Genomic DNA, 288,358 nt, shown 5'->3' with positions numbered 1-288,358 from the left:
GCGCCATCTAGTGGTTTGTCTGGTAACCACAAGTCAGAATACAACAATGTGATGGAAGCTACCTGCAGCAGCCAGATGTGCGGTGACCTCATCTGTTCCAGTTGAGTTGAGGATATCGGAGTCATCGTAAGCATCATCGTCAGGCGAGGAGGGTGAATCCTCGTCAGCGCTCAGCATGGCATGCTCTGTGTACGAGGCAACGTGCACCTGCCCGACCTGCTGAGCGACGGCGTGGGCCTCGATGGTGGTCATGTGCCCTGTCTGATGCACCGTGTGGTCTTCCATCACCCGATACAGTTTCTCTCAAACACACTGAGACACACACATATAATATATCAGCGCACAAATTCTACAAGTAACTGATTCATGTAGTTTCATAGATGAGGTGACTGTCACGCACCAATTATTTTGAGAGGGAGAAATGTTCAAATACATGTATTGTCTTTGCATATGCATTCAAAAATTTGGCCTGGATCAGCAAAAAATCTTTCCACAGTAGCTATTTAAACTAAATGTAAAAGTACAAAAATGTACAAGCTATTTATCGTACATAGTTTACATTTAATGTTTATAGAAAAGGGATCCTTTCCTTTCTATTCACAAGCACTTTCGGAAGCTATTGAATCACTTATTGTTGCTTTATAAATCTCTCCAGTAGGTAGGGCTGCACGATTATGACAAAAATCATAATTGTCGATTATTCCCTTGAAATTGTAATTGCGATTATATATTACGATTAGCACAATTTAGATTTAATAATTTTTTTAATAGCTTTATGCCATTGTTTGAAGCCACTGCATGCCATATTGTTATATCAAAATAAACCAGCGGAAAACACTTTTTTTAAGCCTCAAATATCATATATATATATATATAATTATTATTATTATTATTATTATCATTTTATTTATTTATTTTTTCTGAGAAACCAAACCAAAGTAAATATATGCATGGTATTATGTTATATTAAAACAAAGAAATTCAAACAATTGGGAAAAAAACCCTTAAGATAATCTGTAGAGAGAACAACAACATATCTTATGCACACAGAATGATGTAAGTGAACTTTTTTTTGTATAATTGTGCCTTTAAACGATTACATAATTGTGTCATCTGTAATTGTAATTGCGATTACAAATTCGATTAATTGTGCAGCCCTACCAGTAGGGTTCACAAATCATTACAAACAATCAATACAATTTGTTCATAAGTTTAATATGTATTTTACATTAATAATGTGTTACAGAGGTTTGGCTGGAGTCTGACAGCTTTCAGTATTTATCCAAAAAATACGTAAATATTCAATATCAACAACAGCATATACATTTACTGTATGTATTATATTTTGGCAATCATATGAAAATACATCTATATTAATTTTCAGCAATAATTAAAAGCTGTATCAGTGACAAACTAAATGACACAGGTTTTTTTTAACGTTTTTATTGAATAATATGATACTGTAATGGCATCTCTGACAGCAGGCAGTGTGTATTACATTTAACGTACTAAAAGTTTTGGATTAAAAAAAAAATATGACACCAAAATAAAAACGTATGGGGGAATATCTAAGGATGACGTAAGTGCTATGAACGATCCACATAGATAAATAAACCAGCTCGCAGCTACGGTTTCGTTCCGTTCAATTCAATGGCCTGACACTGAAGCTCTGGAAAACGCTACATTTGATTCGACCAAGTCACGAACAACGTTCACAAACACGAAAAGACATTTCAACATGCTCAAAGAGTCATTAAAAAAAGGTAAAAGGTACGTTAGGCTTGAACCTCCGAAATGACTGAGTCGATATAGACTAACGTTAGTTAAGTCCAGCATCAATAACAAACACATAAATGGCGGTTATTTTCAAACTGTGAATAATACGTGTAAAGAGAGCGGGTCCTTTTGTTAGTGAAATATTAAAACACTAACACAATTCAAACTGTTATTTCAAACACAACAGTAAACATTCAGATAAGGTGCAAAACATATTAAATAATCTTTTAGATCAAATTTAACCGGCACCGTTGTCGACTAATCTATAAAGCGATATAAAGCGTCGAGTGCTCGATAACACTGCTGTGTTAATATGATATTTAAGGTTAAACACGCATTTAAATTGGATTCCCAAGCAAGAATATAAACGCCAGCTATCTGGTCTTGAAATCACATTTAGCATCTGAACAAAACAGCGATTCGATTACACATCTAAATTCAGTACGTTAGGCCAAAGGCCTGCGCCTGCGCCATGATTATTTTTGCCCCAATTTGAGCGGGGTAATGTTAACGTTAAATAATAATTGCAATCCTGTCAAACGCGCCCGATATCATCCCAAGTTCTGTTTCGCATCGTCGCGATCTGCATCCGAGTGTGTGAAAGGCAAACGCTGCCGGGTTGTTTGGTGCGGCTGCGCCGGGGCTGAAATGGCTGGAGATTGCGCGGTAGGGCACTAACCTCAGAGCGGCTGCGCTACTTCGGGCCTGCGCTGTGCGGCGGAGCTGCGAACACCAGCTGCAATGGAGGACAAAGAACGAGCAGCAGAGTGCGCGCGTCCTGGGCTCAGCGGCTGATGCGCGGCCCCGAGCGACGTGCACGGAACAAACCCCGCCCCTACCTCTTATTCTAATCACTAGATTCTGAACTTGGTGAACTACATGATGCTGCTGCACATAGACAGTTCACGTTGCAAGAATGAGGGGGAAATAAACATTTCTATGGGCCTGACATGTTTAATTAAATGATAATTAAATTGTAACGGCATTGATATCAGATTAAACTAATGCGTAGCAAGTTTCTTATGAAAGTATGCTTTTATGTTACCTGTCCTTATGTATTTCTGGGTTTGCTTGACAGTGGATCATTCACATTAACTGTAAATTAAACTAATGTGAAATAAGTTACATAGTTGTTCATTAAATATAGTGTTAATTTTTTACTATACGTTTATTTATTAGCACAATGTATTTATATTAATTGGATACTTTAAATCCGTTTTATTGTTCATATTCATTTTGTGAATTCATTTATTTTAAAATATATTTTGATGTTAATTAAAAAAAAAATCTGATTCATAATATTGTCCAAAATATATAGCTACCTTTATGTTGTTATTTGTAACTGTTTTTTTTTCAGATGTCTTTATCTGTCCTTACATATTCCTTGATTTGCAACTGTAAATTAAACAAATAAATGATATATTTTGTTAATTAAATATGGTTCAGAGTATGTTTATTGCATTTTTGTTATACGTGTTATCGATTATATTGTATTGCATTTATTCTATTTTGGTGATTTAAATCTATGTTTTACCTTGTTATGATAAAATGTTTACTGCTAGGTTGTCAGAATAACTCCGATATGCTAGATGTTGGATGGCAGGAAAGCAAGTCATCTGTACTCTTTTTATCCATTCTAATGCATTTCTTCCTGGTTTTGGACTTTTCAAAGTCCTTTCTGGACTTTTTAATACAGTCTATGCGTGGTTTTGGACGAGGCGTTCATATTTCATGCAAAATAAAAGTCCCCACCAAAATTGCAGACATCTGTTTCTCATTAAGCCTTAATGAATCTTGATCACTGTGGGACGCGTATGAAGGGACGGAAAACACGCGATTGGATGTCCATACTTCGTTTTATCTATAAATATCTTACATTTGGTGAGTACTTTTGGTTTTCATTTTGTTAAAAAAAAAATAAATAAATAAAAAATAAGAAAGGCATATGTTTTTGCCGGTAATATATCCGAAACCGTGACATATTAAATCCAGAGGAAATTGTTTATCCGTTTAAGTCTGTTAGTAACTGATGATCATGAGACTAGACAAGACGATAAAATAGTAAATCTCTAGCCTATGTCCCTTGTTGAGTTTATGAACATCCATAAGAGGGCAATATGGTATCACAAATGATTCACCCACTCAGATTGATTTATATGTAACACTAGATGGCAGAAAATGATCATTTTTCGGATGTTGGATGAAGCATGATGGCACACACGACTGTGATGACAACAGTGTGTGTTTGTTTGTGACTGAATGAATGTCAGGTTATTCCAAGACACAGCTAACCCGCTTTTGTGACTGCACAAATTATTAAATATTGTTAATGTTTGCATCTAATCCAGTTAATATAAGATACTGTATTAAAAATGCTGTGTAGTCACTGGGGAAATTGTGTACTAGATAGAATTTCACACCATTAGGTTGGCTTTTGTTGCAGAGGACCTGCAGTCAATATAGCAGTCCCTTTAGTTTATTGCATAAAGCTTTAGTTTAAGGATGTTTTGGGCAGCCTATTTCTAAACATTGTGACAGAGGGACTGCAGGCCCATGTGGTAGTATGCAAAGCAAATTCTCATGTGATGAGTCAGTCTTGGTTTCATAACCTGCGATCTATCTTCACTGTGCTGTCCTGCTGGGCAGAGGCGATAAGGTCTCGGAGTAGAATAATTCAATAATTCTCTTAATTGATTGTCTGGAAGTGAAGATAATTCATGTTAATTGTCAGGCCAGTGAGGAGCTCATGAGTTGAAGCCACTGAAGGAGGAATAATGGACACTTCACTTACTTGCATGGCAAAGACAGACCAAGAGAACAGTAACAGATCTAAACAGACTAATGTTAATGTAGTGAACTGTGAGAGAGAGAAAACTAATTGTGCTTTGCTTTTTATACATCAGACCAAGCTAATACACTCATGAATGACGACAAAGCCACCAGAGTGCACTACGGGACCATTTAAGTTACTTTTATTAAGATAATTCGATTTAAAGCTGAAGTATGTAATTTCTGTGACTAATGAAAAAAACATTTAAACCGCTTTCCTGTAAATGACGTCAGTTTATAGGGCCTGGAAGGCTAATTCTTTGTGGGTTCCCTCTGGATTATCTAATGATTTCTAATCATTTTTTTTAAAGCAATTTATGAAATAGGTGATCTAAGTTCCAACATAAGGACACAAGTTCCAACTTCATCAGGCACATAATCCCACATTCTTGTGATAGTTGGGCTATAAAAACACAACCCAAAATTCACATTTGAGGTATGACTGAATGTCATTTATGTTGTAGAACACCATGTGAAGGTCTTTGTACAGTTCACACTTAAGCTGTGAGCAGAATTTCTAAATTGATTTTAAAAAAAAATATTTATAATGATTATAATTTTTAATATATACAAATGAAATGTACATTTAATGTAGGCTAGATTCTGTCAAGCTCTAAAATATATTATTGGGTACAAATCGTTTAATAATAATAATATAAATAATTAAAGTATTTCTTTATAAATTGAAAATCATTTCTGTAAATTAAAAAGTCTGAAAAGGTATTTCATCTTCGTCATTATAGTAGAATTTAGTCATGCAAATTATTTAGTTTAAAATGTAATAATTATTTTACTTATTTTTGTAATTAAAAAAAATTAAATTATGTTTTAAATATCCCCATTGGTTTCTGTAAATTAAAAAGTATGTCAGTTTTCCATTTATAGTAGAAGTATCTGGGGGGGGGGCTTTAAATATTATATTTGACAGTGAGTGGCCTAAGAGACAAAAAAGGATGAGAATCAATGATGCAGGGCTTTCTGGATGCATTCTTCAACATAATGCTCATAAATTCTAATTCTATGTTAATTTAATAATTCAAACACTTTTTCTTATAGGGTTTTATTAGTGGAGCTGTCAAAACAAAGGACTGTTTACATTAATAACTCAAAAACAGAGAGAGAGAGAAAGCAACACAAAATGTGGATATTACCAAAGATGCCATCTAGAGTGATCTTTGCCAAGCACAGTTAGAGAGACCTTATCTGTATTGGAGAATGAAGGAATCAAGTCAGAAATAGCCCAAGCCCTTTAACCATAAATAGAGGCTTGTATAATCTATTCCAGCTGCAATCAGAGCACGGATTGCTGTCAGAGCAATCAGCTCATAATTAGGAAATTCTCTGTTGCTCTGCTGTGTTTTTTGGGAGGCCCTATGGTGCTGAGTGTCTGTCTCTGGGCTGATGTGTAGCAAACAGCCAATTTACTGAACCATTAAGATATCAGCACCTTTTGCTTTTTCCCCGTAACCTGTTGTCATGCCTGCTTCTCATCTCAAATTATCGCTCCTTCTCTTCCTCTGTTCTATTTTCCCTTTTTTCACTCTCTCCTTCTGTGCCTTCCTCCCCCACAAGTCCTGTGGCGAACAGGTGCAAAAATGATCTCTCATTCCCAAAGGGCGAGAATACTTTGCGTATGGTGTCTTTGTCACATGTCAGAAAGGGTGCCAAAGCACAGCCATTTCCATGCATTTGCAGTTGTCAATAGAAGAGAAAAGAGGAACTGACAGATTGGACAACCTGTCACTTTTCACCTTACTCTGCTTTCTGATTTTCCGACATGAATACATATTATGGTATTAAAGGGTTAGGGGTTTACAAAATGACTAAACTTATCCCACAATATATATATGTATATATGTATGTATATGTGTGCAAACAATGCCAAATCATGTGACTTGTGGATGAGGGGTGTTTTATTACTTCTAAAAAATCAGATGTACATATTTTTGCTGACTGAATGATAAAACAGAAAAAAATCCCCTAGATTTAAATCAAAATAAACAACTCAGGCCATTTTTAAGGACCAGAATATTATAGAGACTTGGGAGATTGGCTCTTCTGACTTCAAGTCCTCCTAGGATGTTCATATTTATGAGTTAAGAAATCACATTTTTATATAATCAACTGCATTCAGATTACTTTGTTTGGAGTAAAATGGTGTTGTACTGTATCTTTTCTACAAAAAAAAAAAATCGTTTTTTTTTTACTATTATATTAAATAGTGTCTTGCGCATGTAGAACAGCATTAATTAATAAAGTTGATCACAAAATAAATACAGTAAGATTTCTACAAAATTATGAATGTATTTTATTTGAATTTTTGCTTATTATATTAATGATATTATTATTATTATTATATTCTATCATATTGTACAAAAGTAAGATTAATTATGCAGTACTGTTGTAATATGTGCATCTAGTTTTATTGTAATATATATATATATATATATATATATATATATATATATATATATATATATATATATATATATAATATATATATATATATATATATATCTCTGTAATTAATTTCAAGTAATTTACCATCAATATACAGTCTCACCAACTTGGAAACTCAGGGCTTAAAGAGAAGCTTCAGGTTCGCATTTAATTCAAAGCATCTGCTAAATGACTAAATGTAATGATATTTCGAACATGAGTTAAATCCGCTTACAAACCACCTAGCATTGCTAGGCTAGCAACCACATACAAATATGATAAATACCACTCAAAACACCTTAACAACCGTGTAGCAACACCCTGGCAACCACCCAATAACAATTTTCTCTAAATACGTAAAATTCTAGTATGATATGAGTTGCATTCTTGAACACTGATGTCATGGTCGAAATGTAGCTCGAAATGTAGTCGAAATGTAGCTTGGTTCACATTGAATTTGAAAGGGATCAAAAAAAAAGAAAAATCAAATTCAGAGCTGATCATCTCAGAATTGAAGGTCATTTCAGAGGTAGATTTAGGTTCAGAAGAGGGGGACAAAAAAAGAAAAACCACATCTACCAATGTGACTGGGTGGTCTATACAGTCTTGTATCATGTCTACAGTAGTACTAAAAGAGTCATTCGCTGTCTTTCTTTGGTCTGAATGCTTAATTTAATCCTCAGGAGGGGACTGTACCACTCTGACATCATTGTGCCCCACTGTGACATTTCTTGCTCTGCACATAATGACAGGGCATGGAGGAAGAGCGAGAGGGTCAGAAGGAACGACAGACAGAAAGAAACAGTCCAAATCAATCCCCTGGCCCCTGCACTAAGCTTTGTTCTCTTGACCGGGACAGGTGGTAGAAAAAAAGAAAAAAACATTTTCACTTAAATTGCTGATAAAATTTGCAAATAATGACAAAGAAATGGCAATTTTCACATTGAATTAAAGACTGAAATAATATTTTCTTGTAAAATGTACTCCAATACCTTATTTTATTTACAAGTTTGAAAAAAAAAAAGTACATTCTAGAAAAAATGTTTTGTTCATTATATATATAAGACAATTCCAGTATTTCTGCTTCAAAATTTCACATTTATTTTAATGTTACTCGTAATTATTTGAAATTGTTTATGAAATTTACTAACAATTTCCTGGAGAAAATAATTTCTACACCTTACTGTATAATATTGGACTTGAGCAAAGAACCTCAGTACCCATTTGCAAGGTGCCTATGATTCAGAGACTCCACTGCATTAATTTTCTTAAGAGGTTGACCAAAACTCCTCATTGTGAATTGGTCATTCAACACACACAGTAATTTAACTCTGTAGTAACGCTTCCTGTGAAGCTCAAAACGATGGATCCTAGGGCACCGCACCTCTCTCACAGGTTGAATGCACAGGAGACCTTATTACTTTAAGTCTCTTTACACGCTGTTTGGCTGACACGGCACTGAGCAGAGTGTGGATTGCTTTAGTCACCGCAGCGTTCAGCTGCCCAATTATGTCAATAGCTGGGATTGGAAATAGAATATTATAATGCCCTGGAAAGTTGCTAACTCCCCTGTTTTGAACTTATTAGCCGTGGCGTGGAGTGCTGTTCAGTAATTTATCGCCTCTTAGAGTAATAAATGGGGAAATTGAGCTCTGTTTTCTCTTATTGATTCACAGTGAGTGTTGACTTGCAGGTCTAGAATAGTGTTCTTGCTCTCAGCACTTATTTGTCAGCTGTTTCTTGCTGCTAAGAGTGTTGACCAAATCTGTTCTCCATTCACAATTGTATTAACATTGCATAAGCTTTCAAAACAAAGCACGAGCTTGAATACAAAGAATGCAAGTGCAAACACCCTTATTAGTATATAAAGATGAGCAAGGCCATTTTTCATGGTGTCAACAGCATTTGCTTTTGCACAGTCATTGTGTTGTTGTGCGGGGGGGAGACTTTGGTGTTGTTTTTGGACAGAGGAGGGAATGTAAAGTGGATTATGGTCTGAAAGCCAGGCTCTTGAGGGTGGGCACATGTCTTGTCCTTTCTGTAATTGACTCTGGAGCTACGTGTTAGGTTTACAAAAGTCAGCCATTGATTCACGCAGGGCTGCAGGCTGTTTCACTGTGCAGTTATTGCTTGATTTGCACCTCTGTGTAAGTACTCGTGTAAGGTGAGGGGAAGTGACATCATTGGCAATAAACAGTGTATTGTTAGCAATCAGGCTCCTGTGATATTGGTGGTTTCATAAAAAAAAAGGAAGAAAGGGATTGGACAGGGAAAACAAAGGGGCATATCAATCAAACCTGTGTGGAAAACATGCAGAACTAATTATTATATGGCAAATTTTGTGCAAGTGTTCTCTCGTGTCTCAATACCATTTGGGGGAAGTAGAGATTTGCAGGTAAATTGGTGTAAAGAAAAGGCATAGATTTCCAATACCACAGACTTAAGGACCAGATTCCTCAGTTCAGACCTTTCGCTTTATCAGTATTATGATATTTCCCCGCTCTGCTTTACAAAAAAAAAAAAAAAATCTGTAATTCAATACCTTTCTCTTGTAGATGAATGAATTGCAAGTGCGCTCATATTTACAATGTCTGGGCTGTATTTACTTTTATTTTTTATCTTAATATTCCTCTTCTCATTTTTATTTTAATAAAGGTGTCCCAAAAATTATCCAATTTGACCTGCAACTAGTGTCTAAAATATGCTTTTTCATTTAGGACCATTAATTGCCACTGGATTTTTTTCCCTTTTATATATATATATATATATATATATATATATATATATATATATATATATATATATATATATATATATATATTATTAATAAATAATTTTTTTACATTTATGACCCATGGCACCTGTGACCCACCAGTTGAGACTCACTGTTGAACACTGTATTAAAATTCCACACAGAATAGATGAAAAGTCATAGGTAGGATTAACAGAAATTCCCTGTGGTTTTATATCTCAAGAACTATCTTGAATTTTGACTTTTTGTCCTCCAGAATGTCCTCCTGGGTCTTTAGGTCGGGTGGAAGTTTGGCAAACACAACCAATGAAGCAGGAGATTTTGAGCAGGTTAACAACCATTAAACATTTAAATCTGATCTGAGATGTCTGAAGTCAGCATGTTCTCTCTCTTTGTGTGTGTGTGTGTGTGTGTGTGTGTGTGTGTGTGTGTGTGTGTGTGTTTCTTTATTTTATAATTTTGCATTCTTGCTACATTTGTCATATAAATGTTCACTACTGTGCAACTTAAGAGTACAACCAAAGTGGAAATGTAAGGACTTTGTGGATTTGTACAACATATTAGGGCCTGGTTTTACAGACAAGGCTTAGACTAAGCCAGGGTTAGGCCATAGTCAATTATAGGACATTTAAGTCATTTTTGTTAACATGCCTTAGAAAAAACATCATTAGTGTGCATCTTGAGACAAAACCAATGCACTGATATATTTTTTAATCAGTGCAAGTTTCTTTCAGTTGAAACAGCTCAGACTTGCATTTCAGTCTAGGAATAGGCTTAAGCCTTGTCTGTGCTTTATATCTTTAGCTAAGTATAAAAGTGACAAAGTGTGTGTGTGTGTGTGTGTGTGTATTAAGTGTTTTTTCACACTCCAGTTGACGCTGCCTTGTGTGGCTGTGTTGATATGTGGATTCAGAAGATGTGTGAATCTCAACCCCATATTAAATCTAAATTTACCTTTCATTTCCAAGATGATGAATGGAAGATTGAGTGTTTATTTATTTATGCAGTTTTATGGCGATTCAGGCTGTCTTATATACAGCTTGTTAATGCATTTGTATTCATAGGAACATAACTTTCACCTTAGAACGTCTATATATCACTTCCAAACCAAGTTTTTTCATCTGCTCACAGTATCACAAATCAGTAAATCTGCCTATATGGGCCAATATTTCAAAAGGCTTTTATTAAAACAACCCAGCTGTGCTGTTATAGTAATATATTAAGATCCAGGCCACATTGATCCTGTCTTCATATTCCGGTTTGTTCTACAGAATCCAACTTGGCAAGTCATTAAATTTTTAGTGTCTGCTTATATTCAGCTGAATAATTTATCAGGCGGTACGGCGAGTGATTCAGAAAACACTTGATTGTCTGCATGCTGGGGTTCTGGGGAGGTATTGAACCAGGAAAGATGATTTTGAGAATGTATTGGATGGAACGGTGGCAGTGATGACATTAATGATTGGAGAACTCTGTGCAGAATTTTGATAAAGTAGATAGGAATTGTAATTCTTTGAAGCTGGATATGTATATGTATACACATACTATACATTTCTATATTGAAAATATAAAAACTCTAATACTGTGAAATCTTATTACAATTTAAATTAACCAGTCGCCATTGTTCCAGTCTATACGTTTCTTATTATTATCAATGTTGAAAACCGTTGTGGTGCTTATGGAAATAGATTCTTTGATGAATAAAGGTCCAAAAGAACAGCATTTAGTTGAAATAGAAATCACATTTGGCATCAATGTAAAAGTCTTTAACTGTCAAAAAAGAAAGAAAAGAAATGATAAAGAAATATTTTTAATACATGCTTTTTCCTTGATACTGTCACCAATGTTGACATGCTTTGAATTATACTGACCAATTATGAATTTGAAAACCCCAAACTCCCAACTCAACCAAATTTGAATGCTTCAGGTGAATGTTAAAGTTGGGTCGGCTGAATCTTACGCATACGCTTTTGAATTTCAAGTACTACATTTTATGCATATTAGTTCCTACTTTTATTTGAAATTTCCAATTTCAACTTCAACAAAACAAGCACATTCAGTTCAGCTCATCAGAACCTTTCTAAATCCCTCTAGGTCCAATTAGCTTGGCTGTCCGGAGTCAAAAAGCATTTTCAGTGACAACACGCCATCATCACAAAAAAGAATTTGGGATAAATCGCTTTTTTCTATTCAGAGGTTTAATGCAGAAGCTGAAAGAGGTGTGACGCCATCAGTGGTAATCAGCAGCAACCCTTATCACTGTAGTGAGAAAGAGAAATTTAGCCTCACCACCTCCTTCCTGCCATCTCCTTCCTATATCCAGCCCGCTCATTTGATTGTTTTTACATTCCAACATTATGGAAATTATGTGCATTGCGTTTCTTTGGGGGGGCATCTGAGCATTAGCGTGGACAATCTGGACCTTTGCTAGAAATGCTAGATAACACGTGTCCACTTGTCACACAAACACACAAACAAATGGACATACTCTCACGACCAGGCCCCGTCTGAAATCGCGCACCATTCGCGGGCACCTTCAGGTGTCACGTACAAATGCCGAACTTATGTCTGTGAATAGACATTATTAATGGAGCTCAAAGTGGAGATAGAAGGAGCTGCTTAGCCCTGAACCATTAGTGAATATGAATAACAAAAGGTGACGGATCATTACTGCGGCCTGGAGGGAACATTTAATCAGGTTTTGTGTACTGAAGGTAGTTGCTGCAAATCTGGCACATACATAATGCAATGCTGAGCACACATCAGCAGAACATTATCATCATTGCCACTGCCATGTTAGAGAGTCAATGAAATCTGAAGTCCAAAAGAACTTTAACAGTGTTTTTCAGGGATTTTTTTGCTTTTGCTGATACATTGATTCATTCATATTATGCTAATATCAGTCAAGATACCACAAATGCCTTTTTAAATATCTAATAGCTTTTAGTTTGACAAGTACTGTGGACGAAAGCCATGAAGTCACTTTCGAAATGAATTAATTCTAGCCACTTCCTTTGCAGCAAATTGATGACCTGGTAAAAGAAAATATCTTATGAGCATTAGTGCTACCAAAGGCACACTGAACTATGATTTGCCATTTACTGTTGTTTGTTAAAGGCAGGTGGTTATAATGTTTTAGGGGGAGGGACATATTGTTCTAAAGCCTTGGTTATTAACCCAGGGCCCTGGGCCCACTAGGGGGCCTCAGCAAACTTCCAAGTGGACCTCAAGGTGAATAAAAGTATTTAAAAAATGTGTTACTTTAGTAACATTTACATCTATTATAGTTTTTATTAACATTTTTTAGTTTTTATTTTTGATATTTTTTGTCTTTATTTTAATTTAAAAGTTTTAGTATTTAGTAATTTTTATGTACAATTGTTATTTTTTATATCTTTTTTTATTTTAGTTTGTTGTTTTAATACATCAAGTTATACTAATTTTTCAAGTAACAGAAGGGGTTAACTAATAACCTGGTAAATCAAGAGTGATGGTTTTTATTTTTTTTATTTTTTACTTTAATCTAAATGAAAATGTTAAAAACATAATCAAAATATAAATTATTCATACATCTAAAATAATTTATTACAGTTATTTAAATTTTATAAGATAAAATCGAAGAATGTTGAGTTCTTAAACTTTTACAATCACAGTGAACAATAATGAAATATACTATATCAATACTCCCAGTTTTTGTTAATAATAATATTAATAAAACATTCATAATTATGTCAGAAATACAAAAATTTAGTATATATCGGGGAGTCTTTGATTATTGTGTTCGACAAATCGGGGCCCTTTGTGTCAAAAAAGATTGAGAAAGTTTTATTGGATATATTAACTGTGTACTGTGTGTAATATATTCATCTGTTGTTCTGAATTTTTTTTTTAAAGTACAGTAGCATAAATGGCCTCAAAGCATCAACTAAAAGTCCCATTTAAAAAAAAAATAGGCTGTATTAATAATTTAATTTTTTTTTTTAATTTCTTTCAGGACACTGTTGTTCATGTCGTAAGCAAGGAGAAAACTCTGAAGTTGTTTCAGCAGACATGAAAAGTAAAAAAAAAAAAAATCATCATTTTCATGTTCAGAGAATGCTGTTTTGATCGTAAGATGCTAGACACTAATGTATAAATGATGCAGATCAACAAGAATCCCTTTTTAATTCTCTGGAGTCAATGGAGCAGACGAGTCAAAGCTGATGCATTTACCCAGCTGTTAAGACTAATGAAGTGCAGCGGTGAACAGCGTGTCACTCTCATATCCGTTTGATGTAGGCACGTCCTTCCTTTGTACAGAGGGAACAACATGGGGTGCTCGATCACTTCCAAACCCTGTTCAATCTAAATTAAAATTCACTAATCTTGTTATTATGCTGACCCCTTTGCGAGACACACTTCCACAAGGCCCCTTCATCCCCGTCAACCAAACATTTTCATCCAACTGAGACATAAGGATATAGTAGGGAATTAAATGACAGTGCGGCAGTCTGAAGTGCATGGGAACATTGATTTCAACAGTCCTGTTTTGATCACGAAGGCTTTTGAGGGATTAGGGGTTTCACTTTTTGTCCCTTTTGATTGTTCATACCAACTTGCATGATACAATATCTTAGGTCCTCTGCTCAAAACCAAGGGTAAGTTTCACTCTCACTGCCAATTTGGGACCAGGCCGTTTCGTTTTTCAGTCACATTGCTCAAGGTTAGGATTTGGGGATGGAATAGGCTGTGCATACGTCAATGGAGCTGTGCGGATGAACGTATGACCTCCTCCTAATCCTGCGACGTGTCCTTCATAAGACTAGGACAGGCCAGACCCCGTGCTGGAGATGGTGAAAGTTCCATTTCCATATGCATGAGATGAGCCGTTGTTATTTTAATGAAGGGCATCCTCCCTCGAGCAAATAAAAAAGACTGAACTGATGCTAGACATGCCTCCGTGATCAGCTTTAATGGTCTATCTTTGTAAAGAGATGTGGCAGAAAGGAACACATTAGGGTGATGCCTGTGTGTGTCTCAGGAAGTCTCATTTGAATCATTGCTGTGATGATCCAGGACAAACGAAAAACAAAATAGCAAACTCCCACACTCATGATGTTTCTGCAAATTTCCTTTTAATTTTTCATATTTTGAGAAATTAACCTGGAGCATTTGTCACAAACTTCCCGTGTTTAGAGAAAGCTTTGTTTTGTCTAATGTGCACAGGCATCCTAACCTTGTTAGAAGGTTGTTAGGTTGGTCAGAAAACTATATATATATATATATATATATATATATATATATATATATATCTATCTATCTATCTATCTATCTATCTATCTATCTATCTATCTATCTATCTATCTATCTATCTATCTATCTATCTATCTATCTATCTATCTATCTATCTATATATTATTTATTCATTAAACAAATAAAAGTTCAGATATATATTGGGTAAAAAATAAATGACAAGCTGTTAATTAGGTTGTATCATAGCAATATACATTATATTAAATACAGCCGCAATCTTCAATGGGTTTCATACTAATTCGATTTTTTATACTTTGCCAAAACCGAATCCTCTGTTAACATTATTAGATTGAAAGAAAATTTGGATTTGGCGAATTTATGAGCATTTTAAATAGCCTTTCGTCCACTTAATATATAGCCAGACCCATATATGCACTCAAAAGCACAAATCACAATAATCTATCATTAAAAGATCTATTCATTAAACAATTTCATAAAGAATATGCATCTAATTGTGTCTCATAAATGTATTCTGAGGTTAATGGAAAACTTGAGTTAAGTTATGATATCATGTGTATGTGATGATGTTCTTTACAATAGGCTTTGGTTTCAGTTCAGAGTGACTACTTTATAGCACCTGGCCATGTTCATAACATTGGATAAAGCCCTACACTGCATAGATGCCTGTCGTCATGAAGAGACGTCTACTCAGTCACTTGACACACACATACTACTGTAATTGATTCTACAAGTTCCTGCTGGGTTTCTGAGCTCTTAGGAGAGTGACTCCTAGTAATCATTTTTCTCAAAGTCAAGAGTGGAATGATGGGATGTTGCCTCCTTTTGTATTTGTATAATAATAACCTACCTAATGATTATGCAGCAGCAAAATTGATATGAATCATACGTAAGAACAGGGAACTTGTTGAAATGAGAAATGCATTAAATTAAATTATTATTCAAGCAAGACTGTAGACGTAGAAGGGTGGCATCCAAAAGCCTTAAGAAGGAGAAAAAAAATGATGGACAAACATCTTTGACATCCTCTATTTATACTGGTTTTGAATAACGTTTGTTCTCATTTTTGTCGTACATCTTTATAAGTAAAACTCTTTATACAAGGGTATATGTCTGAAAGTTGTTGGTTTCTGTACTGTAAGTTTCTACTGTAAATTTGAGTGAATTTTGTCACCAAATGTTCATATTGAGCATTGAACAATGGAAAATGGCTCATCAAACATTTCTAAACAAATGCAAAAACATTTCTGTGTGTGAGATTTAGGGTTAAGTGATGTACAATTCCATTAGCTAATTATAAAAAACAATAGAAGTCAATAGAAAGCCCCCCACCATGATAGAAAGCAAAACGTGAGTGTGCGTGCTTATGAGAAGCAGTGAAAGAATGACTGCCACCTTTGACTTGCTCCTCATCCAGCCTCAGATCACTCACTGTCAAGATTTTCAAATCCTATTTATCTATAGATATTTCAGAAACTCATTTGGAGGTGATTTTCTCTCTCTCCATACCCACTAGCTCTGGCTCCAGTCATATACACTTCTCCCGGAGGCAGCCGTAAGCCCGATCCTGAGCTGTGCGATTTGATTTAATTTGAAGGGCCGTCTGTAATCCCCCACGGTACTCACTGAATCCCTGGTTCCGTCTGCTCTGCTGTGCTGTGAGTGTTTGCCTGTTATTGTGCTTGCTGCAGTGCAGGGCTCCTTGGTCATTTAGATCTTACACTGTTGAAAAGCCAGCAGCTCTCAGAGCAAGTTTGAAAGAGTTTTCAGCTGCTGTTTATCTGCAGGACTCATTCAAATATGACTCATGTGGGAGTATTTCTCTGTCACGTCATGAATAATTAATTATACCGCACAACTACATGTAGTGTACATGCAAGTGTATGAATCAGTGGTTTAATTAGGAAATAAAATCGTATTCTTTTAAAAAAATATATATATTTGGATATTTTGAATTTTAGTACAGTAATGATTCTCGTTAATTATATTTGACACTAATTGGTGACCTAATATGGTACCAAAAATGTTGTAGCGTACAAAAGATACAAATATCTTATATTGAAATTTATTTTAATGATCATCATTTCATATGCCCAACAATAGGCATTATTGTTAATGCATTGTTGATAGGCTTATCAACTTTTCTGGAGAAAAATCTGTATTTTGCCGTTTTTCTTCACGTTTTAACCTTTCATTTTATTTACTATAACAAATGCAAATTGTTTGAACGTTTGGAGACAAATTTTAACTGATGCATTAAATGGATCGAAAGTGATAGTGAGACATTTATAATGTCACAAAAGATTTATTTATTATATATTTGTTTTTGATTAATCAAAAATCCTGGAAAAAGTATCATGGCACATAATATTAAAGAACTTCCAAAAATGTGTTTATTTAAATGTGGTCGTATGTCAAAAAGATAAAATCCTACAGACCCCACATTTTTGACCGGTGTGTGTGTATATGGTCAGATGCATTTTATTATTTGCATGTAGCATCGTTTTTTTTTTTTTTTTTACTCACTGGTTGAGAATCAATGTTTACATTAAAGATTTGTTTCATGATGTTTTATTTGATCCCTCTAGTGGCTGATGCTGGTATTGCTTCCATTCTTCTCTTGTGGTTTTCAATGTGAGGGTGCGGTGCAGGGTCGAGCAGGGAAGCAGGTGCTCTCTCAGGGTGAACAGTTGGATCTGTAAACACTGGGCAGAGATAAGCACCTGGAGAGCTTCTTTTATATTTTCTTTTTAAAGCATCCAGTCAAGAGGAGAGAAATTTGGCAGCACATAGGCCCTAAATTCTGTCTCCCTCTCTTCCTCTGCCATTCTCTTTGCTCTAAATTAAATTTGTTTGGAGTAATTCACACACAGCCGATCAAATGAGCTGTGAATAATGTGTGACTAATGATGTCAAACAATAGTGGTGAATAAATGAAGTAATAATAAAGAGAAATAAGTAGTATTAGTCAATGGACTCAAACAAACAGGAATACATTAAAGTAATGCTAATTGACCAGTTGATAGACTGAAGATGACAAGATCTTCATTCTAAGTCTCTGTCGGTGTGGATGGTAAGGGTAATAATCCTTTTCTCTCCAGAGGAAGTGAGTCAGCAGTAATTACGAGTGCTGCTTTGACTCCCTGACCCTTAAGTTCTTGTCTTATGTCTATAAATAACAACAATGATGGGTCAGTAGCATCACCCACAGGAGCACCATCACAGCATGGCTTATGAGATCCCATGAGCTGCATGTGAGTGTACATTTAATGATACATAGTCTGCTAACATACGTTAGTTAGTGTTTGCATTTGTCCATCAAACATGTGACCACAGAAAGGGCTGAATGTGTTATTATTAATACATGTTTTAATTTGTTTACTATAGTGTAAATGGGCTATCGGTCAAGCCATACAGTAAGTGTCGGCATCTCGGTTGTAACAGAGAACCGCTGTCTGCACTGTAACTCCCTCCCTGATCGATCCACACGCAGAGAGCTTGATAAAAGGATCGAGCCGGGCTGCACCTCAAGATCTGCTGCAAAAGCAGTTGAGGTGTCAAGAGGGCCAAAGAGAGAAGAGAGTTGATAACATACAGTATGGGCACCTTTTCCCATTTCCCGCCTACTTGTTAGTTGTAGTCTCAGTTTTCTGTTGAAAGAGTGATTAGACCTAGGGTTCACAACCTTGGTCTGTAACCCTTATTTATGTTCCATAAAAAATTTATATATATATATATATATATATATATATATATATATATATATATATATATATATATATATATATATATATATATATATATAAAAAAACGTTATTTATAGAATATATATGGATCTTTTTTATTTATACTTTTATATACACGTGTGTTTGTTAAATATATTATTTAATTCATAGTTTTTTACTTTGTTATGCATTTGATTTATTAATAAAAATATTTTATTTTATACACACAAGTAAGTCAAGGCAAGTTTATTTATATAGCACATTTCGTACACAATGGTAATTCAAAGTGCTTTACATAAGAGAAAGTAAAATAATAATGAAGAAAAATAATAACAAGAATAAAACAAGTACATTTTTTGTAATAATTGTAAAAGTTTTAAAATTGCTTATTTAAAATGAATTAAAAAACAAAAGCAAAAAAAACAAAAAAAAAAGTGAAAATATAGTGCAATCAGTTCGGACATAGCACAGTGTTCATTCAATAAATGCACAGCTAAACAGATGAGTTTTAAGTCTAGATTTAAATGTGACTAGTGTTTAAGCACATCTGATCTCTTCTGGAATCTGATTCCAACTGCGTGTAGCATAGTAACTAAAGGCGGACTCCCCTTGTTTTGTGTGAACCCTTGGTATTTCTAACTGACTAGATCCTAGTGATCTGAGTGGTCTGTTAGGCTTATATTCAGTGAGCATATCTGCAATATATTTCGGTCCTAGGTCATTTAGTGTCTTATATACGAGTAAAAGTACTTTAAAATCAATCCTAAGTGTAACTGGAAGAGAGTGTAAGGACCTGAGGACTGGGGTGATATGCTCAGATTTTCTGGTTCTAGTCAGAATCCTGGCAGCACAGTTCTGGATGAGCTGCAGTTGTCTAATGGTCTTTTTGGGAAGGCCGGTGAGGAGCCCATTACATTAGTCCACCCTGCTGGTGATAAAGGCATGAACAAGTTTCTCCAAGTCTTGGCTGGAAACAAAACATCTAATTCTTGCAAGGGTTTTTAGATGATAGCATGCTGATTTAGTTACTGCTTTGACATGACTACTGAAACTAAGGTCTGTCTCCAGAATCACACCAAGTTTCCTGACTTGATTTTTAGTTGTTTGACCCCTAGAGCCAAGGTATGCATTCACCTTGAAAACTTCTTTTCCAAATGCAATGACATCAGTTTTTTCCTTGTTTAACTGAAGAAATGTCTGGCACATTCAACTATTAATTTCATCAGTGCATTGGCAGAGGGAGTCAATGAGGCTGTAGTCATTTGGAGATAAGGCTAGGTAAATCTGGGAATCATAGCTGTGATAGGCAATTTGGTTCTTTCTCATTATTTAAATTAGTGGGAGCACAGGCTAAACAAGAGTGGTGCAAGAATCGACCCTTGTGGGACTCTGCATGTCATGGATGTACACTTAGACTTATGCTCTCCTAGACTCACATAATAGCCTCTCCCTTCTAAGTATGACCTGAACCATTTGAGTACCATACAGACACCCCGACCCAGTTTTCCAGTTTCTCTAGTAGAATGTTATGATTGACAGTGTCAAACGCAGCACTAAGATCTAGCAATACCAGCACCGATATTTTGGTCACAATTTCATATCCAATTCAAACAACAAACTGTTTGTGCCTGAGAGAGATTTTGGAGGATTGTTTTGGGAAGAATATAAAATTTGTAATTAGTTTTAATGTCTGTGTATAACTTTAATCCACTTGAGTTCTTTTTTCTAATCTCTTTAATTAACTTTCATATTAGTGTCCTTTATGTATTTTGTGAAGTCTTAAATCTGTTCTCTCTGTCTTGGTTTTCATACATTGTTCCTGAAAAGAAAAAGTGAGTTTTTTTTCCCTGAAGGAGTGTGATATAGAGATTGCTTGGGGTGTAGCTGATATTAATAATCCTGCAGATCCTTTCTGTTTATTAAACCGTACAGTCCCAAACAGAGAAGACAACCACCATGCATTCAGTATAATAAATACATGATGTATTTTCAGTTAATGCATTTAATAACTTATTAATATAACATTTATATAAATAAATACAATAAATGTCTTTTTGAAATGCAATTTTGTCTTATTCATTTTATTTACACTGAACAAAATGTAAACATAACAATTTCGTTTTTCCCCCATTTTTCATGAAGAACTCAAAGATCTAAGACTTTTTCTATGTACACAAAAGGCTTATCTCTCTCGAATATTGTTTACAAATCTGTCTAAATCTGTGTTAGTGAGCACATCTCCTTTGCCGAGATAATCTATCCACCTCACAGGTGTGGCACATTAAGATTCTGATTAGACAGCATGATTATTGCACAGGTGTACCTTAGGCTGGCCACGATAAATGGCCACTTTAAAATGTTAAAATGTCTAAAATTTTATCACAGGAGTGCTCACTAACACAGATTTAGACAGATTTGTGAACAATATTTGAGAGAAATAGGCCTTATGTACATAGAAAAAGTCTTAGATCTTTGAGTTCAGCTCATGAAAAATGGGGTAAAAAACAAGTGTTGCATTTATAATTTTGTTCAGTGTATTTAATTTAATTTCATAATATCCTTAGAATATTTTATACACACAATATAATAAATAGAAATACATGAATTATTGAAGTATAAAATGTTATGTAATATTTATTGAATATGTATGTTTATGTGTTAAAACCAATCAACTGGGGTCAACTGTAATCATGATGAATAGTAATTCTATGGTAATATATCACAAACACTTGTGGCAATGTCCTTTATTTGGTATTTAAAGACTTAGTGCCACTCTCAGACTTGAATTCATACTTGGTGTGATGGTGAATTTCAGATTACTCTCACTGTCTCACATGTCTCATTGTGTTTCAGGTAATGGTTGTTTTATTGACAAAGCCCTTCTGTTTACAGAGTGAAGCTGTTGGCTTTGTTTGTCACACTGAAGTCTCAAGGACATGGATGGATTTTAGTCCAAGTCATTAATATGTATTGGAAATTATTTTCTTCTTTGTTGAGAATTCGAACAGCTTTGAAGGCTACTGAAGTGTTGAGGAAGGCTAGAGTGCTTTGTCATGTTCATTCTCTGGCACAAAGGTGCTTGGTATTAGACTTTCTGCCCTGATTCACAGGGCCTGGATCATCTCATTCTGTCTGCAACCCCCCCCCCCAGTCTGCTTTTTAGCTGGCGGGTGGTAGAGACCTTTATTGTACTGCAATGACAAGACAATTGTACTGCATATCCAATTCAAACAACAAACAGTTTGTGCCTGAGAAAGATTTTGGAGGATTGTTTTGGGGAAGAATATAAAACTTGTAATTAGTTTTAATGTCTGTGTGTAACTTTAGTCCACTTGAGTTCTTTTTTCTAATCTCATTAATTAACTTTAATATTAGTGGCCTTTATGTATTTTGTGAAGGCTTAAATCTTCTCTCTCTCTGTCTTGGTTTTCATACATTGTTCCTGAAGAGAAGCAGTGAGTTTTTTTTTCCTGATGGAGTGTGATATAGAGATTGCTTGGGGTGTAGCTGATATTAATATGTTTGTTAAACCGGACAGTCCCAAATAGAGAAGAAACACCAGGCATTCATTATTTCCAGAATTAATGAAAAGTTAAAGTTCTATATGGACACCAGTCAGGAAAATGCTGTATATGTATATTAAAAGCTGCATCATGTTTACTGTGCGGTCAAGACAGTATTCTCAGAGGAATTGGACCTTAAACGGATTTCCCATGTTGCTCTTGCTGATTTGTTGGAAGAATTTATTTATGCATAATATTATTGGCTAGCATAATTTAGAGTAGATTTTAAGCATCTTGTGACCAGTTTAATCTAATAAAATCCATCAGATCATGCTTTTAAATAGCATTTAATGCCAATTCAATTACTTTTACTACCTGTTTTGATTGTTTAGTGAATGAGACGCAGCATTTGCACGTTAAATTGGTGCAACTGTTGTAAATTCGCCCCATAATATTTTAAAAGTATAAAAAAGTAAAAGTATCCCAGAAAGTAAGTGAAAGTGCAAGTGTACATGGAAGAAAGAAAGAGAGCAATGATCTTCGGCCTGCATCTCTTTAGAAATAAGAGGCAAACATTTAAATGGATGTGTCAGTTTGAAGATGGATAGGACTCTGTTAATGCATTTTCTCTCATACGGCGAGGAATTAACTCTTCGCCGACTCTCCCGCCCCAGATTGAGGCTGTGTAATGAACCTTAAACAGAAAGTGCAGAATGTGTTTATCTTTCTTTTCGCCTTTCCACCTCCAAAAATAATAAGAAAAAAAGGGTTGGAGAGTTTGAGGAAAAATGCCTTGACACAGCTGTGACTGATTGGTAATGCAGAACTCAAAGCCCCTGTGTGCCACACAACAGAAACTCTTCCTTTAACTCATTTCTGGGAGCTGGGAGAAAAAATGAGGTGTGGAAATGAGAGCGTGTGTTTTAAAGATGCATGGAGGGAACCTGTAAGGGATATCCAACAATTGGTGGTGCGTATGTATTGGTTGGTTTGTGGGATAGATATGTATGTTCAAGTCTCCACAGGGGCGAGGGAAGCAAATCAAATCTGTGTGTGTGTGCACATCAGTGCAGACAGCTTGGTACCGGGGATGTGAGTAATTTTGAAATGCATGGCTTCTCCACACTGGCCACTGGTCATGTCTCATTTCCAGATGAAAAAGCGAACAAACCCCGACCTCGCTGTTTTAAACCTTCCCTCTAAAAGCTGGATGCTGAGGCATCCCATCAAAGCAAGGATTTCCTTTGTGTGTGTGTGTGTGTTTGGGGGGTTTCTTCTGTGTCCCCCATCGGGACTTTGTCCTATTCCAGCATCTTTTCTCCAGTGCTGTCACTTCAAATGTCTCCCATGATGCTTTGGAAGACTGTGAACTGAAGACCGTGAGCAGGAGAAAGCGCAGTCTACAGGAATGTGTGTAAACAAATATGCTTGTTTTCAAGCTTTTACCTCAATCTAAACTAGGCTGACCAAAGGACTTCATGTGGTGAAGTGGAATATTCAATGTACTAAGCTACTTTACTTTTACAAGCCTTTACTTTTTTAGCTCCTCTCAGCCATGTGACAACTAGAGGGGCACTTGAATTGAATGTTTTGTTAAGATTGTACAAAAGAAGATTTAATAAAAATAATAGGGCAGTCACAAGGTTACAATTAATCCAATTAATTTAATGATTCTTAATAGTGTTTAAATTACACATTTAAAATAATAATAATAAAAAATTATATGTAGCTTTTTTGTAGTAATTTTTGTAGTAACAATATCCTGTTAAATGTATGAAAAAAAAAACACATGGGGAAAACATTTATTTGATCCCCCCGCTGAATTTGTTAGTTTGCCCACTTATAGAGAAATAAAGGGTCTGTAATATTTAAGGTAGGTTTATTTTAACGTATAGAGACAGAATATCAACCAAAAAAAATCCAGAAAATAACCATTATATAAAGGTCAGAAATTGATTTGTGTTTCAGTGAGTGAAATAAGTATTTGATCTTGCAGTGAAGTCATCCTGTACCCTTAGCAGAAAAACAGCCCCAAAACATAATGTTTCCACACTATCCTTACAGTCAATGTTGTGCTTGACTGTAAGGATAGTGTTCTTGGGGTCATAGTTAGGATTTCTCTCCCTCCAAACACGACGATACAAGTTAATGCCAAAGAGCCCAATTTTGGTCTCATCTGACCACAGTACTTTCTCCCAAGTCTTTTCTGAATCATAAGCTGTTCATTGGCAAACTTTAAACGGGCCTGTACATGTGCCTTCTTGAGCAGGGGGACCTTTTGGATGCTGCAGGATTTCAGTCCATTGTGGCATAGTGTGTTACCAATGTTCTGCTTGGTGAGTGTGGTCCCAACTGCCATAAGATGATTAACAAGCTCCTCCTGTGTAGTTCTGGGCTGATCCCTCACCTTTCTCATAATCATCCTTACCTCATGAGGCAAGATCCTGCATGGAGCTCCAGTTGTCTCCTTTTCACCAAGCTTCTTGCTGATGGTCTTGTAGCCTATTCCAGCCTTGTGCAGACTTACAATCTTGTGGGAGAGGTTGGAATGGAAGATACAGATTGTGTGGACCAGTGCTTTATTGAAATTAGGAGTAACTTCTTAAAGTGACAGGACTAATCTGTGTTCCACATGGGCACATATCCAATTAGGATATAAGGTTTTTCATTTTTGCAGTATATTTCATTAAAATTAAAAACAATAAATACAAAAAATATTCTGTATGTATTTTGCTTTTTTCATTATTTAGTACATGTATTAAAACATTAACAGCAGTTACTGATTTAATGGCTTGTAAGATATGTTTATGGATGGTAATTTTTCTGAATGCACCTGCCATGTCAAAATTAATTGCAAACCCTGCACATTCCAATAATTCTTTTCTGCACTACAGGCACTTAAAAACTGCCCTTATAGACAGCTTTGATTGATATTGGTGCTAATTATTGCTTCTCTTGCAAACCATCCTCCACAGTTTCTCTGCATGGTTCGTCCATCCATTAAAGATTATGTAATGTGCATATTGAATATTTCTTATTGTGTAACAAGATAACTCTTCATCTGTCATTGACTAGTATTGAGCTCTGCTTAATGAATGGCTTTGACTATACTCACAAACAATGCATTTACCCTCTATTGCATTTAGCATGATCAACCTTATCGACGCTTACAGCAATAGTGCGTTTGATCGAACTGATCACAGGGATAGTTCATTCTGAAATTAAATTTTTGTCATTTACTCACTCTCATGTCATTCCTCCACGACACTTTCTTCTACTGAGCACAAAAGGAGAATATTCAAAGAACTGTACACATTCAACATTGGAATAATGTGCACCAGTATGTGCAAACGTATACTACAAAGGTTAATTTTGATTTCATGTTGACTTTAAATGATCTAGTGAATGATAGTGATGATCTCCATTAACACTATGAACCTTTTAAGGCCCTGATGATCTGACAGTGTTGTTTCGCATAACAGAATCTATTTACAAGAATGTACAATTCATTCCCATAAATATTTCTGCCTCCAGTTAATACGGTAAATGTAAAATCTGCCCTCTTCTCTGTTATTTCCCCTGCCATCTGTCCTGAAGTTAATCTCTGTGGGTAATGACCAGAATTTGATTTGCCCCTGAGGAAATGTATTAATTTAATCCTTATCTCTTGCTTGTAATAGATCTGCGCTCTGATTGCTTTGGGCAGCAGTTGATGAGATTAGATGTTGTTCGCATTGTGTTTGAGTATCTGGCCGGGAACATTGTCCTGTACACTGGGATGCAAAAATGTGTCCTGGGTCCGGTGACTTTAACTGACACCCCTCAATGAACTGTAATAAATTTAAAAGAATATTAATACATAACTGGTATTTATCAACAATTTCTTTTTTGTAGCTGTTAAAAAAATGCAATGTCACTGATGTGAATCTTTATATTCTATAATAAAAAGGTGCTTTTTAAACTCTTGTGGTTGTGATATTTCCCTCCATGCATGATATTTGATAATCTGCAGAAAAAACATTATCTTTTCAGTGAAATCTTTTCAGTAATTCATATTACTTTCTATTTTACTATATTTTTACAGTACACATTTGTAGTAATATTTGTAGTCATGCCTCATCCTCTGACAACTTAACAACTTTCCAGTTAGGGATGAATACAGATGATGTTCGTTTTAGTGCACTAGCTTGATTTTGACTATGGGACAGTGCACTAATTAGGAAGCTGATTGAGACGCACCTAAGGTTGTTTTTGCTGTAAGTTCTGTAAACCAGACTCACAAGGAAGGCAGTGAGACATTGTGCACACATTTGGTTTGGCATGCTTCGACTGCAGATTTACCTTTCATCCCTCACAGAATATAAATAACAAGATAACTCTGTTAACCCTGTTTCACTTCAGCTTCCTGAACAGCCCGGTTTCTAAGTTTATGCCGGAAAGTCTGCTATGAGTAAATATCACACAGATAAGTGTGTGCACACACAAACAAATTCTTAGTCATAACCAAAAAAACAAAAAAAACAAACACATTAACTTTTATCTTGGTATTCTGGGATTGGAATTTTAATAGCGGCAGCCTTGAAATATATCAGCTTGGTGATTTCCATGGTATTACTTTTGAGTCACTATGTAAGCTAATCTTTTCAATATTAAAGAAGGATTTTGAGAGGTGTTATGTGCTTGATCCTGCACTTCAGACTACATTGAAAAAGAGCCACCTTAACTATACTTTCATGTTGTTATTCCACTATGACCTTCACTGCTATGTTTCTTTATTCTAATCAGTGCCAAACATCATATTGAGTTTTGGACCAAGGAAAGGACTTCCTGTTTGTATTATTGTGATGATTTCTATTGTCCGCCAACTGTGAGACCCAGAGAAAGAGAGCTGATAACTCTCTTCACAGGCCTCACATTTCTCTATCAGAGATCTGTCGACATGCCATGCACTCTCCGACTCTGAATGTCTTTTTTATTACCAGCTTGCCACAATATTGGACTTTAAACAGCTTACTCTCACCTTCTCCCTCACTATAGACACCAGCACATATAGCACATGAAGACCCCAGCCAATATCAAAGCTGAGATAAAAGACTGTTTGTGATTAAAGTAGGAAGGGGTACGGACGAAACGTGATGGATTCGATACAAATAGGCTCCTCTGGCAGTAATGCATATCGCTGCCTGGTGTGGCTTCAGCTCGGAAGATTGCTTTTCCCTTCACCCTGCTGTTACAACCCACCCCAAAGTGACCGGCGCTCTGTCACTTTCTCAATAGGATTGGTCAAGATTACCACATTAGGCGCCGAAGAAATGAAAGGCCCCGGGGTGAATTTAATTGGCAAGAACAGGAGACGGCAGCTATTTTCTCTGAGAAATAGCTGTCTGACGTACACTGTGATGTTGCATTTAATAATATTTATATAGATAGCCTAGAGGACATCTATAACTTCCATTTAATTTTCTTGCATCTTATCTCTTCACCTCTGGCAGCGGTTTCCTTTTTCTTTTCCTGCAAGTTTTTATGTCATTTTGATATTGTTTTTAAAAGTCATTATAGTTTTTTTGCTATTATTATTACCATTTTTCTTTGTAGCAGAAAACATCAAAAGAGTTATGAGGACCCTATGTGAAAAGTACTTTATACAGAGAGTATAAAAGAACATAAAAGAAAAGAACAAAAGTTTTAATCTGGTTTCTTTTGTTTTCTCTTTTTTTTTGACTTGCATAAGGCTTTTATTAATATTATGTGGATGTGCAGCTCCTGCTATCAAAAGTAGTCTTTTTGTTGTAAAAAAATCATTTAAAATGTATCAGAAAAGGAACTATTTTTATTGTGAGAATCTCTTTTCTCCATTCAGTTGCACTTCTGGATGTGCCTTAAGAGGCACTACAAATAATCAGATTTACGATTGGTTTATAAATTACAACTCCAGAAGTAATTGGCTGAAGTGACTATAATTTGATTGCTAATTGGTCCATGTGGCAGAAGGTAATAATGAACAGTCTAATTATCTGATAGTTTAGATAATAGTGGTTTTGGCAGAACTATCGTTTAATATTTCAGGTCCCGTGATTCTGAGTAACATTAACAAATCACAAGGAACTTTAGTAACAAGTGCAATTATGTCAGTTGTGTTTTTGCTTGTTTAATGTTTCCTTGGAAAATTACTCTGCCATTTAAAGTTTATTTTCCTCATCCTGTATCTGTGTGGATTTTTGAAGGAAATAAGTGAAGTGACAGAAAATGAGTGGCTTTGTGTTTCTTAAACAGTTTGTGTTGAAGCTTTTATTGTAAAAGAAAGAAAGAGAAGAAAACAAACAGAAAAAGAGAGAAGTGTTTTGTAAATGGTGTTAAGAAATGCATTTGACCCAGATGTTGTAATTTCATTTACTGATCTGGAATGGTCTGAGATCTGTGATTTTGACATTTAATAATAATAAAAAAGAAAATGATAAATTCGTACTTTTATTCAGCAAGGGTTCATTAAATTGCTCAAAAATGATAGACATTTATAATGTTTGAAAATATTTTTCAAATAGACACTTATTTTGCAGTGTTAATTCAGCTCTGTCATCACAGCAATAAATTACATTGTAAAATTATATATATATATATATATATATATATATATATATATATATATATATATATAAAAATAAAAACACCTTGCTTGTACCAGGTTGGACCCCCTTTTGCCTGCAGATCTGCTTTAATTCTTTGTGGCATAGATTCAACAAGGTTTTGGAAACATTCCTCATAGATTTTGGTCCATATTAACATGATAGCATCACACGGTTGATGCAGATTTGTTGGCTGCACATCCATGATGCAAATCTCCCATTCCACCACATCCCAAAGTTACTCTATTGGATTGAGATCTGGTGACTGTGGAGGCCATTTGAGTAAAGTGAACTCCTTGTCATGTTCAAGAAACAATGGTGTATTATCCTGCTGGAAGTAGCAATCAGAAAATGGGTGCACTTTAGTCATAAAGAGAGGGACATGGTCAGCAACAATACTCAGGTAGGCTGTGGCTTTTAAACAATACTCAATTGGTGCTAAGGGGCACAAAGTGTGCCAAGAAAACTCCCCCCACACCATTACACCACCACCACCAACCTGAACGGTTGAGACAAAGCAGGATGGATCCATGCTTTCATGTGCTTTATGCCAAATTCTGAACCTTCAATTTGAATATCACAGCAGAAACCAAGTCTCATCAGACCAGGCAATGTTTTTCCAATCTTCTATGGTCCAATTTTGGGGAGCCGGTGAGAATTCTAGCCTCAGTTTCCTGTTCTTAGCTAACAGGAGCGGGACCGGAGCGGGACCTGGTGTGGTCTGCTGCTGTAGCCCATCTGCCTCATGGTTCAACGTATTGTGCATTCAGAGATGATATTCTGGATACCTTGGTTGTTTCTATCTTCTCTAACCAGTCTGTACATTCTCCTCTGACATCAACAAAGCATTTTCACCCACACAACTTCTGCTCACTGGACATTTTCTCTTTTTCAGACCATTCTCTGTAAACCCTAGAAATGGTGTGCATGGTGTGATGTGCATGAAAATCCAAGTAGATCAGCAGTTTTTAAAACCCATCTGGCACCAACAATCATTTCACGGTCAAAGTCACTTAAATCCCCTTTCGTCCCCATTCTGATTCTTGGTTTGAACTTCAGCAAGTCGTCTTCACCACATCTGCCCAAATGCATTAAGTGGCTGCCATGTGATTGGCTGATTAGCAATTTGTGTTACCAAGCAATTGAACAGGTGTACCTAGTAAAGAGGCCGGTGAGTGTATATATTACCTACCAAACCAACTTTTAATTACTATGTGATATAGATCCTTTTGTGTGTATATGTTATAGAAAATTATGTCTATAATTGAGGGACAGAGTTGAGGGTGCTACCATAATGAATTGAGCAGTTTGTGATCCGACTGTCCTTATTGATTTAATTTTATTTTGATAAAAGCAATTCTTTTGACCAAGTAACTGACATTCAGTGAAGGTTAAAGTAAGTGAGAATAACTGTGGGAAAAAAATCTCCTATTCTGGCAGTATTTGATTTCTGCAATAACAGTAGGTAATTAACTCTTTAATTTTTACTGAGAAAAAACACAAATGTGTGATATTTGGACAGGATTAAAATTACAAAATAACTCCATAATAGTTCCAGATTACCTTATCGCCCCAGTGAAAACAAATCGGTTTATTCTCTTTTAACCTCTTTTCTTTCCCTAGCCCCGTTCCTTTCATCCAGGTCTTCTTTCATCTCTCTCCCCCTCCCTAAAATAACCCTTCCTTTTTCTACAGTGGTTCAGTAACTGCAGGAAACTAATCAGAGGATCAATATTGTGGATGTAGTGGCCAGCTCATCCCTCTGAGTGTCAGCAGAAACAAAGTGTTTATATAGCAGATGCCCTCGTGATGCTGCAAGGGTGTAAGCGTCAGAGGCAAAGACTGTGCTGGCCCTCCTCCTGTCGATACCCCCTGAGTGTAAAGCATGCCTGTAGTGTCTCGAGAGGAGTTTATCTGACAGTATTCTTAATTGCCTGGTCCTTTTTTCGCTTACACAAACGCTTTCCCTGGTCACTGAAGCAAAATGTTCTTTGTTTTGAGTCTGATGCTGCATCTTGGTTGAACTCCCGAGGGCAGGTTTAGCTCTCAGCAGCAGGGATCGATTTTTGTCATTCCAATCGTTCAGCTGATACCAGTGATTATATCAGACAGATCATAAATGGCAGGTCTTTGTTGTGGGTCATTGATGGTGACAACCACAGCCAGCCTTAACCTTTTCTACACAGAATTATTTCATGGAAGATTAAATGTGAAAGGAGGAAAGTGATTTTATGTGGAAGATGGAACAATGGCATGATCACATTAATGATAGATTCATTAATTTATGTGTTTTACACTGCTCTAAGCATTTTCCATCCATTATAGCACTCAGCTTATCAAAGTTATGGTCAGACGATATTTGTGTTACATGCATATATATTAGGGATGCACCAAGATTAAAATTCTGGCTTATACTGTTTTATTTTATTTTTTATTTTATGCTTTTAAAAGAAATCATATTATAGCTGATAACTAATAAATGGACAAATTCTATAGTATTTAATGTAAATATTAATGTAATATATTAATAAAATGTTTATTAAATTAAAAAATTAATTGCTTTAAATGCTGTTGTTTAAAATTAATTTCAGGCACCACAACATTTTAATGATCATCATGATCGATTCAAATTTATTTTGAGATATGAGGAGTGAGTGTTAAATGATGGAAAACATAATTTATCAAATCATTTATCATCATCATTTATTTAAATTGAAGAAAAAGAGAAATTAAAGTATTAAATACATGTCAAATACAGATAACATTATCTTATATTGGGATGTTATCCAATAAGATACCATTGTGCATAAATTACATTTAGGGATCTGTTTCTGTTGTAGATAGGATATAGAGTATATTGCACATTTTTTTTTAGGAAACTTTTCCTTTCAAAATATTAAGACCAAAGTTGCATGTCATTTTATTGTACTTTTGAATGTATTTTTTAAATGAATTTGGATCCTTTGCTGTTCACTATATGGTTTCACTTGGAGAACATGCAGCGTAAGGCCTAGTCCAGCCAGGTTGTATTCTTATCTCCCTGCCCTTGTATTTGCCAATAATGTGATTGTGCATGTCATAGCAAGTAATTCTGGTAAGAAAAGATCTGTTAAGAACATAAACGTACCACTGTTTTTCCTAATTCTGCGTGATAGACAGAGGAAATAGATCTGTGCCTCTTAGAGCTCCAGATAGGCAGAGGATTCATCAATCTCCCATTAATGGACTAAGTGGCTGTGCAGGGATATTAAATGTTAATTGCTGTAAAGTATTGATCACGTCCATTGATCCCCATGATAATTGCAATTGGTGCGAACAAAGATACATTATACAGGGTTTGTGGGTCTTACCTTAAAGTGGATCATGGACTGGGAGAAGAAATTGAAGGGTAAAGAGCTTTAAATGGTTGGGTTTGATTTATTGATCTCTTGATTAACATGTTGATTACAAAGTCATTACCCATTACCTGTTTTTTCCATTAATTCTTTAATATGTTTTTTATTCTGCATTCTTGGGACTTCCTGTGAAAAGTTGTAGATGCTACAATACATTTCTGACTGGTTTGAATTTTTTTATTTCTGTGTGCTTTAAGTGAGAACTGAATTTTGTAACTAAGGAAGGATGGCAAATTATAAAGATATCAAATCAAGTGTGTGAATAGTTGCATAAAGTGATAGAAAACAAGAAAAACAAAGCGACAAGTGTCGGACTTGCCATGCCAGGTCAGTCTTCAGACTTTCAGGTGGTAGCCCTGGATATTTGGATTGTTTTGTTCTTGTTGTTTTCCGCCCTCCACTGGGTCAGAGCAGGGGGGGTTGGGAACTCAGATTGTCTGCTTTATTTTCAGCAGGTATAGACAACTACTCTGTGTGCAGTTTATATATTAACCTCTGGCCGCTTTGGGTCGATGAATTCTTGACAACAATCTGGCACCAAATTGAGCTAGCAGGTATATGAGTGAGAGAACGAGCGTGTGTGCACGTGTGTGTGGCCAGGGAAGTTAGTCACATCAGAGCTCCTGTTGGCCTGGGATTACTGGCTGCCAGTAGAGCTTGTCAGCTGCCTGTTGAATAATGCATGGTGGAACGGTTTGGTTCCTAATACCGCATGACTGAGACATCCCCTACAGGTCCCAGATCGATAGCACTTAGCTGCAGCTTTATAATCAAGAAGACTTTAAAATACCATCATCACGCAATAAGATTGAGTCTCCAGCCATCTTTATTTTTTGCTCCGACACCCACAGCCTACTTACCCCCACCACACGGTCCATTCGTGACCCATTCATGACCCACAGGCCATCCTTTCTTCAAAGACATCCCACTCATTATAAGAAACACATTTTAATGGTGAGTTCCAATTAATTTAATGAGGCAAAATGTCAAGCAGTTTCTTTCAGGAGACTTTGGAGAGATCTGCCAGACATAAGGACTGCTGTGGCCTAAAGCCTGCTTCGCAGTGCATGGGAAAACGGTGTATTTATTCCAGCTCCAATGTAAACAGGTTGCAGTATTGACACACAGTGGAGCATAGAAGGTGGGAGTACATTTTTTTTTTTTTTGCACTAAGCCACACACTTCCTGAACTGAACATGCTGAACTCTTAAATTGTTACTTTTAAATCTATTTATTAACACAATATTTTGAAATACAGGTAGAGTATCAAGTTTTGGTTTTATTCCATGTTGATTAATTAATATTGATCTAATACTTTGGGATCTGCACATACATACTTACCTGCTTTAAGTACTTTTCTGTATATCTGAGTGGCACCTGAGTTTCAGCTCCCTTGTGGATTTTCTAGCACACCATTTTCTATAGATTGAGTTGGTAATAGTAGCCTCAGGCAGATGCAGTTAAGTCTAAAGTCACTGCATGTACCGTGTACGGTATGGAAACATGTTAATGTGAGTTCAGATCTTTGTGGTTTCACATGAATGGCTTTCATTAAATATCAAGCCTAATAGTGCAATCCATGATGGCTTGACCAAATGAAAATGCCCTAAAGAAAAACAAAATATGCAAGTATGTTAGCATTATAAAAAACAGCAACGTGACACAATGGCAAGTAACCCTAACGCTGGACTGGTTTTAAAAGTATTCAGAATTTTTTTGGTAAACTATACCTTTAAGATTTGCATGCACTACAGTGAGTGTACACCAGATAAGCATTCTATATTTTTCCTTTTATATTTGTCCCGATGCCAAACTGGTGAAAGATATCTAATGTGACCAGAGTAGATGTTAGAACACATCTAATATCAGTGAGTAAGGTGGAGACGGGCACTGAAGATTGAGGTCAGTTCATTAGTACATCCTACCATCATAAAGATGGCCTGGATCATTACAGTCCATTATGTGTATGGTTACATCATTCCATGTGGTCAGATCTAAGTGTTTCAGAGTCTCTGGACAGATGATCTTATCCACTGAAAGTGTCTTCTGCCTATAGAGGGAGTCATTAGTTGGGAAATAGTTTCAGTATGTTTCAGAGATCATAAAAATATTTGTTTCATATTGAGACACCAGAAATTAACAGTTTCTAAAAAAAGCCATGGGGTTACTGGCCATGTTTCTAAAAAGACGATAAAGGACAACTTTGGCATTGACATTGCGGCATGCTTATCTCTCTTCAGTGCCAGTGACAGCTTTCCTTTGTGCCACCCCTCTTTAACTAATTAATATATGCCATTAATATACATCTATTGCATTCATTTACAGCTCTGCAGCTTGCGGAGTGGAGCAGTGGGGCCTTCAGCTAAAATTGGCAAGCTCTATGGATTCTCATCACTGAGCAAGAGACTGGTGCTGTTCCGCAGTCAGCTTTGAAGAGCCCTCCTCGTCGCTGAAGACCACAAGGTTACACCCGTGGCAGGGGCCTTTCAGTCAATATGCAATAATAGAATAATTGTGTAATTAACAGGGAGGAAAATTGCCCCAGGCGTGAGTGCTCAGTCTCCACTATTAAAGGAGATCATAGGGCCATAATTAGGTTCTCGTCGGCCACTAATTGTCCTGCCGTTATGGCACTGGGGTGTTTCTGTTATTTATAATGAGGGTGTATACTCACCCACAGAGCAGGGTCACACTCCAGCACACTCGGGGGTCTGTTTCGGGAAAAGGCCCACTGTGTGTTTGTGATGGATAGTGAGAGAATGAGAGGGGAAGAAAGAATGAAAACTAACATATTAAAGCAACAAGCCACGAACAAACGAACTGGCCGCATTTTGTCTGAAATGTAAGTTACTCAATATTATTCAGTTTTTTATTGATATTTCTACTTCTGTATTGATTTTGCAAGCAAAATCAGAACTAACCATTTCAACCCAGGCTTATTGGAAAAAACGTGCCAGTGGGAACATTTCTGCAGAGAGATGTGTAATTTTGCATTTTGCATGTTTCGCAACACTTTCCAAGTGAAATGTCAAGTTAGTGGTTTTAAAAAGCATGTTCTGTTTTATCCAAAACAGATGAAGACAAATCTGGCAATGTTTTATTATGTTGGTGGTAGTAGTACACATTGCAGCAGCTCAGGAAATAAAATGTGTGGTGAATGGAAAAAGGTTAACGTTCTATCACATTAAATGTTCTGCTGCGTAAACGTGTAAGGTACCACTAACACTTAATCTACCTTAAACCTAGCTGATAATGTTAACAAAGGCAAATGTGATCTGGAAAGCACAGCTGCTAAAGCAACCATGCCATTTTAGCTTGTTTCTAGTCTTTAATTGTCATGTGAATGTTTCCTGAAGTGCTACAACGCAAGTACAATGCTGCAGTGTACGGGGTGAGTTACGAAGTCAGAAAGTCCATACATTTGGACCTGTTTTTGAGATGCAAATGTTAAAAAGTATTTGTTTGCAAATTATACACTATGATAACAGTGTTTTGAGGTCATAACATATTGCTCAAGGAACTGTGCAAAAAGAAATCACAGTTTGAATAGGAATAAACATTGGTGGTGTTTTACTGCGACTAGTGTTTATTTCAGCTGGAAATGTCAGTACAATTTTATGTATTGTATTGGAGTCTATGTTGACCATTTTGTTTATTTTGACATTGAACACTGGTTGAATGAAAAGGCCAAATATCTTCCTTTTCTACTTAAATATTTGAATAAAATGTTTGGTTAGTGTTGCAATCTATTCATTAAACTTGTCTTCCTCTTGTGTTCTTAAGAGAGAAGCAAATCATTTGCATGCTTGTTCATTTGTAGCAGCTAATGTGCTCTAAATCAAGCTGCAAAAATTGCAGCACAATGCCAATGTATGGTTTACTTTGTAGGGTTTCTGTAGAAGAGATCAAGATGCATTAGGCAAACTCTCTCTATGTGACGGATTACCTTTTTTGTGAGGAAAAAAAAATCCAGCTGAAGTGACAATTGGCAGTAGATGTTTGAAAAATGCTTTCAGCAACTATTGTTATACGTCGAGTTAAAATGGTTCTGTCACGTAGGACAAAAGCGAAAGGAGATGGAGGGAGAGAGGAAGAATGAGAGCATGATAATGAAAGGCGAAGATTAGGAGAGGTGTGTAAGAGAGGGAGACAGCACTGTGATGAACCGCAGGTTTGTGCTGTTCTGTTGTCATTAGTGCTGCTCTGTGAGGACTGTATTCACACAGATACTGGTGCACTGCAGTAGAAAAAGAGAGAGGAAAAAAGTGAGAAGAGAGTTAGTGAGTGGAGCAAAATTTAACAAGCATTTCATTTACTGTCTCTATAAATCAACTCACTTCAGTTCTCTTTCACATTCACTCACACACACACACACACACACACAGAGGCTTGCTCACCCACGTCTGTGCTCAGAGATGAGCCTACTGACCTTTTATGCAAGTTTATTTTCTTTCTCTGCTGTAAAGGATGAAAATCACTTTGAAATGTAAATGTCACATTCAGCTCTTTTTTTTATTTAATGAAGTGTGGAAAGAGGAAATAGCCATGGTCTATAACATTCCTCAACTTTAAAGAGAGTTTTTTCTTCGTGGAATGCTGGAACCCTGTCTCCTAATGTGACCGTTCTTTAATGCATTTGAGATGAAATGAGATCAAAATGAAATAAATCCATCAGAAACAAAGGACATTTGTCAAATCACCTACAACATCTACAACAAAAGGGCTTATAACTTATGATTTCTTTAAAAAAGGGGTCATGTTAGAGTTGAGTGTGTGCCATGTCAAGTTAAACCACTGAAAAATGTGTAAAAGGTTTACAATGTGAACAAGAAGTCTGCATCAGCACTGTATAATTTTTAACATGCTGTATTTTCCTTTTTTTTTTTAACTTACAAACAAGTTACTAATAAAAATGGAAAGGTATTCAACATTCCTGTCCCTTGAATTGTGTTTTTTGTACTATGAAATCTTCCAGTGTGGAAGATATTGCAGTGGTTCAGGACTGGTGCTGCTGGTCTCTATGTTTGCTGTAGAAACAGTAAAAGCCTAATTTCATGACTGACTGGGCTTTATGTGTGAGACATTATTTAAATGTGCAAAAGTCCACACAATATATCAACTGGTTCTCCCACCCCCATCATCTTTCCTTTTTATAGCACGCTCAGCATCAGCTCTTTCTTTTTCCATTACCTTGTCCCCCCTCTCTCTTCTCAAATGTTTTTTCCCTCACCACCCTCCTCATTTTGTTTTGTCTCACGAGTTCCTTCAGCACAGCTGATGAGAGAATTTGACTAGCTTGCAGCGACCACAAATAGATGTGCTAAACAGCAGAGAAAAGTGTCTTATTTTTTTACACTATAAAAGAAGTCTTAGAATAATGTAAGCCTGAAGAACCAAGGTCGAAAATGTACTGCATGTGCCTTGTCAGCTGATTTACATCTTTTTCTCTGACAAACAATTTAGTGAGACCAGGGCTAGTTACATTTATTCATTACAATAATTGTTGTTCATGTCTGAATAATGACCACCTTGACTGCATATTAGTACATGTTTGTTAGTTAATGTAATTAACAATAGTGGGTACATTTTCACAAATCATCATATGATTCATGTAAGGTTAGTTCTTTATATTACTACATGCCTTAACTAATCATTTGCTCATATTAAAGTAATATCTATTTGTGTTATTGGTACATTAGTCATTCATGTCCAATTATTGTGAACTGTTGCCACTATAATGTTTTTGAAAGAAGTCTCTTATGTATTTTTGATTTAAAAAAATACCATAAAAACAACATTTTAAAATACTATGACAATATAAAGTAATGGTTTTCTATTTCAATAGAATGTAAAATGTAATTTATTCCTGTAATGGCAAAGCTGAATTCATTACTTCAGTCGTTAGTGTCACATGATCCTTCAGTGAGATAAAAATTCACAATTTATTTTAATTTACTACCATTCACAATTTACCCTATTACAGAGGATCACTTGACAAAACGATACAACATATATATTTTTGGCTAATTTCCTTTTTTTCTTAATTTGTTGCTGTCGATATGTTAATTTATAGTTATAATTATATATATTACAGAAATAATAATAAGAGGGCAAAGCAAGGCCACCAGGGGGTGCTTATCTGCTCTGGGTCAGTCTTTATTCCCCATAGTGACAGCCAGACTATACTGTTAAAAAGATTTATTGTTTTATTATCATCCACATAAAAGCACCATCAGTATGGTGAATGATGACACTGCAAGTGTCTGTTAAAGTAGCAGAAATACTCTAATCAATAACCACTTGGCCCTTTGTGTTGAGTGTGCATAATGTTTACATATTAATGCCTCAGTTTGCTCTTTATTAAAGCTGAATGCAACAGTTCAAGATGTCAAACAGTACCCCAGGTCTACACAAGTCTCAACACACAAAACTGAGATGCAGCTGTTACCGAGCACCATCTATCCAGACTAACTCACCCAGCAAACTGTGGCGTTTGTGACTGAAATGAAGGTTTCATTAAGAATAATTAGCTGTTTTTGAAGAGCGCATGGGAGTCAGGAGTATGTATGTGTGCCACAGGTTTGAACGCCGGCATTTGCTGGCTCCTATCCTTCCGTGCCATGAGTTTTCCCTTCACACTGATGCACAAGATTCAGATGCCATCTGTGGTTGTTCTTCTGTGTGTGTGTACACGTCTTGTGTGACAGTACTGCTCAGATGTACAGTATATGGCAATGAATGTGCCAGGCCAGTGCAGAAATACACATTGCAGCTGTGACTGTATCTTCTGGCTAAATTATCATAACAGTAAGCAGAGAGACTCTTTAGAAATCTGTCATTAGAAATAAATGCCCTTTCAGATTCTTGGCTAGTTTGTGGCTTTGAATCCCAGATTTGCTTATAGGCTTAGATTTATAGCCATGGATCAGGAAATGCATTCAAATCAGTCCACATCTGCTGCAACCAGGCTGTTGTTTTTAGCCTGTTGTTTGACCTATTCATTTTGTAATACGCACAGTATTAATGTTTCAGTCAAACCCTAAAAATATACATCAATTCTTGCATAAAAACCACAGCTATGGTATTTTACTCCAAGCATACCATAATATAGGTCAGTGGTTTTCATACTTTTTTAAGAGCAACCCTATTTTTCTATTGAAACTGATGAGACCCATATATAGTCTATATTTATAATCTCTCTATCTTTTATTTGGCCAATGCGTTCAAGTAATCAACAGAAATGTCTGTGATTAGCTACAATGTTCAATGCTTCAGTCCTTCAGTTCCATGACAACAGATTTAGCAAGTATTATCAAAAGTTAAAAACAAAATTTTTTTTATGAAAATATCACTTTTTGAACAGAATATTTTTATTGTACATAATTTGAAAAAAATGTTTAGTAAAGAAATATAATTTGTGTGTGTATTTAGGATACAGAAATTTGCTGTTTTATTCTAAAACTATCTTTACTTCATTTCTTTTTTAAATCACAAAATAAATGCTAATTTGAAAATATGGTGGATATAATTGGTATTTCATTGAGACTATTCAGCTTTACCATCATTGGAATAAATGACAATATAAAATATACTGTAAAATAAAAGTTTTTTTTTAAATTGCAATAGTATTTCACAATATTACTATTTCTATTGAATTATTGATCAAATAAATGCTGCCTATAGCATAATAGACTTAAAATAATAATAATAATGGCAATGTATATATCCACTGTAAAACCTTTTTTTTAAGATAAAATAAAACAAAACATCTGCCAAATGCATAAATGTAAATGTATACACCATAGGTGGCAGTAAACATATATATGAAATATACCATTAATGTGATCATTTTTAAAATATACACACAGAAATATGAGGCAGTCTTACGTCTTTTAAGGTAAAGTGATCTCAAAGACATGGAGTTTCTGTGCAAGAAAAAGTTGCTAGTGCAAGAGATGATGATTATTATTTTCTGTTATCTAGACAGTCTAAATGTAATGATGGAATCTCTCAGAAGCAGCATCACAATAAATCAGTGCAGGCTCTCCATCCTGGCACTCGACATACTATTCTCAAATCAGATTGCTTCATAAGAATCCTAGGAGAGGCCACAGACCCGAGTTACCACGCCGATGGTATGGCATCTTCTGTGGGTGCCTGCAGTCAAAGCAAGAAAGTGATATTTCCTTTTCTCTGCCTATGACTCCTTTTCATCAAATCCAATGTTTACTACCATTTAATCTGTGTACCAGCATATAATACAATAAAAATGAGCCGTGCCATCATCATGTCTAAATCATTAAATCACACAAATGTGTGTGTCTGGCTGCCTTCTGTGCTGGCGTGTTATTACAATCAAAAAGTCTGAATGATGCTGGCTCTTTTCCTTCTGCTGAGTTGCTTTAACAGTTCATTAAAATTCTGCATATTTTCTTTGTGTAGGCATACTGTTCTCCTCTCTCATCATCATTGTGTTGCAAACCAGTTCAGTTCTAGCAGTATTTGTCATCAAATTCAATCAAAGATGCAACCACATCATTACATCATTAAACCTTTACAAACCCCATCAGCTGACCACTAATTTAATATCAAGGGTGGATGTGTCTAAGGCAGTAACATCCCAGTGTTCAATATTTGTTGTCATTATGTAGGTGTGAAAGTTACATGTTGTCAGAATGCCTCAAAGTCGACCCACTAGCAAGATTATCATTGTTTATCTAGCCTATGGATGAATGTGGGCAGCAGAATTAGCCGTTCTGCCTATAAAGTGATTGTTAAAACAAGCCTGTTTTTCCAAGTTCTCCTCAGCATACAGTACTATGATAATAGACCATAGGCAATGCTAGAGCCTGTCTTTCATTTCCACCCCCATAGAAAGCTGCAATTAAGCTGTCCCCTAAAATTGTTAATTTATGCGATCTCTCCTCTAAAACAGCAGGTGCAGTTATAGATATCTGAGATCATTTCGACTCTGAATCTTCCCTTCCCAGTCATTTAAATCATTGAAGTTTGTTACATTAAGTATTATCCTTCACCAGTGGTGGACCCAGTCATAGGTGACACAAGGCAATCACTGAATGCTCTCTTTTTCAAGTGAAATCTTAAACTAAAGTGCAACCTAACACTGATGTATTGATATACATCTAGACTAACAAATGCAAGTATGACTTTTTCTTTTCTCTTTTCTTTTTCTTTCTTTAGATATATATAAGATTCAGTAACTTTCTTGGGCGAAATCCAGTATTTCAAAAGGAATCAATCCACATCACTGTGAATTTGTTTGAGGGCGAAAGATTTCCCAATACAGATTCATAGCACAGCCCAAAGAAAGCTGCTTGTTTGAAAGTGTCTTCTGACTGTTTCTGACCCTTCTGACTAAAACAAAACTATCACGTCAATGCCTTAATGGAATTTTAAATTAAATTAAAGAGACATATTACAGTGCATTTAAAATAACAATTTATGATTTTGATTTATAATGATACGATTATTTACATTTTTCACATGTGACTGTACCTTTAAGCTAGTATTGGTGTTGCCAGAATTACTGGACTCTGTTAGTCTCCTAGTATTTATAATTGTGTTGCTGCTTTAGATGAAGGTGCTTCATATAAGTTCCAGCGGCTGTTGTTTTCTTCCGTTTGGGAGAGTGATGGCTCGAGATGTTGTAAATTAGTTCACTAATCACTAACAGATTAGCTGCTCTCATATTACTCCCTCCCACTCCCCTTCATTATTATGCCTGTGCTTTAATAGAATCTGTAAAACTCACCTAATTTAGAAAGAGAGATGAAGATATGGGAAGAGTGGGAGTGTTACAAAAAAGTATTAAAAAAATGTATTAGATTTAATCTGTCAATTGCTATGCTATAATTTGTTTGTCCATGCGCATATTGATAACACTTGTTGCTATTTTGCTTGAATTCAATTTAATATTGAACTTTTATTGCTTGCAGTATACAGTAGGCTGTACCTTCCACCAGTGGGAGTCACTTTACTTTTTAAGTTTGACACTTTCATACTTTCAGAGCTCTTCTGTCATCTAGCCTACTCGTGATAAGGACTGCAGATCCGTTCCTTACTCTGTACATCTTAGAGAATTGTTCAACTTGATAGCATTGTGGGATTTAGATGGCCAGCCATTTATCAAGCACAGGTCTGACTGAAAGTGGCTTTCACAGTGCCAGCGAAAAAAAAAAAAAAAAAAAATCCCATAATGCAGACTGATGGAGAAAAAAAAATGTGTATACAGCCGCGCACACTTTTAGTCCTTAAACTAGATTTTGCTTTTATTTGCTCTGTCGCATCTCTCGCTATCGTCCTTTTGGTACCTCAGGGAATTTCCACAACAAAATTAGGCTCAATGCAGTGAGAAGTTTATTGCAAACTTCTTCTACTCACTCGCTCTCTTACTTTTTTCTTGTCTGTAATAAATCGCCAGAGGTCTGCACATCCGAGATTTATCGCTTTCCCACATCGGCCTCCTATAAACTGAAGATGAGTGACACAATCTAATATTCCGCACTTAAATGATGAATAATGTCAGACAACAACAAGCGGAGGGTACCGAATTCTCTGAATATTAAACATCCAAACTCAATTTGGATCCATGGGGAAATTATTTGTTAATGTGGAGAGAGAGGCATGCTGTCGTCTCGGTATGAGATTTCAGGTTTGTTCCATCAATCCAGACGCCCAGCCAGGTAATGGCACCTTGGCCACAGAGTGGCAGCTTATCTCCCCTGTCATACGGCCCTTAAGTGGCGGCCCCTAGTGTCACTGCTTGTCTATCAGGAGCTATTTGGGGAACAGGGGTATTCTATTAAAGGCCTGGAGGTTAAGAGAGGAGTAATGGCCTCCAGAAATGCTGACAGAGCAGCTGGAAGAAGGGTAATGTAGGATATCAACTGCTCTTGGAATTCACCCTACAACGGACTCTAAGTATATCACCACCTTTCTTTATCACAATCTCCCCAAGGGTTGAGCGGATAAAGCATCAACAGTCCAGCAGCTGTAGTTTCTGTTTTGCTTGCTGACATTAATGAGTTTTGCCAAGGACTTCTTCAACCAGATCAGATTTCAGGTCTGCTAGCTAATTACCCAGACTTACTTTTGTGTTGGGTCTGATAAGGGAATGAAAACGACAGAGACCAGGTTTGATTAGTCAAATTAGTGTACTTTATCTTCTTATTGTTTTCATAGGTCTGACTCTTTTATTGAGTAATCTAGAAGAAGTTCCCTTTGATACTTTTGCTTCAGCGCTATAATTTGATTTCAACATATTTTGCTCCTATAATGGGTTTGTTTTTGCTGGTTCCAACACAGCTATTGATTATAAAATTGTAAACATTAAAATAAATCATTCTTGTTTATTTTTATAAAAAAAAAAAATCTACAATTCAATTAAAAAATTTAGGATCAGTAAGAAATTAATAGTTATATTCAACAAAGAAAAAAAATCTTTTAAATAAATGCTGTTCTTTTGAACATTATATTCATCATCAAATCCTGGAAAAAAGCATTGAAGTTTCCTCAGAAATGTGAAGCAGTTTTCATCATTAATCATGAGAAATGTTTATTGTAAAAAAAAACAACAACATCATATTCAAATTAAGAATTATGTTATACTATTTACTGGATTAATGGCTTTTGAAAATTCACAGGAATAAATTTTATATATAATTTAATATATATATATATATATGAAGAAAACTTTACATTTGAAAACGTTAAACATACACAAAAACATTACCAACCCTATATATATATATATATATATATATATATATATATATATATATATATATATATATAGTGTTGGTAATTTATATATGTAGGCTTGGTTATTTATATATATGAAGGGAAATAATTAGCTCATTTATTTGAGAGGAATCAAATTTAAAGATTCTAATTGCTTTATTTGAACTGATTCCCGATTTAATTTGTTTATACTTCATCAACGGTTCATCCAGCGAATGTTAAAATCAGTATATCTTTAAAATTATGTTTATATGACTTCATGGATAATTAGAATACAAACAGAATGATAATTCATACATTACAACTACAAGCTAGGTAGCCCAGATCTGCGCAAAGTTTAATCTTAAAATACACCACACAAGACAATACTTCTCAAATAAATGAGCTAATTATTTCCCTACATATATGTATGTGTGTATATATATGTATACGTGTGTGTATTTATTTATTTTTGTCACTGAAAACCAAATGATTAAGCAATAACTATAAGCTCCTGCCATTGAACTTCTTGGTTCTTCAGCAAGAGAAACCTGTGTGTACTCTAGCTGTTTATTCAATTTTTGTGTCATCACTACTATTTGCTTTTCATCATTGACTAAACTACTTTAAGGAGATGCTAACTGGTCTGGACAGAATTCTCGTTTTGAACCTGTGGAGTAAAGTGAGGTGGGGGTTGGTGAGGTTCGGTGCATTAGTTCGATGGCCTGCTCATTGCTCATCCACTGAGAATATCGCCATGCTCTGACACTGTCAACACTTTCGATTCATATCACTCTGTTTGCTTCTCTCTTGTCCTCCCCTTTCAGTAGTAATTAGTGCTTCCGTCACATTGCTGTGAGCTGAATGGACCTGATGTCACTCCGCTGGCTGTATGTCTGCATGAAATGTGAGGTAGAAACAGTTAAAAGCAATAGGCTGCCTCCCTTATCGACCAATGCTCAATCACCAGAGAGCATCTTTCTCCTGTCACGCCATCTCTCTTATCTTTTTTCCCCCTCTACATCTGTCATATTTTCTTTTTCTATGATTCTACACGATCAAGGCCTTTGGGCAATTATGATTCATCTCGGAGTAGATGGAAAAAGAAGTATCAAGATCAATCTTCCATAAGCTCCCTCATTCAACCTGCCACAAAGTGGATTATCAAATCTTTTGTGTAAAAGCAAAATTTTTTCTTTATTATCTGCTGGACGGTAAGCATTGTAACATCCATATACTATTTTTTCCTTAAAGCTTACAGTCTGTTGTTTGAACAGAGCTTTTATTGATTGTCTAATTTGACATTTGTTTAACTGTTAGATACTGTTTTTTTTTTTTTTAAAGATGTGAAGCTGTAAAAGGAAAGAAACAAACAGTTTATAGTAGATGAAGGCCAGATATTCATTCTCCATAAAAACTGGATATTAAAATGGCCCCTTCATGAATATATCTATAGAAAAAAATGCATTTCCTTCTTTGAGTTGAGAAAATGATAACAAAAGTTCACATTTAAAGGCTTTCAGATCCTACTTGGACTATATATTTTTTTTAATTAACATTGCATTAGTCATGCTTTTTTTCAATTGGCGAAAGTTTATGAGCAACATTTTAGCTTTGTGTTTCTTTAAAATGGTCTTTGTTTCCATTGAAAACATTCTCATAACAAGCAATAACCCTGATGTTATGGACACTTCCAATAACTCCCCTCTCATCCCACATCTACTCTATGACAATTTGTCATTGTGGCTGTTGAGGGGCACAATAGCTCAGTTCCAAATCATTTAAGCGAGGCAGGTTTGTCGGTTGTTAACCTAGCTGGATAATGCTTTTGCGTTCATTACATTGGAATGGGTCTGCATAGACACAGGGCTCATTAAAAAAAGATAATTGAGAGAATGGTAAGAATAAGAAACCATACCTGTTGTAAAAATTTTTTTTACATTTTTTTTAAATATCAAAAAATAAAAAGAGTATTTCTGTATTCATCTTGCTTCTATTAATTTTATATATCAAAATACATTTATTTTATATTACTTCACATATATAGTTGAAAGATTCCTAATTCTTTATTGTGATTGTTTTTCTTGCTGTGGGACTTTTCCTATCATATTAAAACAATTACTCATTGTAGATGTATTAAATCAGTCTTCTGTGTCATGCAATCATGTTTGTGTATTTTTCTTGTCTCATTTACAGATTGAAAATCTCAGTGAGTAAATGTTTGTGTGCTTCTGATAATGTTATGCTCAGTGGTCCGTGAATAGTTCTGCAAATAAATGGAAAATATGATCGCAATAAAAATAATATTAGCTACGGGGTGTGAGCAAGGGGGACAAAAGAACGGTGTGATTTTCAACGAATAATATCACACAGCAGTATAATCCCTTTTAAAATTGACAATGATACCGTAGCTGCTTAAAATATGGAAGAAAATATAAAATATATAGAGAAAGATAGCTGTTATTGGAACATTGTCTTCTCGTGTACCAGTCAAGGTCTCCTTCAGTTTCCCTGTTAATCAGTTTAGTAGCATGTGATGTCATTGGTCGTCCCACTAACTGGGGCAGTGAGCGGTTCACCACTGATCTCAATTGTCAGAATGTAAATATCTCCCGTTTCCATGACGAGAAGTGCTTCAGTCATACAGCAATGCAATTATGTGATGGGCCTGAGAATGTGCTCTGTTAGGAGACCAATTAGCTTATCTCCATGTCCATTCAGTCTTTGTTTTCATACCACATTACAGCATCTCCATTTGCATTGATGAGGGGCTTGTTGGTGGAATAGTTTTATGCAAGATGGATTTTTTCTTTCTTGGTTGAGTGGAATAGATGTCATTAATTAGCATAAATGCTGTGACAAGAGGATTTCATTTTATAATTTATTTGTAAAAATAGAAAAATGAGAACTCCTGCTTTTAAGAAATATAACTATGGTCATGCAAAAAATTCTTAGTGGTCCTACCTTCAGCTATTTGTTCTCTAGTGTTATTTTATCAAAATATATTCTATTTTAGCTGCTGAATATTACACAAATAATGATCAACAGCTTTCAATTCAGTCTGACAGGCACAGATGGCAATGTGTCATATGTGAGTGGGGGAAACAATCCCATTAAACAAAAACTGACTTTCTATTCTCACTGTATGACATCTGTCAGTGGTGGGTGAATTGAGAAAATATACCAAGCTATAAATATTTCTTATACTGTATATTTGTCACTAGACAAATTTATTTGCAAATCTGTGGCAAACAAAAGGTCATTGTGCCACTCAAGATGAACAGGTGAAACTACACCTACTGAAGATTTTGAATTATATATGAAATAAAGACCTATTTATTTATTTTTTTCCTTTCATGGAAGCAAAAAGTTTGAGTATTTATCAGAAATAGTTAAAGAAAGTCACACTGTGAGAAATACAACTTCTTGCCTTTACTGATATGACAGTTTTTTTAACACTTTTTTTTTATTTTATAGGTAGTTCAGAATTAGCATTTAATTATCTTTATTTTTGTTTCTGTTTTAGTAATTTTAGTACTTCATAGACATTTCCATCGCCCATCAATATGGGGTCATGACTCTTGGCCCGTGCCTCACGACTCGCCAAGCAACAGATGGACACCTCCTAGAATATACAACAACAGCTTCGACTCACTCTAGTCTTATTCACCCTGAACCTAGAGTCAGATATGGTACAGTGTATGTCTAGCATAGAGTGACAACCACCCGTAATGCAAAAAAATATTTTCTTACTATCTTTTACTTGTTTTACAGTACAAATGCATTGTTTTCTAATAAATGTATTAAAATTGAGTTTAAAATAACAAAGTGTTCAAATGGCATTTCTTGTTGTGAAATCCATGATAGCGCAGTGGCTTAAACGTACTAACTTGCAGACAAGGTTGTGATGATATGGGTTCAAATCTGACTCTTGCATACATTAAGTTGTTGTCATTATATTCAGCAAAGTGTCCTAAGTGCCATTTTGTGGCGTGAAAGCCACAATGGTACAGTGGCTGAATACATGTTCGTTGTGGACAAGGTTGCAATGAAATTATGGGTTCAACTCCCACTCTTGCATAGGCTAAATTGATTATGATGTCATTATATCCAACAAAGTGCCCCAAATGCCACCATTCAGCATGAAAGCCGTGATGGTGCAGTGGCAAAACACATGTTAGTTATGGACATGGTTGCGATGGAGTCATGGTTTCAAACCCTGGCTCAGTGTTTGCTTGTAACTTTAATTGGTTTATTGTAAAATCCCAAGTGACATACATGTAAATCGTGAAATATAAATTCCTGCACATGTTTGTACAAGAGATCTGTGGCTCAGTGGTAAGAGCACTGCCTCATGGTTCAGAGGTTGCTGGTTTGAGTCCAGCCAGATCTCTGCGATATGAATGAATGGTGTGAGTGAGAAGGTGTGGGGGATCGTGGGGTCCCCCCCCTGAGCTCCAGCACGATGTCCAGAAGGGGTTATGCTTTTGGCCTAAAAAAATAAAATTTGCTATAAAAATGTTAATGCCTTGTCCCTTCCCCTCCTGCTTAGGTTACCATAATTTGCTTTCCAAAGAAGTGCCCCTTCAGAAAGAAAATGATAGTAACCTACACATTCAAAAGCCAATAATACACACTGAAAAGTTATAAGCATTACCTGTGCATCAGCAGATGTCCATCTTTACAGTCATTGTCTGTCCACATGTCCAGAGCTCTGTTTCTGTTGGATTGGGTTTAACAGTCCAAACATGTCTCATACTCTGCAGGGGAAGACATAAACACAGATGTAACTTCATAGTGTACTTGTAGGAACTCTACCACTCTCATACAATATACTAATGTTTTTGAGGTCTGTTTGCTTGCTTTAACTCCACATTGAATCGGTCAGTATTTCGATTTGGTTTGTTTGACCAGGCTGCTATAGTGGATGTTAAGTACGATGCACAATTATCTCACTTCCTCAGGCATTTGGATTACTCCATTCCATTCTGTCTCCTAACATTCCTCCATGTGCCTAAAGGATTGTGGGAAATCTGATAAGAATACATGTCAGACTGGCCTGAGATAGCACCTGTTTTCTGAGACTGCAGCATCCTGTTGTGCTGCAAGGCTAGACTGAGCTGATGTGTTCATATATGGTTAGGCTTTTCATTCAAACTCTAACTGAAAGTGATGGCTTTCCCCTCTTCTGTGCCTGTGGTAATGACAAAAGTGTTTATAGCGTTTTTACAGACAGTCACGGATATGTTTAGATGTGTGATATGTTCCAATCTGCTAAGAGCTCTTTGTTTTTTCTTGCCTTTTGTATGTGTTGTGTCAGAATGCTGGCAGACATACGCATATCGCTTAGTGCGCCAGTGAAAGATTAGAGAAGCAGTCATTCAGTTTCAGTGAACTCAGCTTGAATTCTACACTACTGTGCAAAACATTTGGGGGTTGTAAGATTTTTTTTTTTTTTGAAAGGCTGCTTTTATTGATTAAAAAAATACATACAACAATACTGTGAAATATTATTACAATCTAAACAGCTGTTTTCATTTTTTTTATTGTACATTTATTCCTGTGATGACAAAACTGAACTTTCAGCAGCCATTGATGAAGTCTTTAGTGTCACATAATCATTCACAAATCATTTGAATATTCTGATTTAAATTACTTTTTCAAATATTGATTACTAATTTCAAATAATTAATTACTAATTCATTTACTGATTTATAACTGTAATTTTACCTAATTTGAATTGAATGCAGATAAAAATATCATCTTGTGACTTTTTTTGTGAGAGATTCACTGAATCACTTAATCTGACAATTAATTCAAAACACTGATTCATTCAATGCAATAAGTGATTTATTTTAAAGAATTAGTTTGGAGACTGGCTAAGTATTAAATTAAATTCCCTTGTCATTTGAGGTGTATTTTAAGGCTAAAAACACATGCAAATATGTAAGTAAATGTCTATAAAATCTGCAATTTGAGTGATTGGGCTGAGAGGATCCAGTTTTGGCAGCTATGCTCTATTATTATGAATTCTCTTTGACTGATTTTGTGTTCTCATTGGTTTGTTGGCATGTGTTTGATTTCATGTGCAAGAAAGATGTCTGTGAATTGCTCATCATTTACTTGACTAAATCAAATAAAAGAGTAACTATTCTCAAGCAAAGCAAATTTGAAAGTCCGCTGTAAACATATGATTTTACTGTTTTCTGGCTTTGACAAAGTATTTTGAAGGTACACATTATTTGACATACTTGAGCAAACCAATCAAATTTCTTGTCAAATGCTATTCCTGAAAATCTACTTTTAAATCGAAACCTGACATGGTGTTTCTTATTCGTCATCTCTGATAAATTACAAGACAGCATGCCCAGTTAAATTAGTCACCACTCGGCACTGATACAACCTAAATTCTAAACTTTGGGTGAATTAAAGGCAGGTGAAAATGTCATCTTTTCACACATTTATGTAGATCTTATGCATCAGAGAAATAAGAGTGCAACCATCTTTAGAATTTTAGTTTTGAACATCCGTTTCATTGCCAGTGCCTGGGTTCTCTTTTTTCTTTTTCTTTTTTGTGAGAGGAGTAATATGACAAAAGATAAGGAATATAAGGGAGAAGTTACAATGGAAGGCTGCACATATTCTTTTCCCAAAAGCAGAGGATAAGTATAAAGGATTACTGCTTAATATTGACATAATTGCATTTTATGCTTGTTTACATATGATATACAAATTGTTTTTAATCATCTAAGAATCTGCATTTAATTTGTTAATTAATTATAATTAAAGCATCAAAGTGAAATCATTCAACCGGTCGAATCATTTACAAACAGGAACGGATCACTGAGTCAACCGGTTAATTCAAAAACACTGATTGATTTAGCAACAGCAGTGCCTTCAAGAGTGACTCACTGAATCATTTACTTACTGATTCATTCAAAAACACTGATTCATTCAGGAACATTAACTTGCTTAATTTTTTGTAATTATTAAACTTTTCACTGGCATAAGTCATTTTCACACCAGGCACATTTATTAACACATCTCTCACTTACTTGCACACTCGTTGTTCTTATTCTTGTCTGTAACTGTTGTGGGTCTAGCAATTTCCACTTAACACAGAGGTCTCTTTTGACATTGGCTTGTCAGGTGCTCTGTCCCATCCATTGCTAGGATCATCACTGTCAATCATATAATTTCAGGAGTAACTCACACAACTATTTAGCAGATTCACTCCTATGATTTAAATGTGTTTGTCACTTCTGAGACTTTGCATTATAGTTGGACGCTGGACATGGAGATCTCAGAAACATGACAAATGAGCTTTTCTTCAAATTGTGAATGGATTGTTTGCAGAAAAGCGCTCCCAACAGACATGTGCCTGGCTACAGTACTCAACTCTGCAAAAACACATTGCAAATAGAAACATTTGGCTTCTTTTATCAAATGTAGAAAAAGGCTTACTATTTTTTGGAAACTGATAGGATATTAAAGATCAAAAGAACAGCATTTATTTTAGATAAAAATCTTTTGTTACAGCTTTACTTAAAATCTTTACTGTAAGTATTGATTAAAAAAAAAAGTTACCGACCCAAATTGATTGACTTGCTACCTAGGAATGTTTAGTTACCAGCAAGAAGACCCTAAAAGCGCCTAGAACAGGCTGTCATTAACAAGTAAACAAATGAGTCTGAGCTATGTACTGCACGTGCAACAGCGACTCACCTGTAAGTAGCCTACGTTTCCGCTTAAAGCTTGCCCACTTGCATGCATTATAAAGCAGTAAGGATGGTTAAACCTTCTATTTCTACGATAAAACGTCTTTAAAAGGACTTCGTTTGGTTCTTAGCTTTTGTTCTGAATCTGAAGATCGATGTTTTTGCTCTATGACAGTGTTTCTTGCGCTGCTGTCAACGCGGGCGCCCCTCTGCGGCAGACGCATGCCACAACAACTTTGCAGTTCAAATACGGCGTATATCCGCGAAATAATGTCAGGAAAACACGTATTTCTATAGAGTTGTCATTGTTTTCAGACTCTTTCTGCTGTTTATATCGTTTCGTCAGTATAGGAGTCGTCAAGCGAGACATTATATGATTACTTTCTATGTTTAGTTTTATTATCTTTTATTTTTACTATATTTTTGTAATCACACACACAGTTTACACCATTTATGTATTATTATTATTATTATTATTTTTACTAAATAATATATATATATATATATATATATATATATATATATATATATATATATATATATATATATATATATATATATATATATATATATATATATAATATTATTATTTGGCTTTGCCAAATACCTGCTGTTAACCACTAAACCAACAGGTATTTCACAAAGTTTGGTGACTTTTTTTTTTTTTTGGAAGATTCAAGCATCAATGCTCTTTCTTTATATTAGGAAACTATAAAGGGGTCATATGATGTTGCTAAAAAGAACATTATTTTCTGTATTTGCTTTAATTCAATGTGTTTATGCAATTTAAGCTTAAAAAAACAAATTATTTTCCACATAATGTACATTATTGTTTCTCCTCTATGCCCTACCTTCTGAAACGTGTAGATTTTTACAAAGCACATAGTTCTGAAAAGTGAGGTGTATGCTGATTGGCCAGCTATCCAGTGCGTTGTGATTGGTTGAATACCTCAAGCGTGTGACAGCCACTTACCATACTATGATGGCGTCTCCTGGCACGATGAAACAAAACCAATAAAAACCATTACAAATTAGGCATTTGCTGCACCCAGTGGGACATAATTACTGATTATAATGACTTATACTGTCTTTTACACGTTGCGTTGAATATCGTGCTGCGCAAACAAGCAACGAGCACTACTCTCCACTGCTCAAAACTCGTGTATGAATTATAAGTGGCATATTCTTTAAATATGTAAACGTACTTACAGGGGGTGAGTCAGAAGCTCTAGGCTGTCCTTGCAAAGTTGGAATTTCCCCACTTTATAGAAACTGCCTTTGTGCACAGGAGCATTGTAGGCTACTGGTTCAGGAAACAAACCTCATCCTCCGTAAAATGCACTGCAAACATCTGAATATTTGGTTTGAACTGTTCTGGAACAGTGTTGTAAATACAGCTTAACCACTGATTTCTATTTGTGTTGTCTTTTGGAGGGCCAAACAAAGTACTTTAGCTTTCATAACGAAACACACAGCAACTCCACAACATGGCACTGGCGGCAACAGCGAGAATAAAAGTTATGCCTTCTTTCTTTGCATGAACATTTGGGCAGCATTATGCAAATCTTCCCACATCATAGACATGTGGGGGCATGTTTGAATGAGCCATTTTAGGAAGGCGTGGCTGACTCTCAACTTTTATGAAGAATAACTCTTTGGATTTTAGATTTTAGTCTTTGCAATTTTACAGATCTTCTTCATGCACCAAGAGCTTGAAACACTCCAAAGAGAAAGGAAAAATCATATGAACCCTTTAAATGTTACAGGATTTGAATCAAGATGTTTCCTTTGGAAGGCAAACAATTATCTTTCGTGCCACTGAATTGCCAGACTGTTGTTTGTATTTGTAGAAGTAAAAATGTTTGACCTTAGTCTAGGTTTAAAAAGAGAGGTTTACAACCATTGGATTTGAACCCAGACTTGTGTTATGCATTTATTTTTTCATTTATTTGGTCAAACCATCACACCAGCTGGCCATCACAAGCAAAAATATATTTTTGGGGTGACAAGCCTCTATGTTTTGTTATATATAGAAGAAACTTAAAAAAATCACTGTATTTGACACAAGCCTTTAATGCTGGAAGGCAAACGATTACGCTTTGTGTCGTTGAATCGTGTTTTTGTTCGTATAAAGTATGGTAATCAAAATAAAATAAAATGACTAAAGCTAATTTGTGGGATTTGCATCTGTGCTTGTGTTGTAGTTGTCTTTGTCAAATACCTTGTGTTAATCTCCATTCCAACAGGATTTTATGTAACTGGTGCTTTTTTGGGGTGAAAACTATACTTTATAAAAAGAAACCTTTAAATGTTATGGAATTTGAACCAAGAGTAATTTTTTATTTGAAACACAGTTATCATGTGCACCACTGAATCATTGATTAATGGCTTCTACTTGTACAATTATATGTGTTTCTGTCATATGCACATAAACTTACATTCACCACTCATAAACTACTACCAAATATTGTAGAAACTTAATTTTCTGTAAAGTTGCTTTGCAATCATTTGTATCGTAAAAAGTGCTATACAACTTGAATTGAAAGGTTAAAATAATGTTACTTGTAGGATTTGAACCCACACTCGTATTGTAGTTTTGTCTATTAACAACCTGCTGTTAACCACCACACCAACTGAACTTCCTGACACAAATAGGGGATACAAACCAAAGCCTGAATGATTGGTTTTATAAAAGATACTTTAAAAGTTATTAGTTAACAGAATTTAAAAGAAGCCTTTAAACCTTTGTGCCAGTGAATCGTTCAGCAGGTAGTTGTTCTTGTGCATGAAAATTGGCTAAAGTAAAAGTATATTTTGCTAGATTTGAATCCATGCTTGTGTAGATATGTTGTTTGACAAAGACCTGTTGTTTACCACCACACGAACTGACCTCTTGTAAAAAGCTAAGGTAGTTTCATGGTGTAATGTTTAATAAGACGATGAGTTGAACAAAACTTACCTGGTCTACCTGGTCCAAAGATCATGTCTTACAACAGTATACAAAATATAAGTCAGTGTCCTGATGGGTGATGGCAGCTATGTCTCTGTCATCTTGAAGACAAGGATCTTCTAACTGAGCCTCACTTCACAACACCATATTTTGAATTTTAAAAGATTAAACTGAACTTTCAAGAGCACCACCTTGAGATGCAAATGAAATAAGTCATTAAGCTTTTTAAATTCAGCATGATCCTTTATTTTTCACATACAAACACAAAGATTGTGACACTGTAATACATTAACTAATGATTAACTTCACGTGACAACACAAAGGCAACAACAACAACTTCAATCAGTGCAAATAATGCAGTAAAGATTAAAACAATGAATGACGAGGAAGTCATTTGCATGATTTATTCATACTCTAGTGCATTCTGGGAAACAGTCCAACCTACCCTTTCACAGCAGCAAACAAGACTTGACTATTCTATAAGTCCAGCTGCAAAAAAGTTCTTTTCAGGTGTATAACTTGATCAAGGGCAACCCTAAAAGAGTGTCATCATGTGTTTGACCTGTGCACTCCCCCCCAGGGGAGGTCAGATCAATTGGCCAATGTCTAAATAAATTAACCTTCAAACTTCAAGCTTCTAAAATTGTCAAATTAATTTCAACGTTTGTTTTGACGGACTTTACCCATCTAGTTGAATGAGTGGCTTTTCTTCAAGCCTTGCTGAAGTGGTGCTTTTTTGTTTCTCTTTTTGAATATCTAGCCATCTAAATGACCAATAGAGAAAGCCAACCATTTTTTTCTCAGTATCAGACCCTATTTTACCACGAAAATCGATTGATTTTGTCCAGCTATTAATCATTTAAAGTATCATTCAATATCAACTGGAGGAAGGCCCTTGCCTCCCGTGAGTTACTTGATAGTAAATGTAATAGTCAGAGATGTGCATTTTTATCGTGAAATGTATCCTCTCATGAAGATAAATGGACATTTTTATTATAGCAGACATTCAAGTTATAAGACTCATTATATCAATTGTTCTCGTGAATTGTAATATCTAGTCGTGAAAAAGTTTTTTTGTGTTTTCCTGCTTAGATCTAATGAGATTTCCAGAGGGTTACTGCTAAAATCTTAATTCACATTCTGTCTGTTTTTATAGTTTTATGATCCTCAATGCAGTTGAAGTTTATATTAGTGTACATAGACTGTTCAGCATTCCACAGTAGTGCTCTTACCATTTCTGCATCATATACGTGTAGTAAGTATACTGTGCAAATGACTGGCTACATTTGTCAAAAAATGTGCAGTTTACAGTCCATTTTTGATTATTTGTTCAAATGTAGTCAGCTGGCCATTATGGCAGAGCAATCTTCAACAGTGTAACCAATGTGACCAATCAGAATCAAGTATTCTAATCATTTTAATGCACGTTCAGGTAATCATCCAATCAGCACAAGAGAAAGTCAGTGTATATATAGCAAACTCTTACCTCTATCATCTGCAGCATGCCAGCACGCCAAATGCGCATAAATTATATATTTAGATTTAATGTACTTGTGAAATCATGAAAATATGTTGATGTTGTTCGCATTTGGTGTGTAATTAGATTCTGTGGAACACAAAAGTAGAACTTTATTGGGTGAACTCAACTGTTCTTTTAACTGTAACATAACATTTTCTTATTGACTTCCTGAACTTCTTACTGTGCCTTGACCTCTTACCCATCGTGGTGTGACGACACCATTAGCAGAACAGATAACATGCAGACAACTTGCCACAATGATGTACTTTTAACGCAGAGGGATGTGAAGGAAGTGCACTTTGCATGAAGGGCACGGCTGTTGATTTGTTTTCATGCCAGCCTTCTCCACAGAGTCTATGTGAACGATGAATTCTCCATATGGGCAGATAAATTGAAATGAGCTCCAACAAAATATGGCGTTTCAAACTTTCATGGATGCACCTATCTGTTTCACAGCGGCCATGTGCCGACCATCTCTGCATTTTAATCTCACACCCAGTGGGTGGAAGGAAACTTTACAGTACGGATGAAATATGAGCAGTGCAGTGTGTGCAGGGTAGTGGGAGCTACGGAGATGTAGCATATTTTATTTTAGTTAGTGGAGATGGGACAAACTATGCACTTCTAGCTGGGTTGCTGTGACATACGGGAAATTGAATCCTCATCCATTGAAGTTTATTTGCGCGATCACACATTTCATCAGACACACACTCACCTCTATATGCGTGCTCTCAAAGCTGTCCAGCACTGTCTGCTAAACTCATTTGTGAAGTATTGATTAAACATATGAAATTTGAATAAATGAGTCATAGCATCTGCATTGAGCTTTTGTAGACACCCAAAGCACTTTACATGCAAATGAGACTCACCTCACCAGCACTGCCCACATCGCAAACACATGAATATGGATGAGCAGACAATTTTAAGATACACAAAGTCCGTCTCAGGTAGATGCAGAAATCCTACAGTGTTGTGCACCTTACAGCTATGGGTGGAGTAGTGGTCTTGTAGAAGCATGCTAACTTTTTGTTGGTTGCATGGTGCAATTTTGCTAGAAGGTGTATAAGAGGCAGTGAACCTTTGTAATCACCTGAAATATGTCTGCATTGATATTTGAATGGATATTGTTGTTGCTTTTCATTATAAAATATTGCTCATTCTTCTCAGTGCACATCGGATATTCCCAAAGAACCGCAACAAAGATGTGACGTTCATGTCTGTCGGCTTTTCTGATATTAATCAATGGCATGAAAATGAATGCACAGTCAGTCGTTGATGTTTGAGATGGCATTATTCAGGCAGGGACAGCAGTGCTAGACACAGGTGATGGGCATCTTTCCACTGTTTGACTGAAGCGATGGGGAAGGAATTGAATTACAGCAGTGTCCATATTGGAGAAAAGAGTCACCAGACAGACAGATTCAGAGGGATTGAGAACATATGTTTGACAAACATACATGTAGCCAGTTGCAATCAAGAGATGTTGTGCTTTCATGTATAGAAATGCTAGTTCTTTCTGTACTGAATCCAATAGTCCGTTTTTTTCCACATGATGAATGCACTCTTTGTGAGAATCCTTGTTAGATCGTGCTACACAACAAAACATTAATTAGATTATTAAACAGCCAATTCTGTTGGAGACATGCAAACATAATAATGCCACCAGAACTTGAACATGGTCTGTGCCACAATCAATTTTTCCCCATATGAAACATTCATTTGCCAGAGCGTCACGCATTTAATAAAAAAATTAAGCATCGCTGCACACACAATGGAATCAATTTTGAAAATGAACCTGGGCTGGTAACTGATTGCAAAGCACACACTGAAGGGCTAATACTTGTGAGTCAAACCTATGTTTTGGTATTGGAAAGGGATGGATCAATAGTTTAGAGGGGTTGTGGTTGGTTTAGAGAGAGAAGCAGTGGAGGGCAGTGCTGCTCCATCACTGATACAAAAATTGACAGTGGATGTGTAAAAGCTGTATGTTTCCCTTTCTTCATCTACGCCTTGTCAAATGGTACTCTCGGAAAATGAGTAGCTCCACAAGAGATTCAGCATGACTTTAGACATTCTCGGAAGTCTAAGTGTTCTTATTTAGCTGTCTATTTCTTGGCTCTACCTTTTTGGGCCATTTCTGGTGAATTTGATAATGATTGCATCTCTGTTCCTCCAGATGGGCGCAAACAGCACATTGATATTGAGATTTTTTTAAAATCATATTTAAGCTGTGTGGGCTATGGATTGCAGATCTCATTGCTGTCTGCAGAATCTCCATTCATTTGAGCTGGTTTTCTCTGTTTACTCGACAGGAGCCTTTGCCGGATCTGTTGTGTTTTCACAGATGTTCACTTAGACAGATAGGACAAAGCACAACCAACTAATAATGCTAATTGCTTCCATCTGCTCCCTTGCAGCTGTCAATAGCCATGTTAGCGAACAACCATCGTTCACCCTGCATTCTTATTAGCCGGCCTTCACTGCATCTGCAGCTGGTGAGAATTCTGTCGGAACGTCTTGGAATGAATAGAAAACCATTTGATAGATTGGAACAGAGGAACCAGATTTAACATTCAATGCATTTTGAAAAGAACCAGTCAGACCACTATGCAGTAAATCCTTGCTTTAACAATGACCTTGCGCTCAAGGCTAAAAGGCAACCACTCAACAAGAGCAGACGCTTTTAGCACCTGTTGTGAGGTGGCATTTTTGTGAAGAGGTTTCTCGAACTTTCCTCCAAGAAAGCCAAGAGACAAACGCTGAAAGGTCAGAGAGAACGTACCGGAGTTCTGGAGGGGAACGGTTTCTCGTTAACTGAGAGAAGCGATACAGTGCAATGAGATGAAATGTAATAAAGCTGGCAACTGAGCCCTATGGCACTGTGAGACAGGAGGTGGTTAAAGCCTGAGTCTTTGTTTTTCTGCAAGATGACGGTTGTAAAAATGCTGTAGTGTTATTAAAGCAGGAATAGAAATAGTAAAGTGAAGGTTGAGGCTATGCGGTCAGATTAGAGATTGATGCATATAACTCTCTTCAGTGTTTGTCGTAGTATGCAAGTGAGATTATATTCTTTCATAGACAGCTAAATTGAAAATAGTTTATTTGGAATATTTTCAAAAGTTGTGTAAATGGGCTTTGTGGGAGCAGGGCGCTGCTGAGCTCTTGTGCCGCAATTTCTGTTTCCATGGAAACCACAACTTCTCTGACTTCCCCATCAAGCTAATATAAAGCAAGATACAGACACAATAAAAGAACAGAGAAAAATGCCATCCGTTTCATAATAAAGTTTATTCTATATTACAAATAGTATTTTGTTCTTGACTGCAAAATAGGAATGCATTATATTTACATACACAGGTATACAATGAATTATAACAAAGTTCGAGAAGCTTGCCTTTCCGCTGGTCTCTCTCTTCCTCTCCTCCCATCAGGAGAAATCTATCTTGCATCAGATCTGGAAATATTTAAAAGTCTTTTCGAACAGGTCTCTGCAATGCCTGTTGTAACACTGAGCTAAAAGGACTTTTTAGTTTTTACAAAATGTTTAAGGTGGAAACTTTATCATGTCATATTCGGGCAAAAAGTGTGTGTGTGGAGGGGAGGGGTCGTCCTTATAAATGCACATGAGAGATGAAACATGAAACATAACACAGGATCAGAGTCATGAGGAAATCCAGGAACCAATCAGCTCTTCAATCAAGCTAAGCCACTCTGAAAACTAACTCATTGGAGCCCAAAGCAATCACACATACAGAGCCACTATCCAAAACAACATTAAAAAATAATTTGGTGTAATGCTAATGGAATCTTGAAAGCATTAGGTTGCGGCATAATGATTCAAATGTATAGATTTGAATCAGATACAGATACGTTGAACAACAAATGAACACATTCAGGGAATCAACTCTTTATAGTTGCACATTAAAGACGTACAGTAAAAAACATAAATGTTATGTGTTGTGATTAAGTGTGACTGGACTGGCATGTGATGTCGTGCTCACATTTGCTCAGCTTGAATGTGATCGGTGAACGAGAACTCTCAGAGAGATAGCCTTCGAGAAAGGCAATCCACCTGACGGGAAAAGAACAAATGAATCTGATGAAATTGTAACAAGAGTTTGATTCGGTTTAGAAATCCCTAGAAGGTATTTGATAGCAAGGCAGTTCATTTCAGATCATCCAAATAGGTCAGCATGCAAGGGTATATAGTATATCTGCTTTAGGTTTTACCTCAGTCTTATTAGCATCTAACACATTCATAAAACATGGTCATGGCAGCTGAATTGAAGGGCAGGATAAAGGTTCCACCTTAACAAGAGGTTGCAATTTTGAAGATGACAGCCACTTTTTTCCATCTAGTTCTTCCAAGCAAAAGAAAGAAAAGAACACATCCACATCATCAATTGCAAGGCTTATTTTTTCTGTTTTCCTTTTTTTTTTTGAAGATTAAATTGAAATACATGCGCTGAAAAAGCCAATAAAGCACCCAAGATGGACCCGGGCAGATTCTCCACACTTTCACATCACCACATAGGGAACGCTGTCAAGGGGAAAGAGGGATTCAGAGGACAGAGGAAAGGTGGGCAGCTAAATTGTCTCTTTCCCATTGTAAAAGTTACATCCAATATTAATTACGTCCTCATCACGCCATCCGTTTGCTTTTGGAGTCGTTAAGCCCAGGTAAGATTCATCTATCAAGGCTGCCAGCAACATTTAAACTACAGCAAGCCCTTAAACTTCAGATCAGGATTTCTTTCCACCTTCCCAGTTGTGCAATAACCAGATAATGGACTACTGTCCGTTATTCCGTGCACAGAATAATGGACAGTAACAAATATGAGGCTGCAGACAGTTTCCTTCTGTAGGTCATAAAACAAACAGTGCATTGTGTTTGCTTTCTCAGGGGTGATTTATTCACTTTGCTATTTTTTAATTGGGCTCCTTTGGTTTTCTGCTGAGCAACTTTGTCCATGTTTGGGTTTTTCTAGAGGCTTCCAGAGTGTTCGGTAAAGGTGGGACCCTGTGGCAGTGAACAGTGCAGGCTGCACGTGTACACTTTCAATAACGCACCATTTCCCTCTTTAACGGCTAATTCTGAGTAGTTTATTTTGTAATTAGTCCCCCTACTGGATGTGTGAACTGAGACACCTACTGAATGTGCTTTTTTGTTGTTAAGATTACTTCGTCCTCTTGCAACACAGCGTAGGTCCTGGCAACCTCGCTGGAGTACAGAGAGAAGGCGTCGCTCTCTGGAAGAGGGGTGTGTGTGTGTGTGCTTGATTCTAAGGGGAACGAACCTTGGCTTCTGCTCCACTCATCTAGATAAGAGAGGATCAATTCAGATGTGCACAAGCCGGATAAAAGCCGAAATGAAGGCTGGTGGTGAAGTGGTGAAGATGTGGGTGTCCCACCAGACGATAGGTCTCTTCTTTCAGTTTCACTGTAAAGTAACGTCCCGGAAGAGATGAAAGAGTTGAAGCACTGACTTGCTGTCTTCCACTAAACACAGAGGGTTTTAAATACACCTCACTGTCTTCAAAGAGAGAATAAGCAGTTGGGATTCTCAAGGCTTGATAGTTCTCTTATCAAGGCGTATAAATGATCTTGCACGTCCTGTAAATCCAGTGTCATCGAGGTGTTTTGTGTCTCTTGAAATGGCCCGAATGGACAGGATTCTTCAGATTCATGCAGTACCGTTTTTATGTTTTGCGTGTTTAACAAAGGTACTACAATGAACTGGACTCTACATTAGTGTCGTACACTACCCTAGTCATAAAAGTCAGAATAAAATGACACCAAACATTGTGGTTTCTGCTTATCAGCTAAACTTTGAAGGCAACAGAAATGTTTTTTTTGTGTGTGTTTTTTTCAGTCAGGGAGAAGGATGGAGGATGCAGTGACGTGGAACTCGTAGGCAGCCACCCCTCCTCTACACAGCAGAGCCGGATGGCCACCCACTCTACTGCATCATGGGTAATGTAGTCCTTGGCTCCTCTGCCCATCCTCCAGTTCCCATCTCTAATCTTCTAGGAAGCAGAGCTAATATGATTCAAATGCTTGTTTTTGTGGGAAGATTGCAAACAGAAGAGATGAGATAGATGGACAGGTCTTCACTCAGGCACGGCTCGGTTTCTGATGGATATCCCAGTGCACTCTGGGAAAAGTGGTCCTCAGCTCTCCAGGCTCATGAAGGCGACCACCTGCTCCAGCTTATAGGCCAGTCTCTGTTTTCTGGCACCATCATCCTGCTCCAGCGCAGACACAATCTGCCAGAGGGAGATGACACATCAGTTACACATGCCTCCAAATAACCACATATCCTTCTCATCTTCACTTTTAAAATGTAGTAATTTAACAGACTAACAGTTTTCTGTACCTCTTCTGTATATTTGCCCACATAAGAGTAGATCTCGCTGAGGGAGCTCATGCTGTTGAACTCGCTCATGTGCCTACGGGACTGTTCTGCTAGATATGCGTTCATATCCTGATCACTGATCGCAGGCATCTTACTAATGTCGGAGTAATATCTGTAAGAAACGCAGAAAAACAGAAATAGATTACTTAACAAACATTTAGAACTTGGATAGGTGACAGGGCTCAAGAAGCCTTTTTATAACTCATGTAGAACGAGAATAACACGTTTCAGCATCATTTCTGTCACTGGGAGAGAGCTGTCACACCCCTTCCAATCAGTTCGGCATTTCCTTTCTGTGGCAGTACAGCTGCAGCTTACATCAGCGAGTGACTGACTCTTAATGAGCCGCTGTCCTTGAAAGTTTTCCAGAGATCAGCAGAATCTGCAGGATGCTGGAAGGATTCAATAAATGTGCCTCGCACATATACTGATACTAAACACACACTAGCACATCCAAAACAAAATGCAATTGCAATTGTGTTTGATGTTACAGGGTAAATCTTATGAGGCAGTAAAATTAACATTACTATCTTTTGGAACAGCCTTCGTGCCTGGTGAGCACCCACGATGCCTTGAAAATGCTGTCTCTGTAGGCAGCTCTCTTGGTTTTGGAACAGAGTAACACTGTCTATTGTCTTTGGGTGGCTGGTGAAAGAATGTTGGTGGAGGAAAAGCAATCAGTCACTGTCACCTGCAGCTGCAGAGGCTCTGTCGACTCGTTAATTAAGGCAGGTCATTTACATTTTTAATTCCTGCACCATGCCAACTCCTGTACTCAACACACTGACTGACTAACCGATGGAATGCGTGTCTGTTTCAGGCTCCCGTGAGCACTTGAGTGGCAAGTATGTGCTGCAATGCACCATGGGGCATTAGTGGAGGACAATGGCACTGTCTTGAATGAAAAAGATAGTGAGAAGTTGTGATCTTTAGGTATGGCCTTCCCAAAGGAATCAGGTACACTTCCTAGACGAGTTCACACATTTGAGTTTAGCTTCTCACTCTGCGCCCTCTGCTTCCCAAGGCTAATGACTGGCAGCTTGTCTGGCACTAATTAATACCACGTTTAAATGTCAGCTGTTCGTCAGCCAGAACAAGTCAATGTTGGTTATTCCTTCGTTTCGTGCATGTATTGCAAATGACTAAATAGTTGCTATGCTTTCTGACCAATAAATAAACTGAAAATGCCATTTATAAATAACATTTCATAGAGATTTTTCATAGCAAACAGGAAAAAAAAGACATTTTTATATATTAGAAATATAGCTTTTTGTATATGTGTGAATAAAAACTAATTTAGTTGTTTCAGTTTGTAATTTGACTAATAAATGACAATACAGTTTTAGTTTTAAACTGGTTTTTAACAGATTCCTAATTATTATTATGACATGTGGTGTGCTTAACATATTTATTAGACTGTATTTATTGACTGTAATTAGGCATTTGAATAAAAAAGTGCTTTACAATTTTTCTGCCTTTCTTGTAAAACAGTAAATAGGACAATTTATGGATAACAATAATTATATTTTAGCATTACAAATACTACTGGGACTAAAGAGCTTACACATACTGATAGATTAACCATTACAGCAACATAAAAAATAATTCTGGCAATCACCAATACTGTTTAGGGCAGCGGTGGCACAAACCTTACACTGCGTGGTCTAATAAGTTTGTGACAATGAGAAGATATTTTACCTTGTTTAAACATAGATGTCAGCACCTATAATTAAAGCAGGCTTTTCTCACCTCAGTAGGCACATTTTAGTATGATCCCAGTCCTTAAAGATGTGTAACACATTAGCTAATGCATGAAAATGAGCTTTCTCTCCATCTCAGCTCTTTCATAGTGAGCTGGCAGCATGATTACAGTCTTATCATTTTCCCCATCATGCTCGTCTGCCAGCTACCCATCTCCTCCTGCAGTCTCTGATACCTCACCGCAAATAAACACGTTAGTCAGAGGCTGAGAGCAGAGACACACGGCGCTGATGAGTTTTATCAGTGCTGTTTACTGTAGCGTGGTGGGTTTGAGTAAACCAGCAAGGTGTGCTGAAATGAGCAGAAAACAATAGAATTATTCAAAGCTCTTTGGCTGTCTGAATATGCTTAATTCCAAATTATATAGTATGCGAAAAATGCCAGAATGCCAAAAAAGTGTTGCTCAAATCACAGCATTCGAAAAATACTAGGCAAGAAGTACCATGAAACCACGGGTGAGGAGTTGTGAATGGCGGTGAAGTGACATAACTGATGCCAGTAGCTCATGTGACAGCGTCTGAATTTCATACAGACTACCTATATGCACACTACCTACTTAAATGTTCACAAACTAAATACCCAAATGCAATAACTACCACACAGCATGCAATTTCGGACGCAGATTTTTATAGTCATTGCTCTTCCTTTCTTGGCATTGTTGAACGTAGAGCCAGAGGACTGTGGGAAAAGAAGAAAAGTTTGTCTCTCAATAAACAGTGACTAATTGCTTTGGTGCAGTGTTGGGTAGACCCAGAAGATCTACTGAACTACAATAGAGCTGCAATTCATCATCCTGGAGCTCTAACAACACACTTCAGTCTGATTACCAGCGGCTACACACACACACACACACACACACACACACACACTACAAATACCTGCAGGACATAATAAAATTCCGGGCTTTTATTCAAGCCGATATAGCCACATAAACACTGTATCTTTGCATCTTTTCTGATTAAAACCGTTCACAAATGCACCTCACATACAGTCTCTCATTCTCCCTCACACATGCATACACATTAAAACACTCCAGCGATCTCTTCACACTTAGACCTTAGAACCATGCAAACCGAAGGAATATGGAAGTCTACTCTTTCTGATATGGATTTCTAAGGCTGCAGTGCTCCACCAGATACTGTGATTGACAGTCTTTGTCTGTATGTTCAATCACGTTGAAAGATCTAGAAAGGGAATTGTGTACACAGAAATGTTCTTGCTCACCTCTCCACCCAGTTCTTGTAGCTGGGAATGTCCTTGGCATACAGCAGCTTGTTAGAGGGGGAGTCTTTGCCCAGGCGGTGCTCTGACGTCGAGCACGAATCCATGAAGGTTTGTGCCACCACAGACAGACAGGCGTCCGTAATGCTGCTCTTATGGATGTCGAACACAAACTGTGGGTTCTTGATCACATTCACCCAGAACCGTAGAGGTAGGCTGTGGAGAGCAGAAAATGTATTAATGGCATTTTATATTCAAAAAGCAGTTTTGGAACAGGAAGCAGTGGCTTTTTGAAACCTCAGACTGCCTTTACATGCATATAAATGTATTAAATATATGTGGAATTGATACTGGGATGATATTGATGAATTAAATCATTTTAATTTAGATGTGCATAGGCAATTTTGTTCAGTCTGAAATGGCAGCATGAATATTTGAGCCATGCTCAGAGTGCTTCACATCTTTGTTTGTATCTGAGCGCTGTCCTGCAATTGTGCACCTGTCCAAAACAATAAACGTATACAAGGCTACTTTATACCCCAGCCCATTTGTGCTAAAGTGAAATCAACTTAAGAGCGTGTTTGTGCACGTCTCAAGGGTCACAGATGTTGTTTGGTCTGGGATTTTGTGCGCTTTGGTCTGAGACTGCAGAGTTCTCATTAGTTTTCAAGAGAGCTTTGGTTTTGTCTTAGATAACAAAAACTGAAGAGAGGAGATGAGGGAATAAGAAAGGACACTGCAGTGAAATGGATGCAGAGTTTCGCAAAGAAAAGAAAAAGAGAGAAAACAGTCAACAAAAGCTGTTCCGTACCAGCCCCCTCTCTGCTGCCCTCTGAATTCATTCAAAAATAACAACTGCACCAAAGAGGATTTATAGAGCAAACCACATATTATGACTTCTAAATTAATCAGAGAGAATCAACTGGGATTATCTGCACTCTATCAAAAGGATATCAATGCTTTAACAATGAGTCGACACCCTCGTAAACCTGCCACAGCTGGCCTCTGAAGATCATATTCTCCAGACAGAACGTGTCTAAAGCGCCATACTTTAGTGAGCACTCAGTGGATAGAGTAAGTAGATCAGAAGATGGGAATGATGTCTGGATGGACTAGATCCCAGCTAAATATAGCACTCAGCTCAGTACAGCCCTCTCTGGGAAAAGCCTAACATTCCTCTGTCAGTCTTTTGGGTTTCTTCTGCCTGTTATTTGTTTTTTGTGTGTAAAGGTAGGAATATTTGTAATGTGCAAAATGGTTCTGATTTACTATGGAACCACATTTTTATGACCAAAAAAAGTGATTTAAAAAACGTCTTGTGTATCTCAGTGTTCGGACTAGTGGATTAGTGAGGTTTATCTAGAAATGCATTTGATCGAGGTCAGGTGAACTTGAAACCAGTCTGATTCTGCAGGACTTTAAATGTGCGATCACATCTGCAAAATTCAGTGAAATTACTGCCAAATTTTGCAGGCAAGAAAGGTCCACCGTGTAAAATTGTAGAAATTGTAGGAAATTCCAGATTGTGTGGAATACTAATTAAAAAAAATATATATAATATTTGCTGAACAACGGTGATTGTACCATTAACTTGGACCAAAACTCTATTTTGAAAATATGTACTTTTGCAAATTCTTACTTGACATTTGCCATGTTTAAGGACATTAATGTGTCTGTATGTATAAAGGCTTTTTTGCATTGTTTAACTTTGTTGCATCATCACTGTTGCCACAAATCATTGTCAGTGTGAACACCCCATTGAAAACTAAATGGCATTAATTTTGGTCATCTGCATTTTGAGTAGCTCAACAAAGAGAGTTAATTTAACCACACCTGCTTTTATTGTCTGTATCTGTGCATTGACAGCTTGTACTTTGGTTGACAAGCTTTACCGCCCAACCCTCGCCCAGTCACAAGATAGACAATGGCATGATGGATGATTCACAAGAGCCTCGACCATCAGCGATCCATCTCTGACTGGCTTTGGTTAAAGATCTGATGCTTAAGGCTTCCTTTGATGCATTTGAAGAAGAGATTTGTAACAAAACTGGGGAGTCCATCATTTAGGTTGTGATTTGTTTGAATGAATGAAATGGCCAAAAATCTGCTTTAAAAAAATGTCATCTCTTTAAGAAGGATAAATTGTGCTCTATGATGGGTGATTAGTGAAAAAGATGCAAGTTTTCATGCTGAGATATTAGATTTGGGTGGTCTAGACTGTTATTCTTGCTAGTAATATTAAAGAAGTGTTTGTCTGTGTAGGATACACTCAAATAAGAGGATAAGCAAAAGACTTGGACATCTTAAGTTGCCATCTGGATTGTCTGGAAATCTTTCATTTGCAAAATCAATCAAAATTAGAAACCTCAGTGCACCCTGCACAAATAATTTCACTTTCCCATTAAGGACAATAATAACTGGTGAAGAGAATTGATGAGCAAACACTAACAGGCTGTAAACAAAATAGTGATTAAGCCTGTGATTTCATGGCCAAAAGCATTTAGCTTTAGAGTGTTAAAATCCTCTAGACAGCAAATATACCCCACCCACAGCTCTGGTTCAATTATCAGCCTGTGTGGTGGCAGCAGCACATCTAGACACAAAGATAAAGCTGAGCCTGTTGTTTTGTGCACCATATCTGAAAACGGAGCTATTTCATTTTCTGTGAGAGACATTAGTTGTCAGCAAAAAGCTGGGTAGCAGTGCATTAGTCCTGTAGAAGACCCTCTCACATGCATTTAAAAATATCACAGATGCCACAGTGGCATCGGGCTGTAATGCCCAGCGAGGAGCGTGAGATGATAAATCGCTATTTAACATTCCACTCTCCGTAAGAACGATTCCATTAATGTGCAATGCAAGAGTGACCCTCTGTGCTCTCCAAAATCACTTAATGCTCTCAAATGGCCCCGAAACACACTGTGGAAGATGGGGAGAAATTAGCTCTATAAAATAAAGTAATGAGGGACTCTATCCACCACCCCCCACCCCCGCCATGCCGTCACATCAATATCATCACTTCATCCCCCTTAGCCTTTTGAGGTGGTGCGTGAAAGGACGTTGGCAGAGGCTAATGATAGATTACCACTCATTAAATGCGATGCCAACCTTTCCTTTCCCCTGTCATCCACTCCACCCCTTCACCTCATCCCCTCTTCCTTTCTCACTCGATCTGCTGGTTGTTTATTTAACCCCACAACCCCCTTCCACCATGGGGACGTGCCTCTAAATTGGTTGGGTGAAATTAATTTGTAAATGAGCGTTATTAATTTCTCTCATACTCATTGCTATGGTAATGTCCATGGTTACAGATACATTAGGGGGAGTGTCAAGTAATCTGCTTTTATGGGTCTGTTATTATAATTGCATTTGAGTTTCATTTTAATTTAGGTTGTATTATATATGGACCTATTTTGGACCTAATATTCATATGCATGTATATTATTCAAAATGATATAATAAATATGGATTTATATGATATTATTTATGTGTGGGAGGTATCTTACCAGTTGCTCTTCCATGTGTGTCTGACGTGCGGGTCGTGTATGTTGTGCTTGTCAGCCTGCTCATCCAGGAAGTCAAACATGTACTTGATAGCAAGAGGAAGGGCACTTCCTCTGTGTGCTGTGCTGAAGATGGTCTCAAACAGGTCATCCACAAACTTCTGTAGAGTGCCCTGAGGAACCAGAAAGAAATGGGATAGATGGATGAAAATTAACCCTGTTCTCAATTCACTCTGTCCTACACGTTATTTAAATGACACACTTGTGTTACCAACATTACAGAGGCAGGCCATATAGAAGTCTCCATGAAGACCCTGCATGGACCTGATATTTAGCAATGACAAGAGCTGCCGTGTTCCTCAGAACAGCTATCTGTGTTTATTAAAGTATTTGTGGGCCACATTTCAGTAATCCCACCGATGAAACCAACATTCCTGAATCAAGCTCTGTGATAGTGAAAGTGTTACTTTGAAGTTCACCTTTAATATAACATAACGGAAGCAATTCTGCCTAATCTGCTTTGTGCGGATGGATTAACCTCCACCCCGCGCCATTGACCCTAATTTGATTTAATGGTGGGCGAGTCTAAGAAGGAGAGAAGATGACAGAATCTAATCCACTTGTAATGAAAGAGCTGATAGGAAGCATGGAAGAGAGAGAGAGAGAGGAAAGTATCAAAAAGCGCCGGCCGTATCTCGCAGCCAGCACCGGCTTCGCATCCGGATGAGGTGTACACAAGGCACAGCACACAAAATCCTATTTCCGTTTGAGCAGACGGCGAGAGTCGTCGGGAAAGAAGAAAAAATCCTGTTAGCTGACAATCACAACAATAATTCTAATGTGTCCCAGATCCCTGACAGCTTATCTTTTCCCTATGAAGATGAAAATACATATTTCTCACTAGCGCCCTGTATAAATGCAGTGACAGCTGCATGAGGCTGGCAACAGGGATGACTGCGAGGGTTCTGACAGGTGTCATCCTGTGTGACGACTGACATCATCATTAGTCGCCTAAGAACCAAAGTGGCTATCTGCAGCCATTTGAAATGTACCTGGTCATTATAGCGTACTCAAAAGCAGGCTATCAGACACAGGGAGGCAGTCAGAGAAGCATTAAACTATAAGTGATCTTTTTCCGGACAGGTGAGGAAAGGAACATTTGTAATTGCAAACAGAAAGAGGATGGAAAAGTGCCAAAGACAGAACGGTAGAGAAAGAGAGATTAAATAAAGCCTGGCATTATGGAGGGAGATGGAAAAAGGTAAAGCTCGCCCATCCTCAGAGACTCTAATGGACCGAATGTGGAAAGCGTCAGCACCCCAGGCAGATCACTGGTATTTATTGCAGGGGTGAAAGCCAAACAGTCAATTACTGTGTTGTCACACCAATCATTTTTCACCAAGAGAGATGGTGTCTGCGATAAACTGGTTATTACACTGAAATAATCCATCTAAAAATATGACACAGTCTGCAAGCGGAATAGGGTAATCACCAGGGCATTTTTGCATGTGTGTGTGCACTTCTGGTTGGCAACATCAGGAACGTCAGAATCACAGACACATGCAAAAAAGCAGATTCCTGTGCCAGGACTTCAGTTTCCCAGCATCAGCCTTTAAGAAAACTGGGGCCTTGACATCCAAGATTACCCAAACACTAAATTACAACTATGGGGTTTCTTTGAGAATCTTCCCTTTGTGGATCATCCAGTCATTTATATAAATAATAACACAACTGTCATCAATAAATCGCTATGTTTTGAGGTTTACAATACAGGATGCGTTAAGTGCCAAAGTAAAATACTAAGGGTTTTGGATTTCAACGTTGAGTAGTAGCAATAGTGATGTCTGCCTAATCAAACAAAGCTTTCTATTCCATTTATTCCATTTCCTGATGTCCTTGAAGCATTATGCTTTTCTGGTAGTGAGGGATCTGTATTAAAACCCAAAACAAGAGCCTGTTTACCAGCTCTGCTGATGCTGTGACGTCAAGTCAGTCAGTGTGATACCAATGGAGAAAACAGAAAAATCGGAGTTCAGAGCAAATAGCATAAACATGAACCGTTTGACACTGTGGTCTCAACTCTACTAACTCCACAATCTCCCCTTTTGATCTCATTCTAGAAAGTTCACCTCTCTTTGGAAGGATCAGATCTGTTGACAACTGTTTTTAGGACCATTCAACCAAATCTGACATTCAGAGAATATTATACATGGTGGCAAAGTCTACCTTGGTGGCCAACAGCCTGGTCAAGTAGATCTCCGAGACCATCTTGCTGCCACGGTCTCCCTCCTTCTGGTCCCCATGCTCATGGTTCTTCACCAGATGCCACACCTTGACGCCGCTCTCCAGGTCAGGGGTGATCATTGGTGTGCGGGAACGCAGGCTGTCCGGACTGCCCGTGTACTTGATCATGTTTTCTGTTGGAGTGCAAAGACAAAGATCAAAGACCATCAGATGTTACTTCCTCCTCAATCTTCCTATGCTGACAAATGTCCCATGCAGCTGTTCAAATCTGTTCCTATCTGTACAAAACACATTGCCTTTTGTTGTGCAGTCTTCGAGATTGGATATGAATCATTTAGAACGTATGGATGCTTAATTTTTCATCCCTTGCTCTCTTGCTCACTTTCTCTCTGGCGAACGTGCGTGTTCGCTCACTTTGGCAGACACAAAATCGAACAGGTGTCAGGCCTGATGAAATATTCATGCTTCAGCCAATAGGGAGAGATCAGCCATGACATTTAAAAAAAAAAAAAAAAACAGAGCTCGATGAATGTTTACACAGTGTGAAAAAAAATTGATTGGCAAAGGCCTGATTTGGTAAGATAAAAAAGCAGTTCACAGTGACAGATGCAACAGAAATCAATCTCTCCAGGGGAAAGACAGAGAAGAGTAGGAGGAACCTGATAAAGAAAGACAATAACACCTTCAGAAAAAGAAGAACAGAGAGGATGACTAACAAAAAAAGGAATGAGATCGAGCGTGTAAATTTGCATTCACATCACTGTTGCTGATCTCAGTGTGGCTACGTTCACACTTCCTCAGTCTGGAGTGCCAAATAATAACTGACTTGACCAAATTTTGAGAGTTAGTTGATATATTCTGTATGAACCAAACTAGTTTTCGGTTCATTATAGAGCACTGACTGTGTGAATGTAGTCCATATTTGGTGGAGGTCTGATTAATCAATTTGTTGCAGCCTCACAAAGGTCTCACAAATTGTCTTTCCAGGTGTTTCAAAATGTGTCTCTTGTCGAACCTGTTACAAGAACCTAAATGTCGTCTGAAGCTAATTCTGAGTGAAGAGCGAAGTGATCTATGGCACTTTCTTTCTGTCTTTCCCATCTGTCACACTCCCCCTCTCTCTTCTTCAGGTTAATTTAGAGTGCAGGAAAGTATATGGAGATGAGATGATTTTAATGGTCTATTTGATGTGTAGGGGGAGTGCTCGGAAGGCCCTGAGCTTTGATCTTACGCTTTTTTAGACTCAATCGTACGAGGGACTGATGGCGGGCGAATGACAGGGATAGATTCAGAGTCTCAGGAGGGAAGTCAAGTGCAAAGAGACTCATTTTCCCTACTTTTACCTTTGTATGCTGCCCGACTTTCTCGGCTATCTCCACGTAATTCCGTTTGAGCTTCATTTCTGCTCCTTTTGTGAGTGGCTGAGATGCTACATATTTAACTTCTCTTACCTCCATGTGAGATGACAAGACTAGTTTAAAAAAAAAAAAAACTCCATTTCTGTACTTAGTGTAGCTCATGTTGAATGTTACCCTACCCTGCTGTAGAAACGTTAGTCAGCTGATTATTAATGCTTCATATAGTGTCAGTGTGCCATACGTTTTGTTTCGGGGGTATGGATGCATTTTAGAATTACAAAAGGAATAACAAACACAAACCATATTTGCTAGCAGAGGTTCTGGAGACAGTGGAGTTGTTCACAGAGTTGTATGCAGTGACCTGCTTTGGTACGAGAGCTACCACAGCATTATCAGTCACCTGTGGACAAAGAAACAAAGGATATTATAGACAAAAACCAAACAAAATATCTACATTTCAGATTTTAAAAACACGTATGATGTCTTCAGATTCATGGTTACATAGAGTTTGGGTTATCGGCCCTTTATTTCTCATCCAGGTAGATGTTAAACTGCATAAGTGAGGGACAAGATTGGATTATCTGCTTCCATTTCAATACATTTCTTCCAGTGGGATGAACTGGGTTTATTGAACGATATGCCTTTGCAACTGCTAACCACAGTAAGTCTTAGAAAGCCAAATTCAATTAACATGTGGGGGCCTCTACTCCCCAACCACACATCCCTCCTTCCACATAATCTACCAATGGATGCCTGCAGCACTTGAAGCAATTGAGGTGAGGTGATTGAGGTGATGGCGTAGAACTAGATGATTTGGGCTCAGGACTGCATGGGAACCCAAACCACAACAGGACAGAGAATAAGTGCTTCACAGACCATTAGGACATTATTATTACACCCTTAACCTCTTTCCTCCTGGACAAACTCAACGTAAAGCCACTATTGTTTACTGCCATGGCCCATGAGGACAGCTGTCCAAACTTCAACAAAATCAAACAAATATTTCTCACACCTCAGTATAGATGAATGACTGTGTGAAAGGAGACTTCAGATAAGGGCTATATTTCCCTGAAAAGGGTCTTTTTAGAAAACAGCAGAGATTTTCTCTTTTATCTTTCCTCTGCGGGCAAGTTTACGCTTTAAGAGAGTCTCTGTGTTCCCGGTGGCATTCAGACATGTCAGATATCCGAGATGGGGCTTACACAACCCCAGTGTGAAGCTTCCTAAGAAGACATCAGAGAATTAACGTCAGAGCCAGATGCATTTGTAGTACCTCGATTTAGAGGAAAGTATCAAAGATGACTTGATATATACATCAGAAATGCACCGAGAATCCTTTATGACTGACCTGTCATACTTTAGTGAGACATTCTGTGACTTTTCATGTTGTATACTAGACTAAACAAGGGAATTGGGTGCTATTAGAGAGGAAGAAATGAAAGGAAGTCAGTCTTGAACACGTATGTGGCGCAAGGAGAGAAATTAAGAAATAGAAGATGGTGCAAGGTGCATGGAGAGCCTCTTCCCTCTCTTAAGCAACTCTAACAGACTTAGGGGTGTCTGATAGCTTTTTGTCAATGATAGCATGCCCTCCCCGACTGAAAATTAATTAACTTCTGTCTTCATTATCTCATCTCCGATTCCAATCAACAGTTAATCCATTATGCCGCTTGCAGCCCTTCACCCATGCGCCGCCCCGTGACATTTAATTTAAGTACTGTGCAGACTCCTCTCTCTCAAAAAGCTCATTTGGAGGGCAGCTTATGGAGGAAATTATTTACACTGTAATGAAGCGCCGCCTGTCTCCTCTCCACCCTAAACTGCCTCTCCCAGCCAGACAGATATGTCTGGGGTTCTCACTCTTAGAGTGTCTATATAATTGCAGACAGACAGACTTTATCAGCCCCCTGCTAAGACAGCATTGCCATACCTAACCACTGAATCTCAATGGTCCCTGTCTACAATGTTGGAGATCCGTCAGTCAGAGTAGGTTTTCTAAGTGACCTGGAAGTGCCTTGACTGCACCCTATTATGGAGGTCAACAGGGGCATAAGAGTGTTTGATATGGCTGAGATGCAATGAATGTTAACAGTATTTGTTTCCCTAAACTAGTTCTATTAAGACACAAGAAACAAAAGCAATTACCATCATAGAGTATATTTTCTCTGCTGGCATCCTTTTTTGTGCTAGACGAACATAAATAGAGCATTACATTTCTGAGCTTCACAAAAGACATTCATCTTGCGTTCAAATCTCTTTGTTCCAATATTAGTTACCCTGTCAGAATCTGTGCTATCATTGAAAGCCTATGCCAAAACTCACATCACACAGAGCCATTTATCAAAAGTCATTAGCTAGATCATCTGACCCAGGTGTCAAGCTACAGATCCACCTGCTCCTGCATCCCACTGCTGTCAGATAAAATATACTGGGACATCTGGAGATGCTGCTTTAAATAGAAACCAGCAGGTACAATAGTCATCCTCCTCCTGATTTAAGATAGATTTCAAAGGCTCAAAGCCATCTTTGTGATGGCAGATATCGTTCTCTACACCAACTGAAGAAGAATTCAGTTCGTAAACAGCAAAAAATGACCTCTTCATCAATTTTTGCTCATGAGAAACCTTGAAGTAGATGGTAAGGATGTTAGAAAGAAGAAAGAATGCACCCCTTCTGAAGCATTCATGTCTTGGACCTCTGACTGTATAAAATAATAAAACTGAACACCTTATTACAAGAGTAAGTTTACCTAGAAATGTGTCTGGTAGTGAATAGTACATGCACCGGATCTTACCTGGTAGTGGGACAGCATGTTAAGTCTTTTCCAGTCACCCTCAATCTTTGTGGTAACATCCTCATCCTGAAGGATGACTCGGACTACTCTGCCTTGACGCCACTCTGCAACGAAAACACAAGTAATTGCATCTAATGTTTAATACTCAGAGTAATTTGCAAAGCGCAGGAATTCCATTCACATTTTTAATGATATATCATCTGTGTCCCAATGAACAAGGAATCTTGCATTAAATCATTACATTTCTTTTAATCTCCAATTAAAGATATGAACTGTTTACATAGTGTAATAACATGTATTGTCTCTGAATATTAATTTGGGATAGGAAGTATTTCAACACAAAAACTACATCAACTTTAGCAAACAACAGCAACTCTTTTTCTTTCATTTTTGAAAGAAATATAGACATATTTTCAAAATATTAATCCAGTTTAAGCTTCCACACTCAAGTAAACACTGGGTAATTTTTTGCACATCTTAGTGTTGTACAAAAACCTATTGTGGTGATAAATTTACTGGTATTTATAGTATATAGTAATCTTAAAAATGGTTCTCTTCAGCTTTGAAAGAAAATGTGGAGCTAAAAAACAGACTTTTAAAACTTAAAAATGAAGACAGGAACAATAGAAGAAAAGAGGTAGGGGATGAAGTCTATAATGAGAGAGAGGAGGAGAAATAAATTGAACCGAGAGAGAAAATAAGGGTACGTGAAGAAGCATTTGAGAAAGGGAGGAAGGAAAGGAAAGTAAATTAATCTCTTCTGCCCTTTGTTAGAGAGCCGGGCTTTCGTGGCCAGTGGATCGATGGACGTGATTACAGCCACTGCTGAAAGCAACTTCCTTTTTCATCTGTAGTGGGTCGAGCATCCTGAGCCCAAACGGCCCCTCATCGACCAAGTTAAGCCTTCTGCTGAGTTTGCTCTTACTGTAGTTACCCAGCTCACTAGAGATGCACAACAAAATGCGAAGATATTCTCCCACCCTCCCCTCAGCGCCCACCAGTCGCTGTCTGCAGCCTCAGCAAATACAGCAATATGAAACAGCAATGAGATGGAAATCAGCGCTGAATGAAATAAACATATCCCTTTGCAATGTGATGTACAGATAACATGGCCAGGAACAAGAGAGACGTCTCTCTTATTCTTTTTTTTTTGGACTCCCCTCTGTTGCAAATGAATGTATGATTGGAACGCTAGAGGAGTGAGGCCTCTTCAAGCCACCTGCTGCTACCTTTCGCTCTGATCCCAACCAGAAACACGAAACAGCAATCACAGACGAGCGGATGAAACATGTCTCTGGGTGATGAGAATAACTTCAAATCTCCAGGAGAGGCCCGCCATTGTTTTATATCTCACTACTGTACTGTCTATAAACATGCAAATGACACCTCGACGAGAAGAACAGAAACTAAGAGAAAAATAAACTGAAAGAAAAGAAAACATATGACAAGAAAAAATTCTAAAAGAAACAGGATGAGAAAACCTAAAAACACAAAAAGAAAAAATGACTAACAACAACAAAAAAGAAAATCTTTATAATACACTTTATTAATGCTTATAAAAAGACAAAGTGAAATGAAAAGGGAAGAAAATCATTGAGAATAAAATAAGACAGAAGCAATCTCTGCTGAAAACAGCAGGATGTAGCTTGATAGAGAATAAAGACAAAGAGAGTTAAAATAGAGACTGAGATGGGCTGAAGTGCATTGATTTGTCTGCATCACTCTTTCATTCTTTCTTTCTCTCTTCCCTCCCTCCATCCCTGCCCTCAGGGGACTGTGAAAGAGAGAATTAAAAACAAAGGCAAGGGACAGAAACACTCCGGTCCAATCATTCCAGAGGGATGGAGGAGATGGAGGCTACCTCGTTCCTATTACCCATTATCTTTATCTGGCCCCCATATCAGGGCCAGAGAGTGTGCCGGGGCTCAGGAGACTCTGAGATCCGTTTACGGAATACCGAGATGCCTTCTCTCATCCGGGGATGCCCACTGCATTATCATACCACACACTCACACACACTCCCACAGACAACATCCAATTCTCCCCCCTAATAAAACAATAATAAAACAACATGCTTGCCCTCTGGGGCCCATAAAAGCATTTTACACAGGAGAGTCTGTCAAGAGATACAATTATTTCTTCACTTTTCATGGTTCCATTCCCTTATGGATAGACTAGTGTTAGGCAATGACTTGAGGAATACACTACTGTTCAAAGGTTTGTTCTTTGAGTTTCTTATGCTCATCAAGGCTACATTTATTTGATCAAAAATACAGGAAAACTGTAACATTGTGAAATATTATTACAATGATTTTTCTATGTTAATATACATATGCAAAGCTTCAGTGGATGATTTACTTCAGAAATCATTCTAATATGCTGATTTGTTATCAGTGCTGGAAACTGTTGTACTGGTTAATATTTATTTGGGAACCTGTGATACTTTTTTTTTCAGTATTCTAGGATGAATAAAAAGTTAAAAAGAAGAGCATTTATTTACACTACCGTTAAAAAGTTTGGGTCAGTAAATATTTATGCTCTCTCTTTTTTATTTAAAGAAATTAAAACATTTATTCATTATTTTATTTTATTATTTTGATAGCAAATATTTATATTGTTAGCAATGATTTATATTTTGAATAAATGCTGTTCTTTTTAACCTTTTATTCAAAGAATCCTGAAAAAATTATCGCAGTTTCCAAAAAATATTTGGCAGCACAACTGTTGCCAACATTGATAATTCTAATAATAAATCAGCATGTTAGAATGATTTCTGAAGGATCATGTGACACTTTATACTCAAGTGATGGCTGATGGAAATTAAGCTTTGCATCGCAGAAATAAAAAATATTTTAAAGGATATTAAAATAAAAACATATTATATTGTAATAACATTTTGCAAGATTACTGTTGTTTTTCTGTATTTTTGATCAAATAAATGCAGCCTTGATGAGCATAAGAGACTTCTTTAAAAAACTGATCCCAAACTTTGAACGGTAGTGTATGTTATTTTTGCCCCCCAAAAATCTACAAAATAAAACAGATCGGTCCAGTCAATGTGAAGGACTTGTGTACAGAATAAGATACTGATTCTCATTTGGAATTTGTGGAAAAATAGATCTGTATAGATTAGCCTGCCTATTTTTTCCCAGTCACTGTGAGATGCTCCAACCTGTCAATTATGTCTCTTTGAATAAAAAGTGGTTTAAATACCATAGCAGCAATTTAAGGACTTATTGGAACCTCTGTCATGATTATGCCATATGCCCATGCACTAAATTACAGATTTTAAGTGATATAATGAGTACCCATCACCTTCTTTCGACCTATCATTCCACAGATGTCAATGTCAATGATTTACACATTGAATGTTCTGACCAGGGCAAATGAAGGACTGATGAAGACAGTTATTTAAGGGTAAAGGCAGCTTATGTTAGCATAATGTTATTCATACCTAGGTCCATGTCAGAGGCTTTCGATCGGTGCGAGTAGGGGATGTTCTTATAGATGGCATCCAAGATCTTCTCCTTCACCTGGCTGATGGTGTCACAGTTCAGCACCTTCACCTGCACCTCTGGGCTCTTCTCATTGTCTGGATGCAAGCAGTTCACCACCTACATGACAGAACAAAATTACACCAATTAGCAAATGTGTGGGAGACACATGAATATTTATGTGGCTGTAAAATGATCTTTATGCATGATTTAAAATTTATTGAGAGTTTAAAGACTGCTAAAATGCATCCGTGTATGTCAGGCAAAAATAACCATTAGAACACATTTTATGTTTAAAGGTTTAATCAAGCCATACAGAGAGCTTGTAACATGTACAGCATATCTACTGAGGCCTGTGTTTACAACATATCTCAGAGTGACTGTTCTGTTCTGTTCTGTTCTGTTCTAGTCCTCTGATCGATGACAGTCGTCCAGTCAAACCTTGGTGTGCTACTGAATGAGTGAACGAGACGTAAAAGCCCGTTGGCCACCCTGAGGGAGCCGTCACTTCACTTACCTCAGTTTGCAAAAGTATGCAATTAACACACTAATAATCTTTGTTCCTGTAGGATTCTCTGTCTTTAATCCAGATCTAAGATCTGTATATAGGTGCCCTGAAGTTATAAGTGAGTAATATGTGAATATTAATAAAAATTAGTACGAAGTATTTCAATACAGTGATAAAAAGTTGTGGGTGCTGATTGGCCAACCTCATGCATTATTGTGTAGAAAATGATTGATGATGTAACCAGGAAATGCCCTCCATATTTTGCTATGGAAGGCAGAATGTGCTATTGGTAGTGGCTTGTATTGTGGCGAGTCTGCAGCCATCTAAGTGTTTTGGAAGTGAGGACAGAATGATGAAGCTGAAACGGCTCCTACAGTCATCAAATCAGTGCAGCATTCAAAGGAATGGGTCGGATGCCAAGAGAAGACACTAGTCACCACATTCCTCCTCTGACTTTTTCTTCTCTTAGTCTCACACAGAATACAGATTACCCTCCTGACGTGCTGTACCAGTAAACAGCCCATCCTGGCATACGTGCGGCCCTGACAACACAGACTTAGCTCAGGCCTGTCAAAGTGACCAGCCAAACACAACACTGCCATTCACCACCGGACAGCAGACAGGTCAAAGGTCATAACAAACCTGTGTGTTCCCTGTCAGGCGTGAAGAGTGTGGGCAGTGCATGCTGCGTCAACCCAAACAAATCACCTCACCCTTCTCTCTACCTCTACACCTGTCTGCTTCTGAATGCTTTCAAGCTCCTTAGCCTCTTTCTCACCCATTTATCCTTGCATTTTTCTTCATTCCTATTTTAGTTTACTCCTCTTCCTTTCTATCCTTCCAAAACGGTTCCTCTTTCCTTTCCTCTTCCACACCGTGGTTCAGAGCCTTACCAGAGTCTTGTAATCAATTTGCTGTCTGATGAGCTTGTCTTCACTGAGTGAGTAGCGGGCTTCTCCGGTGATTGAGTCGATGGGGCCTTTTTCCATTTGTTGCTTTATGGCACAGAATAGAGAGAAGAGGGGCTCCCCGGCACACTCCTACACAATTAAAAAAAAAAAAAGACACTGTCACTTTCACTCTCTTAAATTTCACTCCAACCACCTACAGAGAATGTGGGCTGTCATTCCCACATTCAGTAACAATAATAGACATTTTGAGAGGAGCTTTACAGTTGTGGTGCTAGTGTGTCAATTTCAACTGATGCAACAATTTCACTTTTATGGATTCCACTAATAGTTAAGCTTGATGCCTGGTGGACAGATATTGCATAAAGTGTTACATTTTTAGCTTGGCTTAAAATTATATACCATTATAATGTATTTACATACTTTGCATGATTACATTGACACCACAAAGCCATTTAAATAATCTTTATACATAAAGATCAAACAACAATCGGTAGATCCCCTGTTGTAGAAATTAAGCTGAAGTGCAGTGTCTCTAGTTGAATTTGGGCAAAATATGCTTGTTGAAATGAGAAATGGACACTAAAACCAACTAGTGGTCTGGGCAGCTGGACAAGCACTGTTCAATAACACTCAAATCAATGTGCTGTGACTACAATTATAATGTTATGGTTTTGCATGGATGAGATCACAATAAAGTTCTTCTCTTACAGCAGTCCAATTTGAGCTTAAATGACTCCTGAAGCGCTCGAGTGATGTTTCGGCTTCATTCATTCAGGTCTAATCCATTAAACCAGACTGGACAAAACAGCCTTGACTTCCAGATTTTATTGCCTTTGTACTTTTCAGAATTCAGGACGTTTCTGTACATTTGCAAAATTGCCCATGCCATGTTCTGATTTGAGCAGATGTGTTTATTAAGAGATTAATGACAAGTGCTAGAGAGTACTGCGGTGGTGCTGACGGTCACAGTGCTATACGTAGAATTGAGCCGCACCTGCTAAGCCGACTGTCTCATTATAGGAACAGAAAAACTGCTGCAGTCAGCAAGACTTGGCTGACTTTAAACCCTCTTTGATTAAAAGTGCATGCAGGCACACTCATATAAAGATGTACATAGACATCTACACATATTCATACACAAGACACACACACGCTCTCTGTCAAACACCTGCAGTGCATCACTGCCAATGCTCCCGCAGGACTTCACTTGACTCCTCCGTGCTCAACAATGCATGTGCCACATGACCTTGAAGGTGCATAATGTCCAACCACTAATCTGAATATTCCTCAGCAATTTTAATGGTTGAGTCTTAATTATTACATTTTGACCTCCCAGACCGGAATGTGTTAACGCACACACAACTCATCCACACACAGAACACAGACTTACCTTGAGGAATTTGTATAGTAGAAAAGTGAACCAATTTGTGAGCATTTTCTCAGCCACAGACTCTGTTCTGGAAAACAAACAAATAAACACACTAAATAAATCAATCAATAAATAAATAAAAGCAGCACAAAGCAGCACGATTATCACTGTGTGTGTCATGCACAAATGCGATTACCATGACCATGAAAAAGTCACTTCACAAAGGACGTGTCTCCTAATGAATAGGATTTTGTTAAACAAACGCAATTGCTGGAACATGAATTGCATTCTGCAATCTATAGCCCCAATCTGCAGGCTGTCTTTATTACCACAATAATCCACGAGACCCTAATACAAGAAACCCAATTAAGTTCCTTTATGTGATCTGGCTGGATTGATGCCAAGTGAACCTACTCTGGCCTGGAATAAGACCAGACTCATTTCCTCCCCCACCACAGTCCGTCCATTGAGCTTGAAATGGATCACGTTACAATAGAAGAAGGCTGAATGGAGTGCTGGGTGTGTTGGAGTACATAATGATTAGCTAACACCTTCGCTTGGACCACAGGCTCTGATCCGGCATGAGAGATGTTCATACATAATAACTCTAACAACGTGAAACTAAATATACATAGATCCGGTGTCTCCAGCCTATGTGTGCCACAGGGAGCTAGTGAATTGCCAAGGCGCCCTGCAAAGAGCCAGGGCACACAGCATCAATATTTCAGGATTACAGCATTGTGATGTGTGCATCTACTCCTCCTCTGCCTCCCTGTATCCCAGCTGCCACCTGCATTCCCTCTGTCCCGCTGCCGTATTGAGACTTGGCGCTGCACAGTATAGTGTGTACATGTGCATATATGCGTGGCTGCGTGTGCCCACTAAGCTGGCGCAACACCTGGAAAGGATTAGTGTCCCCTTGTTTTGTAGCCACTGCCTTGAGTGAGCCAAAAGAGGACAGGTCCAGGGGTCAACAGGGTCACGTTTCATCTTTCCTTTCATCTCCATCCTAACACTGCCCTGTAACCATCCTCACTCCAACTGTTCTCAATTCCTGGACCAATTACAAGAGAAACTGTAGGCGGGGGAAAACCTGGAGATGGACCACGGTACAACAAAAAAACGGCTTTTCGCCTCCGTTTTCGCCTTGGTGTACTGTTATTCCCATTAGCTTTTCATTTCTTGCGCTATCGGCTGGTTTGATGGTAATTATTGTTGGCAAGACTCAATAAACTCACTTACCCATATCCTGTGTTACCTCTCAGCTCACCGGAGGGGGAATAAGTAGCCTCATTGCCAGACAATCCTGGCACAACCTCTCCATAACTCTGCCACAGTGCCAAGAGCAACCAACTATCACTGTCCCCCAAATCCTTATGTCACATATCACAGGCACAGCATACGAGTGCTTGTTTGGTTTTGGTTTAGGGAGGCAGGAAAGTGATGCCCATCCAGCGGTGAGGAATGGGATATAGGCAGCACCTGGTGCTTAGTTCCCTCTGATTAAACAGCCATTTCAAAGTGGAACAAAGTAAAATCTGCTAGAGGATTCCTCCATGCCGCCTGTGCAAAGAGGAACATTGGAGCTACGCTTCATAAACCAGAGGAAGAGGGAGAGGAAAGAGCTCCATATATCTTCCTCACCATATCTAGCATTCAGCAAAGGCCATTTGCATTCAATGCTGATTTCTGCCACTGCAAATGGATGTGAACAGCCAGCTCTGCCAACATCGAGGACCTGAGAGTGGTTTATGATTCCAGAGACCCTGCAAAAATGAGAACTGTCACTCTATGACAGATACTGCACTGCTAATGTGTGCAATATGCAGATAATGCATCGCGTAAACAAGTTCATAGATTTAACGGTGTTGCTAAGCGTGTAGCGTTGACTGAATGAAGGTTTTTTACTAAGACTTATTCTCAGCCTGCTATGAAATTGAAACTATGCTTCAGCCAAAAGCTGGCAATGGGCTGACGTTAATTTACCTTGCAGCACCATAGGCTTTATTTTCTTAAGCAAACAATCGTCTGGTGAAACAAACTCCCTGTATCCCCCTTCCGTAATGCACATGTGTTAAAGGACACAGCTTGAAGCCAGGAATAATTTCAATTTCGCACTCCGCCTCACGTGGAGAACACTGTCTGCTCAGCGCACTGTCGGGTCCTGCTGCGTAACCATGGTTCCCCTTAACTAAGGATTATCCCCAGAGAATAATCACAGGACTTCTATTAAACTCTCGCTACATGATCTGAGAGGTTATTTTTATTTGTAGATTAGGAGAGTGGGCAGCAAGGAGCGAGGGAGACGGAGAAATACGACAGATGGTTCTAGAAGCTGCCCGTTAGTTAGTCAGCCTGTGTGTGCTTGTGAACTCAGGTTGAGGCTGGACAGATGGGGCGGCCGTCACAAGCGCTTTCTTGGAAATTGGGGAAATGAAAGCTGGTTGGAGGCTTCTGCCAAAGATGTCCTGCTTCTCCGCATTTTAAACACCGATTTAGAAATCATGCGGTGAAATAGAGGCAGGGATGAGAAAATGATTCTCAGACAACAGATTAAACTTCTCTGTTCTGGCCCTGTCCTCTGTATTGTGCTTTGCTAAGCAGGTGCTGGAGGTTAGACAGGTTCCAATGTGTAAAGATCGCTCTATATAAGTGTCTAATCCATTGAAAAATATGGACTAAAACAGTGCTTCTCATCTGGAGGATCACAACCCAAAACTTAAACATAATTATGTAATCCATGTCATTATTTTGCTCTGAAAGCACAAAAAAAAAATTCAGAGCAGCATATATCAGAAGTTTCAGTCCACAAGTTTACAAATCAATCACTAGAACATTAAGAAAAATTTAAGAAATATTAGAAGTTTTCTATGAGCGGACAGTGGAGAAAAATCAATATGGTATAGTAATAATATTGTCCTATATGCTGTTAAAAAACCAGAGTTGATTGCATGGGGAATTGAGCTTCACCTATCTCCCTACAATTAGTAGTTTTTTAGTGCACTGTTAATTGGATCTCAAGCTAATTGTTCCTAATTACAATTTAATGAAGAGCATGTCAGTGTATTACATATTTGAGGGAGAAAGTGTGCATTTTGATGTCCCCAAATGCAATTATTCCCATTCAGCAATACTGTAGAGTCCACAAATGAAAGACAATTCCCAGAGGTCATCTGTCCTCGTCTGTGAAGTTGACCATAATTAAAATCAGGCTGATTGAAATGATCTCAAAATTTAGAGCATGTGCTCTGTTGATCACACTCACTTGAGGGGCATGTATAACCAGTAAAACCCAATGGACTGCAGGACTAGATTTTTGAGATGTGCAATGTGTTTTAGTACCTTCTGAGTAAGAGTTTGGGATGGTTCTTGCTTTCCAAGTTCTTGTCAATGAGGTCAGACAGCAGGTGTTTGAGCACGTCTGTTGCATACTCTAGTTTACTTTGCAAAACGGTCATGATCAAGGAGGCGACGTTGCCGCGGTCTCGCATGGAGAAGCCTCTCTGAGACTCAAGTGTTCGGATAAAGGACAGCAGGAAAACCTTGTTGTTGATTAGCTGCCCAAACAGTTTTAGGCCCTTCTCCACCTGTTCCTGTCTGTAACCTGGCACCTGCAGAGACAAATAAATAAATAAAAACAATAAACAAGAAAACAATTACAAACAGATGACATTTCACAACCTGAATGTGATAATTCGTCAGCATATTTATTAAATAAATAATCTAAATCGACACAATTCGTTTTAAAACAACTCAATCTTGGTCCTATTTTGTACAATTTTTAATGCAAGCCATTTTATTACTATTTATTTAGTCAGTTGTTACATTTATTATTATTGTTTGATGAATTAAAATCAAGTTCTACTCTACATTTCTTTTTTAAATCTCACTGAATTTCCCATTTCAGTCAGAAGTGCATCCAATTATAGCATACAGTATTTCATGTCAACTTTAAGTAGCCTTTCCTTCAGAGCTTACCAACTCATGACAACTATATAAAACACTTAACCATGCAGAGACCTCATGACATCATTTGATGTCATTTGCTTCATCAATAATCATTAAACACCTGTCAGAATCTCGAGACGGCTCCTGTCATTAGCTGTGATTTTACAATTAACTTTTCCAGAGAGAGGGGACGTTTATTCCAATTAAGTCTTAATTTATAAAGCTGATTCGAACCAGAGCTCAGCTGGCATTAGCAGGTAAGATATAGCTTGTATGCTGGCTGAAAAAAATGTGTGTGATGCCATTAAAACTGTCCATCACAGTAATAGCAGGGTGTAAATAACCCATAGCACAGTGGACGTTAGATTTTAATTCTGTTCTCCACACTCAGAAAAAACAACAACAGCCGAGTTGCATGTCATTACTGTTATTAACAAAAGACTGATTGTGAATCAGAGAGCAGCTCATTACTTTAAGAAAAAAATGAGTGAGAGAGAAAGAGTATGCATGTAGATTATAATGAGGGGTGCTGCCTTTTGTTTACTGAGAGTGAACACAAACAGCACAGTGACAGCTTTAATTCCCAACAACCCCACTGTGCTGTTAGTCCTTCAGAATCAAAAAACAGAAAGAGAAAAATATACTTAGCAGCCATTATTGTGACTGCTCCTCACACAGGTACAATAATTATATGCATACATGAATATGCAAATATATGCATGTACATCTCAGAAACTCAGTAAAGGGCCCTTTGGATGCAAATTTGTCATTTCACAAAACAATTTAGCATCAATAAAATTGTTAGGTTACCTCCAGGTCTCTAAGGACAGGGTGCTCTTCGATGCCAGGGAATAACACTCGCATGGTGTATGTGCGGTAGTCCAAGAATGGAATACCAGCTCCGTCCAGGTCGCTGGTCAACTCGTGAATGTCTGTCTGCAGCTCTGCAAATGCTGCGGAAGATGCAAAAGATGAAGAACAAATAGGCTGATCGCTGAACTACATACTATGTGTATTTCTTACAAACGAGGCGGTTTATGAAGTATTCTGAATATTGTTTATTGGATTGTAAAAATTCGGACTAATAATCTGGAGTGACATCTCTTTTTTAAACCACCTCTTGACTACTTACCCTCTTTACACTCCAAAGCTACTCTGGACTCGAGGTTGTCCATCTGCATCTGCAGGCGCTTGAGTGTGAGGTCACTCTCACGGGATTTGCGCTTGTAGGCAATGAGGACAATGACGATGAAGAAGATGAGGAGGCCTCCTGCACCAGCAATGCTAACGACGGCGGTGCTGCTGAGGGGGCTGTCAGAGGTGATGTGGACCACACCTGGAGAGAACTCGATGCCACCTACACGGGCCTAAAATGGAGAACGTTTTGTGAAGATTTATATGCAACCAATACTTTGCAGTAGGTAAAATTTGAAGTCTGATACCTTGTTCAAAAACCTAAGCAACCATTCAAAGCAGATCAAAAATGATATTTTATTTGATGTCATTGTGTCAAAGTAAGGCCAATGAAAATGAAACAGACAGCGACCCAGAGTACCCATTGGAAAAAAATAAATAAATAAATTGTTAGGGTCTTCAGATCTAAAAAGTCTTATTGGGGAGGTATTTTCTATTTCTCTGTCAGCCTCTCGGAAAGTTCAATAACCACAAACTCCCCAATTAGTTCATGATGAAAAGTGAAAATGGGCCCCAGTATTCAGCAACTTACCAGAACCTTGTGGCGTCCAGTCAGATTGGGCGATTCACAGAGCAGTTGAGTATCTGATACAGTTAAGGTACAAGGTTTGTCTCCAATCAGAACAGTGTAGTTCAGCTTTCCGTTGCCACCCGGGGCTGGAGGGAGGAAGTTTCTACCCTGCAATCCACATTTACAAAATGTTGCAACTGCAATAGACAATCAATAGACCAACAATGCTGAGATTTAGGTTAATGCTCGATTTACCTTGAGAATAATTGGGGACCCTGGCTTGAGTTCCTGGACCCCAGACACACTGAGCGGTTCAAACACTGGATTCGGGTAGTAGATGAAGTTGGTGTTGTTGAGGGCCAGGACAGACTGCACGTTGTCCAGGATAAAGCCAAACTCATCAGGTCTCTCTGGCACTTCCTTTTGCCTGCTTAGACTGTAGGGAAGCTCTGGGACCATGCACTGCATAGTGGTGGGACTCAGAACCTGACATATCTGGTAGGGGAAAATAAATAACTCTGAACGTTCAATAAGTCATTTGCAGTCAATGTGCGCTCCAGAATAAAACAGGAACATTTAGATTCTCTACTTAGAACTCTACTGCATTTACATTACAAACAATAATTCAGATGAAAAGGCCTGGATTTAACTTCAACTTCCTACAAATGAGGTTCATACTGTATATACATAATAATGAGATATAATTTGTCTCAACCAAGCAGCAATAAAGTATTAGCACTTTTAAAATGGCAACAATCTGTGCTTCCCTGAGAGAGATTTTATATTGTCATCTATCCTTGACTCTCTGTCTGTCTTCATCTCTCTTCCTTCTTTCACATAGGTCACATAAACATACTGCAGCTCAATGCGGATGTCAGGCAATTGATTATTTAATCTGACTCTGTATATGTCATTATTAAGAGGAAGTCAGTGTTTCTCAGCACACTTCTTTACTTTTCCCCCTTCTTTCTTCTTAACAGGTCAGGTTTATTAAATGTAAAGTTATGGCATAGGTTTATTCAAGTCTATATGCTTTCCCTTTGAAATGTATAAATAAAAGCCAGACAAGACCCTTGAGTTTGTGAACCCACGCTGCTTTGCAGTTGGCTTTTAAAATACCCAGACAGCAGACTCTCCATCAAAAACATCCCTACAGATATCTCCAGTCATTTTAATTGGATTCCTCACAAAGCCGTAGCAGCCAGGCAGTTGAACCTTCACTTCCTCTAACACACAGACTTCTATAGAAGGTCACAACAGGTGGAGCTGTTCAAGGTAAAATAGATTTCAGGTCACCATATTTTTCAGAGTACAAACTCTGGTCAAACTCTTTTCAGACTAGTTATGAGAGATCGCATTACAAACAAGGATATGAGACGTCTTGTGCCCAACAAACAACTTCATTCAAAGACTGCGAAGTAGGGTATGACTTTTTTTCTGCTGTGCTTTGAGAAGCAGTGTGCCACAGCCTAATCATATCGCAGCCCAGATGCTAAACGCGGCCATGTGTGAGATACGTGCACGAGATAACATTACGCTCTTTTGTCTCTGTTGCCTTTCAATCAGATCTCACTGAGTGCAGCCTCCCATGGCTCTTTGGATCCATTCTGAAGACGGGGAACATGAGACCCTTGTCTATGCATCCACCCTGTGTTACGGCATTCTCCTCTTTCCTGCACAAAGGAGACATTGCTGCTACTGCTGCTGAGACCTGGCACTTTTCCTGTTCTCTGTCTGTTTCTCTGTCTCTCTCTCTTTCCTTATTTCCCTCGTTTACTGGATCCAATGGTGCGCAGCTGACACAGGTGATTGGAGCAGGGGGAAAAGTCTGCTAATGGTCATTCCAGTTCACTAGCCTCAGGTTAGGTGAAGGCCGAGTGATCGTTTACTGTGGAAAACTTTTGCACTTACGTTGACTGTCTCCAAGTTCTTGTACTTGGCTCTGATGAGAGGAGTCTGGATGATGTCCAGGTTCGTCCCAGTCACAGTCACTGGTGTGTTGCCACTGTGAAAACAATACCATGTTTGTTAACTTTCACTTTGTGCAGTTCCTTACGATAATCTTTAGATAATATTTTTTAGTTGAAAACCAACAACACGCTGACTTTTAACCAGTTCTCCTCCTTAATCGCAGGTTCTGGGGCAACATTTTGGTCAGTTTCCCCGTCTTAACTGGGTTTGTAGCACACACACCTGAAAATGCTCCACTCGGGTTCGAGTTTGGTGATAGTGGGGTCCTCCACATACTCAAACTTGAGGTCTTTGTGAATGTGGGCTTTATCCACAAACACTGATACAGACACATTTCCGTAGCCTTGCATGGAGGCGTGAGAACGACATGTTATCCACTGTCCTCCTCGCCTGTTTCATCAAGAAGAAAATAAATAGTGTATGAATAGATTTTCTTTGCATTTTTTATATTTGAAAGCTTTAAACAAAATTAACCTTTCAGTTTAAATTGTCTCTCCTCCTTTGTCATCATTATAAGTGTATTGATACCTAGGAATTGGTTACGTTAATTGGTTTTGTATTATTAAAGATTTGATTTTGTAGATTTTATGTGGCTGTAAAGAGTATTCAGCATACTAGACCTAATGTAATCTTCTGCTCCTATAATCAGACACTGCGGTTGCGCCTGATGCAAGACTAGACTGATGGCTATTGACGTTATTGATTAAAGATCAGAAACTCTCAAGCTCTTAAGATCAGTATTGACTGTCTTTGGTGGTTTGAATCCGCCAGAGGCTTTGAAAGACCGGCAAACTAACCAAAAAGGATGATGACATCTCAAAGGGCAATGCTCTGTACCTTTCCATTCAACCCTACCTTTGATAGGTGCACTTCTGGTCTTTGAACATGATTTGCACGTTGCTGCCCGCGTCCAGGTTGCTGCCGGTGATGTTGACTATGGTCCCCCCAGATACTGGTCCTCGGTTCGGCGTTAAACTCAACAATCTAGGGATCTGTAGAGATCAAGGTCAAAAAAAACAGTGGGGATTATTTACAAGCACACACATCACATGACAGAGATGAGGTAGCAATCCCTCATGTTTTTCTTTCCTTTGTATCTTTTTCCCAATCTGATTACCACCTCCTTTTTCTCAGAACACCAATTGCTCTCCTCACCCAAGAATCACATAATCCAATTACTACATCTGAATGAGACATAAAAGCCATTAATGTTTGCATAAAACTGATAAATGCTATAATATGGCTCTATAACGGGAAAAATTACATAGCAACTCAATTCATTTGGATGGCTGGATCGCAATCTGATTATGGGTGTTACATCAGCATGTGCGCTGGGAGTAATAGAAGCAAGAGAAAAGTGTAGAATGGATATAAAAATGAGTGTGGCCAGTGTCTTGCAAGATCCTATTAAACACGGAATCCTATTGGCTGAAAGACATTTTTTGATCCAACAAATCTTATTTATGTATATGTAAATATGCTGATGAGTATCTTGTATTGTATAACTGAAACAATAAATGCTAAACTAACGATTCTTCTCAGTTTTTCTCAGTTGGTAAGCATTTTGGCTTAGAATACCTTTATCCTTCTATCTTTGCATAACTGTAAATGATCGACCTGTCTGCCTTGCTTATGGGCTTATGTATACACTATTTTCAAAAAAATAAAATAAAAAACTTCAAGCATACTTTTTTTATTCAAATAGTAAATCAAGATCCCTATCAAGGGAAATATTACATAGTTTACGTTATGAAAAATAAGTGCAATAATACCTAAGCTAAGGGGGAAAAGATTCTGTCGGAGGACACAATTAAATTACAAAAGCAGTAAAATTCAAGTTTTATGGTCAGCATCTCTGGGTGTTGACCGAACACTTGGTGGGGTCAAGTGCCCACTGATATGACTAAGTACATGAGCAGGGCTACATGGCCAAAGTGTTCACTCTTTATTAGAGACAACAGTAAATCCAAGCACTTTAAACCCTGAAGTGTACTTGTAATTATACAGACATGATTCAGAACACAGTAGACAGCCCAGCAGTTCATTGGGGGTTATTTTACAGCCAGTGATTTGCTGAGGTACTCACCACAAAGTAGTAGTACTTGGATGACTTGGCCATGAACTCGGGACGACACTCTCCAACACACACTTGGATGTTTCCAGCAAACTGGCTTCTTTCCGCTTTTCCCATTTCACACACAATCCTGTAAAACACACACATACACAATTGGTCAACTGGAACAGTTCCACAATAGCAAGCAAACAATTTATGAAACTTTAAACAGGAGACTATAATGTTTGTCTCTGCCATTATAATATAGGCATGAGATAATATTGATTAATATAGAGTTAATCTGCCTCCTCGTTCCATGACAGGTATCAAACTTTCTCATGCACCATAATAAGAAGCTGATCACTGGCTTTAAATATATATATACTTTTGCTGCTGCAACCTGCAGCAGAGAAATTCAGAGTAAAATAGGGTTTTTCAGGTCAAGGCATTAATACTGGGGAATTTTTCAAGCTGTCAGCAGGGCTTTCTCAAAAGCTTGCCAAATAACGCATAATTATCTTGTCCTGACCTCAGATTAAAAGTTTCTTTAATGCTTTCTCTGTGTTTACTGCCAATCCATATCAGGCACTTTTAAAAGACACAGCGTTCTTGGCAACATTTATTAGGCCTGCATTATGCTAACTCAAGCTGCGTCTGTAAAGAACACATGTTTAGAGAGTAAAACAAATCTATCGAGGCAATTCAAGGCAGGTGACATTATTTAACACAGATAGTCATTAAATCCAGGTAAAAAATGAAATGTCAGATCTGGCCTGGTATTACAGTAAACCCTGAAAGTGTTCTGTAAAGTGTTCCTAAATTTAGACACTTACTGTTCTGCCGGTATATATCCCTCGGGAACTGGTGTGCATTCCACATCTGCAACCTTCACATGGTCCTTAATCTCACTGAACTCCAGTCCCAGGTTCTCACCACGAATAGTCACCAGTGTTCCACCTTCACGCGGCCCTCGAAGTGGGGTGATCTGTAGACAGGTCGCCATACAGACATAAGGACGTGTGATTATTCCCATGATATAAGAAACAACATGGAGAACTCTCACACACCCTGGCATCTTTATCGTTGGTACAAACCAACAGGAAGTGGAGAATGACTTCATGCACCTGCAGGAGTCAGTGATTGTGAGACAGCGTGAGGGGCGGGCGACAGTGAGAGAAGCTGTGAGTGATTTGGTTCAGTGGGATAATTGGGCCGCTTTCTGTCAGAGCAGCAAAGCCTGCGTGCTTATGGTGAATAATGATCAGCCGCACAGCCAGCTGAGCCAGCCGAGTCCTGACTATAGCAAAAACAAAGCCATGCTAATTTATGAACACAGAGTTGGCGTCTGGGAGAAAATATGCAGACACCAGCATGTAAAATCATATGCTGCTAAGATTGGAATATAAACACAGGCGTGCACAAGGATGCTTGTTTTCATCTGTGCATGTTAGGCGATCAAACACCTTTTATTCTTTGGGATGCTAAGCAGTACCAAATCCGCCTGATTAGAGCTAACGTATCTGTAGTGCACTCACACAGTGCTATCACTTGCATCTTCATGCTTTTGCGGGTGTTATACAATTAACACAAGAAACACTTGGCTGCTGATCCATTAAACCCTTAAAGGAAGGCATTTATGGTGCATTAAAATGTAGTGACTAAAAAGAAATCACACTTAATTTAATTGGCAATTCATCTAACATAAAACATATCTGATGTGATGTCTAATGTAGACAAGAGCTATATCTGCTCGGTGAAGTTATTATTAAATGCTAAAAGCAAGATCCATATAGTCATAACAGACCCAGCCACACAATCAGAATAAACTATTCTTCTAACTCTGATTCTGATCAGTAGGTTTATAACAGTCTAAATAATAAATAAAATAAAATCCAGTTTACGATTCCTTTGGAAACCACTAACTTACTGATGTGTGGTGAAGAAAGAAAAAAAAAGAAGGAGTAAAGCCTGCATGCAATTCATTCCCACAATGCATTTGTGAATAAATGTACTTGTGAATAACAAGGGTCAGTGTTTAGCAGAAACCACACAAGATGAACAGCTCTTTTATTGAGTGACTATCCATCAACACTATAAAAAGAGCCTATCAAACATATTCTGACAGTCTGGTGAGGTCAGGCCTCATGCGTGTATTGACAGCTCGGCTATTAGGGCAAATCTAGGACACTCATTCCTCATCTTGGCAAAACGAGGGACCGTTGGATCCCAAAGGGGAATATAGACATGTTAACATCTCGGCTCTGTCATTATTTCCTACCAGATAATAATCCAACTTTAGGTCAGAGATCTCATTAGCAGCCTGGTGAGAGGTAATTTCCTTTAACCCATCACATGCACTGATCGTAGCAGAGAGCGTCAAGATTTTCACAGGTTCTTTATTGGTTTTTTAGAGTACTGTGGGAATATTGATATCCCAACGGCTCTAACTGTGTAGTAAATCTGAAACATGCCAGTATTTATGGAAAATTATAGTACTATAAAAAAAATTATCTCTCCAGTAATCCAGTTTAATCATAGTCTGCCTCTTCTCAGATACTATCGATGTCTTTACAATGCCCTTAGGGATTTTTCGGGACCACTTTGAGTTTTAAGATACACCAAATGATTATTTAAAATGAAATAAACCCGCTTTATTTACTGGAAAGTTGTTGTAAAATTGCATCTTTCTGCTGAGAGAATAAAAGCAGGAGAGTAAATGAGCGTGAGCGGGAGAGAGAAACAGAGTCTCTTTTCATTAGGAGACGGGGAGTTGATTCGATTTGTGACTTTGACAAGCTAATTGACGGTTGTTGGAGGAAAAACACTTAATCACTACCCAATTGAATGTCAGCGAAAGATTCTTCATCTGCAATGTCACAGTAATAGTGCATTAGAATACATTATGACCTGTGAGCCGATCAATTGAAAGAAAGACGATGAGAGTGATAATCAGAGACAGTGAGAGTATTTATGAGGCATGAGGAGAGCTGGAATAAAAATAGAGGAGCTCAGTCCAAGACTTCCCTTCACAATACCCACAGTTCTGCTTGGCTTACTTCCATTTCAGTATTTCAGTGTGTTAATTGGCAATTAGAACCTCAGCTATGTTCAAACAAAGCACTGATTGTTTAGCGTGGTGGTGACTGTACGTTTGTAAAAATCTAGGTGCATTTGCAGAATTAACTAGATTTTAGGATATAATTACTGCTCTAAGTAAGAAACTTTATTGCATAAATCACAGTTTATTTTACAGACATTCATATTTATGTAGCTTGTTCAGGATAGGCATGCTTTTACTTTTCTAATCGTTTTTTTCCCATGCGATTTTCAAATATATTCAGATGCGTACAAAGATTTTGAGCGGTGATTTCATTGGCTTGCTATGGCTTTTCCACTTCATTCCAGTAGTTTTTCTAATTTTCCTGTGAATGAGCTGTCCCTCGTGCCAACACATTTCTGAGTTTGATTAACAAGCTTTAGACACAACTACTGTTCGTCATTCAGAGCCTGTGGCACTCAAACAGGTAGCGTTCCCTTTCTGCTATATGTTCATCAATCAATTTGATGGGGCGCTACAGATGGAGTTGGGGGTGCAGAGGCTTCAGTGTTCCTCCTCGTCTCCATTCTTCCACTTTCTTGCTATTCTTTTTCCCCTCAGTATTCTGCCCAAGGCCACACTTCCATCATAACTCTTTCAGCAATGCACCCATCTATACCTCCTTTGCCTTTTTTTCAGTTTATATAAACCTTTCATCTTCACAATGATGGTTAACCATAAAACATGCATGTCAGTGAGTACAACTGAGCTATTTCGGTTTACCAGAGTCCTATTGTACCTGTGGATCATAATATTATACTAAGAATGACATAAACCCAGAAATGTAACTCTAAATAAATTTTTTTTTATCAGCAATTATAGTTAATCTTCTAGAAACTAGAAGCCAGACGTAAATGTACAAGCCCAGCCATGGGAAAGATCCCCAATTTCATGGGTAGTGACCTGTATATACCGTATACAGTGAAACCACATTGAAAATCTTTGATACAATCAAAAGTGAAATTAATTAAAAGTGAAGTAAAATGAATTAGATTAAAACACATTAAAACTGAAAAAGTAGAAGCATTTCCATTAGTGATCTCTAGAGACTCTGTGTTAAGGTCTATTTTTGTGGCTGGATTGGTGCACAGGTTTACCTTTGTGATTCTGGGGTGCGTGCACTTGCTATTGATGCCATTGTGCTCGAGCCACATGCTCTGCGGGTGAGGACAGTGCTGTTTCAGAGAGCAACGGTTCTCTCCCTTACACCACACACAGCCGAACAGAGGGTCTGCCTTCAGACATAGTCCACAGCTCTCCCGCCGTGCGTCACACTTGTACAGGTGCACTGGGGATACAGGGAGGGCAAAGGGGCAAGTTAGGTTGGGAAACCCATGGGGCGTCAATCAAAGCAAGATGGAAGCTGATGTAATTTGCAGCAATGGCTTGAAGTACTATAGAAATCATTTAATCTCTATTCACTTGCTTCCTCTTGGCTGCGAATATAACTGCTCATCTCCTCCTCTCCGTAGTACAGCAATATTATATTTAATCTCCATGGCAACCAAAAAGGCATTTTTAATTGCTATTAGATGCTTGTATGATCTGTCCATTGACTGCTGCCCCCTGAGTGTTTCCTTCTTAGTAGGGGGGGGGGGGGATCTCACACACTTTACTTCCACTCTTAAATTAGCATAACCTTCACACACACACACACACACACACACACACAGGGCTTTAATAACACTCACACAAATTCAAACTGCTCGCTGATTTGGATTAAAGCAATGGCGTGTCCAAATTCCATTTCATATCAATGGAAATGTTCTTCTAGTCTTGACACGGAGCATACTTTTAAAAATCTCTAAAGGCTCAAACTGCCTCTGCATTAGTCTGAATATTCCTTTAATGGCCAGAGCATTTATTTAAAAAAAAAGTATCAGTATTTCTGTCTTATGGATTAATTAAGTTTTTCTTACCCCACTGGAAAATAGTTTTTAGCAAAAATCTATCAAAAAAATTGATATAATTAAATAATACTAAATATATTGTTTAAATAAATTAGAATATTACATTATAGAGTATAATATCAAATTATGATGAGATAAAAAAAAAAGTGGACAAGAATCTATGCTGTGAACTTCAAATATGTTAAAAATCTAGTGTTTAATTAAACCAATCAGATGAAGACAGATGAAACTCTCAAAGTATTTCCAATTTTGTGTGATGTATGCATCAGACATTCAGCCAACAGGTCAAGGTTTCATACTGGATTACAGCTTGTAATGGTTTGAGAGTAAATTCATTATATTGACTTTTAATTATTACATCTCTCTTCCTGTCTGTAGAGGGTGTTTGTTGGCCAAATAACAGCTGACTCTGACTATAGGTATCCGAGTGGCTGTCTAATAGGTGGGTACACACACAGGTCAATTTGAAAGACTATGGTAGATCTAATTGCTAAGAAATATCTCTGACCTTCTATGTGGTGCAAAGATATACACACAGGAAGAAGACGAGAGGTGTGAACATAAATTATTGTGATATATTTAGTTAAACAGAAGGTCAAGAAATACTGAAATAAAGAGATGATGAAGAAGTTAATCAAAAACAGAGGCTATCAGCAGTCAACTCCACCAGGATGTCAGGGGGTGGATGCTGCAAGTCTGTTGCTATGGAGACTGAATCCAGGGGTACTGGCAGGGCTGCCGGATCAGAGGCCTCACCTTTGTTTTGGGCCGGGTTGTCTATGCTGAAGTCTCCGTTCCAGATGACCGTCAGATGCACAGGGAGGCTACTCATCTCCATCCCATCATACAAGTACTGTAGCCATGGGAACAGAGTCAGACAGACAGAGAGAGAAAGAGAGAGAGGGAAAGAGAGAGAGATTTACTAGAGGCGTTCTGCTAGAAGTGTGTTTTTATCATTCCTGGTAGGTTCATCCTTGGGTAACAGTGGAGAGGACTCCAAAATCCCTACACTACTTATGCTGGGAGAACAAGCAAACATATATACTAAATATTGAGGACAGAACGCACTTGTGACTAAAATAACTGCTCTGACAAAACAGCTCTCTCCCTACAACTGCTCGCTTTTATCATGTCTACGACTTTTTGTGTTGCTTAAAATTCTGTGCCTTGTTTCTGAGAGTACCCTTGTGTCCACAGACAAATTCGCTGAAATGTTTACTGAACACAATCGCACACGCACGCACACGCACACACACACACACACACACACACACTCTTACCGATGTGTTCTGGCACTGTACACTGGAGCTGTTAAAGCGGAGGGCAGGAACTCTCTGCTCCACCCCCTGTATGGTGAGTAAACACTCATACCCACGCTGGCCCGACTGTGGCTGGGGCAGGTTCTTGGCCCGAAGGGTGATGGGTTTCACTACATTCACTGGAACCAGGATACGATCCGCTGGAAGAAGCTGAGGACATTCCTGCAGGACAACAAAATGCAAGGTAATCAAAAATAATTTCTTGACAAGTCAGAAACTCCCTAAAGTTTCTCCTCAGACTGTTTCCTTCAGGTTAGGCCCTAGTTGAAACCAACAAAACCACAAAATGGGCATGGCCCTGTTCTTAGCATCAAAATCCATCTTGACAGCTTCTTAGATTGAAAGGACAGGCTGAACTGCTCTGGGGCAGAGTTTAAAAAAAGCTATTATAGATTATTTGAGAAGCTATCTACAAAAATAATAAAAGTTAGTACCGTTAATTTAAGTAGACAAAGAGATTTAATTCGCCACCATCGCCATCATCGCAAGCACACCAATGCTGGTTAGCATAAACACTTATCTTAACATGCCAAATAAACAAATACACCACCCACATGCATAATTGCAGCCTTAAATAAAACAGCATAGACAGTACAACACACACCCCACTCATACTCTGACCCTTATATCTCCACCCACACAGGCTCCAGATATCAAAGTCATCAGTAAATGCCGGGCGTAAAATGCAGGCAAATTCCACTGAGGGTAGCCCTACACTAACCTGACTTTCAGCCAACATTCAAGTCGATAAATCCCCATTTAGAGCCCCCTCACCTTCATAATAGCAACCCAGCCCCATGGTCTACAAGGGCCTCTCTAAGTCCTTCCACAGACCACCCTCCAAGGATTTATTTCCCTATTACCCTGATATAATGTGAAAATGTTTATTGGCAGTGGTCTTAGTCATAAATAAGGCACGACAAGGGAAAACCGCCCTCTAAAACACCAATATCTCTGTCCATTCACGCCCAAGTCTCTCCGGCATGCGCTGTCTTCTTTGAGGAAGGTGTCTGGCCAGTCACCCCCCACCCCTCCATGCCTCTTATTGATGGATGAGCAGGTCTCCGCTGGCAGGTTTATGTGGTGGGAGATTGACTCCAAGCATAACAACAGTATAATTGAAGGCTGGGAGGCTCTAATATGGAGTCTTCAGAGATACTGAAGACTAGGGCCAGGTTCACAAGAAGGCATAGAAGAAAGGACAGCGATAAGACACAATGAGAGAGGGAGAAAGTGGGATGGGAACAAACAAAACAGTCTATTACTCATTTTGAAACCTATGGCAGTTCCCATTTCAGCCTCAATATATGATTATGCATAAGAATGTCACCAAAAACTTTGAAGCAAACAAATGCTTTGAATTGCTGCTTTAAACATAATTAAAGCAGATCAAAAAGAGTGGCCACACTTCCTGTCTTGAGCTCAGAAAGAGAGCCAGTGTCTGTCAAGTCCAGGGAGAGAAGGATTCCTGTAGCCTCAAGCCAGATACAGCTGAAGAGTCTTACTGGAAGAGACGTTAATAAAAAATACAGCGACAGTAATTCAACATGCATTCACGAGACAAATGACTCCACCCTGCGGTTTCCGTCCTTGTGTGTGTCGCGTGTCAAATCTGACATGACATGCCCGAGGCGGCTCATTTGTGAAGGGAAAACAAAACAGGGTTTGATTAAAAAAAAGGGACATTATTATTAAGAATAGGCATTTTACAGATAAAAGAAGCTCTTGAGAGTGTGTTTACAGTCTTGGTTTGAGCAAGAGAGTCCTGAGGATGAGTTCAAGCAGAATGATGTGTTTGTCAAAGGGACATGGAGTGAGTTAGACAGCAATTGGTCTCCCGATTGTTTACTACTGTGTCTGTGTGTGTGTGTGTGTGTGTGGAGGGGGGTGCATTCAAATCACTGCAGCTGAATCTCCAACATCTCAGAATAGGACTGATATAATTAGACACAGCAGAGAGAGATACTGTAGGTGGGGGAAAAGAATGAAATTCAGTCCGTGTGCTTCTGTTAGAGATGAGACAAAGATAGTCATTGAGTGCGAACAGGGAGGAAGATGCCCTGGCACAGAGAACATAGGACAGTGAGCTGGCACGGAGTGATATATCCATAATTAGAACGGTTTGAGTATGTATGCATAATGGCAGTGTTCAGTCGGGTAGAAGATGAAACGCCTAATTCTCTTCACAGCTCTTGCAGTGTTAGCTGCATGATTACCGAGGCATCCCTTCACTCCTTCCGCTTTGGCGTGCCTCCCTACCGCCACGGGCAAAAACCCTCCCCTCCTATTTCTTGCCACATTTTACTTCCTGCAGCATCATACATGCTCTTATCTTCTCTCACCTCTGCCACTTCCCTCCTTTTCATCTCTTTGTTTCCACTCTCACTCCCCTCCCGAGCTGATCTTTTCTTCTTCAAGTCTTGTCCTCCACCTAGATCTAAATGATTTTTACCTCAAAGTTTCTCCCTGAGGGCCATAGGCCATCTCACGGTTCTGAACTCAGACCCAAATCCTCCTACTCACAATCTGCAGCTCAACTGCGCAAAGCTGCCGATTTTGCCTGTCAATTAACATCTTAATAAGATGGTTGAGAGTTCACTGGATCGATCAGTTCCTGTTTCCAACAACTCTCTCCTTTTCTTTTTCTCTCTCGCCTACCTCCAAAATTGGGTGTGCTGCCTTGCTTCCTAGTGTCTACATAGGCAGCTTATAACAGTCATGACTTGGAATGCTTTGTGTCACACAAATAGTTCTTCTCACAACAAGAACATTGAAGACTCCTCTTACAATAGATTTCACTATATACAGTGTAAAAAGAAAAATGCGGGTATTGTAAAAAGCAATAATATTTTGGGCATTTTTGCGTTAAAAAGGTCTGTTTAAATTATTTTAAAAAATCGTTTATTCCCCTTATACTTCAGATTTTTTTTTTTACTTATTACTTTAATGCTTTTTTTCTCTCTCTATCTCTCTTTTGTTTCTAAACAAAATTCAACATATTTAATCATAAGCCTTCAGATCAAAAGGTTTCTAAGTTTTTATAAATTGGTCAAGTGAGTAAGCTTTCTGATCTATTATTCAAAATCACACCACAATTTCACGATACCCGTCAGTAAGGCATGCTGTAAACAACCACTTTGAATTCCTAAAAGGATGTAAAAAAGCCAAGCCATAACAGTCGTTTGCCAAAATGTAGTGGATGTTTGGGTCGGACTGGTGTGCGTTTAGTCATGCAACATTATGCCAGTGGCCAAGAGTGAGACATAGGGGACCAACACAGTCAGCAACTGACAGGAATCAGCACTATCCTTAGTATACACACTCTAGCCAGAGATGAAATCTGTACAGGACAATTAGATTAGCTGCATCCCCCCTGCATCCCCCCTCTCCCCCACACCTGCAATTCAGATCAGCGAGGATGCGGTGCGCCAGGTCTTCCGGACGCAGAAAAGGAAAAAGTTCCAGGCCCAGATTGTGTTACACCAGCCTGTCTGAAATCCTGTGCTGACCAGCTGGCCCCCATCTTCACACAGATCTTCAACAGATCGCTGGAGCTGTGCGAAGTCCCTTCATGCCTCAAACGTTCCACCATCATCCCCATCCCTAAGAAACCCAAAATTACAGGACTAAATGACTACAGGCCTGTGGCTCTAACGTCTGTAGTCATGAAGTCATTTGAAAAACTGGTGCTGGCCCACCTGAAGGACATCACTGGGCCCTTGCTGGATCCTCTTCAGTTTGCCTACAGAGCAAACAGGTCTGTGGACGATGCAGTAAACATTGGACTGCATTATGTTCTGCAACACCTAGACAGACCGGGGACTTATGTGAGGATCCTGTTTGTGGACTTCAGCTCGGCCTTCAACACGATCATCCCAAACCTCCTCCTGCCCAAACTAAATCAGCTCTCCGTGCCCACCTCCGTCTGTCAGTGGATCAACAGCTTCTTGACAGACAGGCAGCAGCTAGTGAGGCTGGGAAAATACACATCCAGCACCCGTACAATCAGCACCGGAGCTCCCCAGGGCTGCGTTCTCTCCCCACTGCTCTTCTCCCTGTACACCAACGATTGCACATCTAAGGACCCCTCTGTCAAGCTCCTGAAGTTTGCAGATGACACCACACTCATCGGCCTCATTCAGGACGGTGACGAGTCTGCTTACAGACAGGAGGTAAAAGAGCTGGCTGTCTGGTGCAGTCTCAACAACCTGGAGCTTAACACGCTCAAAACAGTGGAGATGATCGTGGACTTCAGGAGAAACCCCCCTGCACTCCCCCCACTCACCATCATGAACAGCCCTGTGACTGCAGTGGAGTCATTCAGGTTCCTGGGTACCACCATCTCTCAGGACCTGAAGTGGGACATTCACATTGACTCCATCGTAAAAAAGGCCCAGCAGAGGTTGTACTTTCTCCGCCAGCTGAGGAAGTTTAACCTGCCACAGGAGCTGCTGAAACAGTTCTACTCCACCATCATTGAATCCATCCTCTGCACTTCAGTAACTGTCTGGTTCAGCTCAGCTTCTAAATCTGACCTCAGAAGACTACAGAGAGTAGTCCGGACTGCTGAGCGAATCATCGGTTCAACTCTCCCATCTATTCAAGAACTGTACTTATCCAGAGTGAGAAAAAGGGCTGTCAAAATCACTCTGGACCCCTTACATCCAGCACACTCCCTCTTTGAACTGTTGCCATCTGGTCGACGCTACAGAGCACTGAGCACTAGAACGACCAGACACAGGACCAGTTTCTTCCCTCGGGCAATTCATCTTATGAACAGCTGACAATAATGGCGAACACACTACACTTTATATTTATATACGCACACACTTTATTTATCTAACACACATACTTAGTATACACTTAATTTTTGCACACAATATATATGTACATACATAACTTCATTTTGTAATATACCTGCCTACAATTGTCATTTGTATATTGTCATTCACTGTCTACATATTTGTATTTTTTATTCTTTTATTATGTGTTTTATGTTCTGTCGCTGTCATTCTGTTGTACTGCGGAGCTTCTGTCACGAAAACAAATTCCTCGTATGTGTAAACATACCTGGCAATAAAGCTCATTCTGATTCTGATTCTTCTTCTGTGCTTTTGTTGTTAAACAAAAAAAGTGTCACACAAATTGAAATATGATAAAGAAAAAAAAAAGCAGACAGTTTAAGAAGATGTGAAATTGTGAAAGACTGTGAATGGCATATACACTGTTGTTAAATCTTGCCAGAGATGATATTCTGATGCTGTAGCACGTTTTGTTTGTGAATATGGACTGTTTTCCTGTGCTCATGGGTGCATACTGAAACAAGCTCTGACTACTAGGGGGGCTTCTCACTTCCAAAAACCATTGAAAGACAGATCTAGGTTATTCAGATCACTCTCAGCAATCCATTTAATTGGTATAAAATACAGAAATTCATTTGTGGAAGGTCAATGTAAAAGGTCATCTCATTTCTCCATGTTGAAAGTTGACTCGTCAGCGTGTGCTCGGAGGATTTGCACAGTAAACATCGCCGGTCATTAATTTTAAGCCACCCGGAGTTTGGAAGGGGATCTGAGACCTCCAGTATGAGGGGTTAATGAAATCCAAATTAAACTCATTAAACGGACAAAACACCTGCCTTAAAACAAAAATCAAACAAAAACATCCAGTGGAAATGTCATTAAAATGTGCTAATATTCAGTCGCTGCTTTGTGTACAAGTCCCTCGACACACAATAGGGAATCCTAATATAAAACTGGTCAATATTGACCATTTGATAATTGGAACGCCAAATGCTGGCAGCCTGAGAAATGCTCTGTTAAGAGATGTTAATGAATGCTAAATGATGAGGCTACACATTTGTGTGGCTAAAATACATAGCCTCTGGGGCCAGGTGTCTTCATAATTCATTATGCATTTCAAAGCTAAGCCCACAAGCATGACGTACATAATCGTATCTTCATGGTAGCTGCCGATTTCTCTTCGGTTGCATGATGCAAATGAAATAAACATTGTGATCCGCAACATGTAGACCCTCGGGGAGGGATTAAAGGGCGTTTCAGTGATACAAACTCAACGGCAACCCTCCTTGGCATCTCGGAGAGTGAGCTAGGAAAGGGTTTGGCTCTGGCAAAGAGCACAGAGCCCCAACAGCAGCTTTTAATTTATCTGATGGGCCTGCGGTGACCTCGAGGCATGCGATAGTGCCAATATTATTGATCATTTACAAGGAATAAGATGTTGGTGGGAATCCAGACAGACATTTTTTAAAAGATTTAATGAGAATTATGTTCAATTCAAAGCCATCAGACGTGTATGAAGCATCTCAATGTGAGGGGGTGATCCTGGGTAACTTCTCACAATCAGGACGTGACCTGAGCAGTAACCCTGCACCAATCAAATCAATTAGGTTTATTTGAAAATGGTGAGAGCCAATTAAAAAAACCTGATGTGTGGCCAATCACAAATAACTCACCTCTGGCTGTTTGACACGACCCTCCTGGAAAGAGCAACTGCTTGGATCATGGGTGCACGTGTGACGATATTTGCACCAGAGGCACTGGTATGGACTTCCAACACAGGATAGACACCTGGGACAGGGAATGGATGTGGATTAATGCAGTTAGTTTGAGTGTTTGTGAAAATAGATAGAATGTTACGCAACTGCACTGTGTCACTGTAAATACAAAAGATACTTACGACTTGTGAACACTGCAATTGTAGAAGACAAAACTAGTGTTGGCGAAAGCTAGTCCCGTCTCCTTTGATTTGAGGTAGAGCTGGACAATCTGATGGTCACCTAAGAGGCAGGGAGGAAACATTAAGAGTGTTGAAACAGTTGCTAGTGTGCTGCTCACAGAAGCATCAGCCTAAGGCCAAATGAGCTGCCTACAGAAACCACAGGTTGTTCCAAAAGGTGGGTTACAATGAACTGCAACAAGGTCACAAGGTTTAGTCAATTTTTGTATCAAAGACAAAACAAAGTCTCAAAGTTAACAGTATATTCCAAGGCAGTTAACTCATATTATGAAAGGGAGAAAGTGCACCGAGCACCATTGCGGTATATATCCTGTCCTGTAAATAAAATAGGCAATTACCAATTGGTAAAGTCATTGCAACACTCCAGCAGCTTAGAAGCTCTGGTTCCCATAGAAACAGTGCTGACATGTGTACTTGGTACTGTAAATAGGCATTGACTGGACCAACCTGATATAAACTTTTTTTCTTTCTTTCTTGATCAAAACATGTCAGATTTGGTTGCTGGTCTGAAATATTTAAATATGAGTTTGGTAAAGCATTTTTTGAGATTTTGATATTTCACCATTCACCGACCTTCCTAGAAAGGGACTCTGAGTCTACTGTGTGTTTTAGTGCTTAAAGTTTCATGCTATTAGCATACCAAATACACTCTACCAAACTTTATATAGCAAATTGGCAGTTGCCAAAATCAGTGACACCAAGCTAAGTGTCTTAATAGCAAGCAGTTTATATAGTGAGTGGATTAAGGTGACCGCTCCCCTTTGCCAAAAATGATCCAATACCCTTCCCATAAATACATTCTTGAAGAGAATTGAGAGACAGAGAGTGAGATAAAGAAACCTGTATGAGTAAATGGAAATGTGGCACAAAAGTGCCCATCTTCAGCGTGTTTTTGTCTGAGCTAATGAAGAACCTCATGTTTAATTCAACATGCTGGACACGATATCTCCCCTCTCAAAGGAAGATCATAATTTTCCACCCTATCTTTTCCTGTCTCTCTTCTTCTCACATACTTTTCTTCAACCTCTTGTTCTCCTAACACACTCTCCTTCCCTGTCATGCGGTTTCTTCAACAAAGATCGAATCATTCATCAATCACTGGAAAGTGTGCCTGACAATGAATCTGTCCCAATTAGTTCACCTAAATGTTACCTTGTTGGCTGGTATCGTCGGTGTGTGTGTGTGTGTGTGTGCGCGCAAGCCCCCTGCCACCCGCTGCAGAGTGTGTCTGCCTTTAATGAGTCACTCAGGACACACACTGTTACCATGACAGTGAGAAACAGAAGGAAAGTGAGGAATAAGGGAGAGAGAGCAAATAAATGACCTATAACTACAGGGGTGTGTGTATGTGTCCATACAGAATCCATTAAAAACACATCTTGATTCACAACTTTCATTGTTTTTTATGATGTGTCCTACTATTTGGGGTTAAACACACTGTATGTGTATGAGAGTGATGGTGTATGTATCCATTGATGTGTGTGTGTGTAAGTGTGCACCCTCGGGTGTGTAATAGTGTACTTATCCGGTGGCGTAGGAGTGTGTGTTTGCACTGCGGCATTTCAGAGCTCCAGGCCCTTGCAGATTGGGCCGACCTGTAATTTCATGGTGGCCTGACTAGCCTCACATCTCCAATGAGACTTGCATGCATCATTATTCACACACATCACACCCCTGCGCGCCACTCTTTCTACCTCACATCCAGTTGGCTGTGCCACTTACTAAGGTAATTTGCGAGTGTTTCTAAACCAGACGCTCTGAAAGAACATTGTTGCCTCTATTCCGCCATGTATTTGGTTGTGTTTTACAATCATTTTTTCTTCTCTTTTCTACACACATAGGAGTATTCCCTTCTGTAGTGCGTGTCTTCATTATCTTTATGTTGAGATATTATGAAAAATTACCAGCCTCGAGACAGCTGCCCAGATGTGCGCTCACTTTAATTATGTCGGGGTAACCAAGCATGTCGTCGAGAAAACAGAGGCGTAAGAACGGCGTCAATGAGAGTACGGCAAAATGTTCTCTCTTGAAAAATCTTTTCTCTCTCTTATCTGCTGGAGTGAATGCTGTCAAAAGCATTTTCAGCCGAGCAGATGGAGTGGAGAGTGTCATCAGTTCAGGAGATCCAATCCAGTCTCTTTACTTGAAAAAGCTCTCAAACCTCAGTGCCAGTGGAGCCTCAGAAGGAAAGACTGAAATGGAGAGAGACAGAAGAGCACGCAGGAGACAGAATGCCAAAACTGCCTCCCTCTCGACGACCTTTATTCACTCAATTACAAAACATGTCCTGCGGCAAACGTCAACAGCTGCAGGCAAGATAATGAGCATTTAAACTTCCATCTCTGCTCAGGTGTTTATGCATATCACATTCTTTTCTCTTTCTTAGACTGTCTTCCCTCCTTCTCTGGATCCAGCATCTCATATTATAAGCTGCCATAAACTCTCATTTAGTCTCAGTCTGGTTCATATTGCCTCAACAAATGCCAATATTTAGTCATTTTGCCCAATTTCCCCTTGTATATGATTGTTTAGTGACAGCACATCTTCGCACCTTGGTCTACGACGATGCGTGGGACTTCCTTCTCCGCAGGAGAGCTGCAGGTAATGCGGTTGCCCTCAACCAGACCGTCCATCTCTGCCAGGTCCTCAAAGGTGCAGTTGACCCCTGCAGAAAGTTCTGGAACATTATGTGCCTCCAGCACTAGCTGTCAAGGAAAAATAAAAGACAAGCTGAAGTTATTCAGGGGAGAAAATAGAAGGGAATAACGGACAGGACAAACTTTGGTGTGCGTCACAAACTGACACACCATCTTTGTGCACAGAATAAACTACATTTTCCTGCCACTGCCCTTAAAACTGCCGTAACGTGGATATTTTCTCATGTCCGTGATCTGAAATGCTCTTGAGAGAGAAGGAAGTCTGCAGACTCCACACATGGGAAATCTCAATCCAGCTGCAGACATCAAGACATCCCGGAAAACACACGCAGCGGTTTTATAAATATCCCAGCTGACACGTATCCAACCACACAGCCAAATCAGGCCATTGAACCAGTGGCCACATATCTCCTAAATTTCCTGGAGGGAAACGTCCAGAGACATCAAGACACTTCAGTCAGCGTGTTCTGACTCTAATGTGTTTCACTGAACACAAGTGGGTGGGAAATTGAGAGAGAGAGAAGGAGAGAATGAGAAAGAGAGAGGGCTATGGGGTGAGAGTTTTCATTCTCTCTTTTCTTTATGACTCTCATCTGGAGAGCCGCTGTTTGCTCTCTCACTCCTTGTGTCCTCTCCATCTCTGTTACCCACAATGCCCTCTGGCTCCCAGCCTTCGAATGAATTTCAAGCTCTGCTCTGAAGCACATGTGTTGCCTGACACCAGAGTCAGATGAAGTGAGAAACAGAAGGGGAAGTTGGCAAAGAGAAGAATGAGAAAGAGAAACTGTCATGAGACTGAAAGAAATACCCCCTTTAGACCTGCCATTACATTGGCATTGTTTATTATCCACATACAACTATGCATTAAGCATATAATACAGAAGTTGCACCACTAGTAGTCATTATCATCTTCCAGTTTCAATTTGTATTGTCAGTAAAACATAAATGCAGTAAAGTATACTTTTAAATACACAATCATTCATATTTAAACTTTTTGTGACTGCGAAATGACCAGAACTTGTTTTATTTTGCTCTCATAATGACACAACAGACATTGCAGTTTTGTGATCTGATCTCTCAATATAATGAACAGCAAATCAACCCACCACATTTCTTTTTGAATCTTTTATTTTTCTCCCCAATGCTATCATCTTTCTCAGTCTATTGTCTTTAAGATTCTATTTTCTCCAATTCTAAACCTTCTTAATATCCTCTACCCTGGGTAGGTTTCTAAAGCAGGGAAACACGATCTGAATATTGTCAAAGAGAGCACAAAAACACTTTTTTTCCATCTTGCCCCCTGCCTTGCAGTTATCTGTTTTCCCATTAAAGTTCAGGATGCACCGGTGGATGGTGGCGCCACTCTGGGATTTAATTTATTTTTCCTTTTAGAGAGGGATGCTGAGAGAATTTCTTCAATTACATTTCAAGTAGTTGCGAACAAACCCTTGCTGGCCATGACAAATATGAAAATCATCCCACTTGGGAAACAAACATAAAAAGACCTCTTGCAGCAGAGGGTACGACATGAGGAATATGGTGTCTTTGATTACCTCCTGCCCGAACTAAAGAATGCATCAAGAGGACAGACTCTCACGGACTTCAGATGCTGATGCGGATTTCTAATTACGCTTCAAGATTTGTAGGTGGAGGGAAACAGAGATGTCGATGTTCCCCCAGAGACCCCGAGAGCTTTGAGACTCTACCCATTGTACCCCTTGTTATACTTTAAAATGGAAATGAATAATGGATAAAATCAATCTACATATAATTGAATTCTGAGAGCACCGATAGTGTCAAATCCAGTCATGATTGATGTTTTCCGTAAGTGTAATCCTTCTTCAGAATAATGCTAAAGCTGAGCTATGCTCTGATTATCAGAGATTATCTAAAAAGAAACAAAATCAAAGTCAACTTCTTTGGTAAATGCACTTAGTAATTCAAACAGCAGCAGTTTAAAAGCGGCTAATTCCTCTTAAGATGGGCTTTACTGTGGTTTGCTGCTAGGTGGAGGTCCAGGAAGGCTTATGGGTAAAATGTGAAATAACGTGAAAATATATGAAATAGTCAAAAAATGTTTTCTTTTGGATTATAAATGTACTTCAATTCCTATATACTCCCTGCAGACGGAACAAAGGAGCTTTGTGCTTATCTCCTCAAACAAATATTTAATAATGAAAAAGGTCAAGAAACCGCATGAATGCCTATAGTGTATTTCTGTGCACAGTTTGCAATTTATTGCATTGCAGATGTGTTGTTTTCCTTTCAATAATTTCAGTTTAAAGGAAAAGGTCATTCTCTCTCTGACACTGTCTTTGTAAATTGCTTACCATACTTTTCATAACAAACATACTGTTTAAACAGTAATTTTGTGCACAATTTTAAATATTTTTTCTATTTTAATCTCGCAAAGCTAATTTTCAGCAGTCATTACTCTAGTCTTGATGACATGATGCTTCATTAATCATTTATAATGTGCTAATTTTCTCAAGAAACATGTCTTTTTTTCAATATAATCAATGTTGAAAACAGTTGTGCTGCTAAATATTTTTTGTGGAAACTTTTTTTCAGGATTCTTCCATAAACGGAACGATGGAATGTTCAAAAGAACAGAATTTTTTGTAACAAATGCAAAAGATGTTACTGTCACTTCTGATCAGTTTAATGCATTACCAAATATAAAGTTTTAATTTTATAAAAAAAGTAAAAAATAAATCTTAAAAAATTACTATTATTATTATTATTATTATTATTATTTATGATATTACATCAAACCAACTCAAGGCTACTGGTCTAAGCTGGTCTTTTCAACAGGGATGTGCTCATATTAAGAGAAAACTGAGAGTATTGATCTATTGACACATCTGGAGAGTTGATACAAGGACTTCTTGTGATATGATCACATCAACTCTTCAATAACTGTGAACAGCTACTACTGAATATCCTGACATTTGCTTTGACTGTTTGCCCAGATACAGTCAACACGAATGCTCTGATTGAAAGCAATAACGTACTTACATATAGAGAAACACTGCTGTGTAAATGAATACGTTTTATCTAAACATATCTAGGTCCTGGTTAAACATCATTCCATGAAGCACAGATCTTGTGTTATATGGTGACGTAATGGGAGTTTATTAGCTCTTAAACAGCTTAGTAGTTGAGGATTTGATTTTGGGCCTAGAATACAGATCCCGAATCAGCTCAACGGCCAGCTCCTCTAGTGGAGACATTAATCTGATATAAAAGCTCAGAGGAGGTGCTGGATTACATCAGGATAAAGTCTGAAACCATGGCCTGCTTTGATGGATTTTACACGGACACACACATATACACACACACACATTCAACAAGCGATCAGCCAACAAAAGAAAACACCAACCGAAAAAAGTAACTGTCCTGACAAGGGATATGATCACATAGTGACTGGCATGAGGAAGTGGAGTTGATATGACTGTGCTTACTGTACATGCACAACAATATTATGATATAAATCAGAATTTGGCCACATTCAGGTTCTTGCAAACGCATCATTCATCATGTAAATGTATTAACCTCATTACATTACCAAATTAAGCACATTTTCTGGTTTCCAGAAATCGGAATAATATAGATACTTATATGAAACTGGACTTTGGGTTATGTAAGTATCTTATTCACAAACCCATAACATTCGTTCAGATATGTGTGAGTCCAAACAGGTAATTTTGGGAGTTATTTGATGCAGGTAGTCGTACAATACTGAGCTATAAAGAAAAAAATAAGGAGCTAGGAGGAGATTTACATTAAAAGAAACAGCATGGCCTACATTTATAGGAGCCTTCTGTCCTAAATTTAGCAATTAATCAAGCTCTTGTATGAAACTGTTAAAGACAGGACTGAAACTTACTGAACAAAATTAATGTGTTAAATTACTGTCCAAGCATACAGGATAATAAATGGAAAGAGCAAACATCTTCAGCATTTCCTAAAGAAAAAAGCAGCTGTAGAGTTTGTTCTGAATAGTGGCTTATATGTATTTTAATCAGAAAGTGACATGCTGAATATTTTTAAGTATACCATTCAGGAACACCCCTGATCAGCTTTGTGTCGCGTGTGGGACTCGATCCAAACGTCACTGAATTAACATGGCATGTGTGATACGTTCAGGATGCATGACGTGTCTTCATAAACCCATCAGAGTAAAATGCAGATCCATAAAGGCTGAACTTAAGACCATGATCACATTAATGACGGAGCCAGAAGAGTAATGGACTCCATAACTGAATTAGTAAAGGCTAATGTCAATATGTTTGGCTTTATCCTCAGAAACACTTTAAGGGGTTCTGTAATACCTCAGCATTCCTAAAGGATGTTTTATGGTGTGATAACACAGACGGAACTGAGGTGAGAACTGAAAATAAGTGCTCACCAGGACACTGTACTGAGACACGGAGATGTTGTTGGGGTGAACGCTGAGTCTCACACACTGCTTTATGTCTGAGGCAAAGCGCCGAGGCTCGGAGGACCGTTCGCACTTCTCCTTCCTGGTGCACCTGGAAAACAAAGATGAAAAGAAATATTTGAGCACCTGAGAAAGGGAGAAAGACAGCATGTAAAAGGAAGACAAAGCGTTTGATAGAATGGGTGGAAAATAGAAACAGCTTCACATATGTTTTCGACCATCTTCCATCTGTGACCAGCACAGCATGAAGAAAATGGAACACAAGCTTCGTTACTAGTCCAAATCCATGCATTCGATTTCATTTTTTATAGGATAGAGGGAGTTGGGACAGAGAGAGTCCCTAAAACAACAGCGACTATTTGTGTATGCAGATCAGGCCCAAAGAGCTGAGGGACAGGCCAGCTTTGTGTTCTACCCTTAATGAAGCGTATTCATGGCTCCCAGGTTCTGCAGCCGGGGAAAATCAGAGCTCAGAGACCCTCCTTTTAGACACAAACACCCTCCACACTGGGTCACAGAACTGATGAGGAGACCACCCTAACACTGTGACATCTAATCCAGACACATCAGATTACAGGACCAAGGCCAAACTCGTTTAAGACTATTTTATACTAGTGACTGCTTGTTTTGCAGAATTACAATCTGGTGCTAAAGAACCCAGACACCAATACAGTGCACTGTTTTCCAGGACCCTGTGACAGTTAATTGTAATGATCTGCATTAAAAAAAGATGAATTATTTAGACACTACTTCTAATTCTTTATAAGATAGAAAGACATATGGATTTAGAGTCTTACATTTAAACATTTTTTAGGATTTCACATGACCAAAATTATTTACTGTAGAAAAGTAAACACAGAATGTCATTTAATTAAATATTAAAATAAAGTTAGAACATAAAATTAAATATAATGTATTAATACATTTTATATATTTATAGATTATTATTATTTATTAATATTTTTCGGTAATACTTTAGTATAGGGACCAATTCTTACTATTAATTAGTTCCTTATTAGCATGCATATTATTCTCATATTGGCTGTTTATTAGTACATAATGTATAAAGCACATTATTCTGCATGACCATATTTTGCATCCTTAATCCTACCCAATACATAAACTTAACAACTACCGTATTAACTATTAATAAACAGAAAATTAGGAGTTTATTGAGGCAAAAATTGTAGTTAAAATTTGACATTAAAATAAAGTTTGATTAAAAATACAAATTATGCAGCAAGTATTTATATGAAACAAGATACAACATAACATAAGACAATATACAATTTTGTTTAGTAAAAGACCCATCTTGTAATCGTTCATAAAACATTGTGTCTTGCACTTAAACATTTTCAAGTTTTACTTGCTTGAAGTACAACGCTGGCTAAAATAGTCTGCTCTGACCGAGTTTTTTTAGCCTGTCATTCCGTGCAATAATCCAGATTGGCTTTATTCAAATCAGTGAAGCAATTAACTACGAATCAGCACAGAGTCCTTACGAGAGGGAGAGAAGTTTATAACGGATGACAGTTGTGACAGGGTTTTCTTCCACTGCAGAAAAGAAGGGGGGAGAGCGAGGTAGGACAGTGAATGAATTGAAAAGTTAAGAAGCCTAACGTGGAGAACTCTGGGAACAGAATGGGAATAATCTGCTGGTGAATGAAAGAGGAAACGAAAGAGATTTAAATGGCAACAATCATCCTCTTTCTCTGTGCTTCTGTGCTAAGCAGGTCTAAGATGCGTTTAATCAGAATGCCCTCCTTTGTAGCTCCAATCACACAGCCGGAATCCCTTTTCTGCAGCTGATTTAATAAGCATGCTGTGTACTACGTGTTCAAACACACACTCACACACACACAGACACTTATGCTAGGTGGAAGCTATGGGTGGTGTAACATTGAACTCTAAAACGAACGAGTGTGTAGCATTCTCAGAACGCTGTGGGAGAGACAAACAGTGCAAGTCGCCGGATGATTTGGTGGGGCTGTGCATCCCGCAGTTAGATGCACTTGTCAAAGGCCTTTAACAAAACATCATATCTAACAAATCCCTCTCTGTCTACAGGTAGACTTGGTAAGCATGTAGGCAGTGAAGCCTGTTTCTCACCAATAGGGGGCATATGAGGGTTGTCTGTTTGTAATTTCGAGATTACAGGGGCTTTGACATGTTGTGGCTGAAACAAGCCAGTGCTGCTTGTAAGAACAGGAATATTTCGTATTTAAAAGGGTTATAAAGGAGATGCCTGCTTATGGCCTGAGAGCACTGTAAAAACATTTATGAGCCTTCACTTATGAGCTTGTGTAAAAGGCCCAGAGACAAATACCTGCAGGATGAATAGCAGTATGGTTGTGTATCTCATTCCTTTAATAAATTAAACATTTATTGGATAAATAAAAAGAGTATGAGACTGACCCTATTTACTTTATTCACACTTTCAGTCTTTGAACAATAGACTGTGAACAATATTTATTTTTAACATAATATTTATATCATTATCAAATCAATTCCCAGTGGATAAATTTTCCCTGAAATTTATTTGCATCTGGAAATATTACAAACAATATAATGCATATAAAATAATACATTTCATCTTAAATTGTATACATGCGAAATGACAATATACTGTTTATTTTATCAACATTAATACACTGAATTTGATTATTGACTTCTAAAAGTTATTTATATTATATTATATTTCCAGTTTCTAGATTTTTCTGGTGTGTCGAGTTTATTTCTACATGAAACATTTTCTACATTAATATTTCTACATGTGTGCACAGTGTGTGCATGAGTGTGTGTATGAGTTTATTAAAACCACCTCAGCCCTGCAAATGCTTTTCCATCTGATGAATTGCCGATTTCCTTGATAAGTCATCCAGCGTGCACCTGCCGACACGCGGGAGGTTTGTTTTAATGCCTTATCATTAGTGAAGTAAACTGTTCTATTAGAAGACTAAGGAGTAATTTGTTTCCCTCATTATGTAAATACTGCTCGAACATGGCGAAATGCAGTACTTTGATGAATAATGAACAGGAAATGAAATCGCATCAAAGTGATCAAGCAGACGAGAGTTCAGAAATGGGCACACGCAAAACACCGAGGACGGCCTCCTGGCATCTCGCCTGCCCTCTCTCTTCCTGTTCCCCTCGTGACCCTGCGTTCACTCTGCTCTCTGCCACATTGACCTAAATACCATTGCATCACCCATGCTAGCAGAGGAGAAAATAAACAAATAAATCACTACACACATCAATAAATGAATAAAAAGATGTAATTAGTGCATTCAAATTCATTTTACTCGCCAACTTTGTGTTTTGTTTGGGGGAAAGACTTGTAGTGAGTTTGCAATGCCACCCTTCACATCAAACCCACAGATATAGAGAGAGAGAGACAGACTGCAGATGTCTTCAGAAGAAAGCAGCTAACAGAGTCAGGCAGAAGCAGCTAAATTAATAAGTTCTGTTAAAATAATAAATCCCTCAAGGAGTTTTATTCAACAGTTTCACTTGCTGTGCAACTCATAATGGAAAATAGCACCAACCTGGCTTTGCCAAGACTAATTTATAATGAACACGAGGAAGTACATTTGTCATGTGTGACTGATGACACTGGTCTAGTGGAGTTTAAAGTGTGTGAACTCCCAAGGTCTGACCAGTAGCATGAAGCAGAGACAACCGCTTAATGGGACACTGGAGGAGAACTATACAGAAGCAGGTTTCTTAAGAAAGAGACTGTCTATGCTTAGAAAAGCAAACTAACACAGTGATTTGAAGTTTTATGAAGTACAGAGTATGTATATGCAAATGCAACGTAATCCAGAAGACCTAATAAAATAAATTTAAAAAAATCACAAAAAATGTCTTAACATAAAAAAAAAACTTTCCTAAATTAGACCAAGTTACTTAAAGAAACAGAGAGCAAAAAGAAGAGAAAGCAAGAAAGAGAAATGTAAAAGCACTAAGCATGTCATCTCAGTTGATTTCAACATGGTTTGTCATTGGCACGTGGCTAAGCTAACAACACAATACTCTAAATAGGCGTAAGATACATATTTTTAGCATTAAATAGAAGCTGAGTTATAATTGGCATTTCTCTCATCTTCCCAAATGCATCGTTTTTTTCTTACACTAAGCTTGTTGCAGTGCATTCTGCGATTGCCGCTTTAGAATTTGGCCAAAATGAATGCAGATATCTTGGGAAGCAGAGTAATTAAGATCCTACCTTTTACAATAGCCTGCGAATTTGAAGTGTTTTAAAATGCTACCACAGTAATTATAGTTTTGATAGAAGAGGAAAAACCTTTTACATTGAAATGCCTACCATTCCTAAGCCAATTCTACTCCAAACATTTCACGGAAATTCCATTATGCAAGAATAAAAAAGCAAAGCCGCAGTACTGTATTCGTACTGAGTTCAGCTGCTAGCCCCCTGTGAGAGAAGAGCCGGTCGGTCACCATCATTATGGAGTGAGCTAAGAAGAGGGATGCAAGGAAAGAGGAAGACATGAAGCAGAGAGCAGGAAGGAGGGGAGAAGAGAGACAGAGGAAGATACTTGTGGAGAGTCATTACGCAGCCCAGTGGCTCTGACCCGATTATTCCCAGCAGAGACCTCAGGCCCACTGCCCCCCACTGGTCCACAAACCACAGCTGAGTGGAAAATTAGTATGGAGCACCCCGGGAATGACCCCGACACACTGAGGCATGAGACACCAAACACACACGTGCACAGAAAACATTCACTCACTTAACACCATGTACAAAAAATAGAATCCAATATTCATTCAGCATGGGTGGTATATAAACATAAACAAGTTTATATTACAAGTATATATTACATATAGACAAGCATATATCTGTTTTTTTTTTTTTATAAAACTATTTAATGCAGTAAATTAAAATAAATTAAAGGTACTTTATCTCTTTTTCTATTTGGAACTTTATGGACACAATTCAAAAGAAAAGATTATTTATTACAAATGAATAAGTCTGACAACAGTGCAAAAAAAGACAGAATTTGCATTATGTAACGGCTCGGTTTAAAACGGGGGTCGCCATTGTCTATCTGGACCACAAGCCTTTTGACATAATGAAATAAATAAATGCCAAACGCCATTTTCTACTATAACCTAATTCATAGGCACGTCAATGTCAGCTCAGTAGAGCTGATTGTGTCCTACGGTACAGTACCTCAGGTTGCTACTACAGTTAACTGTTCCCACGTTCAAACGTGTGGTCATGCCTGCAGTAAAGAGAGCGGCCTCTCGGTTACAACTGACATCCACTGTGTGGTCAAAAAACCTGAAAATATTGCAAATTAATGAGTAGACTATCGCTTGAATGGTTGTTTGGAAAGACTGCCATGGATTCTTGTACTTTTGCTCAACCATATTTACTCCAGCACTGCCTAATAGCAGCATGACCTCAGAATCTGAGCTGCATTTCTAAACACTTTCTTTTGACTTGAATCCATCCGACTCCAGGCTAAGGCGCAGCTGGAGAGACACATTACCTATCAAAGTTGCACACACCCACATAAATACCCACGATCCATCTCAATGCCATAAAAGCGCCACGTTTTCCGTGACGCAGCAGCACTCGCCTCCAAACTCGCATGCAATTTCAGGAGCTGTCAAAAACACCTCAGACCGGCTCCTTCATCTCATCTCCCTGCTGTCCCTGTTCCTCCTGGGCCAGGGGACCCATCTTACCCTGCTAATATTAAACAGATTATCTGTCTCCTCCAACACCATTTCCTCTACAGATCTGATCAAACATTGCACATACTAACACCCAATCTGTCTCCTGTGACTGCCTTCCGGCTGTCAGAATACAGCTCAGAGGAACGTTTACAACTCTTTTTATATATATATATATCTTGCTGTTTAGATCGAGCAGACAGATCTTTTTCCTTTCAGCTGCAGGGGTCAACTGAGTTTTCAGCAGACATGAAAGACCACTAAGAATGACCGAAAGACAAAGGCAGAGTGGATGTGAAGACATTTAGACAAAGCATTTTAAAGAGGTCTCACTCAATAAGACTCCATCTAAGTATGCAGAGTAACTTGAGAGTGTGTGTGCTATAGTTAGAGGGTCTGTCCTCTATCACAAAGGGCAAACAAACGGATCTTCATCCACCTAAAAGAATGATCCAAGTACCCAGGGGAAAAATCAATGTGATGCTCAAATTAGAGATATCAATCTGATCTGGTTGAACATTTACGAAAGCATTTTGCTTCTGTGCCAATGCAAGGTGAATGGCACATTTCTGGAGCTGTTTGGAAAAGAAAAACATGTATGACATTTGAAACCGGTGTAAAATTAAGCTACGATGAAGACAGGACTGTCTCTCTTTCCTTATCCTACCTGTGCTGGTTCAAAACTGCACAACTGCTGTGGTGAACACAATGTTCTTGCCATAATTCACAGAGGTGTTTTATCCCACATCTTTCTAGACCATTCAAAGACTTGGGAAATCTTGAAAAGCTATTTTTTTTAAAGATAAATTTAGAAGCACATTCTAACATCACTTTTTAGTTAGAGAAGGTTTTTGTTGTAAAAGGAGCTCAGAAAGGTTCTTATAAACCTCAAACATAATTTATGTAGCAAAAAACTTGTGCTGAGAAGTTTGATTTACTTCAGTGATTTGATTTGAAATCGTTCATTTAAATCAATGGACTCTGAAACAAAAGTCTTTTGTGCAATACAGGTGACACTTACTGTTCCATTTGTTAACTACATTAATGAAATAACAATAATAATAACAAAAAAAGTCTTAAGCAATTATAATTTTAATGTTATTTTGAACTTTACTAATACATTACTAAAATCAAAAGTTGCATCTGATAATATTTAACAGATCAGAGCATAACAAACTAACAAGGAACAGTTATATTTTATTAATGAATGTTAACCGATAAATACATATTGTAACATTGTTTGATGATGTTAGTTAATATATACATACAAATATTATTATAATTTAATAACTATCCAGTGGTTTATTATGTATATTAGCATTAGTATAATATAAGAATAATGTATGCCTTTCTTTTGTTAAACACAAAAGATGAAATCTGAATTTCTGAATTTATTTTGGTCCCCATGGAAGGTGGATATTATTATGGTTTGGAATGACATGACGGTGAATACATAATGACGATTCCTTTAACTTCCTCCACATCTATTTCCTGTCTTTTCAATCAATGCCTGTGCTTTCTCTCTCTCTCTATCAGGTGTGTCTGTCTCCATGTCTAGTTCACGCTCTGTCACACCAGGACAGGCCACCCCTCTTGCTGTCTTCTACCCCCTCTCCCCTTTGCATTCTCTCCCTGTGTCTCCTGCTCTTTCTCTGGTGACAGCATGGTGACAGTGAGGGATAGGTTGAGTCGTGTAGGACTGCCTGCGCTCTGAGAAATCTTGCTGACAGTCGTGAAGTGTGGCTGTAGTTCTGTCCTGATGCTTCCGTCACTTTTGGAGCGTGTTCCTTTCTCTCAGCCAGCCGCAAACTCCTCCTCCCAGGCTCTTCAGGAGTTCAGCACCAGGGGTGACAGAGCCGGTCCTGCTTCCCCGAGGAGATGCCACTCTCTGCTGGGCACAGCGGGTGCCGTGCATGTTTTGGGTCCAAAACAACTCGGGACTGACTTGACAGGCCCAGGTGGAATGCACTGAGAATAAATTGCCCCTGCTAGTACAGTTTATTTGCATTTGCAGTCTACATCATTTTAGAAATGCCACATGCAAAAGTGCTGTAACTACTTAATGTTCATTGTTAAGAAAAATGGCACTGCCAAAATTTATTATGTTCCAGATAAATTTGACCCACAACACATAGGACAATAATGGTAAACCAGGTCGTTTTTCTTGAAATTGTGTGACTACATCTCATTTAAGGTAAAGAACATGCCTGCAAAGCGTAGACACTTCTGAATCGAATCTTGAAATTGTTAGCACCGTGCTCTACAGTTTGAGTTTAAAAATGCAATTTTCAAAATGTAATGAATTTAAAATTGAGAAAACTATTTAAAAATGTGTATATTTACAATTTTAAAAATAATTACTCTCATGTTAACTTTTTTTTCGTAGTATTAGTTATTTTATTTATTTATTTCTGTTGTTGTTTTTGTTCTTACTGCACCATCCTGGGACATTCGTACAGACAATAACAATGATTGCTGCTTCTCTCATCATACATTAGAAAAGAATGCAGGGGAAGGCCCAGCCAGAGAGAGGACCTTAGAGGCATACACAAAGCCTTAGAATCCAACACACACACACACACACACACACACACACACACACACACACACACACACACACACACACACACACACACACACACACACACACACACAGTACAGTGGATCAAAGAGAGCTGCATTAAAACCTCTCCCGGTCCAGCCACACAAACATAAGTTCTGGAAGACTAAATAAAACATTTCAGAATGGACCCAAACTTATATGCATATAAGATTATGAAAATGTATTAATAATGAATGTATTTGAGGTCATAGCAGCATTTTCAGAATATAAGACATAATGTACATAAATATATCAAAATTTATGGGACTTTAAGCTTTAGATGAAAAATAAAAAATGAAGGCAAAATACATTCAATAAATAAATAAATAAATCCCAATTTAATTGTGGATGCCATCTGTAAAGTTATTACAGTTTTAAACAATGATCTCATTTCTCATAAAGCCTCAGTAACATGTTGTCAAAGATACTGATGGATAAAGACATGCTGGTATTCTTGACGTGCCCCAAAATAATATCCATCTCATAACCATCCTAATAAAGATACATAAAGATATTATAATGGAGTGTGAATTTGCATCTTTGTCAATCTGCTCCAGTCTCACTCTGTCAGCCTTCTTCAGAAGGAGAGACTGAAATCTGACAGCATTATTTTCCCCGTCTTAATGATGATTTACAGCCTATCCGTCTCCACGCCATTCCAAAGCATCACAATCACTGCTCATTTACACCCTGCAAAATGACTGCCTGCGAAACATTCTGGCAATGTTTCCACGACATTTGTAAAGCAGTCAGGGGAGTTATTCATTGCAGCCCTCGGGAACTAGTGTGATTGTCAAGGATGGATGTAATGTTGTTAAACTGTGGTGAATACGTTTTCAACTCAATGTGGGATTATAAAATCAAACAAATACTATAGACTCCATAGACTGACAGAATGCAAACATCCTTCATTCACGAAATACTATACTGATTACAACGGCACTTTCATGCATTCTCTTTAGATTTTTTTTTATCAATAAATAGTGTAAAAAAAAAAAACACCCTCTTCTCTCATAAACAAGAACAAAACATCCTTTCCAAGTCAAAGGGGCAGAAAGAGTTCAGATGGGTAAAAATGAAAGCCTTAACAAGTAAATAAACCGCTTCATAAATTAGACATCTGAACATTTAAACTTGGGGAGCACCCTCCCTCTCTCCTAGAGTTATTGATTTCTGCCTCTCTGGTCCTGTTTTCCAAGACTAACAGACTCTTCTGGAGATCTGAGTAAACAGAAGTCTGGAGCAGGCGGCTTTGCTCCTGTGTTGACAGAGAGAGGGAAGGTTATCTGAAGGTTGATTGGGAACAACAAACTTGGAGAGGTTCTTAAACTTTTCTCCCTTGCTATCCAGTCAGACGCACTCGTAGCTGTAAAATATATTTCCAAGGTATTGTTGCTGTCTCAGGTTTGTCTTGTAACTCACATTTAGATGAAAGATTCATTGAGACCATTTTGGCACTGGCCATTTTGTATTCAAGACTTCAGAGTTCTTTCGTTCTCGCCTCCTCAGCACAACTGAATGCAGCCTTGTAAGCAGATTTTAATTGCCTTTTGCATTTAAACTTTTATGGAATCAAGACTTAGAATTTGTTTACACTGTTCCTCATGACCAGAGGCAAAAGAGCGAAAAACCCAAGGGTCTGAGGGTTTGTGTGGTGGTCCAGTCAACAAACTGAAGGTCAGAGCCAAACATCTTCGTAAATGCACTTAATTTAGTGACACGATCTTCCCAAGTGGATCACACACACACACACACACACACACACTACACCCCTCTGCTCTGTTCTCCTCATGTTCAATAGTAGTGCAAGTTGAGCAAATAAGCCCAGTCATCCATCCATCCCTTCAGCGTGTTGTTTTCCTTCTCTCTCTGGGGGCTGTGTGGAACTCTGTTGACTTTTACATTCCTCTTGAGGACTGGAGTGTTCCGTTTCATCACAGACTCCTGATCTCTAGCAGTCTAGATTACTATATTTCTGCTCTGCTGACCAACATGTTGTTGTCCCTTAACTCAAAACAGCCTTCTGAAACTATTTTGTGCTTTGTGCAATTAGCCTGTTTCATACTATTTTATGTGTTGGAAAAGTCATGTGAAAGACCGAGACAGGAAAAAGAGATAACGATTTCCTTGAGGGATCTGAACAAACCTCTAACCCCAGTGTTAAACTGGTGCCTCAGTGGTTGTGCTACATGTATGAATCATCCCTAAAATCTCCTGTTTTTAAGCCAACATACTCAAATTTGGTGCTGGTGACTTTTCATGTTGGAATTTGATTTACTTCATTTGATACACCTAAAACACACAAAAACTTAAGATCTAAACAACCGAACGACAGAATGACTGAACGACAGATCAAACAACAGAACGAACAAAAGAACAAACACAAGAATGAAAACATCCACGACAGACAGACAGACCTGGATATAGACCTCTCAAACTGAAATGATCAAGGTGAGAAGTGTAGTCCATCTGATCTCTGCACTTCTCTATTGATCTGTTTATGGCATCTTTCATCTCTTTGTGGCATATCAGTGTTAAGATATGTTGCTTTAAGCATGATTACCCATGAAAAACAGGTAGATTACAGCAGACAAATGGGGGGTGCACTGACAGGAGTCATGCCTTGGCTTGAGAAAGCCCTCTCTGGGCAGGACTCGAGTTACAGGGACCCTGGTTAATCATGCAGGGGAGGAGAGGATGGGAAAGGTAAACTCCAGGGCAATCAATCAGCTGGGGACCAAGGGAAGCCAGGTCAGATTGCCTGACTCCATCAGAGAGTGGTGCTGTTCACTTTTTCTGGGCATGAAGCCATGGGAGAGGAGAGAGAGAATGAGGGAGTGCTATGAGAAAGTATTGAAAAACACAGAAGGGACAAATAGAATGGTGATATGAAAAATGCAGAAACAAAAGAGTCCATAATAAGAAGCGACACAGGGCCTGAATGGAAGCGAGGGTTGGCCTCCGCAAACGCAGCCGTACTCGTTGTGTTGCCAACCAACATAAAGACCTCCTGTGAGTTCTGGTCCTTTTCCCACCTGAGGCTAAACAACAAACTGCTGCTGTTTTTATTAGCATTGTGTCCCGTGTACACTTGACACTGTTTCTGCTGCCAGAGGACAGAGAGAAATGACAGAGTGAAGGAGAGAAAGAGGCAGCTCTCTCTTGCTGCATAGTTTCAGCCCAAATGACCTCCTTCCTTCATGGACAATCATGATAAGTTGATCAGCCTATTCCTGCAGTGCGAATACAGGACTCAATCCAAAACTAATAACGCCATATTCGGTGGTATCTTTAAATAAAAATAAAACATTAAAAAAAAAATAATTACAGAAAAACAGGAATAAATTCAAAATGTATAAAAACGCAATCTACTTTGGTGTAACACTAAGTGGCTACATGAATAAATACCTAAATAAATGTTTAAATGGCTAATAAATAATACATAAAAATAGATAATTGATGTGATTACGTCTTACGTCTTCACAGCATGTGAAAGCACAAGTCAAATGTGTTTATTTATTTTTCTATGTATTTAGTTTTTAAATATTCAAAATAATTGTAGGCCAATTACAATATATATTATATATAGGCAAAATAACTACATCTATCAATAAATCAAGCTAAGTAGCTACATGAATAAATAGCTAAATACATAAAAATACATAAATTATGTGATTTAAATATGATGATTAAAATAAATACTGCTTAGGGATGTGCCATATGATGATATATATTGGATCATGAACAAAATAAAAAGTCTAGTGTTTCATATTATGCTCTATCATTTATTTAGTAGTGTCACAATATACATTGTTTATGGTAATACTTTTTCATAATTTGGATGATTTTTTTGCCTCTTTATTGGCTTTGAACGATTGCATAAACACACTCATACGCATCAGCATCCCCATCTTTGCAAGCATCCTCATAAACAGAGTGATTCAGGTCTTAAGAGAGAGTAAACAGCTGAAAAAGAAAACCCATACGTAACAGTATATTGGATCTGGACTTCGGTCTTAAAGGGGAAGCTGCTCCCTTGAGGCCCTGAAGCATCCATCTCCCTCACTTTCTACACAGTGGGTGGAAAGGTGGCTGTGTACTAGTATTTGTGTTTATGTGTTTCCATGTGTGTGCACGTGTCTGAGATCCATTAGTAGGAAAAATGTGAGAACTGTTTCCAATCTCTAGGGCCACACACTTACTTAAATGTGAATTATCTGAATTACTCTAAATGAGTAAACATATCATGCTACATGCCTCTTAAATGGATAATCCACCCAAAAATAAAAATTGTGTCATAATATACCCTCATGTCATTCCAAATCTGTATACATTTCTTTCATCTGCAGAACACACACAAAGAAAGATATTTTGAAAGATGTTGATTACCAGTTTCTGCCGCCATTGGCTTCCACTCTATAATGGAAATAATGGAAGTCAATGGGAATGGAAACAGTTTGGTTGCCAACATTCTTAAAAATATCTTATGTTCCACAGGCCAAAGAAAGTCATGCATGTTTGGAACAATATCAGGTTGAGCACATAATGACAGAAGTTTCTTTTTTTTTTTAGGTTGACTCTCCCTTTAACCAACATCTAGTACACATACTGTACTCCATTTATATGATCCTCAGGAATTTGTCTACATATGGGTGTACAGGAGGGTTGTACTCACATGTTGTGAAGCACACACCAGCCACAGTGAGGATCTCCAGATCCCAGACACTCTTTACAGGACGAATACTGCTCGCAGGCCTCCACTGGGACACGGGTTAGCTGCAAACAGAGAAACAGAGAGAGATTAAGTTATGTGTGGAGTGAGACTTAAGTCTCTCTTACAAGGTGTGTTCACAATGACTACAACATTGGAGGTGGATAAGCTGAACTCATCATAAAGGCTCATACTGTCTCATAGCTCAAATAGAAAGTAAAAAAACTTCCAGAAAAGGCAAAGGACATATTGTTCATGAGAACACACATGCACACATCTGCCAAATGTGGCATTTCGTCACATACAGTGGGATGAGGATCTGCTGAGAGAGCTCATCCTAGGTCATCAACTCAAGCTAGCGCACCTTCCCATTTCCAGCCACTTGAGAGAAGAAGAGGCGCTGTGGAGCTGTCGGGAAACATACAGGGCCAAACAAAGCCGAACCAAAAAAGAGATCTACACTGAAATATACATGTAATAGCCATTCCTGTCTCCATGGATATGGCCCGGGGCCATCAGTTTTCTTTTGCTTTGACTGATTACTTGTCACTGGTGGATGACTACTGTCAGTCACAGCTTAGATGAGAAGCGATAGGTCCAGAGCGGTCAGACATGATAAATGACAGATGACATCATCACTGGCCTCTTTATTTGGCATTTTTATTTTTTAAGAAAGAAATGGGCCTTTTTTCCAATTCAGTCATGCTTGAGAGTGAGAAGGCATTTTAAGATCAAGATTTGACTATAACATTTATATAAAAGCAGGCTCATATTTAAGCACTTTATTCTTGTTCTGTTGTCAGCGCTCATCCATCAGCGTATTTACTTCTTGCTGTGCCTTGAAGTTCTGTCAAACTATTTCTCTTTCTGGAACATTCTTACACATATCTCAGTGACATTTACGCGAAATAATTTGGACACATGACACAAATATTACAGAGTTCGAAACAATGCAGGAAAACTAAATCAAAACGTCATGATGCCTATTCAGGTGGTAAACGTTTTGCGATGGGATGTGAGCAAAACGAAAAAAAGAAGAAGCATTTCAGCATTCATTGAGTGATTTTTGTCAGTGCTTTCTCAAATCACCCAAGAAAAAAAATTCCAGACATATTATCTACTGCTGTCTATTTCTTTATTTTTTACAGAGGCACCTGATCTGATTAAATACTCCCACTCAAACTTACATCTCAGAGTGTACAATGAGAATAAATCATTATGAAAATCTCTTTTTAACACTGCTAAATGCCGTCGGACTACTATTGGCAAGTAATGACAATTTAGGCATTTATTAATAGACAGAAATTAATTACATGAGTAAAATTACAAGCTCGGCCCATGACAGAGATTGGGAGCTCAAAAGAAAATAGAGAGGAAAGAAGGAAAATCCCATTGGGTTCATAGTCAAAATGCACAATTTTGGAACTGTGTCATATGACTGTGCAAGTACAGGGCAAACTTTTGTGTTTGACAAGCAACAGAATTAAGTGAAGTCCAAATTAAGTTGAAGACTGAAATACATCACATTATGTATTTTGTTACAATAAGAGTTTGAACACATTAAGAGTTAAATTTCTCCTCATAGCCCTGCAAATAAACTTAAACTGGCCTTTTGACACAAAGACAAGACGAGAAACTCCTTTCACTATGCTCCGCTGTTTAAAAGCACATCCATTTAAGCCATATCTAATGTTGCCCTCTGATTTTCGACTGGGATTAACAGCAAATATCTAAAGATTCTTAGAAAATGAGAGAAAGAAAGAAAAAAGCATTGATCTGAATGGGTTTAAAGAAATAGTTCTATTTACAGCTATTAGAGGAAGATAAAGAGTAAGACATGAAAAAGAGAGGTCAGGAGGTTGTGACTGAAAGAGGGCATCCTTTGGAAGAGTGCTTCAGATGACATGATCTCACTGCCATGTACAAGAATGAGGTTCAAAATCCAAGAGAAAAGTCATTTCTCTCATCACGCACACATTATGCCTGTTAGCCAAAGCAAAGCCCCTGTTTCTCCCCCGGCTGCACACCTGAATTCCCTTCCTCCATTTCACAGCTATGAAGAGGTAAATTATCAGGCATTGTGATAGTGCGCTTGCCTTAGCATAGAGGGCCTGAGAGACTTCAGGTTAGGCCTTGGTGAGCAGAGCGGGAGATTGACTCTCATTACCTTTAGAAAATGATAAGGGTTTAGGAGCTGCCAGTGAAATTCTCCCCTCTGATTCAACAGGTTTTCTTCCTATTTATGAAAGAGATTGTTGCACTTGTGGAAAGGCATGTGTCTCACTATGTGTGTGCAAGAGCTTTCCCAAAGCATCAGAGCAGTATGCATCTGGCAAACATGATTGATTAAAAAATAAAATACATGAAATGAATAAGACAACCAACAGATGATGTCTTCTGTGTGTACGGATGTGCGTGCGTGTTTATACATTCTCCATTCAGCTAGGCATAAACCCTATCATCACAAGGTGTGAAAAGCAGGTTATTGTTAGGGCAGAAACAGAGCCAACTGTCTGAACACCTCTCTTTTGATAATATTGATAATATGAGATTTTTATATTTCCTGTAGAATATGAGCGTGGTGCCTGCCCGTGCACAACCCACTGCCACAATGCTAGCATGTCTGACAGGTTATAGCAATGCTTATGCTAATGAGTTCTGAGTGGTTTGTAGGGAGTTGCTAGGTTAGTCTGGATCATTATTGGCCCAAAATGCTCCACCCCCAGGTCTCCATTATATTCACATCTCTAAATGGTGTTCAAATCCCTAACATTAAAGGTCAAGTGTAAGGGTGGGCGATTTGTCGATTTTATATTGTGATTTATCTTCAAGATGTCTACGATCTACTTTTCAAGTGCAACGTAGAGATTGTGATCTTTGATGTCCTCATAATAATGTTAAAACTACAACAATCACTATTAGATGACTGTGGCTGGTCAAATTATATTACATTATAGTATATTATATTAAGAATCCTTTTAAAGAACCATTATAAATTAAAAGCATGTATTAAATAGCAATTGAACTGTAAAGTTTGAACTGTAAAAAGTTTTTATTTTTATTATTATTTTTTTTTGTAATGTTTTGTAAAGGTAGAAGGTGCAGTATAATTTATTAGATGAGAGTGCAACCAGAATACACAATATAAGTATAAGAGATATATCCACACGAATCGAATCTAAATGTAAAATCAATTCAAAAATCTAAACGAAAAAAAAAGGATCGGGAATCAAACCAGGAATTGCGTCACCCTAGGTAGCACACACTACTGTAATATGCCTCTGTGTAGAGAGAATGTGCGCTCTCTGCTGTCTGCACCCTGTCTCAGCGGCCCAGAACAGAGCGTCCTTTAACACACTCCCCATCGTGCTAGAGAGAGATGGAGAAAACAGGAGGAAGAAGACAAATGTGTCCAGAAAGAGGACTTCCCACTGCCCTCCCAAGCTGGAAAAGGAAAGGCGCCGACACAGGAATCTCATTATGTCATAAATCCGTTAGATTATAAGTCATTTATCCGAGAGCTCTGTAAGAGGATTGAGACCAGCAGATAATGAGGCAAACTGACAAATGACACTGCCCAACAGATTAATGCAGCCGTTAACTCCGAGAGGGGCATCTCTCTTTTCTCTTTCAAAAACTAACTGCCTACGAAGACAGCATTTTATGACATCATAGGCTCCTTGATGATAGTAATGTTGTGGAACAGAGTGCACGCCTGTGTGAGTGTGCATGTAAATAGAACAATATAAGAACTTCCACAATAATGGCTATAGGATGACACACTGTGTTTCAATTTAAAAGTGGGATTCTCATCACCTGTTTTGTAATACCTGGTCATTAAAGTCCACTTTAGTCACCCTACAAACCTAATCAAACATAACATCCTCTTCCATTTTCTCTCCTCATGAAATCCGTCAGTAAATCCCACAGACCTGAGTGACTAGCAGGGTTTCTCAATCATCTCGGAGCTGAGCTGTGGTTTATTATGGAGTTTAATCCACTGGGCTCATCTGTAGCTCTACACTCCTCTGCTGGCATTAACAAACTTCCTCTGACTCACTCAAAGTCAAGGCGAAAGTTCAAGGCATACTGATGCTGAACTAGCTTTAAAGGTGACAATACATGGCTGGGGTTTAAACCCTTGTAAGCTGCCTATCTGGACAGCATTTTTGGACATCATACAGTATCAAGCCAACTCGTTTGAAGTTGGACAATTACTCAGATTAGAGAAACAGCTCAAATACAAGACTATTTACATGTCTGACTGGGTGAGGTGTTATTAATTAATGTCTAAATTAAACATTTCTGGAAAGGTTTCTGTAAATGTTAGGTTTATGGGTAGGGGATAAAAATATATACACATTTTCCAACATCAATAAAAATAAACAAATAAAAATGTGTGCATGAGACAGTTGCCCTTATCAGTGGCACAATGTCATGTTTGCAAGAAGCAATGTGTCACAGAATCGACAGGCTTCAGGAAGAAGCAACATTGTTGTTTTGTGACAGAACAATATCTGCCATTCAACACACTAAGATCGACCCAGCCAATCACCTGCTGAACAAACATTAGCTGAACTTCAGCCAATCACGGACCAGCTCTAGCATCGCTAGGGATCAGAGAGCAAAAATAAATAAATTAATGAACTACAATAAAATGTTTAAGTGACAAGCACAAAAATTGTAGTGAACACCAATAAAAGCACACACTCATATTTAAATGAAATCTTCCCTCAGACACACACGTGTATCCCTCCCTTTCTGTGTTTTCCCAATTTTGGACATTTAACCACCAGTGAAGCAGAAGACAGATGACAACATCCCATCATAACTGATTTATGAAATTAATCCATCAATGTCCATCTTAAGTGAATCTCATTGCTAGCACACACATACACAGAGCCTGGCTCATTTGGGTATCAGAGGGGGTCATGAAGAGTGCATTTATGTGTGTATAGGGAGCGTGTCAGTGGAAGATGAACACTGGTAATATGAACTGTTATTTTCTTGTCTCTTATACTTACAAACACAGCAGCACTGAGCTGTTGCGACCTTAACAATCATCTCATAAACGTACATAGAATGCAATATATTTATACACAATGAGATAAAAATACATCCTTCATTAAAGCATCTACAGTTTACACACATTCTCACTAACACATTAATATTTACCATTGTGAGAACTCCTATCGACATCTATGGCTCAATCCAATTCAGCTGATGTTGGTCTGCTTTGTGTTTATACTTTTTGTGCTTATAATCATCTTTATATTTGACCTGAAAGTAAATTGGAACTGTTTTTTTTTTTTTTTTTTTTTAATAAAGCAAGAATAAGTGTATTCCTACAATATTCATTAATATTAGGTGAGTCTCCGCATAGCTGGGCTTGTTTCTACCTTTCTGTACACATTTGCTCAAAATCTGACACACATCTTTCCCTAAAACCGCAGCGGATGCTCAGGTCTGGTAGCTGCTCATAGTCATGGTTAATCGGGCTGTGCCCTGCAAGGCCCTATGGGCTTCACAGACAGAAAATGCAATTATGTGTGCTGTGAACCCAGCCACTCTGTGCACTAACTGGATTTACATTCAGGCCTTGATACTCCCCTTCCAACTGTCACAAACATATCAGAGCTGATTCTGCCCAGACGACATCATTAGGCCTACAGGCAACCAAACCCAGGAACCACATCACTATAGAAAACAGATCTGGGCAGTCACAAACACACACATGCTAAACTAACAACACTCTGCCTCTCACCTTTTATTGCTTTTCTCTTAACAGGGACATATTATAGACTTTTATTGTTTTTAAAGGTGAAGTGGGTGATTTTTTTGCTACTAGTAGCGCAAACGGATTTGCCTTCCATTGGTTAGTCAAACTCATGTCATTTGTTGGGCCAATGTTGCTGTGTTGGGTCACTCAAAAACATTATGAAACAACACCGATTTGTTTATATGCTTTGGGGAAATCAACCAAGCAAAATTCTACTACTGCTGCATTTTATGTCCAGTATAACTACAGTAAACAGTAACTTCACACACTTGTTGCAAGTGTTCTTCTGTATGTGTGCTCGCAAACTGATGCTTTTGTTCACTCAAAACCCCCTTTAATCAAAATCAGTATTTCAGGAGAAGTTCCTTTGCTTACGTTGATTAAAATTCCCCCGAAAGTGTACTTCTATTCACTCAAACACAATGGGCTGCGGTCCAAGTAGGCCACTGCAATACCACAACGAAATGTTCTCAAGATCCCGTTGTCACACTGGGGGATTGGTGGCGAATGCTGCATATGGGACAGTCATTAAATGGCAGCTCGTAATTGAAATGAAAGGTTGTCTTTATGAAACCTTTTCTGATGAGGTGGCAGATGCCTTATCCCACCAATGAATGCCCAGAGCTGATCTGCAACAAAAGATTTGGACTTTGAGCTGTTTGGCTTGTGTGAGACATGCTTTAAATTATTAACACTTATACTACCTGCAGCTTCAACTTGCTCTACATGAATTATGAATATGCTGCATGCATGAGAGTGTAGCAAAGCCACCGTCTCCAGCCTGCTTTGTGACATAGCTGTTATGAGAAACACAGACAAAGAAAATCAATTTAATTTCTCTGAAAATAAGGAAAACGAGCATCATTGATTCTTTAGATTCAAATGAAGCCATTGAAGCAGCACTTGTCTTAAATTGCGGACAGAACATTCTAAGACAGGACAAAACCCAGGCATACAAATTTCACACAAAAGACTGATCCGAAGATCCAGTGTAAAATGACAGTAAACTGCGGGAGAGAAGAACACAACTTCCATTTGGATGGACAGAACAAAAGGCTTTAATGTGCCAAGACCAGCAATTTGTGTATCTCTATTGAGCTCTGAACCTCCCTGTCATTCATTTAATGCAGGAGGAACTATAGCTCTGTCATTAGCGCTCACAGCTGTCCCTCTGACCACACACACGCGCCCGATGCTGACATTGTCTAAAGTTACAATAAAAAAACACTTAGCCCTAGAAGAATGGATGACAAACGTGGACAAAAAGCCAAGCGCAATAATTAGCTGCAAGCTCTGATAACTGTAATCTGCTTCACTCTCAACAGACAGTCTGGGCCCTTTCCTTAAAAAGAAGCATTTATCTTGCTGTTTAAAATGATACAGGAAAGTAGCCAGATTTAATTAGAGGGATAATCAGGGGATTAATTAGAAATAGAGAGTAAGAGAAGGAGAAAGAGAGACAGACTTAGAAAAAAATTGTGATCAGTAAAGGTAAAAGTAACCCCCCACCCCACCCAACTAATTAAGTCAATAAAGTCAACTTAAAAATTTATAATAAAACATAACAGAATGTCCCCAGCTATTCTAACTCATTAGAAACATTTAAATCATCTATATTTTTAATTATCCAAGTGTACCACCTTTATAATGCATGATTTATCATATAGAAACAAACTAAAATGTCTCTTTTTAGTTCAAAGCAAGAAAAGAATTTCCATTCCATCTTAGTTCAAGAGTTATAAGCCATTAAACGAACCTAAACCCAATATAACCAATTAACCCAATATAAATCAAATACTGTATGAACCGTACTGTATACTATTGGTTTAAGATGCTTATTGTGTATATATTTGCTTGATTTGATTCTCTGATTTGGTGAGATTTTTAATTTATTATTATTTTTATTTTTTTTTTGTTTAAATCGGGAGTATTTTTTTCACAAAGCATTCCACTGTTAAACAATTCTTTAAGGTTTATGTTCTCTTTAAATATCAATTCCTCTGTGGACAAACTGAATGGGATTTTTACACCCCATCTGTTATGCAATTTAAAGAGAACAGCCATATGGAATTATGGGTAAGTGTCAAAATTGACACTTGGTAATTAAAAATAAAAATGACTTAAAGTAAGATCAGTCCACTGTAGTGGATTTCATGTATACGACGGCTCATACAGTATAACCTAGATGTCAACAGGCCTGGTATAATGCGAAGTGTGATCAGTGCTGTACTTACAGCTGACCTCAGCAATGACTCAATGTGGAGGACCATGGGATCTTGAACCCCAACACAACCTGAGCTCTGTTCAACCAATCTACCATAATCACACACATAACCCATACCTCCTCCGCTCCCAAACACTATCATTCACTGCCTCCAATCCCCTCTCATTCCCTCCCTCCTTCTCTTTCTCTTTCTGCCTTTAAGGCTGGACCAGCAGGAGATTATCGACCTACTGCTCTTGTTTTTCTGCTCCTCTCTCCTGCAGGGAATTTGTATGACTGTGTGTGCTCATGATTGTTCTTGCATACACTAAACTTTGGATTGTTTGGGTTATTACAAGTTTAACAAAAAAAACGTACTTACTAACTTACTAATTTTCCTTGCGTGTACAGTTAATTTAGTCAGGTGTATCATGCTGAATTTCCAAGCAGCCCCCAAGCTTTATCATAACCGAGACCACAGTAACACCACATAAAAGAAACACACACAAAAAAAGATAAGTGTGTGAGAGAGGGAGTTTAAGGTACATGAAAGAGAAAGTGGTAAATGTTTTAAGTGATACAGGTTTGTGTGTGTGTGTGCACAAGCATGGAGAAGCAGAGACAGTCATGAGAATTTCTGCATTTTGTTATCAGTCATAAATATTAATGCGGACATCTCAACCACAGAGCTGGAGTCAAACTGTGAGAGTGGTAGAGACTGAGACTGAAAGAAACAAGCCAAAAAAGAAATGGCACGTCTCTCTGTTGCTCATGGCAAAACAAACAAAAGTGTAACCACAGAAGAAAACCAAGTATGAGTAGGATCTGAATTCATGCAAATATATTAAAACTATCAGAGCATTAAAACGGTTCAATGAGTCAATGATTTAGGGTAATTCATTAAAAGATTTACCAGATCTTATCAGATTTATTATTCAAATGGATGACGTGCGAACCATTCTGTAATTCATAAAAAAAAGTTGACAAAAAATGAGTTAGTAAATCAGACTACACTAGTCGCACTTATGTCCAGCCATGAGGACGACACAATCTTGACAATATTTTATATCACATTCATTCAAGATCACAACTGAGGTCAAATTTTATTTGGTTTACAGTGGTTCTGTAGAATCAGCAGCAATGGTAGTGATGCAAGAAGCACTGTGTTACATCACAGATCATTAAATTTTAAAGCAAACTGGAATAAATCTTTCAGTGGGGGCAGAATTACAGGTGGGACGATAGAATGCATGTTCACTAAATAGCTTCTAAATATATGCATGATTCCCCAGTAGATGTGATCCCCTGATGTTTGGGACTAAACAGCAACCAGACGACAACTGTCTAACTGGGCTAATAGGCTAATTGCAACAGGGTGAGATTATTCACTGGCAGAGCACCACAGGTCCAGTTCTAGTATTTATTCACGTCATAGAAAACATCTTTCCTTTCCCATAAGACTCGAGTCAATGATCATGGCCTAGTTTTAAACCACACTTTCAATTGGTTTTAAATTATGTTTACAGCATAGCATAAAGTTGGTGAGAGTGACCTAAAACAGTCTAGATTCTAGTCCAACATCTGTATTGATGTCAACACAGTGAATCAGCATTGTGAAATCTTTTGCCCACACATGAAATTGCTAGGTTTTGTCTTGCAAAAATCCACCTAACTGTAAATGTGAACCTATTTTAGCTTATTAACAGACAGAGTGTCCAAAGACAACTATCCATTAGTAACTTTTTGCAGACTAGGCAATTTACAGGCAGTGTCCAGCCAATGTGATCATCTAAGCTGTGCTTCAAATCCCAGGATGCCATTCACTGACCCTTACTGCTAGTGAAGTGGATTTTACTGAATGAGATTTCAGATTTATAGCCATTGCTATAAATGTTGACATTGGCTATGTATCTGCTTTCAGGTCTGAGTGTTGCTTTACAGCAGCTTTGTATTGAAGTAAAAGGATTTGTGGGTAAAAACGTCATCTTGAATTTGCCATAATATTCAAACACAGTATTGGGATACTTAAAGTGTTTGTAAGTATGTGTGTGTGTGTGTGTGTGTGTGAGAGAGAGAGCTAGAAGCCTTAAATCCTGCTAAGTGCAGTCAGGAGTGTTTAGACTGATATAAAAGAGGGGAGAACCTCATCTAGGGGTCAGGGGTCAGAGGTCAGAGGTCAAAGGTTAAAACACCTAATAGTTACATAACATTTTAAGTGTTATTTTGAATTAATGCAACAGAGATAATTTTTCACTGAATTATAAACATTGTATACCACAATGCAGGCGGCATAAAACACTGTGTTGGGTAATATGAAAAGCATTATTTACAGGTATGTCACAAAAATAAAAGCCTGAGCTGCAAACCTGATGACAGGTTATCTGTGTAAGGGTGTTTTTACAGCACTAAGTGCACGCAGTGTTTTTCTGATTTTGAGATTTACAAGCTTCAGTAGTGCTAAAGATATCCGGGACAGAGCCAGATCTACTCCATTACACCAATTGGGCCATTTTGAGCCAGCATATCCTGATGTGTAAATCGTGTGTGTATTTTTGGACACACACAGTGTGTGAAAATCCAATCCACCAATCCATCACATGTCATTTTTTACGATGTAAAATGTCCCCCCCTCTCTTTTGCTGTCCAAGCGCACCTCTCAGGCTGTAATGACAGTAAGTGAAACCCCTAAATTCTGGTATAATTTCATCTCTCCTTCTTTCCCAGCTTCCACATGCTGCGTAAATCGTGATGCATTTTGGGCAAATGATAACAGCGACTCACCTGTGACTCTGACATCACATACAAGAAGTGCTGATCTGAAGAGAAAGCCATGTCTCGCAGGATCTGCCCATTGTCGACAACTTGGATGGTTTCGTACTGTAAAGCGCCATAGGTAGGACCATCTACCCGAATCTGAAAGGAGAGAGAATAAATTGTGTTACTCCACCATTAATAAGCTACTAAAGTGAAAAGAGACAGAACTAAAGAGTCAGAGTAAAGCAGAGGGGATGGGGGAAAGAGCTGTTAAGTTGTTAGACAGCTGTAGGTGTAATAAATTGCAAGTTCAGCAGAGAGCTGTAACATCCTCACACAGTTGGACTGCAGTGATGGAGGTCTCATGACTATATCTGAACATCTGTTGTTGTTGACACGAAAGTTCACACTCACACTCTGTTCCAGTTTTGATATAACCCTAACCTCCCTCCAGACTACACCTTCTTACCAAACAATCACTAAAGGGCCATGTGAGAACTTAAGTCTTTTTACCTGCCATTAAACATTACAATGCACCTGATAACCCAATTACGACAGAGTGAATCAGCAATTCCCCTTCCATTTTTGACACTAAACAGTTTAGGAGGTATCATGTCCAATCCCATCGGAATCAACAGCTTTATATCTGCGTTTATGGCCTGGAATCCCATCAGACCACAAGTCCAGTCAACCTGAGATCATCTTACCACAATAGATGACTAAAATAATTTAGTGCCACCACTTCAAAAAGTCCCTCTCTGAGTCTCTGTGATGTTTCAAGAGTTTTAGCTTTGCGTGTTCTCACTTTCTCTGGGGCTTTTTGTTTTGTATGCTGAGGATCACCAACAAAAACCAACAAAAAAGAAGTTGAACAAAAGAAGAGAATAGAAGGAAAGGGGCAGAAGAAAACAAAAACCCCTCACACGAGCCAAAGCCTTATTCAGCAAGAGGGTTATCTAATCTCCCTGATCGAGGGCTGGTTAATTTGGCTGGGATTGGGTTTCGGCCAGGAAGAGCTGCAGTGTTTGGGATGGCAGTGTGTGGGCAGTGAAAGAATAAACTGCAGGAGGTTTTACGAAGCCCTGGTCGAGTACTGAGAGAGATACTGTACATGGAGTGGTCCGACAGATCACTGGAGGGACCGGGTGAAGCAGATGGACATTATCACAACCGTAGCTAAACAAATTAGCCTCAACGTATGGCTGTTAGTATTAGCAAGGAGATGCTATAGGGTTGAGGGAGAAAAAAAAACCATGGCTAAATCAACATGCTAATAAACCTTAAAACAACCTTAAACTCAAGCAGCAAGTGGACCAGGTTATCAGTGTATGACCAATATTGGTTTTATTACAGTTTTTTCCCTCATGATTATAAACTTGTGAATTCCTATGCGATATAATTTTCTCACTTTCATTTCAGTTTATATAAGTGGATTGTATTCTTATCTTTAAAACCAGATTAGATTACAATGCTAATCTGTGTATCATACAATAATTTGGATTTAATTCCAGTTCAAAGCCACGACTGACACCATTTCGACAGTTCAGAAATTAACCTTCATTGTCACGCTCTCTTTTTGTGTTTGCAATACATATCAACATAAATTAAAATAACAGGAGAGAGCTAATAGAGAAATAGGAGAGCTCTTTATTTTCAGAGTAGAAGTAAGCCTGCACATTTTCGCTCTGTGAATTGTGTTCTGTGGGACCTCAGGTGTACAGTACAGCCAATGGACAGGCTCAAACCCCCCCCCCCCTAGTGGTCATGGACTGTAACAACAGTAACCATTCATGTGAGGTTACACAGTAAATGACTCGTGATTAAGTGTAGTCAAGGCTAAATTACAAACACTGAGGTTCAAGATCTCTTCTTCTTCTTTTTTTAATTCAGTATAAAATTGAAAGGATGATTAATGTCATAGCATTGCTCATTTGTGATATAGAGCAGAGGTTAAAGCATCACACTGTCAAAGGGCAGTATAGTAGAGAATAGCAGGCGAAATCTAGTTAAGATCAGCTAAGCGAAGAGCAAACAAAAGGAGAGGTGATGAGAGAAGCCGTAACCACTGGAGATCTGCGGCTTCATAATGTGGGCAGGACTCTATCCAGCATCCATGGAAACTGCAATTTCCTCTGGCTGCTCAAAACAACTGGATCTTAAGATCTGCTATCAGGCCAGTGATATGACTGTAGATTAAGACTAATACTGTAGAGTAGTTTCTTAAAAACTGTGGGCTGAATTCACTAAACAGTTGGAAGCCATTGTGCGTGGCATCTCAAACTTTTATCTTATTCTCTAACCACCTGCAGTTCAGTTTAACCAGGCACTGAAGAACTGATTTAGGTGCCTGATTCGCAGTCAAAACAGAAAATGTACCCTTTTGCTCTCCACTGACTGATGAATGCAGAACTTCTCCACTTTACCACTTCCAAGTCATTATCTTTGAAATTGAAATCTAAAAGGGAATTGCTATTCATGATGTGTTTGCTTTTAATCTTCTTGCTAATCCTATCTTACGGTTTTTAGTTACCTTACAAAGTCCTCTTTAAGTTAAAATAAAACATGAAAAAATAATGCAATTCTCAGTGTAATCCTATACGAAACGCTGGATGACCTTACATATTTATTTTAAATAATATTTTCAGTCTATACAACAGGCTGCCTACAAACATTCAGGTGCATTTATTTTTCGATTTAAACATAACAGTCAAAAAAGAAAATTCCATTTCAAAGTGAATTACAAATAACTCACAGGAAAATTTTCAGCCGTCTTGAAATTCCCACTCAATAAAACCCTCCACACGGCAATCCAGTTGTATTTAACTAGTGATGGCTGCCCTTTCTTTTTATTTATTTTTTATTCTCTATCTAGCTATTGCCACGGACTTCAAACAATCTGCAAAAGCACATAAGCACTCGTCTCAGGAGGACGCTTTACTTTTGGCACAAGGCAGTCCTTGCTAAAGCCTTCTGTTAACTAAAGCATTTCACAGTGAAAAGAGAGTGATAGAACTTTTTACAAACCCCTAAATTTAACCTCGGCAAAAGCAGTCTTGTGATCTTGTAGTGAGCGTTTCTTCCACAAGCTGCAGCCACTTGGGAGGTGTTCCTTCTGTTAGCTTCAAAATGTGCGAGAGATAGCCCACACTCTCTATTTGTGAGGGCAACAGCAGTGCCACGAATACACCGCTCACACAGCGCACAAGTCCACTTGCCGCAGCACATGGGATGCTTCTGGTTGCCTGATACATTATGGCTTAGAACGAGCTGACACTGATATAGAACAAAGCTGAGAAGAGGCACTGAGTCACTGGAGAGCTGTGACAAAAGAAAACTACAAATAACTTCAACACAGCTGCTCTTGAAGTGGCACTGGCTGCAGAGGTGCACATCTGACAGTACAAACACTTCCCGTCTCAAAGCTCACGGGACACCAGATACCAGGCAGTGTTTGGGTGAAGGCCACTACGATTAAAGCAATGTGCTGACGTTCCCTCGAGAGTTTCTTTAGAAGCAAGAGCTACTCTGATGCAAGGATATTGATCTGTGACATTTAAACCCCGACTACAACAAAAATAGCCGCACGTGTCAACAACTGTAAGCAGATCGGCCTCGCTACCATGAGTGACTCTGTGTCAAGGCGTTGTTTTCTGTTTTTTTGAGCCAAATCCCCTGGGAGAGATTGAGATAGAACCTACGCATCAGCACTTTTAAAGCACCGGGAGATCTTGACATGTTCCAGCCTGCTATAGTCAAGGAAAGTGGAATGAAAGGTTTGCTTTGTCTTCGATGCCTCCAATGGCTAAGCTGGAGTGTGCTGCAGTAAACAGCAGGAGTGGGTGGACTGGGAAGTCTCTTAATGTCAATCAATGCTGAAAGAAAACGGCAAATTCCCATTTTGGAACATCGATACTTAGCTGAAGGCGACAGGTTTTGCAAAGAAACTCGAATGAGGAATTAAAGATGATCATGTCCTGAAAGCCATTGTCTGCCATCACAGGGAGCACTATTTAGCAATAAAAAAAATTATGATTTCAGTGGTCAGTGTTTCTAGACTGCAGATAACAAATTCAAGGTCAAATTCACTAAATATCTGAAAAGTTCCAGTGTCTAGGAAAACATTTCAATTAACATTTCTTACATTAACATACATACAAACATGTATATATATATATATATATATATATATATATATATATATGTATATATATACATATATATATATATATATATATATATATATATATATATATATATATATATATATATATATATATATAAGCTGTAGAAGTTAGGAAAGTTAAAATTGCACTTTTTTATATATACTGAATATACCTACAGATTTTCAAGTGTGGTTTTATAGCCTTGATACAATTTAATCTCCAATGCATTTTATTGTAACCTTGGTTTACTTGCTTCTAAAGAGCATAAAATATAACTTTCCTGTCAATTGAAGCATGAAAATTTTCTTGCGCCACAGTATGTTCATTCGCAATTATTACAAAGAGTCACCAGATCTTTTCAAACTCATTTAACAAAATACTAAACATCATGATATACACTAGAAGGCAAAAAATCCTATAGTGGAGATTTTTCAATTCTAGAACAGCTTGATGTACAAAAGTGTGTTAAAATCTCAGTTGCACAAAGGCTTACTGAAATGTTTATGGTCAGTGTTTCGCATTTTGCAAATGTGGAGGGTCTGTTTGAATCGTTACCTAACTTGAATAATTTCTTTAGTGCATCGGGTCCAAAAATGACATTGATCGAATGCGCAAATAATGGCAAAAGTGCCAGTGATGAACAATCACAACTTTTTTAAGCAAGCGTGAATGCCAAGACTAAAAATATTGTGTTGGCCAGAAAGCACACCAAACCATCAGATGGCTCCATAATCAGGTAGCGCTGCAGCCAGGCAACCGGCCCTTCTAATATGGCATTTCCATCACTAACGAGTAAACGAGACATGGACCTGTTCCGCTCTACACACGTCGCGCCCAGCAAGCCGCCATGTTCACGAGAGAAAGGCTTTGTTTTGGTTGCCGGGTTATGAGATTGAGGTGGTTGAAAAGCTCTGATCCACAAAACACGTGTGCATGCATGCGTGTACAAAGTCAGGCCCCAGTGTCTCAGGGAGCTCACAGGCAGAACCCTGCAGAGGAGAGACCTAATCAGATTTCCTGATCCGTCGTCCCTCTGGTTTCTTCTTCGCAATCAGCAGATCGGTACCGCGGCAGGATTTTAATTACTAGGGCTCTAACAGCATGGCACAAACCTACTCTGACACGCTGATTGCGGCAGTGTCATCGCCAGCCAAATTAACTTTACTCGTCAACAACAGGGCTCCAAATAAGCTTAAAGCTTTTAAATACACTAGCTTAAGACCAACATAGTCTGAACCTAAATTGGCTTAAAAACATTCACATTAATTCTTATTTAACGCTCTGTATCACACTGTAGTACATGAATACACAATTTAGGGACACAATTTAAGCCATTGTTTCCTTGCTTGTAATGTAGTTAACCTTTATGTAATTGCGTTGAACTCTTGGGTGGTTTGCATGAACTTTGAAATCTTGGTATATTTTCTCCTCCCTTAGCAAAGTCGAGAATGTAAAAATATCCCCTTTCTGTTTGAGAAATGTGTGTTTATATGCAGGGCTTGTGCTGGCTGTCGGGAGGGTGGAAAGGATATTAGCAGGCTAAAAGTTTCTCTGTCACCTCTATTACTCTGCAGTCCTGCAGAGAGAAGAGAGGAGATCACACTGCTCGAACTGTTAAAAAACCTCTCACAGAGGGAGAGAACGGTTGGGGAATGTTGTGAGCATGTCCATCAAATTTCAGCTCTTTACAAAAGCTCCACTAGAGGAGATGTTGCCCTGCATACTCAAGGGAGGGCCTTAAATTGAAGATCCAATCTGTGAGGCGTCATGTACACTACCAGTCAAAAGCTTTGAAACTTGATGAAATTTGTATTATACTTTTTGACTTCACCATGTTTAGTAACTTTTCTATTTAAAGCCTTAAAAACTGGGTTAATAATGACCTGATGCCCGTTTGTCATTGTATACTATATAAATATATATTACTGCCAAATAATAATATTAAAAAATTCACGATATTCTTAAAACACTATTTACATAGATTTATCTATTATTATTATCAAAAAATATTATATATACTGTCACTTAAGACTATTATATATATGAACACTATGAAAACATTATTGATGTGCCGTGAAGATGTAAACACATGTACTCACGTCACATGACTCACGTCACATGACATAACTGTTCCATGTGATTTTGAAAAGATTTTTCCTTTTCTAGATTATGAACACTTTTGTATATTATTAACCCATATACAAAGTGTGGCCACATACTATATGAAACTGAAAAACAAATTGTAATATTGGGCAATAAGTATTTCATGCACATACTATTTCCCTGCAGAGGTTATTTTGGCCATGTGTTTGTGGAGACAAGTAAAGCGGACGTGTGACAGACAGGACGCCCCTCTCACTCTCTCTCCAGGGTGTCTGTGAGATTGACCTTTCATCAGTCTATCTTTCTCCTCTTCCTCTCTACTTTTACCACCCATGCTTCTTCTTTCTTTTACCCCTTCTTCTTTAGCTCTCTCCATTTCAATTCCATTTCTCACTTGGCATCATGATTTTGTGATCTCTTTGCTCATTCCCATCAACCCTTTAAAACCTGCCTTGTGCATCAATTTCCACCATATTCCTCTGTCTGTCTCTTCATACTCATCTCTCTCATCCTCTCCCACTGGGTGTTCCTGGTTTAATCTGAGGTTAGATGTGACCTCTGGGCCACATGCTGTTTCTTCTCTTTTCTACTCTATAACTCTTTCTCTCTAGGCTTCATTCTGTCTATTCAGTTTGAGAGGAGGCCTCATGGCCTGTGGCTGCTCTGAGTAGCACTAGATCTTTTTCTCTCTTCACCTTTATTTTGAGAGGCAGACATCTCACTGTGGCTCTTAGGGCTGATGCTTGACCAGCAAACACTTTCAGACTCCTCCACCTCCACCAGAGAGAAAAACACGCACACGTTGTTTCTTCAGCAATGCTTTAGGTTTATGTTTTCAGGTGACATAACCAAGGCCGCTAAAAGGGATATCACATTCAAAAATAAAAGTAGCCGTCTTTTACTCACCTTTAAGTCAGCCCAAACTAATCTGACTTTCTTTTGTGCAACACAAAAGATGACATTTTAAAGAATGTTTCAAAATTTCAAAGTGTGAGGGTTCTCAAAAAAATTAAAAAATTAAAAAATTAAAAGTTTTTGACCAACAGGCATTGAGTAAATAGCAGATTTTTCAACCAAGAAGTGTGTTTTAGTAGTGTTTTGGAAGGCGAACAGTTGCATTATGTGATATGCAACACCCATTTTTCACCATTCAATCAAATCAAGTGTCACAAATTTTCTTGTACATCATTTCAATCAGAAATGCAGCACACTATAGAATTAAAATGGGTTGTGAATGACATTTCATGACTTTAATCCGTAGTCCCTAACAACATCTTTAAAAACCCTCCACTATCATTGCTTTCACCATGTATTACTTTCAGCTTTCAATACGGCCATTCATTATTTAATACAGCTCTTTCTCTCACTCCTGCTCCTCATTATAGTCACTGCAGGGTGGAGAGATAGACGGGGCATTGCTGGAAATTTCAAATGAAGTAATTTATCTGTGATAAATACCTGCAGCAGGCAGACAAACCTATTTTCCATCAGCCCCATTTTTCCAGCTGGGAAATGAAAACAAATCATTTGCAGACTTCCTACTTTATCTCATTCACACCCATGTCCACTGACTTGAAATAGTTGAGAAAAGTTTAACTCTATGCAAATGAGATGCAACATGATGCTGTAACTCCCAAAGAGAGCTTCTTTGTGTCCATCTCCTTGAAATAATTTATCATAAATCTCTGCACACGTTCACCCATCTCTGTCAGTGTGAATGGAGCCTCATACTGGCTACATATGGTGAATTAACCAACATTAACTGTTTATATTGCACAAATGGTTTTTATGTTCCATGTATAAGCTACATTCACCATGAATGATGAGCCCTGTAAGATGATGCACATTAAAACAGAAAGCGAGTGTGAGGAAAAGAGGGGAAGGTGTGTGCTCGAGCACCTGTGAGAATTTTTGGAACAGGCTGTGAGACATATGGTGGATGAGAATTTTGCTAGCTTTGAAGTGAGAGAAAACATGGAGACGAAAGGAGAAAGACCAGATCATCCCTCAGAAAGGAAATAGTAGATCTGACCAAAAAAAAAAAAAAAACTGTACACTAACTTTCAAAAGTTTGGAGTCAATATATTTTTTTTTAAGTCTGTAATGCTCAAAAAGTCTACATTTATTCGATCAGAAATACAGTACAATAGTGTTGAATTGTGTAATATTTTAGCAATATTTTATATATTTCAAAAACAACAGCATTTATTTGAAATGCTTCTTGAAAGATTTATTTACTGTCCCCTTTGATAAATGTAATGCAACCTTGCTGACTAAAGATATTAATTTCTTTCCAAAAAAAAAAAAAAAGAAAAAAATACTAACCCCCAGCTTTTGAACAGTGTGTGAACACTTTTTGCCATAATGGATGACTTGCATGAGCAACAGCTCACAAAATGCAATCTGAAATGCACCCACACAATAGAGTGACAAACAAAGCTATCCTGTAACAATAATTCCCTTTTTCTTGGTCTGTAGTGTCTGGCAGACTGAGGCTGTGGTAGACCAGATGCTGATAGAGTTACATAGAGACATTCCTTTCTCAGGGATCTACGGTCTTTGGCAGTAAAAAGAGGCCATTGTTTGAACTGCTGCGGGTTTGGGTGTTCAGATTGCTACTATACAGCAGGTAAACAGCATTCAATTCTGTCTGTTTGACTGAGGAATAGTCTCGTTATAATAAGATAAATTTGTCTTTTTCTGTCTTTTTCTATTGTTATACAAACTTAATTTAGAAAACAAAGCTTGAGGGTATCTATTTTACTTGCTACCAAGTTGTACTTTCTACTTATGGAAGTGTGTAATGTGTTACCAATGTCATATACTTGCTGGAACGGTTTCAAAAGCTCAGGAATAATTCAAGGATGCATTCGCACACAGTTGATACCTGTGGGCTGATTAACTGAAATAGCGATGCTGATAGACTCCTGCAGACTGTGCCATCTCTCAGTCATACCACATACACACACCAGACACTTTCCCCTGTCTGAGCTTCATGCGGCACTTCAGCAAATGATAGCTGCTCCGACAGCTAAAACAATAGGTCTGATTCCCCTCTCACACGCAGACCCCTCAATTAGCTTCACGACGGCAGACCTGAAACAGATATGATGTCACTCCATTCACCGTAGCTAACAAAACAATGGGACAGAAGAGCAAAGAGACGGGACAGGTAAAGAGTGTGTGTCTCTTCATGTGAAAGTCTGATGAATGCAGGCACAAATAATAGCATCCCTTCAAATGGTCAGGCTTGTCTAATACATGAGGATCTGGACTACAAACAAAAAGTTTGCAGGCTCACACAGGGGTCAGCCAGAAGTTGGACAGGAAATGACATCACAGTATTTGAGCAATGATCAAGGCATTGAATCCTTCACTTTTTCGCCTGAATGAGTGTATTTAAAGTAGTGGTGTTTCTATAATGAGTAAATCAAGGATTTTTAATGGATCTTTTAAGATAATGAACCATTGTCGTTCATTTCTCTTCCTTGAGAAGTGCATTACAATTCTTCCCCTCTAGAAAATTAATACAGCCATAAATGTAGTTATTATAAAATACACTAAGGCTTGTTTCAATGTTTTTGTTATTGTTTCATATTGATTCAGTGAATGATTTCATGATTGATTCACATAGAAAAATACACTAGTCACCATCTACGGATGCAATGATTTTACCTAAAAGATTCATTGAACAAATCAGAAGGAATTTGGTGAACTGAATCGAAAGAATTAAAAACATCACGACTTGTATTGGAAAAGTGTCTGTTTATCAGTAAGAATGAAACAGACTTTGAAATAGAAAATGTCAGACAAAGTCAGGAGTGTGACAGCACTCTTTATCCTTTCAGGGAGCAGAGAGAGGGGTGAAAAGGAGGATGAAAGAGGGATGAGTGAAAACAGTCCTTAAAAGTGTGAATAATACATGAAGAGTCGAGGCCAGACGAGAAACAGTCATCAGACCAGAACCCGATCGCTGATCCAGTTACCAGTGAGCCGTCCCTAAAGCCCTAAAGTCTGCCTCTCTCTCTCACTCTCTATTTTGTCTTGCTAAAACACACACGCACACACACACGTTTGTTTTTGTGAAAAGTGGGGATATCCCATAGGCGTAATGGTTTTTATACTGTACAAACTGTATATTCTACGGCCCTACACCAACCCTAACCCTAACCATCACAGGAAACTTTGTGCATTTTTACTTTCTCAAAAAAACTCATTCTGTATGATTTATAAGCGTTTTGAAAAATGTGGACATGGGTTATGTCCCCATAAGTCACCTTCTCCTTGTAATACCTGTGTCATAGCCATGTCATTATACTGAGTTGTGTGCTGTACATCATTTTAAGGAAAATGTAGGGCTGAAACTGTGAGGAAATAAGCAATATGCCTCATTTTTCACCTTACCACATTTTCACATCTCGAAATGTGTTTGTCGCCTCACAACAAAGACCATCGACCAAACATAAAACCAATCTGACATTCCAGTCCTTGTGCAATAAATCAAATTACCATAATTCATATTTCATGTGCTGCCTTTGTGAGAATGCTCTCCGGTGAATAATAGATAATAGAAACAAATGTAAAATTAACAGGTTTAATTCACATCAAAAGCATTAATTATGTAATGATTAAACTTTATAAACACAATACACTTTACATATAATATCAAATTGGATTCATGTTTAAACACACACACACACACACACACACACACACACACATATATATACACGCATACAAACTCGAAAGTAAAGTGGTTTTTATTGTATATTATTTATTATATTGTGTCGGTACTGTATAGCTTAATCTTTTTAAATGACTACTGAAGATTGATCGTGGACTGAATTAGCTCTGAATTAGTGTGTTATATGCAAGCTGCATCAAAAGCACAATCTTTGCTACAAAATGAATATGAAAGCATTCATTAAACATTTATTTTTCTAAATCTAATTTTGTAAATGTACAGTCTTAGATGGCTGCACAGATGGTCATGTGATCACCTTCCCTATGGCTTCAGCCACTGAATCTCGGCTATAGCTTAGGCTATATGTAGCATTTATTAATTAGTTGTCAGGTCTCTCTGTCTGTAGGTGTGAAGGTTGTATTACGCCGTGTTACGTAGCTCTGAAACACGGATTCTCAGTTGCCTGAGAGAAGTGTTGGCACTTAACAGCAGTGCTCCGTCACTAGCTATCTGCAGTCACTATGAGCCCAGAGAGAGATCTGTCTCTCTCAATCACACACATAATATAAACCACACACCACAACAAGCCACTAAAACACTAGCATGTACATGAAACTAACAGAAGTTATAAAGAGCATGCTTTCTGATTTCTATTCCTTTTTGCGACTCGGGTGTAATATCATCCAGGTGGCATTAAAGGGGGGGTGAAATGCTCGTTTTCACTCAATATCCTGTTAATCTTGAGTACCTATAGAGTAGTACTGCATCCTTCATAACTCCAAAAAGTCTTTATTTTTATTATATTTATAAGAGAAAGATAGTTTGTACCGATTTTTCCCGGAAAAACACGAGCACCTAGAGGCGTGACGTGTGGGCGGAGCTAAAGAATCACGAGCGCCAGTAGGCTTTTGAGTTGAGATCATGTGGAAGCTGTGACACAGATCCAGAGGCTGAAATTTAACAAGAGCAGCATCAGCAAAGGCGTCTCTATGTGGTATGTACTGAAACTGTATATATTTGCTTAGCGGTTTTGGAAAATGACTAAGTTCCACTTTATGTCGTCTTTTTTTTTTTTTTTTTTTTAAGCTGTACATGTGGAAAGTGCAGTTTGATGACAACATCGCATGTTGTTTACTTGATGTGCTTACAGCTGATAGCTAAGTTAACAACACAGAGATATTTGAAGCAGTTTTACTCACCGCATGTGGTTCCAACACACAATCGTGACCCTTTTTAGTTGGTAATGCATTATCCTTAAGAAATAAACGATGTGCAATCCGAAATGCAGGGAACAAACAAAAACACTTGCACAACTCCGTTGATGCTCTGTAAAAATAAACTCCATCGACTGGTCCCTTAATGCTGTTTCTCTTTTGGTAATCTGTGCAGGGTTGTCTTGCCCTGGCAACCAAAAACACACTTCTTTTGTGACTTTTCGCGATGCTCTCGCTCTGACCAACGAATCGCTCTGATCAGTGAAATGTCTGTGCTGCTCAGCCTCGCTATACGGGAGCGCGCGCTCTTCCGGCAGAAGCGCGTCAGGACCCATATAAGGAAATTCCGCTCCATCTAACGTCACACAGAGCCATACTCTAAAAAAACTTTCCGAAACTTGTGACAAACCGGAAGAGGTTTTTTGGAACAAAATACTCCTTCAAACGTACAACTTAATTTTTTTAACTTTGTCCATGTTTAGCATGGGAATCCAACTCTTTAACAGTGTAAAAAACTCAGTATGCATGAAATTGCATTTCACCCCCCCCCTTTAACCTCTGTTTTTCAAGTTGTGACAGTGACAGCAGGTGGGTGAGTGAGTTTATCTGTGAGTGTACATGTGTGTGCTCTCATCATTTTCTGCATGGTGACACATCAAAGAGCAAAGAGCGAGACCTGGCAGGCGTTGTCTTTGTGTAACAGTAACTCTGAGTGACAAGGCAAACTACGATGTAATAAACACGGAGAGAAAAATGTGTGTGTGCATAATCTGAAAGACAGCTCTTATAAGCGTAAACCTTTAATTTGGGAGAGACGGGAATGAGTTGTTCCCCACAGAGACGGAAGTCTAAAGAGGATCAGAGATTGTGTCTGTCAACAGCCATAAGTAATCCTTTCATACAATTTCAATTAGAAAACGGAACAGGAACTGTAGGGAGTCCATATCCTGTCCTCCCTCCCGTTCCTTTCTTTCCAGAAAGTTGTGTTTTACTTCAAATCTGTGTCATTAAGCTCCAGGGATGCAGCTAGAGACTGTGCGGCACTTTGGTTCAACATTTGGGTTCAGATCCAATAATAACATTAATGTTACAATATATTTTAAAATTATTATTTAAACATTTTAAACATTTTAATTCATATATAACATACATTTTGTACTGTCCTTGTCCTCTGGAGCCTTGGGCCCCTAAAATCATTCCCACCGTACACCCCTGCAGCGATCTGAATCCAGAAGAGAGTGCTGCAAAGGTTCGTTTCTAATAATTTGAGTGAGTTCTGCATGTCTTTTTACTCCACTCATATAATCCCAGGTATTTGAGTGAGTGTATGTGTATGTGTTAAAGAGAGAGAGAGAGAGAGAGAGAGAGAGAGATGCTGCTTTCATCTTTCTCAGGTTAGATTACTGTAAAGCACTCCTGTCTACCAGCATTCCTGGAAGCTTTTTACCCTTGCACTTGTTTGTTTAAAAAAAAAAAGTGTGTGTGGAGGGTGGGGGTGGGTGGAAAGTGGAAAAATCGACTGATATAAAGTAGCTGGGAATAAGAGGAGCTAACGGTCCTTCCTTCAACTGTGTCTAAACAGATTTCAAAGCACTGTTAGCAAACTAACTTAACTCTAAATCCTGGTTGCTTACACAGTTCTACTTCTCACGCTCTTATTCATGGAAAATTACATCATGCATGAAAGCTAATATAACATAAGATTAACAATAATAAGATTTCCTCGGAACTGATGATTCAGTGTACATGCCCTTCGGAGAAAAAAACAACAACAACACTTAGACTAGCAAGGAAAAGAATAGAATATATATAAAAAATAGAATAGAATAAAACAACAGAATAAAACAAAAAAGTAAAACAAATACAAAATGTAAGCATCAAATGCTAACTATACATTGAAGGCTATAAAAAAAAAGCAAAAAAAAAAATCCTTAAGATAGAAAAAAAAAACACATCTTAAGCACACAGAATATTAACCTGAAGTGTTAAATGAGGGTTTTACCTATCAAATGACACATTTTTGCACAACTATTTGCATTTTAAGAAATGTAAAAAAAACCCAGACCAATTCATGCTGCATGTTTTAGCAGATGCTGACAACTCACAAACAGATGCACAAATTTTATTAGAGGTGTCCTGGAGCTGTTTGTAACTATTAGTGCTGGCAAGTTGGACACCCAGAGGACTGTGTGTGTTTCTATGTGCATTCAATGTCACTGTATGTTTAATACAGGGCAGTGTTACCATCCCACCTTGGAATGCCCGAAGGCAACATTAGTAATCACAGGGCTCATCCCACACTCGCTTACATATCTCTAATGTTTATGTATAGCGTGTGTATGCATGCTTGCATGTGTGGGACAGAGTCTTGACTCTCTGCTTCGGCTCCAAATGGCTGGTAGGGCCTAAAACCATAATAGAATTCCCGCACAAAGCTGTTTAACCATGACAAGTCCAGGCAGTGTTAACCCTGCAGGGCTTGGGCAGACCGGGCGGCTCTGTACCCACAGACAGAAGCTGTGGAGAGAGCACAGAAATTGCCAGTCGGATGGGCAGGTGTTGCCAAAGCCTGCCAAAGCTTGTGTGTCCTCTAGGACCTCTGTGTACACCCAGCCACCCACCCACCCACACATTCTCAAGAACACACACACTCTCCAGTCAATTCACTACATGGGTTTGCAACATAGGAAGATCTCAAAAAATGTAGTGAATATCATTAACAGCATCAGAATGAACAGAGTTAGTATAGCTTAGTGTTTAATTATCTCACAAATTTACAAAAGGGCTAGTTGGAGAGATTTTAACTTTCACTGTTTGTACGGAATAATTATTTGCTTAAAAATCTGCAGCATAGCACTGGGAAGAAACTTCAGCACTCATTCATCCCATATATTAAAGCTTTACTACCACTGAACATCACCGTGGGTACCAAACACTTCTCACTGTAATCCTCCTCTAGCGGCACCAGAACATTTTGGATGCTTTTGGATCTGACATGATTGACTTGGTCTCTTAAGACCAGAGTATGGATTCCCAGAAGTCTCTTTTTAGTAAATATGGGCCTTGGAAGAGGTTAACTGAGTTTATTTTGCCTTGCTACAGTAGGTAATTCCAGTGTTGACAACAAGCATGCATGTCACTTCTGCACGTTGCGTCATACTCCGTGAGACAAAGTGTCACTCTTTTCATAGCATTTGCCGGCTCTGAGACACTTGCATGTTATTTCTCCCGCTCATTATCTAGCAAAAAACACTAATCTTATAGCCTAATCTAAACACTAATCTAATAATACTAATAGCCTTGTTAAAAGTCCATTGTTTTTGAATGTCGGTGCAACTTCTGCTATATTTAGCAGAGAGAGCTGGGCTCCGAATGAGTGGATATATGAGTGTTATAGGTAGACAGATGGTCGGCTCTCACTCATGTCTCCTCTTGGCGATGTGAGCATGACCTCGGTCCCTCCCCAACTGCTCTACACGCAGGTCACCTGTGCTCAGAACACCTGGACTGGACCTATGCCACGTCATATGCTCAGGCTGTTTATGCACATGAGTGTTTTAATCTAGCTTTTATCATTTACTGTATATACTAACAGAGCCCTTGACATTGACAAAAATTCACTTGCCTGTTTAATTTCTAGACTTTCTCTTCAGGGAAAAGAGACCATAAATATTGATTAAGGGATGAGCCCTTCAATGCGTCCCAAACCAAACTTCCTGTTTCAATAGAAAATACATAAGCACATGACAGAAAATGAAGCTTGTTGAGCAATTTCATGCAGTCTTTAAACTTCATTAGTAATAACCATATATTCCCTCTACCGACATATGAACAACCCATGCTGTTTTACCTTCAGGGGTAATCAACTCCACACACACACACACACATACACACATATCAGCGACTTATATGAGAAAATCTATGCTTATAGGCAGCATTATGCTCTAATCACTTTAAACTCTCCCAGGTACTGTATATAAACCAAAATAAGGGAATCCAAAACTGACTTCAGACCAGCCAACAATCCTCAACCTACTATTTTCATTTTGAGCGTCATACGCACAAGGCCTGCTCCATGACAACCCCCTGAAACTCTTTAGCATTTTAATGAGGCGCTTTATCCTGTGTCAGTCGACTGTGTAACTGCAGGTAAGGAGAGGAATGGCAGGGTAAATTATTAAGCAGAGTTGCCCTGTGCTTTCCAGCTGATGCGTTCTGAACCAGAAGACACCATGAGTGGATGGGACGCATGGCCCTGAAGTGCAACACAATTTATGTCCCCTGATGGAAAACACCTTCTGAAACCATTATAGATGAGCTGTGTGATATATGCAGAATTTTATTGCTTATTATTACAGTGAGAAAGTGAATATAGGAACATAAATTTACTGACCAAATGATATTTTATAATGTATACATTATGCATTTTTATTTGAATATTCTTAACATATCAGTTTCAAAAGAAAAAAACAAAACAGTAATATTTATATAAAAAACCATGAGAAACACCCACTACTCATTCACGTAAATTACTCTCTACAACAAAGGCTGTTCATGGGAATATAAATTACCAGTCACAGTTTGAATAGTGTGATCTAATATTTGACTCACACCGAAAGAGAGCAATGAAATCAAAGGTTGTTCACTTCACCATAAACATAACTAATAGTGACTCACAGATGTCCACATGCTTTTATTCCAAGACAAGGCAGTAAAATAATCCTCACAGTAAACTAAATGGAACAAAGGAGGACTAGATGAGGGTGGAGAGAGATTTTTTTTTTTTTACATTTTGTGTCCATCTGATGTTTTAAGCAAAGCAATCCTGATGCCAAAGAACCCCCCCTCCCCCCCTCCAAAAAAAAAAAATTATCTTGAAAAGCCAGAATACAACAGACAGACAAATTCCATCCTCAAATAAGGGCCTGAAAGAGGCTTTCGTGTTGCACATTCAGAGGTACCACTCATCAGGGGTGTTAAAGAGGCTTGTTTAGTGTTCTGCAAATAATGGAGAATCAGAATTCCAAAGATTCCATCTTGTCTTGGAGCCTTTGATTTCTGAGAAAATAATGCATGGATAATCGCATTCAAAAGCCTCTAATAACCTTGTCTGACCTCAATTGCCACGCATCAGAATGGGACTGATACTAGACTTTTTTGTAATAAAAACGAGCCCTTCACAAAGAGATGCTTGGCTATGGCCTTTTCTTTGTGGTGGGAGAGTAATTTGAATGCACAGGGGCCTGTGTTCACGGTCATTGTTTGGTAAAGGAGACTGACTTGGAGATGACGGAAAACCCTGAGGCAGAGAAAATGGCAGTGTGACTTGTTCTCTGCGGCATACACCACAGAGCCCTAGGCAGAAGCCTGATTACAGAAAATGAACAGGTCAGTGACATTTGAACTTGAGAAGATGCAGAGCCCATGAATGAATGAAGAAACAGACACATTTACACCTCTATAAATCTGCATATTGCATGTCTGAACACAGATGATGAGTCAAAGATTTGCCATGGTTGAGTCAGCTTGAACCAGATTCAACCACTTGAACTTGAATCAGAGAGCATATTCACCAACTCCAACACCTTCCAGTCGGATACTATCATTGTGAATTTCACTGGTGCATGCACTGTCCCAGATAAGGGATGAGCAAGTTTGTGTTTGAAAAACAAAAGACCTGGGCAGTGGGAGAGCTCAGCACTGATTTACACACTTTAATAAAATCCAAAGACAATTGGTTGGCTGTAGATAACAAGCGGATGAATTAAAAAAGCGCAAGCCACTGATTTAGGGGTTTAATTAATTCATGAGATAACCGCAAACTGTCCCACCAGAGAGACAGACAGACGAACAGACAGCATGGCTGAGATGGGATAAAGCAGAGGAAGAAAGAGGAGAGGAGGAAAACAGAGAAAGGGAGAATCAAAGAGATTCAGGGATCAGGGTGCAAATTACTAGGGGTTTTATGCAAGATGTAACCACATGTTAATGACCAAAAAACCCATTTTGGTTAAACATTAATTTGAAAATTGGTGGATGCATCCCCCTCAAATGGCTATGGTGGTTACCCACTTAATTATGTTATGAACCCCACCATATAAAGTCAAACTGAAAAGACAGGGGTTTTAAATGTATGCTTCCAATTACACATGAATTAAATAACATATGCTTCGACAGGATTTTCAAAAAAAGTTTACTTATCCATATAAAGTTAGATTACAAATTAACCAGAATGCTTATTTTACCTTGTTGAATGGCCTGATTATTGGCAACATTATCCTATTAGGATCCTTTCTATTCGGACAGAACATTGAGAAATTAATGCTATCATTACTTACCACTTTAATACAGGTTCACATATCATGCAATTTTAAAAAACAAAATACTTTAAGATGGTTGGCTGTTTGCTAACTGAGCTAGGGGGCAGCAGAAGACATCAACAGATCACAAACTGAAATTGTCCTACAGAAAATAAAAGGTAGGCTATTCTTTAAAAAAAAAACAAAAAAAAAAAGGTGAGAAAGAGAAAAGGAAGTGTGTGTGGCTAGTGTAGTCTCAACGATGCAGGGGTATTTGTTACATTATTTCTGCAAGCAGTGTAACATCACGGCTGAGTGCTTGTGCTGGGTAAGTTTACACAGCGCTGGGCCTGTCAGAGCGGTTCGACACACACGGCACTTATGCAGCTAAAGCTCTTAATGCAGTTCCCGCATGACCCCGGCAGGCCATGTCCCAGCCAGCTGCAGCATGGCCAGATCCTGCTGGGATGCACAGCCACTGGGGTGCGGGGGTCTCTAGAGGGTATTATCCACACAGGACATCATGTTTAATTTACTCAAATATGTGGTAATTATCAGACACACGGGGGAATTGGGGACATACTGGAAAATAATTACAGTATGGTTCAGGTGCAGAGAAACGAGTGTGTCAACATATTAACATATCATTTTGTTGGTACTTTTACTTAAAAAAAAAAAAAAGAGGACAGAAAATAATGGAAAGTTAGCAGGTTTGTAAAATAAGCCAAGCCTGAATTCAAATTTATCACACAAGCACCAAGGCCCAGTGTTAAACTGCTAAGCCACAGTTCCATTTGATCTGATCCTATCTTTGAAAGGATCATAAAGATCATGAAGGTGTGGCATAGTGTTGTTTTTGGCGGCCTGTTTTAATATTGGCTTGTGTCTAGTCCATGTGTGACATTCATACTCTTTTTAGTCTAGACTAGTTTTAGTTGACGAAAACTGATGATGTTTTAGTCAACGAAAACTGATGATGTTTTAGTCTAGTTTTAGTCAACGAAAACTGATGATATTTAGTCAAAGAAAATGGTATTTTAGTCTCTTTTTATTAATGCCATTCTATTTAATCCAGTCAATATAGTCAAATTGTTAAGTACCAAGTAGTATAGACGAAACCAACATTTTATTTTAGCCAAACCCATTTCAAACAAGATTATATTATTATATTATTGTTACCTTACAGATGCAAGAATACTCACAGATTTTAATTTACAACATTTATTTTATAAACCAAACATGTTAGAAGTACACACACATAAATTTAAATAAAAACAATAAATTAAAAAAATTAGAAAAAAAAATCAGCAAATCTTTCTCCCAATTTGAGTGCGCGTGAACTAATTTTGCGTGCCGGAGTGCATAGCATATTTTTTTTTTGAACTTTCCACATAGCTCCGCATCAAAACATACGCATCTGTGCAGGTGCTTTTTGACGCTTTTTTTAAATTTTGGCATAGTTTGTCCAAGGCTTCTTATTTGAAGTATGTTTTATTTTTATTGTATAAAATAGAATTAAAATTCATTTAAATATTAATTATACACTATTTGCTTAATGTTGTCTTGTGTTTGATGTGAAATACAGCCAAAAGTTTAAGATTATTTTAAGTTTGTACATTTATTAATGATTAATTAATCAACTCATTCATCACAAGACTTGTACTGGCCATACTGGCAAATTACTTCTTCTCACTGATGATTCCTGACGGTTTTAGAAGACAATTACTCCTCATCGCTCTCCTGTCATTTCAAAGAATAGTACAATGGCGTACACGATAAGTATAAAAGCCCCGTCCGCCCCTGAAGTTAGACACAAGAAACAGAAATACTGCAAAATAATAATAATAATAAAGTGACTAAACGAGATAAAATAACATTATAATAATTTTTTCTGTCTCATTTTGGTCAACGAAAATGAAGAGACATTTCAGCATTGTTTTTCTTTTGTAAACCACATTTAGTCTCGTTTTTAATCGTCAACAATATTGCATTATACTTTAATTATGGTCTTCGCCACATGACCAGTATTTATGCTGCATCTCGTCTTGTTTTCATCACTTGATAAAGGTTTGCTTTTGTTGACGAAAGCAACACTAGTGTGGCACTGTCTGTGTACACGTACGTATTTCTGTGTGTTCAGCAGGGAGGAGGACAGAAACACAGCAGGTCCTAGGAGAACATCTAAAGTACATGCGTGATCAACAGTGTGTGTCGCACGCCCATTTTTCTATGAGATTCAGCAGAGATCTATGGGCTTGTGGATGCCACCCACATCAAACATACATGCATGTGCTTTTGATTAAGACATATCTGCTTATTTGTATTTATCAGCCCCATAACAGAAGGACTGCATGTCTTCCTGTCTGTCTGTACATGTGCCTATCCCTCTGTCAGCCTAGTCAGATGAGAGCGAGTGTTTGTGTAATTAATTGGATATGTTTGTAATGAGGAGTGAGTAAGCTACACGTTTGGCTTTGTTTGGCTGCCTCAGCACAGCAAAAAGGAGTGCAGAAATAAACTGATTACACAGAATTGTAATTACACTTAAATTATCTCTTTCACTCAGGGGGTTAATTACTGTCCACACAGTAAACATGCACTATTATTGCAGGGTCTCTCTATTCATTCTGATGACAACTGCAGAAATGGACAATAAATAAGCAGAAATGTGGTCTGGTGGTGACAGATCAACATCACGAAGGCAGGTCATCTCACCTCCTATTGTTACTTAAAGTCACACGTGCATATTCCTCTGAAAATGTGATGTATTTTTTTTTAGTTCGTATTTTATAACGTAATCTATATTTTCACAATATTGCTGTTTTTACTGCATGATTGTTCAAAGAAATGCAGCCTATGAGAAATAAATGAGCACAAGAGACTTTTTAGTCTTGCAGCATGGCTAACGCATGTGTATTTATCAGGCATAATGTGTGCATTTAACCTTAAAAAAAAATGTTTTTTTTCACATTCACAACACTGAAAGATCGAGAACAAGTTTTACATTTCCCTTCTCTACTCCCCTCAATCTTCCTTTTTTTCCCTTTGGATAGTGATCTTTTTTCCTAGCAGGCTGATGGAGGCAGGGAGTAATGAACCGTTCTCCATTTAAAGAGAAGAGAGGGCAGTGAAGAGATGAACGCTCACACTGAGATGTGTTATCTTTTATAACTGTGACTAAAACACTGTTTAATGGGTGACTACTCACTCATCAGGGCTCTTGGATAGACTGTGTTAATAAGCTCTTCTCCTAGCCACTTATAAAGACCCATCTAAGCTCACGACACAGACACAACAAAGCTGCCAGAGAGTTACTCATAGGCCACAATTATAAGATATAAACGTATGAACTGACATTATACTTCACTACACGGGGGGAATAGGTAAACTGAAGACTTCAGGTTTGCAATGGAAAGGTTCAAGACCAAAGTCCCTTAAAGGTGATTGGCTCCATTTTATTTTTAGTCCTGATAATTTTGTACAGCTGCCAATGTAATGGCATCATCTACTATTTTTTTACTCCTACCATTTATGCGGTGTCTCTTGAGACTTAACTCAAGCTAATGCACACTCTTGTGCTCCCATCAAAAGAACGTGAGTGCAAACTGACTATCAGAGAGATGGAGAGCACGCTGAGAGTTTGAACGTTCACAGCAACAGAAAGAAGGAAACATTTCGTTTTTAAAGCAGACGGCACACACCTTCAGCTCTTCCACCATAAACTCAGAGACAGAAGGTGAATGATAGCCAGGGTGAGAGAAAGAGAGAGAGAGAGTTTGGCGTGTTTGATGTCAGACCACATTCCAGAGGCTGTCTGAATCCCTCCGACAGCTCTCCTTCCATCACTGCGGCTCCCGCTCCGCCGGTTACCATGGCAACAAGGGCCTGCACGGTGGACCGGAGTTAGAGGGTGTGGATGGAGAGAGAGGGGAGGAAGAGAGTTTCAAACTGTAGCCAGGTATCCAGAGGGCTATAAAGACCCAACATCTTGGCACAGTGTGACAAGCACTTTTCAACTCCCTTTCTCCATCTACCTCTTCCCTTTTCTTCTCTGGAGGAACAATACGGTCTCCTCTGAATACTAAGAGCTCTCGCGCCAATTCCTCGCAACTGCTTCCTGACTGAAACACCCTTCAACATCATTGCGGAGAGGTATGAAAACTCTCACTCCTGTGTGCAAGAGCAAGACGCATGAATAAGTCATTTGTCAGTGTTCCTGTTGGGGCGTCATAAGACTGAATCGTAATTATCAAAGTGTCGCTCTTGGTTATGAACAAAAGCCATTCCATGGCACTTAAGACTCAAGTCTAAGTGGACACTTTAAGGACTGCTAGCTTCATTGTTGTGTGCGTTTCCAACCCAAAATTCACTCATACTACAGACTGACGACTTGTGCATGATAATGAAAGTTTATGAGAAGGCCTACATGGCATCTGTGGCCACAAAATGCTTATGAGGTAAATTTAGTCAAATTCACATCCAACACGAGACCATGTTGAATGTGGATTGAGGGCCATTCTCCTGGTGACTATTCATCCATTCATCACTATGAAGACCAGACACTCGGCACTGATGTGTGTAATTTTTTTTTGCTTGATATCTTTTATGACACAAATCAACAGCTAATGCCGCTGGGGCTTTAAATGTAGAAACACAATCAGCAATCGTTGATCATTATTATGATGAGCTCTGTAGGACAGACCGTTAATGTCCGCGGTGGTAAATTGAGAGAGTCATGGAGCATCACTACAACCCTCAGCACCTTTCAGATCCAATCAGGACAGCCATTCCTCACCTCTTCACTCCATTAAAATATCCTTCAACAAAAAGCAAATGAATTACAACGCATGGTAAATGCAACATGATTGTGTCTGTAGGGGAGGGGGACTATTTGTGTGATTTTGGTAATACTTAATGAAAATTGCAAAAAGCTGGCACATGCCTGCTTTACAAATTAAATGTTCAATCCATTCATTAGCAAGGACCATCAGTTAAAAGCTCACAGCAAATCAAATAAACACTAGAGCCTACTTGGAACAATGACAAAACGACTCAGAAAATATTTTTAGTCATTTTTCTTAGTAGAATGTGACCTCTAGCCAAGAGAAAAAGACATCTAAAACACTAGATATCTTTACTGTTAGAAAACATTGATCTCTAAACCTGAGAGTGTTTCCGAAGTAAAACATGCTTGTTATGATTTATATTTTATATATCAGGAGACCTAAATGGGTTCCGCATTGTTTTACACAGGTTCTCTCCGATATTTCTCCTTGAATTTCATTTTTAAAAAAAGGAAAAAAAATGAATGTGGATAGAATTTTATGAGCAATGTCTTATACTTATTAAAAACTAAAATAAGAATACAATTTGAAATTAACTGAAGACTTTAATGTCTTTGCAAATCTGAGATACTAAAACTGGAGTGGCACTTACTAAGTTCTTTTTCTCAAGAGAAAAATCTGAACAGCAGGAAACTTGAGTAAAAATTTCCTCCATTTGCTGTCTATGAAAATGAAATGAGATAAAGATGTCCTTTGTGATTTTTCTTTCATATGGGTTTGTGCTTGATTGTGTATGCCTTATGGGAAAAGGGGGAGAAAAAAAAATCATATCACTGACTCATAACCAAGTAACGCACTGAGAGCCATGGAATATATGTGTGTGAGAGAGACACTGTTACAGAGAGCGAGATTGAGAAAGAAAGAGATCCCAAATTCTGCTCTGAGTACTTTTCATATCTGACTCACAGTGCAAAGTCCCTCTGCAATTAATCTCTCCTTTAAAGTTTCTTTCTGACCCTCCCAAAGGCTTTCCTCTCATTCTCCTCTCTCGCTGTCTGTGTGTTTGTGTTCGGTGAGGAGTCATTGTGGATTCGGGCCTATTTGATACAGAATCACAACAGGAGTGGAAATGAGAACGAGGAAGAGAAAATGAGAGTGCAGGGCCAGTAATGTACAAAGACATTTGCTTGGTTTCAAAACCCAGTGAGCACACAGAGAAAGCATTTTAAGGTACCAGGCACATATCACCAAAAGGTACTGAAGGCAATTTAATGAGGTTACCTCCGTAGACAACTCATTTCATCCAAATTCTAAGGCCACAGCATCTGTATCCTTTGTGGAGAAGACAAGAATGGATTTCATGGTACTAAGATGGTGGTGGTACTAAGTTTATAAATTAAACATTAAAAAGTATTGATAAAAATTACTTGGTGTCACTAAAATTGATTACTGTACCTAATAATTGGCTGTGCTATGTCATTTATGCTTAGTAGAGTATTACGATGTTAGCTTTAGTGTGAGTTGCTGTCTATGTTGAATATTCTAAATTGGGTCACTTAAAAGATTCAGTGATGGTTAGAATGCTGTCTATGTAGGCAGCTTGCTGCAAGGCTGCTCACTAGGTTTTGGGACAGAGCTTTCATCTCTCCTGTGACAGCTCTCGCGGTGTCAAAAAAAAAAAAAAAAAAAGAGGTCATGCTGGTGAGGAAGGTGGAGGTCATTTTGAGAGGCCAGACTTTTATTCTCCTGGATTCCTCCAGGAAGAACAAGAGAAAGTGAGGAGAGGATGGAGAGATATCCAGAGACAGGAGAGTAGCCTACATACAGGAAATATTAGCTCTCTCTTCTTTTCTCCTCCATTACTCCTTTGGGAACCAAGTACAAAACTGACCCCAAATTAGCCTCTAAAGAATATGTGACCTGTGCTGGCAAAATGAGTAGAACGTGCACAGACACATTTTAAGCTAGAGGCAAAAATAAAAAATGAAGTGAAAAATGTTGATTTCAGTCGATTTTGAGGTTTTCACAGAGATTGGATAATTAAGATAAATAAGAAAAGAAGTGGAGGAAAAAATGCAATGTTGCAGGTGATTTTGCTTTGAAACTTTCAGAAAACTTTAACTTGATTTTTTTGTTCAAGTCAGATTCCAACAAATCATATATCATTCTAAAGGTCTTTGTAGAATGTGAACATAACATTGTTTGAAACTTCGCCCATTGTGACTCATTTCACCAGCACAGGTCACATATAAACTCTGTTTCAGACTTTCTCTGTCGTGTGACGTCAGTGCCCACTTTATGCTTTGCACAAACACCCTGGTGTGAAACAGCAAGCTGGATAGCTTTGATTAATGGGTCTGATGGCTTCAGAAGGTGGTTTATATTTAGCACGCTAATATAGACTCTGTAGAAGCAGTGGAGCTCTCTGATATATTGTGTTGAGTGCTCTCTTAATAGACCTCTCTATTAAAAACTTCTGTACTATGCTCTGAAACTTTTCATTTTGCTTTACTTATGAAATATAGTGGGCAGGATCAAATTTGTGTAGATTCTCATACCAGAGATGGCCTACATCTTTGTAGTTTTGTCTCTAAATTACTTAAAGAAGTTAAACCAGTTAAACTTATATTTGTACATACTGTAAACATGCTTGAAAATGGCACAAAGGGTGCAGACAACATCATTCTAGTTTATGTTTTTATAGAATCACAGCTTGGAAAAGAAGTGTTTAGGAAACGCTTATGAACCTAGAAAACTTTCTCACCATCATGGTCATAAATTCTGCTCCCCTTTCTTCTCTAAGTGTTTCTATTTTCTTCTTTTCCATGCATCCTGTCAGCTAGAAACCATGCTGTATAAAGTGAGTCTGGAACAAAATACAAACTGTGGCCTTGGCAAGCTTTTCTATCAGGCTGCCATTGTGGCACAATGACACATTACCCATGGTTTACAATCATACACACACAAACAACAGAAATGTGGTGTCTTGATGATGTCTCCATGAGTAAGAATGTAATGAATGCTGACTTCAGACCCATCAAAACAGATGATAATTAGCCCAATCCAAGCGTGACAGACAGTCAATAAATACTAATCAGACCTTGCTCACCTTTCCCCGTCCTGTCTGCATGACACAATGCCTGTGCTTGACATGAACGCCCAGATAAAACTCCACCAATGAGCAATGCGGCGATAGAAGTGAGTGTGCTGTTATCTAGATGTTATGCTTTTAAGGTCTTTAGCACCTAAGCAATTCACAATGTATGATTTTGGCCCATCATTTTGCCCTATGATTGCCCTGGCGATTATATATTTTTTCTTCTTTGTAAGCATCATACACCTGCACAAGAATAAATTGTTCCTCATTCTCTTGCTCTGTCAGCTTCCTTGTTCTCCTTTTCTTGTTGACAGTTCATCTAAAGCTAACTCTTTGAGAGCCTGCAATTTTCCTTTACTTCATACTTCACACATCCATCCACTGTTATGTGCTGGAGAAAGAGAACGAGTGGGCTAGTTATCAGCCGGATACTCTTGCAGGAGGTAACCCCCTCCCGCCTTTCTGTCTAACACTGCATTTTCAATAGTCTAATCACTGCACTGTTCTGCTGCCTCAGAGGTCTTTATTATTTTAGGCAAACAGGTTGACCTGTTGTGCCCAAGAGCTGGGAATTCCCAGAGGAGCACCGTGATGGTGGAGAACTGGCACTTTAGCAGCAGCCACAAACTGACTCATGCCTCCTGCGGTTTACACGGCGTTTCATCACCTGCCTGCAGCCTGAGCCAAAGAGTTTCCACAGAGACGTTATGATAACCAGGATTGAATGTCTTTGTAAACAAAAAGTTGTAGTATGTCACATTTTGAGGTTTTTAGGGAGTATTTAATTGTCTAAATCTTTTAGAACCCGATTTGTTAAAGGTTTTGTGCTGAAATATTGTGCATGCTAAGCTAACTGTTTAGCAAATGCACCCTTTACTGTAGTTAATGTGTGCATCATTATCTAATGCCTTTGCTAATCTCTGACAGTATTCATTTATGTGAGTGTGTGTTACACTTTGATGGAGTTTTGGCTGCGCCTTGGGGCAGAGCTTATTAACGGAGTCTAACAAAGAGCCCTGATGAGAGAATGGTCACCCATTAAACAGTGTTTTAGTCAAAGTCATGAAAGAGGAAATCTCACAGTGTGCATTCAGCGTTTCTTTCTTCTCTATTATTTGCGAAATTAAACCATCTGTTTCCCAACGGAAGAGCCCCAACCAAAAAAACTTGCCTTCCTCTTTCCGTTCTCTCTCCTTCCGCATCATTCGATCCAAAGTTCTGTGTCCACACTGGATGTCTGAACCGGAGTTCCACTGTGGGCAGGTGTTAATGCATATTCATGAACAACACTGATTCTCATCCAGGCTGCCATTGTGAAGCCACTACCGTAGGTGGTAACTAGCCTTCACTCAAAGTTAAACAATACGGTTGTGAAAAAGCTTCCTGGACAGCAAATACATGCATATTCATGAGTGAGTCACAAAGGTGGACGGCAGTCTCAGCAACACATTTCAGCAGTTCAGGGAGATTTTGGGGAACAAATTTGTGTTTTTATATAGGAACTGTTAAACCAAAACATCAATTCAACAATGTGGGAGGTTGAACAAATATGGACTTTAACATTTCTAGAGCTCTAAGTTATAACCATATAATAATGGTTTTTATTTCATAACTTTGTTGAGGAAATTTCACTTAAGCATTAAATTTAAATTCAAAACCTAACAATGGCTGCTGGAAAGGTTGACTATGATCTTACTGGTTTACAAAATGCAACTGACTAGTCAAAACTATCACTGGAACATCAGGCCCAATGAGTTTTGTACAACAACACAGGCCACAAAAATATCCTTTCAAAATCACTGCATTGATCTTTAAGACCTGTTAAGCGACCACAAAACAGCAGTCTTACTAACACAAATTAAATCTTGATGAACTGATAGCAGTCTATGTTTTTACTACTGTAACAAATTCTGCTTTCTTTTCTTTTCTTTTTCTTTTTTTCTCAGGTGAGCATGAGGAAGATGTTGCAGAAATCAGGCCCGCCACCAGTTATAGCAACCCACAAAACACAGCTGCGGGCTAAATGTTCTCTGCAAAAGGATTGCTTTCATGGTTCAATCAGAAGAATCAATGTTTAAAAAAAATGGTTATTTCAAATTTCAAAAGTGAAGGACACACCGCCATAGAAAAAGACATGCCCACACACAGACATAAATTTAATTAAATGAAATCTTTTATACCTCTCATATGCACACAAAAAAGTGCATTTTTGAGAGCATGTAATTTCCATGGAAACAACACTCAACAGTTGCAGTGCCATGCCACTTCAGGCCAGTAAGTTTATGCTTTTTCTCTCAATTGATTCTAGAACTGATGGTCATACATAATTGAGAGAGACTAAAGACACAGGAGACTAGATTTTCAAAGGGTTTTAAGTGACCACCTATATATCCTAAATGACCTGGATTTAACTGTCTCCACTTGCTTAAGACTGAGCTTTTTTAAGAGAAAGACATCTATAAATGATTTAAGATCTCTTTGTTTCCTCTCCTGACATTTTAATCAGATATTCACTCCTGGGAGTGATGATGCTATTATACTATGGTGTGCATGAGAAGTCAATAATACTTCATACTTCATATTAATGAAAGAGGAAGACCACATGGTCATCACATGTGTAATGATAATAAGGCAGGTCCAATAGTGAGTTTATATCAAGCATAGATATATTCAGTGTTGAAGTTGTTGTAAAATTACTTTAAATATTTCTCATCATCCTGTAAAGGAAAGCTTCAGGATGCTATGTTAGCAAAGTTGCAGCTGCTCAACATCGTTGGGGTGTTCAGTCTGAAAGAGTAATTAATGTAAATCAGCATGATTGAGCTGAAATATGGTAAAACTCTCTCAATGTCATGATGTTGTGATGTTATAATCCATTGTAAGGGCGTCATGATGCATTTTGGCACTCCTTATGGGTGTTAGCGTGACCTGTAAAGTCTCACTCTGTCTCTCACGGGGTGTAATGACACTGAGAGATAATGACTCAGCATTTCAGTGGGGTGGAAACGTTCTCTGTGAATTTCAATATAGCAGATGGCAGCGATGCAATCAAATATGCAGCTCACAGTTTCACTTTCCCTCCGCTGCGAGGACAGTTGGGTCTTTATTTAGCAGCTTAAGCGAGACTAGTCTGGCCATAACTGGTAGCCGAGAGCTTGAATCATGAATGGCGAGTGATCTGAACTATGACGAGTCTGGAGAGGACACTGAAAACCAGGTTTTGTCATCTTGAGTGTGCCATCTATTTTCAACCTACCATTCAAAATCCCATTCAGCATGAAAGTGCATCTCCACTCAATGTATCAAATCAAAACCACCAAAAACTCCTTTGGAAATGAACCCCACTTGACTTGTCCCCCCCCCCACTGGTGCAGCCATTCATGTGATGCGAGACAGCTGCATCTCTTCTCTTCTCAGCAATCGTCCTACAGATGCGTGTCTGGCTGCTCCTATGGACCGATGAATCCTGCAGGTAACGAGTCAGCAATGGGAGGCATGCTGGGACACGTGGCTCTTCTTTTGCACATCTCGTTTGCCTAAATCTGCATTCATTACACATCAAGCAAGGCATGGAGAAGGCCTCAGAGAGGAAGAAGAGAGTGTGGTGCCTTGGTAAATTGTGGGTGCTCTGAGGGAGGCAAGAGCTCTGAGGGGCTGGAAAACAACTCAGTGGGTTATTAAGCAAAAGGTTGCAGCAGTTCACTGAGGTGAGAGGGAAGAAGAGTATCAGTAAACGGGAAAGGGAGAGAGTTTTTGCACCGGTCCAAAACCTATAAAGCTACCTACTTAGGAAGAAACAGCTTATTAATGCCACCTCATAAAAGATCTCAAATTCAAATTTTCCATTGGATTTATCATTTGCAGATTAAACAAACCCAGAATGCACTTCAATAAGCTTATTTTACTGAATATTTAAAGTATCGTGCTTAATGCTTAGCAGCATGCTAATAATAATGTCAAAAGAGGCCCATGTAAGAATTAGGCTACTCACTGTTTTGGAACGGAGTTTGCGTTTGTGTGTGTGTGTTTGTGGGTAAATAAGCATGTTTCGTCGAACTGTGTGCATTTCGCAGGTTTCAAGGTGGAATTGAGTCACTCTGGGAGTCGGAGGTGACGGAGCAGTGAGACGGAGGAAAGAGGAGACGAAAGGAAGAACACGTTTAAACGTCTCGGTGCACACGCTCAGACAAACCCCTCTGACACAGCACAACTTCTCCAGTCTCCTGACAAATCCTGACAGATTAAGTGCTTTCATCTATTCACTATTTGCCACGAGAAAGCATTTATGAGAGCTGGGACAGTGTACATTAGTGATATTTCCTTAAGCGCTCAATCCCGTCAACTGCAATTTTGATAAGGGAAAAAAAAAAGCAAAAAGGTCAAGTCTTTTCTTCTAGATATCATGATAACAGGAGAATGGTATTTTTGTGAGAATAATTCTCTGAATCAGATCAGTTCCTGATCTCTTTTTTCCTTTACGGAGCAGCAGAAACAGAGAGTTATGTGTCTTCTCGAAACAACAAATAAAAGAAACGTGCAGCAGAGCAGAAAAGGTACACAATCCATGGCTTAAAAAAAAAAAAAAGTGGTATTAACGGTAATACTGCAGTTTTACCAGGAATAATGACAATAATTCCTCTGAATTAGATTAAGCTAAAAGCAGTAGTGATGTTATCCTAATCTTTAGTCTAGTGTTTTAACCACATATCAGGGTCAATCTTACAAATAAGATTTACTTTATTTTATTATTTATTTTTACTTTATGTGTTTAGCAGTAGTAAGCAAATGCCCCCAAATCTCATTACTGTAACATAATTTAAGAGTAATGTTCATTTTACTGCTCATAATTATTTTTTATTTATATTTTTTATATAACATCGGGACCAGAAAAAGTTCATATAAAGAAATCACCAATGAGAATAACAAGAATGACTTGTTATTCTCGTACTTGTACTTGGTCTTAAAAAGGGAGCTATGCTCTTCTGACTCCATGTTAAATGAAGAAGACAAGAAGTGCAAGTCAACCAGCATGTTTTCAAAGGCTCAGATGGAAAAAAAAAACATCACGACCAGTGAATCTTAACACAATTTAAACTAATCACTTTCATTACAGGCCTGATCGGGTTATCTGTCCTCATTGTAAACAGCAGGGATATTAGCTTTATTCAAACTGCTCAAAATAGTCCGAGAAAATGGAGTGAAAATGCCAGTAATTAAGTTATGCGGCTATGTTCAAGGCGTAACCACGGTGACACTGAACTCAGTGTCCAAAGCCAATCACGACAGAGAGCAGACTCAATGTGGTCTGATCTCCTGAAATTATATCTGATATAGATCATGCATGTGGATAAATGAAAAAATTGAAGAGAAATTGCATTTATGGGAGCACATTTCTACAGCGAGAGAAGGCAAACTATAGTCTATACTCCTTTGAGAAGCTTATATAAAAGTAATGTCCAATGTATACATCTGCTCAGCCCTTTTATTGACTGCTGGGATCGAGTCGGAGCTGTATAACAAGCTCTAAATAATGTTTACCAGTGTGTTTATGTGTGAGAGTTGTGTGTAGTTGGATTTCATATACAGAAACAAACAATGCAAGGACGTGTTCATATACACATACTGCAGACACAGGCATTCATTTACACTGTAAACACTTTATATCACTGACCAAAGGTTGAGTTCATGCCAGAGAGGACACGGGGGACAGAGAGACTGTGCCAGACACAAACATATCTGTCATTTCCTTCAAATAGAGATGAGAGAGAGCCATATCAACACACAGCAGCTCATTCAGATCAATACACACCAACACAACTCTGCAACCTTTACTACACACCCGCACACCTGGATCCGTTGCATTCTGTCTCCTTAAATCAAATCTCAACCTTTAAATCAATATCAAAAGTGTCAGGCTGGCACAAGAAGACAGACAAGAACAGCTCAGGAGTCACTTTTAATGACTAAGAGGCCAGAAAATCTGCCAATCTTAGTTGACTTTCAGCGAGTGTCTGGGAAAGATAGCCTCACCAAATGGTTAAGATGCAACACATTTTTCTGAAGAACTGTGCTTAATAGCACCAGGGATTTCTGTTGAGAAAGTACATAGGGTTGATTTTGACTTCATATTTTCTTTGGAGTTAATATCACCACAGACAAGAGCCGCAATAAAATCTGCTTCCGATATAGACCCCTATGGTTTGAGTCATGTGGTCAATAAGGAAAAGAATAAAAGTGGCAGAATGTGAAGTATAGAGGATACATAGAGGTACAAACAAAAAAGATAAGTACGGTTTCCAAAAGTAGAGAGCTATTTCTTAAGGGTGCATTACATTGGTTCTTTAACTAGCAGTGGCAATGCGTGTAGTTATAAAAAAAATAAATAAATACAACAATGGTGTTAGATTGTTGGACTTTAAATGTCTTTATTGCTTTAGACATTTTCTTCTTCCTTGGCCGTAAAGCATTACAATATTATGATAAATGTGCATTCCATTGTCTAGTTTCCAATTTTCACATCACCAATCTCGCTATGAGGTTCTGGGATTGTTTTAATGCGGTCTTAGAAGGCAGTTACCTACAGAATGTGGGCAGTGAGGCAGCTCACTAGGTTTTGGAATGGAACTATAGCAAGAACATAAAAGAGACAGAGAGAAACGGTAATTACCAGGCGCTCTGGGTGCACGTTTTACCGTTCTTGACCCCGAGATGGCTCTGTGTGAGTGGAGTGGGCCGGCTGGCAGAGTGGGCAGTACAGAGCAGACAGCAGATGCTGCCTAAGCCCGGCACACAGATGCAATCTGATCAACGCTCAACACTGCCAGGGGCCAGAAAAAGACAGACCAGACATACGGCATTCTGGCAGGTATATCAGCACCACCTCGTCTTTGCTGTGACTCCACAACTTAAAGTCCTCTGCTGCCTCTTAGCAGATGAAAGCACATTTCTTCCTTCTCATTGTCTGTAACGCGACTACACCAAAAGGTATTTCCTCTCTGCATTGCTTCAGAAAAAAAAAAAAAAACACTTAAGGTTGAGATTCATTAATCAGTTTTAGACCCAAGAGAAACCTTATTCTGTTCACCCAGATGCTCCTCAGTTTTCAATGCTGACCGCAAATCCCCTTCCTTCTCTATCATTGTCCTCCTAAAGTATAGATATGACAATGCGTTTATAAGGCAAATCCTCAGGGGAGCCGCCTCTGAAGGAATCTGGCTGTTTGGAGGGAAACAAGGATTCCGTAGATAATTAGCTAAAGGCAAGGTTGCTTTTTATCAGGAAGCTACACATTTCTGTTGCCTTTCTTTCCTCTCACCCAATCATGTGTCTTTTCTGCATGAAGCAGGGCATTATTAATCAATGTCCAGAATAATAAGGTCCTACGTGGCCAGAAATTGTGGATTGCGGCAATTGCACAACAATTTTAAAGGTCCACTGTGCAACAAAAGCCAAAATGGGAAACCTCTAAGGGCCAACGCATGCTTTATTGTCCAGCAAAACGGAAGGATGTTTGGATTTAGAAGAATGTGGATATGGATTTGGCCCAAAAATAAAGCCATTTATCATAAAATAGCAAGATTTCACTGTTAAACATGCTTGGACAGAGATAAAAGTGTAAAACTATAATGTTTGCGTTCTCTTTGATCCTGCAGAATATAATGAATTCATTTTCAGGCCGCTAGAACAGCACACATCTATAGAAAACCTGAAGGACGAGAATTGTCTGAATACAGCCGAAATTGATGAGCTCAACACCTCCACAGTACGGCTCAAATCTAAACTCCTAGCAAGAACTCCTGCGGTTTTCACTATCCTACGATTTTTTTCCCCCTAAATGTTGAACTGAGTCATTGCTAAATTTGCTGAGTGTGGCAGCTGGCTTTAGTTGAGGATTGATTCCCCATCTCCTAATGACTCTGATCTCCATGCCAGCTTCACTGGCATCCACTCCAGCAACCCTGAAAACGACATTGCACGTCCTGAAGCATTAAACGGTCCTTGCAGCCCAGATAGGCATTTTTTTTTCAAATAGCCGAAGAAGAGGTTGGATGTTCAAAAGGGTAACCTGGGGCTGTGCAACTGTGCCACTCGGGCAACCTAGAGTTCACATTTCTAATGGATGAGCTTTGGGACGGCTGCAAAAACTGTTCCCGCTTATCAAAGCAGGCCCATTCCAGTCATGTAAAAAGGATGCATGGAAAGTGAGCCAGGCTTTGATGTATGCAAAATGTTTATGTAACGCACACAACCCGCAAGGAGATGGGATATGAAGTATTAACCACCGGTTGTTCCTGAAAGAACCATCTGGATTTTGAAAGGTTTACATCTGGAGTTTAACATAGGTTAATTTAATCTAAATATCCTATTTGTTGAAGAAGGAATAAGTTTTATTTCTTCAGTGTCCATGGCGGAGACACCAGATTCAACCCTTTTTTTATAATCTATGCATCGAAACCAAAGACATCCAGTAGCATCGAAGGAATACACAATTGTGATTTTCCAAAACAGATGAAAAATTGTCATAACTGAAAAAACCTTCCTTTCCTCATGTGCTGTCAAGTATAAAACTGCTATATTCTCCTGACAAAAATGTAGGGATTGTATTGGGTCAAAGAGGACAGCCATATTAATATGTGTGGTCGGCATTGGCGAAACACAGAGACCAAGTCAATTGTAAAGCAACAACATATCATTCGGCTCAGACGCTGACCTGGGTTCATTGATCTGAGACTCTTTCCTCACCCTGGGAATACCCACATCAAAGAACTGCAATATAATACAATAATGCTATAATAACACAGGCTTTAAATAAACATTATAGTAATCTGAAGTGACAATGGCTTTTGCATGATATTTATTTACATTTACAGGAGAATCAAGGCAAAGCCTAGACACAAAACTTAGACAAAAGGGAATACGTACGTTTCTTTAAACTCTTTTATATGCAAGGCTACATTATCATATCAATGGTTTGAAAATATGGAAGCTCATTCAAGTAGGATCATAATTTCAATGACACAGATTTATGTGTGTGATTAATAAAAGCCAATGAATGTTACAATGTGGCCCGAGAAAGACGCTTTATCGCATAATAAAAAAATTCAGAGTGTCACGATGTAATCGGAAATGGCCGATGTGCTTCTCGCTACACTACTGCAGAACCAATTTCTGTTTAGATAAGTGCCCACAAAAACAGAAGGAGAAAATGCGAGAGGGGGAGAATTATGGGAACGCTGATGAGGCTTGAGCAGATGGGAGTCATAAAGCAAAGCTTTGCATGACATTTCACCACTAGGAGATGTCTATAATACAAATCGTGCCAGGATATCTAAAAAAAAAAAAAAAAAACAACAACAACAACACTTAAGACAAAGTAAAAATCATTGCAGCATAAGTGAGAAAATAAGTGCGAGATGTTTTTCCAACAATGTTTTAGAATTAGCTCTATACGCTGTCGTACACTGCCAATTAAATGTGAGCATCGGCCTTTCTAATTACCAGTAGAATTCACATTGTTACTTCATGCTGAATGATGATGATGCTTAAAATGACGGTAATTACTTGTCAATTGGACGTAATTGACAATAACAACAGTAGCGAGTGTGCAGATAAGGTGGCGACAGACATGTCAAGGGTTCTCCAGACGGGGCTGATGGGTAGACATACTGACAGCTCTGATTTAATGGACCAGAGACTTCCTTCCACATGTTTATTCTCTCATTCCACATCTCTCTTCCTCCTTACACATTCCTTATGTCCTCTTCCGTCTGTTTTTCATTCTTCGTTTTAGCCTCTTTTTGCAGTTGGCAGTAAAATAGGACTTTCTGCTGACACTTCCCTATTTAATTGAAACATTAATCTAATTAATTTCTCTCTCTCTTTGTCTCTTTCACTGACAGAGAGGCAGTTCAGTGACAGCTCCCACTGTTTTGGTGCACTGGACTGTCTGCACCCCTCCCTTTCCTTTCACACAATCTGTTAGCTTCACACTAGGGCCATTCATTATTGATCAGAGCCGGGGCCGCTGCATGTCCAAGAGGCCGGCAGCACCATTTCCATCAGGAATATTTGAGGCCATAAAGTCATTCAGTGAGAGATTCCTGGAGAGACGCACGTCTTGTGTTGTATGGCTGTGGGCACTGAGGGGCTCATGCTGCTTGTGTGAAAAATGAACATCTTGCCCACAGTATGTCACAGTAAGAGCCTGGGGCTAGAATACCAGAGAATGAAGCAGGATGACACTTCTAGTTAAACACTCAGCTCTGGCTGTACTTTGAGTCTGTGTTTTAGTGTAGAATTATAGTAGCAACAAGGATTTTGGTAGAACTTCACTGCCATTTACACATGGGAAACTGACCAAATGTGTCAAACGGTGGTTTCTCTATTACGGAGCTGCTTAAAATGTCCCATGTGGTAAGCTCCCAACACTCTAGAAGAACAATTTTGGGTTCCCCAAAGAACTTTTCAATTTCAAATTTCAATTTTTACCCCATAAAATATTTTACAGCTTGGAATAACTGGAGAAAGAATGATTGACTAGTGCTGCATCACATTTTGCAGTGGTGCTCCTATGGGCAATGTAGTTAGTCATGCAGGTTATTCAGGTTTGAGTAGAGCCTACAAAGTGTCCTGACACCATTTATCCTCTCTTACTCCAATTATTTTATGTCTCCTCGCCATTTATTAAAATGTGTCAAAGGAATTAAAGAAATAAACCAATAAAGGAATTCCATGTGGGGTAACTAGAAAAACAAATCTCAGTTATTGATCATGACTATGGTTAGTGATGCAGTAAACCAAGTGTTCATTCCCTTTTTAAGGTCATTATACTGTTGGGAGGTGTAGTATTTAAGACACATCTGAAATAGATTTGACATCTCTGTGCAGTGGACGCTGTTCTAGGAACAGTTGTGATTATCCAGCACTGTGTAGGCCGGAGGCCAAGTCACAACAGGGAAGATCTTCCCTTTTGAATCGGTCACAGGCCTCTCCCTTTGTCTCATGTCAGGAGACATGTTTGCTTTCAGATAGGGACGGATGATTAAAAGAAACCTCCACAGACTGCGACACACTACTATATAATATCTCTGGATCAAAACCTCAAAGCACTGTTCATGTGGACCACAAACAACCTGTGTCATTAAAGAGCGAGAGTGGCTTCCTGAGCTAGGCTATGAATGATAAATTGGAGGTCCTTATGCATCTAATGTTAATCAGTCATGTAGCAGCACAAGAGAGGAAGTGGGGCTGCTTTATAGCTGTGTTGAGACTCCCTGTGAATCGGAGCTCTACATCCTGTTCTATAGCTATACATTAACCTGCAGTTCATTAATCACACTGCTCTAATAAATCTCAGCAGCAGCAGCACAAGCGCAGATAACCACACCAGGTATGTGGGCACACACTAAAGATGTTCCCAAATCCTAGCTGGCTGCCTTGTCTTCTACTGTAGCATCCTAATTAAAAAATGATTTCATACTGCAAATGGCATTTTTGGAATCCTCCACATAAGCAAAAATAAAAATAGCACCACTCACATGATTCCAACAGAGTTTGACATTAACATGTAAAAATGTGTGTACAAATTTGTGCATACACATAGTTAGTGAATGAGACCCACTCTCTATGTAGACAGCTTGGTAGGCTTTGGAACAGCTTATGTTTTACATGCATACACGTGTCACAGTGAGGGTGTGTATTCAATCTAAAAAAAAAAAAAAAAATGCTGGATTAGGCTGGGTTAGTCCATTTTTTACCCAAAGTTGGGTTGAAAGAGCCCAGAATTTTTTTAGAGTGTATGTGAAATCCAATATGGATGTTCACACACTTTTAGTATGGTGTATGCTGACATCAGAGACAGCCGTACATGACACAAGAGCTCCCATCAACTCAAACTGTCATCAAAGAAACACACAAGAAGAAAGTGGCTCTATATGGCTAAGGGCGAAAGAAGAGGAGCTGCAGAACTGCAGAAGCCCATCTGTTACATAACATGAAGTCACCCTCTCATTTGGACTTGGAAATATCTGGACTTGTGTTCTCAAGCCCAAAGCTCTCTTCTGGGAAATGAATTTGAATATTGGTATAAACCGGCACTCTTGTGTCTGCTGCCACGTTGTAGAAAGAGAGAAAGAGACACATACTGTCTGATGTCCCCAAGGAGGGTGCATCCTAAACATGGTCATATGCCAGAGTTATAAAGATGCTTACAGAAGTGTATCAACAACCTATGCATAATTACAGCAAACATCTCCGGTCATTGCTAATCACATACCCGTACATCTGCTTGGGTCTTCATTGCAAGCTCTGTTTTCTTCTAATTTTAGTGATTTAGTTTATGTCTGAAGTTATCAAAAGGCGGTTGACAAATACTACAGTAAAATGACGCAAGAGGTCTTTCATTTACATCAATAGACCAACAACTCGATTGTCTCAGGATCTAAATACACCTGATTTTACCACCCATTTTCAAGTCATCTTTATAAATGTCATTGCTAAATTTTATGTCGTCAATATAACAAAATATCAAAGCAAGCAGCATTTAGTTTAAATACATTTTCTCTCTCTTTTTACTGTGTTTTTTTTATGTATAAATAACTGGCTTTTCATAAAAAAAAACTAAAAAACGTCCATTAGCCTGTACATATAAAAAATAAAAAATAACCAAAAATAATAATAAAACAACCCTGTCTAAAGTCCAATTAGAATGAAAGATCTCCCAATAGGCAGTATCTTTTTTGCCAGGAATTAATTTTGCACTCTGAACACCGAGGCAAAAAATGAGATTAACTCTTATTTAAAAAGACTCACTGGTAGACCACTAGATAAGGGGACAGACAGGGCAAACTTCAAAAACACACAAAACCAGCATGAGGTTTCAATCAGTGTTTGGCCATAAAAAGATAATATGCAAATTGGGAGCTGATGGGAAGAACGGAGTGGGATTGAAGGGAGTAGGGGGGAGGTAAAGCACTTGACCCTTTTAAATATTAAGTATCAGGGCCACTATCTACAGTCATCAGCTTTTATTGATTGAGCATGAATGTGTACTATACACACACACACACTCACAGTGCCCTGTATCCCACTTACTCTGACCTCCCTCCCTTGGCTCTGCTGCATGGCAGTTTTAATTGCTGCGGTCAGTGCTACAACCCCATGGGGTCATTTCAATTATACAGAGTATCCAGAGAAGAGCGAGAGACAGGGAAGTCTCTACTTGTGTCTTAGCCTGAGCCCATTATTTGACTCCAAATGGCTTGCACGCACACACACACACACACACACACACACACACACACACACACACACACACACACACACACACACACACACACACACACATTAGCTATAACAAATTAACACAGATCCAGCAAACCTTACTTAAATCAGAGGAAACCCCTCTCTGATTGAATGCTCATTCAGTGCTTATCACTTATGTCAGGCTTTATTTGCATGGGAATATAATTGGACAATATATTTCTCATTTCATTACATCTAGACTATATTTCAAGCTTTATTTGCATTCCCATGACAGAAACCGCTGTAATATTAAAGCTTGCCCTTGCATCTATAAATCAAAATCGTCATTCATATGCAACGTTCTACAATATTAGTACACGCTAGCAGTCACACATATGGGACGATTAATGACTCAAGCTTCATGATCAGCACCCATGCACAGAAAGGTGGGAAATGAGAGCGACCTCATGCATGTATAACCTTATCACATGCTTGCATGATGTGCTCAACACACCCTGAGGTGACATCAACACAATCAGTCCTCTTTCCATTGAGCCTGACCTTCAACCTTTGACTTCTGGGGTTGATCTTGTGGCACAGGGGTTGAATATCTAGACCGGTCATGGCTTTAGGCAGAGGGCCTGACTCTGTGTGTGATGAAATAAACAAGGATGTTTTTTTCTGCTCAGCTTTTGAAAAGAAGTCACTAGACCCCACTGGGCCTTTGAGTAGGATCAGGCTCCACTGCACTCTGTGATCATCTGGCTGTTGCAGGGCAGCGGTCAGACTCTGTGACTGGCTAGAAAGGTCTGAGAGTTCTGGCCCACATGGCTGAAACACAAATCAGAGACTCAATTATACACTAGAAGAGTCTGAATAAGACATTGCCTGCATCTATTTGAACTTGTCCAATCCTGAACACTTGAATCTTCCCTGTTTGAACTGAAGGGAGCTGCAAACCAGAAACACAGCTACACATATTCACTTCAAAGATGCAATGTAAAAATAACAATAACATATAACCTTTACAAATACATTTTTATATCAGTTTAAATATTTCAAAATGCTCTCAGTTTGTCTGTGTCAGAGAGTAAAATTTCACAAAAATGAATTTAACCTACAGTATATATATATATATTTCTCCTCCTTTTGGCTGTTGTTGATGGCATTGCATCGTAGTTTTTGCCCTATTCTACAAGACTGTGGAGGGAGGGGATTACGGAGGAAAAGGAAAACTAATACGTCTACATCTATCTTGTTAAGCCCTAATATGTTTTTGCTTATATGAGATGCCTTCGCCTTTACCTATTTTTATTTCTCCTGCACATAAAAACATCCGTAATAGGATTTCCCAAATATTACACCAGGATTATTACAGGCTTCCGGAAGGCTTCTTTGCCTCAGCTTTCGGAGAATCCGAAGGACTAGTATGCTTCAACGTTCATAATGCAGCTGAGACACAACGGAAAAGCAATCAGCTCAGAGTTCACATTTCCGGAATCCGTCACTGTAATCTAAGTCATCTGTTGGGCCAACAAAATGGGGAAATGCATGCATAATCCATGCCTTAATCGATAGGGGAGGCTAGACGTGTGCTATTAAAGCTACCTCATTAATCAGAACATATTTAACCTCTGTAGGCTGTGTGCACCCCTTTCCCCCTCTATCCCATGAATTCCCTGTGATCCTTGCTATTCCCAAAAACACCACAGCGCCTGGCACAGAGAGCAATGACTGGGAGGCAGAATGGACGTCATAATGGGGAAACTTATGGCTATATGGTGGAACCACAAAAGCCCATTTGTGGTGTCCAAAGCCTCGCTCAATCTGGACAGGTCAGTGAGGTAAGAGACCCCTTCTCTTTCTCCATTCTGTTTTTGCCTGAGGGAGGCACTCAAGAGCTTTAACCCCCTCCCCAAGGAAAGAAGCTCAAGTCAATACCCTTTCATCCCTAGATATGAGCCATCTTAAAACATACATGAGCCAAGGAGCCGTTGAGCCCTCAGGAGGCCAAGCGAATGACCCAGGACTAAGTGGAAAAATGTTTTTAGAGTTCAACTTTTCATTCACGGACCAACATTCCCAATCCCGGCTCAATCGTTCATTTACTTCCCACAACACCAATATTTACTTCAGCCTAACCTTACTCCAAACATGCACCCATTAATATTTATACTTGAAGTGTGGAATTGCTGCACCACTTGCGTCACCAAAATTGAATCCCAATTAATAAAAAAATGTGCTTGCAGTAAAAAGACCTGAAACGTTCCTCAACAGCCTTGGCCTTTCCTTCCAGTATCTTAGCAAGCATTGAAAGCTTTCGTAGGATCTTTTTAAAACATATACCGGCCATTTTCGTAGTATGTACTTTAGGGCAATGAATCTTTGATGAACTGAAATGGCTTTATCACTCAAACAGCTACCAGGGCACGAAGGGCTTTAAGTGTTTTTAGAAGTTCAACTAAATGAGTATCTGGAAATGGACAGATGACGGGAAAGCAGTGTGGACATGGCAGAAGAAAAAAAACTCTGACCCTATGAGGAAAATAAACAGGACTGACACAGTATACAATACATGAGCATATGTAAGATGAGAGTGATTTCACACTTGAGTTTTGGGTGCGAAAATGACATTTCAAATTCCAAAAAGTTGTCTAGGGAACAGTTTATGTGACTTGAATGTAGTTGCACCAAAACTACAAAGTTAAAAAAGGATCAGAATAAAATTCTGGTTCTAATCAAGCATCTGAGACAAGTGCGACAAACTAAATCTATGAAGGAACATCTCAGGATGATCCATTGTCTGCAATATGATGGACAGCAAGCTAATAATGCAGATGCAGACAAAACCCCTCACATATACCCTCAATGTCTGAATAATGAAATATGGGTGGAAACAAATGAGGGATGACAAAGAACAGAGGGATGTGGAGAAGGAATAAAGGACCAGGCGTAGAGTAATGATGAAACAGACCCCCTGCGTAGCTACACATTAATCATTAAAATACAAAAGGAGCACCAGGACAGACAGGCATGAGACGCATCCTTAACACCACTTTACACACACTCTTCTGAGAACTCATTTCATTTCTCGCTTTCTATTGGACCCTCTTTCGGTCTCTCTTTTGTATCTCCTTGAGAATGATCAGTGTTTGGTCTTCTCTACTTAAGTGCCACCATTACAGAATGCCTTTATAGCTTTTACTGCATTGATTGATCAAATCAATACGTCATCCTCAGCACTGCTTTGGTGAAAATACATTAAGTGCTGCATACAGAAGCGTTTCAAATGTAGTGTACTATAGGCAAATAATATACTATATTCAGGGCATACAAATTGGTTGCAAAGCAGAAGTCAGTGCCTGATTGTCTCCATTTCGATTGTTTTTGTGGTTGAACAATCTCTTTGTCTGTATGTGAATATTGGTGTTTGTAATATAGTGCATAGAATCTGCCTGAGATTTGCTTTGACCTTTCCCAGGTTGTCTTTCCCATGAGCCCCACTAAAGACTGATTGCAATTTACTGGTTGTAAAAACATAATGTAATACTGTACAGTATTGTTCAAAATAATAGCAGTACAATGTGACTAACCAGAATAATAAGGTTTTTAGTATATTTTTTTATTGCTACGTGGCAAACAAGTTACCAGTAGGTTCAGTAGATTCTCAGAAAACAAATGAGACCCAGCATTCATGATATGCACGCTCTTAAGGCTGTGCAATTGGGCAATTAGTTGAATTAGTTGAAAGGGGTGTGTTCAAAAAAATAGCAGTGTGGCATTCAATCACTGAGGTCATCAATTTTGTGAAGAAACAGGTGTGAATCAGGTGGCCCCTATTTAAGGATGAAGCCAACACTTGTTGAACATGCATTTGAAAGCTGAGGAAAATGGGTCGTTCAAGACATTGTTCAGAAGAACAGCGTACTTTGATTAAAAAGTTGATTAGAGAGGGGAAAACCTATAAAGAGGTGCAAAAAATGATAGGCTGTTCAGCTAAAATGATCTCCAATGCCTTAAAATGGAGAGCAAAACCAGAGAGACGTGGAAGAAAACGGAAGACAACCATCAAAATGGATAGAAGAATAACCAGAATGGCAAAGGCTCAGCCAATGATCACCTCCGGGATGATCAAAGACAGTCTGGAGTTACCTGTAAGTACTGTGACAGTTAGAAGACGTCTGTGTGAAGCTAATCTATTTTCAAGAATCCCCCGCAAAGTCCCTCTGTTAAAAAAAAGGCATGTGCAGAAGAGGTTACAATTTGCCAAAGAACACATCAACTGGCCTAAAGAGAAATGGAGGAACATTTTGTGGACTGATGAGAGTAAAATTGTTCTTTTTGGGTCCAAGGGCCACAGGCAGTTTGTGAGACGACCCCCAAACTCTGAATTCAAGCCACAGTACACAGTGAAGACTCATCATGATATGGGCATGTTTCTCCTACTATGGTGTTGGGCCTATTTATCACATACCAGGGATCATGGATCAGTTTGCATATGTTAAAATACTTGAAGAGGTCATGTTGCCCTATGCTGAAGAGGACATGCCCTTGAAATGGTTGTTTCAACAAGACAATGACCCAAAACACACTAGTAAACGGCAAAGTCTTGGTTCCAAACCAACAAAATTAATGTTATGGAGTGGCCAGCCCAATCTCCAGACCTTAATCCAATTGAGAACTTGTGGGGTGATATCAAAAATGCTGTTTCTGAAGCAAAACCAAGAAATGTGAATGAATTGTGGAATGTTGTTAAAGAATCATGGAGTGGAATAACAGCTGAGAGGTGCCACAAGTTGGTTGAATCCATGCCACACAGATGTCAAGCAGTTTTAAAAAACTGTGGTCATACAACTAAATATTAGTTTAGTGATTCACAGGATTGCTAAATCCCAGAAAAAAAAAATGTTTGTACTAAATAGTTTTGAGTTTGTACAGTCAAAGGTAGACACTGCTATTTTTTTGAACACACCCCTTTCAACTAATTGCCCAATTGCACAGCCTTAAGAGCGTGCATATCATGAATGCTGGGTCTTGTTTGTTTTCTGACAATCTACTGAACCTACTGGTAACTTGTTTGCCACGTAGCAATAAAAAATATACTAAAAACCTTGATTATTCTGGTTAGTCACATTGTACTGCTATTATTTTGAACAATACTGTATATCATGCATCACTGCAGCATTCTGCAACCACATGCACTTGGATTATAATCTCTGATAAGAAAATAAATATCGATTTCACTTTTTTTTTACCGTTTACAACCAGCCAGGGAAATGCAGGAGTGAAATTGTACTCTATTCATTTTGAGATCACTAACCACAAGTATGTTAGGGAGTTATATGATGCTGATGTACTGCAATATTCTGCAAACTAGGATTGGATATCCTGCATAAACTGCATCATGACACTAAACGTTGCAATGCGCCACAATATCATAACTGGATCAAAAGCAAAACCTTACCAAATGCAAATATCAAAATTTTTATTAATAAAATTATATGTCTTTAGAATGATAAATTTGATTCCAATTTGAAAAAGTTCATTAGAAGCATATTTACTTGTGGTCTCAGACTTTTAGCTTTAAACTTATGATTCTATGGGCACATTCCTATTTCAAACAAATGCAGTCAGTTTGATTCAAACATTGTCTTGTTCTTTATCTCTCTTTTCTGTCTGTCTCTCCACCTTGCACAAACATGTTGTACAAGTTCAAAGCATAGCTTCTACACTTACAATTCAGTGCAGACTTTGCACTTTCAGCAGATCAATGATCCCTAGTGGCTCATTTAATACATCTCCAACAATCAGCCTTTCTTAGTCTTATTTTGCTTCTGAACTTCTCCCCTATTCCAACATATTCTTTCCCACTGCAGTATTTTTAGCTTTCCCTCCACCTTCTCTCTGTCTGAGTGCTGACTCAGGTCTGTGAGGGGTCAGATGCTGATGTAGGTCTTCGGTAGCGTGGTACCCCTGAAATGGCTGCACCCCCAAACATCTGCTCCTTATGAGGAGGAGGGGGCCCGATGATTGATGAACTTGAAAAAAAGGCCCGAGGTCACTGATGTATGAAATCTCATCACTTATTCATATGAAAGAGAGCAAAATGAGATGGGATGAGAAGGCTTCATCTTGCGAAGTAAGAACCTGAAGAGCAAGGCAGCAGGACTCCACCCTTGAGCATTTTTCTTAAACAAGCCCCTGAATCAGAGCCCTCTTTAGATCCATTAAAACCCATTAAAACTGAATTGCATGCACAAATGCTTAGACAAACCATTTACACAAGAAAGAATAGCACAAGCAATTGACAAGCTTGTCATGTCATTGAAACAACTGCACTTTGGAGTAATCTGGGAGGCCCATTCAAGGGTTTTAGCGGGCATTCGCACACACACACTCGCAAACTCTTCCCTCGTTGAATTGCAACAAAAGAGTGGCCTCTGTTTTTCTCTTCCCTATTTATGGGGTAAATTAGGATTCAGAGAGAGGCCGTTCGACCCTGCTGCAGGTGCTGAGTGGGGCTCTATTAACATTGATGCAGGCATGCTTACGATTTTAGCATGTGTGTTTTGTAGATCACAGCGGAGATGGGATGTCTCTTGTTAGGAAGTGTTGGATGTATTTCCTTCAGCTTAAAAGCAGACAAATTCTACGCACCCACTTTACGTCACACATATTTAAAAAGAAAAAAAGAAATATCGGGGATGGAAAGACCGAGCTGGCAGGAGGTAATGAGCAGTGTATATTCAAAGACAGACTAAACAAATGGTGGCTGCTTAGTTGTAATTAAACATTGTGGATAGTGGCGTTCCAGCAAATAAAACACTGGCTCGGGCTCCGCTCTTCCTTTCAGTAGGCCCGCAGGTGGCGAAATTGGCAGTAAATGTTCTAATTGTTGGAAGTGGTTCTAGCTTAAGATATGTAGCTTTGTTTAATTCAGCTGGGCAACTGGGAAAGAAATGGGTTTGAGAGACTGAGAAGAGGCAGGCATGAGTGGAATGGAGGGATGAAAAGATACGGAAGGGAGGAAAGACTCAAACATTCTGTCCAAGTTTTTATTGGTAGCCAACATAATTTTCCATAACAGATATACTGTCTAGAGATGGAGTTTTACTGCACTATTTTTTAATTTTTTATGCAAATGCATCAGGTGGATGTTTTAAGTCAACAAAATAAAATAAAAAATTTCCCCTATTGAGGAATAATTTTTGACAATTAAGCATATCTCACCCCCAATTTCCCATTTCAAGGGTTTTTTGGTGAAATTTTTCAGGCAAAAATAAACATTTTCTATTGTCAGCATTTTAGGTACATCAGTGGGTCAGTTACAATTTGTTGAAGCATCGAAAATACAATTTGGTCCAAAAATAACAAAAAATTTAAACTTTATTCAGATTTGTATATTGTTTATTCGCACTCACAAAAGACCTGGAAGAGAAGACAATGCTGAATAAACTCCAATTTTTTTTTTTTTGGACCAAAATATATTTTTGATGCTTCAACAAACTCTAACTGACCCTCTGATCTCACATGGACTACTTTGAAGATGTTTTTCTTATCTTTCTGGACATGGACAGTATACCATACATACATTTTCTACTAACCCTTTAAGCATAAATATGCAAACTATCATAATAAACAATACAAAATATCACACCAGTCCTAAAACCAATTGTAATATTTTTTTTTTTTTGCTTCATTAAAACAGCAGTTTTTATATATATATATATATATATATATATATAAGAACACTTCTTAAGTTTTGAGAGTTTCACCCACCCATGCTCATCTCTGGGTCTATCATGTCTGTAAAGGTAAAGAGGAAGAGGAAAAAAGTAAGAGAGCGTGAAAGCTAGAAGCTCTCATTGCATCAGACACAGCTTGAGTCTGTTCCGTCATATTCCCCAGCCTGATGTAGCAGCCATTAGAGACTAACACATCATGTTGCCCATGGAAAACAGTGGACGCCAAGCTAGCTTTCTTGCATGTGTGAGTGTGTGAGGGGTAATACACTGTGTTTTTCCTTTCCCCCAAGAGTGAGAATGAGTCTGGTATGATGCAGCACCTGCCAGGTGTGAACAGATGACATATGTTGTGATGTCATCAACAAGGGACTCCACAGACCTGAATCGAAACAAACAGTCCAACAATAGTTATTTACTGAGAAACTTCTCCACCAAGTAATTGAGAAGACAGGAGGAGAGGCTCCAGGCTAGAGTCTGTCAGGAGTCTGTCACGACTATCTCCTCTAGCCTGATACACCTGTACACTGCATGCTTCGGTTCGTCCCTGCGTGCCAGTCTCCACAGAGACGAGCATGAAGTGTGTAGAATGGCATGCTGGGATTTGTGTGCTGCTGTGAATTCCTGACAGCTGTGTGTGTGCGTGTGCGTGAAGTGCCATGTTATCCTCCAGGACTGCTGATAAAGGGGTAGAGCAGTGTATCTGTGACTGAGCTAAAGGCAGGAAAGAGCAACTTCTCTATTCTGAACTAGCGCTATTGCCATGGAAACGGGCAGTGGAAAGAAAGTTCAAGGTTAAGAAACTTGTTCTCCTTCTTTCTTTACACAGATCTTGTTAGTCTACAATGAAATCCTTGGGTGGATCTGTTCTATTTTTTACAGGAATGGCAGGAATAGCCCAGGATTTGACTGATCCACCTGTGTACTGAGCTTAAGAAAAGGGACAGAAAACAAGGAATGGGAAAAGACCTGCTGGTTTCAGGTGTAGAGGTGACGCTTTAATGACCTCACTGGTGCTTTCAGCCATACAGCTGCACTATGGAACACACCTGAGCATTGAAACCGCAATTTAATTAAAGAAAAGAAAAAACGGACTAAATATTACAGGCTGTTTAATGCTTTTTTTTACAATTTTATTTTAAAGCTTCATGTATTTAAAGTAAGATCCATAGACTTTGCTATAACCATTCATAATCTAAAATGTATTATTAACTTGAAAACTCAAACTAAGTCAATTTTAACTGTGAATCAGATGAATCGCTGTGTGTATGTAGAATGCTCATATATTCAGTTTGCTTTGAAAGGTTCTGCAAAAATGACTTTTATTTACCAGTCCATTTACATCGTGTTCATTTCCCTTATGTAAAATTAAATAAACCGCAAAATAGTGAAATCTCATAGATGAGATCTGGACTTCATGTAGCCTGACAGCGTTTACAGGCAAACACATGTTCCTGTAAAGCACATTTGCATTCCTTTAATTTCCAGTCCTGCATGTTCCATCTCTCACTGCACAACCAAACACTCTGTCTATTCCGCCCCAGTGAGCTTGATGGTGTAATTTGTTATTTGTTGGGCTGTTTTTCTGGTTCTCTGCTGTTGACAACCCTGAATAATTCAAATCAACTGAGCAAAGTTGTTTATTTGTGGAGGTGGCTCTTTCCCCAACCCCTCCTTCTGTTCTCTATTCCCCCTTCTCTTTTTTCCTCCTCCTTTCTCCATCGCTCTCACGAGTGTCAGAAAAAATCCCTTCCTTCTTTGATTCAGGTGCAGCGGCTGTTATAGAGAACAACAAACACGCTCTCTCTCTCTCCATCATCTGCTCCAGTAAGATGGCTTCCAGCTAAGACACAACAGCTCATTTCTCACTGGTACAGTTCAGCTGAGCAGATTCGTAGCACGCAGCTGCGTCTAACATAATGCATTGAGAACCATGATGACAAGCTTCCACACACACACCAGCTGAGTGTTCGACACTAAAACTGCAGTAAGCAATCAAATCTAGACTTATGATTTAAAATCATTTTAAATCATTTTTTACGTATATGATCCTGGACCTCTTGTGCACATTTTAAAAATATACTGTATTTCATGTAGATTTTTGTATTCTTTTATTAAACATATACTGTATTTCTAGTATAATTTATGAAAACCTTTATCTAGCTACATACTACAGTTTCCTTAAACAGCGTTCTCGTTTAACTAAATCAAGGATTGCCAACAAGAGACTGAATGGCAAAGGTACACGAGTCCAAAACAGAGTGATGAGGGCATCTTGGATGCTGGTGTTTAATCTCCCGGACTCTTTCATCCCTTCATCTCCTTCTCTTGTGCAGGTTGGTCCCAGGGCCCTGGGGCAGATCTAATGGCCTGTGTATGGCAGGGGGCAGGAGGCCACACGTCTGGGAGGATTTACTGGGTCACTGAGCTAAAGAGACTCCGCACCGGCAACAAAAGCTTACTGAAGACTTCAGAGTCAGTCAAACTAATGAGAATGCATGAAAACAGATGGATGAGATGGAGATAAGCAACTAGTGGTTAACTGATATGGGATTTTCATTAGCTGATGCTGATATCTTGAGAGCATGTGGCCAATTAATGATATAATGCTTACTGTAATGAAAGCAAATTATTTATACACCAAATCACTGAAATATGGACGTTTAACACAATATTTATTCAAATTACCAAAGAACTGAATACAGAAATGGTGCATTATGCATTGACAGGGTAATAAATGCGTTACCAGATTTAACTTTTATGTCTTCATTCTATTATCCAATCAAATGATAGAAAATCACATGCATTGTCATGGGGTTAATTGCCATTCTCACACAAGACTAAAATCTAACATCTGTCTAATGTTGAATTAACACCTGTGCTTTCCAAGCAATAAGACAATGTTGGCATGCTGGCATTCGCTCTAGGACATCAAGGGGTTAAAGAGAGGAGACGCATACACACAAACACATAACCTTGCCAATTAGCTGTAGGCATGAGCATCAGTGCAAGTCAAACATTTAATAAGGTATCAAGTTTCCACGCCGATCAGAAGCAGATTATATCAGTGTGTTTACGTCAGGCTTTCACAGGGCTGCCAGAAGTGTCAAGACCTACGGGCAAACTGATTTATTACATTACGTCGTTCCAACGTGCAAAGCGCTGTATGAAGGCCTCTTCAATGAAACGGTTTATAAACATTTCTACCCAAATAATGCAAAACCCACTTGTGCAGTAGAGTGTGAACTATTAAGACAACATGATTTTTCCAAGCATTTTTCCTAAAACTACTAATTGATCTCTCAAAATTTTAGTTGAAACTACGCAGAAAACTACGGGATAAAAGGGAAAGGGTTTTAAATTCGACCACAAAACCAGATCAGTTACTTCGGGTAGTGTTAGACATCCAGCTACATGACAACCAAGTCAAAATCATCCCACTTAAATCCTGTTGCATGAGCTCTGGTAAACACAGAGGTCCCTCAAGAGGCTGAATTTACTGACTACAGGAACACGCAGCACTCTTGGGGACGGAGAGATGTCTATAGAAGACCCTCACAGGACAGAACAAGTCAGTCCAATTAAAGGGCCACAGTTGAACCTGTGTAAAACAGGTCTGAAAAACAACCCACTGATCATTTAATTTAAAACAGCATTAAAAATCATTTAAGGTGAGATAATACTTCTAATACTTCATATATATATATATATATATATATATATATATATATATATATATATATATATATATATATATATATATATATATATATATATATATATATATATATATATGATCAACCAGGATCTATTTCTATTTACTGTGACCTATGCAGTTAAAATAACTTTTAAAATGACACATTTTCCATGTAGTCTGGCAATTAATATAAGGTCAGAAATGTAATTAAATTAATACAAAACAATTATCCAAAAAATGCTATTTAAAACAGTTATACTAAGTATACACTGCTGTCACTGCTTAAACCATTCATAAACTTTATCGTTATATACTGGTTTTGATATTTTTGAGTCAGAAGTCCTGACGCAAATAATGGAATTAAAGTACATTGATTCTTCAAGAATGTGTCACTGTGTGACGTCTCCAGGGGTCAAACAATATTAAGATCGCATGTATGTGAGAATCATAGTGCATGACTGCAGTGGAGCCGCAGATCACAGGGCCTTTGTGGTGCAGAGACATGACATGTGGTTTTATTAACAAAGTTCGGGAGAAGCACGATCAGATAATCATCCAATTTGGCACAGGTGCATCTCGTTTAGCCAATCATCTTATAGCTCGCAAGCGTATATATATCCAGTCTTCCTACCTCCTGTCCCACGACAGTTTTTCGGCAACCCTCCTCCACCCCAACTCCTCACTTCTAATCTATTTATCCCAAATTGGGATGGGGGGAGTTATTTGGGTTCGGGCTATGCTCCGGGCCCGGACCCCTCCCCCAGGACAGCACGCCAAAATATGCCTACTATTTGCCTTCAGATTAGATGTAAGGGTGAACTCGTGAAACAGCATTAAAATACATCACAGAGCCTGCTCTCTTTGTCCATTTCTCTCTTTTCCTTCACTTTTCCTTCTTTAATCTTTATGTTTAATCGTTTTTCTTTCTCTGAGGTTTCTTGTTTTGTATTCTCACTTCTCTCTCTCTCATTCCGAGTCTCTCTCTCTCCATAAATGTTCTGTTTTGGACAGTGAGCGAGTGGAGTTGAACAGAGAGGAGATCAATGTCTGGTGGTGTTTGTCCACGCTGCCTGAGTTACAGTCTTTTAAAACCCGCTGCACTGTCAGAGGAGCTACTGGATAAATCTCGAAACAGACACCGGCCCATTGATCAGAACGAGTGCGTGTGTGTTTTCCTGCTGCAGGTTGATGACAATACTAGTCGAGGCAAATGCCATGTATTCCAAAGAGACTGTGGGAGAGGAAAACCCCCTCCGGAGAACTCCCTGATCCCTCATATTCCACAACTTGCAGTCCCTGCTGAGACCCAGTAACCTGGTGTCAACTCAACACACACCATCACAACTTAGTTCAGGGGTTGGTAAACGTAACTTGTAGTGGAAAGATCTGGATACATCTATTGTGCTTCCATCCGAAGTTCCCTGGTGAAAGAGCAAGCCTAGACATGGTACGGAATAACACACATACGTGTGCACATACAAAAAAACACATTTACACTCATGGGCATTCACTCCACACCTCATTAGGGTGACCGCAGAAAGAAACTCCCCGTCTCCATAGAGCGAAAGGGGTTCTCCTGATCTGATATGGTTCAAACCCATAAAGATTTCTAAACGCAAACCTCCCAGAAATGAAATATAATCATGTCTCATTAAAAAAAAAAAAACAAGTTGCTAGGGCATTGCTAGGTGGATGTGGATTCATTGCTCAAGTTTCTGCATGGTTGCTGTTGTTTTTTCTGGAGGTTTTTACTGGCCAATAATCAAGAATAAGAAAACATAGTAGTGATGCTTGCTTTAGGAAGCACAACTAAACATGGAACAGCTTCAACTGGGTCAAACAATGGGAAATAAAGACCAAAGAGAAACAGAAAAGGAGGTAGAGAGAGATTGGCAGGTGAAACGAAAACAGGTTCATAAACAAACAATCATCAACAAAGAATCATAAAGACTGCCTGAAACAAAGACACAAAGACAGCTGCACATGAGCCTGCAATGAAACAAAGCAAAGCACAGTGCAATGCAGACAAAGATGTACCATATGCTTCCAGTGTGTGGCATCTGGAGAATTGTCACATGCACAGGTCAAACATTGTGAGTCTCCTCTTCAGGGGACAGGATATATGTGTGTGTGTGTGTGTGTGTGTGTGCTTGTGCTTAAGGCATCAACAGAATGAAGGACAGTCAAAATAAAAGAGTGTATACATTGTAATTAGACAGGCACTAGTCCAGTATGAGGGAAGAGAAACAAACTAAAAAAAAAAAAAAAAAAAATAGAAATAAGCCCCTTTTGCATGGGATTAGTATTACCTGGGGGGTAATTTCAAAATCACCCTATGTCCCTAGACAATACTAATCCCGTGTGAATAGGGCTGTAGATCAAATTAAAAAATACATTTAACATTTTTCTAAATACAGACATTGTACAAAATATATTTTGTTTTCTGCTTAAGAATTCTGCTTAAAATGTTGGTAACTGATCAGTTGATTAGCACCACTGACTTCCATAGTAATATATATATATATATATATATATATTAGGGCTGTCAAATGATTAAAATTTTTAATCAAATTAATCAGAATTTTCAGTGGATTAATCATGATTAATCACTATTTGCAATTACACCTGAATCCTAACCAATTTTTTTTTTCTGAAATGCATACCAAAAGATAAATAACAGGACACAGATACATAATTTTCATGTATTGATTCATCAATATGTGGTTCTTTTTTTCAAAAGTTTAACATTTACTTAGATCAAATTTACATTATTTATTTTTTCATTATTTATTTCATTCTGAAAGTGAACTAATCCTTTAATTAATGCTCACCCAATAAATAGCTCACCCACAACTTAATGTCCTCATTTACTCATCATAAAGTAGCTCCAGCATGTCAAAACTGAAGAACCAGCAAGAAAATGTGTGTTGCCAAGGTGACAGGTTAGGTAGTAGCTAAGAGGTTAAGAGTGCATCAGTACTAGTAATACTGCTGCTTGGCGTAGTAAACGTCACTAATCAGTCTATATGCTATGCAATTTGGTGTATCAAGAATTGACAAGCTTAAAGAGACCCAACAATTCACACTGATACACACAAAACCCACACATTCACACAGCAAGTGTTCTGATGCAAGGTGGCAGACAAACATTGGAGCTGAGATGGAAATAAGACAGAAAGACAGACAAATTAAGAAACGGAGCGAGGGTTAGTGAAGTGGGAGCATACAGGGCAGAGCCAAGCATGATTAAGCGCTTTTTACATACATGATTTGACCCTATCTCTATTCCGGTTTCTTTCTCATCGTTCTATCAGCAGGATGGGTACAGTTTGTTTATCGCTCTTCATTAATAAGCACAGGCTGGAAACTTTCCAACAGAGCAGTTTTATTCATTTCGGATGATACGAAGGGTATACGTGTGTGCAGGAAGTGTAAGAGTGGATAAACACATTTAGCGGCCAACATGAGTTCAAAGCCATTAAAGCGATGCTTGTGTCCTGCACTCTGCTCTCGGGTTGAGATCTCACACAGCTGCTGCGTTATTGAACCAACTCAGTCATACGGTCACCGACCTGCACTTTAGAGGCAGATGCATACATGTGTGTGTCTGATGTATGGACGTGTGTGTTTTGAAGAGGTGTGCTAAATGTACACATGGGACTTTGAGCAAGTGGCCCAGTGTCATTCTTGGGTAACGTAACGCCATAAATCTATGACAACATAAGCAGACACATGGCCCAAACAGACTGTCAGCAACACTAGAGGCTTTCATTAAACACACAGACAACTAGCATATGTGAGAACCCATAAACACCTGGCCATACGTCAACCGGCACCTATTTAAAATTCATTCCCATTAGTGTTGAAAGGAACAAAGGAGCTGACGTGAACACACATACGGCTGCATATAAACTTTTTTCTTTCTCTCCTTCTTAGGAAATAAAGCCTGAGATGAACTTTTTACAGCTGCTTTAAGGAACCCAGACACCAAAGCCTTGATCCAAGAAACTCCCATCATGTAACATGAACCATAAGTCACTTCAAAAACTCTGACTGTTTTCAAGAGTTAATAGTGAAAAAAAAAACAGTCATTTTGAGAAAGAGCACTAGCATAAAGTTCATTGTACAGTTGCGAAATAGAGATATTTCAACATTGATTTCCTCAAAGAACTATGTCTGACTGACTTCTTTGCCAACAGCATCAAGCTGTCGTCATTTGAGCAGACAGCTGTGATTTTCTCTCGAATACACATACCAACTACAAAACCTCTGTGTGAAAGGCAACTTTGAAAAATGCAGAGTTTTCTTTGCAAGGTCACTGAGCTATTCATAGCATGAGGTATTTCATGGTGTAATGTTTGGTACTGTGAACTGAAAGTGCTGGACAGTTGAGGGTTAGATTGGTTAGGTTACTTATTTGCATTTATGTGCAGATTTGGGTGGGGAGGGAATAGGGCTGTGCCATTTATCGCATGCGACTGACATGCGCATCTCGACAGTTAAGCCAGTTCTGTGATTAGAAATAAATCTCCATCACCTGCTTTCAGACAGAGCAAAATGCAATAAAAAGAGCTGCAGTTCACTGACAAACTATGCAGGTAATTTGATCTGTGATACTGAATGTGATGTTGCCTAATTGTCAGTGAACTAAGGCTCTGTGTAGTAAATTCCGCGCCATCAAAAAAGCAGACACAAGTTTGAGAGTGTCACCTAATGGGAAAAAAAGTATAATAAGTGTCTATCACACACAAATTCACACAATTACAACCGAGCATGGCGGTTTCTAAAAAAAAAAAACAGCCGTTGTCTGGATCAACAGCAACAACCTTTTCAAACAGACGCCTGACACTTCTGTAGACACATGCCACTTCTCTATACGGACCCCTACTGTAAGCTCTCTATCAAGGAGAACAGCTATTCCCAAAATTACTCTCTAAAAAGTGACACACCTTGAGGGTGTTGCTTTAAAAACTCTTGGCTGAGAGCCTCGCGCTTCCATGTCCAAGCTATAACCAAGAAAAACAATTACGAAAAGCTATGCTTTTCAAAGTGTCACCTCTCAAGACAAACAAGTAGGGCTGATTCAGCTCCGACGTGCTCCGTTTCTTGCTCTCTTTCTGTGTCTTTCCATCTTGTTTCACACCCAGCAACAGAGGAGTGGAAAAACAATCCACTCAAAAGATCAAAAGATTGAAATAACTGGGTTACAACATACAAGTATGTTACAACATACAGTAACATTTCCATCAATAAATACCACGCATCATGGCCAGTGTTTTCACATCTTATGAGTTTTCACAATGTCATTTGATTTCGATGCTGAATCATATTCCAAATCAAATAGCAAATCTTATGATCCAAATTTACCAAATGAACCAAGTTACTCAGCATCTGATTCAGCCAACACAAGTTAAAATGTGTTGAACGGTTCCAGATTGTGCATCATCTAAGACACTATCAATGGAAAACAGGAGAGGCATGGGAGGATTTCTGCATTAGAATACATTTCACAGATTCTCTCCTCCTCTCCTCAACTCTCTAACTCAGTCTGGCAGTCTCATCATCAGACACATGTATTTTTAATCCAGACATTTTGCCAGACACAGTCATGGGACGCTGTTAACCCTCCAGCCTGCAGCAGTGTCTCTCTCCAGAGGCTTTTACTGAACCAATGTCACAGTGGGCTAAGGAAGACAGATGTGGACATCTAATCAAGTAGTACTACTTTAAGACAAGACACTAGTGTGTATCTAATCCTGCACCCATATTAAAAGATTACAGTACCATTTGACACACAGAAACAACCAACTAGTCGATTCCTGAATGTATTACTATGATAGACCCTTCTTGGAATATACAAATGCACACAGGCATGAGAGCATCAAGTGATGTAATAAGTTTGCCTGATTTGAATCCGGTTCTTGATATTCATATCCACAGCTGCACGGCACTTGACGTGGCACTTGAGGTGATGGAGTGAGATCAGGACCCCTGCTCAACTCCTGCTGTTAAAAGAGCAACACTACTGCACTGGGACAACTCTTACACTTAACACATCAAAGAGCGGACCACCGCCTTCAGCTTTAAAAGATCTGCCCTCATCCTTCCTTCCTTTCCACACTTTTTTAATGAACCAAGCAAAACGGCAGCTGAACTTTACAGTGATCTACATGCATTTTCATTGTGGTGTATGTAAAAGAGCACCTTTGACATTTTGACACTAACTTCTTTTGAGTTGCATGTTTTTTTGGCAAATGATAAGAATTCATTTTTAAGCAAATGATCTGTGAAAAGTACAGACTGACCAAATTTAGACACGTGAATTTCACATTTTTCTCGATTTCTGTCACATAGTTTAAGTCTTGGCTCATGTGAAAATGTTTTACTTGGCTCACAAGTAGGGCAGCTTTTAATGGGCACGATGCTTCTGGTAGAGATTTATTGAATATTATGCCAAAATATGCACGTTTTGAAGTAGCTCTAAAGATATAATCTCTGCATTTCAGTTTCTTTCTCCTCTCTGGTCAGATGAGTGACATAAGGCCCTTTGTGATCTTTTATTGACGGTCCGGGGAGAATCTGTGCGCCAGTGGTGTCAGGTTGGGCTAATACTCGGAATGATCCCACAGGGTGAGTATTAAACCAGTCATTAGCTTCATTTCAATATACTTCTGAAAGGGCTAGGAGATCCAGACACTGAGACCGTGACACTTTTGATATCTGCCCTCCAAAAAGAGAAGCGTTGCACCCCTCTGTGTAAGAAGCTGCCTTCGTTAAAAAGGGGGGAATTGAAAGTTAGCAGGCGGCTGAAGGGGTAATTAAGGGAGGGATGCACGTGTCTCGCCTTGAGATGTCCCCCAGTGAGACACGACTCGATCAAAAGCCAGCTGCAGGTTTAAAGAGCTCCTCAGACCCTACTACTGTGTTTAAGTGTGAAGAGTTGATGAGCATGTGTTTATGTTAATGCAGATAAATCTCCAGAAACAGGGTACAGCTGTACCTTCAACCAAACTCATTAATTATTATGACACATAAAAACGTGATTAATATTTTGGCAGACGTGCGATTCATATCTCACCTAGACATGCATGCGAATGGTGCCCTGGTGAATTGCACAATTAGGACAACACACTGTGTGGCACGGAATAACAGAAAATGACACCAAAGTGTTGATGTGTGCATGTCTCGATGTGTATCATTAGAGGAATCTATTGCTCACAGGCGGAAGCCACAAAGGCAGAGAGTCGGTGAGTTTGGGGAGTGGGCATCTATCAAGGACAGCTGTCTGGATTACGATTGAATAATAAAAAAAAAAACACATCACAATAACCCATGACACCCCAATAATACATTAACTCTGATGTCGTCTCGTTGCCCACGGGGGGCTGCACCCGGATCCTTCTCTGTGCAGTCTGCAGCGAGAGGCAGGCTGAGGAGGGGCCACCATCTCTCCCCACTCATTTGGGTTCATTGAGGGGCTTTAGAAAAGAGTCATGGGGAGACTTTCATCTTCCGACAAAAAAAAGAAAAGAGACAATAGGGGGACGGGTTTACAAATAAACACTTTCTAAGAAGCATGTGTTCAAAATAAATACAAAATACCTTACATTTACTAAGTTCCAGTAAACAAAGGTAACGGTAATAATTTGTATAATGCATTAAAACAGCATGAGGTAAAGGTGAAATCATAAATAGTTAGCATTAGACTAATCAACTTCTGAAATGGTCGATAAAAATGTGAAAAATGTCATACCTAAAACTACCAAGTGTATGATTCTACAATTGTGACAGTATAATAAACATTCACTTTTAAGCAATTCAAATGCACAAAATGTTCCAACATTATGTAATTATAACAGCATTATAGTTCTTTGTCTAACAATTCAACTAAACTTTATTGAAAGTGATGGATTTCAAGAATGAATATCCCACAAACAACTTTGAACTGAACGTGACATTGTAACTGTGCCTACAACTGAAAAATATATAATGGGTTACCAATGTGCATTAGAACGTATTTTTATATACACAGGTTTCAAAGAAAGTGTTATCAAATCAAAAGCTCAAGGGAGGATTTATATCATCCCAAAATCATTAAATCACCTAATAAAAGACTATCCTGCTCCTGAGCGTACTTATCTAGAGGAGAGGATTGGATGGTGCTGTTGACACAAAACACTGGCACAGGAATTAGTCTTAGTATCTGTGTGTGAGAGGAAAGGTGCTGTATTATCTGATGGGGCGGGGGGGGGTGGTCTATCATCCCTTCATCAACGGCACTCAGAGCCTATCATCCCCACTCGCTGAAATGGAGGAGAGATTAAAAACAGAGCCTTATTCTTCACTCGCAATTCAATTTCTGTTGTCGCTGTATGACTGTTTTACTAATGCTGTCTCTCTCTCTCTCAGTTTCACACGCACTTCATACTTAAAACTAAATCTACAGGCCAGGACTAGAGTTTGACTTCAATTTGGGGAAATTTCCCATTGTGGCTATCATGTTTTTCTAGCTAACATGGTTCAAAGCTGGTTTTGCATCAATAAATTAAAGTCCCTACAGGCCATACATGTTGCTGTATGTAGCCAGTATGTCAAAATCACTGGTTTGTAGCTGTAATGAAAAGCTATTTATAATTCATGAGTGTAATAATTATCAAATATTCAAACACAGTGAGGCTGGAGTGTCAGACAGTAGTTTGCTATTCTGTAAAGAGTATTCATAAACAGGCTCATTTATGATACTAATTTCCTGGCATTTGCGGGTGGGAGAGATCACAGTTCTGCTGTAGCAATCAAGTATTAATCATGAAAATGGGAAATAGACTTGCTATTTCCTAGATACACACTACATCATTTAAATCCCTTTTCTTTGGGGTGTCATGATTTATACATCATAAATGTGCATTTTTCTCTACCATAACAACAATCACTGGCCTCTAAACTTCAAAAACAGCACAAATTCACTGACACTTTCTAACAGTAAATTAATGTTATTTTCATGTCTCACACATAATATGATTTGAACTGGTGGATAAGTGTATGCGGTGAGATTACAGGAACCGTTCGCCCCAAAATAAATCTTTTTCAGGTGTTTTCCAAACAATGGCAGTGAATGGGATTTGATTTGAGAAAAAAGGCAAAGATAATCCCATTCCCTTTTTCAAACTATAAATCTTCTGAAGAAAGATATTAAACGGGGAGATTGAGATGCAGAGGTTGTTGGTGAAATACCATCTTTATGTTTTAATGTCTTGCATAAACAGTCTTTCAATAGATACAGTGTGAGAGCTATAGTCCTGTGAAGGTACGGTAAGGTTTTCTAACACCTCAACAAGCAATCTAAGACGTATTTTTATTCAATCTGGCACTCAGTTTGAGCTGAGTTCTTACAAAAAAACATGCTGCCTCCCAAAATGTTAATTATTCAGAGATGCCACGGAGATCTGCATGTGCGTGCATGTGATAACGCAAAGCAAACCCTAACTGTGCATTACATTAGATGTTACTTCAGAGACAAAAAGACTGTAAACCTTTGCACTATTCCTAAACCCTTCATCCTAAACGAGAGATGACAGCAAAGAGAGAGAGAGAGACAGACAGAAGGAGACAAAGGGAGAGACATCAAAAGAAAAGTGACATACTGATTTTCAAACAAACCACAAGAAGATGAGTCAAACCTTCCCCATTGTGTCTTTCTGTCCCAGGCTCCCCAAAACAAAACACAACAAATGCACTTAAACCAACCTTGGCCAAGAAGCATAGCAGGGGCCTGAAGGCTCCATCAGAATTGGGCAGGTGAACAATACACAATTAATACACAAATAAAAATATGTGCTTAAAGAGAGACAATGATGGCAGCTGTTCATGTCTTCCCAAACACATTCCTTAAAGAGGTAGAGGTCAGGCATGGGATCAAGTCAAAGCTCAAGGGCAACAAAGTATACAAACAGCTGGTCATTTCAAAGTCTGACCAACCTAGTCTTCAGTCACATGTGTTTGTTTTGTTGAAAGGTGAAGCAAATGTTTCCGTTTTGTTTCCAAGACTGCAATTTGTAAGAAAAAATAGTTGTACCGAAAATTATGTGTGTGTCTATATATTATATTATAATAACATGAGCTAAACATTTATAAAAGACTACAAAAAGGCACACTGACACCATTAGTCATCACTGTCTGTCATTGACATCAGACCTAATGCTGCCATTTTATTATGAGAGCTACAGTGGAGTTAAAGATTTTCAGTAAATAACAACATGAGGGTGAGTAGATGAAAGTATTTTCAGTTTTGGATGAACTATCCCTTAAAAGGAGTACAGCTTGGTTCATTGCTACATCAAAGTCAAAGGATGCGCTGCAAAAAAGACGACCAGATACTGTGTTGACGGTTATCAGCCGCAGAAATCCAAAATAGCAGTCACCCATCACAGAAATTGAGGGATTTTAGGCTTTGCCAACAACATTACACAAGTGAAGGCCTATTGTGGGCAGTCTAAGAGATTTTACTAGGCACAAAACCTCCGAGCTACACAAAAAAAGCCAACGGCAAATCATTCTTTTCTGGTTTCTCTTCACTCTCTCCATTACTCTCCCCTTCACACCCACCCATGTCATTTTATTGTCACCATTCAACATCACATCACAGCAAATGACATAGTTCATATCACACTCCAATTAGAGACACAGCCGGGGGCTGAAGGATGCGCTGAGCACTGCTGAGAGAATGGGGAAAAAGCACTGAAAAACATGTGTTCTCGTGTGGCACTTAAACACCAGCCACACACTTTTTGTGTGTGTGTCTGTGTGTGTTGATTTGCACTCCCACTAATCAGATTCGATATCCATGTGAAACACAGAGTAATGATCCTATTTACACTCGTTGCCAAATTAATCAACTTTCTTAGCCCCGACCCCTGTATGGGGGCTGAGGCGTCCTTGTTTTGATCTGAGGGGTGTCACTTTTGAAATATGGAAAAAACGTGAGGTTTCATAAACAGTAGGACAGTCTGTCTTCTTTTTACAATCCCATGCATTTCTTCTCACGGCCTCACTGCATCTTTCCATCACAGAGTGACATTTATTACCTGCACTCATAGACAGATGAGTTTACAGGTGTTCAGCGTGACAATAAAACATGTCTCTCATGATGCATTTCATCACATCTTTCTCTATGAAACAAGTTTTGAATTTATATGTAGTCCCTCTATTTATACACTTTACTTTTTTATAGGCCCCAACCTGCCGAAGGCAATTCTATGTATTTATATACAGTGAAGTACACATATATAGAAATAAACACTTTTGTCTGCTACTGGGCCAAGATTGAACCCCTGCAGCCCCCGGAGAGAAAATGATATCTCAACATATAATAGTAGATGGCTATCAAACGTAATAAATAACCCCCACAAGCCCTTGTGAGGAATTTGGTACTTTGCCCCATAGGGAGTGTTTTTGATTTAATCACGGTCATTTGATGCCTGTTCATTTTGATATTCCCTCATCTTTTCCAATCGAAACATTAGTAATATAGAACTGTATTAGCAGTGATATAATTGTGTGGTAACATGCGTTTGTGTGTCTATAGACTAAAGTGCAATTGGACTGAATAGTAATACCGCTAATGGAATGGCTGGGAAGGTCACACTATCACCTCTACAGGAGCTCAAAAGGAGAGCATAATCAATACTGTTGGACAGGTGAGAGAGCAAGAGCGAGTGCTAGCGATATATAAATGTCCTCTCTCTAACAATATGACGTGCTGCACAGTTCACCTCTATGCCTATAAATCAGCAGCTCGTTCAGAAATGAGGTGAGAACAGCTCAAGTGTTATGACAGAGCGCAGACAGGAGACTGTAACTCTGGACTCCCCTGGGCTAAACAAATGGTTGTTTCTAATATAGCTAAAAGCCAAGCTCGCATGCAGTACACAGGCTAATGGTGGTATAGTCTGAGGACAGATCTGAGGGTTTTAATGCATCAATCCACATAAAATAATATGACTTTGCTACATAAAGTATACCTGTTCACATAACGTAATTGTAGACAGTGATAACACAACAGTGCAATGCAGCATCTCAGGGTTATAGCATACTAAATCTGAAACGTTGCAGATTCCATCATTCATTAATAATAATAAATGTGTTCAACAATTAAAAACAAAACATAAAAATACAAACATAAATCAAACACAAAAACAACACATAATTAAAAAATTATATATAAAATTAAGTAAAATAAATTAACCTCTGCTTGTTTTGTGTTCTCTTTGGCACATTTAAATGTTCAAGAACACTGAACAACAGAAAGCTCCTGACATCCGAGAGAGAGGCTGTGTGTATTGAGAATGGCCTATCAGCTGAGAGAGAAAGACAAAGATGACCAGCAATCAGATCAGAAATGAGAGACAAGAGAGAGTCCCTCTCTCTGCAAAATAGCCATTCATTAACCCATGGCCATGGGAAAACACTGCACACCAAACTCCACAGAAATGGATCGGCCTCATCGATTGTGGCCCATAGAAGGTGTGGAAACAGATACTTCAGCTGCCGAAACAATGGATAGCGTTTCATAAAAACACCAGCGCTTCACTGCTTTCCAGCCCGTATTGGGTTTCTGCCACGCACAATACAAGTGTAATGCTGTTATATCAAAAGACAGGGAGAAAATATAGTACAAAACCATGTGTCTGAATCAAACCAATGACTGTAACAAGACCTCTTCATTTCAAACAGATGGCTCCAATGAGAAGATTAAGAGCAAATTGGCAGTTGTTGAACAAACCTGAAGCTGATTGAGGTAATTTACCAAAAAATTCAGGTTTTGTTTTTGCTTAAGTATTTTTCTAATCTGTAGAAGGCCCAGGGGGCAAGTAGCCTAAAACAATCCTAAGGTTAAGTGAGCTGTTAGATACCCATAGTGTGACAGTTTCCGGCCTGGTAAACCCAAAATAGCCATGCCGGTCTGAGTCGGGCGTTTTGCTTGGATCATCGTAATTTCACTCCTCATTCCTGAATCAATTATGCATGTCCTCCCCTGATAAGAAGAGTGTTAGTGCAAGTCCGAGGGGCGAAGGGAAATTGGGGGTCAACAAGTAGGGTCTGCCGTCTAGTGCACTTTGCTGAAACAATGAAAAAAGAATGGCCATGAGTCTTCTGATCTGGGCCATGCAGAAAAGAGAATGAGATTAATTAATGATACAACAGGAGCACAGTCCAGAGCCAATAAAGCAATCCTAAACGCTGTTAAGTGCTAAGTGATATGAGCACTCCAGCTACATTTCAACAGATGCCAGTTGGGTAGAGGATTATTTAAACCTGATAATAGCTTTAAAGTGCAATGAAGAAACAGGTCAAGGTTAGCGTATAGGCAGGAGGTCACTTTGAGTGAAGAACTCTGACTTTTTTTTTTTTTTGCCATGTCACGCTATGGGGCTTTTTCTATTTACCACATGCTACAGAGACTATATGTAGAAAAGAGAGTTCCCTCTTCCGCTTAGCTTCGCTCCTTAAACCTTTTGGTTATTGCTTAATCAACCCAAGAGATCTGACTGTGTTCCATATGTTAACCAACAATAGGACTGTAGTAACCATAAACATAGCAATAATGATTATGTGATGTAGAAATCAAGGTAATAATGAAGCGCTAAAAGAGGTTTACAAAAGGTGGGAAAGATTGAGAGTATAGAAGTACAAGCTCTGCCATGCTACAAGAATCTGCAAGACTCTTTGGGGGAACGCATGAAGGCCATATATGGTCCATTAGACCTTCTGCAGCAGAAGATTACATCAATTCTCTTCCCTTAACGGTGTAAACAGAAGGACTTGATGTGATGATGTGACGGAGTGAAACGCATGTTTGTGTTAAGAGCCTACCATATAAAACAGATGAGGCCTTGCAACAAGTCAGCATGAGGTATAGCCCACTGAGGAACAAGTATACGGTAAACGAACGGTTGGTTTGCTAGGCGAACAGCTGAGACTAAACAGCTATAATGAAATAACAGAAACCAATTAAAGACAAATCCAATAGAATCGCCCTGGTCCTTCTCTGGTGCTTTTGCTCAGCTAACACACACAATCTTTATAAAATGCTAAACATTTATGACGGATTTTTCATCATGTCATTTTCAGTGACAAGGTTTGCTCGATTATCTGTCCAAACTAGGACACAAACTGACTGTCAGCAGTTTCTTTTATTAACAGCATAAAAACACTCAAAGACGTCAAATATTCTAATCTGATCGCCCTTGAAACTTCACTTCCCATGATGTCTTGTATTTTGGGGGGGTAAATTAAAAGTGAAAGTGCAGAACCATGCCTCCGTGTCTTGTTCGATATTAAGATTTATTTCTATAGGAATAAACAAAAGGACTTACTATTCATTTTTACTAGTCATTCAGAAAAGTAGTTAGTTAAGCCAAAATTTACTGATGGCCAGCTAGCCAAAAACACATTTTATGTGATCCATGACTGGCTGTAAGCCATTGATTAAAACACAACAAAAAATATTCTCTCAAAAGTTCCTTTCTGTTGTCTTTTACTGAAAAGGGCACATCCAACTGCATAGAACATGATAACCCAGATCTATCATTGGCTATTATGGCTGAACACATGAAGATCTGAGCTCTAGTAAGATGTGAACACTGGAAAGAGACTGCAATGATCTTTCCAAAAGTGTGGTCACATTTATCATTGTTCAGTGAACTTATGCTGGCAAAATTTTGCTTATTTCAACAGGAATCCATGTCAGTGTGAAAGATTTCCCCTCACAGATTTTGCAGATTCAAGATCATACAAATACAAATGTACCACGTATAGCAATAGAAAGCTGCATATAATAAATAATCAATAATGAACCATTCTTCCAAGAAATTTCACAAATGTGACCGTTCATTAACTCTTCAACCTGGTGAATTATACAGACAAATACAGTATCTCAGAGAGCATGAACATTTCTTCTGTCAGATTGACTGCCCAGGGCTCTATTAACAACAGCGATCCCATGTTTAGAGGTTAGGGTACAAATAATGGAAATTCCCATTAAGCATGTACAATGGATTATATGATAAGTTCCTAATTCTGTATGCCCTAAGGAAAGTTGCAAACAACACACACTTTAAGCAAACACAATGGACACAGCATGATGAATTTATGTGCAAGTCAAACATAGGGCACATACTCTAATGAGCAGCCCATCTCATGTATCCCTCATCTGCTAGAAGAGAAAAGTGTTTCTCTCAAAGATCTGTAATTACCATTCCATGAGCGTAGTGAAAAGCCCCATAATCCTCTGGGAGAGACGGTGTAGCCAAGATAAAAATCCACTTATTAAGGTTTGGTCGATGGTTCTTTCGGCAGGGGAAGAAGGGATGGGGAAAAGGAGGGAAGGAAGGAAATGAGTGGTGAGAGTCCTAATTTCTGCATCATTTTGTACATCTTCCTGTTATAGCACTTGTAAAGAAATTCCAGTGTAACCGTTTTCATATGCAAATTATATTTATCCTAAAAACCGTGACAAAAAGCGGGAAAAAAAATGAGTTCTATAACAGCAGACACACACCTGCTGTGCACCTTTTCTAGGTTGTTCCTGCCTTGTATTGTCAAGGGAACAAAATGAGTGACCCAGTTGTGAGGAAGCTCATTTTCCTGCTTCTATAGTTGAGAGTCGCACCGGTGACCTCTTGAGACTGGAGGGAGCGCTGTGATTGGCTAATGTAAGCTCACCTGCAATATGTCCTCTACTGTTACAGTGACACATGGAGAGCAAGGCTCATAAATCAGAGAAAGTGAGGAGGAGGTACAGAGAGAAAGGAAAAAGAAATGAAGATGAAGGAACAAAGGAAAAGATAAAGAGCTGGCTCTGTGGTTAAGCAGGACACCAGATATTTCTCTGTCGCAATGCTAACATAACAAGTTCAATGACGGTCATAATTTATGCATTACAGTTTCAAGGAACACAAATCAGCTGAACAAAGGAGGCCTTGCATATTCAGAGTTACGTAACTGGAAAGTTGAATGTTCAAAATAGCATAAACTCGGGGGACAAAGCAATGAATTGTGCTTGTGTAAAAACCAGATCCTTGTGCAGCCTATTGGGGATTTTATTTGCACGTTTAAATGATGAATAAAAAACTAGTGGAAAGATTTTAACACATTTAAACCCCTCTACTCAAACACTTCATGCTGGTTCTGCTTTCAACTACATCCCTGAAACAATCTCAACCTCCATCCTCGCACACCAAGATGTTTTGAAGTCCAATTAAAACAATGGAAGTTTGGAGTTGCCGAATGAATATGAATAACCTTTCGCCACACTATTTAATTAAAGATCAGCTTTGGTTTTAATTAAACGTTTGAAAGAGAACGTTCACAGTCTGTTACACAGAGTAATTAATGTAGAATCAAGGAGTTCCTATCTGTCTGAAAGGATAGGTGCCTCAGCATGTCTGATTCTAATCACTCCCTCAACATCTTACACACTTACTGCTTCCACAGGTTTAAGAACATGTTGAAAACTCTGTCACTCACACACACAGTTAATTGAACATCTCCTGCGCATGGATCAGATCAAACCAAATTGATTAAACTGAACAGTAGTATCTTTTGAGCTTGGTATGGTAGCCTGCTCACAGATTAACACACTTAACACATTACAAGACATTACTGAGTACAAACAAGACTAAAGATATTGAGGTTCTAAGCTTGTTTGGACAGGATGTAGTCCTTATGCAACTGGCTAACGTGACCGGCAGGAGTGATTATGGTGGTGATTTATAGGAAATTACTCTTCCACTGATGATTTATGGCTTGCAGTTGCTTAGGCAACGCACTAAACCTAATCATCCATTTCCAACATGACGAATGATCTTTATGTAAAATCATTCATAATTATTAACTCCTTAGAGGGATAGTTCACCCAAAAGAATATGGAACTTATTTCATCTTGTTTTTTTATGTAAATAAAGGAAATTTTGACAAATGTCTCAGAAAGTAAGTCAATGGATCAAATGTTGTTTCGGACTGAAAAACTGTGGCAAAAACCATTCATCCTTTAAAATATTATTCATACGTTGGGAACGATATGAAGCTAAGTAAAGGATGAGTTAATCTAATTTCAGGTCATTTTTGCACAGTTAGATTACAAGTGCAAAATATTGCATGAAAGAAATTGATGCATAATGCATACTATTTCACATACATTATTTAATTTAGAACATATCTACAGATTTTGCAGTAAAAAAAAAAATGTCACACAACTGCTTCTGATGGTTTCATGACAGTTTGATTCTCTGGAAGAGTTCATAGGTTATTAAGAAAGAGAGATGGTTCTAGCAGACATTTGTTCATTAGTTCAGAGAGTTCTGGTATCCGAAACTGCCGTTTGAAGGCGGCCCTCTCCTTTAGGGCATTTGGGTGGTTTTATGGCACTCTTAATGGTCTGGTTACAGCTGTTTATAAGGAGAGGTCTGGTTCATAATGCTTCAATAGGACTTTTAATAAAATACTAGAGGCTTCTGGACTTTCAGAGGGTGGACCCAGACATGCTTATTCTGTTGGGAGGAGAGAAAGAAAATGTGGTGTTTGGAGGACTGATTTGAGAGAGTGTGAATAAAAAACACCCAGATGAGTACACCCATATTCCAGCATTGGGTAGTATTGCAATAAAGGCAGTGGTCCTATTAATTCAATTTTTAGTAGCACGACAGTCAGCCATCTCTGAAATAGCACTGCATTTCCAACAAGAATATTGTAGCATGCAATAGTGGAAAAGGCAATAATCAAACATGTCAAAATAAACCTATAAATAAGCCACTGTATAATTTCAGTGCAACATCCTTAAAGGGATAGTTCAACCAAAAAAGGAAAGTTCCGTCATCATTTACTCAGTCAAGTTGTTACAAACCTGTATGAGTTAGATTTTTCAAAAAAATTGTTAAACAAACACGTGATGGTAGCCATTGACTTCCATATTTTTTAGTTTTCCCATACTATTGAAGTTAATGGCTGCTGTCAACTGTTCGGTTCTTCAAAATATCTTCTTTTTCTGTTCAACAAAATGAACTCATACAGGTTCAAAACAACTTGAGAGCGAGTGAACTAGTATTGGTGAACTATCCCTTTAACACTGCCACATCCACACACCCCACAATGCAAAATTCACACACAAATGCAAAAAATAAGCTCTTCCACAGATACTATGCAGCCCGGCTAAAATAGACATGGTAATCTAAGCCCTGCATATCTTTAACTGGCACTGAATGTTAGATCGGAGCCCGTATACTCAATTACTTTAGTATGATTACAGCGCTCTGGCATTCGCTTCACCTTAGGATGAATAACCCTGAATGAGCATACTCAGGAATATTCTCTTTCCCTCACTCGCTCTCTCATATTTTTGGTGTCTCTGTCAGCTTAGATTTCTCACTTCCTTTCAGAAAATATCCAAGTATTACACAAATGTGGAACTGTGGATGATGTATGCTGAATTTAAAACAGAGAAAATTAAATTTTTTTGCACTCAAAATTTCCAACAAGAAAACACTTGAGCATGATTTATTTGTACTTACAAGACAGAAAACCAGCGGACAAGCCCATAATGAATAACACAATGACTACAAGTGCCATGATCCATCTACGCTGTGTGTAATCAGTGATGTAACAGAAGAAGCCATGTGCACTGTCACCCCAATGAGCTGCAAAAATGCTTTATCAATTATAGAGGACACGGAGGAGAGGTAGACAAAACAGAGCTCCACTATAAATAGACGCATATCAAATGCATGACATGTCATGGCTATTTTAGACCCCATGTGTTCAAACTGTAGTTCAGACCTACTTCCCTCCTTCTCTCTTTCTCTCGCTCACTGATAAAGGTCTAATAGCCATTCTTTTGCCAGGATCAGATTCTACACAGGTACACAAACATGGATGTGAATGCTTAGCCAATGCATTGCAAGAGTGAGATGGCATTTGATGCTTTCAGAAGTTTTATATACTGTATACGCAAATGCAATAAATTGATTAAAAATAACAGTACTGTAAATACATTTTGTGGTTACTAGGCCTATAGGCCTCATTTCTTTGTATAAATTTAATTGAAAAGTGATATTTACAAACTAAATTGCTCTTAACCATTCTTTAGAAAGCTCAAAAGCATTTATTAGACATATATATATATATATATATATATATATATATATATATATATATATATATATATATATATGTCTAATAAATGCTTTTGAGCTTTCTAAAGAATGGTTAAGAGCAATTTAGTTTGTAAATATCACTTTTCAATTAAATTTATACAAAGAAATGAGCGCTGCAGTGATTAAATACTCGTTTGGTTATCTCCAAAGCTCACTTGAGTTTGTTCAAGATCATTAGACTTGACACTACGATGTCATGGCAGCTTTAAAAAGGTTTTTTCTGGAGGTCACTTCGTTCCTTTCTTTTCTGAGGCTTTAGGTGAATAACAAGCCTAGCAGTAGAGGCTGTTGTGTGAGTATCTGACCCCAGACACACTAACAGGCCAGCATGTTGTCAGCGGTCTGGATCTCTGACCACTCCCAGGTCATTATTGCGCCGCACTTCTCATTTGCCATATGTAGGCTTTACCCACAAAACAACCACAGCAAAGGGTTCCAGCTCTGCCTCAGAAGTCAGAACAGACCAACTGCAGCTAAACTTGCCTCAAAATCTGCACAAACAAGTCATTAAAACTAAAACGTTCATATGAGAGCGAGAGCGACAGACAGGAGGGGCTGTACCAACATGTTATGGTGCGGACACTCAAACCACGGCAGCCTCAGTTAAACAAAAGACAACTATTTTGAGATATACTACATTTTTTACATTTCTTGAAAATAACAGCAATCCTAAATTTACCAGGCACCCCGAAATATTAAGATATTACTTTCTTATGATGGCGTGAATGTGATAAGTTGGTCCAATACTAGAAGTCTGTTGTCTGATCTCAGGCAGTCTGATAGATGTGAATAGCATTCAATCACTAGATTAGGTTGTTGTCGCGTGAGAGGAAATGGTTCTTTTCTCTCCAGTAAGTGAAGCTATTGCAACATTCCACAACACAGAGCAAGCGAGAGAGAGCTGGATGCCATAGCAACCTTCCTTATAGATTCATAAGCATGGGAAGAAGTCTAAGTTTTGCTGTCATCAGACATATTCAGGGCACACAAATATTGAAGTGTCTCTTACAAATGAGTTGTGTACTTTCACACTGGGTGTTTCTCTATAGGGCTGCTCGCTTTCTCTGCAGAAAGGCCCGATTCCAAACCACAGTATTTTCCTCTGGGGTTTGGCATAAGCAGCTGCAGAGACAGCGAAGAAACTGTTGTATACAAGGACACGCACACACTCAACACACTCAACATTCACATATGCACTCAGACACACACACACACAGTTTCCCCAGCATCTAAAGCACGCTGTCCTGCAGCATATTTCATCATTAAGTTTCAACACTTAATCCTTTGCTCCAGTGACTCCAGCTCTCTCACATCATTTCAATAATCTGCATCCGTGGTGAGCATCCAATCAAACACACACATGCACAACTGCTAACCAACCCACCAGTTTTGGGCACACAAAATAAGGATGGGGCACAGTGGTCAACCAGTATACTAGTCACCCAACAACAAACAATTTTATATTTAACAATTGATTACCTATTTTATATATTTATAATAATTAATTAATTATTACTGTAATTGTGATTATTTTTAACTCTTCATCCATTCATTTATTAAAATGTAATATTTTTAGATGTCTGTCAGTTTTGAACATTTGTAGAACGGCATGTCTAAAAAATTGTCCGTTCACTTGCATGCATAAATCAATAAAACAGAAGCACGGGGAGAATAAGCAGAAGGGGAGCATACAAGAGTCTTGTCTATAGGATAATGTGACCTTTTCCCCACCACCATCTACCATTCACAGACAAATTGAAGCCTTTTCCACCAGCCATCACCTTCGACAACCGGCAATCTGAGCCGTCATCCTGAAACAACCCTTCTTCACTGCCTGAACAATTTTACAGTGTCTGAATCACGCCCTTTGAACTGTGCATCTCCTCAGTGGGCCGAAGAATTCACTTCAGTGCACACCTCATGGCTAAATGCACAGAACCTCATCAGATAACGCACACACTTCGACCCATCTACACACAAGCAGACACTTTCCCCTCAGTCCTTCACACAGGGCGCTGTCAGCCAGACTTCCTGTGCCAGGTCTGTTCAAGGTTAGCTGCTCATTGTATTGAGTGAGTGGCTGAGGTTCTGTCAGCGGCGAGTAGGCCTACTGGATGCATTATCACCTCAGCGGGGGAGCTTATCCGGCCCTCCTGGTCTGCGTGTACTACGCCTGAGAAGCGGGCTGCCGCAAATGCTTCAGGCAAAAGGATTAGAAGCCTGTAAACATCACCGCTGGCTCGACACGGATGCGCTGACCGCAATTAATAGGTTTAATTTCACCCTTTTTGACTTAGCTACCGGCCAAAGGAGAGGATTGAGGCCTCTGCCATATGTCCTATTTATTATACGTAAAGACTCAAAGGCATCATGAGGGTTTTTTGAAAGGATAATGTAGATGCCAATGAGAAGAACTAAAGGGATTGGAGAGCTTTAAGCCAACGTATAAAATCAAATGTGGTGGCCATGTTACTGACTGAAGTCCTGCAAGTTATTAACAATTGGGAAACGGCAATCATTAAAAAGAGAGAGAGAGACATATGGGAGAGGGTAATAGACATAGGTGGGTGGATGGATGGATAGATTGGGGGATGAATAAAGAACAAGAGAGCAAGAGGGGACAAAGAGGTTCCAAAGTCCCAAAACCCCATCTGGTCTGGGGGTCCGCTGCAGTGCCAGGGGTGCTGAACAACTGCTGCAGCAAATGCAGCTTTTCTTGTTTTCAGTTCTGTGATTTTAATGCTGACAAAAATGTGTCTGTGTGATATTCTCTGGAGGGTTTAAAAGTTGTTTACTGCTTCTCTCTGGGGTTTGGCTACAGCTCTGTCTTTTAATGCAGTGATACACAGAATATTCTGCCATTGCACCTCCTCTTGGAGTCAATCACACAGAGAACGCTAACTATAGTTGGAGAACCATGGCCATGCTGAATGCTGTAAGCTTTGGATTATCCCATACAAATGTAAAATAAATACCAGGTGGGGATTCTGCTGTCATGTTCGACATAAGTAATCCTAATACCAACATTTACATTCAGAAAATACTGCATTAAATGAAAACAATCAACAATCACAACAACACACACAAACATCACAGAGAGACATCACAGAACTTTTTGTGTAGTTGTTCTCCAACATGAAGTCTCACCAGGTCTACATTATCTAATGTTTTTGGTTTTATTTTTCATTGAGCTGTACTATTGAAACAAGCCACTTAAAGACCCCGATGAAGGCACATGATGAGCAGTTTTACTTTTCTAAGCATATGCTGATGTATTTCCAATCTAAACTTCCTTGAAAATTCCTTTTTCAATAGCCAATAAGCTTAATTTGCTACTTGCTAGTCAGTTGCAGGTTTTAGGGAATGAAAGGTTCTTGGGACTGGACAAAAATCCAGTGAAGGAAAAGTGATCTGCCTTGCTCCAATTTCCCAGAATAAAAAGACGGTAAATGTATAAATTGCTTAATGGGTTAAGTCAACATTTTGGAGTTCATTAACATGTAAATGCCAAAATCAAAACTCTCATTTTGATTTTATGGAGTCTTTTTTCCACAAAGTTCCCATACGGCTATCTCATAAACGATTAGAGTTGCTCCGGATGATATTTACTTTTCTTGATGAGCTCGTCTTCAACTAGTAAACAATTTACTGAGTGTGACGTGCTGGCGGACTATAAATTACCATGCAAAAGGAACGGTAATAAACTAATTTTCATTGATTAATGACTGCCAGTGCAAACTACTTTCTTGTTTTGTCTAAAAGGCAACCATGACATCATCTGCTGTTTTCCAGCAGAGATCTACAATCACCGAAATGGCAACTAAAAGGTTTCTGTGTGTGTGTGCATGGCTATGTTTGTCCATCTGCCTGAAAGAGAACGTCACTGTGTTGCCTGTCTGTTCCCTGGAGATTCGTTTGGCTACACACTTCTGTTCATATCCTCAATTTGCTGTCTGTCATTTCATCAATTATAGTCTCAAGGATTTTTTTTTAACTGCCCTCAGAAAACAACCTTATGGCCCCATCTCCAGTTGCATTAGTCTCCATAGAATATTTTTAATGGAGTTTCAAAAAGAGGCATATCTAATTAGGTGGCTAAAGGCCCATTCACAACAAGGACGATAACTATAAAGACAACTATAAAGTTTTAATAATCATTCTAACTATGAGAATTATGAGACTCATAATAAATGGAACATTAATGTGAATTGGTGTGGGCACTAATCTAGCTATTTCTAAAGTTATCTTTATTGGTGTGAACAGGCTGCAAAGTTCCAGAAAAATGTTTACATAGGCGAAATGGCTCCTCTCCTTTCATCTTCTTCTTTTTTTGGGAGAGGACTTATATGTTATGCCATGGATTTTCATCCACAGCCAGAACCAACTACAAAACGCACCACCACAATAACAAGAATGCGTCAAATTGGAATCCTGCCTTTTGGCAAAGATTTGCCTGTCTGTAACATCAACACCCTGTAGGTTTAGCACTTGAGAAAAAGAGAAATATGATACTCTCATTCTCTCTCTCCCTCTCTGTCCGTCTTTCCCTCCCTCGCTGACATTCTCTCTCTCTCTCTCTCTCTTTCCCTCTCTCTGTTTTAATGTTATTTTCTGCTCTGTGCAGTGTCTGGCTGGCCCTTGGATTCGTCTCAGACACGGCTCCTCTGAGGCACAGTCAGAGAAGAGGGTACCGGGCTGAAAGCCCCTGCACCGCATCATCCAATTACCCCCGACAGACTCTGCCTGTGCAGGGATTCCCATGGCCCTCTCTGCCTACGTCGCTTACCAACCGTTCCACTCTACATGCGTCAGACACAACGGCAGAACATTTCAGAGCAAGACCACGATGCAAAACTCTCTGGATCTAACGTTCTGACAGAGTTGAACACGCTCAGATCATCTCAGTTGTCATAAAATGCCCAATGTCAGCAATTACTACACAAGACTTGATAGACCTCTGAGGCTTTTTAGAAATGCACAGCAACTATGCAATCCTTTAATCAGTCAACTCGGTGGTTTCTCACTCTCCTGCAAGAGGAACATGTGTCCTACCTTTTTCAGACGACCCCCTTTGGTCCCCACAAAAGCCAGAGAGTGGTTCTTGTACACGTAGGCGATAACTGATGTCATTTTGTCATTGGATTCAGAGAAGAGTGGAATTCCGCGCACCATCTCTGAGACGCCGAGTGGGGCGTTCATATCCAGACCACAGAAGTTGTCATCGATGGTGAGGAGCTAGAAAAGAGAACGATACATAAGGTTTAATTCATCTAGAGCAGAGTAGATCTAACACTAGTCAACTAACTGGTTATAAAATGACAAGTTGAGTCATTTCTAGTTTAAAGAAATGTGATGAAGATTAGCAAGGATATGGAAATTGTTACAACTGTTATGAACAAAGCTGTTTCCTTTTGACTAGATTATGATACGACACAACATTACCAGACAATTTGCAAGGCATTTTCACAGCAAATACGTCATTGTCACTATTCCAGCCAGTCATATCTAAAATGGGGTTGTGAGGTTTATCTGATTTAAGACCAAGTGCATTTATCATTTCAGGTGGAGAAGCATCTTAAAAAACATCTTTTAAATATGGCATTTCAGGTGATGCAGTGCGGCAGTGGGAAAGTTGCCAGTGTCAGCCAGAACGGAGTGATTTACAGCTTCTGATAAAGAAATAATAATTTGGTAATGCTTCCATATTTCAGTCTGCTACAAGAGCTTTGGAAACAACAGCATCCATTGAAACAGCTGCACAGACCTCAGGATAAAATGTCAAACAAATTCGAAAGCATGATTAATGATGCCCAGGGCTTTGACTCATTGAGGGCATGAAACCATAACACTTCTCAAGCGCTGCCAAATATGATACGCTCACAGCATACTTTAATTCATTCACGAGTGTCTCCTCAGGCTCTGATAAGGCCAGCTCAGAAAAAAGTTTGAATGTTAATTTAAACAGATTTTTTAAATTAATATTATCGATTCATTTCAAATCTTTATCTTTCAGAATAAAATAATAAGTGAAGTGACATTCAGCCAAGTATGGTGACCCATACTCAGAATTTGTGCTCTGCATTTAACCCATCCGAAATGCACACACACAGAGCAGTGAACACACACACACACTGTGAGCACACACCCGGAGCAGTGGGCAGCCATTTATGCTGCGGCGCCCGGGGAGCAGTTGGGGGTTCAATGCCTTGCTCAAGGGCACTTAAGTCGTGGTATTGAAGGTGGAGAGAGAGCTGTTCATGCACTCCCCCCACCCACAATTCCTTCCGGCCCGAGACTAGAACCCACAACCCTTCGATAATAATTTTGTACTTGAACACACATTCCTTCTAATGCTTCACTAACAATAACGAATTGAAAAATCAGCAACGCATTATGAAAAATTAAGGGGGAAAATTTTTTAAAAGACAGACCTTACACAGATTATGCATAATTCATCATGCAAGACCAAGTAAAAATATTAAATGTTCTTTTATTCTGTAAATTGTCAGAAAAAATTTATCAGCAGTACACATAAATTTCATATATGGCATAATAGGCAAAATATCTGCTAGGGGAGAAACACTAGGGGGAGAGGAAAAAAAGATACTTTGAAAACCTCCAGTGTTTGTGTGTCATCTATAGTAGTTTGACATACATGATGATGTCAGGCACTTTAAAAGGTCTAATTTCATTCTGAAAGCGTGAGCCATAACTGTCCATTATTAAGCAGCCTAACAGGTGTCTCAAGCCGCTTTACAAGCATTAATATTTCAGATTTTAATGGCATATACTCTCAACTGGATCATAAAATACAAGACAGCTTGAGCTGTGCTTTGCCCTCAGGCATCAACCCACAGCACAGTCCCCAGTGATGAAGTAGGCAAAGGGCAATCCTGAGAGATTCCCAGGTTGTAAGAGGAAGCAGCTGGATGTACATTATCACTCACAGACTCTTTGTGCATGTACTGATATAATGTACATACTCCCTTGATGGGAGTTCAGTTATATCTGAAGTGGCATTTATCTTAATAATAATGGCTCCCAGCTAATGTTGTTTGAAAATCCAATGAAGGCCAAGGGACAGAACTGTGGCGGAGCAGCAGATTGGACAAACCACTGAGAGACACGATCAATCAAGTGACCGGATGGGTCTTTACATGCAATATAGAAAATGTCTATTTGCCAGTGGTCAGAAGATACAAGACCCTTCATTAAGCAAATGGAAGACAGGGGCTGTCTCTCTAAAATGGCGGTTTATGAGCAATCGTCCAAATCGATAGCGAGCACCGCACTCAATTCTCAGTTCACTCAATACAAGTCGAAATGAAGAATAAATAAAGAAATGAAGGAGAGAGTGGAGAGGGGGAGAGAACAGGGAAATGTTCAGCATTGTATATATATTTTTCCCCTCGCTCTCCGCAGTTGTCTGACCTTTAGAAATGTTCTACTGTCAGCCAAAGTCTGCGTTCTGCTCGGCTCGCCAATGCCAGCCCAGAGTAATGGTGCTCATTTCTAGTGCACGGCTCTTGTTAGAAAGCCGCAGCCACAAGAAAGATCTGTTTTCTGCAGTGTTAGTCTTTCTGCAGATGTCTCTTGTCCATATTGAGGGCCATGAATCATTGCGGGATGTTGAGGCAGCAGCAACCTGCTTCTATGTGCACACCTGCTTACACATGCAAATAAAAATAACACCGACCGCAATCACAGCCTCCAGCACCCTTCATCCTGCTTACACGGGTCAAAATGTGTAAAGCCCCTGCGCAGCACTGTGGTAGCAACAGCTACAAAGACTTGCCACCTTTGAGGTTAAGACTGAAAAAGAAAACTGTGCTAAGAATAAACACAATGACAGTCACAGTTGTGACACAGACTAATGCCTTTTGGCACTGTGGATATTTTATCAGAAAGCCCAGGCCTTCGCGTGGCAGGGCGCATATGCCTGTGACACAGATTGGGGGAAGGGAGCATGTGTTTCGACGTCTTCTCATTGGCATATGCCACGATATTTCTGGCAAGGTGAACAACATGCCAATCAGACCCTATGTGTTGCAATCTAATGAAATAGGCTTCCTGTCTGTCAACCTTTCAGAAAGCAGACACGTTTTCATTACCTAGCCACATAAACATGACATTTCCTCCCGACATAAATAACATCTCTCAACGCCCCATGCACGAGAGAGGGCGCTATCCCTGCCACCCTCCTCTACTTCTTTGCACTCTCCGTTTTTTCCGCCTTTTATGCTTTCATAAATGCACAGCACATAGCAGACGAACAAGCTGACGCATTATTGCCAATTTCACGCTGCACTTCTGAAGGTGTACGGGGGGTGGGGCGGTGGGGGGTGATTTGTCGAACACAACTAAAAGCTTCTGGATAAGCGCAGGCGCCGTCTTTTCATTTGAACTGGTTCCAGAGAACGGGGAAGCAGAGTCCGGTCATTCGGACAGCTCGCTGCCTGGCTACGTCCTGCAACACAAAGGCAGCTCTCTTTCCTTGTGCCAGCATCTCTGTGTGTCCATGGATAGTAAGACAACAAGTGAAATCCAAGGAGTTTTTTTTTCCCCAAGTCTTTTTGTCCAGTAGGAGCACATAGAAGACTAACCTTGAAGAGCATCTGGCACAAGAAGTAAAAGGAACTCTGGGGCACGAACTACACACTTTTTAGTTCAAAACACCTTTTGTATGCCTGTCTGAGAAGGCGCAAAACTTTTTAATGCGGTATTAACAGATCACAGTTTGATTAAAATGCACAGTTTATGCAATTAAACCCTGATCAGTGCTGCGAGTGTACATCATTCAGATGATGAATCGGCTCTTCAAGAGCTAATTCTGCACAGTCATATAATTACCCTTTCAGAGTCTTTCCTTTTCATGCTCAAGTAACATCTCACGCAGGGATTGTTGTTAGCAACAAAGACATTATTTCCCACAAATCTCAGCTCTATGTTCGACGTAATTATATCAACACTCAATCAGCTCGGAGCACGCCAATCCATGTGCTTGTACAATCCTGCGGCATTTAAGAGATTGTTTTTTGGTTTGTCCCTTACGCGTTTGATTGGGAGCATTCTCCACTCGCTCTGACTTAATGGTTTCTATCAGGGTTGAATGACTGATAGACAATCATGCTGACTGTCTACAGAGATGAACCATTCAGGAGAAGAGCATAATGGCACTCTATTAGGGATGCACCAAACTTCATATTTTCAAATTCCACTATTTGTTGGGTTGCCGGTCAACTACTTCACTAATCGGTTTTATAATTAGGCTGATTTCGGGTTTATTTGGTCCAACATGGCTTATGTTTAAAACACAGGGGTGGCCAGCTCTGGTCTTCAAGGTCTACTTTGTTTCAGAGTTTAGCTCACCTGCCTGTAACTTTCTAGTAAGACCATGAATAGCTTGTTCAGGTTTTTTTTAAATATTATAATATGATGTATTGCTTAATACAGCATATAGATTTTTTTGTTTAGCAGTATATATGGGATAATACATTTTTGCATGCTCATTTCTCCTAAAAACAGTTTTAATTTTAAAAAAAGTTCAACGTAATCTTTAGCAAATCACAAAATGAATATCCATTTTCATACTGTACATTAGAATCTTTTATTAAAAATGCAGATGTGAGATGAGAGAGGAGCCAAAACAAAGTTGATAATTTTATTTATTTTTCTTATTTTTAATCATAAAAATGGACTAACAGCTAAAGCACTACCACTAAATATGTATTTATTGCTTTGGTACTTGATAAAAAAAAAAAAAAAATCAGACTCTGAGGTGTTTTTTGGGCTGGGCCCTCGAGATGTTTTGACATGTCCCAAAATGTCTGTTTATTTCAGTCAATTCTAACATTTTAACGGCTCAAGTCTGATTACACTGTTATCACCCATCCCTACACTCCCATGCCATCCTTTTTCCACACCGCTCTTTTGAATTAAAGGCCTCATTATCTCTGTTTCTATCCTGCTGTGGCCTCTACCCAGTGCTGACTTTCCCAGAGAACTGAAAAACATGAAAAGATATGAGTGATGAATATCGCATAACTATCTGCAAGTAATGACACCTAATGACTTAATGACTGTAAACCCTTTCAGTACAAAAGAGATTCTGCAAGCTTCCGCTTCCATAGAAAAGACCTCCATTTGAAAGCACTTTGTCTGTATTATTTGATCAAACATCGGCCTTTTCTGGGCACTATCACTACTCCCAACTGAATCTGCAAGCTTCAAAGAAATTGTCAAAAGACATCAAAATGAGAGTTAAAAGATACAAAAATCAAACCCCGAAATCCTGTCTTATACCACTATGTTAGCGTACATACAGTTGAGTCCAACATCTAAATGCAGCCACAGGACAGGATTTTCACAGATCTGTGATGATATCTAAAAAGCAGGCGAGTTGTGATATTAAAAAATCTTCTGCAAGACCTACTGGGGGTACTGTAAATGCTCAATTGACAAAAAAAAAAAAAAAAGAAGCTCAATTCAGCAGCAGTCAATGATGTCACTGCATACATCAATCTTTGTGGATCAATGAAACCCTTTGAATTTGAAATGTTAGCACTTACGAAGAAAGAGGTTGTGTTTGCATTGGTGTGCTCTTAAGCCATTTTTTTAGGTCATGTGTTGTATGGATATGAAAAATTCATGCATTTATGCATGCTGAAGGCAGGTTTACGTTGCACATAGTGTTTTCCGAGATCCCAACCTTCAGAAGCAACACTAAGGCAATCCAGCTCGCCACTTGAAAGTGTTTGTAGCTGTGCATGTGTACACATTCCCATATGTCAAGATGGCTTTACATGCATGTGTAGAACTACATAAAGTTTAGAATGGCTCCAATGAATGAAGAAAAGATGGCAAAATTAGCATACTGCTCTGTTCTGAAGCAAGTTCTGGAGCACATAACCTTTTCACACCTACGTGTAAAGTGAGTTTAGTCTGATTGGGAGATAATGATTTTATGATGGATTATGACCTTTGCTGCAGTACTTCCAATGGGAGATGTAATTACTGGGGCCAATAAACCTGGAGATCGACTTTAATGAATGGAAATGCACTACACAGTGCAAGTGACTGATTAAAACCATGTCACACCATCCAATAAAGTGGTTCTCACAGAAAGCATCACAAGAGAGGAACTTGGCGAGGAACTGAAGCCATGTTCATGAAAAATAAAAAGCTCTCAGGAGGAAAAAACTATTTCAGACTGATAAACTAGCATGTTGTCGAATTTACAGGTGCACTCATTATTTTTACCTACGTTTCACACATGAAAAAAAAATTAAAGCAAAAACCAAGCAGCTTGCTGTTGGCCACCGGAGTGAATTTGCATAAAATTTTAACATAATGTGAAATCTGCAAAGGAAAAGGTTTATCCCTTATGCAAAATTCTCTATCATGCAGATTGTGAACAGTACATTTTTAGAATGGCAGCATTATCTGAAAACATTTGCTTTTGCATAACACTGCATGTCAGTATAAGTCCCAAAAAAACTGCAAGATCAACACAGTAATAACAAAGTGCACCTTTAATGGAAAAAAATAAGTATGTATAGCAGTTAAAAACTAATGAGAACTGACAGCCATTTCGATAGTATGATATAAAAAAAAAGATCTGTCTAGGAGGGTGAAAAGCGCTAATTATTTGGCAACAATATGTAATGAGCATGCAGAGACACTGACAGCTGTAAGGGAACAGCCTATATACGGATTTTAATTACTTATAATTTAGATGATTATTAAAAATAATGAGACCAATTTTAATTTAAAATGTTCTTATCTCTCTGATCGCAATGTCTCCATCAGCAAGCTGAGGTTGAGAAAAAAAAACACATAAATTAACAAAAAATATATAAATATATTCCTATCACTGTGTGTCACCCTTGGTTGCTTCAATACACCACTCTAGGAGACAAGAAGGGTGAATTTACTGTGCCAGACTCATTTTCACACCATTTCTTTTTCTGACAAATGGAACACAGGGCGCTGGCAGAATAGATTTTTCATCAAGTCAGAGGTCAACAAAGAATGATCTAAAGCAGGGGTCTGCAACCTTTTCGACATGACGTGCCATCCAAAATGGGACACAATATGAATATGAATTAATTTCCTTGTAAATAATAGTTAAAATATTTGCCCTTGATATAACAAATGGAATAATTAACTTGTTTTTGTTAGAAATAAAACATGGCAGTCAATGATGTTCCAGTCAAAAAAATAAAATAAATAAATAATAACAATCAACCCATACATTTAAAAAAACAAAATAAAAAATACATTAAAATGCCTTTTTTGTTGTCCAGGTTTAAACACTTATCTGTCTCTGCCCAAAAGGCACATGTAAAGGGAACCAAAGCTACAATAGTCTTGAGCTAGTCTTGAGCTACAGATCTCTGCCTCTGCATTCAGATTCCCCTTTGGTGTGTCTGATCTTTAAATAGCAGCACACAGCTGTCAGTTGTAACCCTGTGGGAGTAAAGCTGTGAGTGTGACTTATCGAACCCTGGATTTGGGATTAAGAGAACATGGGCCTGTCTTCAAATCTCAGGAATGCAAATGTATTGGGCAAATTATATCTTTTTTTTCAACCGTTGGGGTGGGGTTTATATTCTCATGTTATATATATATATATATATATATATATATATATATATATATATATATATATATATATATATATATATATTAATAATAATAATAATAAATATTACGTAAATAAGTAGAAAAATGGGGGGGGGGGCAAAGGAGGCACCATATGGGCATGGAACATAATTAAGAGCTCATATCACATGTAATGGAACATATTTCAAAGGAGCACAGTCTCTTCTTAACGAGGGTGACAGAATGACCACTGTGTGTGACATGCACACCTCTGTGTATGTGCGTGAGAGATGACTTCATTATCGCCATCTAAAAAGATGATGTCTAAGTCTGTTTTAATGAACTGATGAAGATGGCTACTCTGTCTCACATGGTGAAATGCACACCCTTTCTTTTGTGAGTGTGTGTCTGTGTACGTGTCATGTTTGACATTAACAGTGCCCCTTCATGCAGTCGGACTGCCCTAATGAGAAGTAGGGCTGCACGTCGGTTTATTAATTGGGAAAACACACACCATGAGAGAAGAGAGCAACAGAGAGCTAGAAAGAGCTGGCAGAGTACAGAGTACTGCTGCTGCCTCTGCAAATTTCTGACACATACACACACAAATTTACCATGGTAACCTTAGCTACTAGTTATTTCTAGAGTAAAACTATGGTAATGTGACAAGCCATCAATTTAAATAAAAAAAGAGAGACGGAAAAAGCTGCTTGTGGAGGACAAATCTTAAGTTTAAGACATACAGACAGTGCTACAGAACAAAGGTGCCTTCAGGATGTGTTTTACAGTTTTGTGTAAACTTGACATGCTCATCTTAAACATCCGATGCATCACATCACAGACATCCCTCTAGTACATTTATGTTATAAAACACATGAAACGCCATTAAAGCATTCAAATAGTTATGGAATTCATGACAAATATTTTTATTGTTGGGTCTCAGCAACATTACATCATAGTTCATATATTTTATCTATATTATTTTTGATATACATCTAAAATAAAAGCTTTTCTTCTGTGTCATTAGTCTGCACATGATACATCACGATGACTGCTAGTAAAGACCTGAATTTTGGACAGAACTAGAGATATATCTCATATGAGCCAGGCTTACATTATGCTATGATTTTCACAGCATAATATCCTTATCGTTTGCAGAGGGCACAGAGAGGATATTAAGATATACATCACTTTCATATCTTCACAGGACCTGCATTACTATCATGTCATAATGTTTGCAGAGGGCTGAATATTGAGAGAATGTTATCTTCACATTCATGAAGTAGGGCTTGCTTGATCTCACTGCGCTTCTCTGCTTACTTAATTAGACTTTCATATCAGGAAAGCCAAAAAGCTACTAGTCGCTACCAGGTATTTTTTCATTTTTCTATCTTTCTTGCTTCATGGGTTTGTCTTGAGAAGCCTGTATACGTTCGGTGCCCTCAGTAAATTATGACGTGTAATATTCCAGCAATATTCTAACTCGGCAGCAGTGAGTTTTTCATGCATTATTGAAAACACAAACCCATCTGAGACCAACAACTGCAATTCTTGTAAAATCATCCGAGTGTTATTAGCAAAACATCCATCTCCCCCACTAAGATAGCAGGTTCATGTGCCATTTTCTCACTCCTGTCATTCCCTATTTTATATCTTGTCAACACAGTCCCATTGAGCACAGATTCCACAGCCCAAGATCATTTAATTTCAGTCATAGAAAAACCTGAAAGATTTGTCATTCTTTTTTGCCCTGGGACACTTTCAAATATATTTGTGGGTGTTTTACAGAAACACATGTGTCTGAATTTATCAGTCAATGAGCGTGTCCTTTTATTCATAGGTGAGTCAGCGCAATCGTGCCCTTGTTCCTTCTGCCTGTGGGTGTTTGGAAGCTGCTTCATACCTAATATAGTCTGCTCACTGTGAAAGACAACATGAAACAGCATTCACAATGCATTCAACTTTCATAATGTACCGTGGTTTTAGGTGGCACAAAATATTCTGTGGCAAGTAAATATAGGATGAGGCTCAGTTCTATCCATCCATCACAAAAAAAATGGAAACTGTTACGATGTAATTGAAGGTTATTTTGCTCCTCAACCATAGTCTTGGTTAAATCTCCAGACATGACAGCTCATTATATGGAGCAAGTCAGAACATTTTAAGCATAAATATTATAACTATTACGCATTATAAAAACAAATACACAACTGCATAAATATCAAAAAGTATTACAAATAAATATGTTATAAATATAAAACACTGATATGGATATTATTGGTTATCAGGCATGACATTTAACAAAACCATTTTAATTTGTCAATATTAATATTATACATTTTTGTCTAAATAAATTAATAATAAACAAAGACATTAAAAATAAATTCCATGAGTGAATTTGGACATCACATTATAAATTTACAACAAAAAAAATAAGTTTAAGATTTTATAAAAATTGTAATAAATTGGATTTTGATCAAATATCAATAGATAAAAAAAAAAAAAGTATACTGTATGTCACCAATTTTGATGAAATATGGTGTTCTTCAGAATAACAGACCATGGATGTTTATTAAAGTAAACAGGAGAAATGTTAATTTTATGTTGTCTTTATTAAGCCTGTGTATTCATGTGTTTGTGCATTTCTGTGTTTATATTTGTGTGTGAGATCTAACAGCTCCCGGAGAAGATCATTTAAACAGTAACAAAGCATTTATCAGTCACAGATATAATGTGTTTGAGCTCACTTGTTTTTTTTCTTCTTCCCCAATCAAACAGTTGCCTGGATTTTAAATGAGGAGCTAGTAGCCATAGTTACCGGAGGAGGAGACACAGGCCATCCATCTCTCTCTCCACACTGTGACGCTCTCTCTTTAATTTATGCTGCAGTGGCCATACTGCAGCACATGCAAAAATGGCACCATTCCTCAACATAACTCCCTTCCTTCCTCACTAGCCGTACACTTATCACGACAGCAATCTCTCACAGTCTGTTTCACATTTATTCTTGTGTGTGTGTGTGTGTGTGTGTGTCATTTTCACTTCCACCTCAGTTCACACACATATCCTCTCCACATCAGGAAAAACTTGACAAAAATTGCACCCTTTATGCAGAAACCCTCATGTTACCTCATTTACCAACTTAAAAAAGATACAGAGGCAGTACATGGAACAGTAATGGTAAAATCATATGATGACATATACCATCGTGTTCATATGGCATTTAACTGATACTCCAAGGTACTTCAAAGGAATAGTTTGTGTTATTACCATGGAATCTTTCTTATAAATGCCTGAACAGCTCATTCTATTGCTGTAGTAGCTGACCGGACTCAATTCAACCAGTACTGATGTTTCTGAAAGGAGCAAGAATTTGTTGGGTCTGGTGCGGAGCGGTATGTGAGGTAATAATTTGTTTACTCCCTAGCTGGAATTTAATAAAGTGTTATTATAATAATAGTTTGATTCTTTGAGTAAAGCGGTTTCAAATTTTTACAGCTGGGATGCGTTTTATCAAAAGGGTCTAGAAAAACTGAACCCCCACTGAGAATTCTAGCTAAGAAGAGATGTTTTATACAAGTGACAAACATTTTAACCTTATTTTGTGGAACAGAGGAAAAAACTACTGGATCAAATTAGTTATTTTACTTGGAACCGGCCATAAGTTGGTAACCAAAATATAAGCAATTATATAATCACTGCAGTGAGAATTAATTAAAGAGAAATACAAAGTAGAAAAATGGGTAAAAAAAAAAAAAAGTTATATTCAAAAAAACATTATACAGATATAGTGGTCAGATCTAGTGCAAGATAAAATATCATTATCCTTCTTTAAATATTGGTATCACAATTCAGACTGAAATTGGAAAGACAACTTCTCCCGAGATTCAACCCAAACATCCACACTTTAAAATACAAGATTTATGCTCTCAAAACAGTCCGTTTCCAGGGAACCATTAAAAATGTCACTTTATTTCGATACCTTGTCCGGTCTTGTCAAAAGACTTGTTATAAGCACAGTCAGTGGTAATTGATCAAAAGTGGTATTGTATTGCTGGGCACTACCTCATACATGTGCCTTTATCAGACCAAAATTAGCTCTAGCTTTGGTAAAAACTTGAATGGTCTCGTTTAAAAAAAAAAAAAAACTTGATGACTAGCTCTGAATGTAATAGCGGTGTTCACATCAATCATCGTCAGTCATAGAGTGTTATTATAGTTACTGTCACAAGTAGAATTTTTCTGCTAATGGCAGGTAAGCAGGGGTGTGCTGAATGTACTCACTGCGCTGCTGCATGAGATGTCTTTAACTTTGAGCCAGGCAAGATCCAGAGTTCCCTCTCCTTTATAGCATGACTGTAGCCGGTCTTTGATTCTTTCATTAATTTTTTTCAGAGTGAACACGCATAGAGCTGACTCCTGAGATGACTCCTTGGGCCTCCTTTTTTGTCCTTTAGAGAACACAGCATAAAGAATGTCATCATCCGGTCCTATGCCCAGCGAACGTGCCAGAATGGTACCTGCCTTAGACAGGTAGGCCGCCTGCAAGAGGCGATACTCAACCCCACCCTTAACACAGCCAAGAGGAACCTCAACGTATGAATTAAACGCAGTGTCATCCTTGCAAAGTCGCACTAGTTTGGAAGTGTACACCTGTTCACGCCCAGCTGCGGACGACCCAGTAGTTGGGCCTCCTCCCATTTCAGGTTGTAATGTGAGAAAATACACAAAATTTCCACTGCTAAACCCATATATGTAATAGATATCAAAGTCTGGTACCACCGTGAATGTATCCGATGGGATTTTAATCATGGAGGCAACAAATTCATCATGGAAGACGTAGGCGAACATCCCATCCTCCTCAGAGTTATGAGTGAGCTTACGACTGGATATCGTCGGGAAGTACTCTGGCCTTCCATCGACAGCTGTGGCCACGAACAGCTTATCAGGTGAAGCGTCGCCGTAAGACACAATGACCCCAAAAACGGAGCCACTCTCATTGACGCCAGAGAGGTAGTGCTCTTTTTTATGGAAGGGCTCTCCAAGCTTAAAGAGATCGTCTAGACGAAGGAGTTTGCAAATACCCTGGTACAAGCTCCCGCAAGCTAACAGCCGGTTCTCACGGTAGTCCATTAGCAGCATCTTATTGACGTTGTTGGTTAACGCGAGTGGTTCGCTACAAGGCTGCACTATACGTGGCGGGTAGCAGTTCCGGTTATCCTCATCTGGACCGGTCTGATGTGACACCTGTACATCCAACTCAGGTGAGAGTTTGTAAATGCGGTTCACAGCCCCAAGGTACACATTCCCATTTCTGTGGTCCACCGCAAGATGGTTTAAGGTCCATTCAGGGTTTTCCACCTGGAATGTGCTGTATTCCTTATGTACTCTGGATGCCACTGAAGGCTGTTGTGGCCTCGTAGCCACGAGGGAAACCAGCAGGACAATGATGCAGCAAGAAAAATTGAGACAGTTCCATTTCCTGTTGTGGAAAGCCATTGCCCTGTTGCCTTACGGGAAAAGTGTCTCTGTCCACTTCTTGTTACCTGTGCTCTGTATCAGTATTTAGGCTTCTCATGGAGTTGGGGACATTCTGTACCTGCACAGACAGAAAGAACAGAAACATTTTTAGCATTAAAGATATTAGCATTAGCTTTGACAGCAATGAAACTGCATACCACAATTCACTGTATCCTCCACAAAAGATTCTCAGAGAAGGAGAAAGGAAGACAAATTATTAAAACCATATGACAGTTTTCCTGCCATTTTAAAAGCACATGAGTAATTAGAAAGAGAAAGACAGGTGGAAAAGGGAACTCTAGGGGCTCGCACAGTTGGCATGAATGGATGCCATCCTCAATGGGATAATGCATTTGCCCCAGGAGCGAACAGTTAGGATGGGCACAATTTCTCTGCCTGTGCCCCACCTCACAGCCGGACCTCTGGCCCTCTAATTGACTTTCCTCTCAGTATGCAATTTGCATGCTTTGCCAATTTTCTTCCATTTTTCCAATGCAGTTCACCTGCTGACACAGCTGAAGGAGTGGCTGAGCTCACAGTCATGCCTGCAATGTCTTCGTAGTGTTGGACCACAGGGCCAATTAGAAGGAATTGCTAATGGCTGCACAACAAACAAGGCACAAAAAACAATAGTCTGCTTATACTTAAGTAAAATATGTAACATTTGACTCTGTAGTCTCTATTGTTGAGCAGTACAAATGCTAAAAGTCTGAACAATGCACAACAGAGTCTTGTATATAAACAGTATTTTTAGCTGTAGATCTAGTTAGTAGTGGTATGCTAAACTGGCTGAGGTTCAAAGTAGATGTGAAAATCACTGCCTAGCTGTTGAAGTGGGCATTAAGAAGTTATACAGAGTGAAGGGTAAGGACTCCACAGTAATGATTAGCCATTGAAACAGAAAGCATAGACGCACTAGGGGAGGAGTATTAGCACATTCAGAGGCATAGGGGAGTAATGAGGAGTTCGGTACACTCTCCATTCTGCATGAGAACGGTCCTGCAGCAGCTGTGTTCGCATGTATGGAAGAGAATGGTTGGAAATAGTAGTGTGTGTAATCTGAGCAGTGGGGGATAATGTTCTCTGATAGAAAAGTCTAGCAAAGAACCACTTCAAAACACTATAGCAGGTATCATTTAATAGCAATTACATTTAAAGTGGGAGAAAATAGAGATGTGAGCAGATGAAAAAAAAAACATGCATACGGAAATGTTGGTCTTGTAAAGGTGGTCTTGTATTCGAAACAAATTATGACCCCTTGACTCCTTAAAGGGTTCAAATAATAGCCAAAAGATTAATCAACATCCTTCCCATAAAACAATCACATGCAGAAGCTCTAAACTATAGGGAAATATGGGATCAGGACTACATATACAACTACATCTTCCACTCGAATACCATGAATCAAAGGACCAGTAGCATATTTACTAACCATTAGGATATGGCTCCAACAACTCTCTAAAAAATTAAGATATCAAATTATTGTAAAATAATAAACAGCTTGGTTTTATCAAGGCTTATTCTGTGCATGGTTAGATGTTAAGAGCAAGTATCCATGCCAATCCATGGTGGTAAAATATTTAAAAGTGCATCTAGCACTGTGCTTTAGGGTCAGCAAATCTGTAAGGTCATCCAAAAGCAGAGGTTTATAATTCTAGCATCTTCCCATAGGTTGCTTTAGGAGATTGCCAGTTGGACTGGATACAGCATTCCCAATATCTTGAACAAGAAACATGAGTTGACCTCCAGACCGACCAACAGTCCAGCATGTTGCCAAATGACAACCAGTTCTTCTGCTGGAAAGCTTGCAGCACACACACACACACATATATACATGGACTGGAGACCACATGCAGAGCAGAAACATCAAAGACTGCTAATAAATTTGTGTTTAATACCACAACACAAGCAACATCTCTGGGAATGTGAGGAAACGGCACATTAAGGGTTTAAGCTGTGTGTGTGTGTCCACTTGATAAATAATTGGATATTCATGCTTCTCATTCCAATTCTTTCTAGAATACAACTGCGACATTGAAGTCTCACTTGATTCATTTTTTTCGTGCTTCCAGAAAACCAGTAAAAATAATCAGAGTAACACAATTACACGATTCTTGTTATTGCTGGGAGTCAGTTGCATAAATGCATTTTTGAAAGCCCCTGAAGACTGGACTACAGAACTGGAAAGAAATTTGTGCTAAAGAAAACAAAAAGACAGTATTGATTTCACTCCATTATGAACTAAATGAAACAAAATGGTCAACCTTTCAAATTGTGGTGAAAAGATTTCTTAAGCATTATTATGAGAGCATTTGCATGCATATGTTGCCTTCAAAAATCTCAGATTGAATCTGCTGTATCAAGCCGGTCTCATCCATGGCCTTGTGGCTAAAATGTCCAGCAATTGCCAAGTGCCATACGCTCCACACTGGGCTTCAGGATGGCAAACTGAGTTGACACCAGGCTGCTTAAATCCTGGATTCAAGTTGAGTGGGTTGGTGCTGGCAATGGTAGACTCTCTATTTTCATGTAACTTTTTTGCATTTCAAGCTAAACTTCAGGCCATCTGAGTGTCAAATGAGGTCAGGTGAAGGTCTAAGAGGCCTGCTGGCGGCATTTATTGACAACGGTCCAAAAAAAAGGCAACAAATAAGCAACTAAATTCACCTAAGACCAGACTGTTTGACTGGAGCCTTTCCAGCCTTTGCAAACACTCAACCTTGAATTTCATCAGATGTGTGTGGGAGGGGATGGGGGGCCAAGGGCATCTGAAGAATCTCAAATTTATCCTCCCTGATCTAAGAGCATTGTCTCAGAACAGTGCAATTCAACTTTGATTGCAGCATGTTACAAAATCTCATACTCCTTGACACCCACACAGGCGAACTCACGCATACACACAGAAGCTTACGCACACATCCTCCTGTTCCACTTTCATTAGCATAGCCTGCGCTCCCCATCCCTCTATGGACAGATGGAGGGATTCATCCCTGATGTGGGTATGAAGGAAAGGGGACAGAAGGACGCTACGAAGAAAAGGAGTTATGTTTACAAACGAGCAGATACAGATAAGGGTTTTTAATTATCTACAGCCCTCCCAGAGGATGAAGGGATGAGGAGGATGAGAGGATGATTTAATGTTTCATAACGATTATATTTTTATTATATATAAATCGAGGAATCACGATTTTGAATATAAATATTACCAAACATTAGAAGTAGACACTTTGTCAATATGCCAATGTTAACAGTCAAGAGAAAAGAAGGATCCAACCGCAAGTCAGCGCACGTGATTAACTGAAGGACCAGAAGAAGAATATATCACTAGGTGCCCTTCACACAGAATGCTCTTTTGTGTTGACAAAGATGTGACACGGACTGTGGAATAGGGGAAAACGCAGGAAGATTGAACTCATACCTTTAGTCTTTTTGAATTTGAATTACCTTGACTTCTGAGATTTTTTTAAAGCATTTTCCTTGTATTATTTCTGAACAAATATTTAGAAGACAAGTTTGCAAAAGATGTAATTTTAGTTCATGCAACTTTATTTGCAAAGATATTTAACAAGTGATTGGTTTAACATTTTACATCATGTTGACAACTTCCTGTGTGGTGCACCTGAAATATAATTATTTTTAACCAAGAATGTTAATTAAGAAAAAGTTACTTGAATCATGTTTTAGTAGCATTTTAAAGTTGAATTGTTACTATTTTTTTTTTATTCAACAGTCAAGCGTTCTGAAATATTTTTTTTACCATATCGTCCAGCCCTCAATCAAATTAAACAGCAGAACACCAAAAATATGAATACAACACTATATTTTTTTATGTAAATTAATGACCAAATAGTAGTGTCTCCTTTCTGTGATGCTACTGGAAACTTTCCATGTGAAAGTCAAAGTGACATTAGCACTAGTTCATTGAACTCTCATTTGAATTATTATATTATTGTACTTGTCATGAACTGATGTGTGTTTGATGTCTGATGTTATTTACAGAATTAAATCAAAACTTCAGCTCTCCTGAATCGTGGCATTTCAAATCAATGGATTGAGACCAAACGCTGGTCAGACAAATCCAGTGGATCTGAGAGACATGTTGACATCTGCCTGACCTTGCTCTCTCTCCCATTTCCTTCTTTCTATTTCCTGCCTCGCTCTGATCAGAGGGACTGTAATCCTCCACAGCAGCTCTCGGTTCAAACAGACGCTGTCAGACACTTTCCATCCATCTTCCTCTCCCTCACTCACACATATACACAAATCACTTCCCTTCTCTTTTGCACACAAATAAATTTTTCTCCATTCTCACACCTTTGTCAAAAGAGTCAGGGTCTTCCTCTAAGATGAAAACGTGTTTGTCAGAGGTGCTTTCTGCCTTGAGGGGGCACGTGTCTCCTGTAGACCATAAAAAGATACTGCAGCCTGTTGTACTGGCTAACCCACACTTCACACAGACACACATGGAAATGATGAACAATTAGATAAAGATGCACCCTCAATCATGCATAAAAGCACATAAACATACCTTCACTTTCCCACTTTATCCACCTGCTCTGTCTGTGCTGATACCCAGGATCATTGGTGTTGACTGCACTGAATGTTATCTCTTCAGATAAAGATTTTGTTTTGATACTGTTAAGAGGTCTATTGAAGAGCTACTGATCTTCATTGTCATTATCCTGTTAGACTCCAAGCTGCTTCCTGTTGCTGTTTGCCATGCCCAGCTCACCACATAAACAAATGTCTTATTTGTCACTCATTACTATAAATGAATTAGGTCTTCTATTCAATTAACCAATGTCTCAGGAAGACACAAAGTAGTTTGCAATGTTCAAGACCTGGTTATGATTGGATGGGTAAGTGATATTTACATTTAAGTGACAGCTCATCCAAAAATGACTATTCGTTCATCATTTACCAACCTTAGTGTCGTTGCAAAACTGTATTGATTTCTTCTACAGAACACAGAAAAAAAAAAAAAAAACTTTGAGTGTGAATAAATGAAGACAGGATTTTCATTTTTGGAAGAACTAGGCCTATCCATTTTAACAAGGATTGAAACCATTACTTTATGTGTCATTTCAGAGGCTTTAAATCTTCCTTTTTCTTCATTAGACATTAATCCAGATTACAAAAGACGAGCAAGCAGCCCAAAAGTAGACACGGATTATCAAATACATACAACTGTGTAAAAATACACTGATGTGAGACGAAACAAGCCTGTCTGACATCAGAGTTAAACACTTAATTCCTTAAGGTTTCTGTGAATCATCAGAGCTGGACCACACAACCACGTCAATAATGAATTTATACAAGAAACACCAAAAAAAAAATGCATATTAAAAGAACACTTTTACACAACATTAGTAATGTTAAACTAAAATAAAGTAGTAAATAAACAAATACTGGCAATTGAATAACCTCATTGATATACTGGTCTATCACTTCTCTTGAAAAAGTAAACAAGGGGTTTCCAGTTTTTAACTCCCAAATGCCTTTAGAGAAGATATTCAGAGCTTGTAGGCAAATCAGGTCTTTCCACTTTCACCTGAAGGTCTACTATTCATGAGTCTCAACACATTCCCTCATTCTCTCTTCACCTCCACATGTAAGATGAGGGCAGCTCAATTCATATCTTTGGTCAGTCACACCACGTTACAGCTGCATACTGAAACTTTTATGTGCCCTCTACTGAATTCTCTATGTTTTTTTATTTCTCTGCTAACTGTGAACCTTTTTTTCCACACAATTTGATTGGTTTTCAATGGCATTCATGAGAGGTCACCTCTCAGTGTTTAAGAGGATGTCTTATGATCCCAACACTTGCTGAGAGACAAATGCACAGTTCAGCACCTTAATTCAAAATGTTAGCCACTTCCATTGCAAATATATTCAGCACACTAGTGTTTCAGAGCAGTGCTGCTGAATCTGCACCGCTACAGCAAATATATATTTTAGCTGAGCTGTAAGCTTTTGAATTGCACGTGATAAGAGAAAGATTAACCAATGTGAAATATTGCCAATAAAGAAAACAAACAAACACACACTTATATCGTTTTTTTTTTTTTATCAATTTAAAGTGATGTGACATTCAGCCAAGTATGGCGTCCCATACTCAGAATGTGCTCTGAATTTAACCGATCCAAAGTGAACACACACAGAGCAGTGAACACACACACTGTGAACACACACCCGGAGCAGTGGGCAGCCATTCATGCTGTGGCACCAAGGGAGCAGCTGGGGGTTCGATGCCTTGTTCAAGGGTCCCTCAGTCATGGTATTGCCGGCCCGAGACTCAAACCCACAACCCTAGGGTTAGGAGTCAAACTCTCTAATCACTAGGCCACGAATTCAAGTTAGTTTAAAGTGACATTGCTGACATAACTAAATACACACATAGAGAAACACGCCTTAGCATACACACGAGCAGCAGCAGTGAGGGACAACGATGATGTGTGTGGTGGGGATCGATGTGGGGTGTGGATTTGATTTCTCACCCAGACTGAAGGCTTTTCCCTTCAGCTTTCCTCAAAGCAATCGTGGGGTGTTTCAGGGCCACTGATGCGGGTAATAAATCGGAGAACATAAAAGTTCATTTCCCACACAGCAGAGTCTCTAATACACTGCTGATGTGTGCTGGGCCAGCTGGAGGTGGGATCTGACTGTCATCATTGCACGCCACATATCATCAGCTAAAAGGAAAGATTCAGCTGACTTGAGCATAGTTTTGTCTGTAATAATCAATGTGAGTAGATGGCAACAGCTGGCCCTACATTAGCAACTCCTTAGGTTCCTAGCTTTTTCCTTTCTATGGAACCAACAGTTTTAGCTTAAAGGCAAACTGAGCTGAATAATGATGCGTTAAGGAAATGTAAAAAAAAAAATTTGTTGGAGACATTCACATTCATTTTGCCAACACTTTTCCAAAGCAGGGTATGTATGACCTTGGCATTGTTAAAGCCATACTCCAAACCAAAAGCTGAACTGAAGATGACCCATCAAAAAAAAAAAAAAAAAAAACCTTAGTACTACTGGGGATTACTTAATTGCCCAAAATGTCCAGGATTTGGTGGCTTCCTTAATCTCGCTCCCGCTGAATCTCTGACCACTGCCGCCTGCTCCCACAACATGCATTTCGCTTCCGCAATTTTCGTTTTTACTACTTTAAACATTCTAATATTGAATATAATTTTGCTACATCAGGGAGCCACTCTCAGGATTTAAGTCCCTTTGAATTAGCATTTGAGCTTTTCACTTTCGCAAACAAAAGCATTCAGTGTAAAGGGAGCACATCTTAAAAGATCAGATATTTGTCAATGAGTTCAGGATCTGCTGAGCAGCAAATACTCCAGCATGGTCTTGTCAGTCATCTATCCTTATTTTTGAACTGTGATCAGTCAAATTTGACCACTGCAACTCTTGTTGGATGCATGAATGCCAAGTCCTAATTTTTTCTCTACAGAATTGGGCTACTTTTAAACTTTTGCCATGGGCTGATTTTCCCAAATGGGTTAAAGGTTTGAAATATTGCCTTAATTAAATTTGACTGAAAAATACTCTTATTGAAACATTTTGCATTCTACCCATGATAAAACCTTCATGGACTTTTATATTAACTGTCCCCTGCTGGTGGAATGACCTGCTCAACTAAATCGGAGTCCTTAATCATTTTCTCTTTTATATCTATTTGACCCCTTTAACTCGAACACGCTCTAATATAATTCAAATTTAAATTGTTTCTGCTTGTTTTTATAAAAAAAATTTTTTTACCATCAAACATTTACACTCTCTATTCTAACGACTTGTTTTATTTTAATAAAAGAAAAAAGGACACTAGCATTCTCTATTCTTTCTACTGGTTTTGTTTTTATTTTTTATAAAAACCAAAAAAAAAGCAAACACACACACACACACGCAAAAAAAACTTGCTACGTATACATTTAAGAGAAACCCCACCCACGAACTCTGCTCCCCCACTGTCCTCATTTTGGAATATTAAAATATGGTCACCCTAATAAGGTTTTAATACTCAATCAGTACAGTTCAAACAGCATTGGATGAACCAGACCTGCAAGATTAACTTCTTAGACATGAATGCCTGATAAATCACAAGCTTAGAACGGATTATTATAAAGCGTTAAACTGTGTTTTTAATTCATGTGTGTCCGTGAGGGGGATGAAATAATCTTGGGATTGTGGGCCTGATACACACAACTGGATTCAACATTGGTAATCCAACTTATACCCTACCATTCTCCACACACAAACGCACATTCATCTCAGTGTTCCTTAAAGAGATATTTCATCCAAAAATGAAAATTACCCTATGATCTACTCAGTCTCACCATCAAGCCATTGTAGGTGCATAATGACATTCTTCTTTCAGACGAACACAATCAAAGTTATATTAAATAATGTCCAGGTTAATACATGCTTCATAATGGGAGTGGATGGTAGCCCAAAAATTGAAGTCAAAAAAGTTGCACCCATCCATTTTAAAAGAACTCCACATGGCTCCAGGTGGTTAATAAAGGCCTTCTGAAGCAAAGCAATGCATTTGTGTAAGGAAATATATTCATATTTACAACTTTTTAAGCCTTAACTTCTAGCTTCTGTTACCGGTCACACACGTTAACGAGAGAGTGGCGTCCAGTGGAAGACATAGAACGTAGGCAAATGTGATGAACACTGACAGAAGTGATGAACGTTGAAGCACAGAGGACGAAGCAAAAAACAAAAAAATAAATTATATAGTTGTAAATATGAATGTGAATTCTAACACACCCGAACTACAATAAGACCCTGTCAGTAGCTTTTCCTTTAAATCTAGCATTCTGAAGGCAGATGTGTGCAGATTCAAAGCCTAAAATAAATCACTGCCCCATTGAAGTCAATTCTTGACTTCAACAGCTTGGAAACACATTGTAATAGCCAGCGAGGCTGAAAAGCACAGTTTTAAAGAATCTGTCAGCTCCGCCTCTTCTTGGAGAAAACCCATTTTCTTACAGACTCACACAAGTGATAAATCACCGCCTCAACATTAACTGTAAGACCAAAGGGAAGAATGGACATAGAGAAAATAGAGATAGAAATGGTTTCCCAAAAGGTCAAGAAAAACAACTAAAATTGTGCCTCTAGCAAGGCAAAAAAACATCTTGTGTGTGTATATTCTTAGAACGACAAGAGAGATGACTAAAATAACATCAGCAACACAAGTCAAAAAAAGTCAGCTGGTATAATCACAAGGCAGAAGAGCACTTAAGAGCAAGGGAACAATTTCTGCATGCATGGAATTTTATTGGATTTCTCCTCCCCATGCAAAACAAATGAATTTACCTTGTATTTCAAGACTGTTTATATTCGCACTATTGTGATAATTACAGCTGGTTTTTGAGGAATCATACTGCGAGTAAAGTCAATATCTGCTCATGTCAATTCTTACGAAGTTATTCAGACAACCATAGCGCTCAAGAAATTACTCACTCATTTCTCCCTCAAACTCAAAAATGCATTATTTCTTTACTTCCCACTCCAAGGGTCAATGGTCTAGATGCATCCATAAAGGCAAAAGCAATGCAATGGCACATAACCATCACGGTGTCTGCACTTTGGTTTCCTGGTCAAACTGATGTTCAATACCACCATTCAAATGACACAGATGTTTGCATGAGCATACACACAGACCCATGAGCATACAGCGTGAGTGAAGATGACACACTGGTAAGGGCCTGGAGGCAAACCGTCATGGGTGTCATATGCAGAGATAATGAAGAACAAGAGACAGATAGAAGTTTCTTTGATGAGGGCTAACAGTTATGTGCTCGCTTCCATCCATATGCGTGTGAGTAGACAGATGAGCTATTGTCCACCGCTGGTAGATTATACACCACTCAAGCGTTGCAAGTGGTTACAAAAAAACATTCAAATGAGCCTCTTTAATATGCATTTTATACAAATCAAAATGTAAATGTGGTCCACGGTTGCCTGTGTAATCACTGCCTGAACTTTTTGCCACAACTTTATCATTGAATGAGCAGCGGATGCCGCTGCACCCAGCTTTCCCCGCCTGGCCTGACGCCAGTGCTCTTCTCCTCATCTGTGTGCAGTAGTCAGGACAGGAAGATAGCACTCCATTCTGTTTTCTATTTACCTTCCTCCCTCATTCTGTTTGTCAGTGCCCTTGGCGTAAACACGCAAGGCTGCTTTCGAGAATTTTCAGCAGGGGCTTCTGTGGTTTGGGATGAAGGAAACTTAATCCATTCCTCTTTTCTTTCCCTCTCTGCAGTTGGTCAGGCTGTTTAGTTTGATTTTCTACATGCTTAACCGCGTCACATTTCTTGTGTGAGTAAATCCAAGGGGTCTTGGTGAGCATGCATGACCGCTCCCCAGAAATTAAATCACGCTGACACTGGAAAAGTGGAAAAAACCTGTGTGTTCACCACATTTACCTTCCTTTTTTACTCTAAGAGGATGTTCTGTTCCATAGCACTGCAGTGACATGAATCGCTCTGACAAGATTCTAATATCACCTTCGTTCATGTTAACCACACCAAATAAGATGACTTGTGAAGCGCGTCCAATGAGGGTTTGAAAAGGCTTATCTTGAAGGAGCTGGAAGAATGTGGGATGGCAAGGGCACAAAATGCTGCTGGGGATGAACTTGAGAAATGTCTTGTCTGCATCCCTGTAATGTTTGGAAATACAACACCACTCATAATCCTAAAACTTCTGGACTTCTATAAACGATGAATGAAGCTTAATACTCAGCATCCGATGTCCAATTCGATTATTTAGTGGGCAACGAAATGAACCATGCAGATTTAGGAGACAAAGTTTAATTACTCCCCTTGAATTTGATCAATGCTCATGATGAAAGACTCACTGGCGCCCTCTAGCTCACACTGCAGTTGTGATTTGTATGTGTACATCTGTGTGGGGGGAGGTACAATAAGAGGGATAATGGAACTAAAAAGTCATGTTTCCATGGGAACACATATAGATGCGTGAGTGGGTGGCAGAGGGACCAAAGCTTACAGATACAACGTAGATGCTTATTGCACAGTACACAGAGAAAGAAACTCAGATACACATTCACAGATTTTATACACAAATGCAACTACACACTTCTGAGCTTCAATGCATCTGTTATATAGTAGACATTCACAACATGGTTGCAGTTTGCTGAATGGATGCACCTGTGCCTGCAGAAATCAAAAGAGTGAAAAACATGTTAGTTTGTCTAGTCCAATGATTATGGGGAATTAAAATCAATGTTGGCAATCCAGAATCCATAAACGTCAAAAGACAAACATACTATGGTCTATCTCCCAGACAAACACTAAACAGACTGAAACCAAAGTCAACAGGAAATTGACTCAACTGAAAACAGGAGTACATTTCCTTCAAAAGACAAATTAACTGTCCTAACAGTAACTGACAATTGGATTTTGATGGAATATAAATGTTGCTGACACCCTGTACACAACTGGTAAATAAAAAGAGTTGTAAAACCAGTGGAAGATGGAATCATTATGATCTTCTTACACAATCTTTTCTCTCACTTTGCAAAAACAAGAAAGTTTGCTTAAAACGCATACACATTTGCTGACACTCTGATGCCACTTTAAAACAGAGATTTAAGGTGCACTGTTAGAAATGTCTGTAAATTTAACAGTATTTAACTGTAAAATGAACTGTATTTTACTGTAGGACAGTTATACAGCATATTACTGTATTTTAAAGTAACATTTTGGGGAATACCCTCTTGGCGACACTAAATTACAGTATTTTTAATTTACTGTAAATTTAAATACAGTAAAGAAAAAATGAGCGCGAAACCTGACCAATCACAGATCAAGTTTTATATCCCACTTGGAGAAAGAAGAAAACAAGACACACAGATGCGAAAAGAACCAGTCAGATGCAAAGGTGGGTACAAATATTACTTCTTTTACTTTAAATATATTATATCTTTGGTTTAACTAAAACAAAAATATAAATAAAAAAAACGCTGCCACTGTATGGCACGCAGTCACCTCACATTTATGCTTTGAAGAGAGCTAGAGAGAGTTGTGGTGACACTGTGCAAACATTCATATTTCTTTCCTTTCTTTCCCTTTTCTGAACGCTTCACCGTCAAAATATGGACATTAACGGGTCTCTGCCTTGGGTTTGACCACACTCCAGGAGCTGGTGAGTGTTCATGTCAACTGTTAGCCGAACAACAAAGCTTTCGTGGATTTAGCTTAAAGTCAGTCGGATTTTTTCCCGCTATTATCGCTTGCTGTTAACTGATTACCCCATATAAATGCACGTCATGCTTGTAGTGCTAGAGTAAAACCTGCAATGTTCGTGTCGTGTGCAAACACTGGCGTCTCTGTGGAGACATTATACGCCTTTATTAATCATGCCAAAGGGCATAAAAACACGGCGAATTTAAGGTTTTCGTGTGCAGTTCCTGAATGCTCATACACTTTCCAAAGCCTCTCCGCTCCTCAGTCTCACATTTAACGTTACCGCAAACACATAAAGTTAAGGAAACTAAACAACCAAGAGAAAAATATGTCTACTTCAAATGTAACATTTGTTCTGTACATCAGCATCGGGAGAATAACATAATCTCGTTCGCGAAAATGCGCCGCAAATGGCACAGAACACAATGGAAATGTTTTCAGGGGACCCCAGTAAGTGACGAACCCGACTACATCCAATGCGCGATCAACGGCTGTCCGAATTCATTCACAGCTTCAAGTGAACCGTATTAGTGGACTAATATAGAAATGAGTGAATGAGTGTTAAGGGGGCGATTTCGGATTTAGCCAACGTAATTTCCTCATTATTTTAACCTGGGATGTTCTCGTGACAAAGCAGCATGGTGTCTATCAGCTTAATAGCTGTACTTAGGACATAAATGTATTATTATTGCGGTTAACATAACTGTTGCAAATAAATACATTTTATACAAAAAAAGTTTTCGTAATATGCTTTATTTATCTGTGTGTGTCTCAACTTTAAAATTAGCTGTTTCATCTTTGGACCCTACATTACCTTACATTTCTTACCTATGAAACTTATTTAAACATAACATTAAATTTTTTTTTACAATGTTACTAATGTATAGATTAATATCTCACCCTCATGTTCTTTTTACATTTTTTATATTGTATATAAAGTTGTATGTCATAAATATGTAATCTCTGTATTTTTTGCAAGAAAACAAAAGTAGACATTGAGTACTAAACATGCTCCATCCGGGTTCGTCACATATTGGGTCCCCTGGAAATATTTCCGTTGTGTTCTGTGCCATTTGCAGTGCATTTCTGTATTTGGTTGTGTTGTGAGTATTTGGTTGTTTTGTTAGACATTTTTCACATCAAATGATCTAACTTTTTTTTCTGTTATGTAAAGGTTAAATGATAACCCTGACAACAGCAAGTGCTCCTCAAAGTTCCAGGTCATCAAAAGAAGTGGGAAGATGGTGCAAAGGAAGAACTCTGGTCTGAACCCTCATGTATCCTCCTTCATTAAAGGGATAGTTCACCCAAAAAATTTATTCACCCATTAATAACTCACCCTCATGTCGTTCCAAACCCGTGAGACCTCCATTTATCTCCTCTGTCCCTCCATTGAAGCTGTGTGTTCGGTCTGCTGTCCATGTCCAGAAAGGTAAGAAAAACATCATCAAAGTAGTCCATGTGACATCAGAGGGTCAGTTAGAATTTTTTGAAGCATCGAAAATACGTTTTGGTCCAAAAATAGCAAAAACTACGACTTTATTCAGCATTGTCTTCTCTTCCGTGTCTGTTGTGAGAGAGAGTTCAAAACAAAGCAGTTTGTGATATCCGGTTCGCAAACTAATCACTCCATGTAATTGGATCCTTTTGAACCAGTTCACCAAATCGAACTGAATCATTTTAAACGGTTCGCATCTCCAATACGCATTAATCCACAAATTACTTAAACTGTTAACTTTTTTTAATGTGGCTGACACTTCTGAGTTCAAACAAACCAATATCCCGGTGAACTGCTGTGAGGAGAGAACTGAAGATGAACACCGAGCTGAGCCAGATAACGAACAAAATACTGACTAGTTCATGAGTCAGCCACATTAAAAAGTTAACAGCTTAAGTAATTTGTGAATTAATGCGAATTGGAGATGCGAACAGTATAAAACGATTCAGTTTGATTTGGTGAACTGGTTCAAAAAGATCCGGTTACATCGAATGATTCATGAACTGGATATCACAAACTGCTTTGTTTTGAACTGTCTCACAACAGACCCGGAAGAGAAGACAATGCTGAATAAAGTCGTAGTTTTTGCTATTTTTGGACCAAAATGTATTTTCGACGCTTCAAAAAATTCTAACCGACCCTGTGATGTCACATGGACTACTTTGATGATGTTTTTCTTACCTTTCTGGACATGGGCAGTATACCACACACACAGCTTCAATGGAGGGACTGAGAGCTCTCGGACTAAATCTAAAATATCTTAAACTGTGTTCTGAAGATAAACGGAAGTCTCACGGGTTTGGAACGACATGAGGGTAAGTTATTAATGACCTAATTCTGATTTTTGGGTGAACTATCCTTTAAGGAGTTTCTGGATTTCAGCTGGCAAAACTATTAAGCTACTAAGAGCAAATACATTCTACACAGGAGTTTTCTGAATTAGTAAATTTTTAAGATTGTTCTTATGACTGAATCTGTTCATGTCTGTTGTTTTAAAATGCTCTTAATATGAAACTTTTATGTATAAATGAAATGTATTCAAGTTTTTGGAAAACTGAAAGTACAATCTGCAATAATATTAAAATGTATTACAATTTAACTATTAAACCAATAAAAGAAGTTAAACAGTCTTTTGTTTCTTTTTATAGTTTTTACTACTGAGACATGAGACCTGTTGAAATACAATAATTTGTAAAGTTTTACAATACATAATAAAAGTGAACCAATTACAGTAAATTTCACAGTGTAAAGTAATATTTTATTGTATTAAAATATATAAAAGGAGAAAAAAAACATAATTGTGTTTTACAGTAAAAAATATATTACTGCAAATACATTTACAGCAAGTTAAATGGTACTGTAAATATGAATACAGTATTTTTACTGTAAGTTTAATTTACAGTAAGTTACTGGCAAACTGCTGCCAGTAAGTTACTGTAATTTCTACAGGAAATTTTTTACAGTGTGGACGTTTCAAATTGCGAGTTCAACTACAAAAGGAATAAGATACATATGCCTGTCTGCAGATTTCAAATAATTTCATGCATCTGAAACAAAACTAATCTATTACCCGTCACGTAAGGCTTAGCAGAGGCAACTACAAAAGCAATCATAGAGGGATGATTTCAATATAATCCTCCAGACCTAACCCATGGGAAGATCTGCTACAGAAATACTCTGTTCTGCTCTCTTTCTTCTCTTAGATTACTGAAACTACACTTCGGAAAGGTCACATCACCAAGTTCATCTTAATAATGTTTCAAATTTGGAACGTCCCAAATCCCTGTTCACACTGACGCTACACTGACAGCTGCTAGCAGCATTCCTGCTACTGGATGGCTTAACATTATTGGTGGGCTGCATAATGGGCCATAGCTTTTTGAAAATCTGATCATAAATGAGATTTAAAAAAAAAAAAAAACAATATGACTAGGAATCAATTTTCTTGTTGCTGAAATGAATTGCAGAAAAAAAACCGCTTAAATATACAGCAAATTGCAGCAGCACATAATGTACCATCATGAACAAGGCAAACAATCATTATGCATAAAACCATTCAGAATACAGACAACATTGGACATGGCTTTCGAGCAACTCTCATTGAAAACCCAATGACTTTCGGTTGCTTTTCTGCCCCAAAATTATGTCAGCGAGAACAGGGCTTAAGGTGCACATTGGTGTTAGTTCAAGGATTTGAACATTGAACTTTTGGGTTACTAGTGGTCGACCGTTATTGGTTTGCTGACAGCCGATGCCGATATCTTAGCCTTGCCTTTATAACCCTAGTCCTTTCAGTTCAGTTTTGTCGGGTTTACCAGTTACTTACAAAAGACTGTTCTGATTATTCTCGGCTCGGTGTTCCTTATGGCAGTGTAGCATGACTAACACTGTAACCAACAGGGCACTCGTAATCTGGGAAGTTTGTGTGCAGTGGGAATCATATAAAAGCCAAGTTAACACTCATTTTCCATGAATAAACAAACATAGTTTGAAACCACAAGTTTAAAGTTGATCGCACTTCCCCAGTGAAGCGAACCTCTCCTCCTGTCCGTATTCAATTCGCACGAATGAATGCGATATTGCATAGCTTGTCAGTGATCTACGACTCCATCTATTAAATGCTGCTTGATTTGAAAGCAGGTGATGGCGATTCACTGGTAATCACAGAACCGGATTTACTGACTAGATGATCATATCGTTAGATATATCGCCCAGCCCTACTGCAAAGTTTGTGAAATTAAAATTTTCATTAGTTAAAGGTTTGTTTAAATGATATGCAAATTTGCTGAATGCTAATGGCAAATGAGAAAGTATAATGTTTGCCTTTCTATTACTAATCGTATATTAGCAATTGTTATAATACTTTTTGTATACCTTTTAATTAATTTGTTCAACATTTCTATCTGATAAGGCCGACTTCTATCTGTATTAGGCAGAACTGAACGACGACAGCGAACAAGGGGGCGAATGTGTGCCCTGTGCTCTGGCGCTGCAGATCTCAGCAACATCAAAATAAGTTAGTACTTATAGTAATAACACCACATAAATGTCAAAATCTATGCTTTCTCTTGCTAAATTCTCAAATGAGGTGCTAGTGAAAATTACACATGGAACCAACAGAAACACTGTAAACTAGGATTATGTGGTTAAAAAAAAAAAAAGACAAAAGCAGAGGGCTGAAAAAAAAAAGCAGATATACTCAAAGACGGCCAGCCCACAGTTTTGTAATGGGGCTCACGTGTGCAACACTGGTGACAGGAAGCAGAGTTTCTCACTGGTGGAAATCACTCTCTCCTCATTATCCACACAGACAAATGTGCTCACGTACACATCAGCAACGCACACACGTGGGACATGGGAGATGCACAGCATGAGTCTATTCTGAAGATGTCACAAGCAGACAGAACTGTCACTCGCAATTCACACGTTTACCTACATAAAATCCCATTCAGTTGCACATAGAACCACTCATGACATGAGCATATGTGCATATTCATAAACAGATCTGCAATAAGAAACAGTCTCTCTATGTTCCTAACACAAATATTTAAGGTGCAAATAAACTTTTCGCTCTGGCAAAGAACAAATACTTCCCAGGTACAAGGTTAATTTATTTCCCAAAGAAACACTGCATGTAAAATACATAGAACAAAATAGAAAAATGCTTGTTTGTTGCTAAGCTATAAAAACTGTTGTAGTAACCCAGTTATAACAGAAGATTAAGTACATGGATCATTTATTCCAACACACATACATACACACAAGCACATTTTCAACAGGCCGGTAGAGAAAAACAGTCAAGCAGAGTCTCATTAAGCACAACAAGATTACAAAAATAGATTTTTCTTCCTCTTAGATTCATGTTGGCTACTGCATCTGGATATTATACTTAACACTTTGTGACGATACAAGCAAAAAAAAACACTGGAAATATTATTTATGCACCAGTATACTGTATTTATGCAGATAAAGTTAAAAGCACTTGTATATCAAACTTTGTGTAAAGAGCTTACAAATAGAAGTTAAATTTTGCAAAAAAGAAAAAATAAAGATAAAAAAAAAGTCAAGTAGATTTGCTATATAGTATATTATATAAATAAAAAGATAATATTTGATATAGTACATATCCCACTGGCAGTGTAATAATGCAGTTTACACAGCTTTATTAATTAGACGATGCCATTATATTGCCATTATTCTCACCATAACTGCATCAATCAGTAATTAAAACAGAGCAATAGACAAACTCAAATACATATGCTGCGTCTTGGAAGAAAGCAAAACCTTAACCTGATTAGCTGGTCCAACCAATCAACAACCAATAAGAACAGAAGGGGCGGCTCTTCTTTGGAAATGTAGACAGAGATAGTCATTCATCCTCATGTCAGCTGCCTGGAGTACCTACTGAAAAGTGAAGATACTCTTACATTTTAGCCCAAGCCAGTGGACTCTCATCCAAACAGCTATATTTCTAATATTTTATTAAGTCTCACTCTCATATCATTATGCCATGTTTTCATTCACTGCATTCCGTATTCCAATCCATCTCTAAGCCTATCTCTAACTATGGCCAAGAAGAAAAATATTTAAAAAAAAATGTCAGCATTATATTCATCCTTGCTGATAGCACTGTGTTTAAGGTCTCTGAAAGCCCTCTCAGGGTAGAAAGACAGGCAGACTGTCACGCATTCAAGGCTGAAACGCCACTGGAACACACTGAAATAATTAAGTTTCATGTTTTATCACACTCTGATGCCGTTTCTCCTTGAAACTCAGGGGCACTGAGGCAAAAGAATGCATTGAGTTCTTAACACAATCATCCACATAATACAACTCCTGAGGTAACAACACCTACACTTTTAACAAACGGATGCACAAACAAAAGAGGCCATATCGTTGCCTTGCAGGTGCATGCAAATGCACACACATACTGGCATTCACTTATTACTTTAGTCTATTAAAATGCAAGCCATAATTGGCCAAATGTAGACACAATGTACACTCACAGTACAAAAGCTTTGTTTCCTATCAGTCTCTAAAGAGAACAAAATCCATTCAGTTCACTAAAACTTAAATACTTCATTAACACAATCTTCATAATTCATAATTCATACGCAGAAACCTCCAGATAGAGTCAGCGACTGTGCAATCTGTGAAGTCCCATTATGAATAGAATCCTTACTGAAATAGCACTCACCACAAGTGTGTGAACTCCTCTGATTACTTTAGACTCCAGTACAAACCCCACAGACTCACACTCTCAGCTAACAAAAGAGGAGTATAACAACACCGTTTTCGTTTAAGTCAGCTATAACCTTTCAGTTAAAAGGTTTTCAAACAGCAGTGATGCGTTACTGAAGATGATGCTCAAGCTGTGAGGGCAGAGGACTGGAGATGTGTCCACTGGACAAACTGAACATCAGAAACATGCGTTAGATGTGTCCTCAGCTGATCTATGCTGCATTAAGGCAACCACAGGGGTTTGCAGTTGTATTGCTCTGAGACACAAGGCAATGGCTCCATTGGAGTACAGGATTAATTAGCTGACTCTGGTATAACATGTTAATTAAGGGAAACTCTTGATCCATTCTTAATTGCAACGGTGCATGTAAATAGACCAGCATAAACAATGCTGATGATAGATCACATATAATAGCCGCTCATTCCCCACACTGCGCAGTCAGGTAATGCGCACGCGACTCAAAGAGCAAGTAGCGCTCTCTAGTTAACGCTCTCGCGGTACAGCCGCGTGCCTATAACGGGCTCTTTTTGCTTTATACTTTTAATAACAGTCCCATGCACGCTGTTTATAGCGTTTCATTTCTGGCCAGCCATGCACAGTGTTTCCAAAACAGCGCTTTTGCGGAGAAACATGTGCGTAAAATAATGAATGCTAAATGCGTCAGCTATACTTTCTATCATAAATCACGTCTTAAGCCTTGTATGAGGAGACAAACTGAACAACATAGTCGAAACGCTTTAAGTAGACTACCTATTATAGACATAGATCAGTCCACACTGAAAATTGTCATTTAACGTTACTCAACCTCATTTTGTTCCGACCATTATGACTTTCTTCCGTAGAACACAAGATATGATGTTAGGCACAATATTAAAGATTGACAGCCTCAGTCACCATATAATGAAAGTGACAGATGAAGGAGGCTGTCATTATACCAAACATCTGCTAACCAGAAAGTAAACGAGGTTTGGAACAACATGAGGTTGAGCAAACGATGACAAGACTTTTCATTTTTGGGTGAACTATCCCTTTAAGAGTCGTATGTGCTTGTGTGCTTTTCATAAATAACTGCGTATTTTAAATTTGCAGGTTAAAACGGTCCCCATATCCTATTCTACGTTTTAAACGTAAAAGCTCCTGGGAGTAAAATCTCACACAATTCTGTAACGCACGGGTGCGGATGCTGCATTGCCCTCCTCACAGTACGCCCTTATACTACATAGCAGGTAAAACGCCTCGTTTACCTGCACAAATAACCTTTCCCCAAGCATTATTCTGTTAAATAACAAGTTCAATATGTAAAACGCCAATCCCGTTCCACGGTTGTCCCGTGTCAAGCGCTTACCTGTTCTTGCTGCGGATTTCACCTCACCGCCGCAGTCGCGCTCACACTGCGGATGATAGACACCTTTACAGGAATCCCAACTCACTCCACAAATACAGCCAGACGCCGTTTTAAAACACTCGAGTATCACAGACACTTAAATTTATCGAAAAGATCCTCCGCGTTTAATCTCCTCAGGAAGAAGCCACAGACAAGCTGCAGAATCCCATCAACGACTAAGCCGAAGTGCCGGTGACCGTTAAAACTGCCGCTCGCTCTATAGTTTCCATCGTGACGTGCTGTTTGACAGAATTTAAAGCGCGCTAAAACGGCAACTGGAATTCCGCGTGCAGCAGATGAGGGACGGAACGCGCCGTGCGAATGCGCGCTGCAGTCAGAGAGGCTGTCTCGGAGTTTGCTGGTTCGCAGCTGACTCCCAAGTAACCAGAGGAGAGGCGTGAGACAGTGGCTTTCCGGTGAGACGCAGCGACTGTCTTGTTTCACAAACCCTTCTGACTTCTCGCCCGCAGTGACATCCCGAGTCTGGCCGCTGATTGGGCTAATTGTAAAATCTTATTGGCTGCAATCAGCGCGCGCGGCTGGCATGAATGAAGCATATGCTGCACCCCAGTGTCTTTTAATGTGTCTATAATGCACGCATTACACAGTGGAACGGATTTGGGGGAAACACTGGTGAATATAACACTGCGGACAGAATGGTTTACGGATTTGAATATCTAATCGACAAGATGATTTGGAGATTAGGATGTAAACATGTAATACAAACATTATGTCAGGAGATTAGCTTTAAACTCATTTATTTACGCTCATTATTTTATCCATCCGCGATTAATCAAAATAAAAAGATTCGTAAATAAATCAATGCAAATGAGGATGTTAATTATACAAAAGCAACATGCTAATGGATATGAACTCTTGGAGTTACAATAAAAATTCTACAGATGCTTCATAGAATTACGTTGCAGACATAAAATATAGTCCAGCAGGTGTCTATGACCTTTGGCTGATTTTTGCATAACTTTAATTACCAATAATCTGACAATCTTTCCCACTTTGCTGTAAAGTAGGCTACTTGTTGGAATCACGGGCTTGATTCACTGTAATATTCCTGAACGCAAAGGTCTCAAAACACTGCCTCACAGCTCCACCTGCAGGCCCATACTGCATCCATATTCCATCTGCTTGCCTGCCACAGACAGACCCCTCATGCAATCCACAATCCTGGTCCTGAAGGACTCCAAACGCTATACATTTTGGATGTCTTTCTTATTTGACACTCATTTCAGGACATTAAGCCTCCAATAATGAGGAGTCTTGCAAAATAGCACAAGCCATTCATTTCTAAAGACAACAATCTTCTGTAATAGTCTTGTGTTTATTCCTGAAGACAGCAGTCGGCTCAGATCTTGATGACTCTAAATCTCGTTCGTTTGTAAAATGCTGAAATGCAAACCAGGCTTGTGTTCTTCTTTGAGGTAAACTCTTCTCCCAGATTGTTTTTTAAACATTTAAATAGTTTTTCAAATAGTTTGGCTCATTTAACAAAACTTTACTAGCACTGCATGAGCCATTTCCTAAATTCAGTGCAGAAAGTGGGGCATACATGAGAGGCCCGTGGGAACATTTGGAAAGTCCCTCCGGTGCATCAAGTATTTGGGAGAGACGAACTAATGAACTGTTTTATGGTAACAATGTTGGTGTTTTGGGTTAATGTTAAGGATTTAGTGTTTCAATGTTTAACATATAATTACTTGGGGATAGTAAAGATGCTCCGGTCATCCAGTGGGTCGATTCTTTTCAATTATCCAAATTAACTAAATGAATAGTTGAAGGAAGTGGTAGATCTTAATGAGTTAGCATGGCCTTGTGCTTGTTCTGCATGCACGGAGAAACTAAAAACAAATAGATTTTAGGATATTTAAATACAAGCTTGCCACTGAGGAATCAATCTTAAATGGCCAATAATCAATGCACACGTCTTTGGTATAATGATGATAAATGCTCAAGTTGTGTTGACCCAAATGAATACAGTTCCAAAGTCACTATGTTCCATATACACTATGGTCAATTTCATAGCCATTTTACACCATGGGCAATATTATTTATGGGCTGTCAATGAAAAGACAGGATTTATAGTGTCTGCCTTCATAAATGCGTCCACCCTCTTATTGGATGCTTTGTGTGTGTTTCAAGACTGATTTCTGTCTGATGAACATCCTTTCGAGAACAGCGTCCCTGTCATAGCTGTATACAAGACCTCATCTGTTCTCACGATCTATCTGCCATCAGCCATGTGTCAGAATACCAGGCTGGACAATTCTTATGCCTTTCTTACAGCTTGATATTATGGGCACTATTATGAGGAAGAGCTACATTTCCAGGTTAGTGTTGTCAAATCTTTGAAAGGTATCAGATTTTTATTTGAGGAATGAAGTAAAGTAGCAAGTCAACCAGGCATGCACGAGCAGAATTCTGTTTGGTTTTGTTATCTGTCTCTGTTTTTACAGACATATTCCTGTTGATTCATAGTCTCACATTGATTACAAAAAGGTCAGTTTCTTTAGAGATGACAGTTCTTTCAATAGTATGGGATCCTTTAAAAATAAGTACTGATTACTTGTACACTGGCAGCAATTCAATCTGTACACACCAATTTTTCAATTATTTTACCATATATATATATATATATATATATATATATATATATATATATATATATATATATATATATATATATATATATACACAAGCTGATTTTTTTCTTTTCCATTTTATCTTCTATTTTTTTAATTCCATCTTTTATTAAGGTACAATTTTCCAATAAACCCCAAAACTGCATGCAAAAAACAAAACAAAATAAACTAAGTCACTATACATGAGCTCAGCTTATCGGAGGTCCAGATTTTGCAGTTTTGTAGAGGTTTAGCTACACAGGACCACAAACAGATAAGATAATACTTGTCCACTGAATTAACGTGTGGTTTCATTTCACTATCATGCTCTGATGTCTCAATGTGGCCTCACAACAATGATTTCACCAGTCTGCTGAATTTGGACGCCTATATGAGATTCCTTTGTGTATTCATGACTGTTGTCACTGTTCCTCGCACACAGCTGGTCACTCTATCCTCTCGGTCAATGGCAATCATTGTGTGTGTCTCATTGTGTGTGCAGTGGCGAAGTCAGACAGTCTCATCTGGAGGGATGGTTTATTACTGAGGGAGATATACTCAAGGAAAGCTGCAAAGATCCCGGGGCCTTCAGACGCACACATGAAGACTTCCATGAGAAGTTGCCCTTCGTCATAACCCGTTATCATTTGCATGGCTGAGACGCAGCGAGTGTCTGTTACCCAAGGCTGTGGTGATAAGCCCAAGTTACAAACACAGACTTCAAACTTTTACAGGAGAATCTCTGGAATATTCTTCCACCTCAAGCTATTCAATCACGCCTGCTGAACGGGAGGTTATCTGTGTACATGGTCTTGTCACTGGCAGCAATGTGTGCAATCACAGCACAAGGGCTGCTTCACCGACTCTTGTTTTGTGGTTTGGTTCTATATGATGTTTCTCTCTGGCGGTTTAAGAAAGCCTATTTCCTATCATTCAAGAGCCTATGCAGCAAAGTTATTCCAAAAGTATTTTTGACATCAAATACTGAAATAAAAAGACATGTTTGTTTAAATTTGAACTAAAATCACTCTACCATTCTTCCTATTGTCTTCAAGTATTGATGGATAATTTATTTATTTATTGTTAAAGTTAATATGATATTAAAATGGACTTTGTAATTTGTTGTTATAATCTATGCACTTTATTTTTAACATAAAAGAAGGTGCAGGTATTTGGATCTTGAATGAGCAAGGCTTACAACTCACAATTGGTCAGGATGCATTATGGTACGCAAAAAACGACGGCCCAACATTTTTCTAGTTTCACTCAGAAATATTTAACATTACAGAATGAAAATAGACTGAGCGTGACAATCGACACTGATTTAAACTCAAGCATGTCCCTCCACACACTGTCAACCTCTGCATGTAATACTGTTTTGTCAAAACAAAGATAACAGGTGCTTCTCAGTAAATTAGAAATACAAAACTTGCTCATATCTGAAAAGAGGACTTTGGACCACTGGGCAACAGTCCAGTTCTTCTTCTCCTTAGCCCAGGTAAGACGCCTCTGACGTTGTCTGTGGTTCAGGAGTGGCTTAACAAGAGGAATACAACAACTGTAGCCAAATTCATTGACACGTCTGTATGGCTTGACCCCAGCCTCAGTCCATTACTTGTGCTGTTCTCTCAGTTGGTTGTGCATCTTTTTCTTCCACACTTTTTCCTTTGACTCAACTTTCTGTTAACATGCTTGGATACAGCACTCTGTGAATAGCCAGCTTCTTTGGCAGTCTTCCCCGTGATTGTGTAGCCTAGTGAACCAAACTGAGAGACCATTTTGAAGGCTCAGGAAACATTTGCAGGTGTTTTCAATTGATTAGATGATATGGCATGTCACCATATTCCAATTTCCTGAGATAGTGAATTGGTGGGTTTTTGTTAAATGTGAGCCCAAATCATCACAATTAAAAGAACCAAACACTTAAGCTACTGCAATCTGTGTGCATTTAATTTATTTAATACATGAGTTTCACAATTTAAGTTGAATTACCACGACATTCTAATTTATTGAGATGCATCTGTACAAACCCCCTACAAAACAATGTGGCGACCAGAATATTACATAAAATTCATTAAAAAAAAGCTTAAAATATATGTGTACTGTATATTGTATAGTTAGAGAAGCCATTTATCACATGGTCAGGACATTACACTTCTGCTTAAAACTTATAGAAAGTCAGCAATCATTATTCAATTTAAATACAGCAGCACAAAATAACAGTGGAGTGGTAATGATATCTTTTTTGGGAAGGAGAAATCATTTGTGAGACTTTGTGCTGTTGAGACTGATTGAATGTGCATCTTATTGCAGATTTAATTTGCGTTATTTGTTAATGCTGACTGAATGCTTTTGTTAAAAATCAATCTCTTCCAATCTTTCTTGAGTTGATATATTTCATACTTGGCCTCTTTCATTTACCAAACTTTGCCTGTACACCTGCCATTAACAGAAAACACTATAATTCTCAGCATCCATCCTTCTCGGACTGGTCTGTACATAATGATATGAAAGACAGAAAGGAAAAGACGCAACGATAATAAAACAAATTAAATATAAATATTAGATGAAAACAGAAATATTGCCTTGACTAAACAACTAACTGTTTAGTTGAAGTACTAAAGAAATGAGGTGTAATTCATATACAAGTAAAGAAAATATAAATATAAACTTTATAAAAACTTTTATAAAATATAAACTTTGATATAAACTAATATTAAGAATGAAAACTACAAATATGAAATAAAAGCTACTCGAAAATGTGAATAAAAAGAACATAATAGTAGCTATATAAATAACAATAAAACACCAGCTAATGAATGTCAACTAGTGCATATTTCTCAAAGTAAGTTAATTTTTAAAGTCATATTCATAGTCACATAAAAGCTCATCTACAAAGCAACATATTTTCACCGTTGTTAAAAAAAGTGGTCCCACTTTATATTAAGTGGCCTTAACTACTATGTACTTACATCAAAAAATAAATACAATGTACTTATTGTGTTCATATTGTATTGCAACTTGATTTTTTTTGTTTTTTTTGCTGTTATTTAGGTGGGAAACAGGTAAGGTTAGGGACAGATTTGGTGGTATGGGTAAGTTTAAGGGTGTGTTAAGGTGTAATTATACATGTAATTACATAAATTAATTACAGATGTAATTATGTGCAGATATTTTTCAAATATAAGTACAATGTAAAAACATGTATGTACACAATAAGTGCATTGTACCAAATTAATAATTAAAATTTAACTACATATTAGTTAAGGCCACTTAATATAAAGTGGGTCCAAAAAAGTCACTGACTGAACACAAGCTGCAAGTTACGTAGGAACTCAACATTAAAAACCTAATACAAAAATATGATGAAACTGGAATCTAAAAAAATATCTTAATCTAGGACAGTTCAGGTATTTTAAAACAACATCTAAAAGCACAGATAGAAAAATAAAGCACAGTAAGATTGAAAAATAATTTACTTACTAAGATATAGTCCTCATGTGGCCAACTTCCTTGTGTGACAAATTTCCTTGTGAACAACTTCCTCATGTGATCAACTAGCCCCAGTCTCAACTATAAACAGGAAAACACAAACATTTTACAGTATTTATTAAAAAGTAGTCTACACAACTAGAACACACGCTGCATGAGAAGCCATGTTTAACATCTACTTCTTGACTCTTTATTTAATCACATTGCCAATAATAAAAACATAACCTAACCCTCAAACAGAAAAAAAACAGCCTATGGATTGTGATAATAACTGGATGCCATCACTGACTAATACATGCACATAAAAAACATTCAACCATAACAAAGCATACTTCTGTTAGTATACTGTAGCATGCTATACTGTTACACAGCTGCTTAGCTGTCACAACACATTTTGTTGATTTATTATATCATAAATAAATAAAAAAATGACCACAACGGAGAGACAGAGTTCAGTAACGTGACACAGTAAGATTAATATTTCCTCCAGCCTGTACATTACATAATCACATCTGCGATTTGGGCTCAAGGTTTTGATGCTATCAATGCCTATTAGAATCAGCCAGTATTGATTGAAAGCAGAGAGCTGATACCATCTCTCCATCTCTGGCCTGCTTAGATCATAATCTATCTCTGGTCTGTGTGGGACTTGATTGGCATTAATAGGTCAGTGTGCTGCACAGGGATGCAGGCGAGGATCATTTTTCACCACTAATAGTGTGACTGTAAACTGCCCCCAGACCCATTAGGGTCAAGGGCGGTGGTGCATCCTGCCCCCTTAGTTGTCTGGGAACAGGACGGAGCTGTTGGGATGAGAACTTGGGAAACAAACAAAAGTGTAGGATTCTAATTTTTTGGTTTACTTTCAGACATTCAGGGTCACTACTAAAGCGTTTCCCAACTTATTTGACTCAGAAATGGGATCGTTGTTGGACTTAAATAAATGCATAAAAAAGATTGAATGAATGAATGAATGAAATGGACATTAACATGTTAAATTAGTGATTATTATTTTACAATGATTGGCTTATTAGTGTGAGTGAACCACAAACTCACCAATAATGTCCTCTCAAACTGAAGCATGTTGTTTGTTTCTGATGCATTTGCAGTTTTGGTATTTGTTTGTTGGGTGGTACAAAGTTAACCCCTTAACTGTATCCCCCCTTTTTAACATTTTTTTTAACAATAAAAGTGCACTATCCAACCTTAAATTGTTGTAATTTATGAACACTTTGGAATATAGACCGAAGGTTGGTCTCTTTTTAATGAAGAAAATCAGCAGATTATGGCAATGTGGAATTATTTTCAAAAAATTAAAGTATCAAAAATCTATAGAAGTTTACTGTAAATAAATAAAATGTTATTTATTATCAATATTTTACATAACAGGTTTAAATCTAAAATTGGTAGACAGTTAAAGCCTTGTGTCTAAATAAGCTATGTTCCAAAACTGAAGTTGATATGAAAAAAATTGAGGTTCCTGTTTATAACTAGGGTGTCATACCACATACAGCCACCGGGTGCCATCCAAAGAAATGTATGCATTTTTCTGTAACAAATGTCTAGAGTTCCGTATCAATATTCCAAATATTGATAGGGAATCCAGAATCCTGAGTCTCAGACCTTTCCAATGATATGATTGTTGCCAAGATTATAAGAAGTTTCTAAATGACCGTAATACATTTTGTAATATGACACTTGACACTGCCCACTAAGGGGAGGAGAACTTCATAAGAATCTAAAGTGTCATTTTCATGGTAATGCTAATTTCAAAATGGTTTTCACAGGTTGACTCTTGGGCTTCTAAGCGTTCAAATGATTTACAATTTATGATGATTTCTAAAAGATTTGATAGAGAAAAAGGACAACAACAAAAAAAAGAGCGCAAAATTAGCAGATATATCCATACTTTCATATTTTTTTTTTAGCAGATGTACCGTAGGTCCATGAGGATTTTGTATTTAAATAGGCTAAAGACTTTTATTTTATTTAAAGGCTTAATATAATTTAGTTGTTATAATACTCATTGTTATTATAGAATATTAAATATTTCTATTAGATCTAATGTAAATATTATAGATAGATAGATTTATTATTTATTATTTTTTTAGAGAAAGAGAGATTATTATTCTCAATTATTTTAAATATTTTGACAACCTTGATAAGCCATTTCTATTTTAAAATTATATTACAGTTTTAAATGTTTAACAAAACAAATCTGAAATCTTTCCAAGTACCCCTTGTGGAGCACATACCCCTGAAAGGGAATCGGAATTCTGTTTGAAAAATGAGAGCGAGTGTTTGTATCCTGTGGGAGTTTCCCGTGCATTTTCACAAGGTGACATTTAAAAGACAGTTTCACACACTGCAGTTCAGCCTCCATGAGCAGCTGACACATAAAAACCTTTATCACCATCAAACCACACACCAGAGAAGGACCAGCATCCTCTTTTGTGTGTGTGTGTGTGTGTGTGTGTGTTTGTTTGAGACTGTGCCATAATAGTAGTGGCGAGCAGCACAAGTGTGTGTTGGTTGATAATGTCCTGGAGTGTGTGTGTGTGTGTGTGTGTGTGTGTGTGTGTGTGTGTGTCAGACCATGATAACAGGCAATGTGCACCTGTGTGTTTGTGTATTGGTTGCTAAATAAAAGGATGCTGAAAGGTGTGCGAGTGGTTTTCAGACTACATTACTGAATTCGTGCACCTGAATTCAATTTTAAATTAGGAGATGTTGACTGAAATTGTCAACGGAATAGTGTCTGTCTAGTAAAATTGTATTTTACTGTAAGTAATTGATATCTGATATGAATAGGTCTATCTAAATTGACATACTTCTGCACTATTCTATCTCCTTTTTGTGCTACTCAACACACCCTCTGTTCTCCAGTGTACAGACAACACAGTGGATACCATTTACACACAATAAAACATATACAGTATGATAAAAGACCCACACACATTTCTTGACCATATCTCACAGCACATTCATGTTTCAAACGTGTAAAACTTATCAGTACTACAGCTATGTTTCTCTTCTCCACCAAGTTTATGGCCGACCCAACTCGGGTATCAGAATGATCTCAGTTGTAAATATGACTTGAGAGGCTATTCATGTCCAATTTCCATAAGGCAGCATAAGTCACCCAACTTTGGGTGATGGGAAAGTATTTGAATCACATTTGAGCACGGCAAAGAACTCTAAGTATAGTCCATGTACCATGGAAAAGGTATACTTTTGAGAGTACAGTGAGTGTGAAAGGTTAGATACATGTTTAACATAAAAAGTTAAAATGGCAAATGTGCATTTACCAAAACATTATGTACAAATGTGAAAAAAATATCCTAAAGCTAGCAGCAGCAACAAAAAAAGGAACAATTACACTGTTTGTTCCCACTAATACAATATTACCCTTCTAAAATCCAAACACTTTGCCAAGTACACAGTGTTAAGTGCAAGTACACAGTCTATAGTACATAATTTAAGGCAATGAATAGGTGCATGTGTGTTGTTTTAAACATGGTGTTGTGTGATTATGTCAACAGTAGCGTGTGGATCTTGTATCATATGTGTTCTACTGCAGGTAACTGAAATGCATTGTGTTGTCTGTACACTGGAAAACAGAGGGGTGTTAAGTAGCATTGGGAAACTGCAGGTGTGTGTGAGCACTGCAGTTTCCTGCTCTCAGAATGTCTCATTATGATGAAGAGGACCTGACCTCACCACTGCAGTGTGTAGTCAGCATGCATCTCACACCCTGAGAGGAGAAAGAGTCTATCTCTTTATCTCACTCTCTCAGTACACCCAGCTTCCTCTTGGAGAACAATATTAAATAATTCATAAAGTTAATAAAAATTAAATTTGTCCAGTTTCTGTACAAAGTATGAGTGCTTGCCGCTAAGATAAGCAGGAGATTGTTATGCATCTGCTATGGTTTTGGGAGTTGTTGTTTAAGTGCATTGCTGAGGTTGCAAAGTGGTTTGGCTGTTTACAATGGTGTTTTTAAGAGTTTTTTTACTGGCCCATTTAAAACCGGCTCATTCATATGTTTAATAACTATGGTCTTTTCAGTTAAAACTTTTCTGATCTTATTGTAAGACTTACAGTAGAAAGTTTCAGGCCCCTGGGGCCAAATTACAGAAACATCCTAAAGGTGTGGTCACATTAGCTTAATTTTGGCAAAAATGTACAGACGAAAAGGTCCATTGTCTTTTGTTTTGCGATGTATGAAGCTCAAATTGAAACCAAGCAACTTTGTATTTGCCAGTGTAGCAAATCTTCATGAACAACCTGAACTAGTTGCAAAATCTGCAAAAGGAAATCTTGCACCCTCATGCAAAATTCCAAAGAAACAGTCTGTTGTTTGGTAAACACACCAAATTTGAGTGTATCCGTATTTGCATGGGTAAAACATTTGCCATTGTCTGGATTTTATTCATGAAAACCCAAAAGGTGCAATCCCACTAGTGAAATTCTAACGAAGCAGCTTTCTGTTGGTAGACGTGACCAACTCAAACCAGTTGCAAAATCTGCATGGCTATATATTTTGCCATTGTGTGGATTCCTATCGAAAGGAACAATGGTAAATGTGACTGCACTATAAATCAGAATAGGAACCATGTCGATTTCAGAACCTCATTTAGAACACTGAATACCCCCAGATCCCTTCTTGAAAGTACTTTTATATCCACCATGCTAAAGTCTGATTGCTCTGAAAAATTGTAAAACAATGATTTAAGGTAGATTTCATGCCTGTGGCACAAATGGTGCAGTAGTCATATGTCAACGTTTAATAGCAAACACCACTGAAAATAACATAGTTCCAGAGACATTACACAACTTTTAAAGTACTTCCTCCCTCTCATTCATTTGTAAAACAGACACCTCCAGCGGGGCTCTGCTGGTCAGGTATGCTCTGTCTAAACCCAACTTCATCAAACACGCCCAAAGACCTCTGTTGACTAAGTAACGCTCAGTGATGATGCAGTGTTTCAGCTTAATAGAATAATTAAGTCTCTTTATTTTTTGTTGACTCTTTGAGAATAAAACACACAAGAAAACCCTACGTTCTCTCCATTCCACTGACTTAAAACTTCATTTATTTTTCCGCCGGCTTCTTATTATTGATAAGACACGACTTTGGCTTTATTTGAATGTAAATGAAGCGTTAGATTAACCCGGGCCGTGGATTTGAAATATTACATTAGTATTTGTAGGGAAATTAGATTTATTCCGCTGATCTGATGGATTTCTCTGATGGCTTTTTCTTTTCGTCCTCTTTTGAAAATATGATGAGCACATATTTGATTTTGGAAATGGAAACAGCACAGCCCCCCTCTCTCTCCATCTGCTGATTATGTCCCATGATTACTGAGGTGAAGGTAAACAGAACTCACTTGATGGAGGAATTTTTGGCCTGCTGCATGTTTAGAAGATTGAAATGCGGGTGACAGTGTCATCTATGCCTAACATCACTATATTCTGCAATTCAGGGTCATGTGACATACATTACTATTTGTGACTCAGATCTTTTAAAATCACAATATATATATATATATATATATATATATATATATATATATATATATATATATATATATATTAGTGCTAAATACAGGTAAGTGACAAGACACTCATTATTTTATCCTATATACTAATTTATTAAAAAATACGTTACGAATTAAATTCATACAACATGTACAATGACATAAACTTCCTTTTTTATTATTAAGATAATTTTGATTACTATATTAAAATTAAATGTTATTTCGTATTTTATATATATATATATGGGGGGGGGGCAAAGTACTGTAGTTTGGAATACTGCTTAAAAGTGTATTATTATTTTTTTTATTTTTTTATTTACCAAAACTATTATGAGGTCAAATTAACTTGCAAAAATGTACAAAAAAAGAATGTTATATCAGAGAGAGAGCCCTGCATGATTGTGCTTTTTAAAAACATTTGGACAATTATTAATGTGTGTACACTCAAAAAAGATTCTTCAAAATCATTTGAAACTGGCATGTCTTAGAACTTGGCAACTGTTTTAAACTAGATTTTAAATACACTGATGTCTTTGACACATAAATTACAAATAGCTAAAAGTGTCTTATGACAAGAGAAAGAGAACATTAGCTTAAACATAGTGTATGTTTATGTGAGAGAGGACTATATAGACAGAACATGAGTGTGTACAGTGTGAGTGTGTATTCCTGCCTAAGGCTGTCTTTGCTCTCTCCTAATGGCCCGAGTCCCAGCTCTCAGCCTGACCTCTACACCACATACAGAGAGCAAATGAAGAGGAACTAACATGCAGCCCTGCATCTCTCCCCTCCACTCCAAAAGCCTTTAGCATTTCTCTTTTCTGCCCCACAATTCCCTTTTATCCTCTAACCACCTCTCCCTCCTCTCTCTTTTTATTGCTGTCATACCCGTGGTCACCTCATCGCTCCTTTAGGTTTTTATTTCCTCTCCACTCACTCTGAGGATAAACTTTCATATTTAAAATGGCCTTTTCATGAAAAACAGCCATCCAATTTTCTGCTCATGTTCTTCTAAAGATTAACCTGCAAGATGTCTCACAACCACGTTTCTATATTCTTGCTAGCTTTTTCATTTATACTTAAAAGTACAATTGTACTACCATGTTTCAAAGATTAACATGGTACATTCACATATTTTCAATTTCAATTTACAATATAAGTCATTCTTTACCTTGATATATATAGTACTGTCACAATACCATGGCATTGTATTTGTTAGGTATTATAAAAAGCAGTTTATATGAGTTATCCCACCATGTACCATCTGTTCTCCTCTCCTCTCCTCTCCTCAACACTCAAATATTCCTTTCTTCATTTTCATGTACGAGTGTGTGTTGATGGTGCTTGCTCCCTCCTGAGAAGTCAAACCGGTAAAACTTTACTTTAGTGTCTCTTAACCAGTTGCTTATTAGCATGTGTATTACTAGAATATTAGACATTTATTAATATTAGTTTAGCACATATTAATGGCTTATTCTACATTCCTAATCCTACCCAATACCTAAACTTAACAACTAACTTATTAACTACTAATAATCTGCAAATTAGAAATGTTTTGAGGGAAAAGTCATAGTGAATAGTGAATAAGTGTTCCCCACTCTAAAGTGTTACTGTCAAACCTGTATCCAAACATATTAAATATATCTGAGACCATATGTGAATATAGTATGATTGAAATCTGGAGAGAGGTTTCTGGAGCTCCTCTGTGCTGCATACACAGGCACAACACACTCATACCAAGATGAGTGGAGGGAGAGAATCAGTGTGTGTGTTTCTAGGGTCTCATCTCTTGTCCATGCTAATGAGCGTAAAGTGACTTCACTTGCTGCAGCTGTGTCGATTGGTGGCTAAATAAATAAAGATCTAGACGATATGGTTTATGGATGACTGCTTCTGTCCTGAAGGCCGGAACACAGGGACAATGAGGGTCTGTGAGGAGAACACAAATTACAATTATTAACACACACACACACACACACACACACACACACACACACACACACACACACACACACACGCACGCACGCACGCACGCACACACACACAGAGATATTCCTTTGGTTAGAGTCATAGCACATAGTGGGACATGATGATTATATACAGTAACTCTGAATACTACCATTCAAAAGTTTGCGGTCAATAAGAATTTTTTATTGAATTAATCAAAAGTGACAGTAAAGACATTTATTATTTTACAAAAGATTTATATTATAAATAAATGGAGCTTTTGGGCTTTCTGTTTATCAAAGAAATCCTGAAAAATCTTGGTCTCCCTGAAAACATTAAGCAGCACAACTGTTTTCAATTCTGACAACGGTAATAAATGTTTCTTGAGCACCAAATCAGCATTTTAGAATGATTTCTGAATGGTCATGTGACACGAAGACTGACAAATCCAGCTTTGCCATTTAAGGAATAAATTACTTTTAAAATAGTAAGTTAGTTTCAATTGCAATAATATTTTTTTCATGTTTTTACTGTATTTTTAAAAAGAATAAATGTTTAGATAAAGCCAACAGTAGGTGAGCATGAGCATAAGAGACTTCTTTCAGAAACATTTACAACTCTTACCCAAGCTTTTAAACCGTATTGTCCAGATATCATATATAATGGCCCTGCAGTGACAAATGGATAAAAATAAAAATAGTACAAATATTACACAGTCTCTCATGATGTCTTAAACTGAAAAGGATAATTCACACAAAAAAATGAAAATTGTCATCATTTACTCATCCTCATCTTTCTTCAGTTTTTAGGCAGGATGTTCAGTGCTGTTTTCGATACAATGAAACTGATTTGTAACCATCGTGGGTCTGGTCTTCAAAATGTATCATAAAAGTAGCATAAAAGTAGTTAGAACAAGTTATGTGCGTAGTCAAATTGGATCACAGTCAGTTAGGAGATAACCAACCATTTGGCTCCATGGATTTCAAATTTGAATGCACACAAATATAGATATTCAAATTGTCTTTTTTGAAATTTCATGTCAACTACTCACAAGTATATTATTGTCTGCAGCTGCTCACTCCGCACCAAGTAATCCAGGTTTCACCAAGCCCATCTGCAGTCATTTAAAGCACACAGCAGACTAGTCTCCTCGCAGAAATAAATGGCATTCGAGCCAGTGACCCTAATCCAAACCTGGCTTCATTACACGCTCACTGAACATGGGCCCTTCTCACCTCCTCCTCATTCTGGAGTCACATGTCGAATTGAACATGTTTGATAATGACGGTTGCCAGTCAAGTCATCCAGCGATGCTCTGCCTCTGCCCCAATGATCTCTGACCTTAAATGTGCATGTGGTGAACAGAATTGGAATTATTTGGGGTACAATATGACTGTCTGTTATCTGTTGGTGACGGTGTGTATTGTGTATGACAGTCCTTGGGCCACAGTCTCATAAAGAGTTGAAACACACACACACAAACTTCACTAGAGGTTATGAAGAGGGCCAGTGCACGCTGAAATTGTTCTGTAAATAAGTGCAACATTCATCTATAACCCCGACCACTGGATTCCCCTCTGGGATAGTGCAAATCTTTTGTCAGACTTCAGCTGCCAGCACTTATTGGCTTGATTTGTCCTTGTGCTGATGATATAGTTATAGTACAAATAGAGATACTTGTCTGTAGGGTATATCGGCTACAGCCGGGGTCGACTGTGATGACTATTGCTGTGGATCAGAGCTGGCTGGTGGGTAAAAAGTTCAAGCTAGAGAGGGGATTGTGAGTGTTGATGGCGCCTATGACTAATAAATGACTCACAGAGACATCTAAGATGTGTGTACGTGTTTTAAATGCTATTTTGGGGCATTTCGAGACTTTTATTTAAAGAAACTCTACAAAGATGACAGGAAATGATGCAGAAAGAAGGCAAGATCAATATACGTCACAAGTCCCATGTGAGCTGCTCTAATGTTCAAGTTTGAAACATATCCACATTTTTCCCAATGCAACGGGTGTAGCAATTATTACAAGTTTTTGTTAACCACAGGTACGTTTAGTACGTTTTTTGGAGATTATTGTTGCAATTTAATTTTCCTGGGTCACAGTGAGAGGAAAAAATGCCCACATTTAAAGAAAGGATAACTCGTGTAAGCTGCTTTATTGAAACATTGAGTAGGCAACGGACACATGACAGGACAGTCAAAATCCAGCAGTACACTTGAGAAACACTTGAGAACAGAGCACTTGACACATGGCTCACCAATAAAACATCCGCACTCTGGAGGTGAGAGAGAGAGAGAGAGAAAAGCGTCGCTGCATTTCAGTTCGCCTGAGGGAATGCTATCCACTCCATTTTTACATGAAAGACCTTTTCTGTTTTTGTGATTGAGGGCATAGGGATGGCCCGAGGGAAAAGAGTATGTGGGGGAGCCTTGTAGAATTTGGGGCGTATTGGATGGTAATTCGCATGGAACAGCAAAATCGAATCATCCTGGTCAGTCAAAGCGCTGAGCACACCAAAAAAAAAAACCCCATTCTCATCCACACAAACATGCACGCTCTTCAGGCGCATATGAATCTAATTTATTTGCGGTCAATTGAAGACAATGGTGCGTGCCGCAGATAAGATTCTCCCGGTCTCCTCGGACAGAGAAAATAACTATTACCCAACCACCTCGACCCCCGTTCGGACACATAAACATGCACAAATTCGTCCCAAACGTCTCACTGTCGAGCAATGAACACAGATAAGCAAATGTCATGCCGTTTTTGAGTTAACCCGCATTCATAGCGGTCACCGTCACTTTCGTAATCCAAATCAATAACAGCTTAAGGGCCATGAAGGCAAAAAAGCAAAAAGAAAAGAGAAAAAGCAAAGTTAATAAACAGATGCTAATGAGCCACAGAGAAAGGTCAAGTCTAAACAAAAGATTTCCCCCATATACATATTTAACCATGCTCAGTATTAAAGGAACAGGTAATTAAGCCATCAGGCATCAGTGCTGGCTACCTCTGATTGGGTTCTCATTTAAGATTAGTTCAGTAGAGTGAAGGACCCCTCAACAGCCCCTAATGAGCTAGCTTCTTTAGTGTGTGAAGATGTCCACTGAACAAACACACATTAACAAAGCCAATGACTATTCTGTTCTTAACCACACAGTGCAGATAATAGAATGCAATGAATGTTAAAGAGCTATTTTTAAGATATATCTAATAATGATTTGGCTATTTGCATACAAAAACAGAGCTTCTGAAGGAAGAAATGAATGAGATCTGAAATAGTAACCGGTGACGAAGTTCTGTACACTAAACGGACAAGGGGTCCCGCTTTGTGCCTGACAGGCTGATCAGACTTACAGGATCATATGGAAAGGGTTAGCAGTGGGTCAGGCACAAGGCAGGACACCAATGGGCCTTAGTGTAAATGCAGCATACATGACAACCCAACATGCACCAGGTGAAACTGACTTGACAGATATAGTATAAGCAAACAAGAAAAGAAATGCAGAGAGGTGCAGACGTAATAGCTGTGTAGACCTATTCAAACTCTGTTTTTGCTAAATACATATAAATGTGTGGATTCTGCAAGCATAGTTGAATAATTAATGACGGATTTATTAAGGAGTAGTCTCAGTCACATATGCATCAGAATTAACTATAATTCTACTAATTATTTCTGTCAGTGTTGTTATTGTTAACTTTAAAATGAGTTACCTGCATTAATTAAATTAACACTTAAAACTAAATGTAACTTAAAAATGGATTAATTGACAACTTACTAAAATATGCGGAAGTTGAAATATTAAAATGATTACAAATAAGACAGAAATGCAGCTAAACAAATTTAAGATGATTTAAACAAATATAATAAAATAAAAATACATTTACAAAAGCAAAACTACAATTTAAAACAAAAATCTAAGATGATTAAAATATAAAAATAAATAAATTAATATTAAAAAGTAAATGTTCATTCAAATATTCAATTCAAAATATTAATAAATATTTTATAAATACTTTAATATTTTGATATAAATGTTTATAATTAATTAAAAGTATATTATTTTAAACCATTAGCGTTAAACTCAAGATTAAATTATTACACTTTATTAGGCCTATAGGTTATGTGGACTAATGAGAATGAAAATAGGTTATAACCTATATATTATGATAATGAATAATGTATATGTTTGGAATATTAATCTAATTAATTGAATTATATGTATAAAGCTATAACACTACTCAGATGCTTAAAAAACTCTTTATTTAAAAAAAGAAAAGTAATGCAAGATTAGTAAGAGCATAAGCATTCAATGAATGTGTTGAAATGAGATTTAGTGGCACCTTTGGTCAACAGGACAGCCACAAGGAAGGGTCAAGACAAGAGGACCCCCCTTCACCTGGAGCTGACACATATATGGCGTTTATGTGTGTGTGTAGGCTGTATGTTATCACTCTTCTGCCATGACACACACGCACAAAAGCAGGTGTGTGTGCAGCCTCATCATAAAGGGAGCAGTTTGTCGACTCCCAGTGCTCTTAGCAGGAGGATTTGAGGGAGCTTTAACACATCTAACAGAAATGACAAAGCTTTGCAGGTGAGTCAAGATGGAGACGGGTTTATTTTTCTCCACATGCTCCCCTGCTGGAATCTCCCAACCTCGAGACACAAACCAATAAAAGGGGACAAGAAAGCAGTCACATACAAAGCGATAGTGCTCTCGCCTGCGCTTGTGTGCCAGAGGAAAAAGAGCAAACTATTCTCTCGAGACAGACACTTGACATTTGTCGAACAAGACAATATATTCAGAATGTGTGACCAAAAATAGAGAAATGAATCACTTTATCTTTTCTCATTGCAAATCTCTCATTATTCCCAGTTTATCAACCAGTTCTGGTCCGGCGTGACGCTGTAAGCTTGTTTAACAGAAGCATATCTCTCCCCTTCCCATGCCATTCAAAGAAAAAAAGAAGGGTTTGTGTAGGATTAGGGCAGGGAAGAGGACATTACTGCCTTGTAAAAAGGAACTGAAGACATTTGAGTGCTGCTCAGAGGGAGGGATGAACAGCAGAGAGTACATGAGCGGGAGGGGGCCAGATACACCAGCAGAGGAAATCATTCAAATCCCCTCAAAGGGAAAACCAGTTTTCCAGTCTCACAGTAAAAGGGATTGAGAGTTCACACATGGATGGGTTTATGTTCAGTGCACTTTGTCTACAAAACGGCAGCAAAGGGAGAGAAAAGTACACGTATACTGAACGCTTGAGTCAGTGTGCACCTGTGGATCCCTGACATTTACACACTGGCTGTACCTGTCAAATTACCACAAGGCTTGTTACTTAAAGTTAGCATGCAATGAAAATTCACCTTATATATTTTCTAAATGCATGTTATTGATCTTGTTGTGAACAATATATATATGCCTATACATTTCCTTTTTTATGTTTTGATTTTATCATCTTTTTGTAAAATTTCATAACAGATTTTTCTTGTGAAAATGGTAAGACTTGCACTTTAGAGTGCAACACCCACATCTCAAAATCCGGTTAACAGCTGACGGCTAGTGCCCTCTCAGATGTACATCACGATGCAAAAGAAAAGATCTGTCACTTACTGCTTCAAATTTCATTGTGACTTTATTTGCAAAAATAGCATCCCAAACTAGTAGTACATCTGAATATACAGTATTTGAAAAATGGCAGGCAAAAAGAAACTGGATGACCTGCTACTTCCAGCAAGATTTGATGAAGAGTTAATGAACATTTTGTAACAAGCCAAGTCGACGATCAAAGTTGATCTAAACTTCTAAACTTTGCTTTTTAACCTTTGCTTTTCTGGTTAAAAAAATACATAAACCGATGTCAGTTAAACTGACCATCATATTTGCAATGACTTTGGACAACTATTTTGGGCATGCATGACCAAGTACTATCTTCCTAAATGGGCAAACACTAAAATCTCGACTGTTGCCCAAATTATTTTTAAAAGTATAGTTCACCCAAAAACGAAAATGTTGACATCATTTACTCACCCTCATGTCATTCCAGTTGCTTGCTTGAGTGGCTTTCTTATGTTGAACATAAAAGAAGATATTTTGAAGAATGCTCGTAATAAAACATTTGATGGTCCCCGCTGACTTCCATAGTATTTATTTCCCTACTATGGAAGTCAATGGGGACCAACAACAATTTGGTTCCTCAAAATTCTTTAAATGTATTCTTTTGTGTTCAACATAAAAAAGGAGACTTATACAGGTTTGGAACGACTTAAGGGTGAGTAAATGATGACAAAATGTAAATTTTTAGGTGAACTATTCCTTTAACACATTTTAAACGAGCAACACATTCTCAAATGAATGGACTCATGAATATTTTTAATACTCAGATATTCTTAAAAAGGTCTAAATTTCAGGTTGGTATTGCCAATGTGGTATATGCACTCCACAGCATGCATCTCAGGATACTAACCGGGAAAAGGAGAATTACAGCAGTTACAGCTCTTTTATTTAAAGGCGGGACTTATTCTGCCAAATTGTTCATTGCAATTTCTCTATTTATGTTAATGAGTAGGATATACAGTACAGACCAAAAGTTTGGACACACCTTCTCATTCAAAGAGTTTTCTTTATCTTCATGACTATGAAAATTGTAGATTCACACTGAAGGCATCAAAACTATGAATTAACACATGTGGAATTATATATGGAATTATATACATAACAAAAAAGTGTGAAAAAAAATTAAAATATGACATATTCTTCAAAGTAGCCACCTTTTGCTTTGATTACTGCTTTGCACACTCTTGGCATTCTCTTGATGAGCTTCAAGAGCTAGTCACCTGAAATGGTCTTCCAACAGTCTTGAAGGAGTTCCCGGAGAGATGCTTAGCACTTGTTGAACCTTTTGCCTTCTGTCTGCGGTCCAGCTCACCCCTAAACCATCTGGATTGGGTTCAGGTCCGGTGACTGTGGAGGCCAGGTCATCTGGCGCAGCACCCCTTCACTCTCCTTCTTGGTCAAATAGACCTTGATGCCTTCAGTGTGACTCTACAATTTTCATAGTCATGAAAATAAAGAAAACTCTTTGAATGAGAAGGTGTGTCCAAACTTTTGGTCTGTACTGTATATATAATTGCAATTCGGTAACCTGTATGCTACATCAATTCAAATTAAAGGAATAAATCTGGAACCTGAAAGGTATTCTTAGTTCAATTCCAAATGGTCATGCCATGTCTCCAAAACAACTCAGTATAAAGCACCTTATCAAAACATTTAAACTCAGGTGAGTTGGAAGAGGAATATATTAGCTAGTGGTAAACGGGTTTTAACAAGTTTTGTAACTTTTCCATTCTTCAGTTCGCCTTGGTTGGAGACACAGAGAAGTGCAGCCAAGTAAGCATCTATCAGCTCAGGACTCTGCTTGTGACTTCTCCATTTTTCTCCCACTGAAAGGTTCATCCCTCACAAACACGCACCCCCAGACCAGGAACTCCCACACCTTCAGCCCACAAGGTCACTCTCCTGAGCACTGAAGCACATTATCATGTCTCTAATCTCAGGAGGAAGTATGCATGTCGACTGTAACCTTGGATTCCCTTGATCAGAAAGGGATTGAGATTGAATCTTTCTTACCCACTTAGTCAGAATCTCACTCTCTCACTCCTTTTACCTGCACAAAGTCAACGGGACTTTCATTTATGCATTATTTAACTAAATACAATTAATTCTACATGCCTCGTCTTGCCTGAATTACATTAGCAACAATTAAAATAAATGTTCCAGCCATATTTAACAGGTCAATTAAAATAACCTTTTGGGCAAATGGAAGAAGAAAAAAGCAGCAGCAAAGGACCCGTTACACCAGAGCGGAGAGCAGACCACAGCACAGAGAAGTGTGGGTTAAGATAGAGAAAGTCTGCCGATTATAATTTATTTGGAGATCACGGTAGAGGATATAGCTTTTTATTTGGCACTGTCAATTCCATTTCTGGAAAAAGAACAGCCTGAACATTCTTCAAAATATCTTCTTTTTGTGTTCCACAGAAGAAGGAAAATCTTCCAGATTTGAAATGTTTGAATATTCTCATTTCCTTGGTGCACTAATGCTTTAAGATGTAACAAGGAATCCGATTGTTTTTACTCCCTTAAAGCCAAGTGTTAGTTCGGCAAGGATCAGAGTACCAGAGAAACACACAAAGAGAGAGAATCCATAATCCCTCTCGGAAAAACTCTCTCCGATTACAGGCCGGAGAAACATTCACACAGCACACAAACAGGAACAATCTGAAAAGCTATCAGCGAAAAAGTAGAAGGAGAGGAAAAGCACCGATAAAGTAGAGAGAACTTAGGAGTACTTCCCCTGTTGCTGCTCTGAGGGGAGTAGATGAGAGCGAGATCTGCCCTGAGAGGAATAATCTTTACAGAATGAAGATTAACCTCTGATTTCTGAGAGGCAATGATGGAGAAAACCAAGAGCTGTGAGAGACAGCCAACATTTTGTGGGCACGATGTCGACGGGAAAAAGGTAGACACACAAAAAAACTGAAAGGGATAAAGGCCATGGATCCATTAAGGGCACAGATGAAGAATGATATGGATTACTGATGTAAGAAGACAGAAAAGGCAACTACAAAAAAATGACAAATATGAAAGTTTTTGGGACTTACACACCACAAACAATGTATGAAACAGAACAGATTTGGAGAAATTCAGCATTACCTCACTTGTTCACCAATGGATCCTCTGCAGTGCTGTCAGAAAGAGAGGTACATGTTCAGCTCATTTTCAAATTTCAGGTGAACTATTTCTTTAAAGAAGTAGATAAGGTTCATTTGAATTATGTTGACTATCGAGGGTCTCAAATGGAGCAAAACATACCTGACAGGATTCAACAAATTCCCAGATGCTATACCAAAAACCTGGCCTTGAAATTCTGATTCATTGTGTTGTGCTGTCCATCCAGCCACTCCTGAAAACAAGCTTCATTTAGCCAATCCAGCTTCCACTAACTTCATAAATGTATACAGTAGGGATGTGTGTGTGTGTGTGTGTGTGAAAGAGATCCAGCAGAAGTGGTCTGTTTGTTTTCAGACCACCAGTGCACAGAGAAAGTTCATCTGGCATGGAGAGGAGTTCTCATGGCTGGCAACTTTATAAATGTGTGTGTGAGGTGGATTTTAGCTTGAAAGTGAAGAGGCATTTTCACTGCTCTCCAGAACTACTGGAGCGACACTGCATAGTCTGACGGATACATTTAAAATGGTGAGGAGAACGAGGGAGGGGGAAAAAGATATAAGAGAAAGAGAGAGGCTAGGTTTTAGGATGGAAACGTGCTCTCACTCTCAAACGCTCTCATTCTTTGCGGTTCTCTCTCACTGTTCTTCAAATTCTCTATATCAAAAAAGGTTCTCATGAAATTATTGTAGCTAATCTACAACTGAACACCATCAAAGCTTAAGAAACATAATAATGTAAGTAACGCTGACAAATTATCTCATACATAGCAAAATGTCTTCTAAACATAAACAAGCATTAAAAGCACCTTGAGAACATTTTAAAAATCGTTAAGTACTGAAAAATGCAAGACATGATGTAACATCTAAAGACTGATCTGCTATAATTATTTGTGATTCAATCTATCATAAATGTAGTAAAATAAAAAGCAAAAACATTTAAATGCGTCTTTAAAATGATAAAAAAAATGCAGCACTTACAGCACAAGAACTGACAAAGAGTGATATGCAATTTAACAGCCAAAGACTGATGTCATCTTATACTTTGATTTTATACAGTATAATGCAACTTAAGTTCCAAAATAGGCTGTATATGTAGTCATGTGATTATTTCTGAATAATGAATTCATTGTGCATCTTGTGATTAACTTGATACATGTGTTTAATCATGCCCTAGTATTGAGACACAGTCAAAAGTGGTTTAGGGTTTGAATAGTTTATTCTTTCAAGCAGATCGGGGATCAGCCCTGACATTTTGGTGTTAACAAGACAAAATAAACAGCAATGAACATCACACACAAAAACACAATGAACAGCGGATGATGATGGATTGTGGTGGGTTAGCAGGGTGGATCACAGGTATGGTGGCTGGATTAATGACGCTACATAACCAGTCCCACCAAACCTAGAATCCTTCTCAGATTTCTGGGATTCTGTGGTTGGTTCTAGATTAGCCAATATTTGGTGTCTAATTTGGTTCTCTTCGCTGTGTGCTATCCTTTGTGAACCAAAACAAATTGCATTTTCTGGTTCAGGTGCTCAGAACGTTTGAGTTCCACCTACTGTACGATCACCTCTGCTTACTGATTCTGTCCATTTCATAAATGGATACTAGTTTCCCTTTACTGGAAAAAGGAGAAATAACAGGGACGAGGGAGGAAGGTAAAAAGTGTAGGTATAGGTAAAAAAGGAAGGTTCAAAGGTGTCTAGCTCTCATTTCACTGCAGATTCTGCTTCAGGTCTGCTCAGGAGTGTCTCCGGGTGACGTCTTTCCTTCAGCAACAGTCGATAATCGGTGAGATCACAGATACAAACAGGTCTTCCTCTCTTCCTGCTCAGAGACTTAACCTCAAGTCCTCAACTTTTCCTAGACAAAGACAAAAAGGCAGTGCATGTTAGGAAAGAAGCGAGAGATGCAGTGGCACATTTCCATGGCATTTGCATGCAAATACGCAAGGCGAAAGAGAGAGTTAAATGGGAAAAAGAAGCGAATGTGAGTGCATGTGTGCATATTCTTGAGAGGTGAACCACACGGCAAGCCACATTGGAAGCAAAAAACCCCAACACAACCAAACGTAAACTTTCTTCCCGTCAATACGCATCTCTCACAGGTTACTGCACGATAACAGGAAATAAGAAAGTGAGAGAAGGAGAGAGAGCATGGAAGAGAAGGAGAGGAGAAGATAGACGGGCGTCATGGTCTGTCGTCAAAATGATAACAAAGGAAGAAGCCATAGAAACGTTTGGAGAGAAAACAACAGCTTCGTCTTTATTTGAACTCAACATTAATGGCAGCAGCAATCTATTTTATGTAATTGGACATTTTGAGCAAAATGGGATATAAAAAATCACCTATTTAACATCTATTTAAATCATTGTTCTTATTAACTAAAATTAAAACAATAAATAGTTTTCAGTAATTGAAATAACTTCTTATTTATTACTTAAAATATAAATATTAGTTGAAAAACTAGTTGAAAATTAAAATAAATTTAAGTAACCGAGTTAATATGAAAAAAAAAGCTAAATATATAAAAACTAATGAAAATATAAAGTGCATAAAAATCTAAAATTGAAATAAAAATGTAAAAATAAAATCAAATTCAACATATACATTTTTTAACAATAAAAAAAAAAACGGATTTAAATTGGTCAAATAACTACTGTATGGTACTAGCTTATGGTACTACATCTCTAAGGCACTGCAATAAGGTAATGCATTTCTGCATCTCTCTCACACACTCATTGCTTATTTTCCTAAAAATATGCAGACGGTTCTAGGACAGAGAAAAACACTGGAACAGGTGGTGGCATTTCTTCCAAACCTCTGAAGGACACAAGTTTGACCCAGTGAAAAATCGGCCCTGGCACAAACAGATGCTGTAGTACCAAGCTCTTCTGCTCTTTCCGATAGAGCGGACAACAGAAGAGACAGGGGGGGTAAGGAGTATTTAACCATACTTAAAGAATAAAAAAAAGAGTGAATGAGAGATCACTGGCGATAAAGTAGTATTCACAGTGATTTTAGAGGAAGAGGGCGTATGCTTTATCTCTGGGCTCAGGGCACTATCAGCTCGGGGTTGTACCATAGTCACTGCTTCACAACATGATGGAAGAAGGAGAAGAAGGTCACAGCCAAAATATTATCAGTCCAGCAAAGATAAACCATGGAGTAATTACATCCACACAGCCACAGCCATGACCGATCACTGTTGTTACCCTCTCGACTACTCAGGCCGTATCAGGAGAATTCATTCCTCTTTGGCTCTTTAGCAATGGCGACCACCGATTAGAGCAACTCTATCTAGATTCTTTTAAAAAGACTTGTTTATACAAATCTACAGTGCTATCTGGTTCTTGTTCTCTTAAAATGACAAAGATCAGATCCTGAGGGACTTCCAGACCCAGAAAGACAAGCATGGACTGGCCACCATATCAGACATCGTGATCTACAGTGGCGATAGATGGAGGTCAAAAATGCCATGGACTGAAGGTGAACCTACAAAACATGTCCAGTCAAAGCTGAGGTGACAGAGTGTCCAATCAAACTACAGTATTTTGGGGGGACATTATTTGTTACTTTGCTGAAGATTTAGCCAAATTAGACTGATACCATCATGGAAAGGTTGTGTGACATGCCCATGTCCTCTAAAACGGGTGTCAAACTTAACTCCTTGGGGGCCGGAGGGTTTTGTTCCAACCCTGCTTCAACACACATTCCATGTAGCTTTCAAATAAGCCTAAAAGATTTGATTAGTTGGATCAGGTGTGTTTAATTAGGGTTATATCTAAACTATTCAGGGCTCCGGCCATCCAGGAATTGAGTTTGACACCCCTGCTCTAAAATGATCTAAAACCCATACCACTTCTGACGGCAAACATGTGATGTAGCACTCAAGTTTCAACTAATAAAAAACAGACCAAACTGTTTTCTAAGACCTTTATTTTTGATAAAAACTACACAAGTGAAAATATTACAGACCAGACAAAACAATTTTATCTAATTTCCTACGATACTATGATTATACCACAGCCTACGAGTTTGCACGCTGATTTGAATAAAAACGAAATAAATAAAAGAATGGGGTCTGACAATAAACAGACAGAATGTTTTTTTGTTTTGTATAGTGGTCGTGCAAACAAAATAAAAAAGCTAAACAAAACAACAAGAAAAAAGAAAACTAAACAAAAAAGATCAAAAGCACAGCAACGACTCCGAACAATGAAACAAAACAAAACAAAAAATATTAAAAGAAACTGTAGACGGTAATGTTTTCTCTTGGTTCATGGTTTTAAATAAATGCGACTTAAAGTTTTCCTCATCATGACGTATTTTTGGACTGATGCGACTTATACTCAGGTGTGACTTATAGTCCGAAAAATATGGTACACACTGAATTTGTCAGAGTAGTTACTCAAGTAACTGACTCATTAATACATTATAAAAAGTATTTGCTGTAGTAAATGGTAAATGCACATCAAACCATAGCCCTCATATATTCAAAATATACATATTTTTACATTGCTGCACATTCCTCCATCCCTTTCTCTCATGCATACACACAGCACAGAAGCAGTTTAGCTATTATGGTATCTGGCTATTATTTATTGTCTTCCTGTGTGACTAATAAACCTTTATTACACAGGTCACCTCTGTTCCTCACAGCCGAGTCAATAAAATCATAAAATACTTCATGCCATTACTGGGAATCCATATTAAATTTACCAGACAACAATACTAAGTACAGACCTGCATGCAAGAACATGCATATACGCAAACACAAAAACATTAGAGATGCTAAAGAAGTTACAGGTAAATTTGGTGCATACACAACAATGAATAAAACATCTCTTTATTTACATGATGTATTGCTTAAGTGCGGCAGAACTCACAGCGTTGCTTTAAACTAATACCCCAGAGGGCAACACACTTTCACTCTCGCTCCCAAAACTGTGCTGTTGTAAAAAATCTAATGGAAAGACCCATCTGAATATAAATTGTGCTTGCACAGAATTGCTGGAGTGTGTGGAGGAGATTTTCGGAAAGGGTCGGTCCAATTCTGCTCATTTCCATCCTTGCATTGCGGGATTTTGGGAGGGTGCTATTTAAATGACATGTCCCCGTTCCCACTTACTTCATTTAACACACACTTACGCCTGCACCAAGAACAGCAGCTGTCAGCTGGTATTATGGAAATGAGTCTTTCGTCTGAGCCTACAGTTTAGAGTGAACTTAGTGGCGCCTGCAGCCAAGCAGAAAGTGAGAGAACACTGGGCAAAAGTTTCAGTTTGCAAATGGAGGTGCGGGTCAGGAAGAGAGTGTGTTATTACAGGGTTTGGAGAGGACGGCAACGTTGTTTCAATGGATCTTAATTCTGTGGGCTAAAGAGAAGCTGTAGATGCTAATTTGTATGCTAGGGTTGCTGGGAAACTGAACATACAAAACAGAAGATGCACACACACTAGAATGTGTCTTGATGCATACCACAAGCAGGGTGTTTCGACTTGAGTGATGAATGAATGATTCTTGAATTAAAAAAATAAACTTAATTTACATTTATATTAAAACATATACATTTCATATTATGTTGAAACATTTCTCATGTTTTCTAGAATAACAACCTCTATCTGTCTCTCAAAATGTATTTTTTTTATTTAATTAAAAATAAAACACTTATAACTTATAAAACACAGGTAACGCTTTACAATAAGGATGCATCAGTTAATGTATTAACTAACATGAACAATGCATTCATTCCCATGTCAATCTTTTTTAATGTTAGTTAATGAAAATTATTTCGTTTATTGTTAGCTGATGTTCATTCCCAGTGCAGTAACTTTTGATTCTAAAAATGCATTAGTAAATGTTAAAATTAACACTAACTGAGATTAATAAATGCTGTCGAATTATTGTTCATTCTTAGTTCATGTTAATTCAAGTCATGTTAATGAGTTTTATGGTAATAAGTTTCTATATATTCCCTAGAATAAAATATCTCAAAGTACACATATATTTACCAAATGAATAAAAAAATATAGACTTTTTAATAATATATAACATTAACATTACATTATATATATAACATATATATATATATATATATATATATATATATATATATATATATATATATATATATATATATATATATATAAATAAAATTTATTAATACAAAATTTAAATATAAAATATAACATTTATCAATTTCTTAAACTCGTGTTAAATATTACAAAATACTCACACGTAAAAAAAAAACCATTGTGTTGTAGATATTTTTGATCTGGTTCAACTAAACTACAACTATCCAATGGTGAATATATCAGACAAATATTTACCTGTTTAGCTTTGTTGACACACTGCATGTATTGATAGGCGATGTTGGAGCAAAGCAGAGTTTTCCCGCCATTTTCTCTGTAGCACTTCAGAATCTGCCCCTGAAGGTCGGTGCACACTGGACTAATGTCATACCGCCTAAGAGAGAGAGAACAAAAACGTAAAAGAAGGGAAGAAGGAGAGAGTAAAAACCATCAAAGGACAGATATATTTAGCAAACGAATGTGGTCATCCATCATGATTACATTTTCCATTTTTAAAAAACTGATCCTGTGGCAGTGACAAAGGGTTTTTAAATGCTATTCTTGCTGTGCTTTCACAAGTAAACATCAGATCAATCACTAATCAATAGCAGAATTGACTGGTGCAGAATTCGTTTGTGGGATAATTGCATGTTGAATCACAGGGCAGGGGGTCTAACGAGGTGCTGCTTCAAGACATACATCAGGCCACACACATTTCACCTAAATGAACATATGCCAAAAGCTTTTATAAAGCTTGTTATAATTACTTATCTAAACTCAAACATAAATGAACTTTTTGGCATTTTTAGAATGCATAAATAACCCTAATATATTAATCAATTTTTGACCTTTGATGACCTTCGCCTCTGTCTCCAAAGGGAATTTGTCAGATTTAGTGAACTTCTGGTCACAGTTTTGTCACAAGTACAGCTAAGTAAAGCAAACGCACTCCCACTCACCCAGACAACTGAAAGCAGTATTAATCAGTGCAGCTTGTGTCTCTGAGGTGTAGATACTCCAGTGGCGAGATGCTCGCTCACTGACACACACACACACACACACACACACACACACACCTGCTTTTAAACCCTTCCAGCTCTACCATGTGTCTGAGCCCAAAAGTCTACACCGATAAACCTGATAAATATTTTGTCCGATGTAAGACAGCACTATCAACTTACATTTTGTAAGAAAAATCCCAAACATCATGTGACACAATTCTATTTATCTTTCTTATCCCACATTTCACAAATGAAGGCTTGCTATGGATTATCGGGGGGACTTGTCTATGGCCAACTTTGTTTTGTAACAGTTACAGGGAAAATATATTCTGTCCGTCAAATGTTTGGAATAATATAGATTCTTTTTAATTGTTTGAAATTGTCCCTTTCACAAATATAACTTCAAGTAAAGAAATGGGCTCCAAAACAGTTATGCATACTGTCATTTATGTATGCATGCACGTTTATTATGGGTTCCCTGTAAAGCATTTAAAAAGAATCTTGACAATCTATAATTCAATGTTTAAAAATATCTATAAGCAAGTGTAATGCTATTTTGGAAGAAATTATGGTTATCATGGTGATATGATACTTATTAAGCATTCACTCAACATGAATTCAACTTGAGAGCTTTTTCGAAATGTTTTTGCAAACATCCCAGAATGTCCCAGAATAAGACCCTGCAGATCGCCATCAACAACTGTTCCATCCTTCGAGGTCACTAAAATTTTCAACCAAAGATTCAGTGGACACAGGACCGTGGTTCCCATGAAATCTGAGGCCCAACATGGCCAAAAACGAAACATCACCTCTGTTGATGGAGGATTAGAACACACACACACACACAAAACTCTTCATTTGACAGGTATGACCTTTGGGACAGCAAAAGGCAAAGGAAAGAATTGGGGCAGAAGGGAGATGTTATCCCGCTCTATTCAGAGAGACACTCTTTTCTAGATCAGACATGGTTTAATCCGCGCCGTCATTCATATTAGCTGCTCTGAAGGGGCAGATGAATGAAAGAGTGAATGGACGCCAACTCTTTGGGCCCCAGAAGGACTGGAGATTCACCCTCTCTCTTTTCTTATCCTATGCTTTCTATATCTCTCTGTCATTTCCTCAAGCCATCCACTCAAATTCACACATCATCCCTCTTCTAGACTGTCACAGGAAAAACCTCAAAAAGAGGCAAAAAAAATTTGAGAAAACAAGACAGAAAAAGCAAGCTGAAGTACTTTACTGGTGATAGAAAAGTACATATTTTTAAGTAGGCTAGGTAATAAAACAGTATAGTAATACTGGGACCACCACTTTAAAAAAAATGGTCCATTTATACTTGATAATTTCAAAAGAGCCACAAACTCCTTTTTTTTTTAAGTTTCAGGACTGTGGACAATATTAGTCAAAAAAAAAAAAGCATGATATATAAGCACATTCATTATGTATCCGCACTCACTGTGTTTGCATGTAAACATTAGCAACAGCTAAAACCTTAACAACTACAGATGGCTGAACGTTCCATCCATCCATCAAAAAAAAAAAAAAAAACAACAATACACATTTTTTTTATATTTCCACAAAAACATTAAGCAGCACTACTGTTTTCAACACTGATAATAGAAAAAAAATACAAATTTATTGAGCACCAAATCAGATTATTGGATTGATTTCTAAAAGATCATGTGACACTGCAGATTGGAGTAATGACTGTTGAAAATTCAGCTTTGCCATCACAGGAATAAATTACATATAAAAACATATTCTAACAGAAAACAGTTACCTTAAAATGAAATAATACAGTTTTTACTGTATTTTTTATCAAATAAATGCAGATCTGATGAGATTAAGAGGTTTATTTTCAAAACCCTTAATCTTTCCTCTGACAATGATTATAAATGAATTATGTTAGTTTATCTATTTTTAGGTTCACATATAAAAAATAAAAAAATGAGTGGCAGCTTTGGTTTGACATTTTAGCCTGCATTATTGCTATTTCAAAAGGTCAAATAAAACTCACAAACTCATCCTCCTCTGTAGCAAAAGATTGATGTGTAATATAAACTTAAACATGCATACTTCTGATATAGCTTATAATCACTGGCATACTACTTTCAACATATAATTTTGGAGACACTACTCCCAATCTTGCATATTATACTACACAACATGAATAACATGCAATTTGGAATTGAAAAAAAAAAAAAAAAACTGAAAAAAGTGTTTTTAACACTCAATAGCATTATGAGTAAAACACCCACACATCAACACAGCTGAATGGCACCTTTGCCATCTTTTTTTACATTCTACTCCTAACTATCCACAGATCTGGAGTCAAAAAGCAGGACAGCTCTATAATATCATAGACGTGTATATATGTATTCATGTCCCCACGTAAATCCCTCCGTCCAGCTGAAATAATTTTTGAAGAAAAGAAATAGATGCGGGTCATAAATCACTGCGAACAGACGCTGGGACGACTGTGAGAGAGGCACAGAGATATGAGATGCTTTATCACAGGAGGAGTGAGAAAAAGAGAGCTTCTGAATGAAAGGCAGGAAAAGTACAGAAAGAGAGTGTTCTAAATTATCCCATGGTTCTGCAACCTTCCTTTTAAACTACACTAGCAGCACATGAAGGACTTCCTATAGTTGTGGCGGTCTGTAGGGGATTTACTAGACAAAAACTGTTCGGCCACAGTACAGCAGACAGAGACAGCAGACAGAAACGGCAGACAGAAGGCACAAAGATAAGCCTTTTCTGAAGCATTCAGCTTATTAAAATACCAACACACATTTCTCAAACAGTCTTAATTCTTGTAAATCAAGACTAATGAAGTATCGTCCCGCCGGCGCGGCGTATTTAAGTCCAGTGTTTTACAGCCGGCCCCGGATGAACTCCGATCTCTCTCTTAACAGACATGTGACTATCTGTCATCATTATGAGCACTCGCAGTCTAGCGGGGTGAAGAGGTTAAGCGTCCACTTCTGAAAAACCACATGTATGTTCATTTAAGAGCTGACGGCTTGCGTGACAGGCAGACAGAAATCAAAACAAATGAAGCAGTTACGAAGAAAAATGATAAGCGCTCATTTTCGGCGTTTTTAAAATGCGATCCATCAGCGAAGACGAGAGACCAGGGGCTCCGAAACGAACTCGCATCATCCCCTTACCTATCGGGATGGAAGGAAAAGATGTAATTGGGGAAAAAGAGAGAGGCTTTTGGATGGAGAAGATGAACAGAGGGCTGATGACAGGGTGAGAAAGACAAAAAAAAATGAAGGGGTGAGAGGGAAGATAAGAGAATGATATATAGGTAATCCCAGATGCGGTAAAGATATAACAAAAGATGCCAGCCTGCAGTCTGGAGAGACACTTTCAAGATGACGAGGGTTTGATAACCTGTAGCAGCACCAGACATAACTGTGTGTGTGTGTGTGTGTGTGTGTGTGTGTGTGTGTATGTGGAGCTTTTCTTGTTGAGCGAAAAGGCCATTAACTCTACGTTGATATTCTTTGCCGTTAAGCCATAGAATGACCTCTTTTAAAACAGAACATTTAGCTTAAATATTATGGCTGGTCTGCTGCCATTCACTTATATTTCGTTGTAATAGCTATAATTGTGTTCTCTGAGACAGGTCAAGCTGTGCTTCAACAGGCAGTCAAACTTCATGGCCTTTTAAGAGGAGTTATTTCTTCTAAAGAGCAGCCTATTACAGTCTGAGATCTTGAGGTGTATGATGGGTTATTCCAAGGAGACGCAAGAAAATGCCAATACACAGTCTCATGTAAAGTCAGAAATAACCTCTATGAATTAATGCACATGCAGGTGCTAAGGATTCACAATATATAGGTACTGTGACGGTTTTCAGCTGACATTTGAACTTTTTATAATTTGATATCAGATATCAAATATAATATAACAACACTGTCAAATGTATTTTTTTGAAAATGTATACATACGACTATAATAATAATAATAATAATAATAAAAGAATAGAATAATAAATGGAAATTAACCATGATAATTTATTTTAAATAAAAATAAATTCAGTATTCACAACTGAATTTTGTATTTAGTATTTTTTATTTATTTAGACAAAAGACATTTTTGAAAAATATAAAATGGTTATATATTTTAATAATATATTCATATATAACATTAGGTTAATTATAAATTATATTATTTATTTATAAATACTACTGTATTTTGTATAAATGTATAAACTACTGTATAAATACTACTATATTGTGAATAGGTCCATCTCAATAAATTAGAATTTCATGAACTCTTGTTCAATGCGAATGCTGTATGCTGGAATAAGACCAGTCATTTATTCTGTGTGTTGATAGCAGACGTTCACAGATGAGACCTGAATAGTACACATTAAAAGGGTTTAAACTAAACTAATTTAAGCTTTGCCAGTTTAAACATTTAAGAGCCAAAAGGACGCAAGCTTGCGCGCGCAGTGAATATTTGTGTGTGCGCTCATCCGAAGCGTGCAAACCCTCACCTCAGAACGTGCGCAAATATTAAGCTCTCTCTGAAGTCTTGTGTGTAAATAGACAAATTCACACAAACATTTTCTTGGTATAGCTGGATTAGTCCATTCTCTTAACCCTCTGGAGTCGATTAACGCGTATACGCGAAAAGAACTTAATTTACACTTTCAGTTTTGATCGTACAGATAAGAGCAATACATCAATCGAATCTGTAATGGGTCTACTTTTTTTGCAAACAGACATAACAACAAAACTTTGCGCACTTATAAAATAAAGATAACAACAGGGTGTGCTGTCTGCAGCCTTTGTCTGCGCTGATCTTCATTTAGACACGCGTCATTAAAATGAACTGTAACTCAGTGAATACTCAACGAAAAGACATGAGAAAGATATCTATAGAAAGCCTGATATGTCTATTTTTAAACTACTGTACCTAAAAACTAATGCTAAACCTACCTAAAAAAAAAAAAAAACTGAAAATCACTATTTATTTTTTGTATTTTTACTCTATTTTATTTATTTGTGCTGTTGCTTGTAGTTGGATAGAATAATCTTTTAAATTATTTTATTTTATTTATTTTTGTAAAAGTTTTTCCATAAACATAGCACATACTGAACTGTACCAAAACCATGACTCTAAAACTGTGAAACAAACGAACCATGAAAAAGTTGAACCGTGCCACCCCTAATATATATATATATATATATATATATATATATATATATATATATATATATATATATTAGTGCTGTCAAAATTAGCGCGTTAACGCATTCGATTAATTTGAAATATTTAACGCGTTAAAAAAAAATAACGCAATTAACGCGGTTGCAGTTTTTTTTATTTCCAGTTGTGGCCTATGTGTGTTCAACGTGCAAAGAAATATGGATAAGACCAAGGAAGGACTTTTAGACGGAAAGTTTCAGTATAAAACTCTGCCGGATTACTCTTCAGTCTGCCACAAGAAACATTACTCTTCATTTAGTCTGCCACAAGAAACAGCAACATTAAAATCATGAACTCAAATATCATTGTTTAAAAAAAAACCAAAAAAACAATGACTGTAACAGTGCGTGAATCAGACCTTTCTGTAACGCTAACGTTAATAAGCTTAAGCGAAAATAACGAAATAATTGTGTAGCGGAGTATTTTTTGTACACAGTGCCGCGAACTGTCAATCACTCCTGTGCGCGTGCATCACTGTCCTCCTCGCAGCTGCAGCAACTTGCGCTCTCTCGCTTCATCAAGCTTTAAAACAAAAAGGGGACAAAAAGATCATATTGTCTTTGTGCATAGGCTATAGATTAATTAGATAAATGAATATCTATATTTGTGCCTTGCCGTCTACGGTATTTTTTTAGAACTTAGAAAAAAGATGCTGCAGCCAATGAACAGCCAGCGGGGGCTGCAGGACGACTCAACCTCCGCAGACAGTTTGTAATGTTTATCAGACAATAAATACTCAAGATTTTGCTTTAGTATAACTCACAACGAGTTTCACACACCTTCTCCGGCCACGTTGAGTTGTTGACACTTAACAGTGGGAAAAGCGACACATGCGCTATTCACTTGTATAATTTAAGGGTGAATGGGTAATGTAGTTTCTGCTCTGGGTGGGATGAATTAGGAAGCTTGCATTGTGAAGGGCGCTCTGAAAATCGGCAGTGCAGGTAAAAGATTAAAACCTCTATTAAAACAGATGTCCAAATGAGCGTACCGGTACGCTACAAGCACGTTCTGGGCGCACGGAGAGGTGGCGGTACCTCAAGAGCTATATTTGGAAGTGGCGGTACTGAGTACCGGTGCGTACGGGCCCACTTAAAGCACTGGCAATGACTATACTTTGGAATTTTTTTGCAGTCCACTTAGAATTCAACATGGAAATCATTTGTGTTTTTTATTGGCATTGATTGTTTTGAAATTCAAATGATACTTACATGTCTGTGTTTTTATTTCTGTAATAAATATGGCTTTCAAGCCAACAGTTAATTTGGAGGATATTGATGGTTTATTGCAGGTATGTTGTAGGTACATGAGAAAATCTGTGTTACAAGTTAAACAAAAATTACAATAAACAATCATATTTTGAATTTAAATAGTTTCTTTGTCTTGAGTTTACATTAATTATTTACATTTTACATTTACATATCCAAAAAGTTTCAGTCTTTTAATTGCGATTAATCGCGATTAATCGAGATTAATTTTAAAAAATTGTGCGATTAATTAGTTATTTTTTTTTAATCGATTGACAGCACTAATATATATATATATATATATATATATATATATATATATATATATATATATATATATATATAATTATTATTTATTATAACACTAAATTCAGTTGTTTTTACAACAATTGATCTTAGAATTTAGCATTTTATTTACTCATTATTTATTATCACAAAATGCTACTGGATTTTAGTATCTGTCTATAACAATACAGTTTTATGCTAATGCCCACTATAGTGCCCCATAACAGAAGTAATGATACAGTATATAGGCCTAATGCATATTATATTATAATATATTTATAATGACGCATAAAACCAAGTCTTTGCATTCACATACTGTTCTTGTGTAGAGGATGTTTCAGGCCTTAGTCTATACTTGGTTTAACTATTTATTAAAAGCAGACTGATGATCATGTTAAACTTTGGTGTAGCGCATTGGGACAGTAATTCCGACAAGTGCCCTTTGACACAAACAGAACATGTTAATGGGTGACTAAACTGGGTGAGCAGACACATCTACACCCATTCAGAGTGTAGAAGATAGCAGAACATAGGAAGAGGTCGACACTGTGAACTTGTTTTGGTACGACAGTATGGCAACCCCCTGGGGACACAAGACAAACACACAGAGTGCATGCTTAAACACAGCATCACAGGGATAGGGCAAAGGTCAACACTGACACGTGGCTGGAGAAAACATCATACTCTTCACTCAGGCATTTATCTGTAATTCATCCAGCATCCACAGCTGCACAGGTTGACATTAGTCTGCAAGGAACAGAAATTTGTGTGTATGCGGTGTGTGTGTGTGTGTGTGTTTGTGTGTGTATTTGTGAGCACTGAATGAATGTATTTGTGTGCATGCATGAACGTGTACATATCTTTAAAATACACATGGGCCATGTATACAATATGAAGTTTCAGAAGTGAAAACCGGGATATGGGAGTAAATCCTATAAATTATAATTTTATATGTGTATGAAATAGAACTAACTCTCAAAATTGGGACACCATGGTAACCGTAGCAAAAATCTAGCATCTTGCATGTTTGCTATCCACTATTTTATACCAAAGTAATATTACAGTGAACAAAGATTTGTTATGCTATTTCAACTAAACAACCATTGACAAGATATCACATTTGGATTTAAGTTTATTATAGGCTTATTTGCTTTATTCCCTGTGATTACATTATACTAATTCTTATACATGTTTAAATACGTCATTTAACACCTAGCTGTTCAGTTTGATTCTACAAGCGCAGGATTTTTTGTAAATGTCACTACCTGAATTTGTAGGTCAATTTAGCTGCAGTTTGTATGTGCCAATACTTTAAACATCTTCTGATTGAAAACCTTTGCTGGTCCAAGAACAACATTCCTATTAATCAGTCATAGCATTACCTTATCCCAAATCTCTAATTCAAACCAATTTTCCTAACCCTGACCCCCAATTTTCAACCTTTAAACAGGTCTCAACATTTCCCAGTCCAGTCCAAATCCCTCCTAATTGTTTACCCTAAATCCTAACCACTTGACCTTGACCTCAAACCCTCAACGTTACATCCTAAACTCCACTTTTACCCATCTTAACGTCAAAATTCTTAACGTTAAACCATATCTCTTGCACACTGGTTGATAAATGTCATTCCAACCCTAACCTAACACTTTGTCACTGTATTGCTGTTCCTAGGGGCCCCAAGTTTTGTTTGGCCTGGTAGTGGTTATGAACATCACTACCACTAAGATTCATTCCATGCCATTCCATGTTGACATCAAATTAGTTTCTACACCACTAAAACCAACATTTTGGAGAGAAACATTTATATAAATTTCACCAATGCTTAATGATTAAAATAAAATCATGGCAAAAGTTCATGGCATTGCCCTCTTATTATGCACAACATTCAGATGGGGTGACCCCGAATAATCGACGTATCTATGCTTTGATTCGAGGAGCCTGATTTGACTACCAATCTATCAGCCGAACAGCCATGTTTCTGCACATTGTTTCGTGAAGAACGCGTCCACAAAAGGAGTTCGCATTCGGACCCTTTTTGCAAATAGCCTTTAAGTCTTAATATTAGAAATGTTCGCCCACGTTAAGTGTTAGCTATCCGTTCATCAAAACATGAAACATTATTTACCCCCATTTATATCTGCAAGGTGTTCATTACATATTTTCCCTTTGTGTTAACATCAGTAATTATGTTAGTCGAACGTCTGACTTGACTCTTGTTAATGTATTTTGCCCCGCCCCTAAACGTATGATTCGACTATCAGTCGAATATCAGCAAGATTCCAAAATTCAGATTTGAGTCTGAAAATCCTTAGTTGGGGACACCCCTACATTCAGGATGAAAAGGTTAAATACAGTATGACAAAGTAAAAGTAAATAAAAATAAATCAAATGGGTATGTTCTTATACAAATACACATGCATCGGAAAGCAATTATACCAGACTGATATCCAGGAGACAAACCCACATTCACATCAAAATCTTTTTCAGTTACTACCATTTACAAATTGAAAAAAAAAAGATTATCATATCAAACTTATGGTAATATCATAATTTATGTAGATTTGGACCTCTTAAACAGATTTCCATCTCTCAGGAAAAAAGACTCAATTCCTGATAGTATCTTATCACCTGTTTTCCCTTCAAAGGGCGAATATTGTTGAAATATCCATTTGGGAAAAGCAATACAGATAGATGTGTTTCTAATGTAGAATCTAAACACAGTTTATGTTCTTCTTTCTCATGCACATTCAGTTAAACCTCATTATTCTTGCAGTCAGTAGTGCTTGCGTGTTTCCTCGTGTAACATCAGACCCTGAAGACATTTCATTACACAGAAAAAAAACCCTCTCACACACTCTCCTCCCTCCATCTCATAATCCAATCACAGTGCTGCTAATGCACCTCTCTAATGCAATCAGCCAATCACAGCATCCACTGTGGCCTCGCTGGTCACATGACACCCCGACTCAGGCCTGTGCGAAGAACCATGTAAGGCTAATGCTGTATAAATGCATTTCTTAATGCAATTTAGCATTAGCTGTTCAACTTCCCCCATCCTGATTCCGACTCTGCTCCATTGGACATCACAAATCAATTTCTGACATTTCTAAAGAGACGATGATCCCTGTGTTGACACTGAGGAAGAGGGATAATGACAGGCTAATGCGATTTGTGAGCACAGGCTAGTCCTGAAACAGGCTGGCCTCCCTTCACTTGCCCTTAACCAACATGCATTACATTTGGGGCTAATAGGTCACTTTAAGACATATTTACCCAAAATGTCCTGTAATTGTAGAGCTCATAAGTTACTTGTTTCCAGCTATAGTAGCCTAATTGCCAAGACATCACATTCATGATAAGTTGTCATACTGAACTCACTTGAACTTGGCGTTGACCTCTTCTGCTGCCTTGAGATAGTTTTCATTGGTCACCTCGTAGAATTGGGCACTCTGAGGAAGGGAGAGAGAGAAAGTATGTGTCCAAAACTTAAATATTGTATGTGTCCTTATTCTTTCTGATGTCTCCTCCAATATGAACAGTTGATATAAGATAATATTTATAGACAAAAAACTCACAAAAAAAAAAATCTAAACAGCAGCAGGTTCAACCCTACTGAGTCCCCCCTCCCCCCCAATTAAAAAATGTATAAATTAAGCATTTCTTGTTCTCTGTGCTGCACAAAGACAATTTAGCTTGTTTTTAGATTTCAAAGAGGTTCTTATTGAAATGTGTCACGATAGGTGGGCAAAAAACAATATCCTTACAACCTGGAATGGACTTTGATAAAGCATTTGTATTGATGATTCACCAATAACTGACATTTCAAAGAAAATGGGCAGAATGTTAGATACATGACGGAGTTTGAGGATGTGACAATAAAACCTTGTTCAAGCTACACCCATAAAGAGAGCTCTCAATCACAGTGAGACAGGTTCATCTTACATTCACTGTCTCACACACACAATCAATACAAATGAAGGGCTACAACCATGAGGATCAATAATTATATCTTGGGCTTTTAGTGGAGCTACTGTATAGCTTCTGATGGACTGTACGTCAAGTAAAAATCATTTGTCAGAAATGTGGTACGAGTCCAAAATCTGATTCCTGCCAAACATTCCAATGGTTGGTGGGTAGATAACTTACCATAAAAGACCCTTAATAATATTTACTGGTCAGAAAAAAAAGTATTATAATTTTATATTTAAAATGTATTTATTTTATTAATAAAACATTTAAAAAAAATTATAGGCAACAATATCAATACAAATTTAAAGTAATGAAAAAAACACCAAATGTAGCATAAAAAATTCAAAATGTTATGGAAAAAAATGCTAATGTTTTTTTTTTTTTTTTGCCAAGGCAAAACATTTTCTGTTTGTAAGTGTTACACTACTGGATGTAGGAAGTTGAAAAGCCAACTTGCACAGTTGCAAAGTTCCAAAATGATGATTTATTTCCCCCTGAGTAGACAATTCTGCCGTCAAACCTATTATTGGAACAACACATTGAGAGTTAAAGACGACATCAGGTACAAGCTTGCCCCTGAGGAGCCTGATATTAGGGAACAGCAGCAGTGATTTAAAGAGCATGTTGTGATGATGCAGATCTGATGGGAGGAGTCAGTACTAATCAGGGCTACACACTCAGAGAGCACTGGCCTAGACAGAAACTGATTATGTGGAAAGCAAATCACACCTCCACAAATATGCTAAAACCCCATGACTTGAGCAATGGTGTAATTTGGGAAGTCTGTCATTTCCTTTGATTAATGACAGAGTGGAATAACTGCTGCTTTTGATTTCAGAGTTGGGCCACACTGATTTAGAGGCCCCTGCATCAATCTGAGAGCAAATGTTTTACCACCAACATGTTCTCTCGCCAAACACTAAACCCTCATCTTCATCTGCCAAAGCAAAAGTAGACTGTAATCAGATTATGATTACAAAACCCGATATTACACATCTTAACAATAATATATATTTTTTTACAATTATTATTATTTTTTCGCAGATGTCGTCTCTTTGATGAGTGAGTTAGACCACATGACTTTGATTTTGCTTTTATTATTAATGTCTTCTGTTTTTCTTTTTTCATCAATTAATACAGTTTTGTCTTTTGGACCAAATGTTTTTGTAAGTCATACCACAAGACAAAAGTGTTTTAAACAGTTTCATCTGTTGGACCACATACAATTGTTTGCCGCCATACATGACTTTATTTTGCAAAAGTGTTTTATTATTATTTATTATATATTTAAATATTGATCATTAAACACTCTTGTCTGCTGGTTAGACCACGTGACTTTTAGATGACAATTTTGCGAAGTCACGTAGTCTAACATCATAGAGAGGCTTTGATTTTGCAAACAAGTTATATTATTTCTTCTAATATACAATTATCATTTTTTATTATTATTAAAAGTCATGTGGCACGACCAACAAAGTTATGTGGTCCAACTATCTTATAGAGAGACTCTGATTTTGCAGCAAAAAAAGTTTTCTTCCTAACTGTATATATATTTAAGAAATATAATAAAACACTGTGAAATCAAAGTCATGTGATCCAACTAACTTCTAACTGAGAGGCTTTGATTTAGCAAAATCAGTCATGTGCTGCAACCAACATGTCAAGTGGTCCAACAGACAAAACAGTTGTAATAATGAAACTCTTTTGTCTGAAAAATCTAAATCATTTGGCACGACCAATAAACTCATGTGATCCAACAGAAAGAGTTTTTTTTATGTAAAACACTTTTGTCTGCCAATCAAAGTCATGTGGTGCAACAAACAAAGACATTTGGTTCAACTATGATATATGACGTTATAAAGTTGCAGTTATATCACTCCGCCATTTTCACATTTATTTTAAGTCAAAATAAGCCACATGATATGAAGTACTGTTTCCTTCATTAAAATCAAGTCCTTTACCTGTCCTACAAAGCAGCTATCAGACTCTTTTCTCACCTTCTGTTCACAGGCATCTTAAAATAAAACTTTATTTACTCTGGTGCACACAGGGGGGTTATGGACTAATGAAAGAACCTCCTGAAAGCTACTCTTGCAACTGATGGTGCATATAGGTGGTGTTCTGAGACAAACAACCCCATGTTAAAATCTTGCAGGCTTTATAATGAGAGATCTGAGCAGTGGTGGAGTAATCAGCAGGCTGTGTTATCTCTCACAGACCAGAGAGGATGTGTAGGGAAACCCCTGCTGAGACAGCCATTATGGCTCAACAGCATGGCGGCCATATTGGCTCTGCAGTGCACAATTGAAGGCTGGCGACTGCAAACAGGGAAGGAAAGCATAACAGAGGCCTGTGGAGGGAATTCTTCCATCACTACCTCTTACTGCGGGAGACTGTGAAACAAAACAGACGTGTAGAAATGTCCCAAACAAGCTGAAAGGCTGTAACTCAACATCATTGCATGAAACATCCATTCCATGCATGGAAAACATTTTTAGTGTGACATCTTAGTGATATTTCAACTCATCTCAACACATTTTCAAAGTATTCAAATTTTTACTATGCTTCTGGCTGTCTGGAAGTAAAAACAAGGGGACATGACTATGAACGCAAAGCTCAAGCTGTGTTTCTCGACTAGATGGTGTTAGCGCGTTGATAAGACACACGCCTGACACACGCCTGACTAAGACACACTGGTTCAAGTTCACTGTGAGACATCAATGTGTCCCTGAGCAAGACACTTAACCCGTAGTTGCTCCAGAGGCTTGTGACCTCTGACATATATAGCAATTGTAAGTCGCTTTGGATAAAAGTGTCAGCTAAATAAATAAATGTAATATGTGTTCTGTGTGAACAGCCTGGTTACAATTTTGATATAGATAAAACTAGGCTAATTAAATTAACGAGGCCTCATGCAGAGACAGACGTTGTCCTTTTCAAGTATCCTATCTACAATGAAGAAGAGATAATGACCACACACGGATCTCAAATAAAACAACACACAATGTTCATTTAACAATGCTGTCAGTAAGCACAGGAAACAGAAACAGAGTTTTACATGCTGTGAAGTGTGATTCACAGTGGGTATAGAAAAGAATCACCCCCCTTTAAATTTTTGTATCTTTGCAGCCTGAAATAAAGATTGACACAGTTTTTGTTTTTTATCTAGCTGTCTTTACTCAGTGCAACTTATAACATCATAAAATAAAAACCGAATCACAGAGTTGGAAAAAGGATAACATTTTTTGCTTTAATTGCAGTCTTTAGTATGCCTGGGCATCGTTCAAAAATCTTCGATATCGGTACCGATATTGATACCTTGAATTCGATACAGATTCCTGAACGAAAAATGCTAATCCTGTTTACATGAAATAAGCTGCTCCTGAGCAGGTTTAAGCTTACGGACCTATTGCTTTGACAGCAAATACGGGATGAGCTTCGAAGAACCAAATAATCCAAGATCATGCAAAATCATCAACAATCAAATACAGCTAACCGAGTTAGCGACGTACGATGAATGGGTCCCTGGGATTGCAGAGTCAGAATTACAGATTCCCAAATGTACTTACCAAATCTCATAAAATTGTGTTGCAAGTGCAATGCACTATAGGAATTTTATCATTGAGCCTGATTGGCTTGGAATGCGATCAAGGTTATGATGAATTTCTTACACATCATCAAGCAAGACCATAACAATGAGAAAAAGAAAGAAGCGTTAAAGAAAAAAAGAATGACTTCTAATTCCGAGCATGCAAACATACAGCCAAAGCCAGTGCAGTCAAGTGCCCTTGAAGTCATTTAAATTCCATTGATCAATTTAAAAACACTGTATTAGCAAGCTTTCTTCAACACCTCAGACTTCAGCTCTCTACTGGGATCATGGAGCATTACAAGAAAGACACAAAACTACCAATAATGCGATTGAGGAGGGGTTGCTCAGTTGAAATATGAGATTGTTTTACATAGAGTTTTGACTGAAAATCATTGGTGAATATATACATACATATATAGATATTGTTTCAGAGGCAATTTGAGTGGCCGCACCAATAGGTAGGCTGAAGGTGGCAGCCGCCGTCTCAGAGCT

General features: G+C 38.2%; 3 protein-coding genes and 1 long non-coding RNA gene across 11 annotated transcripts in view; all 4 read right to left on the bottom strand.

The window, feature by feature from the left end:
* Nucleotides 1-2,609, bottom strand: part of LOC113047768 (nuclear respiratory factor 1-like) — a 13,662-nt gene extending 11,053 nt beyond the window's left edge. Inside the window, exons 1-2 of the mRNA XM_026209049.1 lie at nucleotides 2,456-2,609; nucleotides 63-312 (exon numbers count right to left, since the gene is read on the bottom strand). Of these exons, the coding sequence (XP_026064834.1) occupies nucleotides 63-285 (223 nt within the window). The 5' untranslated portion in view covers nucleotides 286-312; nucleotides 2,456-2,609. The remainder of the gene's footprint in view (nucleotides 1-62; nucleotides 313-2,455) is intronic.
* Nucleotides 2,610-47,665: 45,056 nt separating this feature from the next.
* LOC113048587 (uncharacterized) lies at nucleotides 47,666-51,939 on the bottom strand. 2 transcript variants are annotated; one of them, XR_003276508.1, is made up of 4 exons: nucleotides 51,757-51,939; nucleotides 51,087-51,212; nucleotides 48,689-48,791; nucleotides 47,666-48,541 (listed from the first exon to the last, which is right to left on the bottom strand). It is a non-coding gene; the product is annotated as an uncharacterized LOC113048587 (long non-coding RNA). The 2 variants fall into 2 exon arrangements; XR_003276507.1 differs by having other exon boundaries at nucleotides 47,666-48,523.
* A 9,197-nt stretch (nucleotides 51,940-61,136) lies between these two features.
* LOC113047767 (plexin-A4-like) lies at nucleotides 61,137-244,633 on the bottom strand. The gene is made up of 32 exons (XM_026209048.1): nucleotides 244,083-244,633; nucleotides 222,526-223,840; nucleotides 210,691-210,873; nucleotides 135,436-135,567; nucleotides 124,637-124,737; nucleotides 111,627-111,750; nucleotides 107,110-107,263; nucleotides 104,499-104,598; nucleotides 104,275-104,389; nucleotides 97,761-97,961; nucleotides 97,237-97,333; nucleotides 95,668-95,858; nucleotides 92,307-92,458; nucleotides 91,507-91,624; nucleotides 90,276-90,412; nucleotides 89,643-89,810; nucleotides 89,361-89,454; nucleotides 87,705-87,944; nucleotides 87,471-87,617; nucleotides 86,877-87,111; nucleotides 86,555-86,697; nucleotides 85,139-85,407; nucleotides 81,818-81,884; nucleotides 80,410-80,556; nucleotides 78,969-79,128; nucleotides 75,515-75,618; nucleotides 73,021-73,120; nucleotides 71,345-71,535; nucleotides 69,122-69,291; nucleotides 65,619-65,831; nucleotides 62,595-62,745; nucleotides 61,137-62,484 (listed from the first exon to the last, which is right to left on the bottom strand). The coding sequence occupies exons 2-32, from the start codon at nucleotides 223,738-223,740 to the stop codon at nucleotides 62,389-62,391; spliced, it is 5,715 nt and encodes a 1,904-aa protein (XP_026064833.1). The 5' UTR covers nucleotides 223,741-223,840; nucleotides 244,083-244,633; the 3' UTR covers nucleotides 61,137-62,388.
* Nucleotides 244,634-267,672: 23,039 nt separating this feature from the next.
* LOC113047766 (MICOS complex subunit MIC19-like) overlaps nucleotides 267,673-288,358 on the bottom strand; it is a 66,886-nt gene continuing 46,200 nt past the window's right edge. For 3 of the 7 annotated variants that reach the window (XM_026209044.1, XM_026209046.1, XM_026209047.1), the window contains 3 exons: nucleotides 283,684-283,754; nucleotides 272,805-272,940; nucleotides 267,673-268,335 (listed from right to left, as the gene is read on the bottom strand). In XM_026209044.1, coding sequence (XP_026064829.1) covers nucleotides 268,318-268,335; nucleotides 272,805-272,940; nucleotides 283,684-283,754 — 225 coding nt within the window. In that variant the 3' untranslated portion in view covers nucleotides 267,673-268,317. Of the gene's footprint in view, nucleotides 268,336-271,953; nucleotides 271,995-272,804; nucleotides 272,941-283,683; nucleotides 283,755-288,358 lie in introns of all 7 variants that reach the window. The other 4 variants (XM_026209042.1, XM_026209045.1, XM_026209041.1 and 1 more) reach the window with 3 other exon arrangements.

The sequence above is a fragment of the Carassius auratus genome, chromosome 29 (genome assembly GCF_003368295.1).
Source record: "Carassius auratus strain Wakin chromosome 29, ASM336829v1, whole genome shotgun sequence".
Classification (NCBI taxonomy): Eukaryota; Metazoa; Chordata; class Actinopteri; order Cypriniformes; family Cyprinidae; genus Carassius; species Carassius auratus.
The sequence above is the reverse complement of the archived record's forward strand: the minus strand, read 5'-3'. Positions and strand labels throughout refer to the sequence as shown.

Bases quoted from the DNA above. Each gene is read 5' to 3' on its own strand.
- LOC113047767 (XM_026209048.1), bottom strand. From the start codon at position 223,740: ATGGCTTTCCACAACAGGAAATGGAACTGTCTCAATTTTTCTTGCTGC. The intron at 91,625-92,306 runs GTAAGTGTCTAA...TGTGTTTTACAG, and splicing joins GGATATATACCGGCAGAACA to GATTGTGTGTGAAATGGGAA. The intron at 87,618-87,704 runs GTAAATCGAGCA...TGTGGATTGCAG, and splicing joins GGTCCCCAATTATTCTCAAG to GGTAGAAACTTCCTCCCTCC.